Genomic DNA, 218,043 nt, shown 5'->3' on the forward strand with positions numbered 1-218,043 from the left:
GTGAGCATCATTTTTTCCTCAGTTGAAGTGTAAAGTTGACATGTTAAGGCTATCAGTGTTACAGTCAAATGTCTTGTATTTCACAGTATTTAACTGTGCTGAGTTTCCTGTCTTCAATATACAAACTGTATCAGTTGAAACTCAACTGATACAAAGAATTTAACACTGAACAGTCCAAATAAAATGTGATCATTTCCTTCTATTGTCATAAAAAAAAAACGTTGTTTACAGATGAAGTAGTCCTTTCAAAAAATTGCAGTTACGGTCACAAGGTGTACTGTAATCATGCCTCGTCTTTTAAGTGCAATAGCCTGTTATATTATTGTACTACGGACAAGATTATGTTAATGAGTCAGAATGTAAACATTAATATCTGCACCTGCTCTACCTGCTCTTAGAATTATTTGGATAGGCCTTCATGTGCAGTATGAGACAACTATTTTGTATGCTTTCATAGCCTTGAACGGGTGCGTTTCAGATTTCAGCAACAGGTGTGCCTTTCATTTCATTGAACTTACTGCAGTCTTTTCACTGTGTAAGATAAAGAAAATCGTAACAACTTAATGTTTACTGGAAACTTGTGGTTAAGTGTATATATAGTTCAAGTTTATTTAATGCTCAGTATCACTGTTAACATTCTGAAAAGGCTTACATGCCCACAATTTTCATCAAGCAGGATGACACCCCGACTTTCTCCCAATAGCGGGCAAGAGAGAACTCCCCAAAACCCCCAAAAAGGTGCCAACAGAGTGACCAAAATTACAAACAGCACAGTCATAAAACAAACGACACCACAGACACACTAGCAGAAAAAATGACCACAGAAGTAGCAGGAAGCTGCTACGGATGCACCAGGGAGCCACTCCCTCCTCCATTTAGAGTGGCACATAGGCATCTCTGATCCAGTGGAATTTTTCTGGGCTCATGAAATAAATTCTACACGACACAAAAAGAGATAAAAACGACAGGAGACGTATCAAAGAGGCAATATTTTTGACCTATTGTGGACTGGATCAAAAGAGACACCAGACAACCAACAACCTACAGGTGAGTAATAATTAACTGAAATTCCGCTGTTAATGTCAGGTAATATTTGAGCCACACTGAGGCTTGTTTAAGTCCACCCTGAGCAATACAAGTGACCTTGAACTTACACAGAGTCGGAAGAGAGTAGCCTATGAATCTATCGTTATTATATGAGGCTACTCTTTTGTGGTGACATCACAGTTCCTAATTTTCTTGATTAACCATTAACTAAGTGTAGCCCACCTACTGTGCACCAGAAGTAGCCTATATTATAATACTGCCAAAATAATAGCCAATCAATCAATGTTTGAGAGCTGTTTTAAAACATCACTCAGGGACTGAGTAATTGGTCGCTATATATTTTATACATAATTCCCTACAAAACAGCCTACAAACTGCCTTAAAAATGCCTTGAAATGTGTTAAGCAGATTGAATAGATTATATCTAGACCAATAAATACAAATGAGAGCCTATGCATGAAGCAGGAAACCCCAGGAGGAGGTTGTTACACAGTGTTGTTACTCTCTAAAAGTTACTGTCATTAATTTAACTTGATAACTTTATTTTTTATACAGTAGTATTCAAGTTTACAAATAAATTCTGTTTGGTTCTAGGATGTTATGCACATTTATTTTGAGAGGAGAAAAACATGTCATGAGGAAATTGTGTTACTAATTAGACTAATGCTATGCATTTTCTAGCTATATGCAATCATTTTATAGGCTTGTTTGGTATTCTCTCTGTGTTGATTGGTTGATTAAGTTGATTAGGTGACAGTTTAAATTTCTCTCTGATATATTAACCACACTTCCATTACTGTTGGTAACCCGTTAACATTTATTCCATCTAACGTTAGTGAAACACTTTTTATTAAAGACAATGTAACCTGTGACCTTGTGTGTATAATCACTCATTGTGACACGTTTTGATCTCTTCTTCAAGATACCATTACCTGCTTGAGCATACAGCCACCTTGACCTCACATAAGAGTTAAAATGAATTCACAACAAGTTTTCATCATGAGGTAATAGTCGCCTTTACGAACTGCAGTGCCATACCACAGCAGGACTAAGTCACAACACCATAACCTAAGTAAATTTAGATGTAATATTCTCCATTTCATTTTTCAATTTTGGTATTGTTCCAGCAGATTCATTTACAAGCCAAAGGCTGTTATGAAATGGGCACTCTGTACCTCTGTTATCCTCTGCATTGTCTTCCTCACTTCCTCATCTTTCAGGTAAATACAAAAGCTAGTCTTCTTTATCTTAAAGAGGCAGTGTATGGAACAATAAACAAGTTGAATTATTATATAAAAAAAAGAATAGAAAAAGAATCATGCATATCATTTGAAGTAACTTTTTTGTATCAGACATTTAAGGGAGCTGTGCCCTAAATGCAAATCGCATGAGAATGTGACTCATGGAGCGACACTGAGACCGCATATCAATGTGGATGCCACCCTAGATTATGGGTAAGACTTGGCATACACACACAAGATACATACTCATGTCCCAGTAGACCAGAGGACTTATTTAACCTTTTGGGTAAGCCCAGTTACAACGAAATTGTTTGGAGAAAAAAAAAAAAAAAAAGCAAAAAAGGAACCTGTAAATCTGTATGATCTTTGAACCACAACTTGAGGCAGCAATATTTTCTGTAACTGATCAACCTCAGAGGGAACTTGCATCATTGACGCTGGGCATATCATTGGTTATCTCCCCTCTGTTCAGCCAGTCAAAATTGTGAGACATATAACTTCATTCATTTCTTGTGTTGAAATTGTGTCATAATGAAAATTATTTTAATTTCATTTATAATAAATTTAACCCTCCTGTTATGTTCACATTTTCCAACATTTATGTTTGGGGTCAATTTTATGGAGGCCCAAAAGAGACAGAATGAAATATATAAATACATCTTTAAATAAATACTTAAAAGTGTCATTAATTAATTAAAATGGGAATTAAATAAGTAAATGTGTCATTAAATGTGTCATTAATTCATTAAAATACCAGCTCATTTAATGTAAAAACATATATAATTATTTCACTATTTAATTAATTATTTCATGGACCGGTGTTGCAGTGATTCATGAATTAATTTTATCTGTCAAAGTCACCCATCGCGTGGCATGGTGGTGCAGTGGTTAGCACTGTCGCCTCACAGTGAGAAGGTCCTGGGTTCAGTTCCCACCCAAGGTCCTTTCTGTGTGGAGTTTGCATGTTCTCCCCGTGTCTGTGTGGGTTTCCTCCCACCGTCCAAAGACATGCAGGTCTTCAGTAGCTCCTCCTTATGTAGCTATCTATTATGCAATGTACTGTCCATGAGTTTGTTTTGATCCATTAAAAAACACGTTCATTATTATAGACATTTTAAACATTTTTTTTCCCATTCCAGGTCCAGAGCTGATGTTCAGACAAACACATCTTGGAACGCTCCAATCATCTGGGATGGGATGTTTGACCCAGACGTTTTTGACCAGAGGCACAAGCAAGACCAGTCGACTGTGGCTCTCACTGTGTTTGCTGTGGGCAGGTTTGTTTCTGTACAAAAACTGGGATTGTTAAGATAAAAGCTCAGCAGACCCTGTGTTTGAAATATTAAAATGAACAAATCTTTGACTGTATTTTCATCTAATCGAGTGCGCTTTGTCCCCATTTCACTCCAAGGTACCTGGATGCTTATCTTGGGACTTTCCTCAACAGTTCAGAACAGTATTTCATGGTGGGTTTACCAGTGACGTTTTACGTGTTTACAGATGTACCAGAGAAGGTACCAAACATGAAACTCGCTCCTCAACGAAGCTTGAAGGTCATCAAAGTGGAAAGGCATTCCAGATGGCAGGACATTTCTATGATGCGCATGAAGACGATATCAGACATCATAGAATCAGACATTCGTCACCACAGCACTTACGTCTTCTGCTTTGATGTGGACCAGGTGTTTACGGGGAGATTTGGCTCTGAGGCTCTGGGGGAATCTGTTGCTCTGCTCCACGCTCACTTCTACAACCTCCCAAAGCACAGGTTCACTTATGATCGCAACCCCAAGTCCAAAGCCTACATGGAGACTGGGGATTTCTACTACCACGCTGCTGTGTTTGGAGGCACGTGGCAGAGTGTGAAGGCCATGGCTGATGCCTGCTACCAGAGCATCATGGAGGACAAGCAAAACAACGTGGAGGCTCTGTGGCACGATGAGAGTCACTCAACAAGTATCTGTGGCTCCATAAACCCAGCAGGGTGCTCTCTCCTGAGTACTGCTGGGACAGAAGTATTGGCTACCAGAAAGACATTCGGGTCACCCGCCTAATCTGGGCACCCAAAAATAGTGACACACTGCGGATCTCCTGACAAACAGCATAGGTTTGACCAGATCTCAGTAAATCTATGCAAATGGTTTCCTTTGTCATTGCTTATGTTGCACATATACTTAAAGAGGATGTTGAAGCAACATATGATGCTCTCTCTAACTAAACATCTGAAACATGGAGAGATGTCAAATGATTATTGTAAGATAAACTGAGTCATATTTTAGTTTTCACTACAGTTTTTAACCCCAAGAAGCAGAGATGCCAAAGGAATAATCTTAAAAATAAAACACATCTTAATTATGGTAAAAGTGATGTAAATAATGTAATTTTTGTGTGATTACAGTACAGGAACAAGAATGTCACGATTTAAGATTTGAAAAATATCTGCATACTGGTGCACAAACATAGTTTGAATCAGGAATTCAACATTAAACCATTTTTCATAATTTTTTCTTCACCCCTTTTACAAGTGTCCAATAGTTATCTAAATTGTTTTCCTGCTTATTGTACAATGCAGTTGTCTAATTATTATTCTTATGTAATATTTGATATGTGATACGTAAAATAAGGCTCTTTTTGTTTGTGGGTATGCCCTATTCAAACTTTTTCCCAAAAAATTCAGCAATTTTTCTGTTGTATATTTCTATATATTCCGAGGATTTTTGTTTGGATGAAACTGCACTATGGGCTCTGCATTACTGGATAACATACATACCCTATAATCTGTCATTTTCAATCATTTGCTTGATGAAGACCCTGCTAGTTTCAAATGTTAACATGTAAAGTTAACATCCACTTCCAAATGTATCTGTATCTTTTTCCTGCATCTGGCCCAAAAAACAGGTTGGATGTGCACACATTCAGCTACCCTGTGCACAGCATATTGCAGCAGCCTGTGCTCATGATCCACAGCCTTTTACCAAGTGAAGTGGAGAACTAAAGGCGCCAGGAGCAAAGAAAAATAGTTTCAACACAAATGGGAGACCAACTACCTGTTTACAGGGTTCATAAACATAGACTACAATTTTTGGTGTGTTACAGACAGTATCAGTGATGGAAGAGTATAACATTAACAGCACTAAAACAGCATTCAGAGGCACAAACAAGAAAAAATACACTGGTGCCATAAACTTGCTGTCATTAAAGATCTCAAAAGAAGAGTAAATAAAGGCAGTAATCAAAAATGATGGAACAGCACAAAAAATTTCTCGATACATCCTACCAAGTATCACTGGAGCAAGCATTAGTCAGAATCTGTTGTCTGATACGGGGACAGTGATTGGGTCTGAGCATGGCTGTGGGTTTGCTGCCATGCGAGTCATTGTGGCTCCTCATGATGACTTAAATTATTTTGTGGCCCTTACCCCCATAAAAGTTGCCTATCCCCGTTGTATGATGTGTAAAGGATTCACAAACAGGCAGGCCTGAAAAATGTTGTGTACTGAGATACTCTTTTGAGATACCGTCACGACTCCTTTTTGTTACGTGCTTGTTATTGTAACTCTGTCCAAAGTTTGCAACTGAATACACACCCATGTCAAATTCTTCCAGGTCTCATGTTTCCTCATCATTATTATTAACAGTAAAAAAAAAAAAAAAAAAAGGCCTCATCAGTCCACTTGACTTGCTCTACACTATGTACACACACCCATGTAAAATAAATTCTTCCAGGTCTCATGTTTCCTCGTGAGGCCTGTCTAACGAGAGAGTAATTGACAATGTGGTGCTCCACTGAAAGAAAACAAAAGCATTTTACTTCATCACACAGGTTGGGTCTGTATTAAGTATGTATGAAATTGTTTACATGTAAACATTGATTGCTGGTGTGAATGTAACTATTCTTCCCATGTTTCCCACAGAGAGCTATTACAGAGTAGTTATAAATCATGAGAGATGCAGGTTATCAGCTAGTCTTTTGTGCTGAGTGAACTTGGAATTTCAACTAAAAAATAAACTTTGCACTCCAACAAAGGTAATGGTTTTGTTAATTTATTTATGTATAAATTACAATACATCTCATATGTGAATATGTGAATAGTGTTAATTTAGTGATAATCCATCATATTTCCAATACAAGGATACAAGGATACAAGGAAGTTTATTTGTCATTATACAACAGGTTGAATAATGAAATTAAAGTGTGGTTCCCTCTCAATTGATTAATTGATTGTATAGAAAATAAAATTATTAAACATGGAGGAGTGCAGATGGTGCATTTAGTAGTCTCACAGCCTGAGGGAAGAAGCTGCTCTGTAGTCTGGTTGTACGGCAGCGAATACTTCTGTATCTTTTGCCTGACGGCAGCAGGGTGAACAGGCGGTGGCTGGGGTGGGTGTTGTCTTTTAGGATCCTTTTGGCTCTGCGCAGGCACCTCACCTCCCCGATATCACTGATGCTTGGTAGATGGGTGCCAATGATGTTTTGGGCAGTTTTAATCACTCGTTGCAGAGTCTTCCTGTCCTGGGCCGTGCACATCCATGCCAGTTTGTGATGTTTCCAGTCAGGATGCTTTCAATCGCTTCCTTTGTAGAAGCTGACAAGAACTTGGCGTGGGAATTTTGCTTTCTTAAGTTTCCTTAAGAAATACAGCCGTTTCTGAGCTTTTTTAACCAGGGCAGAGATATGTGAAGTCCATGACAGTTTCTCTGTTATGTTGATTCCCAGGAACTTAAAACTGCTCACTTGCTCCACCTCAGCTCCATTGATGTAGACAGGGTTGTGTGTCTTTGCCTCCTTTTTTCTAAAATCAACTATCAGCTCTTTGGTTTTGCTGACGTTGAGCAGTAGGTTGTTTTCTGTGCACCATTCTGCAAGATGGTTGATTTCCTCCCGATATGAAAACTCATCATTGTTGGAAATCCGGCCGATGATGGTGGTGTCATCTGCGAACTTCACAATAGAGTTCTCTCCATGTCGGGGGTTAGTTCCTGCACTTTTATTTGTTTTGGGAGGGTTTGGGGGTTGTTTTTTTCTTGAAGGCAACAATAAATATGTTGAAACAAGGCAGAATAAGGCAGATCAGCCCCCTGGTATCACGAAAATGACTGAAAGTTCTTGGAACAAGTTGATAAGTGTTGCGGATTATCTCATCCCACTTTTTCACATTTTAACACTGAATATGAGATTAAATGAGGTTAAGCTGGAGATTTTTGGAATGTGTTGATCGACAGACACGACATACAGTGCAAAAAAGAGTTGCAAAAAAAGAGACTAATGTATAGTGAGCATGTCTCTGAGCAAGGGTCCGAAATAAAGCTTGACATAACAACAGCTTCAGATGAACCAGTAGGCCGAAAGTACCTCAGCAAAGTGCTGTGAGCGCATGTTTTGGGGAGTGCGTTCCAGTGCAGTGTGTCCCCCCGCCCCACACACACACACACACACACACACACACACACACACACAGCACACATAAAAGAAAGAGTGTCAAAGCTTCACTTACATATTGCAACAATTTGGAGAGCATGGCTGTTGAAGGTGAAACACTATGGCAGCACAATATCCTACTTTTGATCGTGGAGATGATTTTCTTTGCTGCACACAGTAGCTGCAATGTTATCCATGTCACAGTTTGAGTTACCCAGCTGCTGCTTCAGAGATTGTACCTGGAAGGGAGAAGCAGTAGCTCTGACATTGTGGATCAGTAAACAAAGCAGTTTTCATCACTTTAAATTATTAAGTCCTAATCTATCATTTCTCTGAATTATTTCAGCTGCATTGGACTGGAAATACATAATAATCGCAACAGTAAGTGCACTGAGCGATGTCCTTCCGCGTGCCATTCGTGCACGACCGGAAGGTGGGGGGGCCGAGCGATATCAATCCGCGCGTCGTTTGTGCGATAAGTCCGCCTTCCGCGTGCCATTCATGCACGGCTGACCGAGGTTCGTGCATGGACCGGTCTGCTCTTGCTCTTCCCTGTGTAATTTGTTGGAAGCAGTTCAGGCAAGAAGACACTTTTTAGCTTCTCAATAGTGGCACTATTCAGTGGGACCTATATTAGCTTGTTCCTGGTCTGCGGCCTGGTCAGCCTGGTCCTGCACAGTCAGGAGCTGCTGCTGCTCCTTCAGGGCAGACTGCAGCCGACACACCTCCTTCTGCAAAGATTCCACCTGAGACAAACATAAACGGTACTTGTGTTAGAATTAGAGATAGGTACACTATTTCTGCCTCTTGTCTTCATACCTTTTGGTGACACACAAGAGGAATCTGCCAGTTACCATGATTGTTTGTGCTATGGACACTTATGTAAGCATACCAAGGTGAAGAAATAATTCACCACTGTAAAGATGGTCTTTTCATAAAACTGGACAATGCAGTAAAAGGGTACAAAAGTTTTTGAAATTGGCTACATGACCAGAGAACACAGAAAAAGGGCTGTGGTATTCCCCTTGGTTCAAAGGTAGAAAACATACAACAAGAATACAATGTGCAGATAGCACCGCTGGGTTAACAAACTGGAACAATGCAATTCGTTTAAGCACAGTGTGGCACTGGAGAGACCCTGTGCAGTCTAAGTCCTAATTAAAATTAAAGATTTTTAAACTTCTTTCTCCTTCTCTGTGCAAATGTGCCTGAGGTAAGCCTAATTTGACTGCCAAATTTGCATTAAAGCTGCTAATGACCGATAATTTGTGCCAATATTCAGTATCTTCAAATTTGACGATTTATGCATCCAAAAATTGAACAACTTCAGTATGTCCTCAAGACATTTGCAGTTGCAGTGAAAAAAAGGCTCCTGAACCAATATATAGCCTGTGGGACACTAAATCCCTCAAAATACATACAACTGAATTATTCAAAGGGTTTTAGGCGCAGTTTGAGGAACGTTCACCCTGATATGAAAATTGCCATGATCTACTCAACATCAAACTCCAGTGAAGTTTTTAGATGTTTTAAACAGTCATAGATTGGCTACCAAATGTCTCTAAACAGCTCATGCATCCAAGTATTTTGGGTCCAAACAATTGCACCGGGAATTCAAAAAGCCTATACAGTTGTCCCTCGCTATAACGCGGTTCACCTTTCGCGGTCTCGCAGTTTTGCGGATTTTTTTAGTGCAATTTGCGTGTTTTTTGTTCTTTTTTTTGTTTTTTTTTTTTTTTTTTTTTTACAGCGCATTGTGTTCTGCGTCCTGATTGGCTAAGGGACTGTAGACCATTGTCAATCAATCTCCTCCGTGCCGCGTCTCCTGTACAGTACAGAATGCATTCATTCTATAATACTGGACTTATTTTTCTATGAAAGTTTGAACTTTGAGTGTATTTAAACAACAGAGAAAAGTGAGAAAATATTAATGCCTGTCTGAGAAAAGTGTATAAAGTGTGTAGTGAGGGGTTTTACAGCCTTAAAACATCTATAATAATTGCAAAAAATAAAGCTGACTACTTTGCGGATTTCGCCTATTGCGGGTTATTTTTAGAACGTAACTCCCGCGATAAACGAGGGACCACTGTATTAGTGAGTATTTCCTGTATTTACATCACTGATATTTCCTAATTATTGATAGCGTGAATGGACATGGTCCTCCACCTTGCTTTGCTGAAAGGCTCTGCTTGCCTGTTATATGAGTTGCACTGTCTGTTCTGTCTCCTATATTGGAGATAATAGGGTTGTTGGACTCAGTCTTTGCCTTCTTTTGGATGCAAAACATTTGGATTATATTGTACAAGCTGTTTAGAGACAGCTGATCATTTTGGATTTGGAAATTGTAACAAGACTTTGGTCATTTCAGTAGTTTGGGAGAAGACTGAAATGCAGCTGTTCTGGCTGTACCACTCCAGGACATACAGGACACAAGGGAGGAGTCCACCTGCATCGCCGTCATCTTCTCACTCAGTAGAGCCGGACGGATGGTGTTGAAGGCACTGGAGAAGTCAAAAAACATGACTCTAACAGTGGCCCCCGTCTTGTCCAGGTGTGTGTAGACGCGGTCGAGCAGGTAGAGGATGGCATCCTCAGCTCCTAGTCGGGGCTGGTAGGCGAACTGGAGGGGGTCCAGATGTGGTGTGACCACAGGCCGGAGCTGCTGTAGGATGAGTCTCTCCATGGTCTTCATAATGTGGGAGGTCAGCACCACCGGTCTGTAGTCTTTGGAGCTGCCGGGGCACGGCGTCTTTGGCACGGGAACGACACAGGACGTCTTCCACATCATGGGGACCCTCTGTAGACTCAGGAGGAGTCAGGAGTGCATTCATTGCCATCTCACCCGAGATGGCAATGAATGCACTCGGGTGTTGAGTCTTGTAACCGGGCTATGGCGGGTGGATGACGTCACACGCCGTGGTCGGGTTGGCGACGGAGGGAACGTACACAGTCACCATAACAACATGAGAAAACTCCCGCGGCAGATAATACGGACGGAGACCAACAGCAAGAAGTTCAATGTCTGGGCTACAAATGCGCTCTTTAATAGTGATGTGCATAGGATTGCACCACTTGTTGTTTACGAGAACGGCAAGCCCACCTCCTTTCCGCTTACCGCTCCCGGTGCAGTCCCTGTCTGCCCGGACAGTCTGGAAGCCACTGATGGAGACGTTGTCGTCGGGGATGTCCTGTTGCAGCCATGTCTCCGTAAAGCACATAAGACTACAATCCCGGTACTCCAACTGACTCCTGGCTAGCGCTGTTAGCTCATCCATCTTGTTAGCCAGCGATCTCACGTTGCCCATGGTGACAGTGGGGAGACTTGGTTTGTACCTCGTATTCTCCTTAAGTCTCCGCTGTCTCCTTCTCGTTTCTCTTCTCCGCTGGTTCTTCTTTCCTCTGTAACCCCGGTGTGTTCTCCTCCAGATCTCCTCGGGGATGTCTGCCGATCTGGTCGCTATGCCGGCCGGCTTCATAGCGATCACCTGTTCTCTAGTGTAAACAAAGCGGCCGTGTGTTTGCTGAGCCCGGCAGAGTGTAAAAAGTATACACACTGCCAGTAAAAGACTAAAGCTCTCTCCACCAGCATGTTCGGAGAGGGAACGGCTTAGTAGGTAGTAGAAACAAAGTACTCGAGTAAGTAAGTAAAAAGGATAGTTAAAAAATAGGAAAAGTTAGAAAACGAGCAGCGCTTGCAACAGGCTGCATGTACGGTCGCACATGTGCTGCAATTGACTTCACTCTGCCACCTGGGCAGGTGTCAGAGTGTATGGCCAAACTGAAGTGGTTAGGATGTGGCCCGCATGTGTTCTGCCATATCACATTTGCCAGTTACAAATCAGGTGTGGCCCAAAAGTAAATCTATTAACTGGGCCAACCGCTTCAATTACAGAACTGTCCCAGAGGAGAAATCCCCTCCATTTTTGAAGGTATGGCCAAACCAACGTGGTTATGATGTGGCCCTCATGTGTTTTGCCGGATCACATCTCAGCCAGAGGTACCAGCTAGATGCCACATGTGGCCCAAAAGTCAATGCTATCAGGGATGGTCGCGAGCTGCAGCGCAGAGAGACATCTTGAGGATTAACTGCGCTGCAATGTCAGCATGGCCAAATGAGCGGCTGGACAACGCGATTTTAGGGACTCCTTTAAAAAGACGAAAACTACAGGTGAGCTATAAGTCAAGACTCAGGAATCTCAATCATTACATTTTATTAACCTACAAAAGTCGCCAAAGGTTGCATGCACAATAACCACACGGCTAGTCGGCTCCAAACTATCTGAGATTCTTGTTAACCTAGCTTGCTAAAACACTGGACTGGTCATTCAGTCACGTTAGATTCGGGTTTATGAGCGTGGCAAACGTGGAACAGTTATTTACAGTTAACATTAGATGAGGTTTGTCTCAAATATTTACCAGTATTAATGATGAAATTATTGATTGAATTGATGAATTTAATCCATATACCTGTACATTCTGTCTATTATCCAAGAGCAAGTGTTGGAAAAATGTTGGAAAGGAGTTGCAAATTCTGTGCTACTGTCTTTAAGAGTAGAAAAAGGAGATAATGGATATGAATTTGCACTTAAAATAAAATTGGCTTGACGTGATTTGAGAGGATTCAGAAGTCTTATTTACAGTGAATTGAAAAAGTTTGCAAAAGCCTTTGCAATGGTAGCACAGCTCTGTTAATAAATTCAAGGACAAATACTTACATTTCACATGTTTAATGTGGCTCACATCACACAAATCACGCCGACGCGTTTCGGCAATCAGCCTTCATCAGAGCGTATGTAGGTTGTAGAATCAGTGACCATTTATATACAGAATTCTCAGCTGGGTAAATTGTCTGGGAACCAATCACATCACTCTTCTCCAGATACAAGGTGCAACTTCAATGTCATCATATCCCACTAGATGGCAGCAGAGGTCATCAATCACAACCAACCTTGGGCACAACAATATCAGCATAGTACAAGGATACAAGGAAGTTATTGGTCATTATACAACAGGTTGATAATGAAATTAAAGTGTGGTTTCCTCTCAATTGATTAATTGATTGTATAGAAAATAAAATTATTAAACATGGAGGCGTGCAGATGGTGCATTTAGTAGTCTCACAGCCTGAGGGAAGAAGCTGCTCTGTAGTCTGGTGGTACGGCAGTGGATACTTCTGTATCTTTTGCCTGATGGCAGCAGGGTGAACAGGCTGTGATATGTGAAGTCCATGACAGTTTCTCTGTTATGTTGATTCCCAGGAACTAGAAACTGCTCACTTGCTCCACCTCAGCTCCATTGATGTAGACAGGGTTGCGTGTCTTTGCCTCCTTTTTTCTAAAATCAACTATCAGCTCTTTGGTTTTGCTGACGTTGAGCAGAAGGTTGTTGTCTGTGCACCATTCTGCAAGATGGTTGATTTCCTCCCGATATGAAAACTCATCATTGTTGGAAATCCGGCCGATGATGGTGGTGTCATCTGCGAACTTCACAATAGAGTTCTCTCCATGTCGGGGGATGCAGTCGTGGGTGTACAGCGTGAACAGGAGTGGGCTGAGCACACAGCCCTGGGGCGCTCCGGTGTTGAGCACTAGAGTGGAGGAGGAGGGACTGCCAATCCGAACTGACTGGGGTCTGTTTGTGAGGAAGTCCAGTATCCAGTTGCAGAGGGTGGTACTGATGCCCAGAGTGTTCAGTTTCCAATCAGCTTCATGGGGGAGATTGTGTTGAAAGCTGAGGCTGAAATCAACAAACAGCATTCTGGTGTAGGTGCTGCTTTTCTCTCAAGGTGAGTGAAGACTGAGTGGAGAGCAGTGGAGATGGCATCCTCTGTGGATCTGTTGGTTCTGAATGCAAACTGCAGAGGGTCCGGACTGGCAGGGATGTTGTTTTTTTATGTGCTGGAGAACCAGTTTCTCAAAGCACTTCATCAGGATGGGGGTGAGTGCCACAGGGCGGTAGTCATTTAGATCAGACACTGCAGACTTTTTAGGCACAGGGATGATGGTGGCTGTCTTGAAGCAGGTGGGAACACTCTCCTGTGACAGCGATATGTTGAAAATGTCAGTAATGACATCTACTAGCTGGTTGGCACAGGTTTTTAGTACAACGGCCAGGGATGTTGTCAGGCCCAGCAGCTTTACCTCATATTCACTTTCAGCATGACTGTTCCTCACATCCACTGTGGATACTGACAGTGGCCGGTCCTCTGGAGGCGGAGTAGACTTTACAGCTGACTCCCTGTTGAGGTTGGTCAAAGCGAGTATAAAATGTGTTTTAGCTCGTCTGGTAACGTAGCCTCACACATGATTGGAGCGCTCCTGCTTTTGTAGCCTGTCACACTTTTGACCGCCTGCCACAAGTCTTTGCTGTTGTTGGTGTTGAGGTCTCTCTCCAGTCTCTGCTGATGCCTTCGCTTTGCCTCCTTGATGCCAGCTTTCAGTTTTGCTCTGGCAGTGTTGTAGGCTTCTTTGTCACCTGACTTAAAGGCAGCTTTTTTGGCTAGAGCTCTCACCTCTCCATTCATCCAGGCTTTCTCATTAGGGAATGATTTAACTGTCCTTATTTTTACCACATCATCAGCATATTTGCTGATGTATGATGTCACTGATGATGTGTATTCTTCAATGTCAATATGGCTCTCCTGGGTAGCAGCATCTTTGAACATCTGCCAGTCTGTGCATTCAAAACAGTCCTGTAGAGCCGCTGCAGCTTCATCTGTCCACACTTTAACTGTTTTTACAGTTGGTTTGACCCTTTTTGTCAGCTGGATGTAGGTAGGCAGGAGAAGCAAGGAGATGTGGTCTGACTGGCCAAAATGAGGACGAGAGAGGGCTCTGTAGCTGCCAGGAACATTGGTGTAGACATGGTCCAGTGTGTTGTTTCCTCTGAGGTCTGTTTGATTAAAATCCCCAGCAATAATAATAACAGCATCTGGCTGTTTTGCCATGTGACTGCTGATGACCTCATACAATTCCAGGAGTGCATTTTTTGAATTTGCATCTGGTGGAATGTAAACAGCAGCAACAAACACACTGGTGAATTCTCTAGGCAGGTAATATGGCCGACATCTCAGCAGTAAAAATTCAACGTCAGGTGAACATTTTCCATCCACTCTGACTGCACCTGTGCACCAAGCATCATTGATGTACACACTGAGTCCGCCCCCTCTCGTCTTACCGGAGTCTTGTGTTCTGTCGGCCCGGAACAGGCTCCGCCCGTCCAGTGCTAAAGCCTCATCCGGTATGTTGTTATGGAGCCACATCTCTGTCAGGATGAGAGCACCGCAGTTCCTGGTTTCATTCTGCTGGGTCAGCCTGAGCCTTATCTCATCCATTTTATTTTACCTGCGACTGGACATTTGGCCAGGAGTAGGCTGGGTAGTGGGACAGCCTTGGGTCCCAAGCCTTCTTAGCCTGAGTCTTATACCCAGCTCGTTTCCCTCTCTTCCTGGGTCGACTACACCGCTGCGATGACGAGCGTATCACCGCCATAAGAAATACGATTCCCAGCAATAAAAGCGAGAGAATCACTCCTTTTTCGCATTTTTATCTTAAAATAGAGGGAGCCACCAGCTGCTGCATCTGTATGCGCCGCCGTTGCCATGATGATACATAGTCCACTAGATGGCAGTATTTAGCAGGAGAGTCAGGTAAGGAAACATTTCAAACTGTTGTCATCATTAAGTCCATTTGGTGTCATGGTGTTAAGTGCGTATATCCAGAACATTTCTCTTTGTGAGAGTTTTTTCAGGATATCTCTTTCCTGTTTTTGGGCATTGTGACTTTCTCACTCATAGAACTTGAGTGAGGAAGGTGAATCATGTTTAGCTTGGGTGCAATGTTTTGAAATGGCATGGTCCATGTTGCCTGTCTGGATAGCAGTTTTATGTTCAGATATGCGTTGTTTTAGGGGGCGCTTTGTTTTTCCCACATACACTTGGCCACAGGGACAGACTAAGATGTAAGTGACATGGGTGGACTTACAGCTGATGTATTCCTTAATTGGATTTTTCTTCCCACTGTGAGGATGATGGAAAGTTTTCGTTGAGGCTGTGTTGTTACAGCATGCACAGTCCCCACATCTGTGCAGTGGTTGACAGCCATGTGGTGGGCTTGGCTTTTGTCATATTCCTGTACATGACCATGTTCTTGATGGTAGGTGCTCTTTTGAAAGCAAAAAGGGGCGGGGCTTTACAGAAGTCTTTCAATGTGTCTTCTGATTGGAGTACATGCCAGTGTCTCTTGACTATGTACCTTATTTTTCTCCTCTTCATAACAGTACAGTTGTCCCTTGCTATAACGCGGTTCACCATTTGCGGCCTCACAGTTTCGCGGGGTTTTTTTAGTGCAATTTTGCATGTTTTTTTTTTTTTACTGAACTTATTTTTCTACGAAGGTTTGAACTTTGAGAGTGTTTAAACAAGAGAGAAAAGTGAGAAAATGTTAATGCCTGTCTGAGAAAAGTGTATAAAGTGTGTAGTGAGGGGTTTTACAGGCTTAAAACATCTATAATAATTGTAAAAAATAAAGCTGACTACTTCGCAGATTTCGCCTATTGCGGGTTATTTTAGAACGTAACTCCCCGCGATAAACGAGGGACCACTGTATTCTCCATCCATCCTCCCCTTTACAAAAACATATCTGCCCTCTTTGTCACACACTATTTTTTCTACTTCAGAAGGGATATGGTTCTTAATCATAATTACAATACCTCTTCTGGATAAGTGATAAGATGAGTGAAATACCTGGGCTTTAAACAGTTTTGCTAATTTCTCATGTTCTATTTTGGACAAGTGTGTTTCCTGCATAAATACAATGTCTCGTCCTTGATACTTCATTTTCACAAGCACTTTAGTGCTTTTAATTGGTTTGTTCAGACCATTAACATTCAATAAAATTATATTAAAATTCATACACTACCACTTTTGTTTCATAGGTCTACCACATATATTCAACAATACATCCAGAACCTAGCCCCATGCATGTAATTTTTGTAACTTCATTTGTAAATAAAATCTCCTCCGATTTCTTGTAATAACAAAAATTATATTCAAAAGTAACAAAAGAAAAATAAATAAATAAATAAATAAAACAGAGCACGACTTCCACTTGTGCTACCAAACGCCTATGGTAGCTATCCACAGCCTTCCATGCTTGTAACCATGCATGGATGCTAGGGTCTTGAACTAAGACCCAGAGCTGTAAGATCTTAAAGACAGTTCTATATACTACTTGCCTCTGCTGTTTCAAAACGTTTTTATAATTTGGGGAAAGTGACAATAGCGTTGAGATTACCATCAAAACAATACAAGCAAAATGAATGTAGCAGGAATAATTAGCCTAGAAACAGAAAGTATTTACAATTAAACCTTTAAATCGGTAAGCCTTAATCATAGAATAGATTTAATGATGTGCACACCAAAATATTATATAATATACCAAGCCAACCACTTTGACAATGACTTTTGGAAAAAATCACTTAGATCAGCGGACCCCTATAAAATAAATCAGAAGAAAAGCTAAAGAAAAACAACAGAAAGACATGTGTTCCACATTAGTTCATTCAGGCTATAGACCTGTTGTCCTTCTCCAGAGTTTCAAAAATGAATGAACCATTCATAGATCCATTCATAGATTTTTATACCCCCCCCCCCCCACCCCCCCCCCCCCATAAAGATAAGACACCTGTTAATCATTGTGAGAGTATGAGTATGTGTGTACCTGAGCACGTATGTGCGCACCTGCACCAATGTAAACAGTATATGTGTGTGAGTGTAAGTAGGCTACCAAACTGTCAGATTGTAGGCTCCCAATTTAGAGTCATTACTTCCCAGACAGAGCCACAATGTCCTTGATGGTCTGACGTTTCAGTTCAGGCACAAACCCGGTGTCCCACAGAGCCGATCGGCCCAGTCTATGCAGTTCTTTTCGGGCGAGTTCTGCTTAAGACACCTTGCAGTTGATCCCATGTCCGCTCAAGCCATCTGCCGCCTCCCAGGCTGAATTGAATATCACGGCTCCTGTCTCCAGGAAAACCCTCAGTTTATTTGGATAGAGTGACTGGAATCTTATATCCTTCTGTTTGAGTTGTTTCTTGATCTCGATGTACTCTCTCTTTTTATTCTGCAGAGCATTAGAGTGGTCGCGGTCGAAAAAAATCTGACTCCTGTTGAATTCGATTTTCTTCTTTTTCCAAGCCCCGTGGAGTACGCTTTCTTTAACCTGAAAGCTTGAAAAACTTACCACTATTGATCTCGAGGAGTCTGTCGGGTTTGTTGGTTTCTTTTGAAGTGACCTGTGGGCTCTTTCTATCCCCAGATTGAACTCCAGTGGCAAGTTTAGAAGGTCTTTAATAAGCGGGTCAATGAACTTCAGCATAACTCCACTCTCGGTATCCTCCGCAACTCCATAAATTCTCAGATTACTGCGTCTCTCTTGGTGTTCCAGGTCTTGGCATTTTTCTTGTAAAAATTGATTACTTTGCAAAAGGAAGGATAACAGTCTCTCTGAGACAGCGTTGCGGTCCACTGAAGTAATTATCCGGTGTTCCGCTTCAAGTCTGCTGTCAAGTTTTTGAACTGTTTCATTCAGCATGGTTACTTTCTCTTCCAGTCGCTCAAATCCATTTTTCATCTCGCCACGAAGTGACTTCATTTCTGATTTCAGATCCAACCTGAAATCTGTTTTCAGCTCAGCCAGCATTGTTTTCATTTCAGCGAGCGCCGCGTCTGAGTGGATGTGGCGGAGCTTCTGGTAGGCTTACTTCTGACTGTTTCTCCATCTTGGATCATCCCAACCCAAATCCACTTCAGGAAAAGAGGATTTGGCGGCCACACTGCACTCGAGCAACACTCAGGCCTGCAACGTTTGTTATTTTGGTATGTGTGTGTGTGAGTGTGTCCACTGAAGGTTATGAATAAGTGTGTTATTTGATCTGAGTTTATTATAGGTGTATAGTGATAAGCAGAGAGAAAGAGGGATTTTGACATAAATCTGAGAATATATACAAGTTTTGAGTAACATTTTGGGTGCTTAAAAGCCAACCTACCTGACAACGAACCCAAACACCCCATCAATCTTGTTAAAGGTGAGTTAGAGTAATAGGATGCTGGGGTGCTACACTCATTTCTGGTAGGTAACCAAGGGGAGGTCAAAACACTGCAAAAAAAAATTTGGCACAAAAACAGGCGAATTCATTGTCATGTCAAAGAACCAAGGCCCGACCACGTAGGCAGATTTCAGTCCTCAATATGTATGGTATTGTATTGGTTGGTGTTCCCTCTGTAATGTTGTTTGTGTAATCCTCGTGGCTGTATGGAAGTGAAAACAATTATCCTGAAAAAGGACAATAAAATCTATCTATCTATCTATCTATCTATCTATCTATCTATCTAATAACATGGTCAAATAAATTATTGGTTTAAAAAAATACGATCACTGACTGACTCTTATCTAAAGCAGCTGGGCAACATACAGTCAGGAGCGCTGGATTCACTTAAGTGCCGTGTTGTGTGTTCAACTCATTCACAGTGCCTCTATTCCGTGCACCTCATCCATGCCCCTATATTGCAACACTTACGGTATAAAAAATAAAAAGACGTTTGGCTCATTCCCGTTAACTCAAACACACATGCCCCAAATCCATCACCTCAATTGAGGTGTCTTTAAAATGAATGCTTTGGACTTGTTGTTTCAATGTGTATCATGAATTAACGCGCAGTGAGGTCCGTGGCTGGGCACAGGACACAGCACAGGAGCTTCCAAAGACAAGATCACAACAAGAAATCAGCTGAATCTCAACAACACAGGACTTACAGCTCCAGTGCAGTCTATAAGAGCAACAACTATACATTATAAACACTGCCCGCTCGGATCACACACCATTAAACCTCCAAGCACAACTAAGTCTGGAAAGCCTAAAAAGCTACTGAGTCACTCACATACGAGCACAACATAGGAAGACTTGGGGATGTGGAGCCTGTGCTGCTCATCCGGCGCGGTGTCTATCCGGCTCTTACCAAAGGTCTTCAGGGCGATGTGAGAGCGGATCTGGGCTGTGGAGGTTTGGTGCTTCAGCAAAGCCTCGGCAGGTTGTGCAGGTCGCAGTCAGCCTCTCTCAGCCAGACGCTGCCGCTACCCACCGAGAAAAGGAGACTGGGAAAGCACAACTTGCTAGCTTGACTACATCCACACAACCCGGTCGTTCTTTTTGTACCATTCTGTTTGAAGTAAATCTATCTATCTATCTATCTATCTATCTATCTATCTATCTATCTATCCATTCCGCTTGAAAAGTCCTCACAATTTTTATCCCTTCCTTTGGATTAAATCCTTGAGGTCAGGTGTTGGTTTCCCAGTTAATGTTATGTTTTTTTTCCCCTCAAATATCGAGATAGAAAGTCTTTTCATGGGAAATCTCCATCTTCGCTGCTAGCCAAAGGCAATGCGCGGCGGTGATGACAGCATCGCGAGACCTTGTGGGTGGTTCAGGGCCAGTCGGGATTCCCGACATTCTTCATGAAGTTCAATTTTGTTTGGCAGTATTTTGTTTTCTTACTCATATGTTTGCAGACGCATGCAGTCAGTTCAAACAGGTAACACAACACACAGCAATGAAACATTTTTATTGACTGATGTACAGTACACTGTATGTATTTGAATTGTGTGACATCCTCTTTGATTGGATTAAAAATGTAAATATTCTTCTCTTGTTTTATGTTAATGTACTACAGAGTCGCGGAGGGGCCATTGAGAGAAAAATAAACACACCATGCTACGTTTTACTACGTTGTGCACAAGAAATGTTTGCGTGCGAACCAGATATAATTTAACTCGCTTTTGAATAAATGATTTTTGTATAACTGTAGTCCTCCTTATAATACGGCGCCAGGGTGAGAGCTTACTGCCACTGCTAGGGGCTGTGAGACAGAGCCAGACGGCTGAGAGTCTACCCGGAGCACACGGGAAGCTGCGGAGTCCGTGCGGACAATGAATGCCTGCTGTCAGTTGTATCTTTCTCTCTCTCTCTTTTTTTTTAATTGAACAATGAACAATTGAACAAAAAATATATATGTATATAATAACATTACAACAAAGTAGGATGAGAAAAAATATAGTCACATTTCACAAAATATTTTACATTTCCAATATATAGATACAAATTTAGGTAAATAAATAAATAAAATAATAAAAAAAAAAAGCTCAAGGTATAGAGATAGAAATTATATAAATTAAATAAGATCATATATTTGACATAGTCTCCATGTTTTACTCGCTTTAGAGTTTATAATATTCTTCAAATTACCTAAATAATTGGAAAAAAGTGCTCTTTAGGGTCTTGTGATGACCCCATCTGAACAGAGTTTAGTCATGCTGCCAAATACATTGATGTTTCTATAACTTGAAGAAATAGCTAGAGTTTTGTTCTCCCTCTTCAAGCCACCTCCTTCTAGAACGCACAAAGGCTCCTTTTGCCTTGTAAATATACACTACTTCTGTTCAGAAGTCGACTTATTGTCTGCTGAGGCATGGCATCCCACTCTTCTTGAAGGGTGGCCCTCAGGACATTGAGGTTCTGGGGTACAGAGCTCCGAGCCTCTACACGGCGACTCAGCTGATCCCATAGGTTTTCTATGGGATTCAGGTCTGGAGAAAGTGCAGGCCACTCCATTTGAGGTACCCCAGTCTCCAGCAGCCGTTCCCTAATGATACGACCTCGATGAGCTGGAGCATCAAACACCTGATGTGAATTTTGCCGTTAAACTCCTTGTTAGAGAACAGCAACTTGTGCAAAAAGTACTGAAACAGTGAACAGTTGGACATGTGCATTCAAAAGTTTACAGAAGGTCACAGTAAGTTCACCTGTTACGGTTATAATGCATTTTAGGTTCATCCTGAAATTTCACCCAAAAGCCGAATATCCCTAGCTTTTTGTGAGTAGTGTATATATTATCTAATTTTAATTGTAGAATTTGAAGTCTGCTCCTGTTACCTTCTGATAAATTATCAGGTGACTGTGATAAAGCAATAATTTCAGAGATAACTTCTGACTCTTCTTTTTTCCTATTTTTAACTATTTCAGCTCCTCTTTTCATTATAAGAGACCTTAATTCAAATTTCATGAACTCCAATTTTTACCAAATGCATTTTCAATATGCTTTGTTCCAATACTCATCTATTTTTTTATTTTAATATCCTTTATCAAAGATTCATTCAATAGAAGAGAATTATTTAATTTCCAATATGAGTTGACTCTTTTAGACTGATGACTAGCAGACATACACATCTCCAAAAAAACAGTTTTGTGGTCCGTCAAGGGTGTTGGTAACATTTTGGTTGTAGAGATATATTCAGATAAAAGCTCAGATATCAACCAATAATCAACACATGACTGCAATGACCCTGATCTATTTTTCCATGAAAATTCTTTAACTGTAGGATTCTTACATCTCCAAATATCAATTAGATCTCTTTCATTTATAAAAGCTAACATATAACTACTATTTTCCTGACTTTTAGTTGGCCATCTATCTAACATATCATTAAGTGAATGATTCCAGTCTCCTCCAAATATGATCTTTAGATCTGCAAATTTACTTAAAGATTCAATTTTTGCATTTACTGAATGTATTAGGGCAGCTTTCTCCTGTTTGTTATTATATCCATAAATATTTCCCAATAAAAATACCTGATTATTAAAGAAAATAACCAACAAAATAAAATGACCATTTGGATCTGTCTGTGAAGAAATAATTTTCCCATTGAACTTATGGTTCAAAATCAAAGTTCCTGCTGAATGTTTTGTGCCATGAGATATCCATAAATCTTCCCCCCATTGGGATTTCCAGAAGCTTGGCATCCTTAGGTTCAGAATGCGATTCTTGTATAAGACAAAAGTCAGTATTCAAGTTTTTAGCATATAACAGCAGTGCTTTCCTTTTGGTATTGTCCCTTAACCCTCGAGCATTAAAAGAAACAAAAGATAAAGACGAAATTTTGAAATGTAACTAACTTTTCACCCTGAGAAAAGTGTGTGTAAACTTCAGAGAGAACAGAACTACTCTGTCTAAAAGAGTGCATCACAAACGTTTTAGCAGCAACAGCATACTGTATATTTATCAAACAAATAAGGAAAAGAAACCCTGAGTCATATCAGCTTACAAGATTGAAAGGCAGTTCAGTGAATCTCCTTTTGTTCACAAATGCACAGGCTCCGACAAAGTAGGGAATCTTCCCCTCCTTTCGTGCTTTCTCCACCTGTGGCCACAGCTGGTTGTGTCTCTCTCCATCTTCGGGAGAGAGGTCTTCCTTCAAGTGCAGCTTCCTTGCCTTCAAGTAGTCTGACCCTATGGTCTGACCACTTTGCCGCTCTCCAGATGATGTCTCGAAAATGCCTCATAGTAAATTTATACCGTGACAACTCCAGCACCTTGTTTTCTGTTTATGTTTGGATTTTCTCCTCTGCTTTATCCACTCTCACTTTGGTGTGAGTCACCTTTCCTTTCAGCTCCTTGAGGTCTTCGGAGATAAAGTTAATACCGTATTTCACCAATTAATTGCCCGGGTGTTTAATATGCAAAATCAACTTGGACCCCGGGCGTTTAAAAGAACCAGGCGGCTATTCGCTGCAGGCCTTTATTTATTTTTGCACAGACCTGCACCAGGCCATTATCATGATGACAGTTACCGTCCAACATATTTACAGTCGGGCAATTTAAGATTACGGTACACCCTTTTTTTCTAACGTTAGCTAGCTCTCTTATTTTGACAGAAAACGGAAGTGCCGCACAGTTATTGTGCGGCTAACTGTTTACTGCTGCAAAAATAAGGTGAGTAGCCTTATTTTGGGTTACCTCATTATGATGCAAATAATCGCCCCGGCGGTTATTCGGGTGGGCGTTTAATTTGCAAAATGGGTGCAGACCCCAGGTGTTTATAAGAACCCGGCGGCTATTTGCGGCCGGGCGATTAATTGGTGAAATACGGTAGTGACCTGCAGGTCACTAATACTCTTCTCAGTGTTAGCCCCTTGCTCTTCGATAGCCATCTTGAGCGAAGTAATGATGTTTTCCGCGTCGTTAGTTTCCATTACTTTTTTCTTGTTAGAAGGTTTTGATGGGGAGGAAGTAGGAGTCATAAGGGTCCTCTTATTGGAGCCCAGGTTTTTTGCCATCACATGTAGCTTCAATTTTACTCAGTGAAGTTTGTTTTGCTGCTTTTAAGAAAATTTTAAAACAGCGAGTTCTGCAGTACACCGTTCACTACGCCACCATCTTGGTCCCCGGACTGTATCTTTCTCTCTGTGGCCCCTCTCCTCTCTCTCTTACCTAACGTATGAGTTACTGTAAGTGTTGCAGTATACGGGCATTTGCAGTGAATGGAGCAGTTTTTACCGTAAGTGTTGCAATATAAGGACCTCTGATTGTGCTTAAAAATAATGTGGGAGGAGGGTAAAAGTGGGGGCGCCAATGGCTCCCTGCCCCCCCATTTCTGGCACGAGTGCATACAGTCTGTTTTCTTCTCATAGACAAACAAGCCCGAATATTGCGTGTATAAACCTGCAACCTCTATGCAAGTGGCCCATTGGTTTACATTGTGGCCTGGAAGCTGGACTATAGTATTGATTGTAATTGTATAGATTTGCCTTTCATTCAATGCATTTTAAGTTGAAATGTAGTGTTGAGTGTGTATAACATCTCTCTGTGGGCCAGTTACATGTGCACCTCTCACATGCCCAGACGCAGGCTAGCGCCTCCCTCTCCCCCACTGAGTACTTCTGCTCAGCTGGAGTAAGTGACCTCAAAGCAAACACCACCAGGCACTCGGCCCCGTGCTAGAGTTGGGACAGGACCGCACCCACTGCCATGGTAGAGGCGTTGCAGGTCACAAACGTGGGACTCAGCAGGTCAAAATGGGTGAGCACAGGTGGGGAGGTGAGCTGTGACTTGAGTTGCTGGACCGCAGTGGAGCACGCAGAGGTCCAGGCCCAGGGCGCATCCTGTTTGAGGAGGGCGCGCAGCGGTGCAGTGGTCTCAGAATAGTGGGGAAGGAAGTGCAGATAATACGCTGTCATTCTGAGGAGCGATGACAGCTGCGCTGGGCAGGAGGGCTCAGGCAGGCGCAGGATGGCATCAACGTTCGAGTGGAGCAATTCACTTAAGCAAAAGGAGAAAGAAAAATAAATAAACCAAAGAACCCAACAATAAATAATGACAATATAAAAACAAGTCCGCGTGCCCAGGCGCTCCTTCTACGGCCAGCCTCCAGGGTGTGGTGTCCGACCACGCGCTGACGGTGGGGACAGAGCCGGTCCTCGCCGGAGAGGGGTAAAGGCCTGCGGTAGGCTACAAGCAGCCGGCAGGCGACGTGACCTCGCGGGAGGGAAGCACAACAAACAAACAGAGCCAAAACAGCAGCCTGTCTTGGCGCAGTGGCTAAAAACAAGCCAAAAAAAATACACCAATGGAATAAATAATAATGATTATGTAATCAATTTGGTGTTGTACATACCTTTGAACTTTCCACAGCGCAGCCTCGCCTTGGAGGGCGGGAGCAATAACAAACAAATGCTGCAGCAGGAAAAATACATTATGAATATTTTTCAACAAGGAGCTCAGTGATAGTGGCAAGAAAGTGGACAAATGACGACTCACCAAGCCGACAAACAACCAACACACAGCGGGCCTCCAGTGGAGCAGTCCTCCGCTCCTGGACCAGTGGTCAGCCACACTACAAACAGGTGGAAACTGTCACCGAAACGCCTGCGGCGCATTCAATTACAAAACAGCACGATGCCTTACCTGGTTGATAATGTGACTTTCGTTGGCCGCCACACCAAACAAAAGGCCAAGCTGCCCAGCACACTGCAGCAACCCCGGAAGATGCATCGGGGAAAGAGGAAAGACCCAGGCATGGGCGCCCCCGGCATATGTAGGCTCCACTGATAATTAATGTATAGGAAGGCTGGCACAGTGCCACACAGTGGCCGGGAGGGAAGAGACCTCTTGCCACACTTTGTTGACAGTGCTGCAAACCCTTGGCCTTCTCTCAATGAGCTTCATGATGTAGTCGCCTGAAATGGTTTTCACTTCGCAGGTGTGCTTTGTCAGGGTTCATTTGTGGAATTTCTTGCCAGTCTTTGTTGCCTGAAAGGGCTTACATGCCCACAATTTTCATCAAGCAGGCCGACACCCCCAACTTTCTCCTAACAGCGGGCAAGAGAGAACTCCCCAAAACCCCCAAAAAGGTGCCAACAGAGTGACCAAAATTACAAACAGCACAGTCATAAAACAAACAACACTACAGACACACTAGCAGAAAAAATTACCACAGAAGTAGCAGGAAGCTGCTACCGAGGCAGGTGGCAGGCAACCACACAAGACACCAGGGAGCCACTCCCTCCTCCATTTAGAGTGGCACATAGGCATCTCTGATCAAGTGGAATTTTTCTGGGCTCATGAAATAAATTCTACACGACACAAAAAGAGATAAAAACAACAGGAGACATATCAAAGAGTCAATATTTTTTACCTATTGTGGACTGGATCAAAAGAGACACCAGACAACCAACAACCTACAGGTGAGTAATAATTAACTGAAATTCCGCTGTTAATATCAGGTAATATTTGAGCCACACTGAGGCTTGTTTAAGTCCACCCTGAGCAATACAAGTGACCTTGAACTTACACAGAGTCGGAAGAGAGTAGCCTATGAATCCATCGTTATTATATGAGGCTACTCTTTTGTGGTGACATCACAGTTCCTAATTTTCTTGATTAACCATTAACTAAGTGTAGCCCACCTACTGTGCACCAGCAGTAGCCTATATTATAATACTGCCAAAATAATAGCCAATCAATCAATGTTTGAGAGCTGTTTTAAAACATCACTCAGGGACTGAGTAATTGGTCGCTACATATTTTACACATAACTCCCTACAAAACAGCCTACAAACTGCCTTAAAAATGCCTTGAAAGGCGTTAAGCAGATTGTGTAGATTATATCTAGATCAATAAATACAAATGAGAGCCTATGCATGAAGCAGGAAACCCCAGGAGGAGGTTGTTACACAGTGTTGTTACTCTCTAAAAGTTAGGAAATTACTGGCATTAATTTAACTTGATAACTTTATTTTTTATACAGTAGTATTCAAGTTCACAAATAAATTCTGTTTGGTTCTAGGATGTTATGCATATTTATTTTGAGAGGAGAAAAACATGTCATGAGGAAATTGTGTTACTAATTAGACTAATGCTATGCATTTTCTAGCTATATGCAATCATTTTATAGGTCTGTTTGGTATTCTCTCTGTGTTGATTGGTTGATTAAGTTGATAAGGTGACAGTTTAAATTTCTCTCTGATATATTAACCACACTTCCATTACTGTTGGTAACCCGTTTAACATTTATTCCATCTAACGTTAGTGAAACACTTTTTTATTAAAGACAATGTAACCTGTGACCTTGTGTGTATAATCACTCATTGTGACACGTTTTGATCTCTTCTTCAAGATACCATTACCTGCTTGAGCATACAGCCACCTTGACCTCACATAAGAGTTAAAATGAATTCACAGCAAGTTTTCATCATGAGGTAATAGTCGCCTTTACGAACTGCAGTGCCATACCACAGCAGGACTAAGTCACAACACCATAACCTAAGTAAATTTAGATGTAATATTCTCCATTTCATTTTTCAATTTTGGTATTGTTCCAGCAGATTCATTTACAAGCCAAAGGCTGTTATGAAATGGGCACTCTGTACTTCTGTTATCCTCTTCATTCTCTTCCTCACCTCCTCATCTTTCAGGTAAATACAAAAGCTAGTCTTCATTATCTATCTTAAAGAGGCAGTATATGGAACAATAAACAAGTTGAATTATTATTTTAAAAAAAATAGAAAAGAAGAGAAGAGAAAAAGAATCATGTATATCATTTTGCTGTAACTTTTTTGTATCAGACATTTAAGGGAGCTGTGCCCTAAATGCAAATCGCGTGACAATGTGACTCATGGAGCGACAATGAGACCGCATATCAATGTGGATGCCACCTTAGATTATGGGTAAGACTTGGCATACACACACATGATACATACTCATCATGCCCCATTTAACCAGAGGGCTGATTTAACCTGTTGGGTAAGTAAGCCCAATTACAGTGAAATTGTTTGGAGGAGAAAAAAAGGAACCTGTAAATCTGTATGATCGTTGAACCACAACTTGAGGCAGAAATCTTTTCTGTAACTGATCAACCTCACTGAGGGAACTTGCATCATTGATGTTGGGCATATCATTGGTCATCTCCCCTCTGTTCAGCCAGTCAAAATTGTGAGACATAAAACTTCATTCATTTCTTGTGATGAAATTGTGTCATAATGGAAATTATTTTAATTTCATTTATCATAAATTTAAGCAGAGATTACTGCCAACATGTTAATAATGACAACTGATGGTTTTGGTTGTTACCACAAATGGCAAAGTTCACAGCATGTTGGGAATATGTGTGTGCACTATGGTCTTTAACAGTCAATATGCAAAAGATGGACAAATGTGATGGTAGCAATTGTTCTGTTCATAGTCTAAACCATAAGGAAAACATTATGAAATGTAGCATAAGTGCTGTACCAAATTGAGTTGATAAATAGTTTGATGTCACTTTAAGAATTGTAAAGGAACAGTTGGAGATCTCATTGACCTTTGATCCAGTGTGGATTTTGTGCCAATCAATCATTTAAGCTAAATGAGACCTGTCAAAGGACGGCACTTGTACTTTATGAGAACACTCTTGCATTTGTTGCAGAGAACGGCAAAGTCTCAAATTCAAGAGTTCGTATGTGCAGAGTTTTAGATAATGAACAAGTATCTTCAGTAGCTCCTCCTTATGTAGCTATCTAGTATGCAATGTACTGTACATGAGTTTGTTTTGATCCATAAAAAACACGTTCATTATTAGACCTTTTAAACATTTTGTCCCATTCCAGGTCCAGAGCTGATGTTCAGACAAACACATCTTGGAACGCTCCAATCATCTGGGATGGGATGTTTGACCCAGACGTTTTTGACCAGGGGCACAAGCAAGACCAGTCGACTGTGGCTCTCACTGTGTTTGCTGTGGGCAGGTTTGTTTCTGTACAAAAACTGGGATTGTTAAGATAAAAGCTCAGCAGACCCAGTGTTTGAAATACTAAAATGAACAAAAATCTTTGACTGTATTTTCATCTAATCGAGTGCTCTTGTCCACATTTCCCTCCAAGGTACCTGGATGCTTACCTTGGGACTTTCCTCAACAGTTCAGAACAGTATTTCATGGTGGGTTTACCAGTGACGTTTTACGTGTTTACAGATGTACCAGAGAAGGTACCAAACATGAAACTCGCTCCTCAGCGAAGCTTGAAGGTCATCAAAGTGGAAAGGCACTCCAGATGGCAGGACATTTCTATGATGCGCATGAAGACGATATCAGACGTCATAGAATCAGACATTCGTCACCACAGCACTTACGTCTTCTGCTTTGATGTGGACCAGGTGTTTACAGGGAGATTTGGCTCTGAGGCTCTGGGGGAATCTGTTGCTCTGCTCCACGCTCACTTCTACAACCTCCCAAAGCACAGGTTCACTTATGATCGCAACCCCAAGTCCAAAGCCTACATGGAGACTGGGGATTTCTACTACCACGCTGCTGTGTTTGGAGGCACGTGGCAGAGTGTGAAGGCCATGGCTGATGCCTGCTACCAGAGCATCATGGAGGACAAGCAAAACAACGTGGAGGCTCTGTGGCACGATGAGAGTCACCTCAACAAGTATCTGTGGCTCCATAACCCAGCAGGGTGCTCTCTCCTGAGTACTGCTGGGACAGAAGTATTGGCTACCAGAAAGACATTCGGGTCACCCGCCTAATATGGGCACCCAAACATTATGACACACTGCGGATCTCCTGACAAACAGCATAGGTTTGACCAGATCTCAGGTAAATCTATGCAAATGGTTTCCTTTTGTCAATTGCTTATGTGCACATATACTTAAAGAGGATGTTGAAGCAACATATGATGCTCTCTCTAACTAAACATCTGGAAACATGGAGAGATGTCAAATGATTATTGTAAGATAAACTGAGTCATTTTTTAGTTTTAACTACAGTTTTAACCCCAAGAAGCAGAGATGCCAAAGGAATAATCTTAAAAATAAAACACATCTTAATTATGGTAAAGTGATGTAAATAATGTAATTTTTGTATGATTACAGTACAGGAACAAGAATGTCACGATTTAAGATTTGAAAAATATCTGCATACTGGTGCACAAACATAGTTTGAATCAGGAATTCAACATTAAACCATTTTTCATAATTTTTTCTTCACCCTTTTACAAGTGTCCAATAGTTATCTAAATTGTTTTCCTGCTTATTGTACAATGCAGTTGTCTAATTATTATTCTTATGTAATATTTGATATGTGATATGTAAAATAAGGCTCTTTTTGTTTGTGGGTATGCCCTATTCAAACTTTTTCCCAAAAAATTCAGCAATTTTTCTGTTGTAGATTTCTATATATTCCGAGGATTTTGTTTGGATGAAACTGCACTATGGGCTCTGCATTACTGGATAACATACATACCCTATAATCTGTTATTTTCAATCATTTGCTTGATGAAGACCCTGCTAGTTTCAAATGTTAACATGTTAAGTGTTCCCTCCACTTCCAAATGTATCTTTTTCCTGCATCTGGCCCAAAAAACAGGTTGGATGTGCACACATTCAGCTACCCTGTGCACAGCATATTGCAGCAGCCTGTGCTCATGATCCACAGCCTTTTACCAAATGAAGTGGAGAACTAAAGGCGCCAGGAGCAAAAGAAAAATAGTTTCAACACAAATGGGAGACCAACTACCTGTTTACAGGGTTCATAAACATAGACTACAATGTTTGGTGTGTGTACAGACAGTATCAGTGATGGAAGAGTATAACATTAACAGCACTAAAACAGCATTCAGAGGCACAAACAAGAAAAATACACTGGTGCCATAAAACTTGCTGTCATTAAAGATCTCACAAGAAGAGTAAATAAGCAGTAATCAAAAATGATGGAACAGCACAAAAAATTTCTCGATACATCCTACCAAGTATCACTGGAGCAAGCATTAGTCAGAAATCTGTTGTCTGATACGGGGACAGTGATTGGGTCTGAGCGTGGCTGTGGGTTTGCTGCCATGCGAGTCATTGTGGCTCCTCATGATGACTTAAATTATTTTGTAGCCCTTACCCCCAGAAAAGTTGCCTATCCCCGTTGTATGATGTGTAAAGGATTTCACAAACAGGCAGGCCTGAAAAATGTTGTGTACTGAGATACTCTTTTGAGATACCGTCACGACTCCTTTTTGTTACGTGCTTGTTATTGTAACTCTGTCCAAAGTTTGCAACTGAATACACGCCCATGTCAAATTCTTCCAGGTCTCATGTTTCCTCATCATTATTATTAACAGTAAAAAAAAAAAAAAAAAGGCCTCATCAGTCCACTTGACTTGCTCTACGCTATGTACACACACCCACGTAAAATAAATTATTCCAGGTCTCATGTTTCCTCGTGAGGCCTGTCTAACGAGAGAGTAACTGACAATGTGGTGCTCCACTGAAAGAAAACAAAAGCATTTTACTTCATCACACAGGTCGGGTCTGTATTAAGTATGTATGAAATTGTTTACATGTAAACATTGATTGCTGGTGTGAATGTAACTATTCTTCCCATGTTTCCCACAGAGAGCTATTACAGAGTAGTTATAAATCATGGGAGATGCAGGTTATCAGCTAGTCTTTTGTGCTGAGTGAACTTGGAATTTCAACTGAAAAATAAACTTTGCACTCCAACAAAGGTAATGGTTTTGTTAATTTATTTATGTATAAATTACAATACAAGTTTTCTGTGCATTTATGTTGGGGCTGGACAGAAACCTCAGGAACAGCTATCGTCTGTGCTGCAGGGGAAGCCAGAAGGAACCAAGTGTTCAGAGTGGCTCTTTGGGGAGGTCAAGTTCAGGTACCCCATCTCTGCCGGCCTGGGCAGGCTCAGAGTCACAGCAGAGAGAGAAGAAGCAGCCGAATCCATCTGCTTGGTCTTACTGTGTTGAATGCTGTCCAGCAAATCCTGAATTTCAGAGGCCTCAGGCATCATCGAACTATGAATTGAAACAAAGTTTGCATTCATTTAATGCTGTTTTCAATTATTCTGTCATGCAAATGGGTATTACTGATGCAGATTCAAACATACGTTGAAGTTCGCAGAGGGCTAGATGTGAAGAAAACACACTGTGGACTCAATATCTTCTTCAGTTCCTAATAAAACACAAACAGAATGGTAGATGATTATTGTTTCTTTACAAAAATCATGCTGGGCTCTGTGCCTTTTACTCTGCCTTGGTTTTCTCCTTTAGAAATGGACATAGAAGGGTGGGAAAGCACAACACATTATCTTACTGCCTTGTTACATCAGTTTTGATATTTCTGAGTTAGCAAACATCAAGGCGGGATACATGCTGCTACAGTCTGTACCAGCGGCATAGCACAAAACATCTTTCCAAACCTCTTGACTCTGGGTGGGTTTGCCTGGGAATCTATGCAAAAATGCAACTGATTTTGAAATAGAAACAATACCAATCCTCTCCTCATCCTCTGTATGAGCTTTGTGCCAAAAAAACACCTTAATAGAGTTTGCAACTGTATACACACCCATGTGTCTGTAAAGATTCTCTGTCATCTAGGTCATGATATGATAATAGTTTTCTGAAGACTATTATCAGTTCAGTCGACTTGCTCTACGCTACGTACACACACCCATGTAAAATTCTTCCAGGTCTCATGTTTCCTCGTGAGGCCTGTCTAACGAGAGAGTAATTGACAATGTGGTGCTCCACTGAAAGAAAACAAAAGCATTTTACTTCATCACACAGGTTGGGTCTGTATTAAGTCTGTATGAAATTGTTTACACGTAAACACTGACTGCCAGTGTGAATGGAACTACTCTTCCCATGTTTCCCACAGAGAGCTATTACAGAGTAGTTATAAATCATGGGAGATGCAGGTTATGAGCTAGTCTTTTGTGCTGAGTGAACTTGGAATTTCAACTGAAAAATAAACTTTGCACTCCAACAAAGGTAATGGTTTTGTTAATTTATTTATGTATAAATTACAATACATCTCATATTTAATGTGAATAGTGTTAATTTAGTGATAATCCATCATATTTCCAATGCACTTTTATTTGTTTTGGGAGGGTTTGGGTGTTGTTTTTTTTCTAGAAAGCAACAATAAATATGTTGAAACAAGGCAGAATAAGGCAGATCAGCCCCCTGGTATCACGAAAATGACTGAAAGTTCTTGGAACAAGTTGATAAGTGTTGCGGATTATCTCATCCCACTTTTTCACATTTTAACACTGAATATGAGATTAAATGAGGTTAAGCTGGAGATTTTTGGAATGTGCTGATCGACAGACACGACATACAGTGCATGATGTGAGCATGTCTCTGACCAAGGGTCCGAAATAAAGCTCCCAGTTACAAATCAGGTGTGGCCCAAAAGTAAAATCTATTATCTGGGCCAAGCGCTTCAATTACAGAACTGTCCCAGAGGAGAAATCCCCTCCATTTTTGAAGGTGTAGCGACTATTATCATAAACAAAGAAGTCGCTGAGAGGCTGAGCTTAGGGTGTTTGTTGATTGTCCGACACGCTGTACAAACAAAATATTCGCTGAGATCAAAAAATACGTTTAACGAGTTTTATTAAAGAATTAGAACAACTTATTGTAACGTGCTCAAAGTATTAAAAAAACAATCACAGCGATCAACAGCAAAAACAGCGGTCAACAAAAAATACGGCCTCTCCCGTCACTCACCCTCTTTCTTTGTTATATCTCCCGCCGTGCCAGTGCCCAGGTGATTATATTAACTAGGAGGTTACCACCCATAGCCCTGTGACCCAGTTTCTGTGATATTAAAATAAACAACAAAAAATAACAAAATAACCAAAATAACCCAAATTTAAACCACAAGATTACAGTTCATCATACGTTACTTCATGGCTCCTACAGAAGGTATGGCCAAACCAACGTGGTTATGATGTGGCCCTCATGTGTTTTGCCGGATCACATCTCAGCCAGAGGTACCAGCCAGATGCCACATGTGGCCCAAAAGTCAATGCTATCAGGGATGGTCGCGAGCTGCAGCGCAGAGCGACATCTTGAGGATTAACTGCGCTGCAATGTCAGCATGGCCAAATGAGCGGCTGGACAACGCGATCTTAGGGACTCCTTTAAAAAGACGAAAACTACAGGTGAGCTATAAGTCAAGATTCAGGAATCTCAATCATTACTTTTTATTAACCTACAAAAGTCGCCAAAGGTTGCATGCACAATAACAACACGGCTAGTCGGCTCCAAACTATCTGAGATTCTTGTTAACTAGCTTGCTAAAACACTGGACTGGTCATTCAGTCACGTTAGATTCGGGTTTATGAGCGTGGCAAACGTGGAACAGTTATTTACAGTTAACGTTAGATGAGAGTTTGTCTCAAATATTTTACCAGTATTAACCCATTTAAGCCCACCGGCAACTATAGTTGCCGAAGTCTATGCCTGTCATTTTCTACTCAAAATAAAAAAAATCTATATGTTACTCATATAGTTTTCTTCAATTATATGATAGTAGACAACTTAGACAAAGGTTTTAAGAAAAAAAAATAAGTTTGCAAGTGCTTCCTGTCAAATGACATCATCGACTTCCTGCCTCTTCCTCCCGAGAACATGGTGGCAGCAAACCCTCCCAGAAAGAGCTCATTTTCTTTAAATTATGATGTTTTCAACCCTGATATGTATATATGTATTTAATCATACAAGTCTCTTGAATAACCCAAAAAAAGAATTTTGTACCTGGGATGAACAGTTTTTTGTTCATGGGCAAATTTGTGCAAGCGGCAACCAGTGGCGGTTCTGCCCATGTTGCCGCCCTGGGCGAAATTACTGCCTTGCGCCCTTCCGTTCTAGCAGCGAGAACTTCCAAGCGATAACGGCCGCTACCGGTGCCCCTCTGGCGGCTACACGCGCCCCTCCCAGAGCAGGGGCGCCAACACCTGCACAAATACCTTTTTTGGAAAAAATACTTTTTATATGGACAAAATCTTGTTTGTATAAAAAAAAAAAAAAAAAAAGCCACCGGTCAGCATCAGGCGGGCCGGCCGCGGCACCGGCTTGATGCTTACAGGTGCCGCGCCCACCCGGTCAGGTCTGCCGGATCTGACAGGTGAGCGGCGCACACATACTGCCATCCTCTCATTATAAATCAACTTTTGTTCATACGCGGCTGCAGCAGCACAACGGACAGTGACACAGACAATATGGTTGATTATTGACTGCGCAATGCGGCCATTCGCCGGTAATTGCGGCATCAGGCGAGCCTACCTACTGGTTTATATGCAAGCACAATACATGTGTATTTGCTTAGACCCCAATATTAGACGAGGGCGTTTTTTCAGGGCATTTTCAATGGAAAAAAATATTGTCTTATATTCAGATGAATACGGTAATAGAAAACTGCTTTGCAGCGAGGATGATTTTTTTTTTTTTTTTTTTTGCGCTCATGCCGCCCCCCACGTGACATGAAAATATGCCGCCCCGGGCGGCTGCCCGCTTCGCCCGTGCCTAAAACCGCTACTGGCGGCAACTATAGTTGCCGGTGGGCACATAGCTTGTAACTACCATGGAAAAACACTGTTTGCAATATTGCTCATGAATTACTTATTTTAAATTGTAGAATGATGTACAATGGCTCAGTTTAATCCTCTTAGATTACCTTTTCTAACTATATAAGGACACTGGTGTTCAAAAGCCACATGTCCCTAGATTTTGACACATTCACACACCTCATCTTGCTCGCTGCTAACATAATCAAGCCTACTTTGCTTTAGTATTGAACTGAGGCAAAAAAAAAAAAAAAAAAAAAAAAGACTGTTGTCCAATTGGAGATGCTTTTCCCTTCATACACAAGTACTAACCCCAACCAATGCCTCCACCCCCCGACCCAATCCCCCCATTTGGTAGCTAACACACACATACACACTCCCCAGGACCTCTCCCCAGTCCCCCCCAATCTCCTCCTCTGCTATATGTTAGCACTTTTCATATAATAATCAGGTACCAAATGAATAATCATGTATATATCCATGGATGACATAAAAGGAAAATCAGTTTTTAGAGGTTTTGGGTCATGTTTGAAAAATGAAAAGTCCATACTGTTTTTACATGAACTACAATTCATAATGTTTATGTGTTATACGATGTTTATCTATTTCACATGCACTTTATCATTTCTAACTTTTTAAGTGCTTTTTAAACTTGTTATGGACTTTTAAAAAATGTTAATGACCCTTTATGAAATTCTTGTAATTAGTTTACATTTGCTGCAATTGGTGCTTTGATGTATCCAACTTGTTCCCACATTTTTGTCAGTTTTGGATTGACAAAGTGTTATTTAATGTTTTAAACCTTTGAATTGATATTTTAATCTTCAATTTTGTGCTAACACAGATTTGAGCTTACATGTAGCTCCCGCATAAAGATTGTTTATCATAAAGAAAATTGCTGGAATATTTTTTTTTATTTCATGATTTGATTTGACCATTGTTTAACATGTAGCTTAGAGGAACCAGGATTCGAACCGGCAACCCTATGATCATTGGGTGACCCCATCACTATCTGCCTGGGCCAATAATTCATATCCATGTACAGTTTTAGATCAATTGCTCAAGCCAAACTGAGGAGATACAATGGCAGCTTACCAGCCATTGATTTACTGGTTTAGACCTTGATACAAGGTATGTGCCCACCGGCAACTATAGTTGCCAGTCATTAAACTGCTATTTTCTTCCAAGCAGAGTACAAAATGGAAAAAATACATACATAACATGATTGTTAGTGACTCAACTGACATAATTATATGCATGAAACCTTTGAAAAAAATGTGGGCATAAATGGGTTAATGATGAAATTATTGATTGAATTGATGAATTTAATCCATATAGGCTACTGTACATTCTGTCTATTATCCAAGAGCAAGTGTTGGAAAAATGTTGGAAAGGAGTTGCAAATTCTGTGCTACTGTCTTTAAGAATACAAAAAGGAGATAATGGATATGATTTTGCACTTAAAATAAAATTGGCTTGACGTGATTTTAGAGGATTCAGAAGTCTTATTTACAGTGAATTGAAAAAGTTTGCAAAAGCCTTTGCAATGGAGCACAGCTCTGTTAATAAATTCATGGACAAATACTTACATTTCACATGTTTAATGTGGCTCACATCACACAAATCACGCTGACGCGTTTCGGCAATTAGCCTTCATCAGAGCGTATGTAGGTTGTAGAATCAGTGACCATATACAGAATTCTCAGCTGGGTAAATTGTCTGGGAACCAATCACATCACTCTTCTCCAGATACAAGGTGCAACTTCAATATCATCATATCCCACTAGATGGCAGCATAGGGTCATCAATCACAACCAACCTTGTGCAACAACAATAATCAGCATAGTACAAGGATACAAGGATACAAGGAAGTTTATTGGTCATTATACAACAGGTTGAATAATGAAATTAAAGTGTGGTTCCCTCTCAATTGATTAATTGATTGTATAGAAAGTAAACATTTTACTTTCTATACAATCAATTAATCTATTTTTAATTTTTAATAATTTTAAATTATTAAACATGGAGGAGTGCAGATGGTGCATTTAGTAGTCTCACAGCCTGAGGGAAGAAGCTGCTCTGTAGTCTGGTGGTACGGCAGCGGAAACTTCTGTATCTTTTGCCTGATGGCAGCAGGGTGAACAGGCTGTGATATGTGAAGTCCATGACAGGTTCTCTGTTATGTTGATTCCCAGGAACTAGAAACTGCTCACTTGCTCCACCTCAGCTCCATTGATGTAGACAGGGTTGCGTGTCTTTGCCTCCTTTTTTCTAAAATCAACTATCAGCTCTTTGGTTTTGCTGACGTTGAGCAGAAGGTTGTTTTCTGTGCACCATTCTGCAAGATGGTTGATTTCCCTTCGATATGAAAACTCATCATTGTTGGAAATCCGGCCGATGATGGTGGTGTCATCTGCGAACTTCACAATAGAGTTCTCTCCGTGTCGGGGGATGCAGTCGTGGGTGTACAGCGTGAACAGGAGGGGGCTGAGCACACAGCCCTGGGGTGCTCCGGTGTTGAGCACTAGAGTGGAGGAGGAGAGACTGCCAATCCGAACTGACTGGGGTCTGTTTGTGAGGAAGTCCAGTATCCAGTTGCAGAGGGTGGTACTGATGCCCAGAGTGTTCAGTTTTCCAATCAGCTTCATGGGGGAGATTGTGTTGAAAGCTGAGCTGAAATCAACAAACAGCATTCTGGTGTAGGTGCTGCTTTTCTCAAGGTGAGTGAAGACTGAGTGGAGAGCAGTGGAGATGGCATCCTCTGTGGATCTGTTGGTTCTGAATGCAACTGCTGAGGGTCCAGACTGGCAGGGATGTTGTTCTTTATGTGCTGGAGAACCAGTTTCTCAAAGCACTTCATCAGGATGGGGGTGAGTGCCACAGGGCGGTAGTCATTTAGATCAGACACTGCAGACTTTTTAGGCACAGGGATGATGGTGGCTGTCTTGAAGCAGGTGTGAACACTCTCCTGTGACAGCGATATGTTGAAAATGTCAGTAATGACATCTACTAGCTGGTTGGCACATGTTTTTAGTACACGGCCAGGGATGTTGTCAGGCCCAGCAGCTTTACTCATATTCACTTTCAGCAGGACTTTCCTCACATCCACTGTGGACACTGACAGTGGCCGGTCCTCTGGAGGCGGAGTAGACTTTACAGCTGACTCCCTGTTGAGGTGGTCAAAGCGAGTATAAAATGTGTTTAGCTCGTCTGGTAACGTAGCCTCACACATGATGGGAGCGCTCCTGCTTTTGTAGCCTGTCACACTTTTGACCGCCTGCCACAAGTCTTTGCTGTTGTTGGTGTTGAGGTCGCTCTCCAGTCTCTGCTGATGCCTTTGCTTTGCCTCCTTGATGCCAGCTTTCAGTTTTGCTCTGGCAGTGTTGTAGGCTTCTTTGTCACCTGACTTAAAGGCAGCTTTTTTGGCTAGAGCTCTCACCTCTCCATTCATCCAGGCTTTCTCATTAGGGAATGATTTAACTGTCCTTATTTTTACCACATCATCAGCATATTTGCTGATGTATGATGTCACTGATGATGTGTATTCTTCAATGTCAATATGGCTCTCCTGGGTAGCAGCATCCCTGAACATCTGCCAGTCCGTGCATTCAAAACAGTCCTGTAGAGCCGCTGCAGCTTCATCTGTCCACACTTTAACTGTTTTTACAGTTGGTTTGACCCTTTTTTCAGCTGGATATAGGTAGGCAGGAGAAGCAACGAGATGTGGTCTGACTGGCCAAAATGAGGACGAGAGAGGGCTCTGTAGCTGCCAGGAACATTGGTGTAGACATGGTCCAGTGTGTTGTTTCCTCTGGTGGGGATGTGGACGTGCTGGTGGAATCTTGGTAGAACAGTTCTGAGGTCTGTTTGATTAAAATCCCCAGCAATAATAATAACAGCATCTGGCTGTTTTGCCATGTGACTGCTGATGACCTCATACAATTCCAGGAGTGCTTTTTTGAATTTGCATCTGGTGGAATGTAAACAGCAGCAACAAACACACTGGTGAATTCTCTAGGCAGGTAATATGGCCGACATCTCAGCAGTAACAATTCAACGTCAGGTGAACATTTTCCAACCACTCTGACTGCACCTGTGCACCAAGCATCATTGATGTACACACAGAGTCCGCCCCCTCTCGTCTTACCGGAGTCTTGTGTTCTGTCGGCCCGGAACAGGCTCCACCCGTCCAGTGCTAAAGCCTCATCCGGTGTGTTGTTATGGAGCCACATCTCTGTCAGGATGAGAGCACCGCAGTTCCTGGTTTCATTCTGCTGGGTCAGCCTGAGCCTTATCTCATCCATTTTATTTTCCTGCGACCGGACATTTGCCAGGAGTCGGCTGGGTAGTGGGACAGCCTTAGGTCTAAGCCTTCTTAGCCTGAGTCTTATCCCAGCTCGTTTCCCTCTCTTCCTGGGTCGACTACACCGCTTGCGATGACGTCTGGTCCGTATGTTTTTGAACGTTGGATCTTGAGATGCCGAGATGCCGAGAGCAGAGATCGTTTCAAGGTCAGCTGCACTCAATCCAGTCACTGCACCTCCTCCTCCGATACTGACGAGCGTATCACCGCCATAAGAAATACGATTCCCAGCAATAAAAGCGAGAGAATCACTCCTTTTTCGCATTTTTATCTTAAAATAGAGGGAGCCACCAGCAGCTGCATCTGTATGCGCCGCCGTTGCCATGGTGATACATAGTCCACTAGATGGCAGTATTTAGCAGGAGAGTCAGGTAAGGAAACATTTCAAACTGTTGTCATCATTAAGTCCATATGGTGTCATGGTGTTAAGTGCGTATATCCAGAACATTTCTCTTTAGCTGTGTCCCAATTCAGGGTCTGCATCCTTCGAAGTCCGCATTTGAAGGCCAGTTACGTCACAACACTGCGCGAAGGCCTGTCCCAATTCATCTAAAGCTGAAGGATCCTTCAAATGCGCACTTCAAATTCGGCCTCCTTTTCAGCCGTTGGTAGCCGATTCGGAGGCTGCACCGCGACTATCCTTCTCGGCCTCCCGTATCCCAAAATGCTTTGCGTGCTGCTGCTCAGTCAGAGAAAAGTTCAGATTTCACATTATAAATATTCGTTTTTTACTCATTTGAACATCCAACGCCATATATGTTCAACCAAAACCCCTGTTCTGTCTTGTCTGACAGAAAGAAACGTTATATTTTGGTCTCCGGAGTTTGTTGTCATGGAAACGGCGGTAACGCAACCAGGAAATACTCCGAAGGCTAGACCGTCCCATTTCGTTGCCGTTATGCTGCGTTCCTTTGGGTAAAAAAAACCAAGTCGGAACTAGAACAAAAATGTGTTGAGCCCAACTTCCAATGTAAATGTGTTCCATTGTATTAGGTTGGAAGTAGTGGAAACAAACATGGACGCCCCCACGAAGCTAATGTTTCTTCGGCTAGTTTATATTCAGTTAACATTGTTCAGTAACCTTAATGTTAGCAAACATGAGCCAGCTAAACCAAGTTTACAGCGCCAACGTTAACGTTGGCTAGCACCATCGTTAGCAAGCTAGCTGGGCGAGAGCATAATGTTCGCAATTTATTGAAAAGGCATCAAAATACAGTTCGGCTAACATTACATGGGACTAATGAGAAATTGCAACGCATCGAACGGTTCACTCCGCTCAAAATACGAGATCAAATCAATATTCGAGGGAAAATAAATTCCACTGTGGGCACTGCCATGTTGAATCTGCTCCATAAATAACGAGCTCGATCTACAACGAAAAGCTCCAAGTTCCCGTCTTGAAATTCCGACTCCTTCGCTATATTCCATGTAGGAGGTCAGTTTTTTCCAAGTTCCGACTTGGTTCAATGTACAAAGGAACGCAGCATAAGTTGACGGGGGAGGATGCTTCGGTTGAAGTCCGGGTCCTCCGAAGGACCCGAACTTCGGAGGACCCGGACTTCGAAGGATGCAGACCCTGAATTGGGAAACAGCTTTTGTGAGAGTTTTTTCAGGATATCTCTTCCTGTTTTGGGCATTGTGACTTTCTCAATTCCATAGAACTTGAGTGAGGAAGGTGAATCATGTTTAGCTTGGGTGCAATGTTTTGAAATGGCATAGTCCATGTTGCCTGTCTGGATAACAGTTTTATGTTCAGATATGCGTTGTTTTAGGGGGCGCTTTGTTTTTCCCACATGGCCACAGGGACAGACTAAGATGTAAATGACATGGGTGGACTTACAGCTGATGTATTCCTTAATTGGATTTTTCTTCCCACTGTGAGGATGATGGAAAGTTTTCGTTGAGGCTGTGTTGTTACAGCAAGCACAGTCCCCACATCTGTGCAGTGGTTGACAGCCATGTGGTGGGCTTGGCTTTTGTCATATTCCTGTACATGACCATGTTCTTGATGGTAGGTGCTCTTTTGAAAGCAAAAAGGGGCGGGGCTTTACAGACGTCTTTCAATGTGTCTTCTGATGGAGTACATGCCAGCGTCTCTTGACTATGTCCCTTATTTTTCTCCTCTTCATAACAGTACAGTTGTCCCTTGCTATAACGCGGTTCACCATTTGCAATTTTGCATAATTTTTTTTTTTTACTGGACTTATTTTTCTACGAAGGTTTGAACTTTGAGAGTGTTTAAACAAGAGAGAAAAGTGAGAAAATGTTAATGCCTGTCTGGGAAAAGTGTATAAAGTGTGTAGTGAGGGGTTTTACAGGCTTAAAACATCTATAATAATTGTAAATAAATAAAGCTGACTACTTCGCAGATTTCGCCTATTGCGGGTTATTTTTAGAACTTAAGTCCCGCGATAAACGAGGGACCACTGTATTCTCCATCCATCCTCCCCTTTACAAAAACATATCTGCCCTCTTTGTCACACACTATTTTGTCTACTTCAGAAGGGTTATGGTTCTTAATCATAATTACAATACCTCTTCTGGATAAGTGATAAGATGAGTGAAGTACCTGGGCTTTAAACAGTTTTGTTTTGTAAACAGTGTGTTTCCTGCATAAATACAATGTCTCGTCCTTGATACTTCATTTTCACAAGCACTTTAGTGCTTTTAATTGGTTTGTTCAGACCATTAACATTCAATAAAATTATATTAAAATTCATACACTACCACTTAATGTTTTTTGTTTCATAGGTCTACCACATATATTCAACAATACATCCAGAACCTAGCCCCATGCATGTAATTTTTGTAACTTCATTTGTAAATAAAATCTCCTCCGATTTCTTGTAATAACAAAAATTATATTCAAAATTAACAAAAGAAAAAATAAATAAATAAATAAAACAGAGCACGACTTCCACTTGTGCTACCAAACGCCTATGGTAGCTATCCACAGCCTTCCATGCTTGTAACCATGCATGGATGCTAGGGTCTTGAACTAAGACCCAGAGCTGTAAGATCTTAAAGACAGCTCTATATACTACTTGCCTCTGCTGTTTCAAAACGTTTTTATAATTTGGGGAAAGTGACAATAGCGTTGAGATTACCATCAAAACAATACAAGCAAAATGAATGTAGCAGCAATAATTAGCCTAGAAACAGAAAGTATTTACATTTAACCTTTAATCTGTAATCCTTAATCATAGAATAGATTTAATGATGTGCACACCAAAACCACTTTGACATGACTTTTGGAAAAATCAACTTAATACAGCAGACCCCTATAAAAATAAATCAGAAGAAAAGCTAAAGAAAAAAACAGAAAGACTGGTTCCACATTAGTTAAGTCAGGCTATAGACCTTGTTTTCCTCCTCCAGAGTTTCAAAAATGAATGAACCATTCATAGATCCATATATATATATATAATTTTTTAATCATTTTTTACCCCCCCCGCACCCCGCACCCCCATAAAGATAAGACACCTGTTAATCATTGTGAGAGTATGAGTATGTGTGTATGCGTACCTGAGCACATATGTGCGCACCTGCGCCAATGTAAACAGTATGTGTGTGTGAGTGTAAGTAGGCTACCAAACTGTCAGATTGTAGGCTCCCAATTTAGAGGCCTGTGGTCACACCACATCTGGACCCCCTCCAGTTCGCCTACCAGCCCCGACTAGGAGCTGAGGATGCCATCCTCTACCTGCTCGACCGCGTCTACACACACCTGGACAAGACGGGGGGCACGGTGAGAGTCATGTTTTTTGACTTCTCCAGTGCCTTCAACACCATCCGTCCGGCTCTACTGAGTGAGAAGATGACGGCGATGCAGGTGGACTCCTCCCTTGTGTCTTGGATTGTGGACTATCTGACTGGCAGACCACAGTATGTGCGCCTACAGCACTGTGTGTCAGACAGAGTGGTCAGCAGCACTGGGGCACCGCAGGGGACTGTCCTCTCTCCCTTCCTCTTCACCCTGTACACCAGTGACTTCAACTACCACACAGAGACCTGTCACCTCCAGAAGTTCTCGTATGACTCAGCAGTAGTTGGATGCATCAGCAAGGGTGATGAGGTGGAGTACAGGACTACTGTGAGCAACTTTGTCACATGGTGTGAGCAGAACCATCTACAGCTCAATGTGACAAAGACCAAGGAACTGGTGGTAGACCTGAGGAGGACCAAGGTGCCGGTGACCCCTGTTTCCATTCAGGGGGTCAATGTGGACATTGTTGAGGACTACAAGTACCTGGGGGTTCACATTGATAATAAACTGGACTGGAGGAAGAACACTGATGCCCTGTACAAGAAGGGACAGAGCTGAGGTCCTTCAACATCTGCAGGACTATGCTCAGGATGTTTTATGAGTCTGTGGTAGCCAGTGCTATCCTCTATGCTGTGGTGTGCTGGGGCAGCAAGCTGAGGGTAGCGGACGCTAACAGACTCAACAGACTGATCCGCAAGGCCAGTGACGTTGTGGGAGTGAAGATGGACTCTCTGACGGTGGTGTCAGAGAGGAGAATGCTTCACAAGGTGAAAGCCATCCTGGACAATGTGTCCAACCCGCTCCATGACGTGTTGGTCAGACACAGGAGTTCTTTCAGCACCAGACTGATCGCACCACGATGCACCACAGAGCGACACAGGAAATCATTCCTGCCTGTGGCCATCAAACTGTACAACTCCTCACTCTGAGTGTCAGACACTCTGAGTCAGTGGGCTGGCCCCATAAACGAACTCTTGTGCAAATTCCCTCTGTGCAATAATCCATATTCAATACCATACTTATGTGCAATAACCTGTGCAATAATCCATATTCTATACCATACTTATGTGCAATAACCTGTGCAATAATCCATATTCATTACCATATTTAGGTGCAATAACCTATAGTGCAATAACTTCTGTCCATGTTTGCACTTGAACATATATTTTTTCTGTCTTTTTATTCTATATATATTTATATCTATATTTATATTCCTTCTTTATTTTTCTTGACTAATTGCTCTTTTTACTTTACACTTTGAGTGGGAGTTGTTATTGCAACAAAAAGTAATTTCCCCCTGGGGATCAATAAAGTATTCTGATTCTGATTCTGATTCTGATTCTGATTCTGATTACTTCCCAGACAGAGCCACAATGTCCTTGATGGTCTGACGTTTCAGTTCAGGCACAAACCTGGTGTCCCACAGAGCCGATCGGCCCAGTCTATGCAGTTCTTTTCGGGCGAGTTCTGCTTCAGACACCTTGCAGTTGATCCCATGTCCGCTCAGGCCATCTGCCGCCTCCCAGGCTGAGTTGAATATCACGGCTCCCGTCTCCAGGAAAACCCTGAGTTTATTTGGATAGAGTGACTGGAATCTTATATCCTTCTGTTTGAGTTGTTTCTTGATCTCGATGTACTCTCTCTTTTTATTCTGCAGAGCATTAGAGTGGTCGCGGTCGAAAAAAATCTGACTCCTGTTGAATTCGATTTTCTTCTTTTTCCAAGCCCCGTGGAGTACGCTTTCTTTAACCTGAAAGCTTGAAAAACTCACCACTATTGATCTCGGGGAGTCTGTCGGGTTTGTTGGTTTCTTTTGAAGTGACCTGTGGGCTCTTTCTATCCCCAGATTGAACTCCAGTGGCAAGTTTAGAAGGTCTTTAATAAGCGGGTCAATGAACTTCAGCATAACTCCACTCTCGGTATCCTCCGCAACTCCATAAATTCTCAGATTACTGCGTCTCTCTTGGTGTTCCAGGTCTTGGCATTTTTCTTGTAAAAATTGATTACTTTGCAAAAGGAAGGATAACAGTCTCTCTGAGACAGCGTTGCGGTCCTCTGAAGTAATTATCCGGTGTTCCGCTTCAAGTCTGCTGTCAAGTTTTTGAACTGTTTCATTCAGCATGGTTACTTTCTCTTCCAGTCGCTCAAATCCATTTTTCATCTCGCCACGAAGTGACTTCATTTCTGATTTCAGATCCGACCTGAAATCTGTTTTCAGCTCAGCCAGCATTGTTTTCATTTCAGCGAGCGCCGCGTCTGAGTGGATGTGGCGGAGCTTCTGGTAGGCTTACTTCTGACTGTTTCTCCATCTTGGAGCCTCCCAACCCAAATCCACTTCAGGAAAAGAGGATTTGACGGCCACACTGCACTCGAGCAACACTCAGGCCTGCAACGTTTGTTATTTTGGTATGTGTGCGTGTGAGTGTGTGTGTGTGTGGGCCCACTGAAGGTTATGAATAAGTGTGTTATTTGATCTGAGTTTATTATAGGTGTATAGTGATAAGCAGAGAGAAAGAGGGATTTTGACATCTGAGAATATATACAAGTTTTGAGTAACATTTTGGGTGCTTAAAAGCCAACCTACCTGACAACGAACCCAAACACCCCATCAATCTTGTTAAAGGTGAGTTAGAGTAATAGGATGCTGGGGTGCTACACTCATTTCTGGTAGGTAACCAAGGGGAGGTCAAAACACTGCAAAACAAAATTTGGCACAAAAACAGGCGAATTCATTGTCGTGTCAAAGAACCAAGGCCCGACCACGTAGGCAGATATCAGTCCTCAATATGTATGGTATTGTATTGGTTGGTGTTCCCTCTGTAATGTTGTTTGTGTAATCCTCGTGGCTGTATGGAAGTGAAAACAATTATCCTGAAAAAGGACAATAAAATCTATCTGATAACATGGTCAAATAAATTATTGGTTTAAAAAAATACGATCACTGACTGACTCTTATCTAAAGCAGCTGGGCAACATACAGTCATGAGTGCTGGATTCACTTAAGTGCCGTGTTGTGTGTTCAACTCATTCACAGTGCCTCTATTCCGTGCACCTCATCCATGCCCCTATATTGCAACACTTACGGTATAAAAAATAAAAAGACGTTTGGCTCATTCCCGTTAACTCAAACACACATGCCCCAAATCCATCACCTCGATTGAGGTGTCTTTAAAATGAATGCTTTGGACTTGTTGTTTCAATGTGTATCATGAATTAACGCGCAGTGAGGTCCGTAGCTGGGCACAGGACACAGCACAGGAGCTTCCAAAGACAAGATCACAACAAGAAATCAGCTGAATCTTAACAACACAGGACTTACAGCTCCAGTGCAGTCTATAAGAGCAACAACTATACATTATAAACACTGCCCGCTCGGATCACACACCATTAAACCTCCAAGCACAACTAAGTCTGGAAAGCCTAAAAAGCCACTGAGTCACTCACATACGAGCACAACATAGGAAGACTTGGGGATGTGGAGCCTGTGCTGCTCATCCAGCGCGGTGTCTATCCGGCTCTTACCAAAGGTCTTCAGGGCGATGTGAGAGCGGACGTGGGCTGTGGAGGTTTGGTGCTTCAGCAAAGCCTTCGGCAGGTTGTGCAGGTCGCAGTCAGCCTCTCTCAGCCCGACGCTGGCGCTACCCGCCAAGAAAAGGAGACTGGGAAAGCACAACTTGCTAGCTTGACTACATCCACACAACCCGGTTGTTCTTTTTGTACCATTCTGTTTGAAGTAAATCTATCTATCTATCTATCTATCTATCTATCCATTCCGCTTGAAAAGTCCTCACAATTTTTATCCCTTCCTTTGGATTAAATCCTTGAGGTCAGGTGTTGGTTTCCCAGTTAATGTTATGTTTTTTTTCCCCTCAAATATCGAGATAGAAAGTCTTTTCATGGGAAATCTCCATCTTCGCTGCTAGCCAAAGGCAATGCGCGGCGGTGATGACAGCATCGCGAGACCTTGTGGGTGGTTCAGGGCCAGTCGGGATTCCCGACATTCTTCATGAAGTTCAATTTTGTTTGGCAGTATTTTGTTTTCTTACTCATATGTTTGCAGACGCATGCAGTCAGTTCAAACAGGTAACACAACACACAGCAATGAAACATTTTTATTGACTGATGTACAGTACACTGTATGTATTTGAATTGTGTGACATCCTCTTTGATTGGATTAAAAATGTAAATATTCTTCTCTTGTTTTATGTTAATGTACTACAGAGTCGCGGAGGGGCCATTGAGAGAAAAATAAAACACACCATGCTACGTTTTACTACGTTGTGCACAAGAAATGTTTGCGTGCGAACCAGATATAATTTAACTCGCTTTTTGAATAAATGATTTTTGTATAACTGTAGTCCTCCTTATAATACGGCGCCAGGGTGAGAGCTTACTGCCACTGCTAGGGGCTGTGAGACAGAGCCAGACGGCTGAGAGTCTACCCGGAGCACACGGGAAGCTGCGGAGTCCGTGCGGACAATGAATGCCTGCTGTCGGCTGTATCTTTCTCTCTCTCTTTTTTTTTAATTGAACAATGAACAATTGAACAACATATATGTATATAATAACATTACAACAAAGTAGGATGAGAAAAAATATAGTCACATTTCACAAAATATTTTACATTTCCAATATATAGATAGAAATGTAGGTAAATAAATAAATAAAATTTTTTAAAAAAGCTCAAGGTATAGAGATAGAAATTATATAAATTAAATAAGATCATATATTTGACATAGTCTCCATGTTTTACTCGCTTTAGAGTTTATAATATTCTTCAAATTACCTAAATAATTGGAAAAAAGTGCTCTTTAGGGTCTTGTGATGACCCCATCTGAACAGAGTTTAGTCATGCTGCCAAATACATTATGATGTTTCTATAACTTGAAGAAATAGCTAGAGTTTTGTTCTCCCTCTTCAAGCCACCTCCTTCTAGAACGCACAAAGACTCCTTTTGCCTTGTAAATATACACTACTCACAAAAAGTTAGGGATATTTGGCTTTTGGGTGAAATTTATGGAAAATGTGAAATGTTCACGCTACAGTGATATTATATCATGAAAGTAGGGCATTTAAGTAGAAGCATACACTGGTGATTTCCTCATCTCAAACAATTTCTTGAAACAAAGGCCAACAACAGTGGTGGATATACCACAACAAAAAATGTCAGTGTCAATAACTTGTCATGTGCCCTTGAGCATCAATTACAGCTTGACAATGACGTCTCATGCTGTTCACAAGTCGATTTATTGTCTGCTGAGGCATGGCATCCCACTCTTCTTGAAGGGCGGCCCTCAGGACATTGAGGTTCTGGGGTACAGAGCTCCGAGCCTCTACATAGCGACTCAGCTGATCCCATAGGTTTTCTATGGGATTCAGGTCTGGAGAAAGTGCAGGCCACTCCATTTGAGGAACCCCAGTCTCCAGCAACTGTTCCCTAATGATACGACCTCGATGAGCTGGAGCATCAAACACCTGATGTGAATTTTGCTGTTAAACTCCTTGTTAGAGAACAGCAACTTTTGCAAAAAGTACTGAAACACTGAACAGTTGGACATGTGCATTCAAAAGTTTACAGAAGGTCACATTAAGTTCACCTGTAAAGGTTATAATGCATTTTAGGTTCATCCTGAAATTTCACCCAAAAGCCGAATATCCCTAGCTTTTTGTGAGTAGTGTATATATTATCTAATTTTAATTGTAGAATTTGAAGTCCGCTCCTGTTACCTTCTGATAAATTATCAGGTGACTGTGATAAAGCAATAATTTCAGAGATAACTTCTGACTCTTCTTTTTTCCTATTTTTAACTATTTCAGCTCCTCTTTTCATTATAAGAGACCTTAATTCAAATTTCATGAACTCCCAATTTTTACCAAATGCATTTTCAATATGCTTTGTTCCAATACTCATCTATTTTTTTAATTTTAATATCCTTTATCAAAGATTCATTCAATAGAAGAGAATTATTTAATTTCCAATATGAGTTGACTCTTTTAGACTGATGACTAGCAGACATACACATCTCCAAAAAAACAGTTTTGTGGTCCGTCAAGGGTGTTGGTAACATTTTGGTTGTAGAGATATATTCAGATAAAAGCTCAGATATCAACCAATAATCAATACATGACTGTAATGACCCTGATCTATTTTTCCATGAAAATTCTTTAACTGTAGGATTCTTACATCTCCAAATATCAATCAGATCTCTTTCATTTATAAAAGCTAACATATAACTACTATTTTCCTGACTTTTAGTTGGCCATCTATCTAACATATCATTAAGTGAATGATTCCAGTCTCCTCCAAATATGATCTTTAGATCTGCAAATTTACTTAAAGATTCAATTTTTGCATTTACTGAATGTATTAGGGCAGCTTTCTCCTGTTTGTTATTATATCCATAAATATTTCCCAATAAAAATACCTGATTATTAAAGAAAATAACCAACAAAATAAAATGACCATTTGGATCTGTCTGTGAAGAAATAATTTTCCCATTGAACTTATGGTTCAAAATCAAAGTTCCTGCTGAATGTTTTGTGCCATGAGATATCCATAAATCTTCCCCCCATTGGGATTTCCAGAAGCTTGGCATCCTTAGGTTCAGAATGCGATTCTTGTATAAGACAAAAGTCAGTATTCAAGTTTTTAGCATATAACAGCAGTGCTTTCCTTTTGGTATTGTCCCTTAACCCTCGAGCATTAAAAGAAACAAAAGATAAAGACGAAATTTTGAAATGTAACTAACTTTTCACCCTGAGAAAAGTGTGTGTAAACTTCAGAGAGAACAGAACTACTCTGTCTAAAAGAGTGCATCACAAACGTTTTAGCAGCAACAGCATACTGTATATTTATCAAACAAATAAGGAAAAGAAACCCTGAGTCATATCAGCTTACAAGACTGAAAGGCAGTTCAGTGAATCTCCTTTCTGTTCACAAATGCACAGGCTCCGACAAAGTAGGGAATCTTCCCCTCCTTTCGTGCTTTCTCCACCTGTGGCCACAGCTGGTTGTGTCTCTCTCCATCTTCGGGAGAGAGGTCTTCCTTCAAGTGCAGCTTCCTTGCCTTCAAGTAGTCTGACCCTATGGTCTGACCACTTCGCCGCTCTCCAGATGATGTCTCGAAAATGCCTCATAGTAAATTTATACCGTGACAACTCCAGCACCTTGTTTTCTGTTTATGTTTGGATTTTCTCCTCTGCTTTATCCACTCTCACTTTGGTGTGAGTCACCTTTCCTTTCAGCTCCTTGAGGTCCTCAGAGATAAAGTTAATACCGTATTTCACCAATTAATCGCCCGGGTGTTTAATATGCAAAATCAACTTGGACCCCGGGCGTTTAAAAGAACCAGGCGGCTATTCGCTGCAGGCCTTTATTTATTTTTGCACAGACCTGCACCAGGCCATTATCATGATGACAGTTACCGTCCAACATATTTACAGTCGGGCAATTTAAGATTACGGTACACCCTTTTTTTCTAACGTTAGCTAGCTCTCTTATTTTGACAGAAAACGGAAGTGCCGCACAGTTATTGTGCGGCTAACTGTTTACTGCTGCAAAAATAAGGTGAGTAGCCTTATTTTGGGTTACCTCATTATGATGCAAATAATCGCCCCGGCGGTTATTCGGGTGGGCGTTTAATTTGCAAAATGGGTGCAGACCCCAGGTGTTTATAAGAACCCAGCGGCTATTTGCGGCCGGGCGATTAATTGGTGAAATACGGTAGTGACCTGCAGGTCACTAATACTCTTCTCAGTGTTAGCCCCTTGCTCTTTGATAGCCATCTTGAGCGAAGTAATGATGTTTTCCGCGTCGTTAGTTTCCATTACTTTTTTCTTGTTAGAAGGTTTTGATGGGGAGGAAGTAGGAGTCATAAGGGTCCTCTTATTGGAGCCCAGGTTTTTTGCCATCACGTGTAGCTTCAATTTTACTCAGTGAAGTTTGTTTTGCTGCTTTTAAGAAAATTTTAAAACAGCGAGTTCTGCAGTACACCGTTCACTACGCCACCATCTTGGTCCCCGGACTGTATCTTTCTCTCTGTGGCCCCTCTCCTCTCTCTCTTACCTAACGTATGAGTTACTGTAAGTGTTGGAGTATACGGGCATTTGCAGTAGATGGAGCAGTTTTTACCGTAAGTGTTGCAATATAAGGACCTCTGATTGTGCTTAAAAATAATGTGGGAGGAGGGTAAAAGTGGGGGCGCCAATGGCTCCCTGCCCCCCCATTTCTGGCACGAGTGCATACAGTCTGTTTTCTTCTCATAGACAAACAAGCCTGAATATTGCGTGTATAAACCTGCAACCTCTATGCAAGTGGCCCATTGGTTTACATTGTGGCCTGGAAGCTGGACTATAATATTGATTGTAATTGTATAGATTTGCCTTTCATTCAATGCATTTTAAGTTGAAATGTAATGTTGAGTGTGTATAACATCTCTCTGTGGGCCAGTTACATGTGCACCTCTCACATGCCCAGACGCAGGCTAGCACCTCCCTCTCCCCCACCGAGTACTTCTGCTCAGCTGGAGTAAGTGACCTCAAAGCAAACACCACCAGGCACTCGGCCCCGTGCTAGAGTTGGGACAGGACCGCACCCACTGCCATGGTAGAGGCGTTGCAGGTCACAAACGTGGGACTCAGCAGGTCAAAATGGGTGAGCACAGGTGGGGAGGTGAGCTGTGACTTGAGTTGCTGGACCGCAGTGGAGCACGCAGAGGTCCAGGCCCAGGGCGCATCCTGTTTGAGGAGGGCGCGCAGTGGTGCAGTGGTCTCAGAATAGTGGGGAAGGAAGTGCAGATAATACGCTGTCATTCTGAGGAGCAATGACAGCTGCGCTGGGCAGGAGGGCTCAGGCAGGCGCAGGATGGCATCAACGTTCGAGTGGAGCAATTCACTTAAGCAAAAGGAGAAAGAAAAATAAATAAACCAAAGAACCCAACAATAAATAATGACAATATAAAAACAAGTCCGCGTGCCCAGGCGCTCCTTCTACGGCCAGCCTCCAGGGTGTGGTGTCCGACCACGCGCTGACGGTGGGGACAGAGCCGGTCCTCGCCGGAGAGGGGTAAAGGCCTGCGGTAGGCTACAAGCAGCCGGCAGGCGACGTGACCTCGCGGGAGGGAAGCATGACAAACAAACAGAGCCAAAACAGCAGCCTGTCTTGGCGCAGTGGCTAAAAACAAGCCAAAAAAAATACACCAATGGAATAAATAATAATGATTATGTAATCAATTTGGTGTTGTACATACCTTTGAACTTTCCACAGCGCAGCCTCGCCTTGGAGGGCGGGAGCAATAACAAACAAATGCTGCAGCAGTAAAAATACATTATGAATATTTTTCAACAAGGAGCTCAGTGATAGTGGCAAGAAAGTGGACAAATGACGACTCACCAAGCCGACAAACAACCAACACACAGCGGGCCTCCAGCGGAGCAGTCCTCCGCTCCTGGACCAGTGGTCAGCCACACTACAAACAGGTGGAAACTGTCACCGAAACGCCTGCGGCGCATTCAATTACAAAACAGCACGATGCCTTACCTGGTTGATAATGTGACTTTCGTTGGCCGCCACACCAAACAAAATGCCAAGCTGCCCAGCACACTGCAGCAACCCCGGAAGATGCATCGGGGAAAGAGGAAAGACCCAGGCATGGGCGCCCCCGGCATATGTAGGCTCCACTGATAATTAATGTATAGGAAGGCTGGCACAGTGCCACACAGTGGCCGGGAGGGAAGAGACCTCTTGCCACACTTTGTTGACAGTGCTGCAAACCCTTGGCCTTCTCTCAATGAGCTTCATGATGTAGTCGCCTGAAATGGTTTTCACTTCACAGGTGTGCTTTGTCAGGGTTCATTTGTGGAATTTCTTGCCAGTCTTTGTTGCCTGAAAGGGCTTACATGCCCACAATTTTCAACAAGCAGGCCGACACCCCCAACTTTCTCCTAACAGCGGGCAAGAGAGAACTCCCCAAAACCCCAAAAAAGGTGCCAACAGAGTGACCAAAATTACAAACAGCACAGTCATAAAACAAACAACACTACAGACACACTAGCAGAAAAAATTACCACAGAAGTAGCAGGAAGCTGCTACCAAGGCAGGTGGCAGGCAGCCACACAAGACACCAGGGAGCCACTCCCTCCTCCATTTAGAGTGGCACATAGGCATCTCTGATCAAGTGGAATTTTTCTGGGCTCATGAAATAAATTCTACACGACACAAAAAGAGATAAAAACGACAGGAGACGTATCAAAGAGGCAATATTTTTGACCTATTGTGGACTGGATCAAAAGAGACACCAGACAACCAACAACCTACAGGTGAGTAATAATTAACTGAAATTCCGCTGTTAATATCAGGTAATATTTGAGCCACACTGAGGCTTGTTTAAGTCCACCCTGAGCAATACAAGTGATCTTGAACTTACACAGAGTCGGAAGAGAGTAGCCTATGAATCTATCATTATTATATGAGGCTACTCTTTTGTGGTGACATCACAGTTCCTAATTTTCTTGGTTAACCATTAACTAAGTGTAGCCCACCTACTGTGCACCAGAAGTAGCCTATATTATAATACTGCCAAAATAATAGCCAATCAATCAATGTTTGAGAGCTGTTTTAAAACATCACTCAGGGACTGAGTAATTGGTCGCTATATATTTTATACATAATTCCCTACAAAACAGCCTACAAACTGCCTTAAAAATGCCTTGAAATGTATTAAGCAGATTGAATAGATTATATCTAGATCAATAAATACAAATGAGAGCCTATGCATGAAGCAGGAAACCCCAGGAGGAGGTTGTTACACAGTGTTGTTACTCTCTAAAAGTTAGGAAATTACTGGCATTAATTTAACTTGATAACTTTATTTTTTATACAGTAGTATTCAAGTTCACAAATAAATTCTGTTTGGTTCTAGGATGTTATGCATATTTATTTTGAGAGGAGAAAAACATGTCATGAGGAAATTGTGTTACTAATTAGACTAATGCTATGCATTTTCTAGCTATATGCAATCATTTTATAGGCCTGTTTGGTATTCTCTCTGTGTTGATTGGTTGATTAAGTTGATAAGGTGACAGTTTAAATTTCTCTCTGATATATTAACCACACTTCCATTACTGTTGGTAACCCGTTTAACATTTATTCCATCTAACGTTAGTGAAACACTTTTTTATTAAAGACAATGTAACCTGTGACCTTGTGTGTATAATCACTCATTGTGACACGTTTTGATCTCTTCTTCAAGATACCATTACCTGCTTGAGCATACAGCCACCTTGACCTCACATAAGAGTTAAAATGAATTCACAACAAGTTTTCATCATGAGGTAATAGTCGCCTTTATGAACTGCAGTGCCATACCACAGCAGGACTAAGTCACAACACCATAACCTAAGTAAATTTAGATGTAATATTCTCCATTTCATTTTTCAATTTTGGTATTGTTCCAGCAGATTCATTTACAAGCCAAAGGCTGTTATGAAATGGGCACTCTGTACTTCTGTTATCCTCTTCATTCTCTTCCTCACCTCCTCATCTTTCAGGTAAATACAAAAGCTAGTCTTCATTATCTATCTTAAAGAGGCAGTATATGGAACAATAAACAAGTTGAATTATTATTTTTAAAAAAAGAAAAGAAGAGAAGAGAAAAAGAATCATGTATATCATTTTGCTGTAACTTTTTTGTATCAGACATTTAAGGGAGCTGTGCCCTAAATGCAAATCGCGTGACAATGTGACTCATGGAGCGACAATGAGACCGCATATCAATGTGGATGCCACCCTAGATTATGGGTAAGACTTGGCATACACACACATGATACATACTCATCATGCCCCATTTAACCAGAGGGCTGATTTAACCTGTTGGGTAAGTAAGCCCAATTACAGTGAAATTGTTTGGAGGAAAAAAAAAGGAACCTGTAAATCTGTATGATCGTTGAACCACAACTTGAGGCAGAAATCTTTTCTGTAACTGATCAACCTCACTGAGGGAACTTGCATCATTGACGCTGGGCATATCATTGGTCATCTCCCCTCTGTTCAGCCAGTCAAAATTGTGAGACATATAACTTCATTCATTTCTTGTGATGAAATTGTGTCATAATGGAAATTATTTTAATTTCATTTATCATAAACTTAAGCAGAGATTACTGCCAACATGTTAATAATGACAACTGATGGTTTTGGTTGTTACCACAAATGGCAAAGTTCACAGCATGTTGGGAATATGTGTGTGCACTATGGTCTTTAACAGTCAATATGCAAAAGATGGACAAATGTGATGGTAGCAATTGTTCTGTTCATAGTCTAAACCATAAGGAAAACATTATGAAATGTAGCATAAGTGCTGTACCAAATCGAGTTGATAAATAGTTTGATGTCACTTTAAGAATTGTAAAGGAACAGTTGGAGATCTCATTGACCTTTGATCCAGTGTGGATTTTGTGCCAATCAGTCATTTAAGCTAAATGAGACCTGTCAAAGGACGACACTTGTACTTTATGAGAACACTCTTGCATTTGTTGCAGAGAACGGCAAAGTCTCAAATTCAAGGGTTCGTATGTGCAGAGTTTTAGATAATGAACAAGTATCTTCAGTAGCTCCTCCTTATGTAGCTATCTAGTATGCAATGTACTGTACATGAGTTTGTTTTGATCCAAAAAAAACACGTTCATTATTAGACCTTTTAAACATTTTGTCCCATTCCAGGTCCAGAGCTGATGTTCAGACAAACACATCTTGGAACGCTCCAATCATCTGGGATGGGATGTTTGACCCAGACGTTTTTGACCAGGGGCACAAGCAAGACCAGTCGACTGTGGCTCTCACTGTGTTTGCTGTGGGCAGGTTTGTTTCTGTACAAAAACTGGGATTGTTAAGATAAAAGCTCAGCAGACAATACTAAAATGAACAAAAATCTTTGACTGTATTTTCGTCTAATCGAGCGCCCTTCTCCCCATTTTCAAGGTACCTGGATGCTTACCTTGGGACTTTCCTCAACAGTTCAGAACAGTATTTCATGGTGGGTTTACCAGTGACGTTTTACGTGTTTACAGATGTACCAGAGAAGGTACCAAACATGAAACTCGCTCCTCAGCGAAGCTTGAAGGTCATCAAAGTGGAAAGGCACTCCAGATGGCAGGACATTTCTATGATGCGCATGAAGACGATATCAGACGTCATAGAATCAGACATTCGTCACCACAGCACTTACGTCTTCTGCTTTGATGTGGACCAGGTGTTTACAGGGAGATTTGGCTCTGAGGCTCTGGGGGAATCTGTTGCTCTGCTCCACGCTCACTTCTACAACCTCCCAAAGCACAGGTTCACTTATGATCGCAACCCCAAGTCCAAAGCCTACATGGAGACTGGGGATTTCTACTACCACGCTGCTGTGTTTGGAGGCACGTGGCAGAGTGTGAAGGCCATGGCTGATGCCTGCTACCAGAGCATCATGGAGGACAAGCAAAACAACGTGGAGGCTCTGTGGCACGATGAGAGTCACCTCAACAAGTATCTGTGGCTCCATAAACCCAGCAGGGTGCTCTCTCCTGAGTACTGCTGGGACAGAAGTATTGGCTACCAGAAAGACATTCGGGTCACCCGCCTAATATGGGCACCCAAACATTATGACACACTGCGGATCTCCTGACAAACAGCATAGGTTTGACCAGATCTCAGGTAAATCTATGCAAATGGTTTCCTTTTGTCAATTGCTTATGTGCACATATACTTAAAGAGGATGTTGAAGCAACATATGATGCTCTCTCTAACTAAACATCTGGAAACATGGAGAGATGTCAAATGATTATTGTAAGATAAACTGAGTCATTTTTTAGTTTTAACTACAGTTTTAACCCCAAGAAGCAGAGATGCCAAAGGAATAATCTTAAAAATAAAACACATCTTAATTATGGTAAAGTGATGTAAATAATGTAATTTTTGTGTGATTACAGTACAGGAACAAGAATGTCACGATTTAAGATTTGAAAAATATCTGCATACTGGTGCACAAACATAGTTTGAATCAGGAATTCAACATTAAACCATTTTTCATAATTTTTTCTTCACCCTTTTACAAGTGTCCAATAGTTATCTAAATTGTTTTCCTGCTTATTGTACAATGCAGTTGTCTAATTATTATTCTTATGTAATATTTGATATGTGATATGTAAAATAAGGCTCTTTTTGTTTGTGGGTATGCCCTATTCAAACTTTTTCCCAAAAAATTCAGCAATTTTTCTGTTGTAGATTTCTATATATTCCGAGGATTTTGTTTGGATGAAACTGCACTATGGGCTCTGCATTACTGGATAACATACATACCCTATAATCTGTCATTTTCAATCATTTGCTTGATGAAGACCCTGTTAGTTTCAAATGTTAACATGTAAAGTGTTCCCTCTACTTCCAAATGTATCTTTTTCCTCCATCTGGCCCAAAAAACAGGTTGGATGTGCACACATTCAGCTACCCTGTGCACAGCATATTGCAGCAGCCTGTGCTCATGATCCACAGCCTTTTACCAAGTGAAGTGGAGAACTAAAGGCACCAGGAGCAAAAGAAAAATAGTTTCAACACAAATGGGAGACCAACTACCTGTTTACAGGGTTCATAAACATAGACTACAATTTTTGGTGTGTTTACAGACAGTATCAGTGATGGAAGAGTATAACATTAACAGCACTAAAACAGCATTCAGAGGCACAAACAAGAAAAATACACTGGTGCCATAAAACTTGCTGTCATTAAAGATCTCAAAAGAAGAGTAAATAAGCAGTAATCAAAAATGATGGAACAGCACAAAAAATTTCTCGATACATCCTACCAAGTATCACTGGAGCAAGCATTAGTCAGAAATCTGTTGTCTGATACGGGGACAGTGATTGGGTCTGAGCGTGGCTGTGGGTTTGCTGCCATGCGAGTCATTGTGGCTCCTCATGATGACTTAAATTATTTTGTGGCCCTTACCCCCATAAAAGTTGCCTATCCCCGTTGTACATGATGTGTAAAGGATTTCACAAACAGGCAGGCCTGAAAAATGTTGTGTACTGAGATACTCTTTTGAGATACCGTCACGACTCCTTTTTGTTACGTGCTTGTTATTGTATCTCTGTCCAAAGTTTGCAACTGAATACACACCCATGTCAAATTCTTCCAGGTCTCATGTTTCCTCATCATTATTATTATTATTATTATTAACAGTAAAAAAAAAAAAAAAAAAAAAAAGGCCTTATCAGTCCACTTGACTTGCTCTACGCTATGTACACACACTCATGTAAAATAAATTCTTCCAGGTCTCATGTTTCCTCGTGAGGCCTGTCTAACGAGAGAGTAACTGACAATGTGGTGCTCCACTGAAAGAAAACAAATTTTACTTCATCACACAGGTTGGGTCTGTATTAAGTATGTATGAAATTGTTTACATGTAAACATTGATTGCTGGTGTGAATGTAACTATTCTTCCCATGTTTTCCAAAGAGAGCTATTACAGAGTAGTTATAAATCATGAGAGATGCAGGTTATCAGCTAGTCTTTTGTGCTGAGTGAACTTGGAATTTCAACTAAAAAATAAACTTTGCACTCCAACAAAGGTAATGGTTTTGTTAATTTATTTATGTATAAATTACAATACAAGTTTTCTGTGCATTTATGTTGGGGCTGGACAGAAACCTCAGGAACAGCTATCGTCTGTGCTGCAGGGGAAGCCAGAAGGAACCAAGTGTTCAGAGTGGCTCTTTGGGGAGGTCAAGTTCAGGTACCCCATCTCTGCCGGCCTGGGCAGGCTCAGAGTCACAGCAGAGAGAGGAGAAGCAGCTGAATCCATCTGCTTGGTCTTACTGTGTTGAATGCTGTCCAGTAAATCCTGAATTTCAGAGGCCTCAGGCATCATCGCACTATGAATTGAAACAAAGTTTGCATTCATTTAATGGTGTTTTCAATTATTCTGTCATGCAAATGGGTATTACTGATGCAGATTCAAACATACGTTGAAGTTCGCAGAGGGCTAGATGTGAAGAAAACACACTGCGGACTCAATATCTTCTTCAGTTCCTAATAAAACACAAACAGAATGGTAGATAATTATTGTTTCTTTACAAAAATCATGCTGGGCTCTGTGCCTTTTACTCTGCCTTGGTTTTCTCCTTTAGAAATGGACATGGAAGGGTGGGAAAGCACAACACATTATCTTACTGCCTTGTTACATCAGTTTTGATATTTCTGAGTTAGCAAACATCAAGGCGGGATACATGCTGCTACAGTCTGTACCAGCGGCATAACACAAAACATCTTTCCAAACCTCTTGACTCTGGGTGGGTTTGCCTGGGAATCAATGCAAAAATGCAACTGATTTTGAAATAGAAACAATACCAATCCTCTCCTCATCCTCTGTATGAGCTTTGTGCCAAAAAAACACCTTAATAGAGTTTGCAACTGTATATACACCCATGTGTCTGTGAAGATTCTCTGTCATCTAGGTCATGATATGATAATAGTTTTCTGAAGACTATTATCAGTTCAGTTGACTTGCTCTACGCTACGTACACACACCCATGTAAAATTCTTCCAGGTCTCATGTTTTTCTCGTGAGGCCTGTCTAACGAGAGAGTAATTGACAATGTGGTGCTCCACTGAAAGAAAACAAAAGCATTTTACTTCATCACACAGGTTGGGTCTGAAATTGTTTACACGTAAACACTGACTGCCAGTGTGAATGGAACTACTCTTCCCATGTTTCCCACAGAGAGCTATTACAGAGTAGTTATAAATCATGGGAGATGCAGGTTATGAGCTAGTCTTTTGTGCTGAGTGAACTTAGAATTTCAACTGAAAAATAAACTTTGCACTCCAACAAAGGTAATGGTTTTGTTAATTTACTTATGTATAAATTACAATACATCTCATATTTAATGTGAATAGTGTTAATTTAGTGATAATCCATCATATTTCCAATGCAGTTTTATTTGTTTTGGGAGGGTTTGGGGGTTGTTTTTTTTTCTAGAAAGCAACAATAAATATGTTGAAACAAGGCAGAATAAGGCAGATCAGCCCCCTGGTATCACGAAAATCACTGAAAGTTCTTGGAACAAGTTGATAAGTGTTGCGGATTATCTCATCCCACTTTTTCACATTTTAACACTGAATATGAAATTAAATGAGGTTAAGCTGGAGATTTTTGGAATGTGCTGATCGACAGACACGACATACAGTGCAAAAAAGAGTTGCAAAAAAAGAGACTAATGTATAGTGAGCATGTCTCTGAGCAAGGGTCCGAAATAAAGCTTGACATAACAACAGCTTCAGATGAACCAGTAGGCCTAAAGTACCTCAGCAAAGTGCTGTGAGCGCATGTTTTGGGGAGTGCGTTCCAGTGCAGACAGCTGATTGGACATCTTAAGTATTCTGTTTCCCAGTCTTCTGTTTTCCATTTCCAGGAAGTCCACCCTTAAGATGAAAAAATGAACATCTCTCTTGGTCAGTCTAAGTGGAATCAAACACAGGAAATTGTGCACTTTGCAAAAGAGTGCAGAAAATTATCAAATGACTGTCGCAAACACATTATTGTTGCCTCTGATAACTGGTGACTGATGTTGTCTTTTTTGTTTCCTTCATTAAAATGTTTTGGACAAGAACCTGTTTTTCGACAAGGAAGCTGTTAAAATGCTGTCGTTCTTGATGTGCTCCTCTTCATTTAGCTGCTGTAGCAACTCCCTCTTTTCAGTCAGCAGTTTCTCATTTTCCACAGTCATGATCATGATAAGCTCTTTCTCCTGGAGAGGAAAGAATCACAATTTGACTCTTAATTCGTCAGTCCTCTGAGGTGAGATTTGTGCCAACAGAAACTAATCATAGCCTGTAGTCAGCATCTTTGAGGCTGCTGTGATTTTCCTGTCTTAAATTCGGCAGATATTTACAAGATGGTGGCTTGATGAATCCAGCTCTTTCTCCCATTCTTTCCTGTCTCTTGAGTTTCATGTCTAATATGGGAATAAATAAACAAACAAAAAAATGCAAGGGAAAAAAACAAACAGCAACTTTCATAGGCAATTTCATTATATCTGCAAGCTTATTTTCCCAAGTAGCCAGACAGATATTGCCATGATCTGAAAGCTGTTTAAGTGCTTAATTTGTGTGGTGACACAAATCTCAAATTGTCTTCTTGCAGCACAACATATTAACTGTTATTACCTTAACTGTTTATTTATTATACATCACCCAGCACCTTAACTGTTTATTTATTATTTATTATCTATATATTACATCCTAGGTTAATATACATTCACACTGTTTTTCAGACTGGAGGGGAAGTGGTAATTCCTCAAGAGGCCAAATCAAGTCGGTTAGTTCCTGAATCCCAGTACCGGGCGTCGGGTTCTGCCACTCGGTTCTTGGTTTCGTGGTTTCATGCTAACTCTCCTTATCTATACAATCATGTATATACTTCAGTTCCATCTGTATATTTCATATTTCTATCTATTTATCTATCTATCTATATGAAAAGAGGAACAACGCCACAGAATTACCTTTGCTAATGAATGAGCACACAACGACAGCTCTCTCTCTAGATTCTTGATTCTGTCATCACGCCACTTGGTTTCATCATCAAGTCTCTGTTTTGCTCGATTCAATTTTGTCTTGTGCTTTTCATTCATCTCGTGACACTTGCTGTAAACAGACAAAAACAAAGAAAAACTCATCCTGTGGAGAGTGTTATGTGGTGTTGTGTTACATTTCATTGTCTTGAAGTGTAATAAATTTTATGTAAGGGACAATTCACAAGCCTTTATGAAGCCTGTATGCAAATCTCATTGGATGAACTTGAGCTGTAGTCGTACTAGAAACAATGTTTTGCTCTGTCTGTTGTAGGCCTTTTACCTCCTCTCTTTGTCTAGGCATTTCAGGGTTTCACAGATCTCCTCTTTAAGTCTCTCACACTCATCCTGAGCAGCCAGCAGAGTCTTTATCACGTTCTGATTATCAGGACACTCCTGTGGCGCCAGAGTACAAGCATCAATGATGGGAATTCATGGTGTCAGCACATACATGCATGCGCCGCTCTGTTGACTATTAACTTAACACAAGGAAGAAAGCTATGATATGCCAGAATAGATAAGTGCAGTCTAATTAGATTATATTCAAATATATATGGGATAACCTTGTGGACTGTGTCGTCATTGCTCTGTGGAAGCTGCAGCTGTGTCTGTAAGTCTTCATCCTGTGTTGCATAGGAATCATCCAAATGCAAGGACGTGCTCTCATAGTGCTGTATATCTGCCTCTTTTTGCTTCCACCGTCTTCAAACCCCCACCCCACACACACACACACACACACACACAGCACACATAAAAGAAAGAGTGTCAAAGCTTCATTTACATATTGCAACAATTTGGAGAGAATGGCTGTTGAAGGTGAAACACTATGGCAGCACAATATCCTACTTTTGATCGTGGAGATGATTTTCTTTGCTGCACACAGTAGCTGCAATGTTATCCGTGTCACAGTTTGAGTTACCCAGCTGCTGCTTCAGAGATTGTACCTGGAAGGGAGAAGCAGTAGCTCTGACATTGTGGATCAGTAAACAAAGCAGTTTTCATCACTTTAAGTTATTAAGTCCTAATCTATCATTTCTCTGAATTATTTCAGCTGCATTGGACTGGAAATACATAATAATTGCAACAGTAAGTGCACTGAGCGATGTCCTTCCGCGTGCCATTCGTGCACGACCGGGGGGTGGGGGGGCCGAGCGATATCAATCCGCGCGTCGTTTGTGCGATAAGTCCGCCTTCCGCGTGCCATTCATGCACGGCTGACCGAGGTTCGTGCACGGACCGGTCTGCTCTTGCTCTTCCCTGTGTAATTTGTTGGAAGCAGTTCAGGCAAGAAGACATTTTTTAGCTTCTCAATAGTGGCACTATTCAGTGGGACCTACATTAGCTTGTTCCTGGTCTGCGGCCTGGTCAGCCTGGTCCTGCACAGTCAGGAGCTGCTGCTGCTCCTTCAGGGCAGACTGCAGCCGACACACCTCCTTCTGCAAAGATTCCACCTGAGACAAACATAAACGGTACTTGTGTTAGAATTAGAGATAGGTACACTATTTCTGCCTCTTGTCTTCATACCTTTTGGTGACCCACAAGAGGAATCTGCCAGTTACCATGATTGTTTGTGCTATGGACACTTATGTAAGCATACCAAGGTGAAGAAATAATTCACCACTGTAAAGATGGTCTTTTCATAAAACTGGACTATGCAGTAAAAGGGTACAAAAGTTTTTGAAATTGGCTACATGACCAGAGAACACAGAAAAAGGGCTGTGGTATTCCCCTTGGTTCAAAGGTAGAAAACATACAACAAGAATACAATGTGCAGATAGCACCGCTGGGTTAACAAACTGGAACAATGCAATTCATTTAAGCACAGTGTGGCACTGGAGAGACCCTGTGCAGTCAAAGTCCTAATTAAAATTAAAGATTTTTAAACTTCTTTCTCCTCCAAATGTGCCTGAGGTAAGCCTAATTTGACTGCCAAATTTGCATTAAAGCTGCTAATGACCGATAATGTGTGCCAATATTCAGTATCTTCAAATTTGACGATTTATGCATCCAAAAATTGAACAACTTCAGTATGTCCTCAAGACATTTGCAGTTGCAGTGAAAAAAAGGCTCCTGAACCAATATATAGCCTGTGGGACACTAAATCCCTCCAAATACATACAACTGAATTATTCAAAGTGGTTTAGGCACAGTTTGAGGAACGGTTCACCCTGATATGAAAATTGCCATGATCTACTCACTCAAACATCAAACTCCAGTGAAGTTTTTAGCATTTCATGCATCCAAGTATTTTGGGTCCAAACAATTGCACCGGGAATTCAAAAAGCCTATACAGTTGTTCCTCGCTATAACGCGGTTCACCTTTCGCGGCCTCACAGTTTTGCGGATTTTTTTTTTGTGCAATTTTGCATTTTTTTTTTTTTTTTTTTTTTTACAGCGCATTGTGTTCTGCGTCCTGATTGGCTAAGGGAGAGCCCACGCATTGTGTTCTGCGTCCTGATTGGCTAAGGACCTGTAGACCATTGTCAATCAATCTCCTCCGTGCTGCGTCTCCTGTACAGTACAGAATGCGTTCATTCTATAATACTGGACTTATTTTTCTACGAAGGTTTGAACTTTGAGAGTGTTTAAACAAGAGAGAAAAGTGAGAAAATGTTAATGCCTGTCTGAGAAAAGTGTATAAAGTGTGTAGTGAGGGGTTTTACAGCCTTAAAACATCTATAATAATTGTAAAAAATAAAGCTGACTACTTTGCGGATTTCGCCTATTGCGGGTTATTTTTAGAACGTAAATCCTGTGATAAACGAGGGACCACTGTAGTAGTGAGTATTTCCTGTATTTACATCACTGATATTTCCTTATTATTGATAGCATGAATGGACATGGTCCTCCACCTTGCTTTGCACTGATTCTTGGGAATTTGGATAAAACAGGTTTTAATTTTGAAAAAAAAAAGTGAGTTAAATTACAAAATCTCAAGGTATGTCATTATAGGCCAAGGTCTTGGCTGTTCAGCAATGTACCGGTGCAACCTCCTCATTTTGCATTTTTTTCATAAAATAGGTTTTTCCAGTTATTAGGCTACTTTGTTTTTGTCAACATCGTCACTGTAATGTTTTTTTTTTTTAATTTGAAAAACATATTTTTGTATTAAAGAGACTATTACTTTAATAACTCAACAGCACCAAAGAAACATATTGTAAGCATATTCATTTAAAACAAATATAACTGAATCTGACGGTGGTAACACTCATCTAACGGTGGTGACAGTGGCCTCATTAAAACATACATTTCCAAAATTTATACCACTCAAGTCAATGGCTTCTTGCTTAACAACTTTATTTAACTATTTGGTACAAAAAATAACAATCCTGAACACTGTTATAAGCATTTTTCAGACTTCAGTCATCACCGTCAGACAGAAAACCTGACGGTGGTGACATCTGATGGTGGTGACAAAAACCTGCTCTTTCACATGATAAGCATGAGTTGTTCACGTTTTCGCCCTGTTGCTACCTACATCAGACCTCTTCTTAAAAAGTATACATTTATTCCATAATCTAATCTAATATTTTTATACAGAAGTGACGGTGTTGACGATTTATGGTTGTGACAGTAGCAGTGTCCAAAAATATGAAGAGATTTAAGAGAAAAGAGAAAACTTCCAGGAGCCTGAGCGGTCTTGAAGCATACAGTAGAGCTGAAGGTTTGAAAAGGGCTCCTCAGGAATGTAATTGACCTTGTACTTTTTTTTATTATTATTTTTTAAATAAATATCTGACGGTGGTGACGAATATCTGGGACACATTTTGAGCAACCACAAAATAATAGTAAATATTGTTCAAAACCCATCGTTTGTAGTTTTTAATACATATTATGATGTACTCTTTCATGTGGTAAATATATTATTCAATGAAATTATTACTTTTTGTTGTTTTAATCAAGTTGAAATTATTATCTCCTATCCGAGGACAACTGGTTTTGTAGGCTATGGGCCAACATATAATCATTAAATTAATACAAATTAAAAATAAACCTATAAAACAACCTTACAAATGTGCAAAGGACCCCCTGATTATGCCCTTGATTCTTTTTATTCATTAAAATGTTGTAAATTTCCAGCAGAAATAGCATTTTTCTTAGTGGGACATGATTTATCCAAATTCTCAAGAATCAGTGTTTGCTGAAAGGCTCTGCTTGCCTGCTATATGAGTTGCACTGTCTGTTCTGTTTCCTATATAGGCGATAATAGGGTTGTTGGACTCAGACTTTGCCTTCTTTTGGATGCAAAACATTTGGATTATATTGTACAAGCTGTTTAGAGACAGCTGATCATTTTGGATTTGGAAATTGTAACAAGACTTTGGTCATTTCAGTAGTTTGGGAGAAGACTGAAATGCAGCTGTTCTGGCTGTACCACTGTGTTTGGTGGTTGTACAAACTTCGATGGAGTTTTGGCTTTTATTGGGTGAGTAAAGATTTCATTATTACAATTATTAATATTATTATTAGCATTGCAATTACACAGCCATTTGACTCAAAACTATGTAACCATGCCCATTTGAGACAATACCTACCAGATTATACAAGCGAATATAAAAGTTTCTCCAGCCTGATCTATGGTATATTCAAGTGACACTTTTTTTATTTTGATATGCACTGGTTCTGTAATCTATTCATACTTTTATTCACTCACTGCTGCGTCCTTTGCCAAAAGGCATCTGGCCTGAGTTGTGAGTTTCTCCTGTAACTCTTTGCAGGACTTGTTGCTTTGCACCGGCTCTGTGGCCTCAGACTGGACATGAACAAGAAGAACATTCAGGCACGTTTTAAATACAACTGATACTGATACGACTGATGCAAATGAGTTTTCTGTAAATCTGCAATGAGCTTTTCTGTTGAATACATGCAAACTACAGTTACTGAACTAATCTTGTGCTAAGGGTGATGTAGTGACTGTAGGATGGACAGAAGGACCTCTTTAGCCTTCTCATGTGATGCTAGCAGCACTCTACAGTGGGACCTACTTTAGTTTGCTCAGTGGCCTGGACAGCCTGGTCCTGTACAGCCAGGAGCTGCTGCTGCTGCTGCTGTTCCTGCAGGGCAGCCTGCAGCCGACAAACCTCCTTCTGCAGAGACACCACCTGGGGCAAACATATAAAAACACATAAGAGCCATCTATCTATGTCTCAGAGGCTATATGTACAACACACCTTAAAGGATTATTGCTTTTACATCATTGCTACCCTTTAAATTATGTCAACCATGCAAAATATGTACAACTGCACATTAAACTTGGAGATACTTGTTGCCTTTTGTGATAATAGCTGGGTGGGCAGATTCTAGATCTGACCTTTTGCTCGTCCCTTTGTTAAACAGGCCTGCTTAAATCCATCATTTTAATTACATTAGATCTTTGTATATATTCACCACCAACCAAATGCAAAAGTACAAGGTTGGAAAATTGAGCATTATTATGAAATGACATGTGACACACAAAGATTCTTATTGTTATTGTACCTCGCACCATTTACTGGTAGTGTATTTTTGTTTTTACAATGATAACCAACCTGCCCAGGGACAAAGGATGGAAATTAGCTGCTCGCTACAATCCTACATATTTACACGAAGGTGTCTATTAATATGTACTGTCCCCTGATTTCTCTATCAAAATAAAAAAAAAATACTCAAGAGGAAAGACATTGTTTTGACTGTAATACTCTCAAGTCTTGTTCCTTCAGCTATGAATGACAAGAAAAGCCACTGAACTTGATAAATTCCTAACTGGAATGACCATTTTCTCTGTGACCCTGCATAATGAATGGCATTAATTTGCTAATCTATTCATCTGTTCTCCCTTCTCCTGTGCCTAAGGGTGTTCAGTCTGAGCATTCAGTCTACCTGCTTAACATAAATCCAATGTACACTGTCACTGTGGGCCTTGCAACCCGATTAAACAGCTCCAACTTATACAAAATTTGGAAATTTTTCAGGTTCAAAACTTGACGAGCTCCCACTTGTTCTGTCCAGCTCGTTCAAGAGCATAACAAAGTAGGGTGGTCCACACAGTCATGGCTCAAAGAAATAAATCATTAATTAAAAACAAGTAAATATTAAGTCAAATTATGAGTCCGAGATTAATGATGGATGTGAAAACTAAGAAGCTTTAAATGCTAACCATTCTGAATAGGTACCCGGTTTAAACCAACACCAAGAAACCCAAACAAAACCAGGATGCCAGGGATGCCTGAAAGGCACCAACCTGGCGCTGGAGCAAAATGTCAGAATCTTGTAATACTTCAATTAATACTATATTCATCTTGTTGAATGGTATATTGCATTTTAAAATGTCACAATATCATAATCCTTTGTCTATTAAATATACTTTATTATTGGTTATGCTTACATTCTTATTGTTGCACTGTATATTTCATTTTGTGTGGTTATACCAGATAGTCATCTATCTATCGATCTATCTTTCTATTTCATTTAACTGTTTATAAATATGAATCATGTGGTCCTTATGGTTGTAGTTGTTCAATGTCTGTTGCGGTGGTCCCTTGCATGGTCCCAATCAGTTCTTTAGTGGTCCCTTGCATGGTCCCAACCTGTTCTTTAGTGGTCCCTCGCATGGTCCCAACCTGTTCTTCAGTGGTCCCTTGCCTGGTCCCGACCAGTTCTTCAGTGGTCCCTTTCATGGTCCCGACCAGTTCTTCAGTGGTCCCCTGTATGGTCCCTGTGGTCCTGATTGGTTGTTCAGTGGTCCCTCACATGGTCCAAACCAGTTGTTCAGTGGTCCCTTGTATGGTCCCTGTGGTCCTGACCAGTTCTTAAGTAGTCCCGACCAATTCCTCAGTGGTCCCTTGTGTGGTCCTGACCAGTTGTTCAGTGGTTCCTCTCCTGGTCCATCTGGGCTAGACCCGCCTGGACTTAATGTGGTAAAAGCAAGAGAGCCCAGTGCATGTAATCCTAATACAGACCACTGGTTACTTCCACTGTTGAAGCCAGTGGTCTGGCCAGTTAGCAAATGGTCTGTGGAGTGGTTTTCATGGACCTATTCAACCACACCCATGTTTGTGAGCATGATTGGGTGAGTCACTTTCATTTCATGTGCTATTTAGAAGACTGATTAACAGACTGGTTGTTGGAGTTGCAAAATAAGTGTAACATCATTGGTAAACTTGGGGAAACTAGTTTCACATTTCATAGTGAAATATGGTATATAACCATATAGGTTTATATAAAGGTTATGTGTATATATCCATGTGTGTGTGTATGTGTGTGTGTGTGTATAGAGATAGATAGGTTGTACTGTTCCCAGGACACAAAATGTCTCACAGGAAGGAGAGAAAAATGACAAAAGAGTGCCACATGGACAAGGTGTAGAAAAGTAAGCCGTATGACCATCAGTATTGCCTGATTTGGTACAAATGGGTATGATGGCCATAAATGTCTTTGCCACACAATGTCCACATTCAAGTGAACCAGTACACATGACCTATTCATTACTACTCCACAAACATAGTAAGACTGTTATATTGTGACTGCAATGTAAATCTGAAAACATTGCAGCTATATTACTCTGATAAGCTCGCAGAACAGATGTTCAGTGTTTCATGGTATCAGCATGGAACAGCTGCCAAACGTGTGCCTCATCATCATGTTGGAACAAATTACCTAGTTACTGTTTCTGCAGTTGTGTCCCATAAAGAAAATCTCACACACTCTCCCAGTAATATGATATAATGTGTTGTCTATACAGTGGTCCCTCGTTTATCGCGGGGGTTACGTTCTAAAAATAACCCGCAATAGCCGAAATCCGCGAAGTAGTCAGCTTTATTTTTTACAATTATTATAGATGTTTTAAGGCTGTAAAACCCCTCACTACACACTTTATACACTTTTTTCAGACAGGCATTAACATTTTCTCACTTTTCTCTCTTGTTTAAACGCTCTCAAAGTTCAAACCTTCGTAGAAAAATAAGTCCAGTATTATAGAATGAACGCATTCTGTACTGTACAGGAGACACGGCACGGAGGAGATTGACAATGGTCTACAGTCCCTTAGCCAAACAGGACGCAGAACACAATGCGCGGGCTCTCCCTTAGCCAATCAGGACGCAGAACACAATGCGCTGTTTAAAAAAAAAAAAAAAGGCCGCGAAAGGTGAACCGCGTTATAGCGAGGGACAACTGTAATACCATTTGCTGCTGCTTTTTCCAATGATCAGTGAGGGTTCACTTGGTGAGAGTAAAGATGCATGACCAACCCAGCTTAGTCAGGAAAGAGCGCCATAATCAAGAGTCCGTTCCGTCCTTGAATATGGTAACAACTCACTAATGTACAACTATAATGAGAGTGAAGAGGACGAGGTGGATGGAAAAATGGCACCTATTTATAGAATATGGGGTCATATTCTGTTTTATATCTGTGCTATGATCAAAGGTTATTTTGCTGACGAGGCTAAAACAAACACTAGATGTGAACACAAAGTAGATTCTGCATTCAGTGTTTATACGGAGCAGCTGTTGTAATGAGGTAATAAGAAATTTCTGTGAACAACAGGACAGGCAAATGCAAACAATCAAACTGTGTTCAAAATTCTGGCTTCCTACCGTGTCCAGCAGGGAGCTTTTTCCAGCATCAAGAGAGCGTACCCTGGCCCTCAGGACTCTGATCTCTTGATCCAGATGATCATTCAGCTCTTTGGCCTTTCGCAGTTCCACCATTTCTTTTGAAATAAAGAGGCATGATGGACCCGTCAGATGATCAGTATTATTACAGAATAAACGCTGTCATTGGTATTGTGCATTCTGTTCTCTCTAATGGTCTCTGTAAACCTGTTTAGCATCACTTTCCCATTTTGTTCTCTAAACGTCAATATACTAATATTCAATATAGTAATATTGGACTCTATATACAAAGGCTACAGAATGGACTCTACATATCATGGTGTCAAGTCAGACACAATAAGCCAACACTTAAATGAGGCTCCACTTAAGAGAAATCATAATAACTTCAATGTGGGTAAAAAACGCATGAATCTTATCTGATTTCAAAATGGACACTGACTGAGCAGATCCATGTGTGAATTGTTACATACACCTCACACCCGTGTTGCATTAAACTTTTTCAGGAAGCCATGAGGAATTTTCTGTAAAATTCATTAAAGAAGGTGCATGTAGAAAATTTCCCACCGCGTTTCTTCAGTTTTTCCACTTCGTGTCTGAGCTGTTCTACTTCCTTCTGTGCCTCCTGCAGCTCAGGCTCTGAAAAGCACACATGCCTGAATCAGGGTTGATATTTTCAAGCTACTGTCCTACAGTGCTAGCAGTGTTCCTCTACAATTTTTTCAGCAAAGCAAGCTGGGCATAAATTTGAGTTCCATATTTATTTGGATATTATATAATATTAAAGCGACAACTTCTGAACATAAGGAATATGCATTATTTAATGAAATTTTGGGATGAACAAAATAAATTCTTGGGATTCTGACATTTTTTTCTTTAAATATCTTTGAAGTTGTGGCACTTTTCTTTGTTTGGTGGTCCCACAGAATGGATTTAAGGGAAACACTAGGATACAGCTCATGACAGAAACAACTGCTCCTGCATTATCACTGTGAGAAATCACTGTGAGGATAAAATAGGGCGCTGTTTAGAAGCTGATTAATCTCCCTCACCATAAGCCTTCTGGGTCAAATGAGCAGACTCTAGCTCATCAGTCAAACGCCGGATTTCGTTGTGAGCCATAGCCAGCCGGCGAGAGCCCTCCTCCAGGTCCCGCTCCAGACGGAAACACTCCCGCTGCACATTGCTCGCCTGGCCGGCTAAATGCCTGGCCTCAGCCTGAAAAGAGTAGGACAAACCAACTTAGAGAGGAAAATGTCTGAAGTTACTGTCATCACTGTGCTCTGAAGTGAAATGTGGAATTGAAGTTTCAGTTTGAATACAGCATCTATACAAGCAAAACAAACAAACAAACAAACAAACAAAAAAAACAGAAATACATGCAAGGACAGACGGGATACCCTTGAGAAGTGCGTTGCATCAGATCAAGACTCATCAGTGACGCCTCAAGAGTTTTTGAATTCACTCCAGCATGCAATGTTTCCTAGCTTGTGCTGGTGACAAATCTTTAAAAAAACAAAAACAAAAAAACTGGAACAAAATAGAGGATGCAGTTAACATGGATGCAGCTGAACAGAACACTTGAACAGATGGCATGCAAATTGTTATTCTCTCTTTTCCTGTGTCAATAATCTAATAGGATGAAAAATCATCCATTATTTTTTTAGGTTGCAGAAACAGTATCCTATACAAGAGGACATACGGGAATAAATGTGCGTTTGCTCTGTGCAGCTTTGTGAAGTCCAAACAGCCTCTTCCATGGGCTCTGGCTGTGGTGTGGTGCCCCCTGGTGGGAAGACTGTGGAGTACAGTTATATCACAGAATCGGCAATATGACCATGGGGGAAACTGTGTGTCAACAAGATACTCCTCTAATACCTGAAAAGGCAAAGCATATAGGCATGTGTTCTTTTCCCATATAAATTTGGCTGCATTCTTTCATAATCATAAAAAATAATATGAAACACCACAGCCAAAGGGATAACATACCAAACGAAAGATTGAGTTAACAAAGGCATTTACATGTTTCTCTCAAAGTATCAAGTTCTAAAAGTTACATTTTTCAGTTTTTTGGCAAAACAGCTCTGTGCTAGAGATGGTTTTCAACAGTCACATGTAAGCAAAAGAAAGATCTAAGACCACCTCTTCCCAAAAGCATTTACTAGGCGCTACAACTTCCCAAAATAGAGGTACCCAGAGGATGCTGGTGGTTCAGTTGTCTAGAGTGCATACCACATAACTACAATGTCCACAGTTGAAATCTGGCACTTTTGACAAGTTAACCCCCTCTTCCCCTTTGTCTCTCTTTACTGTTTTCTAGCAAATAAAAGCAGGAATGCCAAAAAGGAGGTTTTTGGTGCACACAGGGGCTAAATTGTGCTGGCCAGAAAGTTTGTCTTACATGGTCTACATTCCCGGTCTGTACTAGGGCCTCTGTGTCTAGTTGGCAGGCTGATGAAGAGTCTCCATGGCCCATGGGGCCATCAGGGTCCTCCCTCCTCTCCAGCAGGGAGGCCCTCTCTACCAGCAGGTAGGCCACCTGCTCGCTGGGGCTGCTGTGGATCAACTCTGTAAGACCCTGCTGGTACAGCATCTTAGCCACCTCACTTATCTGGGCATCTGTCACAACACAGCAAGAGGAGTAAATGACTGTGAAAGATAAGCAAGAGTGTGTCATTTTCAATACCAGACCAAAATTTGGGGAAGTGTTAGTAGGGGTCTTGTGAGGCCATGTGAGGAAAATCAATGAAGAATGTCCTTCAGCATCTTGCTACTGCACAGATGGTTTTTGTCTATGCTTTTATTTGCAGATCTCAGGATACATTTGATTCTGAAATTAATAACACTAAAAGAGAACTGTCCTGATTTCCAGTGGCTTAAGGAAGTCGAAAAATAAACTTACTTAAATGCATGACTCAAACAAGAGAAAAACAAATCTATAATCTGACAATCTTTGGCAGTCTATGGGAATATATCATATTAAAAAAAAATCTGGATTGTGATTCTTTAAACCACAAGGTGTCATATACAAAATCAATCAAAATGATCAGCACCAAAAACACATGAGGTTTCTAATGTTTTGTTGCCTGATTTTCTCTTGCTCTTGGGATGCTTCTTACATGAAAATGCATTCTGAGGGTTTATGGGTACACAACTGGTAAACATTTCCCACCTTGCAGGGATATTAGGCGATGCAGTTGGTCCTTGAGCCGATCATTCTCCTCTTGTATCTCCTGAGCCAAAACATCCTTGTGCTCTGTAAAGATACGGATCTGCTCCAAGGACTTGCGTACCTTGGGGAGACAAGACAGTCGGCCGAGTCACTAATGTTACAAAGCAGTGGCAGAACTGACGCGTCCTAATGTGGTGGTGTCATATCATGGGGTCATTGCACAGTGCTAACTCACTTCGTCCATCTCTGCAATGTGTTGCGAGCGCTGGGAGTCCAGGTCACTTGACACAATGAGCAGGCGGCTCTCTCTGCGCCGCAGGGCTCGCCACAGGAAGCACAGCTGATCCTTCATAGTGGAGTGAGGAGCGCATCCTTCTTCTTTAAGCCATGCAGCAACCTGCTGCAGCTCCTGGTGGAGATGGAAACATGATCACATAAAACCTCAGAGATGTTGCAGGGAGATGTTTGAGAAACCAGGAGACCACAGCATATCACACAAGGACTTCATGGCTTACCCTTAGCTGGAGAAATATTACATCTTCAGTCAGCCTGTGAAGTGAATGCTCATTCACCTCAAAAATCTTCACCTTAATAAGTCCTTTAGTTTCATATTCAGTGTTAAAAAAAAAATCTTATTTTTCTCAAAACAAGAGAAAAAATAATCTGTCAGTAGGGCAAGATAATCCTACTTTTTTCCAACACCAACTCACTTGTTTTAGTTTTTTTTTTTTTTTTTTTTTTTTTCCTGGGGAAAAAGTACTCTATAAACAGGCCTAAATTAAAACAAGTCACCTTTTCACTTATTTGGAGAAAAACAAGAGGTTAAGACTAAATGATACAACACAATTTAAGATTTTTTGTCTTACACTGACATCTAAATGAAAAGACACATAAACGAACATTGTTTCATTGACATTACCATGTAATAAGACAAACTGAAAATATTACATGCTACTAGAGGATGAAAATGCGATTCTGTCATTTCACCAGTAGCACCAGAGCTGGGAGACCATGAAACTGTGGGGGGTCTCGAGTGGAGGCAAACACAAATTCATGTTAGGCTACATGTCAAGATAGCAACACATTTCATGGCGAGGATCATCTTCTCGCTAATCTTCATCTTCTCTCGACTAACTGTGAAGCAGACAAGAGTTTTTACGTGACATTCCTCTTCCCCCGGGGACAGACTTGTTTTCCCATTTTAGGAGACAGCTGCCTGTTTGGAGACAGCTGGGAATGCCTCCAGTTTACTGCTCCACAGTTTCTTCCGTGTGTTAGGGCTACAGAAATACACCAGACTTTTGACTTTTCACACTTCGTTTTAACTAGAGAGTCTCTAGAAAACACTTCGCATGCGTTAGTTAATTTAACTAGTTTTCATCACCTAGCCATGCAGATATTACAAGTTATCCTCTGGCACCGTTAACCCGGGGGGGAAAAAAACAGATAAGAAAACGATGTACCTCTTCTTGGTCCATCTCTGCTGTAGTATCAAACAGTTTTCCACCGCGGTTCAGTTTGATTTTTGACTTTTAATTTTTCCGAAACAATCCTCAGCGAGCCCAAACACTGGAAATCTCTGCAGCGGCAACACTTTTTACAACTCACTGGCAACAACGTAGCGTCATTACGTCACAGTTACACTAGTAGCCGCTCGTGTTGCTGAGTTAACGGCACGAGACGACCTGTATAAATCCAACTAGTCAACTATGGCAATCTTCTCTTTCACTGTCAGCGGAGCCCCCTTATCATACATTGTATCCTGATACTGATGTGAATGTGAGTATAGCTATGTATTCGGGTTATAATCACATGACTACACAGCTACAAAAATAATCTCAGTGATCAGAGGAATCAGCGCAGTGTCTTGTATCCTCTGATGTTTCCATAATCCGAAAAGAATAAGAGTCATCCGCGACTAAAGTGAAACAACAATGAGGATGAGTTTAAGTGGTGATGATATTTTAACTAGCCTTTGAAAACATGAGACAAGCCTGTGTAAAGCGTCTCTTGAAGCGCATCCAGTTTTGTTGGATTTTGCTGTAATCCATAGGAATTTGGGGGCGTCCCTAGCAAAACAAGGAATGATTTGATTTCACTATTTCACCATTTCACGATACTTCTAGCACAGTATGAGGAGGCGCAATACGCATTTCATAGCCTACTTAATATTTCATTTTTTTATGGGTTGAAAAAAAAAAGACTGGTTTGATGGAGATTGAAAGGATGGAGCCTGTTGCATATTATAAAACATGTTATTGTTGGTTTATTTATGCAATATAATTCAGATTGTCTTTTTTCCTATTGATAAAAGTGCTGTAATTACAGTTATTCTTGATGCTGCTGCTGCCACTGATGTTTCAAAATGTGTTGTGTATGGAGAATGAAAATATGTGTTGTTGTGGAAACTGTTTTCTTTTCATTCAGTATAACTTCTGTTGAAATTATTACTCTATACAAAAGTCATTTCTATTCATGAGGGTTTTATATTGTGTGATGTGTCTTGGTTGGCTGGAGATTTCCTGCCCTTTAGGATCTAAAGGGGTCAGTAATCAGCTTTTACTTCCTGTCTTTCATTCATCCTGGCTTGGGAATGCTTTGAGAGATGAGGGTATGGATGTGAACTATATAGGACACAAAAATATGATTTAATAATAATAAAATAAAATATGACGTAACTAACGAAATTTTACTTTTACTCCACGCTGTATGCATGATTCTTATGATCTTATTCTAAGGACAGTGGAGTATATATTGGACTATGCCAACATATTTTACTCCATTTCGATTGATGTTGAATGTGTACATAGAGGATTTTTAAATATCTGGCCCTTATTTGGGGGGGGAAGTTCCACTGGATTGCTATTTTTAGTTTTGAGTTAGTGCAGACCACAAATTTGAGGGGGAGGGAAGAGAGAGTTTAGAGGAAATGGGTGTTGGGAACTCCACCTATATATCACTCTGCATTCCTCCTCAGGATCTTTCTTCCAAAGACTTGGAGCTAAAAAGAGTTTGAGGAGAAAGTGGAGAGAGAGGATACCTCCAATGCAAGGCCAAGACCAGTGAAGACGCGTCACTCGGACCCAGAAGAGTAAAGATAAACGGTAAGGATTTTCTCTCAACATCTTGGTCATGCTGGACTAAACAGACATGGTCACGCAGCTGCAGCACTCTAGTTTGTTTTTTTTACAAACTCAAATCTAAAATCGATTTGGATTGTTGATACTGTTGTCTAAAGGCATGGCTGAGATCCATGACCGCAGTCAAATGTCATCCAAATGGTAACAAAAGTCTTTTCTGAATTTCCGCAGTATCATCAATAAACTTATACTAAAATATTTGCACAATCTATCATTATTACCGTACTTTGTTTCTGTCTGTGCCAGGTTCCTAAAACCAGTTATATGAACCAGATGCAGAATGTACACAAACACATACCTCGGTGAATTGTCATCATTTATCTAATAGAAACAATGCTCTCCCTACAGGCACAGAGCTGGGAGTGAGAGATTAGTACAGGACAAACATGTGCATAGCAGAGAATACCCACTAATTAACATTTAACTGTGGAATGAAGGGTAGGGCACCGCATCTACGATGTACATTATAGGCTACACAAAACATTTATTTAATTCTCAGTGGAATTCCTCATATACTGCATGCAGGTATCGGCCACAATGCAAATATCATCTATAATGCTGACTTTTGATTCTCTTCCTCTAGTTTTTTTTTTTTTTTTTTCATCAGAACAGCGGGGTGAGCTGTCAATAAATCATTAGAAAGTAATTCTCATTTAATTAAACAATTTGACTTTTATGTTTTTTTTTTTCCATGATTGGCAGCTACTCTTCTCTTTTAAACTGCCAGCTGTGTGCCTGTGTCCTCACAGATCTATCTGATGTAAAATATCTCTATAGTTACTTGAGGGACAAGATTGCAACACTCCTCTGTCCTTTCTCACCCTTCTGATTTCATGGTGGGAGGAGTAAATTGAATTGCGTCATTCATAACTCTTATTCTTATAACTGCTGCACTCCCAGCGATGGCGACTGAGTCATGCAATTTCAATGTCCCACTCAAAAGCCTTTTCACTAGATAGTGTTTCGCATGGTCTTGATTTTTGACTGACATGTTTGGAAAGTTAAAAAAAAAAAAAAAGGCTTGAAGATCAGGTTTTGTGATGCACCCCTACTTTTTCATCAGTTATATAAAGCTACTGTGTGCTCAATATGGCTTTGGGTTTCATGGCAGATAAGCATCCTTTATAGGTGGATCTTCTGTGGCCTGATTTACAGGAAAGAGACACATGCCACCCATGTTCTGCTGACCACACAGGCACAGGCAGTCAGTAAATGGGGCTTTAGGCCGTTTGTTTACAAAGGTTGCAGGGTTAATATATTCCTCAGAGGCATGGTCAGGCTCTGTAGCTAGGGAGGGATCCCCCTGTCTGATGTTCCTGTGGCTTGATTAATGGTCAGAGATAGCCAGTGCAGATGTTTAGAAGCCTGATGAAAGTGGAAGTCGAGCCCCTCGAGAGGCAGGCACCAAGTCACGGTTCAGGGCTGCTGCCTCGGTGATCGACTGCACAGTTTAAATGAAACAGCAGCAAGGGATGATACTCAGCAGGAGCAAACAGTGGTTGTTCTTTGGCTCGTAATAACAAGGATTTAAAAGTAGTCAAAGTTGGCACATCTCTCGGGATGTTTGTTCTATCAGTGAGCAGCGTAAAAATGAGATGCTTCCTTGCCGTGTTTTGTTTTGAAGAAGCATGTTACCAGGTTAAACAGTTCTTAAAATAGCAATTATGTATAAACAGTATTGAAGGTCTATTTAAGTGAAGACCGTGTCGACTCAGCTCAGATAGAAACTCTGGACTGATATGCACAGATTTGATGGTTGAGTCTGCAAGCCAAACTCACTGATAAATCACATGCTTATGCATTAATTTTTTCTGCTGAGTCTAAACAGTCCTCACTTCATTCAGTGTTGTACTGTTCACCTTTAAAGTCTCAATAAAATGAAAAATTTCTTGTCTAATTTCACATGACAGAATATTCACCTATTTAAAAATAAATACCAGTTTTTTTTTTTACATTGTATATTAACAACAACAACATAATAATAATGATGATCTTTAGTTGAATATTAGCTTTAAACACAGTTTACAAAGTGCTTGACCAACACAGCAAAAGCAGAATACAAAATACAAATACAAATACAAATACAAAATAGCAGCAGAAACATAAAAAAAACAAGTAAAAATTAAAAACTCCAACTACAAAAAGCAATAATAAATGAATAAATTATATAAATTAAATTAAATCGCTTTACTTCATCTAGGAAAATAATGGTGTATTGGTGGAAATCAACAGTGATGTCATGTTGAACGAGTAAGCGTGAATAAAAATAAAAAATCAGCTTGTAAAAACATCACTTTTTTTTGAACAGTCATGCCTCTCCCATCAAATTAAACCTCCTGTCTGTCCCTGGTTGATCGCTCTTTGGTTTATACAGAAAATGCCTCAAATTAAAGAAGCAAGAGGCTGTCAAAATGCAGCTGAAGCGAGACTGCAAACACCATTTTGCCCACAAAGAAACTCCTCCACATTTTTACCATGCTGACCCCAAATTAAATGATCAATGACATCTTGCCAACATGGTATGATTTATGTTTGAGTGAAGCCATCAGCAGGTTAAGAGGATGTTTGTACACAGGACTCCAGTGCACTGCCTCACACCTCCTCACCGCCATGGTGCTCCTGCTGATGTCCGTCACTGTGCTGCATCTGATCACTCTGGCCATGCTCCTCATCGCCACCATAGAGAAGGTGAGACACGCATAGAAACCAGCTTGTCTGTTCACCAATGCGCCCCCTGCTGTGTAACACTACATGTTGCAGCTGGCCACAAAAATGCTGAACGGCAACATCGTGAAATACCGCTCTCCTGGAATGTGGCCTTTGAAATCTGATCCGATTAGTTCTTACGAAGTGCTCTTTAGTGTTTATCATATTTCTGGTCCTGGCACGGGGCCAAAGACGGTGATAAAAGTTCCAATTAATGAGCTCCTCTCTCTCTGTTTGTCTCTTGGTATGTGTCCCTGTCTCTCTCTCTCTCTTTCTTTCTGTAGTCCTGGTGGGTGTGGACAGATTCTGAAATCACAGACCTGTGGTACAACTGCTTCCACGATAATGTGACAAATAACTGGTTGTGTGCAGCTACTAATGAAAACGGTAAATTATTAAAAGGGCTTGTGCATGTGCGTTCCCGCTTGCCTACATGTATGTGAGTGTTTTTTCCACAGTTCGTGTTTTTGTGTAGTGCAGAATGTTTCTTTACAGAGGGGCAGGGTAATAAGGCTGAACAGAAACACAGAACTGAGAACAGGATTTAAGTGCTAACTGAAACTAATGAGCAAAGCAGGCACATGCTGATAATAGAAGAGGACAGGAAGGGAACTGATTGGTGGAAACACAGGAAACACAAGGGCAGGGCTAACACGACAAGGCAGGGCAGGTGAAGACATGCAGGGCAGGGCTACATCTAAACACAAGGGTCACGGGCTACATTCAGACAGACAGAATAAAGATCGGATTTTTTTCCTCAAAAGGGACACAATTCTGATTTTTTTATACCAATGCAAACAGCAAAAAAAAGACATTGAATGTGATGTTTTCAGCTCTGATTTGAGCCACTTCAGATGTGATCTTAAATCAGGAACGGATCTGATTCCTGCTGATGTGACGGCTGTGTGAACGCTCAGATCATTAGTCATTTTTTTTTTTTTTTTTTTTTTCCCACAGAGCTCACATTACTATCACATTATTCACCGGTTGTCAACTGTGATGGACAAAATAAAACATTGAGGATCGCAGCAACAAAGACAGAGAGACAGGAGGCTGTGTATTTAATAGATACAGGGGAGGACACTTCAAAGCCCATTTTTTGCGTTCCTGCCCTCAGCCTGAACAGCTGATGGACACCACCACACCACTGTTACTGCAGCAAACTACCCAAGAAATGAATGCACCACTATTTCATTCATGCTGATGATTGACTGTCAAGAGATCTGATGTCAGATACAGGTCACATATAAAGATGAATGTGAACAGTCGAAGTAAAAGGATCCTATCTGTGAAAAAATCAGAACTGGGTCACTTTCAGCTGCTGTGTGAACGTAGGCAGAGATAGTCTGAACAAGGCCAAAGAGGCCCCAATCAATATTGAAAATTTTGGATTCAATCAGATCTCTTTCACATTTGAGGGAAAAAAAACAAGGTCTAGGCCACATGCTACTGGTTGTCTGAACATAGCCACAGAGCAGGAAAGAAAATCCAAACTGCGAAAATGCAAGGAGAAAACATAAAATAATCAGAATCCAACAAAGGATCATGACAGATATGCAGTACGTTCATGACTGAAGATTTGTTTAATTTAAGTGTCAGTCAGCCTCTGATGTCATTGTTTTGCCTGCCGTCCCAGACTGGTTACAGTCCGTCCAGGCCCTGATGGTGCTGTCTGCGGTCCTGTCCTCCATCTCCTTCGTGGTGTTTCTGGGTCAGCTGTTCACCATGTCCACCGGAGGGCTCTTCTACTTCACAGGCCTCTGCCAAACCTTCTCAGGTGTTTGTTAATCCATATGACACTTAACAGTGTAAACAAAACATATGCTTAAACAGATTAAAAAAAACTTGCTGTCTTATTTATGGAAGTGTGTAAAAGCTTAAAACTGGATTTTGAAGTTATAATAGTTTATCTTACTGCTTCTCCTTTGCTTCCAGTTGAATTGGTTGTCAAGTTGAGGGGTGGAAACTGGACGAAATAGATTCAGGATCTATTTTCTATTCTTTACAAATCATTCCTATCGACTCATTTTTGATATGCTGAAGGATTAACCCAGATTTAGGGTTCAAAGGTGCGTTATGCAAAACAGCCAAAGGTCAGTGAAAGTGAGGATCATTTTAGAGCAAAAATGTGGAATAAGCACGTAATAGAGCTTTTTCACAGCAGCTAGTTTGACATGAAATAGCAGGTAAACACAGGTGTTACTAATAACGTTAATTACACCCGGGCCCTGGCTCAGTTAGACCTGCATGTAACTCAAGCTTAATTAGCGTCATGAGTAACACCTGTGTTTATCCTGCTATTCATGTCAAAATTGCTGCTGTGAAAGAGGTCCAGTCATCAGTGAGCTGCGAGTGAATGAAAACCATGCACACTCAGCCGTCAAACTGCACGCTTGTTCCATGTTTTTTTGTCCGTGGAGTCTAAATGGTTCTCACTTTAAACATTTAAATCGACCCTGGCTGTCATAAAGAGCTGCGTTGTTTCAGTCGTGATGGAAGATTTCAGGTAGACGTTGTTACCGTTTTTTCCACAGTAAATAAACTGTATGACTATGACCTGATAATGAAAATGGAGGACACTTTTTTTTTTTACACTTTTTTTTCTTTTTTGACTCCTCAGGTTTCACCGCCTTCGCTGCATGCCTCATTTTCACGTTCCACAGAAAGGAGATTTTGGACGACTCCAGAGATCTGACCGCGGGACACTTTGGCTACTGCTTCATCCTGGCCTGGTTGTGTGTCCCCCTCCTCCTCGTCAGTGGAGTCCTGTACGTCCACCTGCGCAAGAAGCAGTGAGCCAAAAAACCAAACAGCAGAAAAACAAAACAGAAGGGACAAAAGGGAAGCCAAGGCGTACGACCTACATATGATGCTCTTTACTGATGATCATCCACCAGTCATCAGTAAACACCCACAAGTCCTCCACATAGATCATTTGCACACATAAGACACGGGACGACTAACAAGGAAATACCTCTTTATAAAATGAAGCATTATTTTCATTTGACTGCATATTCACAGAGAACAGAAGTTTTGTCATGACAACTGTGTTATGGAGGACATTATGTGTTTGTGTAGACACATTCTTGAACTGAAATATAACAGAAATTCACGTTTACACCACAGCTTCCCCCCGTGCACAGTGGATTGTATGATTTTGTAACACCTTGCTGCAAAAATGTGCATATTAATGAGGAAAAGCAACCCAACATAACTCCTTAATGCTTTATGACGGGGAGTTCATAATCCCATTCATTTATTACACAAAGATACACATGTTGGCATAGAAATATTTGCTAATTAACACATTGATTAGCTTATTTATTTAGCTTATTTTATGTGATTATGTTCAATGTATTATTATATGGTAATCTCGCCATGTGGTAATGATTTTGGGACATTAGGTAGCTCAAGCGTCTCAAATTTTTGTATTGTGTCCCTTGTGAATATTTACTTATTAAACCATGCATCCTAATATGTAATGTGCTGTCACCCATTATATTTTGTTTTACTTTCACCACACGCCTTAAGACATGAATTTTACTGGACGATTCATGTGTTTAATGGACTGCATTTGAGGCAGGCTTGTTCGTTTTTTTGTCTTAACATGTGTAATACATACCGCACCGCCCGTGAGCTATGCTGACGTGACGTAGTGCGCTCAGAGGGGTGTGCAGTCTTTGTCTTTGAGTTTTGCAGCAATCACTGACACTCACTGTTTTGTGGCATTCATGGAGAAAAAATGCTTCCAATGTATTTTAAAAGAACAACGGATGCAACACAATCAGCTGATAACATCTGGGAAGAAAAAAATCCACAAGCAGATAGAGATTCAGTGGTGGATCACCAAGAGGCTGGCTGAAGACACACAAGACAGTGTAACATATTTCCATGTGTGTGTATAGCAGACATGCATGCACCTTATTATTGTAATTTTATTTTTGATAAAGTTACTATAGCTTCCGACATCTCAGATAATAAGGCAATTACAGTGTCTGGAGTGCTACTATTGCCTGAAAACCTACCAGTCAGGCTCAACCAGTCAGAGGACAATCTCTAGGGGAAACTATGAAATGAATGAGAGGCTCTTTCTCATTGGCAGGCAAAGGAATCTGTCAACTGCACAGAACGCAAGGATCCAAATGTAATGTCAGTAAAACAGGCTTGGAGGGTTAAGGGGAGGGAGATGACGTCAAAGCAGAGGCACAGATGAACAGTCACAACTTCTTGGAGCTTATTTCTAATGCTTGAGCCTGAAGAGTGAGATGTCCAGCCCATGAGGTGAGTTTCTTAATGTTTTTGCAAACTGTTTTTCTTTACTGACAAAGTAACCTACAAGGTATTGATTACTTCAGCATGCTGATTTGTTTCTTTTGTCACCACGAGGCTTGTGCCTTGCTTTAAAGCTGCTGATTCTAAAGTGTGCTTAGAGACAAACTTGCTGCATTTTCTGAGAGAGGAACACCAAGAAACTTTTACATCAAGATCCTCAAGATATCAGATGTGTCCGATCAACTCCTGTCAAGTGCAAGAAACATGAGAAATGGTACTGAAGACGCTTTGTGATTCTTCACTGGAGGGATCAAAGCTATGATCACCTTTACTTTTGGACATGCTGACATGAACTGGCCTCTGGCGGTGTTGTCCTCACATAACAGAGGTTGGTAGTTGGACTTGGGCTAAAAGTTTCATACATTATTAGACAGCACTGACTGCTTGAGACGGACTGGGGGTGCAGCCATGTCAAACTCCCAAGAGCAGAGCCTGGATGAGGATGTAGTGTTCATGCCGGTGACTGAGTCCAGTCCAGCGTTCCTGCACTGTGAGAAGGAGCGTCACGCCATGGAAACACTCATAAGTGCAGGTCCAGCCGCTTTCTACAGCTGTCTGACTGCGGATCATTTGAGCTGTTTCCTGTCTCCTGAGGAGGTTCGTCAGATAGTTGCCTGGGCACAGGAGCATCATGGTAGCCAGCTGCAGGTGAGAGGGGAGGAGAATGGAGAGGACAACGGCCCAGAGAGGGAAGAGGACCTCTCTGACACCTACTTCCCAACTCAGTCGGACACCCCTGCCCCGTGCCTGGAGCTTGGCTGGCCTGAGAAAAACTTCTGGATGGGACAGGATTGCATCACAGTCCACACAACTCCCCCTGTTGAGGGACAACCTCACATCAGAGAAATCATCCGACGGCACTTGCAACGGGCCAGTCAGGTGTGTAAATATATCTGTCAGACTTTCAGGTTTAAAGGTAAATCATCATCTGATCATAATAAAGAAGAAGAAGGCAGGAGGTGGAGATGTTGGAGAGGTTTTTTTCTTGGGGGTGGGTGTGAGTCTCTGTCAAAATGATTCTGTCAATTATAGTCTGGCTGAAATTTTGTGTACTACACAGGTGATTGCCATAGTGACAGATAGATTGACAGATAGTGCTGTAATTGGTGATTTGCACTACGCCGCCTCACATGGCATCCCCGTTTACATCATCCTGAACCAGAGGTCCTTTCAGGAGAACTTCACACCCAACAGGCTCAAGCATCCGGTGAGTCACATTTTATTGATCTGAACACAAATCATCACTCACAGGATGGACATTCAACATAGAGTTTGACATGACAACGAATAAACCACATCATTTCTATTTGCCAAAATCAGATACCAGCAGCCCAACAAGTCAACATATTAATGGGCTATTTCATAAGACGGCAACAACATTGGCTATTCAATATAATGTAACAACAGCAACAGAGCTCCACTGATAAATCTGCTGGCTGATACAGTCAGCAGATACTAGCTTATCACAGTTATATCAATAACAAAAGCAATGTTATGCTTAAATAGTTTCCCCATATAGACTCTTCTGTTTACAAGTGTATCACAGCTGAGCAGTGCTACTTTTTGTGTAAATAAATTAATACATTTATTGTTGTTTTTATTACAGTTTATTAGAGCTTTTATTTTATTACAGCAATTTAACAGCAATTTAATTACCACATCACTCCTTCCTCCTGTTCTCCTTATGCATTAAAAAATCACTGAATATATTTTTTATCTGGTGTTTTTGTTTCCAGTATCGGTCGGGCTCAAATCTGAAGGCTGGCTGTGAAACTATGTATGCATCACTGTCACAAAAAGCCTGACACATTGCATATGCACTCTAGACAAGTGCCTCGTAAAGTGCCAGTGTGTGTTTTTCTTTAACCTTGACATGCTCATGTTAGGAGCTGAATATGAACATCAAGCAACACTCAGCTAAACTGGTTGCACTGCATTCAGTGAGGTTTGTGTTTCTCTCTGGTAATGAGGACCTGTGGTTAAAAACACAGCGAAAGCATTCTGTTTTAAGTTACTGTCAATTTTACTTTTCACAATGAAGACACGTGCATGTGTAACAGAAAAGAATTTAAAATCTTCCGCTCATAATATAGCTAAAGATAAAATAATATATGATATAGCTATAAACAGGGTGTCTTATTGTTTGGTGTGCTCTCGCAGAACATGCAGGTCCGCGTTCTCGGGGGGAAAACCTTCTGCACGAAGACGGGAAGAACGGTGGTAGGTGAAATGAAAGACAGCTTCATTCTAGTGGATTCGGAGACAGTGATTCATGGCAGCTACAGGTAAAACAGCCACGTCTCTCAACACTTTCCCTTTGTATCTCTTACACACACAAGAAAGTGACATAACAGGCTCTGTTTCTCCTCACCAGCCTCACGTGGACAGACGCCCACCTGCACCGGCAGCTGATCACTGTCATGAGCGGCCCCATCGTTGAATTATTTGATCAGGAGTTCAGGATCCTTTTTGCTGCTTCATTCCCCATTCCAGACACGTGTAAGGTTGCCAGCGTCCCAGTGGATGTACCCCATCAGCAGCTGCTCAAGAAGCTGCCAGACCGCCGTTTGCCAAACCACCTCCCCTTGGAGCCCATGACCAGCTCCCCTCCAGCGCCTGATTCTCCGCTGGACTGGGAATCCCTGGGGGTCGTCCAGAGAGACCTGGACCTGCCTGACCGTCCTGTCAATCACCACGAGGAGTTTGTGTCTGTAGAGAGGCCACTCCAGAGCAAAATGCAGCTGACAAAAATGCCACCCATTATGGACGAATTTGCTCACAATAAAAATCGATTTCTGGATAAGGGAAGGTACACATAAAATCTCAAATAACCAAACGTTGCTCACCAGTAGCAAGTCCCTTGAAGTGCACTATGCAAAACTGCCAATGGTTATACCAACAATGAGAGCCATCAAATTACATGCTTATTCCAAGTTTTATTGTGAGTTGGTTTGACCTGCATTTTTGCATTGTGCACCTTTAAGTTTTTTGTTTGTTTGTTTTTAAAGTTCCCAAAGCTACCTACCGTCCTCTGTTCAAAAGCTTGGTGCAGAAGGTTTGGTGGTAAAAGGAACAGGTTTTCTCTGTGTCTTTCTATTGAGTAACTTTAGCCAGGGACTACAGGACAGTGTCTGCATTTTGTGTTTGGTGTTGTTTGTTCATGCTTTTACTCTCCACCTCTCTGTACCTGCTAGGGTTTGGGAAAACACCACCGCAGCGACAAACAACCTGCAAAATAAATCAACTAGTTTCAAGTGAGTCGTGGTCACAGGCAAAGAAGAGATGTAATACTGAGTTAGGAATAATGGGCATCAAAAGTTTTCTTTTAATATTTTTATTTTATGGTTATTTTTTCCTGACATCTGATTACTTTCACAGCAACATCCCGGCCTCCCCGAAAGAAAGCTTCGATCAAAGCTTCACATCACCTAAGGCAGAAATACAACAAAGGTAACAGCAAAAAGATCAGAGAACTTGATAAATATCTTCACAGAATTTCAACCAGTGAAATCTGGGATTGAAATGTCAACTCAAAACAAAATGTTCTCTCCCTATTTTTCTTCTCCAGGGTGGAAAACAAACTAGAGCGTGCCTATCACAGACAGCTCTCCAAAGAGAGGGACACTAATTCAGACGACAGAATGGCAATGACACCTGGTGATAAAAGAAGGGAACAAAACTCAAGGCACAATATGGTGACCTTTAACTCCAGCCCAAGAAGAGAGCGTTCAAGGACGGAGAATAGTATTGAGGAGGAGATAAACATGGAAGAAACCAGACCCGGAGTAGAAAGCACACCTTTTTCTAGAGTAAGTCACTGATTCTGAGAATAAGCCTGGTGCTACCACTGTAATGTCAAAATACTGGAATTAGATACCCAGCAATCGAAAATGACAGAAAACTGAGGTGTTTTTCTCTCCTGACAGAAACCTTTAATCCTGCGAGTGCCCCAGCTAGAGAGCTTCAGCTCCCTGAGCGACATCATCAAGAGGTTAAAGACGAAGCAGAGCTCACCAGCACAGCCAAGCACAAAGACTGCAATGTCGGAGATGAGCAGGTCCATGATAGATCTGAGTGTGCAAAACACAAGTTCTTATCAAGACGAGGGGGGAGTCCGGGTGCCCAGGCTGCAGGCCAGTGTAAGCGTGCGGATTGGTCGTATTTGTAAATGTAAAAGCAAAAGAGAGAATTTGAGACACTGTTTACTAAGAGAGCATGTGCTTTTTTCTCCTCTCTCCTTGACAGTGCTTTGACCCTGGCCACGTGACGCCTGCTCTTGCCCTGATGAGGAAGAGGAATGATGAAATTAAATCTCTGTTCTACAGATCACCAAAAAACTTTGTGCCCAGCCCCAGGTCCCGCAGCTCCAGTTTGGGATTGCAGATGGACTGGACGAGGCCTTTGACAGACAGGGAGGACTCACTTAACGAACTGAAATGAGGAGCAAAGAGGAGATACAAGAGCAATATCCTCTGTCCTGCTGGGGAAAGGCAGCTGCCAGTAATGCCAACTAGAGGGACAAGTTTTGACTTCTGCAGTGTTAATAATTACCACAGCAAAGTGAAGCAGGCTGTGACCCTTAAAGCATAATCAGGCCAGTGTTGCTGGCATGCAGGATTTATGTTAGTTTCATCACCGTCTTATTGTATACTATGTGGATACGGGCATTAGTGGCAATAAAGTCATAAATTATAAATATACTGAAAGCTTGGGAAATAAAACAAGAACTTTTCATTTGTTTATAGAGTCTGTCACGCTGTTTTCTCATAATTAGCTCAAATGAATAAATAAAATAGTACATAATAATCGAATCTATCAACAGACTGTCATCTACTGTGTCATCGCTAGATGGCGATCACAGCAAGCAACCAAGTGGAGCCCCGGCGCAGAAGAAGAAACCCCGGAAACACATGGAAACATTTGGAAATGTGTTCGGCTGTAGTTGAATAATCAGTTTTCTTCTGCTTGTTTTACCGTTAATGTAAATAAAAACGTCGTGGGGATTTACCTGTGTAACATTTTAGCAGACGTGTAGCAGACACGCGTATTCAGCTTTTCATCATGGTTCGAGCGCAAAGGTGAGTTTAATGAACGTCGCCTTAAGCCTGCATGTGAGAGCTGAACTGGCCTCGCGACAAATTCATAAACACGTAGGTTGTTATCTGACGTGTTGGAGTAAACCCTCTCCATCAAATGTTTTCTGGTGTTGACTTTGTTGCACTGCGAAACAACATTTTGTTTGTGTTATGGCGATAAACAACGGCTAACACGCTGTGTTGCGCAGTATTTCATTCCTAATAAAGTCTGTATTAAGTACAAATAGAGGGAATATGCGAGAGGAATATGCAACATGTTATGGTTGTAGTGCAATTAGAGTCTCAATGGTAGGCTTTGCAGTCAAATGGGAGGTATATGACTTAGAGATGCAGCAGGAGTTTAGGACAACTCTTTTACCCCTCCATCACCCAAAATATAACAGCATTTCTCTGTTTTGTTTATGTTTTGTGTGCGTTTCACATCAACACATTAGATTCAAGACAGGCATTTGAAAGTGTTGCATTAATTCTCTTAGTTAGTTAGTCTGGGCATGAGCCTGAGGGTTTTTTGTCCCTCCTCTGCCTCATCCTGAACAAAATAAACAGAGAGGTGTGCCGTGCCCTGCTATTTCAGCATCAGAATCAGAAATTGACTCAGTTGCTCAAATTCTCAAGAGAACAATTAAATTATAAGAAAAAAAATATGTGCATGAATCTTACAGACTATTACAGCAGTAAATTCAGAAATAAAAAAAATTGCAATCAAACTGCATAGTCTGCCTTTGAAGCTGCAGGCATTCACTCAGTGCCTCAAAGCAGAGATTAACACACTTGTGCTTGCTCTCCGGACTGCTCAGAGCAAAGAAACAGCAGAGGCCGAGAGCTACAAAACAACATGACGATGATGACCCTGACGCCTACAAGGACATGCCCGTCCCAGATAAGGTGAGAGAGGACAGGTTTAACACCAGAGGCTCTATCACAGCACAGTTTCTGCACACCGCTGCGTGACAGAAAACAGCAAGAAAAGACTGTAACATGATCTCTTTGAGTGTTCTGGAGCAGAGATAACGTGGCGTCAGTCTGAAATGTGTCATTGAAGTGAATGCCTGTTCTCATTACTTCAGTACATGAATGGGTCTTGGGATAGTGATTAACTGAGGCACAACAGACAGAGAGCAGGAAACATCTGATTATAGTCTGTGTGGTGCATCCAGTCAGCAGAGGGAGTTGCAGTAAACTTTGAGATTGAATTAATCTACTAAACACTTCAATTAGAAATATCATAGATTCTGCGTACTTTTTGCTTACTGATTTTTCACTGCTGTGTCATGTGTCTGTTTCCTTTTCGTCTCATTGAAATGAATATGCATTGTGCTGTCGGCTGTTTACTTGAACTGTAATAAACGTTCATTATTCCGTCTTAAAAATAACTTCAGTAAGTGCAAGTCAAAATAAGCCATACACATAGACAAAATAAAATGTCAGCGCTTTAACTCTACATCGGTCCACTCTAATGGTTTTTGTGTTTGTGAATTTTGACTGAGCTGACAGTCAGATGTGAACATAACTTTTGTCTTTTTTTCTCACCAGAAATCTTCACAGTACACAAAGGACAAAATCGACGAGTTTCATGATGAAAAGATTGCAGTAAGTTTCCATCATCGGTGACTGCAAAGTAAATGTATGTATAATTTTCATGGTCTCTTACTATTTTACCATTATCTCTTTGCCATAGCAACTTCTCGCCCGCGGTGTTCATATGGACAGCGACCAAGACGACCTCGATGAAGAGGTACTGGACTTTTTGGACCTGTTTTTGTTATTTTGTGTTAGTGTGTTTACCTTGTTTTTATTCGATCTGGTTCAAGATGCCAGTTCAAGCTCAAATGAACTTTACAGGAGGAAGTGATGGCCCTAGATGACTCTGAGTCAGAGGACGAGGATGAGGAGGAGGAGGAGAATGAGGAGGAAGAGAGCGACATGGAGAGTGATCTAGAGGGGAAGAGGGATGATGGTAAAAAGAAAAAAAAAGTCAGTTCACATTTAGTTTTTGGTTCTTTGTCAGAAAATCCTGATTAATTGAGTTTGTGTTTTCTGTCTTAGATCTTCCTAATGAAATGGCATGGGGGAACAGGAAGAAGATGTTCTATGACTCTGATTATGTGGCTGCCAGTAAGCATTTTTCACTTCCGTCCACATTATTGAAGCAATTTATGAGCATTTCAGTGCCCGTGTGGCTGATTTAGGTTGGTGGTGATGTGGTTTTGTGATTGCAGAAGGGAAAACACAGGAGGAGTTGGAAGCAGAGGACCAAGAAGAGGAAGAAGAGGCAAAGAATATTCAAAAACGCTTGGCTGCCAGTATGACTGAGGAGGACTATGACCTCAGCTTTTTTCAGGTATTCACATCTTAAAACATATAATATTAATTTCAGTCATGATGATAAGATAAATTGACACTTTTTCTCTCTAATTTTACCTTTTTGTATGGCTGTGTAAATGTAGGACTTTACTGAGGAGAGTAAAGATGAAGAAAAACGTGTAGAAAAGGAGAGGATCGTCAAAGACTTAAAGCAGATGTCTCAGAAAGAGAAGATGAAACTTCTGAAGAAGGAATCACCAGAGCTGCTTGAACTCATTCAGGACTTCAAGGCTAAGGTAACACACACACACCCACACAGCTTACACATAGCTTATGATTCCTCTGGAACAGCATGTAATGTCTTCAGCTCGGTGTTTCTGGATGATGTGTGCAGCTTGCAGAACTGAAGGACGAGCTACAGCCACTCACAAAGATGGTCAAAGAGGGACAGATCCCACCAGGAAAGGTGAACACAGTCTATCTCGATTTGTAGCATGCTGAATTAGCTGTCAGTCACTGAGATGAGAGAACTTACTGAAAACATACTTATCTGTTATTTTGCCTCTATTTTACAAAAGGGCGCAGACTATCTCCAGACAAAACAGCAACTTTATCTCAAGTAAGTTTAAATTTAATTGTAATATCAGCAAGTCACCTTCTCTGGGGATACAAAGGTCCCCAGGTGGCCCAGTCCAGGTGGCCAGCATTGTGGCAATTTATGTATGTGGCATGTTTTGAAACTCTTTGGGACACCCCGCTGGCTCACCGGGTGGAGTGCGTTCCACTTGTCAAGGCTGAGTCCTCACTGCAGAGGCTTGGGTTCGATTCCAGACCAAGCCCTTTGCTTCATGTGCTCCTGTCTCTTACCAGTGTCACTATCAAATAAAGTGACATAAACAAAAAAGAAAAACTGTAATTTAAAGTGTGTCTGAGTCTTTTGTTTGAGTGTTTGCTAATCATTTTTTTTCCTCCCTGTCAGTTACCTGACAAACATCAGTTTCTACTTGGTGCTCAAAGCCAAACGGATCCCTGCTCATAACCATCCTGTAATCGAAAGACTGCTCACCTACAGAAATGTAAGTCTGACTGTTACTGCTGATCTGAACATGCTTTCACCCTGCATATCTGTTTAGCAGTCACAAACTCTACACTTATACTCTTTATTTAGGACATTAGGCTGTAAATCATGAGTTTGATGGTTCATTGACACTCGTGTTGTCATAAAGTGGCAGGATTAACTCTTGCAGTAGGATGATGTAATGCACAGTGAGATTCTGCTCTGACCGCCATGTAGAAGAGAGCAAGTGAAAGAATTTCCTCATGGGGATCATAAAATGTCTTGAATGTTTCGATCACTCTCCTGCAGCTAATCAATGAGCTCAGTGCAGTGGACGCCCGACTTGCACCACAACTACGCAAGCTTCTAGCTGGAGAGCAGAAAGATAAGACTGACAGGAGGGCAGAGGACAACAAGCAAGCAGGAGTCTCCAGCAAGAAGGACAAGGTGAGCCGTGTGAATCCAGACATGATAATTTTCAATGTGCCATGGACGGTATACATGGAACATCATGGAGTTGATTATAAATAACCTGGTTTCTGCCGTGTTAATGAGTGCTCTCCATTCCCGCTGTCGGTTGCAGGGCTCAGCAGAGGCAGCGCCTGAAACTGCGGCAGATTCAGACTCTGATCTGGATGAAGAGGCTGCCCTGCGCTTCTACAGAGGAGTAGAGGAGAGGTTGAAGCAGAAGAGGAAGAGCAACAGCACAGACCCACTGGCTGAAGAGTGAGTGTGATTTGCATCTGAGTCCACAGAGAGCACCCGGGACAGAATCAATGGGCGATCTGAATTTATTATCCTCTTTGTTTCAGACCAGAGGAATATGGAGATGAGGAGGAAGAGATTGATCCAGATGCTAAGAGAGCCATAACCTACCAGGTACTGTGTTACACTCTCCTGGTCATTGAAATAATACATATTAAAGGGCCATTAAGTAATAGTGTTTTTTTACTGCAAAAACAGTAAGGGTGGGAAAATGATTTGTGAAAAGCAAGTTTCTGGTGAGGTAATTGTTGAGTCACAGGCATTGATCAGCAATCCTCTCAAATCTGTGTAGATAAATTATGGTCACCCTGTGCTATTGTTCAGATAGAAAAAGTACTGCACATTTAAATGGTATGGCAGCTGTTAGTCATTCAGTTTATTGAAATCATTCTTGTACAGTTTGGATTTATTACTTTATCTCAGTTACATGAAGATAAATGCTCTGTATAAAACATTACATCAGAGTTCTTTCAATACATTCAGTTTTATGTCCCTCATATATGTATGTCATACATTTCACGTCACACTTTGTCTTATCTCACTTTTGAACCTTTATTTTGACCATGTGCTTGTACCAAACCCACAGATGGCCAAGAACAAAGGGCTCACACCAAAGAGGAAGAAAATCGACCGTAATCCTAGAGTCAAACACAGAGAGAAGTTCAGACGGGCCAAGATCCGCAGAAAGGGACAGGTTTGTAACCCACATCAATGATCAGGACATTTTCAATGTGTCCAAGTGCATTATTAAGGCTTCCTGAGTCTAGTTGCAAGCGTTCATCACTTTAAATCATAACTTCACATTAATCTTATCAAATGTTTCAAAACACTGGACATTAAACAATTGTTCTCCATATTTACCAGGTTCGTGAGGTTCGCAAGGAGGAGACAAGATACAGTGGAGAGATGTCTGGTATCCGTGCTGGAGTCATCAAGAGTGTCAAACTTAAGTAACCGACCGGCTGAGACACAACCGCAGGATGGGATAACCAATTTGATAGCCTTGGGAGGAAGAAAATCCCATTGGACTGTAACTGTGTGGTTTTATTATGTGATAAGTAACTGTTGTTAGTAAAGCATATCATTGAGTTACTCAGCTGCTATTCATTGTTGTACAAAAGACCTTGATCTGCCTGTGTGTTTCTGTTGAACTGAACTCAACAGTTGAATGAATAATCATTTTTAAACACTTACTGCATACTGTTATCCCTCTAGAGAAATTGCATGAATACGTTCAACCACTCTTTGGAAAACATTTAAAAAGGAAAAAGGAAGGCATTATGTGTTGAGTTACAGTAATTCCTAAGGTTAGACGAACCTAAAACATTCAGTATATATCACTGGACTTGTCAGAAGAACAGGCATGAATGATTATAAGCCATATTTAAGCCAAGGCTGATGTAATAGCACAGAGACAACAGCTGGCAGCCAGGTCAATATCCTGCACATCAGCAGCTCCATCAGTGTTCACACAGTGTCAGCCAAGCTGCTGAGTGATGAATTGGCCGTGTGCTGCTGTCAGGTTGCTGACGATTTTCTCCTCGATTTCCACTTCGTTCTTCACATCCTCGTCTGTGAGGATCAGCTCGGCCTGAGTTTCAGGGGTCACCACCACCACGTAACCCCGCCTGGTGTCGAGGACGTTGGCCACCACTGCCTGGTGTCTGTAGGTGTCCAAAGCCCGCCTGGCCTTGTCCAGCAGGATGGAGTGGTCTGTCTCCAGCTTGAAGGAAATAACAAATGCCTGTGGCGCCCAGTCCTTCACAAGGGGGGACAGGATCTTGGGGACCATTTTCATGCTGATCTGAATGGAAAGGAAAGCATCTGTCACTGATTTTAAAAACAACAGCTAAAAACAATTAAACTATACTGGATTTGCATATTTTACTCACTTGAAGTGGTCCATTGGACGACTGGATTTTGTGTTCAGGCATCTCAGGTGCAGGGATATAGAAATCAGACACAGCTGCAGCCAAGTAAAACATGGCCTTTGACCCTGAGTACAGAAGAAACGTGAGGGATATTTGTTATTAACAGTATGCCAGATGCTACCTCAAGCTGTAAGCCAGAGTTGGTGTGTACCTATAGCGCTGAGGGCCTGCGCCGCAGCCTTGAGGAGGTGCAGGTACTCTGACAGGGTGCTGAACTCGATGGGAAGCAGCAGTCCAGCCTCCTTCACCTCCTGGTATCGCTTCAGGACTTTGGCAATGTTGGGAAGCGCCTGCTGGTTGACCACCACTTGACCTGAGCTGCTGGATCCCCCCTCACCCTGCAGCTGCAGCGTGTCCAGGAGGTTGACATGCGAGTATGTGCGTGTGTAAGGATACAGGGAGCGGTGTCTGTGCAGGAAGATGACCGCATATCCAGACTCGATGAAATACTCTGCTGAGGAGGCTCCTCTCCTGCCGCTGCTGAAATTATCCAGAAAGCGCACCGTGCGGGACTCCAGGGGGACTTTGGTGCCTCCGGACGTGATGAGGACCACCCTGCGGCCCATTGCCCCGTGCCGGCCCGCAAAGGCAGCCATCTCCTCTCTGGCCTCCTCTGCATGAGAGGGAACAGCAAACTCCTCGGCCAGCTTCCCATCAATGGTAGCCGCCCTGGGCTCTGCCATACCTGGGGAAAGAGAAGTCGACTGGCATTAGTAAAACAATTGAATCAAAGTGGTGACCCGTGAACCAACCTATACACAGAGCAGCCAATCCACAACACATTAGGATATGAACCTTAACCTCGCAGTATGATAGTATGTATTCCAGTATGTTAGCACGGTATATTCAGTGAAATCGTAGACGTGTTTGATGACGGTATGAAGATGACCCCTGCAGGAGAAACACCGTCTGCTACCATCATTTTCACATCGGATATGCACAGTATCTACCGGCAATTTGTCAGTAGGTTGCCATGTATTGCGCTGCATGTTGGTACGACAACAACGATATTAATTAATAAGAAAACAGTGTAAATTATCTTACTTTCAATTTCGAGGACAGAAAACTATCATACAGCGAGACAACTTCTGCACTTCCTGATTGTGACAGATTTCTTCGTTGGTATTGAAAGCAGTGGAGCTCTCAGTTAAATCCGTGAGCGCCCCCTATGACTGTAAGTGGTACTACCATTGACGGACGGAAATCAACAGCAACGTTTTCGCCTTTATTTGTAAAACCAGTGTTGGACTATACGTCCCCTTTTCACTGTGATCTGTTTGATAGAGCAGAAATTAAATTAAATTAAAATCGGAACAGAAATGCTGAAGTTTCCTGTGCCATAATGCATAATGATACACTATATTACCAAAAGTATTCGCTCACCCATTCAAATGATCAGAATCAGGTGTCCTAATCACTTGGCCTGGCCACAGGTGTATAAAATCAAGCACTCAGGCATGCAGACTGTGAAACAAGACATTTGTGAAAAAATGGGCCGCTCTCAGGAGCTCAGTGAATTCCAGCGTGGAACTGTCATAGTATCCCTGCAAACATGCCCCAGTGGGGCCCACGCAGGCTTTTTGTGGGCACTGTGGGCTAGGGCCAGCCAGACCAAACCTACACCGGCCCAGTGCTGGCTTGCCCAGGCAAGGCCCAAAGCTCTGAGCTCACCATGGGCTCTCCGTAAGCAGCCCATAATAGCGGATTGCCCACAGAAAGCCCATGTTGGCCCAGTGTGGGCCAGCCCATTTGGGTCCAGAGCAACTTTTGTACCGTTGGGCCCATGCAGGCTTTTTGCGGGCACTGTGGGCTAGGGCCAGCCCAGACCAAACCTACACCGGCCCAGTGCTGGCTTGCCCAGGCAAGGCCCAAAGCTCTGAGCTCACCACGGGCTCTCCGTAAGCAGCCCATAATAGTGGATTGCCCACAGAAAGCCCATGTTGGCCCAGTGTGGGCCAGCCCATTTGGGTCCAGAGCAACTTTTGTACCGATGGGCCCATGCAGGCTTTTTGCGGGCACTGTGGGCTAGGGCCAGCCCAGACCAAACCAACACCGGCCCAGTGCTGGCTTGCCCAGGCAAGGCCCAAAGCTCTGAGCTCACCACGGGCTCTCCGTAAGCAGCCCATAATAGCGGATTGCCCACAGAAAGCCCATGTTGGCCCAGTGTGGGCCAGCCCATTTGGGTCCAGAGCAACTTTTGTACCGTTGGGCCCATGCTGGTTTTGTGCAGGCAGCCCAAAGTCATTTCCCACGCTTTGGCGGCTTTTTTTTTTTCTATGTAATTTGAAATTCAGAGAGACACAGCATTTATAGCCTCTGCACAGAAAGCATAAAAAATCCATTATTTAAATTGGATTGTGTCTGCACATGATCACTTAAAAACTCATGAACAAATATTACTCTTTGTTTTTAACAAGAAAAGCCTATAATTTTTAATAGATAATTGATGTTTTAAAAGGTTTAGCAGGGTTCAAAATTAACAGTTTACCATTTTACAGTTGCTGGTAAAAATATGTCTGGCTTCCAACCATTGGCTCATAGTCATAAAAGAAAGAAAAAGAGAAAAATAAATAAAAAACTGAATTAAAATCAAAAAGACTCAAAGCTTTAAAAGAAATATATGACCCTGCATATTAGGAACAAAATTAAATGGTTTATTATTTTATTATTTTTATTTATTTATTTATTTATTTATTTATTTATTTATTTATTTATTTATTTATTTACGCTACAAATGTAAAGTTCAATGACTGCGACAGAGCGCTACATGCTTGGAACTATTTTTTGCTGAAGAGGTGCCATATATCACTACGCACTTGAGCCTCTTCACAACATGCCTCACCGGAACAGAACGCAACTGTTACGTCTCCTGGCTGAAGGTGGTGTTTTCCCGAGGTGAGTTTTAATTGTAATGTTTCATCTTAAAGTTTAATGTTACAGCAAATATTGTCATAGTGTGTGTTGTCCTGGGATTGTATTTGAATATGGTTTTAGTTGATTCCGACCATTCGCCATTTTTTCGAACTAGCTAGGTGACTGAGCAGGTGACTTCACTGATCACCTCACCTTGTATCAGAAAGGAGGAGCTAATCAGTGAAATCACCTGAGGCCTGTACCATAAAGCTGGATCTCGGCTTAGTGAGCTAACTTCAGGCTTAACCCTGGCTTTTTTGTACCATAAAGGTGGCTTACTTTTTATCGGGCTACGTTGCCGTGGTAACGTATGCTGAACACCTAACCTGCTCCGGAGCAGGCTAAGTTCAGGATAAGAGCTCAGCAGGTAGAAAAGCCCCACCTGCTGACCAGTCAGCTCTCTTGGAAAATGGCCTGCCCATTTTCCCTTTCTTCTTCTTTTATAAAATTCAAATTAATACATTTTACAATTCTTCTTGTATTTTTTTTTAACTTATGACTCCGCACTGCCCAACCAATAATTTATCTTGTAGACTGATGTAATATTTTTTATTTAAAAAAATGTTTTTGAAAATAAATGAGGAGAATTTAATTCAGAGGGTTAAATAAAAGTCTGATAAAATACACGGCAGCCTCTGGTCTCCTTTAGATTTCCATTAGTTTGCTCATATTTAGTATTTAGGGTGTCTGCCCTGAAAAGTCCACATGAGAGTTGGTGTCAAATGTTTCACAGTCTTTAAGTGACAGTGAAATAATATTTTAACCAGCAGAATAAACACGAGGCGTCAGATGGTTCATAAAATGAAATATCAAAACCAGTTGAATCAAAGTGACGATTCTGACGAAACTCAAACTGAAGGCAGCGGCCCAGCGAGGGTCGCCCCTCACTATGAGAGAGGGCCAGTTCCTCTGCAGGAGTGTACCGCTGAGTGGGAGACACATTCATTTACTGAACACACAAATGTTACTGTAGTCAGATCGACTCGTGCCGTCATGGTGGGGAAGTAATATTATAATCGCACTAATTTACGCATTGACACAGTCGGCGATTTTTGCCAGCATTCCTTGCGTCTTTTGGCAGCTGCAACTGTGTTGCTTTTTGCCTGGATTATTGATGTCTGCTCCGCCGTTGTAAGGTATGCGGCTCGGGTAGATTTTTCCATGTCTGCGATTGGTCGCATGCAGCAAACACCGCCCTTTTTATGTGAGCGCACACAGATCTAGATTGGAAAAGCCTGGGTTGAATTAGCGAGTTGATAGCCGGCTTTATGGTACCGAAAATCTGGAGTGCGGATGTCTGGTTAAGTGAAGCCAGATAAGTAAGAGAAAGCCCGGCTATGTTAATCCAGCTTTATGGTACAGGCCTCTGGTGGAGGTCTTGGTTGGAATGAAAACCTGCAGCCTCTCGGCCCTCCATGGCACAGGATTGGACACCCCTGGGTTAGTGGTCCTTATTATCCTGTTTCTCACAGGGTTTCCGCTACATGTAGCCTAATTCATCGTGGCGAGCCGCCACACCTTCGGAATGATGATTTTTTTTTTCTTCCAGATGTTAAAACAATTTTAAATGGATATATATACACAGATCTAGGCTATGTAGCCTTTATTTGTGCAAATATACTTATCATAATCAGTTTGAAATGATAATTTAAATATCATGAAATGTTACATTACACTGCAATTAACTTTAGTCATCACCCGCCTGTTTGATTATTACTGCTGTGCGCTCGCAGAGGGAGAGAAAAGGGCAAAAGAAAGGTACCTGGGCAAGATTAAATTTAATCCAATTCCAATTTTCAGGTCAAAAATCCTAGAGGAAACCCTGCATATGGCATATAGATACTGCTTACTACTCACAGTATTTTATATAGGCCCCTTTACTTTTATGTTTCAGAGGCTGTAAGAAAATGCTCCCTCCAGCCAAGTCCTCAGGATTTTGAAGTTGAGGATGAGATTAAGGTGTGGCTACGGAATTCAAGAGACAGTGGGTGGACGAATGGAGCGCTACCATCGTCGGCTGACTACCCAAGAGACCTTGGGGGAAGAGTGAGCTTTGCCAATCAACACATCACCTCAACAGAAGTATGGACATGTTAGCAGCACACAAGAATATATTTTCAGCATCAGAGGTCAGAGTTTTTGCAGTTTTTGCTTTTTTTTTGTTTGAAGTATGGGCTGAAAAATGTGCCACTAGTAACTGAATTTGAATCATTCATATTTGAATTTTGACTGCAGTTCCTCTGATGTTCCGTTGACCATGTTTAGTAGGAAGAGTTAGGGGGTCACCAACAGTATGTAAGTCTCTACATATTCACCTTACTACCCCCTGCTGTCTGACACTCTCACTCCCGAACGGACTGCAACTGCAACTGTTACACTACACAATACACTACTGATAGATAGCAACACGCAAAGACTGGAGGGGAAGGGCTGGATCAAGTCGGACAGTTCCTGAATCCCAGTACCGGGCGTCAGGTTCTGCCACTTGGTTCATGGTGTCATGCTGACCCTGGACCTCCGTCGGAGTGAGTTTCTCTTCATTGTATTGGCAGCTCAAATGGATGTGGGTCAGTGCCTTCACGTTCCCATCCATCCATTCATTTTCTATTTCCTTTCTTACTTCTATTTATTACTAATGCACACTTATGTTCATAATTGTAATTGTATATTGTATATAGGAGTTTATATATATTCTTTCTATTTTTATTTCTTTTTTATCCATTTTACTTGCACAGTGCTGGAGTTCTCACCGTTGCATTTCACTGCGACTGTACTTGTACATCAGGCATGTGACAAATCAAACTTGAACTTGAACGTGATGATGTCTTAAATGAATAAGGCTGTAATGTGCAGAGAACATTTTTCATTCAGTGTAATGTGTTTGTATTTAATAAATGAATTGATTTGAATCCTTTTGACTATTGTACATTTTTGACAATGCATATATATCAATGATCGCATCCATTTTAGATGTATGGAACTCCCAAAGGAAACTACACTAGTAGCTGAGATACATTTATGTGTGGAACTGATTTATTGTTGTAGATTAATTTAACTGCAAAATCAGTGTGGGCCTAGTGAGGGCAGTGAGGGCTTCCTGAAGGCTAGGTAAAGGCTGCCTGCTGTGCGCCCTGTAGCCAGCCCTAAGTGGGCCCATACAGGGCCAGTGCAGGCTTCCTTAGGGGTTAATGAGGGCTGCCCATGCGGGACCAGCACTGAGGGGCCAACGTTTTGCCAATGAGCAAATTCTCAGGGGGCCTGCGCGGGCAGCCCACTGGGGGCCCTTACGACTGCCCTAAGTGGGCCCATACAGGGCCAGTGCAGGCTTCCTTAGGGGTTAATGTGGGCTGCCCATGCGGGACCAGCACTGATGGGCCAACGTTTTGCCAATGAGCAAATTCTCAGGGGGCCTGCGCAGGCAGCCCACTGGGGGCCCTTACGGCTGCCCAAAGTGGGCCCATACAGGGCCAGTGCAGGCTTCCTTAGGGGTTAATGTGGGCTGCCAATGCGGGACCAGCACTGACGGGCCAACGTTTTGCCAATGAGCAAATTCTCAGGGGACCTGCGCGGGCAGCCCACTGGGGGCCCTTACGGCTGCCCTAAGTGGGCCCATACAGGGCCAGTGCAGGCCTGTTTGCTGGGATGCCACCTGTGCAACAAATCCAGTCGTGAAATTTCCTCGCTCCTAAATATTCCACAGTCAACTGTCAGCTCTATTATAACAAAATGGAAGCGTTTGGGAACAACAGCAACTCAGCCACGAAGTGGTAGGCCACGTAAAGTGACGGAGAGGGGTCAGCGGATGCTGAAGCGCATAGTGCAAAGAGGTCGCCGACTTTCTGCACAGTCAATTGCTACAGAGCTACAAACTTCATGTGACCTTCAGATTAGCCCAAGTACAGTATGCAGAGAGCTTCATGGAATGGGTTTCCATGGCCGAGCAGCTGCAGCCAAGCCACACATCACCAAGTGCAATGCAAAGCGTCGGATGCAATGGTGTAAAGCACGCCGCCACTGGCCTCTAGAGCAGTGGAGACGCGTTCTCTGGAGTGATGAATCACGCTTTTCCATCTGGCAATCTGATGGACGAGTCTGGGTTTGGAGGTTGCCAGGAGAACGGTACATTTCAGACTGCATTGTGCCGACTGTGAAATTTGGTGGAGGAGGAATTATGGTGTGGGGTTGTTTTTCAGGAGCTGGGCTTGGCCCCTTAGTTCCAGTGAAAGGAACTTTGAATGCTTCAGGATACCAAAACATTTTGGACAATTCCATGCTCCCAACCTTGTGGGAACAGTTTGGAGCGGGCCCCTTCCTCTTCCAACATGACTGTGGACCAGCGCACAAAGCAAGGTCCATAAAGACATGGATGACAGAGTCTGGTGTGGATGAACTTGACTGGCCTGCACAGAGTCCTGACCTGAACCCGATAGAACACCTTTGGGATGAATTAGAGCGGAGACTGAGAGCCAGGCCTTCTCGACCAACATCAGTGTGTGACCTCACCAATGCGCTTTTGGAAGAATGGTCAAAAATTCCTATAAACACTCTCCTCAACCTTGTGGACAGTCTTCCCAGAAGAGTTGAAGCTGTAATAGCTGCAAAAGGTGGACCGACATCATATTGAACTCTATGGGTTAGGAATGGGATGGCACTTCAGTTCATAGTATGAGTAAAGGCAGGTGAGCGAATACTTTTGGTAATATAGTGTATATCCCCACTGGGGTATATAATAATAAAAAAAAACTGTTTGTATAAACACTGTGGTGTTTTGTACAGTGTCATGCAATGCTCTCTCATGAGAAAATGCGTGAGAGACTAAATTGCCATACAAGACATGAATATCACAGGAAGATCTGCCCTACATGGCTAACCATAACCCAACCCTAACCCTAACCTTAAGCAACATTAGCCAATCAGAGGCGGGCAGGGTGGGGTTTGCACATCCAGCAAGCAGGGCCAGGTCTAGCCAGGCATGTATGAGGGGGCAGCCACAAATGTTGAGGGGGCATTGTGCTCCAGCACCTTTTACCATGTCTAACTGAATATATTTTGGGGGATTTAGTTTGAGGGGGCACAACATTTATTTGAGGGGGCCAGGCCCCCTCTTGCCCCTGCGTAGACCCGGCCCTGCCAGCAAGTCAATTTAGTCTCTCCCGTGTCGGCACATCTGATGTCGCACCGAGAGGAATGTACAAAAAAAAAAAAAAAAAAAAAAAAAAAAACAATCTAAAAATGACAGATATAAAAATGAAATGCATTATGAAACTGATCAGCTCAGATGGGAACCTACAAAGGCAGCTTGGTAAGACTATCTTAATTTTCATTTCTCAATGTGCAAGAGGAAAATGCTTGCATACAAGATAAAAACTCCCAACCAGTTGGATATTATATCAAATACCGGTAGCTGGTATTTGGCATTCAGTGGGCCATCTGAAATATCCACCAGCATCCACAGAGTTGCACTGTTCTGCTCGTATTTTTCGCCCTGAAGAATTCCAGGAGGATTTGTTCAAATTGTGAAGTGAAATTTAGAAATCGGCTAAAAAAAAAAAAAAAAAAAAAAAAAGCTCTAACAGTTGCTTCTCAGTGCAGTTGGTATCTCTTAAAAATATATAGAGATGATTTTTTTTTTCGTTGGGGGGATCTATACACACCCCTTTCTGCAGACTGGGGAAGACTAAAAGAAGTGTCTCTTGATTTTGAGTTTGCACTCCAATGATGAAATCATTGGAGTGCAAACCAGTGCGATTTGTTGAGAAGAGTTAAGGCAGGAGTGCCAGGCTCGCAAAGCATGAAGCCCACTGCGGGGTTTAATGCCCCCCAGGCATTAGAGCAACAGCAAATGATTTAATGATTTTATTTGCTGTTATGATAAATATGAGAAAGTTTCCAAATCTCAAACAATCTGTGAGCAGTCCATGTGATCAGCCCACAAGAGGCGCTGCTGCACTGCTGAACACACGACCTTCTTATGTATGAGGAGACTGCTTGTAATGGTACTTGGATATGACTTGATTGCAGTGATTAATGACATATAATGGACAGGATATGATGTTTCTGTCCCTTGTATCCAGAGTGAGCTCTCCCACTGAGGCCCGATTCAGAGCTGTCTCATAATGCTCAACCATCATACAAATGAGAGCCAGAGAAAATAAGATGCAATATATGATATGATATCACATGTTTATTACAAATAACCCCCCAGAACCACAACTTAGAGTAAAAAAAAAAAAAAAAAAAAAAAAAAACTTATAACTTATAATATGACAGACCATGATGAGTAGTTTCGGTAAGTTCAAAAAGCTCTGTACTCCAGGAGTTTTTGGGGAAATTGGAAACACAAGTTGTTCACATTTGTTTACAATGCTGCAATAAATTGATCCTAACAATAATGCTGGTCAGAGCTTGAGGTAAAAATAGTAACCGGATCATATAAATGTACAAAATTTAAAGTTAACGCTTGCAAAAATGCTAAGAATGGGCAAAGATCTCTCTCTCTCTCTCTCTCTCTCTCTCTCTCTCTCTCTCTCTCTCTCTCTGTGTGTGTGTGTGTGTGTGTGTGTGTGTGTGTGTGTGTGTGTGTGTGTGTTTCATACCTGTATGTTGACATTTTCCGTTTCCAACAGCCTACCTCCAGTACACTCAATATTTAAACTTAAAGGAAAAACAATAGTCATCTTTATTTAACATTATTTTACTTTATTTTATTAAGGTCGTGACTGTCTTCGACTGTCTTAGTTACTCTAAAGGGATTCTGTTTAGACATCAGAAATTAGAAACGCAGTGCAGCTGCTGCAAGTAAATACATGTCGGCTACCAAAGAAAGCCAAATAATCACTCCAAAACAAATAACGACAAAGTCATCATGAACTTACTAATGGTTACCACAAACATACCCTAAATCCATACAGGAGCATTCTAGGAATTTGGCTGTCATTTCTTGTTAAGGTTCTTTTAATTGGGCCTCGTCAAAGATGAAAAAACGCAGTCCTTAAACAACCAAGCACCACCCCAAACTGTGGTCACTATTATAAGTAAAATTGTGAAATAGCAATGTGCTTTTCATTGTTTTATATAGCAAATATTTCATTTTGCATTATAACTTAAAAGAGACCTTCTGAAATTATTGGCCACATTCATTGTTAACAACCTCTGTTTTTCCCTCGGATTTTTTTTTTTGCCATGTATAAGTGAAATGGATGATTGTAAAAGACCGCGCTAGTTTCTGTGGCGGCAGAGTAGTAAAAAAAAAAAAAAAATCTTCCCGTGCGTTGTAGTATGTGAAAGTAGTTCCGGGCACTTACCAAACGGGAGAGTCCCGGATGTTGGCTCCGTTACCGAGAGAAAGGCGAACGGGAAAAGGCGGAGAAGCCGAGGAGGGACGCCACGGGCAGACCGGCGAGGCTACGGCAGGTCTTGCACAGGACAAACGTCAAGAGCATAAGACACCTGAGGGGCCACTTGCTGAAGAAGAGCTGGAAGCGGGGAGGGGGCAGTTACTCCTTAAAACTATCCTGGATTAAGAGAGCGAGCCTTTACTACAGCTTCAGCCAGAGTAAGTGAGCTACTAGCAGAGAAACACGGGAATGGAAGTTGAACTAAGGCCCATGAAATGGACGACTTTCATGGGGAAGTGAGCCGCGCTGAAGTTGTAGGGGTTGAGCCCAGCGGATAGGCCCTGACAGTTTCCCGTTTTGCCGTGATGGGGCATACGGGGACACCCTCCGCAGCGAGACACTTTCCTTGTGGTCAATGTTATAACATTGTCGTACGGCCGATTGACCGTAAAGCCTTCCTGTTTATAACTCTCCAAGTTGACAGCTCGCGTTAGCCTGCTAGCACCGCGTACAACCATAGTGACAACTGACAGAGCAACTTTGACAGCTAGCTAGCCAGTTTGGTAGCCAGCTAACTTAGCTGAGCGGTGTTAGTGCATTCTCCGGGCTGATTTGGCGGGCCAGGACTGACGTTAGGTGTGTTTTTTCCCTCTCTGAAGCATAAGGTGGTTCTTCATAACACATCTCAACCCTCTAACAGCTATCGTTAGCTAGCTTCGATTGGTGTGTGAAAGGGTTGTGTGTGTGTCTGTCTGTCTCTCTCTCTCTCTCTCTCTCTCTCTCTCTCTCTCTCTCTCTCTCTCTCTCTCTCTCTCTCTGTGTGTGTGTGTGTGTCCAGCATGAAGTGAGAGCCAGTGTCATTGGCTCCTGTGCTCCCCTCGCCCTGCTGTGATGGCATTTGGTCTGTCGGCTCACAGCTGTTGGAATGTGTTTTCTTGTCTGTCAGTCGTCTGTTGTCAGATATGGCCAATAAATTCCTCCAGAAATCGAGATGTCGAAAAAAAGTAGTCAAAAAACAAAACAAAACTGTGTTCTAAAGCACAGAGATTAGTTGTGCGGCTGGACACTCAACAAGTGTAAGCATGTTTCAGTCAAACATATGATTTGAATTTGAATCTTTGTGCGTCTCCGGTAGCCCTGATATTACCTGTTGTCTGTAGCACCCCATGTTAACTGCAAGGTGGCCCAGATCTTGTTAGTTATATTTGACCACTTGTATCATATGTGAGTGTCTTTGGATGCAAATGTAAATATATACGGGGTCCCTTATGTCTTTATCATAGGATGAATGACTTAACTCTTCCTTTCAGCAAGTCCAAGTCAGCATGGTGTCATTTTAGTAATTTGGGGTGCAAATTATTGGTTGATCATCTTCATTTAGTAATATTTAACTTAAGCCTTCTCTCATAAAGAGTCATCTTAATGGTAATGAATTTATGCCTAACTATGAAAGATTATAAATTCCCCCAACGAATGTCCCATCCCTGCCAGACTTTATGCTTCAACTAACAAAATGCCCATAGTCTTAGTCAGCACCCACAATCAAAGGTCAGACCTGGTTTGCATCTTAATCACCCATTCTTTAAATAGCAGGCCTACAGCGTGCTGTCTGGATCTAGGCTATTTGTGCATGCAGCCGTGCAGGAAGCATAACGTCAAAGTATTGATGGTGCTCTACCAGCAGCTTGCTAGTTAATCAGAACAAGAGCAGTTTCGTTTAGCATGTTGTCTGGAAATTAGTAAGATTGATAGTCATAATGTCTTCCATTAAATATCCTACCACTGCATTCTTTTGTTCTCTAATGAGTTTTTCAAAAAATGATGCTGAAGAGGCTCTATGTGAACTTGATATTAATTGGCGTTTTACTGCAATGTCCCCTCCTCTTGCCTCAGTCTGTCTTTCAAAGACCTCCTAACTCTTGAACAACAAATACTTTGGTCTTTGATGCTGTTCATCAAGTGGTGTTTATTTGGGGAAAAAAATGTAGCATATTGTTTTTATATGCAACACAATTATTATGAAATTATGGGAAATATAATGCAAAGTCACCGGCATGGACAGTGGAAGTTTTTTTTTTCCCCCCTTTCTCGGTGGTAGTTAGAGTATAGGAGAGTGCAGCTGATGCATCCTTTTTTGCAGATTGCATGCAGAAATATGAACCACCACATACACACTGTAAAATTTACTCCTTAGAGAACTAATGCATCCATCAAATACTCTTAGTGTATAAGCAGTGCGGGTTGTGTAGGCTTCGACTTTGTGCTGTTTTTTGCATCTGGGTTTTGGCGGTTTAAGAGAATAGAAATGTATAGGGCAGTAATTTAAGTTATCTGTAGTAATATACATTTCTTTTTCTTTGCTATTTTACTTCACACTAGTTCCCACTATTCATCTTATGATCACAAAATGAGTTTGTAACTTTTATTGATTTTTTTTTTTTTTTAACAGCTTCAAGGTGATGATGAATAAACTAAATGGCAGTGAGGCAAGTAAAAAGAAAATAACGCATCTGTTTGTCCTCACGGTAACTATTTCCAAGTGTGAATGTGAGGATGTGAAAGAGCTTCTCTTTAAGCATGGTATTACCCTGCAGTGGTCTTTCAAATGTCTATTGCCTAATGGCTGAAACTACCTCTCCAAGGTCTTTTGTTTGTGTGTGTGTGTGCATGTGTGTGCACCTAATGAATAGTGGTGGCACAAACATGTCATGATGCAGGAAGTGAAATCACTTTTGTCATTCATCCAGATTTGTAAAAGTCAAAGAATACAGGACAGCTACGAGTAAATAACTATTGACATTTCAGCTTTATGTCAGTGATAATGTTAGGTGTAGCTGTGATAGCACTGGATCGTCTGCTAGAAAAAAATGACTAATGACAAGATATTTGGCTAATTTAAGAGAGCTGTGAAGTGTCTGCAAACCGGTGAAGACTAGTGAATTTAGAGCTGGTCTCTACTTTTTGAATACTAGCAGCTCATTTGGAATTCAGTATGTGGCCCTGTGCCTAGCCCTGTCTCACTGAGAGGCTTTTTAATTTCTCCCCTTGTTGAAGTGATTATTCAAATGGCTGTCCATGAGATGCAGTTATCAGACTCCTGGTGGTAGTTGAGCCTGTGGCAACATGAAAGCCCATCACCAATACCCCAGCCCCCCGCCCTGTGCGGCTGGACAGCACCCAACAGGTACTCTCTGTTGCAACCCCTGTTAGACCACCAGATCTTAGCCCTCAGGCCAAAACGCTATTGTGTTATGTGATTGGCAAATGGCGATTTATTCATGAAGAAGTTAAGTTTTTTTTTTTGTTTGTTTTTTGACGTAGTGATTCTGTTGATCGTACGCCACTGTTAAGTGTTTTTATGATTACTTATTTTTGCCCTTAGTCCAAAGTCAGATAATTTTTTTTTCTTGACAGGATTAAAATTGTTGACTTATTGTCTTTCCTGCAATGTGAAGTTGTTCTAGGCTTAATTTTTTGTCTTTCTTCACCTCATCACACATTATCTTATCTCCCAATAGTTTTTTTCACTTTGGGTGGGTGAAAAACAGGGTCCCCCTTTTTGTTTTTTCTTTTTTCCTTCAACAACTGGCCATCCACTAATGCAGCTCAGGCCAAACGACTGGCTGGTTTTGTTAGAAATCTCTCCTCATGCTCTGCTTTTATCCAGTGTGAAGTTTGCTCTCATGGAAGCTGTGTTGGTGAGAAGGGACTAGCTCAGTCTTCATTAGCAACGCTGAGCATCACTAGAATGCAGATGAGCTATGAAGCCATTCATCTCCTGGAAATGCCTCCCTGATTCCAATTTGAATCTTGTTTGCAGTCACATTGTGTGAGCCCACTTCTCCGTGTTAAAGAAGTCTCTTTATGTGAGAGATCAGAGGGGGATAATTGCACTTAAGTGAACCTCATTTAGTGCTGGCCAGAGCAATTACTGTAACTGCAGTTCTAGGCGTTTTTTGGGGCCTGGAGCAGCTGTCATTGAGGCTCTGTAGCTAAGATATCAAATGGTGAATAGAATGACATTGGCATGGCATCATGGGAAATGGCAGATCCTTGGATGGATTTTAATTAGTTTTTGCAGGTTTTTGCTTTTCTGTTTTTTTCCCTTCCACATCCAGAGAAAAGCGTAATTAAAAATGACAATTAGAAATGCATTATTTTAGTAATGATTGATAATAAATTATTCTCAAGGTGCTGTAAGGTGAAAAAAGCCAACACTCTTTCTTCAGGCAAACCCCCTTGGGCTTGAAGTAGATGTTTTATCATTAATGTTATTCAGGAGCCAAATTTTGAGTTTTGCTCAGCTGGGTGCTTTAATCTATTTTTGCTGTAAATTAATGAATTTTTAAAGAGCCCCTCGCTGGATACGGGTGGATGTGGGAATGCAGCACTGGTTCAGAGTTTTCAAACGAGCCTCCACTCCACCGTCACCCCCACCCGCCCTCCTCAAGGGATGGAGAGAGCGAATTTACTGAAGCACTACACTTTCATTTTTTATTCATCCAGCAATCCGCTGCCTAGTTCTCCTCGTGCCCCCCCTCCATCCTGCCCGCTCCCAGTCTATTGAGTTGAATCTGTCTGTAAACTAGTTCTGTATGTTCCAATTCATGTCCTGGGCAGAAATTACTTGTGGAAAATGGATCAGTGGGGGAAGCATGTGATGTTTCAACTACTTTGTTGCCCAGTATTATCGGCACATTTGCTCAGATACACGTTTTTATCTGAAAGTGTTTAGCTGTGTTCTAGCCATTTATTTCCCCAGCCTGACTAATCAGGTCCCTTCTCTCTATGAGGAACTAGCTACCCACACTTGGGCTTGCTGGGTTAATGCAGAAAGTGTGGGAGAAGCGGGTGCGGGTTTCTGCACCACATGGCAGCTTGGGTGACTCGTTCAAACCACGTGGGAGCAGTAAGACTGATAAATTGGGTGCAGACACTGCTGTGAATATTAAGTGGACTTTTATCTTTGTGTCAAGTTCATAATTAGTCTCGAAGCAGGAAGAAAGATTCCATGGACATAAATACCTTATATAAAAATAAGATTGTGGAGTTATTGTATTGAGGTGAATACATGTACATAGGAAGTCAGAGACTCCACTTTGACTTTCATACAGGCAAGTTAAATTGATCCTAAATTACATAGGCCTGTTCAGTACAAAAAGACGTCAAAGTAAATGTCGTGTAGTGTATGTTATTTGAGATATGACTTACTATGTTCTTAATGAATTGCCTAGGCCTAAATGAATAAGTCTGACTTGACTTTTAAATGCCTTAAAGGATTTAATAATTCATCATATTGTATTCTGTGTCCTTGAGTTCTGATAGTCCCTTCCAGTGTCAGCGTATTTCTCTTTGCCTTTTTTGTTCTACGCTCAGTAGAAGCAATTGATATGCTTATATGATTCACACTCTAAGGAGACTTTTGAGCTGTATGCAGGGAGAGGATTTTGCTAAGCTTACACAGCTTAAGTAATGATAATGGGGCTCTCATCCTACTATTTAGTATCTATTTTAATCACTACAGTGGCTAGCTGTATGCTCTGATGGCAAATGCAAATTTCAGTTCCAGGTAAATGGTGGAATAACCTGTTATAGATGGACAGGGTTGTTCAATGGTATAATTTATATTCCACAAGTTACTGAGAAGGACATGTATGATTCAGAGTTTGAACTATTTAGACCCATGTTGGTTTGTGCCTCTTTTTTGCAGTTCCTAGCACTATAGGTGTTTACTGTGCAGTGACAGTGTTTAGTTTATGATCTCACATGTGTTTGAATGTCACTCCTCTGCGTGCTTAGAGAGGAAAGTCAGAGAGGGTCAGGTTTAATTAAGTTTGCAGTCCTAAGCCTGATTAGTGGTTAAATAGGTTAGTGGTGTCTGAGGACGTGGTTTGTTGCCACATCACTCACATTCTCTACTGACAGTAAACTGGTTGGGATTGATCATTTGTCACGAAATCACAAGCCGGGACATATTTCATCAGCCAAGCCTCAGGGTTGTCAGACCTAAGGGTAGTCCCTCATTTTTTAATTTTTTTTTTGTTTTGTTTTCATAATTTCAGACAATGCAAATGTGGCCCAGTCCAGAAATAGTTTAATGTCTAAGCTGTAGACTGTGTGTGATGTGGTCTGTGTGTGAGCCTCATGATCTGGAGCGATCTTGCCAAGTTTTTGCCAAGTTTTGCAGATGTGCAGATGTGTAGCTATCTGGGAAGGAGCTGTGGTAGATCTCTCAGCCTGATGATTTTATGTTTTTCTTCATACCCTTCGATTGTGCCCCATGATCTTCTGCACGCTCAGCGAAATCACTTGTCCAACTCCCTTTTCTGTTGTTGTCATTGTCTCTTTCTCTATGTGTGAAACCTGATGGATTAGCCTTAGATGTAGTGCTTGGAGTCTCCATCTGTGATTCAGAAAACCCCTAATAGATGCCAAAGATTCTCTCTGTGGAGTTGGAGGAAATGTTGATCTGTGTGGACCAGGAACCCACACAAGTGATGACTCGCTCTTGCCCGATCATTCCCACCCTATCTCTCCCTTTTCTTACACATTATCCTCTCTTTCTTGATTCCTTTTCTCCATTTCTTTTCTTTACCCCTCTTTCTCTCTCCCATACTCTCCTGTGCTATTCACTTAGCAAACAACACGTCTGTTGAGAATTCTGAAGAATGCATCTTGTTACTCAGATGACTCATACTTCCTCTGGCCTGCATGCTTCTCCCTCAGGGTGGATGAATGAGAGGGCGGTGAGGTTGGGTGGAGGAGGGGCAGAGCGGGCGAGGCGATGTGGTCTGTGCCAGTGGCCCATAATGTAATTGAGGAAGTGTCGGTGTGTTGGCGACTGGGCATGAGCTGTACAGATCGGCGCCGACACACAATGTGGTCGACCCCAGGTGGCGATGTGACTGACAGGGGGTTGACCAGGCTGAGTCACCATCCACCCCTGAAAAGTCACTGCTGGGAATCTCAGGCCCAGCTCTGACCCCACAAGTCAGTTGCTCTGGCGAGGCCACTGAGACCCTGGGAGGAACGCCGTGGGCTTTGGCTCTGGAGAGGAGTGAGCCTGCACCTGGAATCTGAGAAATCTGTCTCCCCCTCACTGAAGGAAATTTGTATAGTGCTGGAATAAAAAGACTGTAAATGAGTTTGCACGTACAGTTGGGTTTAAACATCCCTCAGGAGGCCTGACTCCAATATATTTTTTTTTTATTAGTGCGGATTTATGAGATGGCATATGATTAAGTCTGTAACAGTCCAGATTTCTGGTCTTAATTCTCTCACCCCTTTTGCAACCAGTGTTGTTAAATATCACATTGTATCAGAAAACACACCGAGTTGTAAACAAACCATATTATATTCTGAACATTATTGAAGTAGTATCAGTATACCATTAGGCTCCTCTCAGCTCTAGCCCTGTCTTCCCCATACCTGCTCTGCTTGGTCCCCTGCCAAAATCTATGACTCACAGGAGACTGAGTGACCTACTTTTTCAGTCTTCGAGGAGTGCCAGAAAGATCTTTTTTATTTGCAAGAGAATACAGTGGGTAAATATAAGTCAATTAAAATGCACTTAAACCCATTTTTGGATTTAAGCACCTCAAGGCTGTGTCAGCATGGCAGTCACCTTTGAGGATTCCCTTCATTATCACATGGAAAGGAGACACGCAGTAAACATCTCAGCTTTGATATCTAATTAGAAGTCACATGATTGAGTTTAAGGCCATGCTGGTTCTCTAGGCCCAATTTGACACATACAACTAATTTAAGGGTTGTCATAACCCAGTAATACTTGTATACTTTTATATTCTAAATATCCAATTTATTCAGCTTGTCAAGAGCTAATTTTTTTTTTTTGATGTCCATGCAAGGTATTTACCTATAGGAATTAGTGCCAGCAGCCTTAAACTGTATTAGGTTTGTCTTAGTAATGAAAGTATAGGCTGTTATGTAGGGGAAAAGAAAAGAAAAGAAAACATGGTGCAGGATCAAAGGCCATGTGATTACTCAGATGAGGTGGTTTTTGATTGGAAAATGATGCTGCTTTTGCTAAGCGAATAGAATTTTCACTCTAATCGCTAATTGCCGTTTTTGGTCGTGTTGTCCCTCATTGAAGCAGAAACAAGCTGTGCGGTTGAATGCGGTGTCTTGGCTGCTCTTTTACTTTCTACAAGGCTTTGCTGCTTTGATATGTCAGTTTTGTTTGAGTCTGCCGCCTTCGTCTTGACACGATTGGCCCCGCTCGCTCCGACCCCCTGGAAACCCCCCGGCATGCCCGCCCCAGGGTGTGTGTTCAGTCATTTATTCAGCTTCCTCTAAAAGACTGCCATGCCTTCACTTCCCTTCTAGTTTCCCTCCCCTTATTAAGATGCAGCAGGCAGAGCAGCGTTTGGTCTGAAAGGCTTAGTGCTGGCTGTGTGTGTGTGTGTGTTTGGGAGTGGGGTGGGGGGATGCTGGTATGTACAGTTGTGGGTTAGAGAGGAACTGTGAGCGTGGGGACTTTAATGAGTTAATGCACACTGTACACCCCGGCCACACTCCTGCTAAGTTCTGTAGGCGGCTCACACTATTCTGATTGCTGCCTTTTTTGTGAGTCCAGTCGCAGAAAGTCAAAATGATGTTCTGACAAAAGTGACCATGATTGGAGAGGAACAAATTATCATGTCTTTGGCTAATGCTGATTGCTGCTTGGGTTCAAGCCTGATAATCCCTGTTTAGTCCTCAGAAATGACTGCCTTTTTGAAAGCTCTTTTTTTCTGTTGTCTGGTCTCTGATAAATTTTGTCATGTTATTGCTTCTTTTCAAGAGGTCCCAGTACTGAACCGCTTTGATAATTTCAGTGCCATTATTGGCATTTTAATTTTTCCTCTTCATTTTTTATTTTATAGAACACCCTTCATTCAACAAGTTCTTCATGGTGTCTTTTGTAAGGGAAGAAAACAGACTAAGATGTTGGGTGTTTCACATTATACAATGGCAAAGCAAAAGACCTCATCAGCACTTTATTCTACTATTTGCACTTTTTGGTTGGATGTAAAGCTGCATTTCGCTCTACTTCTACTATGTGTAATGACAATAAAAAAAATCTAATCTAATCTAATCAAGGGACAATCCTTATCAGTAGACTTAACACAGTAGTTCACCAATACTATAACTGTATATAAAATCCACCCCTAACCTGGTGATCCCCATTTTTGATATTTTGTGGGTGGTCAGTCTTTTTTTTTTTTTTTTAGATAATTTTTTTTTTCGGCACTTCTGCTTTATTCATCAGTCACAGTGGAGATAGACAGGAAAGGTAGGGTAGAGAGAGGGGATGACGTGCAGCAAAGGACCTGAGGTCAGAATCGAACCCCGGTCGCTATGATCGGGACTAAGCCCTGATACATGGTACGCAGTCTGTACCGGTGAGCCACCGGTGTGCCAGAGTCTTAATTGCAACTTAAAGCTGGTATTGTGCGGTTATGAAAGTTGAGAAAATATGATGAAATAAATCTTAGGATCATTTCTTCAATGCTAAATGAAATACAGTCCTGTCAGATACAGGTGTGCTGAGATGTAGTAGCAGAATCAAAAGTTGTACACAATATTTTGGTATTAAATTAAATGTGTCACTTGCAGTGATACATTTAATGCAATGTTTTTGCATTAGACCTTTTATCAGGCAAAAATATTATTAACTAATAATAATAATAATAATATTACTACTACTAATAATAATAATAATTTTTGCCTGCTGAAGCTCTAGTACCAAAACGTCACATTAAATATATCACTGCAAGTTACACAGTATGCGAGAGTTTATATGCAACTTTTGTTCGTCCCTTTCTAACACACCTGTCTCATGAAAGGGACATGTGTGTTAGAGAAAAAGAGTGTTTCTTTGTTCTGTATACTAACAGAATACCATATATGTTTTTTCAATTATTCCATCAGCTGTATTGGCCTAGAGGCTAAATCAAATGTTGGTCAGCCAACCATTAGGGATGAACAGTTAATTGAAATAGTGTCAAAATTGCAGTATGGCCAAATATAACATACAAAATTTAAGGACCTGCAATTTTTGATGAAGGTAAATTGTATGGAAAAAATATAATTGTAAAGGGTTGGTGAAGTATTGTGGTGCTACAGAAATGCCCTGGCCTACAAATTGTACTCTCCACACATTAGAAAACATTGTGTCCATTCAACTAGAAATTCTAAGAAATTGGGAACCAAATTTCCCCCTGTTATTCTGATCATGGCAGGTGGAACATTTTTACATAGAGCGGTTTCACTACGACAGGGAAGCCGGAAGCACACAAATGCAGCTGCTGACAGCCGATGTCTCCCAAAAATTCATCAGTGGTCAGCTTTTCAGCACTAACAATTTGGCAAGATGTTTGCTTGCTGGAAAGAGAGCAAGCCATTTTATTACCATCAAAACAGCGGTGAGGTTATCTTTCTGAAAGGCTATGGTCTTCTCTCTAGGAAAGCATAGTTACTCCTGACATCAGTGTGTTTTGAACTGGGCAGGATGTAAGATCACATTGTATCTTCGCAGTAACATTTGTACATTGTACAGAGAACTTGTTAAATCTTTGTTGCTTGTGTGATGCTTTGCTAATGTCTTGTTGAGATATGTGGACAGTGGAAAATTATGGGGCTTTTGACCTAATATTTTGACTTCATGTTTTTAGGACTATAATGCCTATCTCATTATTAGAAGACTTTGTTGAATACTCAATTCTGATCGGCATTCTGTCTCACATTTAATCAAATCACCCCACAGTCAGGAAGTCTAGTCTAGTTTGTTGATTTGAATCAAACAAATTTGTGATGCTTTGAGCCAAATAGACCATACCCTCTGGTTACTGCACATAGTCCTGCTTTTTTGGCAGAAATTTGTGAATTACTTCATCTTGTGTTAAAATTGTTATGTCAAAAAGTCATGTCAACTTATTCATTCTCCTTCGTAGTAACCATATATATAATGAGGTGGATAATGTAAAGGAATCCAGTGACCTCTGCATGGCTCACTTTGCTTTAATCACTCTGTCAGGGCTTATTTTGCTATAATGAGCCACTCCCTCAATATTGTTCTTTGCAACTTCAACTAAGCTAGTAAATAATGAATTTATGTTTGTAGTGTGATCTTCATAATGTAACTTGCTCAAGATGTGGATCTGAATGTCTCGAATAAAACAACTGGCAAATTTTCATTTGTTATCAATTGAATTTTTATGTTCACTTTTATTTCATTTATGGACTTAGTAAGTCTTCATTCACTTATGAGTCAGAATCTTCTGTGCTGGGTTTTTCTTGTTCATGTGATGCAATAAAAGCATTTTAAAAACTGAAAATGAGACCCTATATAGCAGCAGAATTTGGTCTGCAATATGAATGATTGCAGTGTTTCAAACATTTCGTTCTGCTGGATGACCTTCATTCCCCATGGAATGCAGACAAATGAGCGGTCCAGCTCCTTATAGATTTACTAATGTGAGGGCCCCAGTCGATGGAGTACAATACAGGTCAGAAGTCTTCACAATACAGATTCTCCCTCCTCTGCCCTTCTCTTTCACAATGAGTCATGTTGCATGCCACATGATGCGCCACTTTCGCCAAGTGAGTCATCCTGAACAAAAGCACCTCATTTGGAGGGGACCAAGAAGGAAGCATAGACTGCTTTGTATGTGTGTGTGTGCGCGCGCGCATGCATGTTTATGTGTGTGTATTTGTTTGTTTGTTTGTTTGTTGTTCTTTCTTTTTTTCTTTCTGGTTTTGCACTTTTTTAGCAGAGTATGTGACATTTACTTGTTGCTGACCAAGAAGCTGCTATGCTGTCAGATGTGTGCCCATCATTAATTTTGCATTGTGCAGTAGCGGCAGAAAGTTGATGAAAAGAATGTATTCCATTGTTGAACTCTCACACTCACATTCACATTCATATTATACAATTCTTTTCTACCAACTTAAACTAATACTGAACATCCTATTGGAATAGAGGCTAAGGACCTTGAAACACGGATAGGCCTGTCTCACTCCAACTGAAGAACAGAATTCTTTTACTATTGATTAACCACCCTTTTAGAAGGATTGTGGTTTTACTTTTACAATTACAATCTTTGAAACTGTGTCCTGTGCACTAGCAGAGAGCTTTATAAGTTGCTGTGGTTTAGAGAAAAATTAAATCATCCCCTGGGCTGTGGCCCATCTGCTGTGTGGGTTGTACAGCTCTGAGATGGCACCATTCCTTCTTTCTGCTGTTTCAACTGGAGCCCTCCTGGAGGCCCAGGAGAGCAATGGGGAGCTTTATTGACCTGTACCGCACTACTTGCCTTTGACCAGCGCATGCTTTCTCATGAATTGGGTGTAATAAAATCGTCAGGACAAGTGAAGAGACCAAGATGCGCAAATGAAAAATGATGATTGGTCTTCGGCATGTGATCTTTCAGAGGAAATGGAGACTGATGGCAGAGGAACCTCAGTATAACACAACGTCTGGTCTCATCCTCCTCAGCTGAGCAGGTTTGATTGGTAACACGCAGGGAAGCAGTGTGCTGGAAGGCAGAATTCTGTTTTCCAATTTATTTCCTGCATATGGATATATTTAAACTGAATACTGTGCATTGTAAATTCTTTCAGGGGGAGTATATTTGTGGCCGTGTGTGTGTATGTGTGAGTGTGTATGTGCATGGCCCCTTTAAGAAGCCTGCATTTGTTTGCTGGCTGTGTCTGGGGCCCAAAGTGGAGCTCTCTCTGTCAGATGAGTGAAGCTCTGCAGAGGCAGCCACTGGGAGTTCTGTTTCATCTCCTCTCATACTGCTCTGGAGCAGACATGCAAATCCGCTGTAATGAGCGCAGCCCGTGTGGTGGTGGTGGTGTTGGGGGTGGGGGTGGGGGGGTGAACTCAGGAATTTAAAGTGGAGAAAGGGAAAGCAGAGGAAAAAGGAGGTGAGACGCCGACAGCCGTGGCAGAGAGCAGAGCAGGAGAATTGGAGCTGAATCTGGGAGAGGGTTACGTCAGGAGCGGGTGAGGTGACAGGAAGTCTTCCCTCTCAAATCAAACATTCATTAGCCTGCTGTGGCTCCTCTCTTTCCTGCACTGTTGAAACACCGAGGTGAAGATGCAAATGGCGCCACGTTAATTAGCCTTATCTTTTACACCAGCAAGACATGGTGTGAAAAAAACAGTGCATCATCATCACTGTTAGCAACTGTAATGAGGCTTTTGTACTGATTCTGTTGAAAGTTTAGCATCTCAAAACACTTGTTTTAATCCCTAGGTTCAGGAGCATCTTGAAGTTTCCCATTCACCAACTTCACTCCACTATCTGCACACCAAACTTTGAAGATCACAACAAAATTTTTCCAGTGTCAGTATCTTGTCATAAGAGGTGTCACTCCAGTTGTGTATCACAACAATGTCAGTATTAAGATAACATTTCTTGATGATTCTTTAAACAAGCTGAGTGACAGTGGAGGAAGTAATGAATTGATCTCACAGCACATTTTTCTATCACTTCACACACTCATATTATATCTAATGATTTGATATGGGACCTATGTATGTTGACTGATGTGAGAAGGCAACAGGAATCCTTCTCCTGCCATCAGTGCTGCAGTCCATGAAGTGTATCATATACTCCATTAGACTGAGCCATTTGTCCAATGGCTGCACAAATGTGGTTTTATTCACTCATAAAGAATTAAATCCCCAATCAATGTCGGCATGTATTGGCTTCTGTCTCCATCCAATAATGTAAAGCACTCAAGACTTTTGATGAGCTCTGCAGATCAATAGGAGGTTAACAGCCACTTCACATAAGCTGAGACCTACAATATGTCATGGGGTCTTTAGCTCTCTAGAACTATTCAGGGGGCAGGTAGGTTAAATTATATTGGATTGCTGGATACTTCAAGGCATGTGCTGCATGGTGCATTAAGAAATAATGGACAGATTTAATAATTAACTGATCAGTGTTGCTGATGAGCATGTCTTGGTGTTGAAAATACACCAAGACATGAGTTTCACTAATGTCACCGACAAGCCATTTCACAAGATGGGAGTGAGTTGTTGACCCATCATGCTCAATATTATGCTAGAGAGCGAAATAAAATGTCAGCCGCCCACACGGTTCCCTCACCTTCTTCCTCTCTGAAAGAGTTCCCATGTGGAAGCACCACAGCCTAGTTTCACAACAGTAGTATCTCCTTCTGTTCCTGCCTTGTCTCTGACAAAACTCTCAGATTACTGCCTGGCTGTCTCATCACACTGAAGGGAGTTCCTCTGTGTCTGACGGGCTGGGCTACTGGAGGGAGTGCTGAGTGATGATGTCATCAAAGTTCCTCAGGGTGTCTGGACTGGGAGGCTGCTGTGGCTTTCGCTTGCCACTGACATACAGGTTGACTGCTGTTTAGCCTCAGTTGAGATGAAACATGGGGTGCACTGGTGAAAGTGTAAGTCAAGGCTGTAAGATGTGTTGGACCAAGGTGGGCTGAAAAAATAACATGGATGTAGTGGATCATATAGCCACAATATCAGATTATCTGCTATACATTTTTTGTGGCATTTCTGCTTCACTGGACAGCAACAGTAGAGAAAGACAAAGGAGAGAGAGAGAGAGAGAGAGAGAGGGAATGACATGCAGCAAAGGGCCTGAGCTGGAATTAAACCTGGACTACTGCATTAACAATATGTGGTATGTGTTTTAAAATGCATTTGCCATGTTCTTCTTTATCTTGGTCTCTCTGCTGTGTTACTGTTTTATTTGTATGATTAGCTAATTTTGTGACCTATGATCATATAATGCACTTGGGTTCTTTGCCTGATATCCCCTCTTGAGGAGGCTCCATTCGGAGCCTCACTGTTGTTACATCAAATATATGAAAGGGAAAACATCCACTAAATGTACTTGTCAGTGAGAGGATGTTTTCTAATATGTTGAAAATGTATGAATCTCGGCCTACATCACGTGTAAGTTGTTGTTATGGTAAATCCTTTGGTTTTGTGATGACCTGTTCTTACTCTTGCAAGGCAGCAACCTCATGACGATGAATTCCATTTTGCCGGAAGGTATTTTGACAGCAAATCCTAAACCAACAATGACTAGCGCTGCTAGCTCCCCCCCCTTCCACACCCAGATAAATAGCAACATTGTCTCTTGGAAACCAAATTAATTGAAATGATCTGGAACAAGCAGGAGGGGTGATGAGAACAGGTATAGACACTGAAAGTTGTCCATCCCCCACAAAAACAAATACTTGCTCTGTCACAAGCGACTGCGGACAGTCAGCTTTAGTCTTATACTCTGCTGCTCTCTCCTTAATCAGCCGTAGACGAAAACCAAGCTGCCCCAAAATTAGCTCAAACTTCTTCTGGAGAAGACCCAAGGAATTTATTAGCTAGTATGAACGCAGAGGATTCCTGGTGGTGCAAGACAACACTGGTTTAATTCAACAGCTGATTATGGCACCTTCACGTTCTGCAACATTGCTCTGGCTGTTTCTTGGGTAAATGTTCACTGTAAGTCTCCCAATGTATGTTAAGCATATTGTTAGAGTAGATGTTTAACAATTTGGCTATATTCCAGTTAGCTCTGTTTATGTGTTAACTGTGGTTTATGTGTGCATCTCTTTGAGCCAGTGATTGAGCCTTGGAATCAGAAACCTGAAAGCGGGCATGCTGTCTGTTCTGCCTCTCTCTGTTTGTCAAGTAGCTACATTGTCTTAGTAGAGCACAGGCCAAGCTGGAGTGCCTACAAAAGACACAACTATTGACCTGTGACTTAATCCTCTAATCTGCTCTATGCTGTGGTGTTGTTGTGCAACCACAAATGCAGAAAGCATTATCGTTCAGGGGAAAGGGCATGGTTTTATGATGGGTGGCTGCCCCTCTGCAGTGTGCCATGAAAACCTTGGCCATGGACGGCTGCTGTTGATTGTGAAGGTTGTGCAGTCCCTAGTCTTGGATAAGGCTTATGCGTGTCAATGCACATTCACTCACTTGTTTGCGTGAAAGTGATTCTATGTTTAAATAGTGTCTATGTAAGAGAGTTAGTGTATGACTGTACATGTATAGTATGTTCTCAGAGCCCACTAGGCTGTGCTATCACTTACAGGTACAGTATGGCTCCAGGAGCATTTTAAAGAGCCTGCACGATGGAGCTGTAAACCAGTGAAATGGGACATCAGGAGTCAAAGAGCAGCGCTTCAATGGCTTAATGATGCAGCGGCATCTAGCTCCGTCAGGCAGTAAACTCTTTAATATGCTGTTAATTATTTCTGAGAGATTGGATATTGATTAAAAAGCAAAACGGTTTTAATTATGACTCCAGAGCTACTGCCTTCCTAAGTGAGGACAATTTTAGGCATTACGTGAGAGGAACGTCTAACAGTCCACCAAAACCTTCTGCTCCCTGGTAGGATTTTGTTTTACCTTGTATTTGTTGGTTGGAAAGGAAGTGCTCTGTGTTATTGTAACCTGTGTTGCTGCTCCGCCACTCAGCCCCTTTTCTCAGCACCAGCTACAGAGCTGCCAATGCTAATTCACCGTTTACATTTGAAATTCATGACCCGATTCCTCCTCTGCGTAGTGCTCTCAGAACATGCATTGCCCACCCAGGTAATTCCTTCAAATCACGCTTCGGTAACTCAAGCTTGTTTTCTTTTTAATGCATCACTGTTGCACTTGAAAACAAGGCTTGTGCACAGTTATTTGTGAAAAGGGATGACATGGGTATGTTAAGTCATGTCACATTTGAGTTCAGTAAGGTGGCAGAAAGTCTCTACACTTTCTGTGAAGTTCCTATTCACCTGCAGTTATCTTTTATGAATGATATTCACAGAGATACTACTGTATAGTATTGGTCAGTCACTGGGTCTTAAATGTTTTTGTCATCCTAGCTGCATTGTAATATTTGAATATTGTGACTCAGACTACATCATTTCTTTTGTCTATTTTGAGTTGTAAAGTGCTGAATTGTACTCCCAGGGCAACTCGGCCTCTCTAGCTGTTTTATTACGTGACTTTGCTATGGGCTGTGGCTCTACTGGTGTGACGGTGGAGTGAATAGCTTGTTGCTCCCCAGGCAGACAGGCCCTACCTCACCTTACCTTTCTGTTTGCCTCAGAGGCTGGCTCAGGATTTAACAGCGGCCTTGGACAGGATCTAGGGAATGCAGATGAGGATAGGCACTCAAGACCGCCACCAAAATGCTCGCTCTGCCAGTGCCTTAAGTGGTCTATTTGTGATTCAGCAGCAGGATCTCACTGGCTGCCAGGCTGGCATGGAGTCAAGCTCCCAGGGGGAGTGTGTGTTAATGTGGGCCCCCAGGCCCAGGGACTAGGGTAATTGGGTTCACATGGTCGGTGTCAGGGCACCCCTGCTGCTTCCAAAACAAAGGCCACCTCCCAGCCAACCTGTTAGGACAGAGAGACAAACCCCTCCTGATAACTGCTCTGATTCACTGGAAAGGCTTATTGAATTACCGGAATGTTGTATGTGGTTTTTCTTGAGGACCTGCAGATTGCACAATGAGCCGAGAGCCATATACATGTGTATGCTGCTGTCATCTGCCTAGATCTCTTTTTCTTTCTTCCTCTCTTTATCCATTTCTGACTTTTTCTCTTGCCCTCCTTCCCACCCTCCACTCCTCATAGAGCTAACATGGAAAATGGCCGACTGCTGAGAGTATCGCTCTGATATTCCCAAACGGCATAATTACTGCTGTGTCCTTTCAGATTCCTCCCTTGGTTTGACTGTGCCTGCATTCAGGGGTCACAAAGCCTGTTGTTTGCTTCGTGGCCTCTCGGCACATCCTGAAGCAGCTCCCAGCTTCTCGAATACTTTGAGCCTCTGTCCCTCCGTCTGGTGTGCCTGCCTGCCTGCCTGCATGTCTGTCTGTTTATCTGTCTATAGCAGTTAGATACTGTCATATTCTGCTGATGCCTCTATTGCTGAAGGGCTTTCTCAGTGCCATGTACTTTGAAGATGTCCCTTTTGTTTGGCACTGACTAATAAGACTAAAGGTGTCCCTCTCTTGCCTTTTTAAGGTTCAGTGGGTTTAAAGGAACACAGGGTTTAGCTTCGCTTTGTTGACAACTCTCTCTCCTCTGCGTTTAACTGCCCCATAGCCACAGTTGCACTCCCGATTGATTGGCAGAATAATTATGGACTTGATTTGTTCAACCACAGGCGAAGTGGGATTGAGGGAGTAGGGGAACAGAGAGCATGTACACCGTTTCTCTTTTTCAAGAGCACAGCAGAGAGGTCTGCCTGCCTGCATCTTAAAAACTGACTGCAACACAACATAGCCCAACTAACGCTGACACATAGATAGCACTGTAAAACATACACACACTCACACACTCTGTTAGCAGCGAGGAGGCCCCGGTTGGCACCCAGCTTTGCTGTAGGCTGCAATAAGCTGAACAATGTGCTCAGCCGCGTGAGCGGTGAAGCGATAATTGACACATCCTAAAAATGCAAGTAAGGACTGGGTTATTAATGCTTTCTTCCTGGGGGTGGTTTCAGCGGAACCATTAAGCCTTTAATTGAGAAGGAAGACTGACATTAAAAGCTGTTGCCTTGGCATTGCCGTTACCTACTTTTTGTTTTTTAATGAAGATGAGGCTTAGGGTTCTTCACTGCATGATTATAGTGCTCACGTGCAATCACAATACCCAGACACATAGCTATTTTAGTTTCAGAGCTCTCAAAAATAACTCCGTAAGTCCTGTGCCTTGAGGGCTGGAAAAAATGAGGAATCTCCCTTTGACTGAAGGGCAGGTGAGTGGAGTTCCCACCCCTCGCTGTTTATAATCTCCCCTGCAATCACTAGGAAAACAAGGGCTTCTCCCACGCTGGATATGAAGCCGTTGATATGGAAGGTATGACCCGGGTTTCGGTCGAGAGTAAAGATGCCAAAGGCTTGTTACCAGGTTACATCACTGTTGTTGTTGTGAGTGCATGTGCCAGATCTTCAGGCATAGCAGAAGGAGCATGCTTAGTGATTCCCCTCTCTTTTGCCAAGTTACCATCACACTACAGGAAGATTCTTGTCATAATAAGCTTTCCTCTTTCTTCTTTTCTGTCTCTCTTCCTCTTTCTCTCTCTCTCTCTCTTCCTGTGTCCACACACACAAAACTGTGGCCGGCATTTAACTATCGGTAGTGTAAATATTTATTGTTAGCTGTTTGAATTCTAGTGGCATTATTTTGAATGCAGCATTCATCATGTCCACAGTCTGAGGTAGAATGTACGGCAGCACAGCTATCACAGGTCTTAATGGTCCTGTCTGTGGAGCAGAGCAGACATATGCTGTTGGAGTGTTAACCGTGACAGATGCATGACTGCAGTAAAAGGGGATTAATTGCGGAAATTGCAGATAAGTGCAGGAGAGCACTGGTCTGGTACCTATCAGCAGTCTTGTGTCTGCAAGCGGGAGTGAGAATGTGAGCTGAATAGCCTAACTCTTCCCTCAGAGAGGAAATGATGGCAGTGATGCCCAGGTTTTTGAGGGAAGTTGACTGAGAGCTCTAGGAGGGGAAATAGGGTAGCTATGGTGGGATGTATACATAGAATAATGTAATATATAATAGAAACACTTGTTTGATTGTATATGTCTCTGTGAGTAGGTATGTATGTATGTACCATGTGTTTGTGTACATACATATTCATTCATTCAAATACTCGGGTTGTGCAATTCGATTGGAATTAGATGACATTAGTAACTGGCGAAGAAATCAATTTTTCCATGGTGTACTTCCCATACTGATATACATTATCTTAATATTTGGTATTTTTAAATGTGCAAGACACTTCTGCAGTGCTTTACAGCCAAGGTGGTCTTGGGTTAGCCCTAACAAAACAACTCCCTGCTTTGAATGCAAAACACACACACACACACACACACACACACACACACACACACACACACACAGAAATCCAAAATTGACCTCAAATTAGTATTTACATTGAGCCAGGTTACGTTAAACATGAGTTGTCTGAGGAGCATGTTAATTGGAGAGTGAGTGGCACATCATTTGAGTTGATTTAAACTGTTGCAATTTAAGATAACATTAAATCCATAATATGGGCATACCTAGTCTAAAACATTGGAATTAATCTCTGTTAGTAAGCACTACCTCAAAATCTTCCCTTCATGCATTGCAAACAGCTTTTAACAGTGGGCCTTCATTTCTGCAACTACTGTGTTAGCCTGCAGGTAAGCTCATACAAATTTGATTTTTGAAACGCAGCCTAAGCTAATGTAATTGGGTTAATTAACTTTGCATGTTAAACATTTGGCAGATAGAAACAATTAAATGAGCATGTTATTTATTTATTGACTATTAAATTGATTATTTATTGATTTTTTTTTTTTTTTTTTTTTTTTTTTTTTTTATTATTATTTAAGAACTTTGGTCACCTACTTATCCCACTTGGCAGAATGTCCATTCAAAATGACGACGTCAGGTCGTTAAAGGTTGAGATAATCATATGACTGCTAACTGCTTTGTCAAATCACAAATGGGTGAAGAGAGGTGCTTAGAAGCCTTGGTGAGGTTTCTACAGGAACATGTGTTTGCTGTGTGGTGGTAAACTCTTTGCAAAACAAGCTGTAAGGCACACAAAAACATTGTGTTTCCCCAGTAAATACCTTCAATGGAAACGCTGCACTGGTTTAAACATTGAAATTGAATGTTAACATGTTAATGTGACATAACATGGTTGGAAATCTCAGCCGTTGATCTTTGACTCAGTAGGCTAAGCCTCTGACCAGTATTGATCTTGACCAACACATTTTCTGGGGGATGACTTGTCTTTGCCTACTGCTTCCCATGGGGAATGCACAACAGGCTGATTTTTATCCCTGAGTTTCTTTTTCATGACTGGACAGACTTATTTTGTAATTTAAAATATAAAATTACCCGAGCCATTCCCATTTAAACATCTACTCTCAGACACTGTTAAATATTATGATTCTGTGACGCTTGGAGTGTTGGATTTTGTGATGAAATGCTTTTTGTTACCTGTTTGTCTCCTTTGTCTCAACCCGCCTTGTTTATATCCGCATCAGTTACTTGTTTCCTGTGTTTGAACGGCCTCCAGAGACAGACTCAAGAACATACTCCATTTAGCTATGGACTGTACCTGACCAGGATGAAGTTAGTTTAATATTAGATATTTTGTGCATATACATAATCTCAAACCTTGGAAGAAGTGTTGTGCTTCCTCTATCAGTAATCCCAGATGTAATAGTCAATGTGTTTTCACTGTGTTGGCAACATGGTGGCTTAGTGGTTAGCACTGTTGAATCACAGCAAGATGGACCTGGGTTCAAATCCTGGCCCGGATAGGGCCTTTATGTGTGGAGTTCGCATGTTCTCCGTGTATTTGCATGGGTTTCCTCCAGGTGCTCTGGTTTCCCCCACCATCAAAATAAACATGTATGCTTGGTTAATTCTCCTGTTAGTGTCCCTGACTAAGGGGCTGGCATAGAACTGGACTTGATTCCTGGGCACTGTACATTGACTGCCCACTGCTCTTAATTGTTAGGATGGGACAGAATTTCCTTGCGAGGATCAATAAAGGTTAACTCTTAACTCTTTTCCTGGTTTGTATTACAAATTACAAAATGGAAAAATGGATTGCATGTCCAATATCAAAATAACAGCTCCAGTTTTATGGTGGAGTTATTGTTGGCAGTCAATAAAAAACGTAAGAGAAGTGTCCGTTACAAACGCAGCATGTGTTGTGGCTGCATTGCATTACAGAAAATTGAGACAGTTGATGGAGAATTTGTATCCTCTCGTCGAGGTGTGGAAATTTCTTGATTCTAAGATACATTGTGATGTGGACATTGATGATTCTGCATCAGTGCAGTGACAGATCATAATCATGTGCCCTGTCTTCAATGTCTTCCTGTCTTCTGATATGTCAAAACCTTATTTTGTGTGGCAAATTGTGGTCAGCCACTCACTTACTCACTCACTCTCTCACTTATTGACGTTTAGTCGGACGCATGTGTGAGATGGGCATGAAGATGCCGCCATGCTGCTTCGACTGCTGGGCACCCCTCTATGCCCGAGGCTGTATTCAGACAGAATCCAACAATGCGGCACATTCCCACAGGGTTGTGCAGACGCGTGCAGAGTTGTGGGCGTACTATCACAAAATAACGTTTTATTTCTCTTATTCATAGCTTTGGTCTCACTACTGCCGCTCCTTATCTTCATTCACTCTCTAGCTCGCTCAACTGTTTCTCTCTCTCTCTCTCTCTCTCTCGAATGCTCTCAGTCTACTCGGGCTCTCTCTTTTTCTCGTCTTTTTCAAAATGAGTTGGCAACAAAGCCTAACTTTAGATGCCAGCAGCAGTGGGAAATTTTCTTGCGGGTCGGTAAGCTGAAGAAACTCACTCACGGACGTTTAGTACATGCTGTGGGTCTGCACTGAAGAAGGATTTAGGTTTTGCTTGCACCAACTAATGAAAAATTAGCCATGTGTAGTATTACAAAAAAAAATTGAGGATGCGTTATATTAAGATGTATCGAGATGCAATGTGCAATTGAATCGTTGAAACGTGAATTCTACTCGAGTCATGAGGCCAGTGAAGATTCACACATCTGTCTTCTTCTTTACATGGCTGTTAAATGTCAGTGCAGAAATGTTCATTTTATGCAGTGATTTGTATTTTAGGGGTACTGAAAATTTAAGTGCTTGTTAAGTATAGCCATCAATTTTGCAATAGTGGGAATGGGGAACAGTGCTGATTTTATAACGCGAATGCTCACTGGCATCTCAGTACTTCCCTAACACGATGCAGTTGACGTAATTTGCTATGATGTTGTGTTGAGTAATCCCTGGTTGTTACTCAGCTTGTTGCCTCATAGAGGATGCTTGAATAAAAGAGGGTTTGGCACATGTATAATAACGGTGCTGTCAGTTTGATTGAGCCACTTCAGACTTACTAGCTGAGACAAAACACAATCGCTGATTTGCTGTCAGAACTCTATTGGCAGCAAAAATGTTGATACGTCCTGTCAAGAACTTGGCAAATTAAGATGTTTCAAAAATGCTTTCAATTTCTCATTCAGAGCTAAATCTGCCATTAATCCCTTGGGGATAAAGAAACTTGAGTTTTGAATGGAGAATGAATTTGACCATCCGTTTCGCTCTTTCAGCCCTCAAAACTGCTCTCAGTGCTCCATTCTAAAAACAAATTAAAGTTGAGAGAAAAAAAAAAAAAGATTTCTTGAGGCGATGACAGTGACAGAACCCCTCTCCCCTAGAGCCAGCCAGATCAAAGCAGTTCCATGTGTGTGGGATTGCAGTCTGCTCCCTCGGGCTCACAAGCATAGTGGGCTGAACTCTCTGACCCTGCAAGCCACTGTTGCCACTTCGGCTCTCTGCCAGGCCCAATGCCAGAGTGGTTGTGCCTCTCTGGCCTTCCCACACTCCCCTAGTGCTCCCTCTGTCCCGCTGACCCTTCCCACCTCCTAACTGCTGCTCTACCCACCCCTCAGCCTCGACACTGAACACATCCAGACAATCTTCCCTGACAAGGCAGCAGGCTGGGGCTTGTCTCTGCTCCGACCGTCCCAGAGCCTGGCAGGGCAAGGAAGGCAGCAGGGGGGCTGTCTCTCTTCCTGCGCTGTGCTGTGCTTCATTGTTCCTGCCACAGCCCAAGGTTCTCTAATTAAGACACCGACTTGGCCCCGCAGATTATGAAGCATCTGGATCATTAGCGTGGAGGTCAAATGGCATTCGTCTTGGTGTTGCAGGCAGAGCGCCTTTCATCTCCTCTTGCGTCAGCTCACCTCTCACTGCCGCCAGAAGGTTCTGCCATCGTCCCGCCTCTCCTCCTCAGTTGTACATAGGGCTCAGTGTCAGTGGAAGTGTTTCGATACAGAGACTGACATCAGTAATCATAAAATTCAATAGTAGTTTCCAATTTTTTGTTTTGAATAAGATACTGTGTCTGTGTATAGATATCTTAATGGCTTTAAGCTTACCTAAAGCAACATTTCATGATGCTGTTAAGTTAATTGTACTATTAATTAAGGCAGAGTGATGTATCAATAACACTGATATGTGAAGAATCCAGGTATTGTCTGTAGGCTTTACCCGATCAGGATTTTCGGGACCGATCACTGATCACCGATCACCGATCAGTGAGTTTAAATAAACCGATCACCGATCCGATCACATGAGGGAGCAATATGTCTATTTAAATAACTTGTTTATTTACTGTATGAGTATCAACGATCATCTGTCATCATCAATTATCTGTCTCAGACACTTTGAAGAAGTCCAACACCACCGACATGTTTGTTTGAATCCGACAGCGAATGACTCAAGATTCAAAAAACTTTATTGTCCGTCACATTGTGACAGGGCTCAAAACTAACATGGCGGTGGTGTGGAACTTCTTCGGAGTAAATGAGACAGATAGAACAATGCAACGGGAGCATCTGCAAAAAGTTTCAACACGACAATGACGTCATTGATCGGATCGGCGAATTAAGACATTACAGCCGATCACACAAATTGCATAAAATGCAAAATATCGGACAATTTGATATAGCCGATCAGATCGGTGGAAAGCCTAATTGTCTGGGGTTTTAGTTATAATAATATTTTGATAAGGGATGCAAACTCCACTCTTTTAGCTGGTCTATAATGTGCCTCTATACCTACTTGGCCATATTATCCACATTACTAATGATTGTTTGTGTAATTATTCTTATCAAAGCATCAAATTGTCATTCCTACAATATTTTCATAATACAGATATTGAGGTATTCAGTCAAAGATATTGTGATGTTTGATTTTGTCCATATCGCCCAACCCTAATGCCATTGTGCCATAATTTTTATACACTGTTGGCTCTCTAAATAGAATCAGACCATCTTCAGTCAATTTGGCTATATTGAGACCACCAGTCAACTAAAGTTCTCTGTGTGGTAAGAGTTAGACCAGTCTATTGGTTTATCAATAAATACATTGGGCTAGTGTCTACCTTTTTTGGAATATTGGATATCAGTGTGTTCATATTTACCCTCTCAGATAGGATTTTTTTAGACTTTTAATATTGTTTGACACTATCTCCCCAGTCTCTTTATTTTGCATTTGCAGTATTGTCTTTGTTCATTTTTATTCAAACCTTACATTAAAAAGAGATTTATTTTAGTAATAGCTTTGTTTATTTTTTTTATTTTTTTTTAATCAGCTATCAGCAGCTTCAGTTAAATAAAATATTGGCATGAGTAACAGTCCTAAAAAACATATCAGTTGAACCCTACTGTGTGGTGTTTGCATGTTCTCCCCATGTTTGAGTGGGTTTCCTCTGGGTGCTCCAGGTTCCTCCCACAGTCCAAAGACATGCAGTTCAGATGAATTGATGACTCTGAATTGCCCGTAGGTGTGAATGTGTGTTTGTGTGTTAGCCCTGTGATGGACTGATGACCTGTGCAGGTGTAGGCTCCAGCCTCCGTGACTGAGTAGGAATAAGAGAGTGTAGGGAATGAATGAAAGATACAGCTTGTTGTGGTGATGTATACTAATAGTGCACAAAGGCTGCTAGAGCAAATGAGCATACTGCACAATACAGAAAATATTCAGACAATAGATAAGATACAGATCAAATGTGTGTTAATGTATTTTCATTCGGCACTGTAAACTGTCTAGACATTTTTTCCTTTTGCTTCCATTTGTCAGGGAAAATGACTGTCATTAGCAGTTGGTGACTCATCTTTATTTCAGTTGCTTCATTTGTTTGTTTTTTGTGGGATGAGGAACTATCCTCCACCATGAGGCTGCCACACCTGTCAGTAGTCAGTCAACAAGTCAGTCTGTGATCTGTGCCTGTTGTAGAGATAAGATGAAAACACACCTACCAGTCTGTTCTTGACTTAAGGGATGGGAGAGTCAGCTCAAAGCCTGTTGCAGTCAGTGGTGTCATCAGGCCCACCTCCTTGTGACAAATCATTCTGTAAGCGTGCACAAAGGAACAGTAAAATGCATCGTGGAAAACAAATAACCACCCCTTTCCTAAATGATCAGGTAGCAACATTAAAATTAACATGCAAAAGTGTTTTGCTTGGAAAAATGATTAAATGGAACATTCAGGCCACCTAATAGGACTTAACACTGATTACAAGAGAAGATTTAAGAAGATACAGGCCAGCGCTCAACTTCATTAATTATCTTCCACGGACCAGATTTAGTTTTTCCGCTCTCAGAATTCTGTTTGGATATATGAAAAATGCTATAATCTTCCAGGTCCGCCTAGAGCTTGCTGACTGTCTACACCAATTCTTGATATTGAATTGGCTACTGGGCTCTTACCAAACCCCCACTGTGAGAGATCAATTGGAGAGGACAACCACAAACTGCTGCTGACCATCAGCCGCCAGTGCAGTTTGACCAATTTAGGAATTTTTCACTCTGTGTTTCTGCTACACCTCAAACCTGCAACAGAGGCCCGTGAGAGTTTGCAGTTGTACTCATTTAGGCTATAAATATGCACATCAACACCCAGAAATAGTCTACAGTATATGTGTGTTCTTAAGTGAACATATTGACAGTCTAAGCCAAATGGAGGTAATAGGTCAGCAAACAATAAAAAAAGAAATTGTAATCAGTTAGTTTGATAATGTATATAGCAGGGCAGGAGCTTATCTAGTGTTCAGACAGTAGCCACAGGTGCTCTGGAAAGAGAACACTAATATGGAGGAAAATATATATAATTTATTTGTCTCACTAAAGGCTGTTTAACTTCCTCCGTATGAGTGCCTTTACTTTTATTTTATGCTTCGACTACACCGTGATTGAGATATTTGAAGAACTTCATTTGTATTTTTTGAATACATTTCCTTATTGCATTCAAATATTTACACTGTTTTACACAGGAGATGTTGAAAATCTCAAGTATAATAAAAGCTGTAATCATCCCAAATCTGACAAGCACACACGCACACAAACACTTGTGGGTGCATGCTTAGTCAAGAAAAAAAAACCCACTACCTGGTAAGGATTGTTCTTATTTTTCTGCCTGTTCCCTTTTTCCCCCCTTAGACAGATTGCAGTGTCATCCCTGCACAGTGTTTTTTTTTTTTTTTTTTTTACACAGGGGCTTGTGTTCACCTATGTTTGTAACTTTAGGCCTCTGGACTCTGCCACTCTATTTTAAGACAGAGAGGGCAGTGTGCCGAGAGAGAGAGGGAGAGATAGACAGGCTGTTTTGCAGGCTGCACAGCACGGCAGACACGCACAAGGCCGAGGACAGGACAGTTGGCAAGACGACACTGGCTGGCTTGTTTACGGCAGAGGCTCCATTTGGGGGGAGGAAACAGGCAGGGGTTGAGTGTGTGTGCGTATGTGTGCGTATGTGTGTGTATGTGTATGTGTGTGGGGTGGGGAGAGGGGGAGGAGAGATGGGGTGGAAGGTGGGGGGTTACTGCCCTCAAGAGAATCGGAATTCCTCCTGAGCCATTCCCCCATTTGGCTGGCAGTTGTGAAAACAATTCCCTTGCATTTACTTTGTCTCTGTGCAGATGGAGTTCCAGCTATGAGTCAGCTCTGTGAGCAGCAAGTGGTGGAGAAAGAAAGTGGTGGGCTTGTGTTCTCCTGCACAGCGATTGGAACTGTTTTTTAGAGAGACACTTGGTTTTTCATGCTGGGGAACACTGCTGAGAGCAGCTTACCCTCTGATTTCTTTATAGCGTTGTTCTCTGCCATATTATCGTTATACTTTTATCCCTATCTATATTTCACTGCCTGTTTGCTATTTGTACCAAACAGTCGTCAATTAACAAAGCCATGTTTGTCTCCTGTCTCGCCAGAGTTGACCAAGAGAAGACTGCTAAGCTGATGTCCTGAACTGAGGGATCCCTGCCTTCATCCTCAAAACTGTCACCTGTCTTGGTTTGTTATACTCCACCTGGTCTGCCAGCCATCAGTCAACGACCACCACCACCACCACCACCTCCACCTTTTCCCCACCCCCTTCCTGCCCAGCCTGTCGTCACCATGACGTCGGAGCTGGAGAGTAGCCTGACCTCCATGGATTGGCTGCCTCAGCTGACCATGCAGGCGGCCATCCGCAAGGCAGATGCCCAGAATGCCCATGGGCCTGGCATGGGCAAAAAGAGCACCCTTCTGGATCCCAACACCACGCTGGACCAGGAGGAGGTGCAGCAGCACAAGGACGGCAAGCCACCCTACAGCTACGCCAGCCTCATCACTTTTGCTATCAACAGCTCGCCAAAGAAGAAGATGACATTGAGTGAGATCTACCAGTGGATCTGTGATAACTTCCCCTACTACAGGGAGGCGGGCAGTGGCTGGAAGGTGAGACAGGAAGACATTTCTTGCAGGGCTAGCACTGTCATTTATGTACAAATTAAGTCTGTTAATGACAAGACTTAAGGGCACGACAATGATGATGATGGTCACGTTGCATTGCAGTTGTACCTAAGCTTTGACTCCTAACTGCGACTGTGTGATTTTGATCAAACAAAATATTTACATTTTTCTTAGTGCTGGTGACAGTAATTGCTCATCATTATGTCTTCTGCCATGGTATGTCCGCTCATGTCACTCAAATGCAAATTCCTCTCTTACCTTAAGTTCAGCTGTTGACAGCATTTGTAGAAGATAGTTGAAAACAGGATTATTTGACTGAAGCTGTTTTCTGCGCGTTGTGCTAAACACGGTCATTGTTTTTCCTGCCAGAATAAAACTCAGGCATTGCACATAAGTCAGTTGAACAGGAAATATGAAAAAAAAACGAAGTTTTTAATATGAAGCGTTAAAGCTAAAAAAAAAAAATTCCAATAAAAACTTTTTGTCTGTCAGTCTGTGGATGGACAGCCTCTTAGGTGGCCACTCACACAAATACGACCAAGTCAAATATGAACATACACTATCCAAATTTTTGCTATAGTAGGTTTGCTGTGTGACCATTTTGGTCGCAATCTTGTAGCTCTGCCTTCACTAATGCTCAGGCTTCAGTCTTACCTTATTGATCAAAGGGAAGCTGCTGAGACACACGCATGCATGTGTACACATGCAATCTCTCTCTCTCTCTCTCTCTCTCTCTCTCTCTCTCTCTCTCTGTCTCTGTCTCTCTCTCGCTCTCTCTCTCTCCCTGTCTCTCTCTGTCTTTCTCACTCACTCATTCACACACACACACACACCCACACAAACACCCCACACACACACACCCCAGTGACTTCAGGGTAAACCCTGAAGGTGCGATGCCACTGGTAATCACCATTGTCACTTCCCGAAAGCTTCGAGAGAAACAATGACTACGCCAAATCACACTAAGTACCTTACTTCTCTGAATGAAAAATGGTGCAGCCCTGAGAGAACCATATGAAGTGTAAAACCCTGGATTAATATTCAGAGAAGTGGCCCCTATCTGTGTGAACACAGACTAAATAGCCCATTCATGGGTGGTATTATTCATTGCAGATGCCTCGATAGGAGAAGGCCATTATGCAGGAGGAGAGAGAGCCAGTGCTGTGTCATCATCTCAAGGAGGCCATGATATACCGAGATGAAGCTATGCTGATTGCCTTTTAAAGGGCCCAGATGGAAATTGATATTAGAATGAGTTTTCCAATCAGTCGACGTTTATTGGGAATAGAATCTTAGGCACTGCTTTATTGCAGTCAGACAAGATGTATGAAGCCCATTTCCTGGGGCGACAAGATCTGGTATGTGTACAGGCTGTATGGAGGTGTGTGTGTGTGTGTGTGTGTGTGTGTGTGTGTGTGTGTGTGTGTGTGTGTGTGTGTGTGTGTGTGTAGGTGGGGCAGGAGGAAAAGTCTATGCTGTATCATTATAAATGGTTTGATTTTTGCTTTTGTGGCAAGGCCTCTTGGAAGGAAATGAATTATTCTTTTTTGCAAATGTTGTTTCCTCTTTTACCTTTATCATTCCTGATTTAGTTGGCAGCAACTTAGTTTAGCATATTTCCTGTCATTCCACATTGTCACCATGCATGGTGTGTGGGCATTTTCAGCTCAGTGGCGACATCAGTATTTTGTATTTTGTGTGTAGCCTACCTTCTTTACAGAAGAGGACATTTTCTCTACATACATTGGTACAAGGTTGGAATACTGTTTTCCACTATGCAGGATGTGTTAACAGTTCTAGTTTCATCGTGTTGAGCTTTCAGTGGTCAGTCTGTATCCATCTGGATATTGTTTGTTATGTGGAAAAACATGAGTATGTCAAAATTAAGGTGTGTTCTACTATTGGACTTAGTGAAGTATTTAATTTTACACATATTCCCAGATTTTATTGCTGAGAAATATAAGGATGTGACTGAGTACTCTAGCTAAAATAACCACAGATAACATGCCATTTGGTTGACATTTTAAACCAAAGTGGCCTCCAGTACCAGGATCACATACATTTTTAGAATGGGTGGCCCCAGTGGTAATCAAATCTGTAACCCTGGCAGGGTTCATGCCCTACCCCGCTCTACAACTGAGCTACAGCACCACTTTAGATACAACAAATAGGACAACAACATATTAATTAACTAAAACATAACTAAGCTGTAAATTTGGCTTCAGTCATTTTGCTGTCATGTATGGTTAGTCATTATTTGGCTTTGTTAAGGAGATTAAGTTTTTCTTGTAGTTTGTCTGTCTTTCTGTTAGTATATCTCAAAAATGTCTGCATGAATTACTATGAAATATTGTGCACAGGTAGACCTTTGGCCTTTAGACAGTAGACAGTTTATCAGATTTTGGTGGTGATTCGGTATGGTGCAGAGTCCACAGATCAATTTAAATTAGAATTTAAGTGAAAGGAGTGATGTCTTTGGGTGTAACAAGTTTGAAGAATTGTTCAGCGTGGGCGGTGGTTTGCGCTCTCTGACTGCTTTCTAGTTTAGCAAAGGCTTGCCTTGCATACATCAAAAAATCCTGGCCTAAATGTGGGCTGCAACTGTAGAAAAACCCATCACATTTAAAAGTGTGAAAAACCACATCACTCTAACCAGGATGCTGTACAGCACAGGAAACGCTGAAATGGTGGTTTGACAAAGTGCGCACAGGCTCCAAGCTGCATCAGAATTTTTTTCTCATTTCTTACTAATATGGGGATTTTCCCTGCTGTGGTTTGATTCTTAGAATCTAAATACCTGAGATATGTAATTATGCAACATTTTTATGTGTATGTGTTTAGTATCCTCTTATTGCATAAGGCATTTGAATAAATTCCAATGCTGCCATTTCCTTGCCCAAGGCCTTTGAATAGTTTCCAATAGCCTCAGGTTTGTTCCTAACGGTTTTTCTGTGTCACACATCACACAAATGATATTTCCCTCTATGACTCTGCTAAAGCTTGGGAAAAGTTTTTCTCCTCAGCGTCAGGAGGTCATGAAGAGCTTGTACAGCAGTGAGGTATCTGCTTGGCTTTAAATTGTTGAGGCATGTGGGGAGCAGCATGTGCACCTAATTGAATTTGTGTAATTCTGTGAAATTCATGCAGGAGTAATAATCCTCCTTGCATTGTGACTACTGCCATGATATGAATCCACCTATGGTGTGTTTGTGTGTGCGAGTGTGCATATTTGTGTGTAAGTAGTTGGAAGCAGGCGTGCTTGGGTGGGGTGAATGTAGGTCGGATGTAGTCATCACTCCTCTATTCCCCCGGAGATGTCAGTCGCAGGAATTTAGGACTCAGCGCACGCATGCGTCTGTTCTGTATGATAATGCAAGCTGTGCCGGCGAGATGAGACCAGGCTAATCCGGGCGCCAGCAACTCATTTAATCATCTCAATAGAACTCCATTAGCCCACGCTTTTAAGAAATATCAATAAGTGCTGTCAATAAAAACAGATAATTCATCAAGGTCAAAAAATATGAACGCTGCCTTCGAGAGTGCGAAATATGTACCCGGCATCTATGAGCAAGCAATTAGATGGTGCTTTCTTATACCCTCTCAAGCTCTCTGAGGCACTTCTGATTAATATTTTGCAGGTTTGTCTAAATATACAGTCCTGTGGACCTGTAGGCCATATAGATTCAGTGTCCTTCTGTGAGGAAGCAAGTGTTTTGCCTAAAGAAAAGAGAGATTACTGAAGAATATTTCATCCTCCATATACCACATATTTTCAAAACCTTGCTCTGAGTTAGTGTAGTTACTTTTGCTTGCAGAACTTTCTCTTTTTACAACAGAACATGCTGCTTATCATACTTATTGTCTGTGTCTGATGTGCAGTAATTCATTTCAGTCGTGCTCTGTCCCTTCCATGTCAGTCAAAGCCATTACAGGCAGTGTGAGCTACCCTGATGACTCCTCTGAGATTAAAGGTAAACGGAACAGTGCTCTGTCTCCTCAAGGTTAAGAGCATGTCTTTCTGCCTGTCAGCGGCACTCGGCACAGACAAGAGTAGTGATGCCGTGAAGAGTTTTGGCAGTGGGTCAGTTTCTAAGATTATGAGTTTAACACTGACCGGATTATGTGGCTACCATTGTAGCAAGACACTCTGAGAACTTGCATGTTGGAATTTACACTCTTAGAAAATATTTTATGACTGTGTCCTCAATTTGAAATCACTGAAAGGCTTTACAAATGTGTAGATCAATATTTGGATGAATGGAATAGAAGCTGCAAACCTATATTTCCTCAAAAAATGTTTTCTTGAATATATTTTCGAGTACAGCAGCTCTGTGATTACAGCTCCTCAAATCTGCTGTGGCAGCCTCTCAGATGCTGATTTTTGCATCACAAATGACGAATCTGTGTGTTCTCACTTTTGCTACAAGTGTTGCAGACATTTGCTGCAGAAGTGATTTGCAGACCGGCTTCAAGACACTGTAAGGAGATAGCAAGGCGAGTTGCCTTTCCTTCCCATGGTATGGCTGTGATATGACCTAAGTCTCATATCACAAGATAGTTAAATTCACTTCACGATATAGCACATTTTTTGTAAATTACATGAATGAGTAGTTTATATAAAATAACCACATGGAAAAGCCTGTTTGTAATTACATTTTGAATTATATACTTGAGAAATAATTTTCTTCATAATCTTTGTGCAAATTTTTAGTTAAACAGTAAACAAAATATAAAATATGACTGTAAAGTAGAATTGTAATAATGGAGGGAGTCTACCGGCGATCTGCACATACTCCCCAACAGTGGACCAATTTTTTTCCAAGGCAACAATAGTGCTGTGAATGCACCATAAGGAGCGAGACTTCTCCAATCAGTTACCTAGTCCATTTACTTTTCTGTCAAAAGGCCACCACAGCTACGCCATAGGTGTGTGTACCTCCTGCAGAGGCTGCTGCCGGGGCTTCCTGCTCCTCTCCAAAACTCTAACTGCAAATACGGCAATGTAAGGCCGCTAAAGGCCGCTAGAATTTTTTGTGTGACCTCTGTGTTTTGTGCTGGTTGATGAAGACACCATGATGCCGGTTTTCATGTCTCCTCAACCGGTTGGAACTGAGGAGGTTTACATATCTGTTTTGATAATGCCAACTCATCCTCAAATTCTACAGACTGCAAGTGTCACTAAATTCACGGTGAGATATAAATCAAAATATCGCTTTGGAGTGAGAGTGAGTGGATACAGCTGTAAGTTCTGCTGTTTTTCTCTGAGCTTTATTAGCACAGAGATAATAAAATGACACTGCTACCCAGAGTTTTAGTGATCTGTGAAGTGTGACCCTCAGAACAAACACTCACACCGTGTCGACCATTACGGCGTAGCTGCTGCTACACTTTCACACATTGAGGATTTATCTTAAGCTGTGTTGTAATGTATGTTATGCAGTCAGTTTATGTTGCCTACGCTCATGTGTGCAGTGCAGGGGAATGCTAAGCATCATCCAAATTACAGAAAATAAACTCCCATAATTAATTACCATAACAAGTTGATTTGTGACACAAAGAAATAAAGAATAAACGATAAAGCAAAACATGGAATGATAGACATTTTTCTACCGTCTCACACACACAGAGCCCTAGTGGGAAGTAGGGAAATAAGAAAAGGAAAATAGCTGGTTAACTATATATAAACATTGAGAGTTCAGTGAAATTGATAACTGCTTGATGAACTGCTTGAATGCTAAAATTTATTTAGTTGTTGTTTTTTTTTTTGTTGTTGTTTTTTTTTTTATTGCATGTGCAATTTATTTAGTTGATTCCTTTTTTTTTTTAATTCAAAGTAAAGGTACTGCAGACAGAGTGCAGATCTACTTAAGCAAACAGACAATGCAGACATACAGTAGTGCTAAATATATGTTAATTTAAGTTCACCAGTTTTGTGTCCCATTTGTTAGTGTTATTAAATTGTTGTAATTTATTAGATTAAAAAAAAACAAAAAACATGATATCTGTGTCACAGATCGGCTGCTACTGTGCTTCATAAGTATCGGCATCTTCCACTGGAAAAAAAATGATATCGGTCGACCACTAGTTCTATATTGTGTGTATTGTTTGCTGATAAATAAGGCAACATTAAATTGCTTGATTTCTCAGTAGAGTCTGATAAGGGGTTTTCCGCATGTGCATTGACTGCATCAGTTTAGTAGCCAGACAACTTTTAACTAACCAAATCCGGTATGAATATCTAGTGATAACTGCTTACAGGTGATAAAATGCACCTTGCTGGGAATCATAAATAGGTAAACTTTACAAAATTAAGGTGTCTTTGATGAAAGTGGTATGTTTTTAGATCGCCAGGAGCAAACAGGAAAAAGCTGCTTTAGACGTCTCCTCTGACTGTGTGACCAATCATTGTAGCCCACAGAGGTAAATATTGACTTGCACATTTGTAAATCCTTTCTGTTAATATTTTCTGTGAGTATTTATTCCAATATGTAAGTTCTCAGAATTTTTGCTACAATATTATCATCATGCTGGATCCTGCCGGTGCATTAACTAGCTAATGAATTTAAAGCAATCAACCCCTCTACTTGATCCACATGGCTGTCTTAACCCCTCTTGATTGTGTCCAGTTCTCCTCCTCTCAGCTTGCTCAACCTAAAGCTTTGACATGCATTAGCATTCAGCCTTGTGTGACATGTTTAAACCTCAGTGTAAAAGCATTAAATGTATGGATATTAAAAGATTAATGGTCATTCGGTTGGTCTATGCAAGAGCTCTTGTTATCTGTAGAGATTTGAACTATCTGTTTACACAACAGGTTTATAATCCTGCTATGAACCTGGGTCAAATCTGATCAGGATTTCTGACAATGTGTGGCCTTTGGCACGATGTGAACACCTACAGATGGTGACAGTTAAACTGTGCTCATCTGAGCTCAGCCAGAGATAGAGCTACACGTGTGTGAATCTTATTTATTTTTTTCGTATATCTTCTATTATAAGTCCCTTTGGCAACAGTGTTCAGGAGCCACACCACACGTATATACACACACACAGACACTGACCTCCCTGCTCTTCTGAAAACCTTCTCCCAGCTCCTTGTAGCCTTACTTCAGGCAAAGTGTGTAAATTCCCCTCTGCATTGCTTCCAGGTGAAGAATGCCAAAGAAAATCTGGAGCAATTCTCAACCAGTTTAAAAATGCTTGAAATGTTTGTTCTTGAACTTTAACTGTTGAGATTGTTGCTACTGGCATGATTTTATTTTTTTTCTTTTCCACACCTGCGTGCAGAGAAGAAAATTAACAGGAAAAGAATGTAGGTTGCTGTTGATTGCCTAACATACATTGAATCTCCCACTGCATTTTCACTTAGGTCCACAGCTCTTACATGATCTTGTTAATAGGAAAATGTAGTTTTGGTCTGTAAATCGTCCAGTGTGCAGAGATGGGGCACAGCACTGCCTTCTGCTGGGGCCCTGGACCTTGCCTCTTTGATCTCATTATAAAATGCAAATACACAGTACCCTAAACAGATCAAAGGTTTGACTTCCCATTGGATTGGAGGCTTAATAATAGCAGCCTGGAGCAATTTTTCTTTTTTTTTTTTTTAAGAAGCGATTTTGGGAGCTACTGGTCCTCCAGGACATTATTTACTCTGGAGATAATGTTCCTGCTTCTCACTAGTGACTAGCTACAGCTCAGAAAATCCCTGCTCCTGTTGCTTATTTAAATGTGATCGGCCAGGTATGAGTATTTGTGCTCCCTGCCCTATCTCCCACCTCAAGCTTAGGTTTGCAGGGCCTGGAATCTGAAAGTGTAAAATTGCTTCGGTGCTAGTCTCTCTGATACCTCCATCTGGTTCCCTAGCCCTGTATCATCATTACGCCGTAAAGCAAGCATTTAAATTTTAAACGCTTTGCTGATATTGAATTATTCAGCAGCACAGATACATATTTCGAAAGCCACACTGCTCCTTTTGTCCCCACCACCCCCCCGCCCACACACCCACACACCCACACACACACACACACACACACTTTACACCCATCCAAAGATGTGACCTTTTTTCCCTCCAATATTTTTTTGTCATTTTGTATCAAAGTCCAGTGTGATGAGGACCCTAGTAGAAATGCAATCTGAGTAAGTGACTGAGTGGTACAGTTGTATTTTTAGCATTTTCGTCTCACCCTGGATAGCTTGTTAATTGTAGAGACAGCAGAAGTGGCTGTGCGCTGGCCCGGCACTGACTTTGTCAGGTGGTGGGAGGGGTAGTGATTCACTCGGCAGCCAGTTTGATCCTGCTGTGAGGCGGGTTCCCATGTCAGGAAGCTCCAGCCTGGCCACCCGCCCACCAGCCTCACCTTGCGCCCGCCTACCGGCGCCCCGCCGCTCACGCTCTGCCCCTCAGAGTGGGCGGGGAGAGCAGGCTGGCAGGCCTTGGCTCGGATACATTTTGGCAGGAGCTGCTGTCCCCGCACTCCGCTGAGTGAAGAGCTGACTGCAGTGGAGAACATAAAAGGCCTCAGGTCTCTAAAGCTGCCTCCTGTGGCCTGCAGGCCTATGTAGAGATGTTGGCTTCAATTTTATATGGAACTGTAGCTGTCTTTTCGACGCTCATGGCCACGACCTCGCAGTTCATTACGAATATCTATGGCTTCTGTTATCTTTTTAAACAGTCATTAAAACTAAAGGGCTTCCTCCCATCTGTTCTTCTTTGCTCACAAAGTGAGATGTGGCAGCCTATTGTAAAAGCTGTTGGCTACACTCATCAATTGATTCAGTGTGCTTCCTGCTCTGTGATAATGAGATCTGTTAAACAAAGTCGATACCTGACTCATGGGCTGAGACACACCACTTGTGCTACTGAAATTCCCCCCAATCCTGTTTTTTAAGGTTCATTTCTAATACTGATAACACTGGACAGAGATGGGCTGTAGGTCACTGGACACTTGCTAAGTCATAGTTACAGTGCACTTAATCTCTCAGTCAAGGCCAATAATATTGAGGCATGCTGTTCATTTGAAAGTTATCAGAGAAATACAAGAGCTGGAGAAAATTTGATACATTGCAATATAGACTAAAGGTTTTGAGTAGCTAACTCTAACTCTAACTAATCTTTATGCCTTGGTAAGTTAGTGCTAGGTTTTTGTCTCTTTGGTATGACAGTTAGGATATGAAGACCATAGTGTTACTGAAACCTCCATGAATCTTTAATAACTCTGGAAAGAGGGAAGGTTCTTCATTTCTATAGTATGACTTCCTGGACTGCCCGTTTATGCGGTGACTGAGATCATCACCTGTTATTGTCCATGCCCTTGCTGTGCCACAGATTGGAGGCTTGAGGTGGGGGCAGCTGGGCAAGAAAATTACCCTGGTATCATAGTTAAAGTTATGAACTGCAAAGAATTTGAGGCACTTTTGAAAACAACTCAAATAACTGGAAAAATCATTAGCTCATTCTCAGGTTCTTCTGAGGGGAAAATGAAGGGCTACGGGAGCTTCTTAGAGACTCTTTAGTCATTGTTCCACAGCTAGAAAGATTCAGATTAAAATTGCCCTTTGTTTTTCCTACATTTTAAGTTTGTTTTCCAAGCGTGTGACCTTTTGCTCCTTCTCATTTTTGTACTTGGTTGTGTATAGTCTTTGGGTAATGCACTGTATGCAAGTAAGAGCTTCATATTGTTGAGGGTCAGTGAAATGTTGCCTCGCTGTGATGAATTTTGTGAAACCCAATTGTGAAAGCTAATATTTCCATCTTATTTCAAATTCTGTGTCTATGCTGGAGTTGTTGTTGTTGTTAGGGTGAAGCTTAAATATGGCCTCTTCTAGGTGCACTGATTTTTGCACTGACAAGGAGGAGGAGAATGGGGCTGGGGGGTGGGAGGAGGAGAATGGGGCTGGGGGGTGGGAGGGGGCGCTGAGCCATGATGAATTCTGCGTGCTATAAATAGAGCCCAGTCCTTGGAATCCGCCTTTAACACTGAATCTGCCTTGTTAAATCCACCTAAGCTGGGTTAGACCAGCTACTGCTGCCACTGACTCTGCCTATACATAAAATACCATTTTCATCAAAGTCTCAATGAAAAAAGGATAATAAATAAATAAATAAATAAATAAAGAGAACTAACTTAGTCTGGGTAGGATACATTTTTTTTCTCCTGGTCTTTGTTTAATGTTTTTAATAATTTCCATAATTAGGGTTGCCTTCTCTCCCTGTAGAACAGTTGCTTCCTGTGAAGCTTGTAGCTAATTTATCTGCCAACATTTGAGCTTACATGCGCCTTGTTCCCCCTACATCTCTGCCAGGCGGTAACCTAGAGGAGATGGTGTGCTTGGTCCTGTTTATCTGTCTGTATGGGTGTCTGTCCATGTCTAATCTTACAAACTACTGGGCCTATTGGCCTAATATTTTTTGCGCACAATTACTGTATGATAAAGAACCTCTTCTGGTTGCTGTGATTCAAAGCCTTTGCACAGTGTTTGTTGTTGCTACTTCCGCTCTCTTCATTCACTGTCTAGCTCACTCAATCATCGCTGCAGTCTCACATAGCCTACTGTACATGGTTGCTATATGCAGGTCCCTTACTTCATTCACTGTCTAGCATGCTCGTTTTTTCATCCTATTGTGGCCATGTTCGCTCTGATTGGTGAAAAAATGCAGGACGTGTAGTGTGTTTTCTCTGAGTGAGTTTACACACTGCTGACCAGTAAGTCAACAGAACGCAGAACAAACACACCGGGAAAAAAAAACACACTGTAAAAAGTGTCAGAGCAGGAGGTTAAAATAGGTTGCCTGTATATCCTGACACTTTTCAGCCATTCTTCGCATGTCTTAAGTATCTTGAGAGAGAGAGGGAGAGAGACCTTTTAATAGTAACTTTTGAATTTTCCTATTTTAATTTATGCTCTTTTTGGACCACAGTCTCTGTTGAAAGCTATTTTACTTCTGGCAAAGAGCCAGACATTGCTCACGAGCCATACATCCCATGACCAATCGTATAATGTGTGTATTAAAAATCCATACAGATAGAGCAAGAAACAGCTAAACTCGAGAGGCTTTAGTTTATGCTACATTTTCTATACTGTACTATATTATATTTGAATCATACGGTAATTTAACTGGCAATTTGAAAAGTGTTTGACAATACAGTTGGTTACTGAGTCCCTCCCATGTTTTGCTCAGCACATAGGGTAGTCCGGCCTGTAGTCCGGAAAAGGGGAGATATGCCGGGCAGAGATCTACACCATACTGAGTGCACTCTTGTAGTTGGAAATGAAAGAGGAGAATGGCTGCAAGACTAATTAGTACTGACTGATTAAGGACCATGTAGAAAGTCTATAGTAACCTGAAACTGCTCATTTTGCCAGAGTCTGTAACTTGACTGAAGTATGTCCTCCACTGAGTATAGAGGTAGTGACTGGCAGCTCAGCTCCAGATCATTGGTCATCCACATCTGATAGGAATTTTAAAAAGGAGTAGACTTGCCCTAATGATTGGCATGTTGATAAAATCTGCATGGCAAGTAATTATCATGAGAATACGCCAGGCCAATGTTGTTCCTTTTCATCTTTGTTTTAATCCATCCTCTCTCTACTCTGGTAATTACTTAACCTCTGCCACCTTTTATGTCAGTCACCCACAGCTAATGGCTTCACTCTGCCGTTCACAATCACTGCTTTTTGGAATGATAGGAGAGCCGCCGTGCATCGTCACGAAATCCTGCTGCTGCCTGGCATTAAATGTTGCTTATTGATAAAGATGTCACTGTGGCTGAGGATATGTAGGAAAAGTGTTTTTGTCCTCTGCCCTGTCAGTGGAGCAGGATGGCTGTCTCTTCTCCTAGAGTGATATTTGATCATCCTGCCGGTGCATCCTCAGTGAGGTCAGTGGTCTGTGAGAGGGGGACAGTGACACAGCTGTGGCAGTGGAGTGGAACCAGTGATGGATGACATGTCAGAATGGGCTGCGTAGCCTTCCCAGGCGCCTGAATTGACAGGCGCAGTTCTCACATCTCGCATTCAGCATCAGCGGGGCTAATCGCAGGTCACACCGGCCACGAGTGTGACACGTGAATATCGCTCCGGTAATTGCTCGTTTGTCAACGTCGCATTCTCAAAGCACAGGTTTCTGCAGCTAGTTTATTGAATGAAACTTGCATTAACAAACATAAAAAAGAGACCAATTAAATTAAATTTCTGAATGCAAGGCTGTGTAAGCATTTCAGACTGTGTCCTCTGATGCTAATGTTGGCCATAGGCAAGGTGCTCAGGATAAAAGCATTGCTTGTATTTTATTGGTGGACAGTATTTGGCGAAACAAAGAAGGCTGAAATAAATGTGTAGCCTGGGGATCCTACATAAGCAGTGTTTCTGTGAATAAACATAATGACTAGTGTGAATGATATTCATTAATTTTCTTTTTGCTTCTGGTAACTGATGGTGAAGGGTAGATTCTGTGTTACTACAAATTTGTTGGCTCCTTTCTAGCAGTATGTAAATGGTTTTGTATGTGAGTGTGTGTATTCATGTGTGTGTGTGTGTGTGTCTGTGTGTGTGTGTGTGTGTGTGTCTGTGTGTGTGCTCATAGTGATTGTAATCCTAGCCCTGGCTTTAAGCCCTTCAGCTTGTGCTCCACCAGCCGCAAGGCCACAGCCTCTCCCCACCAGTTAATTGCATCTGAATTAGTCCATTAATGTGGCCGTGTAGAGGGATGAAGGGGTGCATGGAGGTGTCTGGCCTCTCTTGACCACTGCAATGTATTATTTATGGGTCAGCAAGTCTGGCAGCTCTGCATTAACTTGGCTAATGGACTGTAGTGGGGTCTGTGATTCCCTTTCAAAAAGGAATCAAATCTAATACATATAACAGGAAAAAAAAGCTTTTCTTGGACTTTCTCAGAGGTTGTTAGCGACAGCGGAGGTCCAGAACTGAGGTGTTGCCTGTTTTGCCATTCCTTAGTGGATATGCTCCCTGCAGACAGGTTACTGTGGGGAACCCAACCTGCCTACACCACATACAAGGCTGAGTCATCACTCTATCACAGTCCTATCATGGACATGCAGTTTTTGCTAATGAAAGGCTGAGAATCTGATTTCATCAAGTGTGATTTGTCCAGATTTATACAGATGTTGGTGAAGAGCTGACTTTTTTCTGCTGCTGATATCATAGCCTTCAGGCCTTTTATATTCCATGTTTGGAGATGATCGTAGTAAATACTATGTCATGGTCCACACTGTGGACCATGTGACTTCCTCACAAAGTTCTGTCTTTCCCCTTTGTTACCCAGTGAGAATTGTGTGACAAAAACACAACTAAATAAGAAAATGAGGCCCCTTTTGGTATGCATCTAGTCTTCACTTCATGCAGCTGAACAACCGGCATCCTTGAAGTTTAAAACCTCTGGCCTGTTAGGGAGTAGACTCAGCCCCAGTCACAAGAACCTAAATCCTGACCTGAGTGGTGTTCAGCCATGACTGACATATCATCTCTCTCACGTTGACAGGTAGTATGACATTCAAATATGTTATTCCATTCTAAGGTTAGTTCTAGAATGGCTTCTCAACTAGATTAAAATTAATAGAACGTGGTTCCATCTGCAAAGAAATAATAGTGGTATTAAGGCTACAGTCATTGTTTATTTTTCATCAGTCAGCAGTCAAATGACAATGACAGAAGGTTACGGAGTGGGACTATGTCTTATTTTATTTGCATGCTGCTGGTAATGTGCATATTGAGTAGCAGCGTAAGCTCTATAATGTTTGTGTAGACATGCAGGAAAAATAAAAGGTCAAAACGTCTTTGTTTTTCCCGTTCCGAATGGAAAGTATTTTCAACAGGACTTATTTCATTTTGTATTTCATCTTCCCACTACCATATTGTAAAGTTTTAGCATTTAGATATAATATTTGCTCCTTGCTACTCAAGCCCACAAAGTAAAAGACATGTGGGAATAGCACAGAAAAGGCTTGTTGTGTTTTTACTTAATTTGTCTAACTCTTAAGTGGCCAGTTGGCAGTACCCCGTCACCATTAGAAGCTGCAGTCAGTTCTTCATTGTTAGTGGGCACTGTAGTCAGCAGGCTGCTGTGAGCCATTGTCAGAGGATAGCATCAGAGGCTCTTCTTCTGGCTGATAATTAAGTGGCGTACTGACAAACGGCTTTCATCAGATCCCTCATGTGGAACTGAGAGCATGCGAAGGCTTTCAGGGAGGATAAACTGGAGGACGTCACTTTGCCTCCAATCTTTCATGGCCTTGCACTGCCTCTGCAGAGAAGAGGAAGGGATAGAAAAAGGCGCCCTGCGTAGCACAGGAGAAAAGTGCAAGCCTGCGTCGCTTAGAGAACCAGACTCAATTTACAGTACTGTGGATGGCATCTCTCTCTGCTGATATTGTCAGTCTGTAGCAGTTTCCCAGTTCACCTCGAGTGGCCAAGCATATTGTAGTACTGTGGGTTTTTTTTTTCTCCATTTGAAAATCTGTCAGCTGTTTTTGATTCCTCTAGGCAGACATAACTTGATGAATTTAGGCACTAGATATAGAAATGATTGCCCTGTGTCTTTTTCTGGAGGTTGCCAGAGTTATATCTTCTAGACTTAATTTTGGTCTTGCCTTGTCTTTTAAAACCTTTTGTTCCTGCCTAATCTATGTTTTATCGACCAGTTTGCCATTCCCTCAATCTTGCCAGTTTCCAAAGAGGTCCATGTCAGTCATCATTTCTCCACATCTCTGCTTGGTTCGTTGCCATTGACAATAATATCAAAGGTCAGAAATGTTCTGAAATAATCCACTTAATGCAGTGATGCCCATCACTGCTAGAGGTTTTGTTATAGTGCAGTAATTTGAGATTTTCTGTAGACTGCACACCAGAGGTTGTGGAGAGCTCTTTGAATACGTGGTTTGGCTCTGAGAGAGAGAGACAGAGGCAGAACGCTCTCTGAAGGACTGTGATCAAAACAGGCTTCATATGAGTGGTTCAGGTCTTTTATTGTAGCTTGACCTGTCCGTCAGCATTACATTAAGTGAATCTTTCCCCCGTAGGTTTGCAGTGACGGCCTCCTAATTTGTAAGGTGAATGCTTGAATTTCAAATGTAGCATTCAAGCCAGGGCTGTAACCTTGAGTGTACCAAGAAAATAATGCAAAAGGTTTTTCTAGAATTTCTGCAGATCCATTCCAAGGTTGGCCTTAAAGCAACAAAGCAGGTAGAGAAGGGGATGTGGGTGCGTGTGTCTGAGTGAGGCTGAGTTCAGAACACTTCGATTGGAGTTTTTGGTCTCTAACCCTGCTGCTTCAGTTGAAAAGGGAACATCCTTGGTGCAGCATTCATAAAGTTCTTATATGCCACTAGAGAACTATGGGAGTTTTGTGTTGGCTCAGCCTATTGTCTGAGCACTATAGGATGCAGTATCCTTGGATTACCCTCAGCAAAATTACTTTGCAGATAAAGTTGGATTGCTTTACTTACTCTGCGCTGCAGAAGATCTCACATGCTGTCAGAATGGACTGGGAAGCTCAGACACCACCATTACTCAGTGTTTGCAGAGCCATTTTTTGAGATTGCTTCGGCTAATGTTTGGATGGCTCAGACCTGTATAGACTGCACAGGCTTACTGAAGTTGTCAGGAATAGCCTAACAGTGTTTTAGACTCCTGTTAGTTTGTCGTAATCAGTCCAAAATGAATGTCTCCCATTACACATCCATCTGAGATGTCTCTCTTCTGCTGATGAAGAACATTTTGAGCCTCTCACCTACCCTGCCCTGCCCCTTTACCCTTTCTCCTGTTTGGAAGTGTGGAGTTGCCCTTTGGAAACAATCTACCCACAGAGTCTGACCTTGGTTGTGAGTGCTTGTGGTTTCTCAGTAGGTGTAGGCAGCCTTTCACAGCTCTGTTTTTCCTTTAATTTAATTTAATTAATCGTATTGTCCTTCGTCTGTAGTTCCTTAAAAAAAAAAAAAGTAGTTGGGTTAACCTTTAATATAAAGTCTATGCATCTCATCAATGCAGAGAAAATGATTCCCCTGCATGTTCAGATTTTTCTTACCATCATAGTTTTTAATATGACTGCTGACATTGTTTCCTTGTTGAGGCCACGCATGTAATCGCTTATCAAGCTAATTTCTTTATGCATGTATTGCCCTCATTATATGAGCCTGCAAATGAAAAATGGGTTTAATTTAGCCAAATGCTCACTGTTGGGGGGGAGAAAAAAAATACAATTTCCCCATAGTGTCATCTCCCTTTGCAGAAGTGGCTGTTGAGTTTAATTACTATAATACCTCAGTGTGCAGACCAACACCAGATGACCTGCAATAGAAAGTTAGTGATCATTTTGATTTTCTAGTCTATCCATTTGTTTTTGTCTTTACATCTTGCAGAGCTGGAGCTCTCATACCATGGTGTAATAGGGTTGTTATTTATTGCAGATTTCACCTTGGCATGCATTTTTTTTCTTCGAGTCAGGCAGGCAAACTGTTCATGTTTTATTAAAACTACATATAAGTGAGTAAAGATCAGAGACTAAGGGGTTTAAAACCTGGTATGCCAACACATTGCTACTAGATGCCAAGGGAGGCAGATCAAATGCCTTTGAAGATGGTTTAAAAAAAAATCACGTTGAAAATCGTTATAGTCGACTTCATGGGTTTTTGAGTGTGGGCTTTGGGTCTCTCAGTAGCATAGCTGGATGTGAGAGAGCTTTGTGGTGTATTGGGCGGCGTGTTGGCTGCTTCTTTAGTCTGGCAGTGTGTCTGCGGTGGTGGGGAGGGGTCACTCTAGTCGATAACGCTTAAATAGCGCTACATAGGCCTAAATTTGACTTTGGTGGGCGCTTGCTTTAATTATTTTTGTCGACGACAAGCCTACATAATATTTAAGCGCTGGTATTAGTCAGTGAAATGTGATCACGGTCAGTCGGGTGATATTTGGCTGGTGTGCGGGTGTAGTTAGACACTAGCAAAGTTGATCCTGTCTGTCTTATGCATCAAAGACTAAGAAAACCTCTTTGATAGTGATGTTATTTGAAAAATGCCAGAAGAGGGGTCTGCACAAAACGCTACCACTGTGGGGAGTCTTTAAGGAATGTCTCATGCTTTGGTGTCTCACATGTTGTGTAGGTGTGTTGCAAAACAGGGGGGTGATGGTGGTTTTAGGTGTTCAGAATGTTGAAAGTGAAGCTTATCCTGGCACTCCGTCTTTATCACACAGTGGGTTTTCATGCAATCAGTCACAAGAGCCTCGTTTCGATGGCCTTAGGGTCACAGCTCTTCACGCAGTTTAACAGGATTAAATCATCTGGTGATTGCACCCGGACAAACTCAGGTTCACACCTTTGTGCATGTGTGTCTTTGTGCATTTTTTTCTGTGTTTGTGTGTGTCAACGTGTGTTCAGATGCTTATTTTTTTTTAAAGTGGTACCTTGCTGAGTGAATGCTGTGGCATCCCACACGCCTTCCCACACCCACTACAAATAGACAGTGAAGGTGCTACATTCCGTGGCCTCGGTGCAGATCCCTGAGGCTGAGGTGTATGTTCTGTGTTGGTGGGCATGTCACAGGGTCTGGTATGACTATGAAACAACAATGGCCTAAAAATACAGTAATCTACCTGTGTGTTAGCATCCCGTTTCCTGTGCTATGCTCTCCTCCTTCCTGTTGCTCCTTTGCTGTCACTTTCTTTCTTTCTTGTTTCTTTCTCTGTCCACCCTAGAGGTAGAATCAGGCTTGATATTTTAATATTTTGTCCAAACCCAACACAAATCCATCAATGAGAACAAAATGTTGACACCCCCCTTCCCCCAAAAAACTGAAACAACTACCAGCCAGAGCCTCAATAAAACCAGATTTTTTATGTTATAGAAAATAATAGCTTTGGAACACACTACAGCTTTGGAATACACTACCTTTAGATATCAGGGAAGCCAGCTCACTAGATATCTTTCAAAGAACACTAAAAACCTACCTTTTCACTCTAGCCTTTAACTAGCTCCTATTTTATTCCACACTGTTGTCTTTTATTGTTTTATTTGCATCTTTTGTTTTATTTCAAATTTTATTTCAGTTTTTAGCCTTTTCATTTTAATTCCACCCCGTGCTGAGTTTTATTCTTTTTAATGTTTTATTTAATGTGTTTTCAAATGTTTTATTGTGAAGCACTTTGAGCTGCAATTCTTGTATGAAAGGTGCTATACAAATAAAGTTTTATTATCATTATTATTATAATCTTAAGGTTGCCCATTAACTAGTCTACTAAACGGATGGAAAATCTAAATTTAACATTAGATTAGATAATTGACATCTATCCACAAAGTCAATCCAAAATTATGTTTATATACCACTGAAACAAATTCTGTCATCAGTCTATGCCCTAAGACAACATATATCCAATATCCATTCAAAGGTAAAATAAGTGAGAAAATGTAAAATCTAAAGCCTGTATATGAAACTGTTGTCCTGTCTTAACCCAACCTGCCCCAGCGGGGATAGTTGGGTACCATCTGGTTCAGGCAGCCATCTCAAGGGGTAATCCATCCATCCATTGTTCCAATATATCACAGCTATTCATATGTGACCACATCTCAGTGTAGTGGCTTAAAAAAAATGTTGTGTTGGCCTCAGTCGCTCATACTTGCCGACAGGTCAGTCAGAGGTCCTCCTCTCCTCCTGCTGGCACCGATGTTTTTTGCTTTGGTTTGCCTGCTTTGTCATTCTCCTGTCTTCTTTACAAAAACTCCTTACTAGATATTAGAAGTGGCAACATGGGCCTGTATAATTTTTTATAAGGCTGTTTTTTTTTACTCCAAAAGCCCTGAGGTGTAGTCTCTCCTCTCTTTCATTGTTAATGTGAAAAGACATGTTGATTTCATAGAAAATGGGCTAAACTTAGCATTTGAGGGGTGCCATGATTGGACCGACTGCATCAGATGCCACCTGAATAACCTCAGGCCTGTGGCTGCGCTTCATCTTCCTTTTCTCCGTAGGCCTGATCTTTATTGGACATGTGAATTGAACTCATGAGTCTACTTTGCTTGTAGTATTCGGCTTCACAAGAAGCTCCTGTAGAGGAGATCACAGTGATGTAACTGCCGGGTTCCTGACACTGTTCACTGCTGCCTGTTTTCCCACACACTACAATGCAAGGGAGAACACTTTGATCACTAAAGCTGCAAATCCAGCAGCATTTAAGTTCCCTTCGGGTTGGACTTTAATTTATACACCTAAAGAAGTCCTCTAAGTCATCATCTTCACTTCATATCTGGAATGTTTCAACTCACAACCGGCCTCATATATCTTCCTTGTTTTATGTTGCGTCTGTTAACTACAAGAGTGGGCTGTGCGCCTGTACCATACCTGTGTGTTTGCTAGTGAATTCTTTCGTCCTTTTTTTGGCTTTGTCTACAGATGGAAAGTTGCAGGATGACAGTGAGGATGTGGGAAGGCCAGGAACCTATGGGGACGCTGATTTATTCACGTAGGATCTCAGTGTGACCGTCCCTCTCCCTCGGTTCCTGGTGTTCCTCCCCATGTCACAACCGGTCTGTGTGCGTGTATGTGTGTGTATGTGTGTGTATGCGAGTATGTCCCAGCGCATACAGTTCGCTCCCTTGGGTCTCTGAGCGTGTGTGCAGGGTGCCTCTTCCTCCCCAGCTGTGAAGAGCAGTGCTCTGACATGGCCTGTCCCTTTAGCTAACTCTGAACGTTTGACACGCTGAGCGCAGAGGTCAGCCTGACCTACTTTCCCCTGGCGGCCCTTCTGCTGAGCTGCAGCGCTCCTCGGTGGGGGGGGGGGGGGGGGCAGAGAGGGCGGAGCTGCTTACGCCTCCACTGCTGTCCTGGTGTGTTAAATCACCGCCATTCGTTAGGAGACACGTTTCAGTTTGTGTATGTGTGTTCGCGCGTGTGAGTCTATGTGTGTAGGAGGCATCCCACACGCACAGACACGCATACACACACAAGATTGTGCTAAGGTTGGATTTGAAGCGCTCTGTGGGGGTTGCAGGTAGATGCTGGGCAGCACTTGGGCAGGACCCCTGCAGTGAGCTCTGTCTGACTCATTTTGTGTACCACCATTCACACCTCCTGACCTCTTCTACCTGCTTCACTTCCATCCACACTGTAGATCCATGGCCAACTCTATAACTCACAGCTTACTGTCTGTGAGCTCATTGTCTTATCTTCACACCATTTTTTAAGTGGTGCATCTGAGGAGTCGCCGCTCAAATGCTGACACATTGTTTACATACATTTAACAGTAATTGGTCTTAATTTTTCATCAGCACAGCATTGTTTTTGTGGTTGCGTTCACTCCTGCTCAGCAAGTACACTACAATCTATCATACATATAGATGGCGATGTCATCGTGTTTTCTTGGCCGCATCTTCCCCACTGCCACTGTAATTTGTTAAAGTCCCCGCTTTGTTCTAGTTCACCTCGCCTCTCATGAATGACCTTCAGCCTTTTAGTTTTACGCCAGTGATGTGTCTGCTTGGAGGGGAGACAGCTTGTTTGACATAATATGGGATGTCGCACACAGCCTGGCACACAGCCTGTCAAAAGGAGCTGAAAGCAGGCAGGGAGAGTTCATTAAAAAGTAAACTTCTAATGTAGCCGTAGGTTGACTGTATCAATGATTTAGGCCCAGCAGAAGGCCCTTAATGGATAGAGCCACCTCCCTATGCAGGCACAGCTGCTTCTGTCTGCATGGCATCAAGTGGTGCTTGCATGCTCGCTCACACACACACACACACACACACACACACACACACACACTGAGCCTGTGAAGGAAACATGGTTCTATTCAGATTTTAAGTACTTAAGGGTGTATGGCACTGCACAGCTTGCATCCCACACTCCCTCTTTCTCAGACGTTTCCCTGTTGGACATGTCTCAGGGTTTTAAAGTAGTAGAGGCTTGCTAAATTGAGAGCCTTGAATGTGTTTGTCACCATCCACTATGCATGATCATATCATTCTGTGCTCGCCATGTGTTATTCAGTCACACTCATGTCTGACAAGGCCATTGTACAGCAGGTGAAGTGGCATCTAATCCAAAGGACAGAGTCAGGCTCACAGGACAAGGCTAGTTCCTGTATAATGGTGCCGCAGTGGTAGTCTATGCAAAGGAGCTATGGGCCAGCATGTGCAAGAGAGGGCCAAGAGTATGAAGCTTTTCAGTCCAGCCAAAGACATTACCGGGTGATTTCAATGTTTAGCACATTTTCACCAGAGAGGAGTTACCTGATGTCATGTTTGGTTGGAACAAGACCTCGCCTAGTTTTTGCACTCTATGGCTCTTGATTGCTCATCCCTGGCTACATCAGACTAACACTCATCTATATTCAACTTTGTGGTCCGTCATTAAGTCCTCTGTTCCTGGCTACTCCACAAAGCCATGATGTGGCTCGAGCACAGATATTCTGTCAGTCACATAGACACACATGTTATTAAGATTTGATTTCTGAAATCTTTATCTGAAATTATTATTTAATCATAGTGTTGTATTTTCACACTTGAAATGATGACAATTATTCACCTTGCTTCACTTTTTGCCACCCACAATCTCTTTACATTGCTTGTATGCACAATTTAGTGAGAACTATATCTAGACCATGCTTAACTCTGATCATAATGCAAATGACTGCCTACATGTCTAGTTTTGAAGATACAAGAACAATGTGGTCATTTTGAACACTGAGACATAAAAGCATTATGCTATAATTTTGTGTGTGTGTGTGTGTGTGCATTTAGTAATATTTAAATCATTCACTTTACAGTTAGCCCACACCAAACATTGATTACACCATTCTGTTTGAGTTTCTGTCATTTTGGTTGGTACATGTATGTAATGTTTTGTCCTGTTGCTGCTGTGTTTGTATGGTTTCAGTTAAACACAGCTATTCCTCAAATCTGTTATTCAGACAGAATTCCCTTCTGGCACAAGAACAGGATTAGTTTGACTATGGCGCCAGTCTCCCCATTTATTGTTTCTATTGGAGAACAGCATTAAAGCACTTCTGGATTGCATTGGCATTTCAGAGTGATTTCACCAGCGAGATTGACAGCATTACAACGAGGCTGTCATTATCGTCCCTCCTGAGGTATAATTGCCTATAGTGTTGAACAGGCAGCTTCAATCTTATGCGCTTGGGGGTCTCTCTCTCTCTCTCTCTCTCTCTCTCTCTCTCTCTCTCTCTCTCTCTCTCTCTCTCTCTCCCTCCCTCTCTCTCTCTCTCTTATGCGCTTGGGGGTCTCTCTCTCTCTCTCTCTCTCTCTCTCTCTCTCTCTCTCTCTCTCTCTCTCTCTCCCTCCCTCTCTCTCTCTCCCTCCCCCCTCTCTCTCCCCCCTCTCTCTGTCTCTCTCTCTCTCCCCCCTCTCTGTCTCTCTGTCTCACACAAACACACTCACACTCCTGCTCACTACTTATCTCATGCATCCGTTAAACTCATCAGAGAATCCCAAAGCTTTTTAGTGTGGCCATCTGTCAATACCACTCCATAAAGAGGAGAGGAGAGACGTGTGCATGCAGTGGTTCCACTAAAGCCCGAGGCTGGCCCGCCTCCAGCTGGTTCTGAGGGCCTCGCCGTGGCTGGTTAACCCGGACCCACAGCATCACTCTCCAGCCCTCATGGCTACTTCAGCCCACCTCTCTCCTCTCTCTCAGGCAGCTGGATAAACCTCTCTCTCCGCCAGCGTGGAGAAGCTTGTAACACTGTAATGAGTTAACTTCCAGAATGATCTACATAATTTATTTCCTGCCCCCTCAGGAGCCCGCTGAAGCATTAATTAATATCAGGCCCTGGTATCAGCAGCCATCCCAGTGTGGGATTCCTTCTGGCTCCTATTTTTGGCACCCGTGGAATTCGATATGTTGTGCAACTAGAATGCAGCTTGTTGGATGTTGATAAAAGATACTGCTTCCTGGTGGCTTTGTACACAGATCAAGCTCCTGCATTTGCACAAAGTGTGAAATCCGGACACAGTTGTTGGCCAGATCTCATGCAGTGGTGAGCCAGTGAAACAAGCTGACCTTGATGACAGGAACTGTGACTAAAACCTAAACGATACATGCTAACAAGTTGTGTTCTCTCTATAGCTTCTGGCAATGATGATTCTCAAATAATGTAGACTATAATCTGTTTTTTTTTAATACATGTTCACTAACATCACCACCTCTCTCTCTCTCTTTGTGTTCTCCCCTACAGAACTCAATACGGCACAATCTGTCATTGAACAAGTGTTTTCTCAAAGTGCCTCGCTCCAAAGATGACCCAGGGAAGGTGAGACTTTTTTCTTTTTAAACATCTACTAGTAAAAATTATTTGACAGTATAAAAATAAATGTAGTTACTAGCTAATACCCACAGGCTTGATATAGCAGCAGGCAGGATTCACCCTTGCAGGACTTTTCTTGCTGTATATCTTATGCTATCTCTGGTAGAAAAATGTTAGCTTTGAATGGCTGCCAGGCCTCTGACAGTCTGGAAATGCATGGCATGTTCATAATCTATTATGAACCTCCCACCCCCACAGAATTGCATTGCAAATGTATGGAGAGACTAGCTTTTTGGACAGCAGATGTGGTTTGAAAAAGCCAAAGCCTGGTAGAGATGGGGCCCTAACAGGGTAGTGGTTGTGTCATTTCCAGCAACTTGCGTCCCTGAAGTACTTGCTCCTTGAACCTGAACCTGCTAAAGGGAAAAGGCCTCACTTGTGCTCCACTCACCTCTCCCTCTCACTGTGCTCAGGCACCAGATTTCAGATGCCTGATTTTTCATCCATTCATGAAGTAATTGAAAACAATGTACACATCTCCCCTGGACAACTTTGCTTTAAACCATGTGTATAAACAAATATATTAATTTGTCATATGAGTCTCTCTCAGTGACCACCTAGAGGGTCTTTTTCAGTCTGTTTGATTCACAGTGTCTCCCCACATCATCAGTGACTGATGGAATCCCCTGATCTGTTGAGTAGTCCATAAAGTTGGAGTTTATAGGTCTATTTGGTGTGATGGTGTGTATAGGTCTGACCATATGTACTCTAACCTAGATTTCATCCCAGCACTGTCAGAGAGATGCTACACATGCTTAGGGAACCGCACAAATTATTACACACACATACTCATACACACACACACACACACACACACACCGGCACACGCATGAGGAGCTACGCCTAGCTGTGTAGAGGATGGGGACTGAATGCTAATTTCATGTTTTGCTGTAATCCTCTGATATTGACACTCCTGGGAGCTGCTCCACTAAATACAAAATAATCTATTGCTGTATGGATCCCATTCCAAATGCATGGCCAACATGCTCCCATCCTTAATGTTTAATTTGGAATTTTCCTCACTCCCTTCCCCCCTGAAGACAACTTCAAAGAGGCGCTAGCCGCTCTTGATATGTTGCATCAATATTGTAATGTGGCAGGAATATGAGAACTGCTGGTTGGATGAGATAGGAGAGGCATGTCGCTCGCTGTCTCTCCCTCTCTCTGAGATGGTGTAAGAGATGGCGGTTGGCATTGTATGTACACACACTCTGTGTACCTTGGAGGTAAAAATGCAGCCTGTGAAGACTACCATTAATAATCTTTATTTTAATTGGCCTCATGTCTCGGCTGGAGCCACAAGGAGGATAACCAGTGTACTTGTGGTGTTAGTCGATACTATATTTATACATGAAATGGGGAACTAGATGACATAATTTATGTTGATGTATGAAAATGAGCATCGTCATTTACTGTAAGAGAGCAGGTAGAGTGCTCTGTTATAAAGAACTGTTGTTTAACAATCTTTACCACTGCCTTTGTTTTACGACTGCACAGAGGATATTTACATTGTGCCATGTAGTAGTCCCAGACTCCACCAACACTCTTAGCTAGGCATTGCTACAGTATAATGCAGTGTATTTAATGACTCTTTATGTGGGCTCACTGGTTGTTGTGTTTTTTTTCCCATTTTTTCCTGGTAATTCTCTGGGGCTGCTGCAGGGAAATGCAGAAACTCCCTTCCCAAGGGGGAGAACTTAAAGTTTTTTTTTTTTTTTTTTTTTTTTTTGCCTAATTAAAAGAAACGCCACCCAGCCTGGCTCTCTGCCGCTACCCTGTCTCTGTCTGTGCCTGCTAACTGAGCTCTAATTGAAACGGTTAACTCCTACATCTTAACACAGAGACGGATTCTTGGATCACATGTTGAGCTTCTGCATCTTACCTTGACACATCCTTGTTCAGTGAAGCTTCTTGTAGAGAACACGGGGAGCGTAATGAGGTTTCTCTGCATTTTACTGTAGCCTACATCATTATGAGTTGTCTCTTCATTTTCGGTTGATTGCGCTGTGAATAATTTCTCCCTCTGAGGAGAATGTTAATTGACCCCAAAGCCTTGAAAATATTAAAACTTGTAATTTTTCCCCCTGAAGAATATAGGCCAACCCTGGGTTTTTCTTCTTAACAATCAAAGCAGTGGTGTATCAGAGAGGAAGCGTTGAAAGAAGCAGAATAGCTGACAAGAGCAGGCCATATTGTATGCCGCAGTTATTGTATAGCGTACTTGAGACACGGCTTCTTGGATGGCCTCTGCTGTTGTCCAGAGGATTTCTTCTGGGAATATCAATTATTCTCTCTGCTAAGGAAGTAATTTTAAAGGTCCTGATCTCACTTTCTCTCGACAATTGAGATTTTATCGGGGGTCATATGAAATATTAAAACTAAAATTCAGAACTTGTAGGGCCGTAGGGTAAAAATCTCATTTTTAACAGCTACAAGCTGTGTTGCTTTTGGCTTTGAGGTGGAACACCATAGAAAAATAAATTAAATGTGGCCGAATGCAGAGATAAATAATGCAGCCTGGGTGTGGAATATAGCAGGGGCCCCAGAGCCAGCCCCAACTATTCTCTCCTTGATTAGCCCAGCTCAGACCTGAGAAGAAAGCCAATACGAGACTGTGGGGCTGAGGCTGAGAGGAGGCTTCACCCCTGGCAACAGCACACTGACTCACTACCTGAGGCTGAGGAAGTCCAGCTTGAGGAGAGGCTTAGCATTTCACCACCACCAGCTCACCTCACCAGCATCTCATTGAGGAGCAGTCACAGAGGAGGAAGAGCCGAGCCTTTCTTACTAACAAAGCCCACACACCGACGCTGTGCTTACTCAAAGAAAAGGCTTGGGTTAGTAGGACAGACTGCACTCTCTTCAGCAGAAGAGAAGATGAGGTCTATGAGTATTGAACGGTAGCTGGATCAAACCTTTTGTATTGCAATGTCAAGGAAAAGCCTGATACGTGTGTCTTGTCATTCCTGAGAGGAGATTCCTCAGTGCATTGTACCATCCTGGGTTTACCATGCCATAGTGCTGGTCAATAGACTGATATTCATCAATATTGTGATATGAGAATAGACATCATCTTGGATTTGGGGTGTTGTATTACCATGATATGGCATAATTATTCACTTTTCCTGTTTTAAAGTTAAGGAATACAATTTTCTGAACTTATTAATTGGTCTATTACTCCACATTACTAATGATGTTGTATCAAAAATATCTTGTGGGTAAATATCTTATGAAAGCTCCAGTGGGTATCCCTACAATGTCTTCACAATATTGGTATTGAGGTATTTAGTCAAAGATATCATATTTGATTTTGTCCACTCAGCACGAGCGTGTGTACCTCAGAAATCGATCTGTAGTGTTACACACCAAGCTCACAGGCTCTCCTTTTGTCTGTAGGGCTCCTACTGGGCCATCGACACCAACCCAAAGGAGGATGCCTTGCCCACACGGCCAAAGAAGCGGCCACGGTCCGGAGAGCGGGTGAGTGTGAGGGCAAAAATTTCAATACTCCAGATACTCACAGGGAAATTATCCCACTTTGTCTCTCTAAATTTGTTCTCTCGCCTGTTCTTCCGCTTAAGCTTCTGCCTCACTTCTTCTCTTTCCTTTACTTTCTCTCTCTCTCTCTCTCTCTCTCTCTCTCTGCTTCTCCCTCACTTTCTTTTCCTTTGCTCTCCCACTTTCTCCCACTCTTCTTCCTTTTCTACCACATCCAAACACACACACACACACACACACACACACACACACACACACACACACACACACACAGAGGCCTGGTAGGAGTTCATATCCAGACTTTATGTAACTGCCTCTCCACGCAGCTCCACTAGCCTGTCATGAAGAGAGCTCCTGCTCCTTATTAATAAACTATGCCCCAGGCAGCTATTACATACATTGCATTCTGCAATCTTTTTTAACAAACATCAATTAATGCAGAGCTGTGTGCGCTGGTTATTCTGAGCGCGAGCTTTTGTCTTTAATTATGGATGAGTCTTGTCCAGTGTTACGTACAGCTGTGCTGGTTTACTGAGCTGCTCAGATTGACCCGGCCCTGGGGCATCCCAGCACAGCAGCCTCCCGTCTCCTCCCTCCCCACTATGTGGCTGACCAGAGGCTAGGAGACAGGCAGCAGGATTCTGCTACGCTGGCTGGGCAACCACTGAACACACACTTGCACACACACACACACACATATACAGCAACACCGCTACCACACACATATATACAGCCAAATAGATGGCCCAAAACTTAACATGCTGTTCGTATAGGCCTACAGCAACAAAATACCATTATAGTCATTCAGCAACATATGTCTGTTTCCCTTTTCGAGATTTTGTAAACGAGAAATGTAGAGGTAGAAAACTACATTGATTTCATGCATCTTAGATCTTAATGCATCGTCCTGCCACCAAATCAGACAGGAGCTGCTCTCTCTATTCATTTTAGCCTGATTCAAAAGAACGTACTTATTGAAGAGTATGAGCTTGTGTATTCTGTATGACACATGCACGGCACTCACTCTTCCCCCTAGACGCTGTCTGCCTACAAGGCATTCCATTAAGAGTCTCAGACATTGAAATTGAGAGTTTGTGAAATCTCATTTATGTTTATCATGAATTAAAAATGGTATTGTTGGCAGCCAATCCTCTTACAGTAAGCAGTTTTGGGAGACAGGCATGGCTGAGTTATCTCCCCCAGCCGTGCGTCTGTAGTGCAAGGAAATGGCATGTGTGTATGTGCGTGTGTGTGTTTGTGTTTGGGTTGGGGGTGGAGGTAGAGGTGGAGATGGGGGTGGGGGCGCTTCTTGTCTTCTCAGGAAAAACAGTTCAAATGTGACCTAAAAAAAAAGGTGTCGCTCTATTGTCTTTTCATAAATAGTCCTGGTTTATTATAAATTTTTTAATCTTGCAGATGGATATGAATCCAGCAGGAAAACACAGCTTTGTCACACACATAACACTAGTGGTGCATGGGTCTTCCCTCACCACCTGCAGTGGGATTTTGTGTGTTTGATAATTGGATAATGGTGATTCTCTTTTTTTTTTCTTTCTTTTTTTTTTTTTCCCTGTCTGCCCCCACCACTAAACCCCCACAGGCTTCCACGCCGTACAGCCTGGAGTCGGAGTCTTTGGGGATGGAGTGTATGATCCCTGGAAGTGCCTCTCCAACGCTGGCAATCAACACTGTGACTAACAAGGTACTACAGCCAGCCATCCAGCCTCCAGCTCCAGCACACACCTGGCTACACGACTGCACCCTGACCCCACCCACTTCTCCAACCACCTACAGCACTATTCCCCACAGAGAGTAGCACTCTAGTGAAGGGGAGATACACAAACGCACACACACACACTGATGTGCCTAAAGCTGCTCTGCAGTGCAACCCACACCAAAATACACAACTATCTGCACTGCAGCACCTTCTAAGCTACAGAATTTTTTTTTTCCCTCTACAACAACAGGCAGCATGTTGTTACGTTCCATATGGCAAAACAATGCTCACACAGATACTTAGCCTTTTGCAACCTGATAGACCTTACACAATCCCTTGTAAACTTGCAATGGGATACCACACTCTGCACAGGGCTTTTCTATTCACACCTGTAGTGGAGGTTGATGCCAGAGTCATGTTGCTGGTGACCACATCACACCGCAGCACTACAGGTGACCACCCCTGCTGTTGGTTCCGTCTGCCGTCAGTAGCTTTTTTTTATGATGTGTGAAAGCTTGGAAACACTTGCACATCACAGAGCAAAGCTACAGGGACTGCTGGCTGTTAGTTGTGAGTGCGCTGCTCACTCTGAAATTTAAATAGGCTTTTTAACCTTAAGCCCTCATCCTCTGGGCCCAGTGGGGGCAGCTCTCTGGAGTACTTTTAAAAAGCCTACAAGAGTCGCTTATTCATTTACTGCAAGCATTGGGAAAAAAACTGTGTTTAAAATGAACAGGACTGTTCATGGGAAGATGAGTGTGTGCGCGTGTGTGTGTGTTTGAGGGGGGCACTTAAGTCCTGAGTATAAGAGGTAAAAGAGAGTGAGTGTGTGTTGTAACTTGTGCTCTGTGTCTGCATGTGAACATGTATGTAGAGTATGTTGGAGTGTGTTTCTGCTTGTTTTGACGAGTCTCTCAGTGACAGTCGGGGAGGAGCACAGACTATACAGTATAATTGGGACAAAGACACACAGACAGATAGATAAACAGACCTAAGTCTGGGGCGAGACGACCATTTTATCTCTCTCATAGCATCAATCTGCACCAGCAGGGAATATATAATGAAGCTCTGATGTAAAGAGCTGATAGACTTAAAGCCTGGACTCGTGCCATCAAATAACTCTGTCCAGACAGATTTACATATTACTCTTAAGACTCACAAACAGAAAACTTAAAAAAAAAAAAAAAAAAAAAAAAAAAAAAAAACGTACATAAACAAAACCAAAACAACAACTTCTGAACTGTTTCTGTAATGGTTACTTAGGTGAACATGGGTATATATGTGTATGTTTGTAAAAATTGATGACAGGAGCTTTTGATCTGCCTCCTTTGTTCTGTTGATTGTGACAAAAGCTGTTGCCGTGGCAAAGTGAACAGAAGACAAAGTGGAATAGCAGCAGATCTGAGGCCTAACTCCTCGGAGAGCGCTTGTTTCTCACTGTCTTACACTGTAAACACACGACAGGCCACCCCTCTTTCGGTGCAGCGTGCCAAGCCACAGGAATTCCCTCTGTTTTTTTCTCTCTCTCCCTCATTCCCGCCTTCTAAGATAGACCAATAGGAAGCGCTGGCAAGAGGACTACTGAACCAGCTACAATTTCTTTTTCTTTTCTTTTCTTTTTTTCTCCTCTCTACCATCGGACATTCCTCAGAAGATTCTCCTCCTTTCTCTGTTTCTCTTGTGCCTTTCTCACATAGAGTCACACTTTTCTTCTCTCCGAAGATTGTGTTCTGAGGCAGCCCTTAACATTGGCATGAATAAGATGAAAGTCTGTCACTGAAGTGTGATGATGAAGGGAAAGGGGGATTGTTGGAAGTGTGTTTGCTGAGGAATAGCCTGGCCTTTTTTCTCTCTTATCCCTTCCTTCCTTCTCTTTCTTTCTTTTTTTTCTCTCTGTTGAATCCTGCAAGCAGGGAATCTGCTGAACACTGGCTGGCATTGTTGGAGACACCTATGCCAATCTCACTTTGATTTCATAATCCATGTCTCATGCTCCAGATTAGGCCTCCATGTAAAAGACACCTCTGGCTTTTTACTTAATTCATTGCTAAGAATAGAACACTGACTCGCTCGCCTGCTAGCTAACACCGTACACAGTATTTACTGTGGAGCAGCTCCTGCCTGTGTGAGCATGCTTGCCTCTGTGTGTGTGTGTGTGTGTGTGTGTGTGTGTGTGTGTGTGTGTGTGTGTGTGTGTGTGTGTGTGCGTGTGCGTGTGTGTCTGTCTGTGTGTCTGTCTGTGTGCTCATCTGCGTGCAGAGCTGTAGCTGTAGACATGGGTGTGTGTCATATGTTTGTGCTTGCCTTCTAATGTATGTGGGTGAGATGCGACTGGGTGTTCATCTGCGACTGTGCGTGCTCGAGTGGGCGTCTTCACTCAGGGGACTCTGGGGTCTGTGTAAACCACAGAGCAGTGAGGTTTTGAAATCATCACACTTTATGGGTGAGGAGAGTAAAAATAGATTGTGGTGAGAGGCTTAAGGCTAAAAGCCTCTTTTATGACTTCATTACACGTAACATTTATATTTCTGTGGTGCACTGTTTTTGATTAGCATTGTAGGGCTGATTTTCAGACGTGCCTAAGCCCTCAGTCTTAGCTGCTCATTGAGTTCCCCCTTCACGCTAATGAACACTGGAGCCAAGCCCACACTGAGTGGAGGCAGGCTAGGGTTGCCTAATGAGCTTCTCTTACTACCTCCCTCCTCCCATCATCCTCCCCCTCTCTCTCACCCCTCTCCATTGCACAGATTGCCTGGATTCAGCATTTCCGTTCTGTTTTTTTATTTTTTTTTTTAAATCACAATATTTCTATCTCATTCTACCAGAGACGGAGCCAAGCTCCATATTAATAGCTCAATATGATTGGGCGCTCTTGCTCTGGACATGTGTGTCCTGGTGTCAAGCCAGGCTGTTAGTCAGCCGGCCAGAGTGGGCAGTCAGGCCTGCCTGGGTCTCCTTGCCTCCTCGTGGCCTCTGCGGTAGCTAGCTGCGGTTCAACAGAAAGACAAGAGGCTTCAGTCTGTTGCTCCTGCTGCTTAGAGGCAGACTGCTCGGCTGGGCCGGGCCATTCTGCCTGCCTGAAGGCTACTGCTGCTGTCTCATTGTGCTGAGCAGAGAGCCCACCCTGTTCCACTCACACTGATGAGCAGCAGCCACCCTGCTGCACTCAGTCATGGACAGGCAAACACACATATACAGACACACACACACAAGCACCACATTGAGATTGCCAGGCCCTCTACAGTCACAACAGCATTAGGACATTATTGCCATTTCCTACTCACAATATACCAACTCAACAGTTGGGCTATTCTCTGTGGGTATCATTATATTCATTATCCAGATTGTTCTTCTTTCTGTTGTTTTAATTGTGTGTCACTACACTTTATTTGGGCAGGGTGGGAGGGCTAAACCTTATTAGATGATAATTAAGATTGTCGTCCTGAAGTGCTTTGGCTGGTTTCGTCGCTATACTAAAAGGTCAGCGTCTCGGTTGCACTGAAAACCTTTTTTAGCTGTCCCAAACGTATTTGTGCTCAGTGAGCAGATGTGGCTGACATCGCCAGTAGTGTGACCTTTAGTGATGGGGATGTCTTAACCTTCTCCCCAGCCCCCCAGCCCCCCTTACACATTCAGCAGGAATCCCTTAGTGACTGTAGGTGGGTGTTGAGCTGCTCACCGCGTCTCCCAAACCCTCTTTCAATAGACAGAGGAAAAACGTACTCTGTCATTATGACAAGTCATTGCATGCAGCGCACACACACATGCACAGGTATTAAATTCACATTCCAAATTACATTGGTTAACTATAGACCAACGTTACATTCCAAACTTTTTTTTCCCCTCCTCCCAACCCATTATCCCAGAGGAATGCTGACATGCTCTACCTTCAGCATGACAAAGACTGGAGCAGACACAGGGAACACTCATTAGTGTGTGTGCGCATGTGTGTGTATGGGTGCTTGTGTGTCTGAGAGAATAAGCTAATGTTGTCGTTTGTATTTCAGGTGACATTGTACAACACAGACCAGGAAGGGAGCGACAGCCCAAGAAGCAGCCTTAACAACAGCCTGTCTGACCAGAGTTTGGCCTCCGTCAATCTCAACAGTGTGGGCAGCGTGCACAGCTACACACCGGTAAGACCAAGGGCCATATTAGATCATAACTCCTTCAATAACATCTATAAATTCTACACAACACACAAGTATAACAAGACCATACCAGTAATTTTGGATGTTTGGTCCTGCTACTACAGTTTACGCACATTTTACATTATAACAAACCATTTTGCAAATCACGCTGGGATACTGAAGAGTTCACAACATATAATCAAAATTCCCTCAATTTACATGTTAGAGTTTTTGGTTGAAACGCCCTCCTTATAATGTTCTGCTTCTGCAGCTAACAAACTCGTTTCCATTCATAAACCATGGACCTGATAATTGGCTGTGTAGAGCAAACGTTTCCACAGGGACTATTTTTCTGCGGAGAGACCGTCCCACTCCATCCAATTTCAAGTCATCAAAACACAACAGTTGCTGCTGATTTTAGGAAAACTAATGACAACTTTATGGCAGTGACGGATTAATGGTGTGAAGAAAGTTTGAAGTCTGTAAAAGTTCATTCATTTTCATATCCTAGTTCTAAGATATGGCTGCTTGTGGCAAAAGATTAGCAGATATGTGAATTGTATAATTTTTGTAGATATTACATGCAAAATCGCATCACATACAGTGATGCAGGTTTAAATTTCAGTATTATAAGTACACTAAGAGCTCACCCTCTGTGGCCCACCTATATGATAGGAAGTATCACAGCTGCTAAAATCAGTTAGGTAGTTAATTTTTTATTTTATTTATTTATTTATTTATTTATTTTTTGCACACCACGTTCCTAGGCACAGTTCATACTAGATAACTGAGTTAGCTGGTTAAGCTTGTTGACATTTCACCTAAGGCTGAGATTTTGCCTTTGGAGCAAGCTTGCAATTGTAACTGGTGACTGGTCCTCAAGATCAATTCTGCCAGCTTAGTCCGAGTTAGCTGGCTTATGATCTTTTTTTTTTCTTTTTTTTGCTTAAGTCAAATATCAGATCGGTACTTTGCATCGGCAGATACTCAAAATTTAATGTCCCTGATCGGTATTGGAGAGAACGAGTGGATCTAGACCTCCCTATGTTAAATAAAACCTCTGAGGGACTCAAGGGGCTGTTGCAGTTATCGAGCTTCAAATTCTGCTGGTACCAGCTTTAAATCACAGCCTTTTATGGTTTAGATATTGCAGGCAAACTGCAATTCCTGTTTTAATTTGATAAATTGCGCAGCCCCAATCAACCACATTTTCAAATCTCTACATGCACTGTTGAGCCAGTCTGTGTTGTTTTTCTGAAGTAGACTAGACCAGTGTTTCCTGAAGAGTGCCCTTGTAAATAGGAAGGCTGGCGTCATTTTGTGCATGAGCCCAAGGTGCACTCTGCTGCTCTTTGATCAGTTCTTACAGGCATTGCAACTCAAAAATGGCCCTCACTTGGATATTTATATCATGCTATTTGGGCAAATTTGTAATTGTTAATTTTTGGGTGGGGCAAGCAGTTAGCAGTAAAGCCAGATGTTGAATTTTCATTGCATTCACATTTTTCTAACTTTGGGGGAGCCATAGTTGCTAAATGAATGAAAATGAAACACCAGTAGACTTAGCTAGTGTACTGTAGCCTATATTTCATCTGATCAGAAAGCCCCAGGAGGGTCTGTTCAGAGGAGCCGGCAGTAGACAGCAATAGACCAAGGTTCAGGGCAGACCTGCACTGGAGCACAACATCAGGAGGGGGGTTAAGGGAAACAGAGAAAGCTGTGCGCACTCCTGGAAGCCAGACAAAGAGAAGCGCTGCCTCTGATGTCCTCCCACCAGAGATGCCCCCTCTTTGGTGTGGTCCTGCTGCATCCTAGAGTGCTCCCTGCTCCAGGCGCCGGGCATCGATCGGCTCAGTCTGATGGATGTGCTCTCTCGCAGCCGAAGCAGCAGCTCACAGCAAAAGCTCCAGCTTTATTATCACCTTTTCACTCCACCAAGCCAGACTGTGAGCCCTGCTCTTGAGCAGCCTGCCCACATCTGGGACTGGAAACATGTGATCAAAAAGGACCATGCTCTCTCTTGTAATACCAGCCCATGGTGGGCACAGGTCAGGTTCTGGGTTGCAAAAAGTGATGGTTTTGCATCGCTGCCGCTCCTCTGATGAATCTAGTAGACAACCTCATTGCTGCAGGGGTACACTGCCTGCTGTTACGCACCCAGGGGCAGTGCATAATATTGACTACCCACACAAATACACGGATAAAATGAATGCTTATTTGTACAAGGCATTGCTATTGATTTTGTTTTAAATACATTTTGCTTGGCCACCCGAGTATTGGCTTTGTGTCCATTTGAGTTGCTCTCTTAATGCCGCGTGAGCCACGGCAGCAAGTACTGACCTAGATTGCCCGTGTTTTCCTAATGTTCTTTAGTGTGTGATTGACACCTTATCAGACGTTGACAGATAGCCAGGAACATGGTTAGCTCCTTGGAACACTTGAAAAAACATCACTATTGTTGACTTAGATTTAAATGAACCATTACTTTGTATTAAACTTGCTAGAGGGTTTTCTATTTTCTCTTTTAGTTACATGACCTGATACACATGTCCAGTGTCTTTGAGAAGTATGTCCATAAACTTGTATGTATGGATGTTGTAGTATTAGATTGCTAAGTGATTTTAGTACTTTAGTTCATTGCCAGTAGGCTAGTAGTCTGGTATTGTGTGATAGATGTAGCATTGTAGCCAGCTTTTTCAATTAAAGCTACACTATATGGAGAAAAGTATTGGGCCACACCTCTCAATCATTTAATTCAGGTGGTTCATTCAGTCCCATTGCCATGGGTGAATAAAATCAAGCACCTAGTCATGCAGTCTGACTTTACAAATATTTGTGAAAGACTGGCTTATTCTGAAGAGCTCACTGAATTCAAGTGAGGTGCTGTAATAGTAATGTAATAGGCTGCCACCATGGCAACAAGTCAGTTCATGAAATGTCTTTCCTCCTCGATATTCCACAATCAACTGTAAGTGATATTATTGCTAAGTGGAAGTGTTTAGGAACCACAGAAACTCAGCTACGAGGTGGCAGACCATGTGAAGTTGCAGAGCGGGGTCGCCGAGAGCTGAGGCACATAGTGTGTAAAAGTGGCCAACGCTCTGTTGACTCAATAACTGCAGAGCTCCAAACCTCCTCTGGCATTAACATCAGCACAAAAACTGTGTGCTGGGAGCTTCATGGCAGAGTTTCCATGGCTGGGCAGGTGCGTTCAAGCCTTACATCATCAAGCACAATACCAAGGGTCAGATGGAGTGGTATAAAGCACACCACCACTGAACTTTGGAGCAGTTCAAGGGCACGGAAATCTTAATGCTTCAGCTCACCAAGACACTTTGGACAATTCTACACTTCTAACTTTATGGGGAAATTTTGGGGAAGGCCCTTTTCTGTTCCAGTATGACTGTGCCCCAGTGCACAAAGCAAGGTCCATAAAGGCATGGTTGGGTGAGTTTGGCGTGGAAGAACGTGATTGGCCCGCACAGAGCCCTGACCTCAACCCCATCCAACACCTTTGGGATGAACTGGAATGAGAATGCCCGCCAGGCCCTCTCATCTAACATCAGTGTCTGACTTCACAAATACTCTTCTGGATAAATGGGCAAAAATGGCTTTAGAATGAGATGTCATAAAAGCTCCTGTAGGTGTAATGTGGAGGTTGTCCAGTACTTTCATCCATACAGTGTATATCATAGTCACATTTTTCCACAAAAAATCATGCACATATTTGTAGTGTTAAACATAATTCTGTTTAGTACTCAGCATTTTTTTGCACATCTTTATGTTTCTTCCACTCGTCCTCACTTCTGTCTCCAGGTGACTACTCACCCAGAACCTGTGTCTCAATCTATGAGCCTCCAGCAGCCTCCCCAGCCCCAATACAACATGCCAGAGAGGGACAAACAGCTCCTCTTCTCTGACTTTGAAGATCTCAGTGCCTCCTTCCGCAGCCTTTACAAGTCTGTTTTTGAGCAGTCCTTCAGCCAACAAGGTGAGTGGCCCCATGGGGGCTCCAAGTGGTTACTGTACCTACTAGAGAGCCAAACCTTCATTTATCAATTGTGCACACTGGAGCAGGATGCCTCTCAGTGGTTCTGCCTAATGTGGATTTGTTCTTAACAGCTGAGGCCATAGAGAGTCTTTAGGCACTAATTAGGTTTACTGAATTCAGCGACTAGGTATTCAATAGGCTGGCTGGCCTATAGTGCAAATCTATACAGAGTATTTTCATGGTCTGTTGCCAGAGCCATGTGGAAAAGCTTCTGGCCTCATTTCACATTCAAAAGCACAAACAGTCTGAGAGTCCATGTCTTAAATATTTCAGTAGGGGATGTAAAGAGAGGTTACTGCATTTATTATAAGGTTAGTTCAGAATTAATACACCATCCTACCTGCTTTATATTTTCACATTACATGAAAGCTATCTAGGCCTTGTCATATTTCAGATGTTTTCTTCATGTAGGCTGTGTTTCATCAGTGGAGGAGTGGAAGAGATTGCAGGGAGCATCCATCCTCAGTAAATCTGTTGGATTGGGGTTCATTTGTCATAATGATGGTGAATTCATATGCTATAATGCATAGTGCCGGATAGAGCATGGCTTTCCAAAAGTCTGCGAGTCCCTTTAGAACTAAATGCATTTTTGTTTGTAATCTGATTGACTGATAAACAAAGAGCACTTGACAAGCGGGTTATGAGCAAAGTACTCTGAGCTTTCCGTGTATAACCTACTTTCACAAATCAAATGCATTTCATGCTAATGTTTTCAAAGAGTTCCTCTCCTTTAATCTATCATCTCTGTTTCATTAGTTGAAAGTTGTTACCTTTTTTATGCGCATAAAAGTGAAATCTCTTAGTCAGACAAGCCCTAGCAATTAAAAAGCGTAAATAATCGAGCGAGAGGATTTCACACTCTGCCGCTGTAGACAGTGAGCTAATTCACTGGCTTTGATAATAGGTAATGAGCTCGCATTATTATTCTGGTGCCGCGTTAATTGCTTTCTGTATTTCCCTGGTTGGACAATGGGCTTTCTGTGCCGATAAGAGATGCACCTTTGTCACCCCTGCAGTGAGTGTTACGTGCCGATTGTGGAGGTGCAGGGCTAGAGTCAGCTCTAAAAGCACTCCAGTGAAATAGGTTTACTGTGCCAAAGCCGTGAAGGACAGGGCCTCTTAAGACCACTCCCCTCCACTCAGATGATTGCAGTTGGGTGTGCAGATGTATGTGCTCCATTCATGTCTGTTAAGAAATTGTGCAGCAACACAATGGATTCGTCAAAGACTATTCAGAGCTGCAGGAGGGGAGAGGAGAGGAGAGACGGCAGTGGCGACGGCTAGGGCTCGTGAACCTCAGAGACACAACTGATGCTGACTCATTCCCTGAACTACAACAAAATGGCAGCTGGTCTGTCTCAAGTGTAGAGCTACTTAAACAAGGGGAGCCCAGATCCCATCCCATTACTGTAAGATGTTAAGATTCATGTTCTTGAGTAGCTGTTTTCACATGTGAAGCCCCTGCCTCCCTTTTGTGCCCCAAGTGCTGAAGGACATTCTATAAATTTTGCTCATTTTCGAACCTTGTCGCTGACAGTTGTAGTTGGATCAGTACAGCTTGTCACTGACTGCAGGCATTGTGGGGGGGTGTGTGTATATGTGTGTGTGTGTGTGTGTGTGCGCATGTGTGTTGTTTCTCAGGTCTGATGGGCATACCGTCGGATTCGTCCCAGCAGACCCACACTTCCTGCTCCTATCAGCACTCCCCCAGTGGCACCATTAGCACTCAGAACAGCCTGTCAAACAACCACCCCAACAACCATCCCAACAGCCACTCTGGCAGCGGCGGGCAGGTACCCCTGTCCCACCCTGCCCAACCCCACCCTGGCCACGGCTCGCCCCATGCACAGCACCTCCCGCAGCACGGTGGCCCCCACACCCCACACAACCAACACAGCCAACACGCCCAGCACAGCCAACACAGTCAGCACCAACAGCACTCCCAGCACCCCCAGCACCCCCAGCACACCGCACACTCCCAGCACGGGCAGCACCCATCGCAGCACCCGTCCCATGGTCAGCACCCGCAGCAGCACACACCACATCCCTCCCAACACTCACAGCACAGCCAGCATGCTTCTCAACATGGCCAGCAGCACCAGAGTCTCTCCCACCAGCCCCATCCTACCCAGCAACAGATGACCTGCAACACGGGTAAGGACTGCTCGCCATCATTTTTCTTTTGAAGTAGCATCACAGTGTTGTCTTCTCTTCTCCAGTTACACACACACACACACACACACACACACACACACACACACACACACACCCTGACTGAGAACCCTGAATCGTGTTGGGAGTCAGTGCTCATTTGCAGATCATAAAGATCTGGGACGGTTGGGACCTTAACAGTAAATCATCATCTGATTTATACTATGTGCTGTAATGAGAACAAAGCAATGCTGCATCCAGTGACATGGGCTCTGGAGCACAGCAGCTTTTGTAGAGACAACTGGCTCCTCCCAGTGGCCACAGCATGATATTGACAGGCTCAAGAGCCTGATAAACAGTTTAATTCACTATTTTCTTTTTATTCATTTTTGGAAATTTGTCAACATAGCTAGAATAATGTTAAAGCAATAAAAGTTCATCATGTGGCCTTATAGCTGAATCGCAATTACAATTGCAATCATTGCACCATTGTTTACATAAATGACGAAAGTAACCAAATAACAGCATAAAGTTGCTATCTTCATAGTTGTTATCATCTTCATATTTCATTAGGCATCTTCATATCTCAGATGTTAAACTTACAGTTTTATGTTTGTGTTGGCAGGTTTACCCTCTGACTGGTACCCAAATTTGGATGCACTGAAAGAAAGCTGTCGTATCGCCAGTAGCTATAACTGGGCTGATGTCGACCTTTCACCTTTCCAAGGTGCGGTTTGGTTTTGGTTTCCAATTAGATATTACACCTAAAAATACTGCACATCCTATCCTGCAATTTATTAGACTAAGATAAAGATTTTCAAGTTTGTGCAGTTTGTTTTATTGTAATTACTTATGCCTAAACACATATGATCAGATGTGGTAAACATACATTTATAACCAGGGGCTGATATACTGTACAACCCCCAGCTTTTGATTGAATGCTCAAGTGTTGACACTGTAGAGTTGATTAAGAGTTTAATTAAACTGAGCTCTTCAATTAAATAACACAGCTTTCAAGTTTAATTACCAAAACATTCAGCTCAGCAGGTCAGTTTATCCAATTAGAGTCTAGGATTGCAAGGTAGGGTGTTTTTTAAATATCACCCACCAAAGGTTACTGACATAAACATATATTCAAAAGAAAGTTATTTGCGTTATGTGAGTAATTGAGTTCATTCTGTAGTGTATATTCTTTGGACAGTGTGAGTTGGTGAAATTTTGAGCATTTCACTGTGAAAAAGACATTTTAGTGCAGGATCTGATGCAGAAACGGGTATTGTCAGTAGCTTTAATAATTACTCTGATGTTTGTGTTTACGTGTGTGTGTGTGTGTGTGTGTGTGTGCGTGTGTGTGTGTGCGTGTGTGCGCGTGTGTGTGTGTGCGTGCGTGCGTGCGTGCGTGCGTGTGTGCGTGTGTGCGGGCATGCATGTGGGCATGCATGTGTGTGTTCCTAAGGACTGAAAGAAAGTATGAGACAAGCAGAGCTGAACAACTGGTCCCTGGAACCCACCCAGATCGCCGACCTCTGCTCGTCTATTAACCAGTTCTTTGCCCGCACCGGTGTAATCCAGCCACAGGGGGCAGTGCAGCCTCCTGTTTGTCATGGCTCCATGCACCCCAACAAGCCCAGCCAGCACCTCAACACAGGTCAGTCAACCACTCCTGAACCCTGCCATCTTCCTGCAATTGCACTATTGAGTCATGAAGAAATATCCATATAGACTTTTTTTTTTGGACGTGGGGGGGAATCTCATTTCATCCCATTCTGGGATCCATTCAGTAGGTGATGCAGTTTGACAGTGGCTGTTAAGGTAATATTAATATCATAAATATCGACTATAGCCATATCTCTCTTACTGCTGGTGAGGAAATGTGTTGACCAATAATTAGATTTATGCCATGCTGCAATATTAACTGGATTAGTTTACAGGGAGAGATCCTGTAATTGTAATTATCAGCCAGAGCATATGAGTGGAATGGCCAAATATTAAAATATGCATAGAGTGCTTATATAAAAGGTTTAAAACAGTCTTGCACCAGTCTTCTCCATTTCTGGGCCTGAATCTTGGACCTGTGATTAAAGAACTTTTCACTTTCAAATTGAAACTTGTTTCATTAGTTACTTATCATTTGTCACTCAAAACCCAATTAAATACATACAATTCATAAGAACAACACAGCATGAACCCCTGCAGTTTCATCTCAGGCTTTTTCCTGACATTTTTCTGTGTAGCCAAATAATTGCACCATGAATCCAAAATGCCTATATTTACCCCCATATCCTGTATATTTAGGTCACTGACAGGTCCTACTTTTTGAAAGTGTGAACAGTCACAAACCTTGTCTACACCCTAGTATGCTCTGCAACAGTCTTGCTTGCTTCCACATGATTGCACAGTCCCCAGCCCATGCTATAGGGGGTGCAAGGTCCATTTTCATGTTCTCTTACCTCCAGTGTTCCAAATTTTAATTTGGAGCACATTATCTAATGTTTTGTAATATGTGATAACAACAACCCAGCTTTAATTAAACACTTTGTTTTCGGCAGCCTGCAGATAGTTCGACCAGCATGTATGTGTAAATGAAAGCATGGATCATGACATGTTACATCTGGGCTATGAGCCGGAAGTTAAGACACATCAGAGATTCTTTATCCGATGTGAACAGACCCCGAAATCACACATAAAAATTACTTTACAGGGCTTCCTCCATAAAATTAATCCTGTTCAATTAATGCATTAGTTGGCTTAGTTAAGGTTTAATGTTTGTGCTTATGGCCTGTTTTTCCTCCTTAGGAAATCTCTATATGGACTCCAGACAGAGCATGCCCATGATGGGGCCCCCGGGATACCCCCACATGCCCCCCATGAGCAGCGCAGGACCCACTATGACAGGTGACATGCCGTCACAGACAAAAACACAACTCATACATAACAAAAATAATTACATACAACCATTTTGATGCATTGTAAGAACTATATTGACCGATTCATCCCATTATGTGCTTCCGTGCAACTCCCCAAAGCTGTGTGCATCTGTCCTCTGACCCTCGCTCCCCTCTTCCCTCTCTCCAGGACACCACACGCAGATGAACCAGCAGCACATGATCCCTCCCAGAAACTTCCAGATGCACCGCATGCCAGCTGATGACATCCAGGATGATTTTGACTGGGACTCCATCGTCTAGCCCCGAGACCTCCTTTTGAAAAGAGAAGGGAGGCGGGAGGGAAGGAACAGAGGAGGTGGAAGCCAGAGGAAGCCAGGCTGAGCTGAACGGCCACGGGAGGCGTTGGCCATTGTGGGAGAGATGCAGAAGAACATTTAACAATTTTGGAGAAAGAGAGACAGACTTCAGAGTCTTGACATTTTTGCAAAAACAAAAACATAACATATGAAAAATGTTACTTTGAAGACAATCATATTTAGTCGGACATGTAAAAGTGATTGCTTATGTACTTGTCTAGAGACAAGTAGAACACATTCATGTCTAAACCACATGCTCCTCAACTCCTCAGCCAGCCCTCTCCCTGTCCCCCAGCCAGCAGCCTCCCAAAGTCCCCCCCGCTCCGTAACTGTTATGTGATTTGAGCGACTTGTTCGGCTTGTAATCCTTCTCGTGTTGACATTGGCCTCAGCTGCCTCTTGGATGAGTTTATCTCTCTTTTTAAAAAATTATTTTATTTTTGTTCTTAGGAAACACAGGCCGTCTCTATGAGTAACGTGATGGTGCTTGTTGGTCACTTTTGGGAGAACTTGGGTCCCACATGGGGCTGTATTGGTGGTAATGTCAGGTTTACAATAACTGAGGTTATGAACAGGGTGTTTAAGCAGGCTTGATATATAAAAAAAATAGCAAGAGAGAGATCGCAAAAAAATGTGTTTTCTTTGTGATCTGTTATCCCATATCCAATGTATCTGGTCAGGTTCACTGCAACAGACTAGTTATGGGAATACGGCAACTTTACCGGCAGTATTTTGTTTTGTTTTTTTCTCAGTGTCTCAAGCACTCCAAGATGAATGAATATGAGTGTGAGTGGGTGACTATAGCAGGGACATCAGACATTTTTTTGTTTTTTTGTTTTTGTCTTTTTCGACATTCATTGAGCACAAAGTAATATGAGGTTTATGTTTTGCGTGTGCATTGTGTAGGTTTGTGATATTTGCTACAACAATCAGAACATGTAATCTTAGATTTAAACCAGGATCTGATTTCAGGCGAGTTTTGATGGGAAGGTTCAGCAATTTCAGGAGACTATCCTACTGATCATTTAACATGCCCTTTTCATTCAAAAACACTGAAAAGGTTTGAAATCCAGTTTTCGTTTACTGCAACTTGTTAGTCAATGGGACATTCAATTATACTTCAGACTGTGTGCAGTCAAATCCATAAACTTCTTCAACTGTGGTAACAGTGACAATTTAAAAAAAAAAAAAAAAAAAACAACTTTGAGGACTTTTTTACAACTTTAATTGTAACCGTTTCATACCTCATTGACTTTGACAAGCATTGCCAACAAATACTAACAGAAGATTGGAATGACTTCACGCAGGAATTTTTTAATGTCCTAAGTGGGGGACTGATTAGTGTTTGATAGGATACACATCCAATTCTGAACTTTTCCTTTAAAAAGGGCACTGATCCATGAGCTGCAAGTGTCTTCAGTTGGGAAAGCGAGTAAAACCACAAAAGACTGTTTTCAACCTACTATGGGTTGTAGTGAGTATTTAAACTCTTTACACTTGCTGTTTGTTATTCAGTCGCTTCTAACATCTAAATTATAGAGACGATTCTTTTTCTCTAAACTGCCCGATGTTTTGTTGTGATAGTCAGATAGCTGATGATTTTGCTATTGTACAATCATAACAGAATAAGAAATGTGAGTCATTAAATAGAACGTACGTAAGTGTTTGTTGTGTGTACGTGTGTGTGTGTGTGTGTGTGTGTGTGTGTGTGTGTATGGTTTGGTTTTATTGTAATTTTAGGGCTATGATTGATTGCTGCAATCATCTCTATGCTATCTATGAGCACAAAATAGATGCACAAAATGATAAACGACTAGATTTGAGACATGCTTTGTGGGAAGGGTTTCTCAAGCACAGAGCAGGGAGACTAGTGGGTGCTGGAAACCTGTCCTCTGTGTCCGTAACGAGTGGCTCCTCAATCAGACAGGCGCTGAACTCTATGAGACACTATGTTAAAAAAGCCCTTTGCACACTTTCACTTTGGTTGATCTTAACTTTTATTTAAGATCGTTTAGCTGGATAGGGACTCCAGTAGTATCTGTAGTTTTCATTTCATATTTCAATGACAATCATAGATTTTTTTTTAATGGTTATGTTGAGAAAAGGCACTTTTAAGTCTCACATGATAGATTATTGGATATTATATTGAATATTATAGAATCAGACTTAATACATAAAAGGTTATTTGGAACTAGAACCAGCCCAGATTCATACTGTAGATCTTGTGTTGAACAAGGGAGAGCTGCACTGTACAGATGAAGTCTGGCTCTCTCTCTTTCAGCTGGGGATACTGCCATTCATTTTTATATTTTCAGCTAATGTTCTCATCTGTTTTCCCCTGCCATAACATAGTCCACTTCTGCTGCTTCTACAGCAACTTTAAAGTGATGAGATTTTCTTTTTCTACTGTATTTTGTTTGTATATCAAATGTCCGCTTTATGTGGCAGATTGCCTTGCCTGTGGATATTGATTGTTTTTAAAGTTTTGTTTAACTGCCAGAATTTATTAGTCAGACACTCAGAAAGCTCAGACAGGATACTAAGTCAGCTGAGAGACCCAAATAAATTTCACATGCTCATGTCACCATGACCATGGGACTGCAACAGAGGACAGCGGTGAACTCACGAATCAGTGTTTATTAATTAGGACTTGGAAACTGCGGACCTAAAAATATGGAGCATCTTTGGCGCCCTTGGTTTGTGTAAAGGTTTGCCGTGTTACAATTCTTCCAGGTGAAGATTATGAACATATCATAGGCTTCTAGTTGAAAACACATGAGCACATTAGTCCATGGGAAACGACAATGGGAGGATTTGAGTGAATGGATGTGGCTAAAAGGGAAAAGGTGAAGACAATGACTGGATCACAATCACAATTTTATGTTATTTACTTGTCTGTATGTGTGTATTTGTGTGTGCTTCTATGAGCGAATTAAGTTCCTTTTTCAAAAGGCAATTCAATTTTAAAATACCGCTGGACATGTACCTGCCAGAGAGATTACCATTATTGAAAAAAACAGACAAAAAAAAGAAAGAAAATAAGCCTTGTTACAGTATGGGAGAGAACTGCCAACAAGTACTGCTGATCGGGGCCTATTTTATTCAGTGCTGGTGTGTTGTTGTGCTTCTTGTAAATATGTCTTTTCAATCATCCCTTTTTTCCTCTTGGGGGTGGGGCATCAAGGCAGGGGGTGGGTCTTATTCATGAAAAAGAGGAGGGAAAAGAATAGAGTATTTTGTTATTGTCCAATCAGAGGGTGACAGTATGTATATATCTATATTGTATATATGTGATGAAAATGCGTTGGCTTTTTGTGTGACACTACCTTTTACCTGTACTATGGTTCTACATTCAGTGTTTCAGTGTTGATAATATATATTTGGTTTTGTTTTGTTTTCTGTTTTTTTGATTTTGTCTTTGTCATTTCTTGTATTGTTTTTTTTTTTCCTCCCCCCTCCTATTTGTCCTTTTGGTTATTGCACGGTTTATTACTTTTGTTGTCCAATGAGGTGACACAGCTACTCTTTGTATTGGTTTAGTGCTGTAAAATAACTCAAGTGTTATTAGAATTGTCGATACCACCACCCACCCCACCCCCTTCCCCAATATGCATGAATGGCACTTAAAGAAATAAAATATGTTAACTTCACTGTGGAATAATGTGCTGTTTGTGAGATTTTTTTTTTAACAGTCAAACACCTAAAGGATCATACTACTGATTTTACATGTTTAGTGTAATATCTACAAAATGTATATGAAAATGACTTCTAACTCACACAGGTGCTCCTTCACTCTAATAAAGTCGCCCACGTTAGTTTTCCTAAAAGCAGCAGCACTGTTGTGTTTTGGACTTGAAATCTGGTGGAGGGTCCCAAATATTTGCTTTACACCACCAGTTATCAGTTCTGTGGTTTACGAATGGAGACGACTTTGTTAGACACAGAAGCAGAGCATTTTTAAAGTGGGTGTATAAACCAAAACTTTAAATTTGAAGATCAAGAGATTTTGATTATATGATGTGAAATCTTTAGTACCCCTGCATGATTTGCAAAATGGCTTGTTGCAGTGTAAAATGTCGGTAAATTGTAGTAAAAGGGCCAAACCTTCAGAATCACCAGTATGGTCCTTTAACCTCTCATTGTGTGGCAGGATAATATTTCAATCCTACCCACTAAAACAGCGGATGAAGTGGTTTCACAAAACTGAAGCACAGAGGTCACTTTCCTGGAGAATTTGATTTCACTTAAATGTGCTACAAGCCACCAGAGGGATGTGTTTAACCTTGTGGCAGCACTCCACGGGTGATCATATAGGCACACAGTGGCTTTCTTTCCTCCTCCCAGCTGTTGTAAGGCCCTCCTACCCAGCCCACCCACTTAGCATGTTGTGTGTCCAGTGACACCCCTTGACTTCAGCCTCCACGCTGACACACAAATCACAGTAAACCTGCTCCATTTTCAGCCAAAGAAGATCTACAGATGCCTCAGTGAAGTTTAGCACGCAGAAAAGATTGCATTTGGGATTCTCTGATTGACACTGGCATTAATTTAGAGTCACTGGTTTGGCTGGCATATTGGAGTTTGCGGCACTGGTCTCACTCTAATGAGAGGACACTGGCAAGACGCACACCATGTTCAAAGCTCCCATTCTGCTCCTGCTGACCCTGCTTCTGAATGTACAACTGAGCTCATCAGCACCAATAAGTAAGCTGTGCATTTCCTCCGTTTTGTTCTGGGCTTGTTTCATATGGTGATAGCTATACCAGCCCCTCAGACCCTGGGCAAGGTCTCACATTTGGATCATAATGAGATACAAATGGGTCCCTAAACTGTTCTGGATGAATTGGTATCCAAAACTGTTTTACTGTCTAATGCTGCCAAGGCCTTGCCTCTCTTCAATATAATGTAGGCTGAAAAAAATTACTCTTGGCTTGTGGTTGATAGTTTAAAAGCAGGGCATTTTTTATTGGATTGGTGTTGGATTCCAAGAAAAATTTATATATTTAAAAAAATTGACATGCTGAATACTAGAGCAGACTGTTTTAAGACCGCTTCATATTGTGGTGGGAAGCATTTTTGCAGGACTGGTATCTATGTTTATCTGTAGTATTGTTACATGGATCTCCATTGTAGTTAATACAGCTTACTGAAGAGATTGCTGCAACATTTCATAAATATTGTATGATTTTGTGGTCAGAACCATAAGAGTACAGGTATCCGATTAATTTAGAAACATAAACGGTTGTCTGTTATTTAATAAGGTGATTCTGTGTTTTGGGTTACATAATAGGTTAAGTTGTGAGTCAGCAGAGTGTAGGACAGTGAGGCACAGAGATGTTGCTTTAGGTGTTTTTGCAGCTGCGAATAATACAAACTGGATCTAATTGGATTCTCAAGTTGACCCCTCTCACCCCCAGTTCCCCTCTGACTCAAAAGTAAATCACCAATGTCTAAAATGTTTCTAAATGCCTGGCCACATATACATATATACCGCCACTTCCATTTTCAAAGTTACAGAATAGCGTTTACTCTGTAGTTTTCTTAAACCTTGTGGTGTACCCTCACACTATATTGAATTTACACTGATATAATTTAAAGCTGAATGAATGGGCCCTGCCCTACACCAAAGATTTAGAGAAAGACAGAGGGAGAGAGAGACGGAGAGGTTACCTTTATTTAAACTGGAAAATCTCATTCAGGGCTTGTTCTCATTCACAATGATGTTGAGGAGAATCACATTAAAAAAAAAAATATTTAAAAAAAAATGTAAAAATTAAAATGATAAAGAATAAAAGACACCAGGTAAAGGTGAACAATCAGTTTAAAATAAGCATATAATTACACTTAATTTAAATAAGTAAAGGATACAAGAAACAAAGATAATTCAGTTAAAATAGGTGCAAACAGAGGGTGAATGATTTGTGATCATGGATTTAAACTGACCAAGGTTTTAGAATTCATTTTTAGGGAGCTTTGTAAACCGTTCCAGGTGTAGCCTACCTTCAACTTGAATAATTTTCAGAAATCTTTGTGGATACCTCTTTTAAGGTGATAACGCTACATTATACTAAATCTAATTATTTACGTCACTGTTCTGGTAAGAAAAAAAAAAGATTTTAATTAGATGTTAACCACTGTTAGCAAGTTTTTGTTGAAGTACCACTTGTTTTGCAGATGAAGGACCACTTCCCGTTGCTGATGAGGAGCCACATCTTATTGTATCTGAGGAACAACTGCAAGCTGTTGCAGATGAACCAGTTCCAGAGGAACCTGTCCAAGCAGATCGGGACCACAATCCAATTAAAGTGAAAGAACAAGTCCCCAAGGAACTAATTCCAGTTACTGCAGAGGAAGCAGCTCCAAATGTTGCAGAGGATCCAATCCCTGAGGAACCTGCCATTTTTGCATCTAATACAGATGTAGCTGAGGAACTTATTCCAGTTATTGCAGAAGAAGCAGCTCCAACTGTTGCAGAGGAGCTAATGCCTGTGGAACCTGCTATTGTTGTATCTAACACAGATGTAGCTGAGGAACCACTTGCTGAGGAACGCATTCTAAGTATTGCTGAGGAACCAGTATTTATGGAAAATCCAGTCCCTGAGGACACTGATGCTGATGCACTTGATGAAGTCATAGCTGAGGAATCTGCTCTTAAGGAATCTGCTGCAGTTGCTCCAGTTGCTTCAAAAGAAGAAAGTGCCCTTGTAGAAGCTATCTTTGTGGAGGCTTCCCCAAATGAAGTGTCTGTATTTATTGCACCACCTGTTGCTATTGTAGAAAGTACAACAGAAAATACAACCCGAGAGGAGCTTATCCTAATAGTCCTTGAGGAAGATACTGAAAAGGAGCCTGCGTCTAGTCAAGAACCTGTTGATATTACACAGGAAAAAGAGGAATCAATTGTCGATGACCCTGCAGAGATTGAGGCAGAGGAGTCGGTCCAAGTGGAACCTGCCCTGGAGGAAACAGTTCTAGATAATTCTATCCCAGAAGCACCCGCTGTGAGTATTCCCACGGAGTCTGCGGAAGAGGAGCCTGATCTGGAAAAAACAGGTCCTGAAGAACTAATCCCTAGCATTCTGTTAGATGATTCAGTGGAGGAAGCTTCAGAGGAAAAGACACAAGAAGCAGAAGCTGCTGTCCCTTTGAACAATCTGCTAGCTAGAACCAGCCTCTGAGAAAGATGCAGCTCCTGAGGATAGTGATCCAGAGGTACCCACCATACCTGCTCCTCTGGACGCTGCTACTGAGACCCTGTCTGAAACCCTGACTTACAAGGAGGGAGTTGACCCAGGTGAAGAAATCCCAGTAGCTGTAAACCAGGCTCCTTTTGCACCAGAGAACTTAACTGAATCCACAAATGAACAGTCTGCTCTGGAGGCAGAAGCTGCTCCTGCTTCTGCAGAGCCTGTCAATAGCACCAGTGTTATGCCACCTAAAGAGGATCTTAACACCACAGTCGCATCATTAGAAGATGAAACAGATGGTAAGGATCCAGTAGTGAGCTGTCTCTAAAACCTTTCAATATTTCATGACACTGAACAATCTTTGCCTTTTGAAATGTATGTCTTCAATCAGACCAAGAACAGTCAACCTCAAGTGCTGGTATCCCCAATATTTGTGGTGATATCACTGACTTATTTTCATTTTGAAAACAAATATGCAATAGTCCAAAAAGCTGGCTTTCAAAAAAAAAAAAAAATGTTTTCTGTGTACTGTGTCCAGATGTTTCCATAAGTAATTAGTACCAATAACAAGTGAAATTCAAGGTGAAAAAAGGCTCCAGTTAATTGTGCCTACAGTCTTTGAGCCTATTGTACACATAAATGCAACAATATAAATGTGAGTTAATATGACTTAGCACTTATATACTGTGTGCAGCATGTATGAATGTTGGCTTCACTATTGACACTCTTTGTATCACCAGCTCATGTGAGCAGAGGGCTGGTGCTTGGGGCGGCATTCTTCACTGTGGTGTCTTTGATTGCTATTGGATCTGTTGGGAGAGCTGTGTCCAGGAAAATGCGCTGATTGCACGTGAGTATAGCACTCACACCACATCTTAACTCACTTGAAATCCTTTTTGTTTGATTACCAAATAACTGGTTATTCAGAGTACTTTTTATGTTATTGACAGCTTGGTAGAATAACGCTATCAGTGGTATGGCAAAGACCATGTCTCATTTAATCTGTGATGGCAATTCTCTTTCCTGTTTCAGGACAGTGATGTGAAGATAAACTGCAAATGGAAAGACTGGAGATGCTGAGACTATTGGGGCACTTTCTGTTTGACTGCACTGAACCTTTTCTTGAGAAAAGTCCTCAGGAAAAAATTCTAGCACTTGAATGAAACTAGGGTTTCATTCTCCAATCTAAATACAGGTTTAGATGTGGAATGTATGGGTCCATCCTAACAGCAGGTCTTGGCGTAATGTAAGTTCTGGAAGAGCAGTAATATTTTGATAAAATAATTATTTACTATTAGTTACTTGAGAAAGTGACAACGTACACTGTCCTGTGCATGAAATATTTGAATGTATCGACTGCCCCCTTTACAAATGCATTCTTAGCTTCAAAAACTCTTAAACTGACCAGTCAGTTTCCCTCTCTTATATCTTCTTTCGAATAAATGTCATTAGGTGACCAACCTTCTCACAAAAAGAGGCACATACTCTGCAAAATGTGAAGTTGTAGTTTTCTGTGCTTATCAGTGTTCTGATTCATTGGTGTGATCACACCAATGAATTCATTGGTGTGATTGTGACATTGACAGATTATTACCATTTTCTTTGGTCAAATTTTAAAATTGAGTCTCAGTCAGCTGATAGCAGAAGTGGCCCAAAACGAGCTAAAAACAGCTCAGTGCAAGGATAGAGAGTGTATACTTTTTCATGATTGTTCAATCAAACAATGTTGGGCCTATAACTTCAAAAAGGTCTTAACTATCTGCCTAACTATTGCCTCACACATGCATGAGAACACTGATACGTCTTGCATGCTCTGTTAAGGGGCTAAGTCCAAGTATCACTTTTCCTCTTCCGTCATGAAGCACAGGAAGGAAAGGTCTCCTATCAATCACTTTTTGGCATGCTACAGCCCCAGCCATATGTCCAAGGCTCATCCTACATACAGCCAATATTTTTAGGAGGGTAAGGGGAACATGGTGTCCTAACTGAATATTTTTAAATGTGTTCTGTTGCAAAACTACCTCCTTGTAAACATATGTCATTTTTAATTGTTATAACCTGTTATATTTATAAACCATGGAGTCTCTATGGCATGAAAACTCCTATTTTACATAAAGTTTCACGGTCAATTAATCTGGAGTATATATATTTCCTACTCATGGTCTCTTGAGAGGCACATTTGGTAACAGGTGAAAAATAGACCAGAATTTGGGGGTAGCCTGCCTGAGACCCACATTCACTTGGTTCTCTGTGATTTAGATTACACTCGACAGTAATGGATAGTGGTTGATGGACATCATCATATGGTAGGGCAGGAGACACTGATGACATAGACAGCAGGAGGACCTCTGACAGCTGTCAGCCTGATGGAAATGAGAGGGCAGCCAAGGGTGGAGCAATTGCTATTGCTTCACTTGTAGGGGTGGAGGCTTGTAAAATGGGGGACAGGACTGGGCACATCTGGTTAAGGGGTGTTTTAAGCACCAACATTAGTGAAACTGGGGAAACAGATGAGACAGCAGTGTTGGTTGACATCATGATTGTTCTGGTTTAATGGCATGACAGGGATGTTTTGCAGGGCATACAAATGTAAAGCTCATAATGGGATTAAATAATATATCAAATAAATCTTGTTTAATGTCCTATATTATATATTTTTTTAAAAAAAAGGTTGAATGCCCTCAGCTGTGTTGAATGCCAGAGTTGTACGTATTTCTTGACATTACAGCCTGCTGTAGCATGAAGTCATGCCTTAAAAGGCTGTACCACAGTGGCCAGATCCTTTCACAATAACTAGCAGAGAATAACAGTATTGCGCACAGTAGTGTTCTTGTTGGATTTATGAGAGCAAACAGGTACAGAACAAAAATAGGAACAGAAACATCTTGTTTCATGGTACAAGCTGCATAATGGGTAAAGTGTGTTTCTTTGCAGCAAAAAAGATTTTCTCCTATCACAGCTCACAAAGAGTTAGCCTACTACTCAGACAACATTTTCCTTTCAGATTAGTCCTGCTGTGACAGATACAGATATCAGAAATTCATAGAGTTTGTGCAATAATGCTGTTAAAGGTAATCCCAGTTCACAAGTCTTTAACCACACTTTGATCTTTAGTTTGCTGTGACTCGGGAAGAAGCTTCTTGTTTGTGGTAGCAGAGCAGCCTCTACTGGTCACAGACAGTACCAGTGGATAGTTTCAGAGAGCTGCTGGTTTTCCAGCCCAAGCTACTTGCCCTTGGAGTACCAAGATGACTACAGTATATGGGACTTAATGTACAACAGAAACAGTGTGTATGTGACTTGGAACTTAATTCATCTTGCAAACATGCAAACATGTGGACAAATAATAATAATAAAAAAGCTTCCCTTTACTGCTATTTTTACCTTGAAAATGTGGATATTGATTCTGTGTTGTGGGTGTTGTTTTGTTCATTGTTTCTATTATGATTAGTCTAAATTATGTTATTACTTCATAGTGGTCTCGTTACCCTCCAGAAAGAAAGAAAGAAAGAAAACAACTGTTGGTCAATGTGTATTTATAATTCATGTTTTTTTTTTATTGTTTGTTTGTTTGTTTTGCTTGTTTCTCATATCAAAATACATTGTGGCAAGTAAGAACACCCACGTCCTGCTCATCTACCACTATGTGATGCCACCTATGTTTGACTTTTATTCCAAAAAAGAGATGTTTACCAAGTGAAAACACTGACACCCACTCTCGTGAAATTATTGCTGGCATGGAAGCAAAGCATATCAAGGGGTTACTGTTCAAGTTATGACTCATCTAAACGCATCTGCTTGCAAAATAGTTATGTTTGTGAATAGAGTAATGTGTCCTTTTGATCAGTTTCATTCATGAAGTCCGTGCACCAAAGTCTCTCCTGAATGGATGTGCAGCCTTTTTGGAATGAAAACCTTCATAACGCTATTTTGAAGGTATTCTATTAAATTTAGCTCCTGAGTCCCAGCGCATCGGTGGATAGGGCCATCATATTGACAGGGTTCCAGGAAGGCTGCAACAGGGATTATGAAACAGAACAAAACACTGCAACACAAATAACATCAAAGAAATGCACGGCAAATGCTTGCAAGCGATGACCAGAAAAAGATGAGCTAGTTGTGGGTATTTCCCGACGACATAAAATCTTTGAATTGGTATTTGCTTGCTTTTATTGAGTTCTTCCAGGCTATTCGTGGCTGCATATTTGGCATCAGCCTATAGGCCTATTATGCACACAGATGAATCTAGGCATGGTCCTTGATTGGCATGGTTTCATCTTAGGCTGCAGTGTTGATGGAACTTGAGACATTGCCCGTGGGACAGGCGACTCCGGAGCCTCTTGTCTGCAGAAACCTCCCTGCAGCCTGACTTGAACATTGCCCCATCGATGGTTGTACGTGCAGGCTGCCTCTCCCAACTACACTATACGATCCGAATGAGTTACTGGAGAGGCTTTCGACTCAAGCCTCCATCCGCCATTTTCAGCAGATTGAAAGCAGGTAGAGCAAAAAATCACAAGTCCCCGGTCAAATAAAGCAGGTAAGTGCGTAGGCCTATATGAGTGAAGTCGGCTTTCCCAAAACCACCCTAGGACAGGCAACATTGGGGGGAAAAAAAGCTCCAACCACCTTACTCCGATGAGCATCGGAAAGAATAAGAAGAGCGGACGAGTAGCCTGCAAGGATAACAATAAATTGCATCCTTCAGACGCTGTGCGTTTCAGATAATAAAGTGGATTTCTTTTTTTCCCCCCTCAACTTTTTTGATGAGCGTTTTAGATGTGCTTTTCACTCAAACCTTAAAATCTCTCGCTCTGTTTGCTGCTTGAACTTGTGTATCAGTGGGATTTAAAAATGTCTGATCACAACTCCAGCACGACTGAATCATGGAAAAAAAAAAAATCAAAGGCAATCACTTAAAATGAATTGGCCCATAAAAAGTTTTTTGCATTTTATCGAGGCCTTATATGTGAAAAGGGCGTTCGGTAAAATAAGCTGGCGCACCACAAACGCCAGGCGAGGTTAATTGTGTAAATATGAGACAATGTAATTTTGCCGGTGTGTCCTTTCGGAATATGTTAATGTTTTTTTTTAAGTGATAATGTAACGTGAATCTGTAGGTTAAAATTATCGCCTACTGAAGTTAGTGGAATATAGGCTATTTGATTAATTCAGCATGGTCACTTTATGTGAACGCTCAGTGATCAGCAGCTTATTGTGCTTTTTCCACAATAGCCTGTTCTGCTGGATGGGAGAAAAAACAAGTAACCAATGCATAAAAAGGTCTTTGATTTTTTTTTTCTTATTTTTTGAATAACCAATATCTCCATGAATACAAACATCCTGACAAAATTTTGCCTCTATCTGTGGGCTTCATTAATTAATTATGATAGTCATGCTGCATAGTAATCAGGTGCAGGTCCTCTAATAGCAGGAGCTTTAAAACTGGTCCATGAACCTGGTGTAGGGTTTTGTCAAAGGATCTGGTGGATGTGATGGGCATAGCTCTGTCAGCCACGTGTTTTGTATCAACATTTTGAATAAATAAAATAAAACTGAGGGTATAGGTCCTTTGTCCTTTTGAAAATGCCAACTGCCCCTTTTGCAGTTGTCTGAGCAGCAGTTTCAACATTATTGCTCTTTAATCACCCATCTCTCTCTTTCTGTTTGTAGAGTCCATGTGAAAAACTGCCCTTTGTGGAGGCCCACTTGAAAAAGGTGACATGTCAAGCATCTTTAAAATGTAAAATGCAAACAACCACCTGCCACTTCAAGTGATGTGTCATTGAGATGTTTGACATTTGTCTACACATTATTCAGGATGCTTTTAATTAATAAAGAAAGCATTTCTGGTGTTTTGCAGGTGTTGGAAGTCATGGCTATCACCGGTGGGACGGTGGAAACGCTTGATGAAATTCCACCCCATGTGTGGAAAGGCTTGCCTGACAGTTTGAGCCTGGGAACTTCTGCGATTAATCCAAGCCGAATTGGTGAGGAAATAAGTGTGACTGTGCCCTACTTTGAAAACTGCAAGTTTCACAAAATCTTATAAGAGGACTAACATATTCATTTGAATTTGCATTTGATTGGTGCACAACTCTTTGAAAATGATTGCTTGCGGGCCGTGACATAGAGGCCAGTTTGCAATGGAAAATAGATAACTTTAGAGCCTCAGACAATTTGATAAAAGAAATGTTAGTGGGTGTAAACAAAGGGTATGTAGAATGACAGTAATGGTCAAATCAAGAGTAGATGCAACTTTCTGCAGGCTGAATCTTTTGCAAGCTTTTTAGCACAGGACTCCCAAGCCAGGTGACCTCTCATGAGCATTTACACATATGATTTTGTTTTTCGAATATTTAGCAGACAAAATGTAATAATGCCTAATCTAATGTGGTAGGTAATCAATGTTTTTGTCTTTTTTTCAGGTGTGTGGGCCACTCGAGTCATTCCGAAAGGCAAGAGGTTTGGCCCATTTGTTGGAGAGAAGAAAAAAAGGTCTCAAGTGACCAGTAATGTTTACATGTGGGAGGTGAGTACAACGCCGCTCTGTTGGCTTTTTTCTCCATTTGCCTCTCACCTCCATCTTTATGTTAGGATCCTGTACAGCTAAACGCATCTGTTGTATCATCTTTATCAATATGGACACACAGTCTAGTTCAATAGCACTGCTAAATGTATTTTTTGGTAATGAAATCTGCACAATAAACCAACACAAACATGAATAATGTATAATGGCAACAAGCTTCATTATTACATTGCTATGACAAATGCTGCTGATTGTTTTTCATCACACTGGGGCAGAGATAACCCATTCAGCACTCCTGCCCATTTTTCCAGTAAGAGCATTATATTTGTGTTTCATCCATGTAGGTTTATTTCCCAGCAAGGGGCTGGATGTGTGTCGATGCCACAGACCCCATGAAGGGGAACTGGCTGCGTTATGTAAACTGGGCTCACTCCACTCAAGAGCAGAACCTCTTCCCCCTGGAGATCAACCGGGCCATTTACTACAAAGTTTTAAGGGTAAGTGCTCAATACAGCCACTCACCCAGCTGATACTTAAGGTACGTTCACTGATCTCAGTCTTGCACTAATTTAAAGTTCCTCCAGAAAAGTGGCTATCTATTTGTAAGTTTATGACGTTTCATTTATCATTTAATCCAAAATTGGCATAGGGAAAAGGGACAAAAATATAACATAATACATATAATATTTAACATAAATAATAATAAGAAGAGTATAAAAATATAACATGGAGGGCTGTAGGGCAAGAAAATTCTGCAGATAATTGGTTATTAAGAAGTATGACGAGAATGTAATAGCTTTATGTGTGCAGTATATCATCAATGTGCTTGTAAATGTCAAAGTGACTTTTATAAGCAGTGACTCTTTCTCCTCAGACATAATCACATTGCATGTAAACAGACAACATAAGGAAAGGTTTAAAGGAAAGGTCAAACTAAAGGTACTCTATCTGGCTGCTGACCCTGATTCCTGCTTGAATACAGTGTTACTGTTGCACAGTTTAGGAGGGTCTACTAAGTGCCTTTCGTTTTAGGGTTGCAGCCTAAATGTTGTTCCTGTAGCTCACTAGATCCTACACCGAGGGGCCACTGGCTGTCTGGAATGGATGGATGGGTGGATGAATGAATGAATGAATGAATGAATGAATGAATGAATGAATGAATGAATGAACAGTCTTCTCAGGCAGACTGATTTGGGAAGGAGACAGGAACATGTTTATGATATGATAAGCATATTAATTCCATTATTTTATATTACCATATGCCAGTGTGCCACTAAACACCTAATCCTACGATGTAAAGGTAAATAAATATGTCAGTAAACTGCCACTGATATAAACAAAAATCAGTTGTTGTTTTGAAACATGACTTTAGGCTCTGCTCATACTGTAAAACACCATCTTGTATGCAACCTACAGTTGTATACACTAGGGCTGAATGATATTTTGTTATCATATTGTTGTCTAGAAATGAACATGTGTGATATAAATATTGCAAAAGGAAATGATATGGAGGATAAATGTAGGGTTATTAATAGTCTAAGACAGTGAATTAGTCTGATCTATCTATCTATCTATCTATCTATCTATCTATCTATCTATCTATCTATCTATTTGTGTGTGTGTGTGTGTGTGTGTGTGTGTGTGTGTGTGTGTGTGTGTGTGTGTGTGTGTGTGTGTGTGTGTGTGTGTGTGTGTGTGTGTGTGTGTAAGTAACTGGATTTTCTATATCCAGCTAGCATCATGCTAGATGGTTATCATGCTGTTTATTGAAGAAAGCTCAGTTTTCATTGTTGTCACACTTAAAATATTGTTCAAGATTGTGTCAAAGCAGACATTACAGCAAAATGTTTAATTAGATTTTTTTTTTTTTTTAATATTTATTTTAATGCAGCCTAAGACAGTGATTGGTCTGTTCTGATCAATAAAATACTTTGTGAAGTGATGATTTTTCCTCATTTTCACTGTTGCTACACTTAAAATGTCATACAGGTGTGAACCCATGGTCATATTGTATGGCTACTGAGATATTTGGCATAAATATCAAAGTATGAAATGTTGCCCATATTGTGAATCTCTAGTGTTACACAATATAATGATGTGCATGAAATCACATGCATGACAGTCTGACAAGGTGGATGTTTTGTAAATAAAAAGGCAGTCAGATGGAGTTTTGGTGGGTTTGTCCTCCATTACATCTTTGTCCTATACGTGGAATGACACTCTACAAAATCTGGAGTCAACATCAGAGGGGAATGGTGTAATTTGGGCTGCTCTGACAAACAATGTCAAATTCCATCCCCCCTTGGATTTGACAGATTAGATGCACAGTGGCCCAAATATTCCCCTCGGCTCTCAGCAAGCCGCTCTGTGATTGGTGCCTGACCTCATCTCTCATTGTTGCAGCCTATCGGGCCGGGAGAGGAGCTGCTGGTGTGGTACAGTGGGGAAGACAACCCTGAGATAACAGCTGCACTAGAGGAAGAAAGAGTCAGCAGCCTGAGCAAGAAAAATTCACCCAGGGCAAAACGAGGTGAGGCCTCTCTTTTCCACAAAGATGACATTTCTCTTCGATTTCGTCCTGGTCGAAGGCGCCGCACACACGCGATATGTTTAATAGCGATCAATTGATTTCTCTGCAGCCCAGTCGAAGTTGTATTGACGAGCTAGCTAGCTCCCTAAAGGCTGCTAGCTACCAGGCTACAGTCGGTTGCGATGTGTGGGGCTTTTCTCTACTTTCACACCCGACGTGAAACTCGCCGTTGCGACGTCGTTTTGCGCTAAATAACACGCCATAATCCGTCTCTGGCAGCTAAACAGCATGTGGACCTGTTAAAAGAGCGGCTTAGCAACTTTTCACCAGCTTTTGTGGCTCCTGGTGGTCCTGAGGTTTTCGAGGATGTGACCTTCCCTGAGTTCCTAAAGCATGAAAGCCATCCATCGGCGAGCCTCTCACTTGATGATGGCCTAGCTAGTTAGCTCCCTAGCCAGCCACCTTAGCTGCAGTTATAGGCTGCCTCAAGTGCCTTTCTTTTACACAAAATTAAATTATGGTTCTGATGGCTTGAAGGGTATATTTGGCAATACCCAGTGTGCTATTCCGGGCCCAGATAAACCAGTTAAGCGAGTTGTCAAACTAGGTATCGCAAGCTAGCATGTAAGCTAACAGGCTAGGTGTGGGGCGCACGGACATCCCGTTGAACAAGAGCAGATGGCAAACTGTCTAGAGTTCAGGGTAAATTATTAATAAAACTGGATTATGTCGATATGGTTGGTGTTAAGGCCGTTTTGTCTCCTGTTTTTGTTAAACCATGGTGCAGTGAGTCGAAAGTGGTCGTATTAGTCCTGGCTTTGATAGCCGCTGGTGGCTTTAAACGCATCAGACGACAAAATGTAGCAGCTACACTGAAATTTCTCTCCAAGTAGATTTGTAGACCAATTTGTAAACACCAAAAGGAAGTTTAACCGGTTAAAAGTACCACGATTTAGCAAGGGTCCGACCTTTCAGTCCCGCATTTTCTCCCCATAATACAAAAGCCAATTAGCCTGTTATAAAAAATGTCTTTTTAAGTTCGTTAGTCAATATGAACTTTGGCCGTAGTGCTTCATAAAAGGAGTGGATCATGCGGGTAATTCAATGCAGGACCACAAAGAAGAGGACAAATTGATAAATCAGTGTTTGCTATTCTATCTTATCGGTTTTAGTCTGCTTATGATAAGTTCTCAGGCCTGGTTATCTAATTAGCTATCTTAGTTTTTGTCGAGTTAATTTATCAGTTTAGTCCCAAATCTTTGGCATGTGTCACAAGGGCCAAAATATAACATGTGATGTGCTGTAGAGCAAACACAATATCTGGCCAAGTGGTTATTTTTTTTTTTTTTAAATATCAGAATTTATATTAGCTTTGTTTCTACATTATGTCATTGAGGTGATTACGAATGTGAATTAGTGATCCAGTCTTTACTCCAAATCTTTCTTAAGATGTAATTAAATTGTATTTAAACAGATGACAGATAGAAAACAGGATTACATTCTTGACCTTTTTAATAGTCAATTACATTATATAAATAGATATTTTAGGACTTTAGGCTGTAGGCCTTGATTATGGTGTCTTTAAAATATTGACCCATTGGTAAAGAGCTTCTCTTTGATTTGATTTGCCAACATTTTGTGAAGAGAACTCATACTTTTTTCTCTAGTTTAACAGGCAGCAGCCTTTAGTAGAGTCATCTCCTTATACTGCAATGCAGTGGCTTTTGGCAGCCCTGTACTGAACAGCACAGTAGACCTGGATGAGATTAGCCTACATATCGTACTTGATGCATATAAAATCAAACGGTCATGTATATTGAAATACGTGAAGTATGCTAGGGCTGACATGCATCCATACCGAGTTTTTGACTCAAATTAAGTGAGATGGCAAAAGGTAGGGCTTCTAAATGTTGGTTCAGTTAAAACTGTACATGTTTGGGTAGTTGTGCTCCTGCTGAGCAGCCTCTGACCATGCTGATCAGATGACTGACCTGCAGCATGTGTCTTTGTGTTATGAATTAGGCTTTGTAGGTCAGGCCAGATGACCTTGTTGTCGCACACCATTGATGACTAGGTGCCAGCACAGCCTCTTGAGACAGATCAGGCTCAAAATTAAAAATGGTCTCATAGTAAGGCGAGGCTCAGATTATTGACAAAGACATTTCCCATTTCCCTTCTGTTCTCTTATGTGAATTATTAATGCACACAGGCTCAAATTTGTGAATTTTAAGGACTTTAGAATAGTATAGCTTCAATTATTTTACTTTGAATTTCAAAGCAGTGTTTCATACTTTTTGATAATATTTTGAAATAATATTGAATTGGTATCTGAGAATTGATCTGGTGTAATGGGTAATAGCATAATCACAATAATGTAGTCAAAACTTATGTTATCAGTAACAACAGAGGAAAAAAAACTATCTGACTTCTGCAAAAAAAAAAAATTTCTTGATGTATACACACCATGAGAGTTGCCTTGAAATGTATCCCTCAGATCTGCTTTTAAAGGAGTGAATGTGACCTGATCGCATACTGAACCACACCCCTGTGGTTCTGGTAAAGAATTGTTTCCTCAAATTATTGTTAAAATAATCTCAAAATGTAATTTAAGACGACTGTCGAAGGTGGAAGTCATTGCGAATATATGTGTGAAACACCAACACTGACATGTAATCAGTACGGTAATAGTCTAATACATCAAGGACATTACATTCTGCTGATCAGCTTTAAATGTATGTAGGGTACAAATGTAGGGTGCAAACATGGTTGTGTTGTGTCATAGGACGTCTTCTATGTCTGTACTTTCTCCTTGTAAACCTATCTGTTTGTTTTACATCAAGGCTGATCAAAAGTAATGTGTGCATTTCCCCCAGCAGTCAGGAGAAAGCTGCTGGAGAGAGCCAGACAGGCTGGTTTGGGTGGATTCAAGCAAACAAGTGGAACTCAACCTATTATCAAAGAGATGTGGGATGGGGAGGAAGGTTAGTTATCTCATTAACATAGAGCAGTTTGACACTCTCTCTTCCTCTTTCATTTGACGTTTGTTGGCTAACAGGTTAAATTTAATTTCACTTATATTACCTGTTTCTCCTTGTTCCTAGTTCCTGAAATTGTGTGATGAGAAAGCCTAACTTTGATGTTCCTTATAAACTGTGTTCAGGTCCTAAGGAGGAGGATGGGAGGCCATCATGCCTAGGGCCCTCACAGGCACCCCAGGAACCTCATCCCATGGGAAGTGCTGACCACACAGATGTACAGGATACATCGGTGGTTATGACCGACAGGGATGATGGGGAGGGGGAAGAAGAGGAGGAAGACGAGGAGGAGGATGCTGATGAGGCCGATGAGATGGAGGATCCAGGTGAACTACAACAGCTGCTACCCATGCAAACTAGTCATTCATCTGTGGCTGATTCAGTGCAAAATAAGCAGTCTGATCTATTGCTGACCCATGGTGATACTGGTGAAGAGAGCCCTAGGGATCTGCAAGTTGAGACCGAGTCTTCCTTGCTTCCAGGGCAAGAGCCAGAGGTTGATCCTGATCTTGACCTTGACCCTGATCCTGATGGTGACCTTGAAGGTGACTCGCATGGAGAGTCCCATCCTTGTCAGCACTGTGAGCGCCACTTCTCCACTAAACAGGGCCTGGAGCGCCACATACATATTCATGCCATTGCTAACCAGCAAACACATGTGTTCAAGTGTCGCTACTGTGGTAAATCCTTTGGGTCACAGGTGGGTCGGCGGCGGCATGAGAGAAGGCATGAGAGTGGGCCTAAGAAAAGGCCGGGTTCCCTGGCAGGGGCAGCCAATCTACTAAGTCCTGTGGTGCAGACTGATGGTTCAAGCCCTGACTGTACCAGCCCAACAAGTCACAACATAGCCATAGGGTCTCAGTTTCCAGGGGGACTTTTGCACAACTCTGAGGTGATGAGAAAAGAGTTGGGACCCCATGCTGACCGTCCTTTTTTAATGGATGAAAATGGGGAGTCAAAGGAGCTCCATCCTTGCAAGTACTGTAACAAGGCGTTTGGCACACACACAAACATGCGCCGCCACCAGCGCAGAATACATGAACGTCACTTGCTACCAAAGGGTGTTCGCAGGAAAGGCATGCTGCTGCAGGAAGCATCAGTACAGCAACAACAGCAACCACCTGATGGATCCCCCAGTACAAGCCCTCCACCTGTTTATGTGCCCAGTGCTGACACAGAAGATGAGGCGGACAGGGATGATTATGTAGTTGACATATCCAAAAACATCTCTGAGAATTTAAGTTTCTACATTGATGGCAAGATCCTGTCGACCAGTTCAGTCAGCAGCTGTGAAGTGATAGAAGTAGACTCTAGATCTGCTGCATTATTTGGTCTTGACACAGTAATAATCAGCCCAAATCAGATTAGTCAGACACTCAAGGTGGAGAGTAGAGCCAATGCTGTGAAGCAGGTCTCCAATATAGGCCAGCCAACATCAAAAAGGAGAACATCTACACCCCCACTTGTTCCCAGCCTCAAAATGGAGACAGAAACAGGATCTTCCACTGCCTCTTCCTCTTCTTCTTCATCCTCCACATCATCCTCATCTAACTTGTTAGTGGGAGGACTGTTTCCCCAAGCCACAGATTCATCAGCATTTCAAAAGGAGAAAACTGTCTATCTCTCCCCTAAGCTCAAACAGCTCCTACAGACACAGGACATTCAGAAGTCTACCATTGCCCTGATAGCAGAAAGCCATAGACTGGCCTCCCCACTGTCAGTCACGCCACTGCCAGGGGTTTCAGGCAGGTTTAAGAGGAGAACAGCCTCTCCTCCCTCTTCTCCGCAGCTCAGTCCTACACAGAAAGCCGAGAACTGTAAAGCTGAGGTGGGGAGCTCATACACCCTAAAGGTGCCAAAGCTCGAAAGCCAGAGTGTGTCCCCTGCAGGGAGCCTTCTGGGTAAGGACAACGGGGACACACTGAGCCCTTCTGGAAAGGACATGCGCAGCCAGCCTGCCTCTAGTAGCGGGGGGAATTCCTGTAATCAGCAGCCGTTGGACCTGTCCAGCTCTGTCAGCAGGAGAAATGACAGCTTGAACAAGGTGCTTGGGGATTCGGCTCTTGATTTAAGCATGCATCGGAAGAGTGCAGTCGAGCCAGAGTCCAAGGGAAGTCCAGCACCACAGCCTCTGATCAAGAAGAGGAAGCCTAACACCAGCATGCTGGAGAAAGTGCTGATGAATGAGTATGTAGGTCTGACCTCAGCAGCAGAGGAGGGCCCCTCTTCCTTGGCAAGCCCTGGTAGTTTTCAGTCTCTCTCTCCAAACATGTCATCAGAGACTGCCCACCCCTCTCCACCCTCTCTAACCCCCGTGACTATGAACCCCTCCTCACCTGGCACCTCCAGTATGACATCCCCAACACCACCGCCCCCTGTACTACCTACCATACCCTCTCCTCCAGATATGCCTAGCTCTCCACTTTCTCAGCCGTCTGATAGTTCTGCATTGAGACCTCTCCCTGTCCTCTCACCCAAAATGTCTCCGAGATCGGTTGAGCACAAGCCCCTGTCGGACACAGAGGAGATGCCTTTACCTAAAGAAAGTCAAGAAGAAGAGAAGAACCATATCCCCCAGCCACTGGACTCCCCTCACACTCCAGTCAATAGTTCAAGTACACCAAGTCCTTCTGAGCCCACATCAGTAGATCTGCCCTCAGCAGAGGCTGATGTTCCTCTGACTATGAATAGCAACAGTCTGCTAAACGGCAAATTGAGCCGAGACCTTGATTCAATAACAGAGGGGTCCCAGGGCTCTGACTTGGCTGTTGTATTATCCCAGCCAGAATCCCCATCTGCCTCTTCAGTGTCTCCTCCTCATTTATCACATGATCCATCTCCATCACCGGTGTTGCCACCTCTCACTCACATTGCAATAAAGGAAGAGCCCCACCACAGCACAGACGAGTTGTCAGATATGAACCACACACTTCATGATGGTGTTGACTCCTCACCTCAAGCTGCTGTTGCTGATAAACCCTCAGAGGTAGAGGAGGCCGACTCTGAAACATACTGCAAGACGTTTGTGTGTAATGTCTGTGAAGAGCCATTCCGCTCCATCAAAGAACTCAGCGGGCACATCACAGAGCACGCTGTGGATTGGCCGTTTAAGTGTGAGTTCTGTGTGCAGCTTTTTGGTGAAGCCCCGGCCCTCCTGGCTCACCGAACAGCCTTACATGGGGTGGGTAGGATCTTTGTGTGTTCCGTTTGTTCAAAGGAGTTCGCCTTTCTCTGTAACCTCCAGCAGCACCAAAAGGACCTGCATCCAAACCAGACATGCACACACACCACTGTAGAGAGTGGTAAGCTTAGGCCGCAGAATTACACAGATCCATCCAGAGCCAAGGAGGAAAGTAGTCCACCATCACCAGCCCCAGAAACTTTGGATGAAGCTGCCTCACATAGTGTCTCTGATTTAACAGAAGAGCCTGATGTCAATGGTAAACATGTAGATGAAGGTCAGGAGGACCCCACCGAGGAGCTGTACACTACAATAAAGATAATGGCATCAGAGGGAGGGAAGCCTAAAGCCCCTGATGTACGCCTTGGCATTAATCAACACTACCCGAGTTTCAAACCGCCCCCATTTCCCTACCACAGCCGTTCCCATGCTGGCTCCGTGGCCTCTGCTACCAACTTTACTACACACAACATACCACAGACTTTCAGCACTGCCATTCGCTGCACTAAGTGTGGCAACAGTTTTGACAACATGCCCGAGCTGCACAAACACATATTGGCCTGTGCCAATGCTAGTGATAAGAAGCGTTACACTCCCAAGAAAAACCCCATCCCCCTCAAGCAAATAGTGAAGCCTCAGAATGGAACTTTGTCACCTTCAGCAGCCGGTGCAGGCCAAAATGCTTTCCGTAGAATGGGTCAGCCTAAGAGACTCAATTTTAATCAAGAGCCCTCTGGTAAAATGAAAATGAGTGCCCTCAGTAAGAAGAAAAATCAGCTAGTCCAGAAGGCTATTTCACAGAAAAATAAAACTACTACTGCAAAGAGGGCTTCCATTAAGGTTGAAGAGGAGCAGCAACATAATGTCTGTCCCCACTGTCGTCGGGAGTTTACCTATCCTGCAAGTCTCAGTAAACATATGACAGTCAGCTGTCCCATGAAGCCTGTTGTTAAAAAGGGCAAGAGAGGTCTAGTAGAGGTGAAAAAAGAAGCAACATCTATGGTAGATAAAAACATGAACCTGAGGAGAAAAGCCTCAGACTATGAAATCCAGCCGGCAGAACCAGAACCCAAACCCCTGGGAAAGACTAGGGCTCGCAGCTCTGGTACTGCAGAGCATGAGACTGCACAGACAAGCAAAGGAAAAACTGCTGCTACATTTGGCCGAATTAAGAGGCCCGCCTCATTCCCAGCTTCCCCAGCATCTCCTAGAAAAAAATATAAAAAGGGCCAAGCTCAGTCTTTACCTCCCACCCCATCGTCCTCTGACACTCCCAGTGACACTGCACAGCGACCAGCCATGAGAATGCAACGCATGGGCAAGGTGGCAGTACCTAAGAGGGTAGCAGATGCCAAATCACCACCGCAGCAGTCAAAGAAAGAGGAGCGGTTCTCTCTCCGAACAAGAGAGAGAGTGGGTGGTCCGGTCACCAGAAGCTTACAGATGGCCAATACAGTTGCTTGTGTGGAAGTGAAAACTGAGGAACCTCCCATCCAAGAGCCAAAAGAAACTCAGGTAGGATATTTTCAAAGTAACACTGCTATTCGTCTTTTGGTTTCTGCAGCAAATGCCATTTTGGCTAGTTATTTTGAAGTCAGGGCTCTTTTTCACAAGAGACATGTATAATTGTCCTAATTTGCCTAATAACTTCTCGTCTGCTTCAAGTCCTAATTAAAAGTGTTAAAAACAAATTTAAAAAAGCATGAGCGCTCATTTGCTACTTTGAACATGTATTCATTAATAGGTTCTGTTTTTTTCTGTGATGTAATTTAAGTAGATCAGACAACTCTTGTACAAATTTAGACAAGGCATAATTATATTTCTCTTTTGTCCTGGGTTTTATAGGAGTTGCTGATGAAGTGAGCTTTGAGGACATTGTCGAGATATTCCTGGGAATGCGGTGCTCACCTCTCAGGAGATGCTCTGGACTAATCAAGGCACTGACAGCACTGAGGTGGACCTTTTTGGGTGGGCTTATTCACTCAAAACAAGTGACGTCTCCTATCTCAGATGCCTCGCTGGCAGTTAAGAGGGAACACTCTTCATCTTCCTTCTGTCTTTTGAACTGAGCCTCGATTTTAGCCAGCCCTGCAAAAAAAGGAAAAAAAAAAGAACTGTAAATGACAATGAGTTAATATATACAATGTGTCATTACTTGACCCAAAACAGTAACATTAGGGTTCCGTTATGTTTGATAGCTGATAAATTGCAAATGGCAATCAAATATCAGTTCACAAAACATGTCTGGTCTTTGTTTTCGTTCCATAATGTCATCATTTGGTTGTTTAGATTTCCAGATGTCTCCAGATTCTCTTAATGCATGTGCTGAATAGAGTATAAACTAGATAAAGCCAATTTCCATGTTCGTCTCCCAACTGCACCTACTTCAGTTAACACATTGATTTGCAAAATAATATGTATGATTTAAAGTTCTGTAGTCATTATATTGTAGAATTTATCTTATTGGCATTTTTTCTTGTTTGGGGAAACAAAAATGAAAATGGCAGTGGTAAGCTGCAAAAATTGGTCCTCAGGAACACTGTATATGTGTGTTAAATATGTGTATGGGTATGGTTGGATGCGTAGCCTGACAGCTATTCCTTTGGTCTCAATCTCAAGTATGTTTTTACTTGCTTTCTCATATTATTGTTTTGTTTATCTGAACATTAGAGCAGATAGTTCCAATTGTAAAGTGGTGGGAATTGTGTTTTGTCTCTTTAAAAAAAATGTCAGTTACAAGTCTTGAAAAGAAATACTGCCATAAATGTCAATTGTTTTTGGGTTCAGCGTCTCAAAATTAAGTTTTGTTGTGTAACTCGTATAGCCCAGTGGTCTTACAGCACTTTAAAATGAACATCTGACAAACTACTAGCTAGATCGGTCACATGTAATGAAACATCTGATGATTTGGTATAAATAATGAAGAATAGAATGTATTCAGGTCTGTTGCACATTGCCGACACTGGGATGCCTCACTACATTTTGAGTAAATTATTCATTTGAAATAACTACTTGTATAACATTTCAGTCAATGTCTAAAGTGATTTTCTCTGTGAAACAAGTCACCACATCAAAATGATAAACTAATCAACTTTGATATGCCAAAAAATCATGATTGTAACTAACTAAATGCAGAAAGTTTTTTTTTTCTTTTCTTTTCTTTTTTTTTTTTTTTTGTAAAAAGAATGGGGGGTCCTCAAAAGTTGTTTCATTTGTCATTTTTCCTGCAGGAGCCATGCTGCAGTACATAACTTAAATTTTTGTTGCTTTATGTAAACACTGGGGCAAAGTCCTCTTTGTTTTAGCGAATTGATGTTTGGTAATAGTGTACATGATAGAAACGGTATATTTAAGTCCCAAATGATAAAGTGCTTTACTCTTAAGTTTTATTTCTCCCCTGGCAGTTCTCACCCCACTTCTCACTCTGGACCATATCTGTTATACAACCGAGACAGCAGACAGGGGCAGTGCTCAAATGCTTAAAGCATGTTTTGGAAAAGAAAATTGAACAACATGATTTGAAGCTAATTTATATTTCCATGTGAAATCTTCATCTATGTTTTGCCTTTCAGCATCAATATTATGAATTTGAGGATGAACAAAGACAAATATCCCTAATGACCTCAAGTAAAACATTGCTGTAATTGACATAATAAAACCTTTTTCAATTTGGGTAATGCTTTTTATTTGCTTTGCTTGTAGGGATCCCATTGATGCCCAGCCCTGCAAGCTGTGCAGTGTGACTAGGTAGGATAGGAAATTGATGTGTGAAAAATGTTTGTAAGTTTGAGCTGGATAAAGGTGGAAATGAGTCACGTAGAAGTTGTTCATCATATTTTAATGTGCAGTGTAGCTGCATTTTCCCAGCAGGTTATGTTAAAATCAAGAAGCACTTTGTAGAAGTAGGGTGTGATTAACTGCACTCATAACTGAGACTGACACTTAGTTGCAGGGGAGTATTTTTTTCTTCTTCACATAATAGATGTAGCTGCCACTGCAACTGTAATAATATAGGGTTCAAGCTCACATTTGTTGATTGCCTTTTCCACTTAAAATCTGAAAGATTCTGAAAAAATAATTTGATTCTTGTTATTTGAGGATGATGGTAGTATCACTTAAATAAGGATACATTTAATTGTACATGATAAAGTTACTTTCATTACTCCTCAGGTCAGCAGGCTGCTGAGAGACCATGGCCAGTAGTCAGCTTGCTAGTTGCTATGAGTGTAAAAACAACTTAAAACGGGTTGACTGGGAACTGGCCTGCGGCAGAGTGTCTGGTAAGAGCCACAGATGTCTGACTCTACGATCCAGGAATATTTATTGAGCTTTCAGATGAAGTAAAACTTGAATATGAAATCTGCTGTATGTGGTTGTGAAATATAAGCAAATCATGAAGAATGCAAATAGATATCAGTATAATTACATAATTACACAGGCCATAGTATATTTGTATACACTAAATGCAAGATAGGCATAAATTCAACTATCAGTGTTAAAGTGAACATTATTTACAGATACTATGTGGTTGCCATCAGCGTATAGAACAATATAGAAGAGATCTAAAGGTCCAAGTCACAGAGAGGCTGAGGTAGAATTGGCATAGATGACATGGTAACATAATGCACATAAACACAAACTGAGAATTACAAGTCAATTACCCATTACAGAGCAAAACACAGATGTACACCTAATAATCACGTCTCCACATTGTCACTGCCGCCTGTCTGTCTCAACAGCACTTATACAAACTTGGTGGAAAATTCCATGACTATATCCTATATAGTCGTATGCCATATGTTCATATGTGAGCATATGGCTGCATAACTATAAACAGTGCACTTATCCATCAGCAGTGGATTAGAAACAGCAGCAGCAGTATTACCAAAGCAATGGGTAACAAGGACCTTATGTGCTGATGCTAATTGGTCAAGCCTTAATTGTCTGCATCTCAATAGAGAGAAAAAGTGAGAAATCAAGAAAGTGACTGAGAGAAAGAGAAAATGTTCTGGCCTTTCCTACAGCCGCCCCCGTCTAGTCTCTAGCTGGCAGGACAGGGAGGCAGATGATATGGGCTACTGGGAGCTTATGCAGTAGGTACAGTCTCCTACTTTTACTTAACAGGCCTGACTCTGTTCCACATGCAGTGTGGGAGATCTGTACAGCTGGCTACAGTGCACAGGGTAACAGCAGGTTCATGACCATCAAAGTGACACCAACTTGACTATATCTCCACCTGCACCAGCTGAGTATCTCCGGGTCTAGATACACCACTTGGGATAGTGATGTGTCCAGCCACCCCATCAGCAGGGAGTTGGGAGTGACTAGGTCCGGATCCACAGAATTGGATGAAACGTATTCAGGGGACTTGGAATTGAGGATTTTCTCAATCTTAGTCAGAACAGTCCTGAATACATCTTAAGTACTGACTGGACACCAAGGCTTGCCTGGAGTGCATGTTTCAAAGAATGGATCTCTCTCTCAGCATTCACCAAAATGAAGGGCACTGGTGGACTGAAACCAAACTGAATCTGCTCCTTGGAAAGTTGGGCATGGAAGTCAGGCTGCAATGCAATGAAGTGAAGACCTCCTTCATCTCACATTCTGCACTCTGGACGTTGGTTCCCTGGTCTGATATGAGCTCGAAAGGGTTCCCTCTATAAGCTGGGAACCTCCAGAAAACCATAAGGAAGGAATCTGTGTCGATTCCAGAGAGAAGGTCGAGATGCGCTGCTTGGGTGGGCATACGTTTAAATCTTTCCTTTGGTTATATCATCCACTGGGTTCTCTGCAGCATTGCAGAACACATGAATGTCCCTCTGGCTATTTGGAGGGTCCATCTCTGGGCTGCTGTAGCATCTGCTGAATCTCAGGCAATTCCCTCTCCCACTCCTCCCAGGTCTGGAGTAGGTCATCAAGTAGGTAGGGATTGTCCCACTCTCTATGCTTGCCCGAAGCTGTTGCGCCAACACCTTAGTTCTTGTGTTAAAGGGCAGATAGCTGACGGGGTCATATTGGGTTGCTAATATCTTGTAGATGATTTATAGAGTGGTCTGTGGGGGGTAAGGGTTCTGAGCTTGTAAGATGGCTTGCTTCTTCTTGCTTCTCTTCTGAAATATACCTAATAATACGTAATGTTTATTAATAGACAGAAGTTACACAGGCCATAGTATATCTATGTACATATAGTTTACATTACTCTATATGTAGCATAGTCATGACTATCATTGTTGCACAATATAAGAGATCCAAAGGTTGAAGTTACATCAAGGTTGAGTTAGAATTGGCATAGATGACATGGAAACATAATGCTCATTTACACAGTCCGAGAATTAACCACACCAGTTGCAACTCAATTATTCATTACAGAGCATTTTCAGTTGCCTGAGTGCAAGTGATGAGAGAGAGGGCCCGATGTGCCGATTCACAATGCTGATTGGTCAACCCTTAATTGTCCACATCTAAAAAGAGGGGAGAGAGAGAGAGCATATGTGTATGTGTGTGTGAGTGTGTGTGTGTCTATTTTGGGAGCACTGCACTCACCAGTGAGTTTGATATGTGAGTCATGCAGTATGTTAAATTGTTACCCCCCTCTCTGTAACTGTACTTTGTCAAAGAGCTTTTGTGGCTCAGCATGGAAAAACAGGCATAGTGTCAGGGAATACCATCAGTTTTTGCTTTTACAGCTTAACTGTAATGTATTACATTGTTAGAGTGTAATACACTTCGGACACACTGGCTTCTTTGTTGTGTTGCGTGTGATGCAAGCAACTCCTGACATTTTTTGAATGCAGGGAGCACCTGTGACTAAGCAGAGGAGGAAGAAATGGAGAATCTCATAAGTGATTTCCTCATTCTTTATGATAGTACAGTGAATCAGTACAGAAATTTAAATACATATGGCTAGAGAGAGAGTGTCTGCTCTTGTAACATCACTGCAGCAGGGCAAGGTCAGTGGAAAAAAATACTAATTATTGCTAGCAGCTCTTCCAAGTGTAGTTATCAGTTGTCTAAGATGTTTAATACAGTCTGAAAATACAGTACAGGCCAAAAGTTTGGACACACCTTCTCATTCAATGCGTTTTCTTTATTTTCATGACTATTTACACTGAAGATTCTCACTGAAGGAATCAAAACTATGAATGAACACATGTGGAGTTATGTACTTAACAAAAAAAGGTGAAATAACTGAAAACATGTTTTATATTCTAGTTTCTTCAAAATAGCCACCCTTTGCTCTGATTACTGCTTTGCACACTCTTGGCATTTTCTCGAACTTCAAGAGGTAGTCAACTGAAATGGTTTTCACTTCACAGGTGTGCCTTATCAGGGTTAATTAGTGGAAATTCTTGCTTTATCAATGGGGTTGGGACCATCAGTTGTGTTGTGCAGAAGTCAGGTTACTACACAGCCGGCAGCCCTATTGGACAACTGTTAAAATTCATATTATGGCAAGAACCAATCAGCTAACTAAAGAAAAGTGAGTGGCCATCATTACTTTAAGAAATGAAGGTCAGTCAGTCCGGAAAATTGCAAAAACTTTAAATGTGTCCCCAAGTGGAGTCGCAAAAACCATCAAGCGCTACAACGAAACTGGCACACATGAGGACCGACCCAGGAAAGGAAGACCAAGAGTCACCTCTGCTGCTGAGGATAAGTTCATCCGAGTCACCAGCCTCAGAAATCGCAAGTTAACAGCAGCTCAGATCAGAGACCAGATAAATGCCACACAGAGTTCTAGCAGCAGACCCATCTCTAGAACAACTGTTAAGAGGAGACTGCGCGAATCAGGCCTTCATGGTCAAATAGCTGCTAGGAAACCACTGCTAAGGAGAGGCAACAAGCAGAAGAGATTTGTTTGGGCCAAGAAACACAAGGAATGGACATTAGACCAGTGGAAATCTGTGCTTTGGTCTGATGAGTCCAAATTTGAGATCTTTGGTTCCAACCGCCGTGTCTTTGTGAGATGCAGAAAAGGTGAACGGATGGATTCCACATGCCTGGTTCCCACTGTGAAGCATGGAGGAGGAGGTGTGATGGTGTGGGGGTGTTTTGCTGGTGACACTGTTGGGGATTTATTCAAAATTGAAGGCACACTAAACCAGCATGGCTACCACAGCATCCTGCAGCGACATGCCATCCCATCCGGTTTGCGTTTAGTTGGACGATCATTTATTTTTCAAAAGGACAATGACCCCAAACACACCTCCAGGCTGTGTAAGGGCTATTTGACCAAGAAGGAGAGTAATGGAGTGCTGCGGCAGATGACCTGGCCTCCACAGTCATCGGACCTGAACCCAATCCAGATGGTTTGGGGTGAGCTGGACCGCAGAGTGAAGGCAAAGGGGCCAACAAGTGCTAAACACCTCTGGGAACTCCTTCAAGACTGTTGGAAAACCATTTCAGGTGACTACCTCTTGAAGCTCATCGAGAGAATGCCAAGAGTGTGCAAAGCAGTAATCAGAGCAAAGGATGGCTATTTTGAAGAAACTAGAATATAAAACATGTTTTCAGTTATTTCACCTTTTTTTGTTAAGTACATACCTCCACATGTGTTCATTCATAGTTTTGATTCCTTCAGTTAGAATCTACAATGTAAATAGTCATGAAAATAAAGAAAACGCATTGAATGAGAAGGTGTGTCCAAACTTTTGGCCTGTACTGTACATACAGTGAGACGCCTGGAAATGTATGTGAAGTCTGGAGTTTTGGAATGGAAAATGTGTAGGAATCCTGGGATTAGCACTTCTCATACAAGTAGTCATGGTCTTGCTGAGCAATTAATTGTTGACTAATTGAGGGTTGCTAGGCTTAGAACGAATCAATTATATTGAATATGTGGAGGTTCCTGAGGACTGGATTGAAACCCTCCGTCTTAAAGCAGATCCATGCAAGTGTTTAATATTGATAGAACAACGTGACAGCTCTTCACATTTGTACAGGAGAGGGGAAATACACCAGGCACGAATGCGATGTGTCATTTTTTTTTCTTTACCTGCTACACCAGCTGCATCTGTGTTGCCTGTGGTTGGGTTCCAGCCCTGTTTTCTGAGAAGATTTCAAGTAGGCTACTACGGAGAATGGGTAAGTTACAACATTTGCCACAGTAAAAGCATTTCCAAAAATAGGACATGTCTATGTGTGTACCATGTTAACTGGCCCTGAATTAATTAACTGTATCTTTTTAACTACAGGATCAAGCATACATATTGATTTGATTGAATTATTTTAATGTGCAATGAAAGAGAACCCCACAAGGTTGCACTGCTTCCTCACATGACCTCAGGAACATTGAGGTATTTATTTAAATCATTTCAAAAAAGATTGTGCTTGTTTGTCACAGTTCTATGTAGTTTTTACCCGTTAGAAGGCCAGGAAGCCACATGTGGGGAAAAAACACAAGTACACCTATTGAATAAAAATACAGATCGGCAGTGTGAGGCCACACGGTTTCCGTGGTGAGTGTAGCAACCTCAGTGGATTTTAATGGACACATTCTATTGCAGGAGACGTGTTGTGCTGCATCTGTGCCTGGTGTATTTAGGCTCTTATGTACAAAGCCACCAACCAGTGCAAGAGCAAAATATCTAAACTGATTACATGATTACTTTGTGTAGTCTGGCGTCCATGATGTTTTTGCTGCACATTGCAAGACCATTCTAACTTAAGGCATAATAATTCATAAATCATACAGTAGGAAAAGAGAAGTGTCCAAAAGTAAGTTAAAAAAAATCATTCACTTGTTCTCTGTTGTGCACGTGATCATCAAACCTCCAGAGGGTTGTGAGATAATTTTTTGGCAGTCACAAGATGATTAAAACAAAGGGTTGTTTTCTTGCGAAATCCTGTGTCGTTTTAAAACACAATGGCTCCTCTAATCATTAGGCTAATGAAACAACCTGAACAGGTGCTTCTTTAGGTGGACTGTTCACCCTCTCAGCATATGCAGCCTGTGACAGGGGGTCAGGAGTAGGCACTGGTTTGATTTAAGGGGTCACAAGCCTAAAAGATTGAGAACCACTGCTCTGTGGGAACAATACATTTGAACAGGCATCATAATTCACCTTCTGTCCGGAGGCTCTAACATTAGACCTTCTGAATGGGAAACCAAAACATCTCAGTGTCATCGCTGGTGTGTGCCTCACCAAGAACACGTTTCAAGGCCTCATCTGGACTTTGTGCATCTGCTGAGATTAGTTTTGTCCAGACCCCATCCATCACACCCGCACACATTAATGGGCTATCAAACCCACCAACCAGACGGTATACCATCAAAACATGCTCCCAGCACTGAAAAAACCAAGTCACCATAGACCTGGAATGTCTCCTGGATGTAATGCTTTGGTTATCATGTTGATGGATGGAACTGGAGATGAATTAAATGTAATGCGCGGGTTGGATTTGATCCACCGGATGGGTTTCTCTTTATTCAGTTGGACAGCAAGACATGTTTATTTGCCCCGGTGCCATGATGATATAGTTTATGGGCAGTTGTTGTTTATGGGTACACTGCTGTGTGTGTGTGTGTGTGTGTGTGTGTGGTGGTGTGGGTGGGTCTGTTGGAAGAGTGCTGCGCCATGCTTGTGCTGTCACGTTGAAATATCACTGCACTCTCCCTTGATTGCTGTGTATGGTGCTTCAACCCCTATTCATAAAAATGAAATTGCATGCAGCGCTGTGCCTGCGAAATCAACTACGATACACCAGAGAGGCAGATTTAAGACATGACATAGCGCAGCGACTACTGTAGGGATTTGATAGTTATTCACCACATGGGCCAGCCTCTCATTTGTGAAGAGAGACTGATAAAAACTCAGCCGTATTGTTCTACTTCTGACAAGTGGTGCTTGTAGAAATGGTATTTTCCTATGGTTTTCATAAGAAAAATGATTGATTGTTAAGGGAGTGCGGATCAGACTAGCAATTATTGAGCCATGGCTTGTCTTCATCATAAAGGAAGCCAATGGTGCCAAGAGGCTCAGTGGGAGGGGAAGACAGCTGCTCATACATGACAATACACACCCTCCAAAAAAAGCTCTGTTTGTCCCCACTGCATGTTCAAAGAGAATGAGATTAAAGCTGATGAAGATGGAGAATAGACGTATTCTGACGGGCATCAACTTGGAGTCTTCTCATTGTGTCCGAAATATCAGCGTTCAATATGATATAATTTAGATGTGTTAGTTTGAAGCCAGATGCTGTTTGTGACTGCTTGTGGCTTGAGTTGTTTGCTTTGCAAGGTGACTCAACCTGCTCCAAAACAAAATAAGACACACTGTAATTATTTGCTTTATTAAATGCCATGCATGCTTTGCATGTCTTGCCATTATCTTTTCACCTGCAGAGCCACCTGCTTAAGTAAGCCTGCAAGCCAAGCCTTCCTTGCAGCTCTCACAGTGGCCCTTTGAGTATCCTGCCATTTCCTTTCAAAACAGGAGGATGTGAGCGCTGCGGTCAGGTCCCCCGTGTGCTTTGCCTACCAGCGCAGCAGTGTGAGAGATGGCTCCGTGACAATGGGGCTTCCTGGCAAAGTTTTCGCTGCGAAGGAAATCGCCTGTTAAACAGAGGAATGGGTTTGCATAGTGTAGAGAGGTTAGACGGTGCAGAGATGGCCAGGGTGTGATAATGTGGGAATGTGCTGGGATAACTGTGTCATAGCATTGTCAATGGTTGAGGTCTCCATGCCAACCGTTGCACAATAGGCACAATACAGCTTAGTGTGCCTCAAGGACCAAGGGTTTATTTTAAGAAATTGCAACATATGCTCTTTTTATCCCTTGGCATTCTTAGGTTATATTACAGCACCTTGATAGATATCTTTTTATTTTATTTACTACTTTAAAGGAGGGTTTAGACTCTCTCCATCACAATGCAGGCCTTGCCAGTGCTGTTGCACCACATAACAAGTCATGTACAATAAATATGAGTTCACTGGAGTTATTTTTCACTTGAGTTAGAACTAATTCTTAGTTTATGCTCAGCAGTTTTTTACAATTCCTTTTCAAGATGAGGTCTCTTGAAACCACCAGCTGTACAAGTCCTACTTTTCTTACTTTTTACAGAGCCCTCTTTACTGTCTCATCCTCCTTTTCTCAGCGCTGGGGAAAGATGAAGCACTGGAGTTTGCTAGAATCAGTTTCCCAGCAGCGGCCCAGGCTTTAAGATGGATCGAGGGGATTTGCATTGGGAGGGGTGGGGGATGTGGAGTAGGGATGTGCGGGGAGAAAGGGAGAGCAATAGAGAGATGTTATTGCTAAGGCGCAGCAAATGAGGGCTGTGGAGAGGGGAGGAGGAAGAGGGAGGGGAGAAAAAGGGGCATGCTCTTACAGATCAGAGAACAACAGTCCCATCCTTGTGCCCAGAGGACAAGCAGTGCAGCCGGCTCACACAGGGAGCTGAGGAGGGGAGGGGAGGGAGGAGTGACTTCTACCTGCTGTAGACACCACACGCACCCCTCTTCTCTCCTCCTCTTTCCTCCTTTCTTCAACTCTGCCTGTCTGGAGCTGCAGAAGACTGTCAGCCTAGTACAGACGTAGCACAAGATCAGAGTGCTGGCAGAGCAGCTGTGCCTACAGCTCTGCTACCTGCTCCACCACTCTGTAACACACTCTCTCTCTCTTTCTCCTTTTTCACACAGGCACACATACAGAGGAACTTTCTCACATGCACACACACATGCACACGCACACACACACACACACACACTTGCGCGTGCTGACAGGCAGGCAGGCAGACAGGCGGGCACACCCCCTCCCATTATCTGTGCAGTGAGCAGTGCTGCTCATAGTGGTGTGAGCAGCGAGGGGCTGTGTTTCTCTCCTTGGCGGCAGCAGCAGCAGCAGCGGCGGCAGCGGCAGCAGCAGGACGGGACCAGAAGAGAGCAGTCACCACCACACTTTACACTCCAGGAGAGATCACACACAGCAGCTTCAACATACTGAAGGCAAGCCCACCTCCCCTCCAGTCCTCCTGTCTCTCTCCTCTTTCTGCTCTTCTTCTCCTTCCTCTTTTCTCCTCTTCTTTACGTGACGCAGTGTTGCTGACCTTCCCTTATCCCCCCCCCCCACTTCTCTCCCCAGCGTGTGCCAGTGGGACAGCCATGGAGGACACCCTCACCTGCAGCCATGCCACCTTCTCCCAGGTGTTTGGACGCCAGGGACAGCTCATGCAAGCCAGTGAGTACCTGCAATTACACCTCCCGCCTCTTAATAAATCATTAGCCATCACCATGTCCCATGTGTCAGTGTATAACTGATCTCCACCCTCAGCGTTTCTGATCCCATCCTCAATCTTATTGCCATTGTAGTTTAGCTGCTGCTCAGAGGCATCAAGCCCTGTTTAAGACACGGTGGAATTGCCATAGCTGAAGTCTTCCAGGGGCTGCTGCTGTGACAAAGCATACTGTTTTGAAAAGATTGGGTTATTTTTGCTCTGTAAGAGGAGGATCCCAGTGGTGTGCATGCTTATGTAAAGAGCAAGAAGCACAAGCATTTCAAGGGTGTTATTTATTTATTTATTTTTTTGGTTATACGTGCAAGACAGACTGTTTGGTGTTGTGGCTGGTATTTCTGTCACTGTGAGAAGTTATTGAGGAGCGGGTTGACTGCATTTTGCATTGTGTAGAGCTATATTTTCAGGGCACAGCTACACAAGCACATCTCTCAGACACAATTCAGAATGAACTTGGGGGTGGGGCTCAGTTGGGGGGGGTGAAGAGCAGTTTGGAGACACAGTATGGGGTAATACAGCAATATAAATCAGTGGAAGGTCATTTCCTTGATTATTTGCTGTTCTGTTATGAGGATAATCATTAAGGTTTTTAATCACAGAGAACATTCCTGGACGTTATTTGGCAGTCTGAACTACAAACTGGCGTATGTTGATATTTGTCGTTTTACCGCTGAGTGCAGGTACCCTAATACTGATTGCTGTCAAGAGAGGGATTCATCATGCAGTTGGATAGTATTTCTGTGGTTGAGAGTCTGACTGACCGAGAGGCTATCAGAGATGCTCTCAGAGCTCAGTCAGATGACTAAATTATTGAAAACTGAATCTGTACAGAATTCCACGGGCACAAACACATTGAACAGAACCTTGAACCGCTGGAAATGAAACGCACTTCACTGATGTCTTATTATGCAGTATGCATGGTCAGAATACATATTTCCCATGGGAAAAGAGAGGGGAGATTGACTTGCCTTCAGAATGAGTGTGTCAGCTGCATCCTCCCTCATCTGGCCTGGTATCTCTCCTCATGGAGTCGTGCAGCGAAAACTTATTCACTGCCTTTGATGCCTCCCCTCTCCCATAAATGCAAAGTGATTCTTCACACAGTAGTATGTTGGATAATGAGGAGAGCCCCGGGCACATATCAAAATAAAACTGCCGCTATAGTCACATCCCATACATCGACTTTCTCACATTGGCGCTGAACTCCTGCATTTCCCATCATTATCACCTGGAATGAGCAAAGAAAAAGGAAACAGCCTGAATCATCGAGTTTCAAAAACAAACTCATTATCAGCAACGCCAGCCGAGACATGCTGTATTAAAGTGTAATTCTTGGTGTGTATCTAATAATAAGAGCACATCAATATTTTTCCTGAGCAAGCACACACATTCCCTGGCACACGTGTTCATTAATAAGCAGTGTTATTTCGAAGTACGGGATTTTTTCAGCCTATCTGATGTGTGGAGTTAAAAAAAAATCCAGCGCAGTGGATTGTTGTTGTCTTTGCTGATGTTTCTCGCCCCCTCTTTGCACAAGAGTACACTTTTATAAATAATGCTCTTTGTTTGAATGAATCTGTGGACTTAATACTGTGTTGATAAGAGGGAATTACTGTCAAAGGGTGGCAGGGCCCTGCTTAATATTCTGCTTCAGACAGGGAGAATGCTGAAAGCCTCTTTACTAACTGTGTGGTTTTGAAGTGCGGCTGATGAGTCTCTGGCCGCACGTGTCTGGCTGAGCCAAGAGTTTATTAGGTAGGACTCGACTCTTAGGTCTCTGCAGAACTTGATTTAAACTTTAATGTTCACATCACACACATAAAATGTTCACGCCCATGTATATAGTATATGTATGTGTTATTAAATATAGAAATGGGAGTGTATTCCTCGTGTGTGTGACACATCAGCAGTAAGTGTGAGTGTCTCAGTGTGTCTGGAGGGCATCTCGGTATAAACAGAAGGTATTAAAAAAAAAAAAAAAACGTGAGGGCCGGTCAGCTTTGAAGAGTCACCACATCGTATCACAGATGAGAGCTGCGAGAGTCGAGCCAGATAGCCACAGTGACACTGGAACTTTTGCACTCAAAATATAATTGTGAAATTTGTCACTTAAGAAATAAAGTAATACTTTGATGTGTCAGAATAACTCGAATTGCAGCGAAATCCGCAGTGGAATAATTTTGTTATGTTTGGAGTGAAACGATAGCTGCAGAATAGATGATAACATTATTTTGTGTTGTTATGCATGACAGTTAATGATAGACGAGAGGACAAATGCATTTAAAATAAAGATTTATGTCTTAAAAACCAATAATCTTAGAAGAATTTCTGCTATTTAAGAAGGATAGTTGCAACACAGTGTTCTTAGTGGCCAGAGTTGCCAATAAAGTCTAAGATACAAAAAACATCTCCTCCAACATGAATGCTTATTATAATTTTTGAGTCTTTCTGAATAGATTTGGCAGTAAATTTAGCAGGCTTTTATGGTTGAACTCCAAAATGATATTTAGAAACATACCGAAATTGTGCAACCAGTTCCTCTTACGATCTTCTTTATTTTAAATTTGGAGCTTTGTTTTTGTTAAAACACACTACAACACACGGTGGCCAATAAAGGTAACGTTTTCTAAAGATTAAATCTGGTTGAATCTGCCAGTCTTTTTTTATTCAGGTTAGCATGGCACTGCTGCAGCCAAGGCCTTTGTATAACCTTGGTTCTTTCACAGCGATCAATTCTCTCGTAACCTTTATTGAGACTGGTGTCTTACTACACTCATGTGCTGCAGCAGAGAATGATCCTGGAATTATCCTAATGAACTGCTGAAAACAAAAAACAAACAAACAAACAAACAAAAAACACAGTATCTAATAGTGAAAATTGCTAATGGAGCAGTGTGAAGTCAGCCAGAATGGTGCCATTACTATTTGCCACAACAGCTGCAACTGAAACACACACCCATATTTCAAGCACACACGCGCACACACTCACACACATTTTAATGTAAGTATTTTACATATGAATGTGCAAGTTATTCAGACATGTGCTGTATATGCAACTAGGCTTTTTCAACACACGTTTGTGAACAGTGTGAATTAAGTCCTGCACAGTCGCTCGTACTCCTCTGGTGCTGTTCCTCCTGACATGTGTGACTAACTAGTCCCTAAACATGCCATATCGCTGACTCATTTTGTAAGTTGAAAAATGTGGATTTTCATCGCACCATGCCCGCTTGTTTTATAATGAAAGAGGCACAATGTGCACCGTGTCGACTGCAGATGAACTCTTCTTGCTCATGCAAATTCTGCTTTGATTGAGCCACAATGAACTGGTTAGTTGTCAGAGTGGATGCACAGGCAAGAGGGGCAAGCTAACAGATATGCAAATCACTGTTCCAGTTAAGCTGCTGTTGTGTTTTGATGTATTGAGCTGAAATTGGGTTTTATGCTAAGTGACTCGGATACTTGGATTCTTTTTCTTTTCTGTCAGAAAGAAAACAGCAACATCTCTGCAGGAAAATGGAGTTATGATGATCTGCACTCGAGCTGTTAGTAGACCAGCAGGGCAGCATCTTAAAATTTTCTGTATTAGATATGTTCTATCTGTTGCAGAGGTTGCAGAGGTAGAAAAGTCCTTGATCCGGTTCAATAGGAGCTTTTCTCTTGGAACAACATTTATCCTAATATTTATATGAACAACATATTAAGAAAATTGTACCAAGAAAGTCCTCTTGTCCTAACAGCATCTTTTCATTTGCTGACTTTAGCTAGGACCATAATTTTGCCCCGAGCAAATGGCAAATGAAACCACTGTTTCTGAGAACTACAAAAGGACTGCTGAATTATTCACACGATCTTGACTTTCAATGTGTTGCCTGCTCATTGCTGGTTGAATTGTCTCCTTTTTCTTTACTTTTAATTTTACCAATGTTTTGTCCTAGTTTTTGCCCTTAAAATACTCGCAGCGTCAAAGGTTCAATACTGCATAAACAGCCTGCTGTGTAACCAGTCCCTGCAACCTCAGGGTCTGTTGCTCCTTGCCATGCACTGACAGCACACTGGCTCCAGTCACCTTTCTGCTCCACTGGACCAAAGTGATGAGGGGACAAGGACAGACAGAGGAAGGTTGTCCGCAGTGTCGTCCACGAGGCCTATAACTCTAACTGGAATATGTTTGTCCTCTAGTGTGGGGTGATCCTCTTGTCCCTCCTTGGAGAGGTCAAGGAGCTGGCTTTTGGCCAATATTCCCATCCCTATTAGATTCCTGGGCCGCCGGCCATCAGATCTAACTGTAATATAATTCTGAGAAAGAGAAATCCCTCTAAGTGCTCCTGTGATGGGGTCATTTTCAACTCAGGTGTATCAGCTGACTAATCGCAAAAGGTGACATCTTTTATATCCTCCTTGTTCTTAATAAAGGCCCAATCAGGTATATTTGATATGCACGTAAAACCTATGACAGTGACTTTGAATAGAAAATAGAAAATGTACTGCCTTACCTGCAAGCTTTTGCTTTGGTCAGGAATTTTATTGTATTTCTATCATTTTAGACTTTGCAACTCTAAAAATGTCTGCAGTGCAGATTTAGCTTACTCACTCCCCTCACAAGCAGACTCCTCTGAAAGGGGAATTTGGATACTTGATTTCCAGAGACGTCCAGCATCCTAGCACAAAGAATACAAATGAAGGTTAAGCTTTAAGTCAAATTTCGATATTTACAATGCTCAAAATATACTTAGGTTCATTTTCAGAATTATAAGATCAGAAATCAAAACACCTCAATAACTGGTGATTGCAGTATTGTAAAGTAATTTTTCTCCTTCTTCTTCTTCTTCTTATTCTACAGTGGACACGCAAAATCTTGACTTTGGACAAATAACTGTATGGGGCCATTCAGCAATGACAGAGGGCTACTAAGTTTGTTTTCCTATATTCTTAACAGCAAAGCTGTAAATGACTGTCGACTCTGCAGCAAGCCTAGCAGCAAGTGCAGTGCAGCCCACACTGCTCATCATGTGTAGGCACCTTTAGGCCCGGCGGCGCTGATTATCACTCCATCAGAGTCGATACACGCCTAATTTAGATCTCTCTCTGGTCTAATCCCCATATTGGATTTAAGAACCCTAGTAGAGCAGCCAGCGGCAGACTGGCAGTCGTCATGAGTCTCTTGGTCGCACGAGTCTCAGGGACAGCCAGAGGCCAGTTAACACGTCTTCACAGCTCTACAACAAGCTGCTGTAAGTTTATGATAACCTTTTTTGAGTAAGTTTCCGTTAAGTCCAGGTCTGAGGCTTGAGTTGCATGCAGAATTAGCAGACAGTGTGGAATGGCATGGACATATTCAAGGCAATGTGTCATCATAAATGCTTAATAGAACTTATAAAGCAACATTTGCAACCATTTTTTTTTAATGGACTATTTCAAGATTCATCTAACTGTGCTGCTTTCAGTTCTCTATTTTCAAAAAAGGACCTTTATAATAGTTTTTGAGGCTGGAATGAGTTTCAGCTTTTCTAAAGCTGAAACTAGCGGTGAGGTCATGCTCTGGTTATAAATAAATGGTTATACAGATTATAAATTAATGGATATAAATGATGGCTATCACTATTTTAATACAGCCTGGAGTGGAAAATACTGAATATTTCCTTTAAGAGCTACGTGTTTAATGTGTTGCTTTGGTGTGTATTATTATGTGAATGTGTTAGTGCGTCCTTTGTACATGCTACATATATACCTGTAGTTCTTTGTAACAGGAGATCAGAGGTATCTTCATTAGAGCACTTTCTTCCAGGGTGATCAATAAACCTATAGGAGTTCACAGACTGGACCAGTGCTGTGTTTACTCTCAGAATCAACATGTCTGCTCTTCGACAGGAAATCAACATCTTCCCCTTGATTGGCAGCAGGCACTTTACTAAGTGGAAGTACAGCGTGTGTGTGTGTGTGTGTGTGTGTGTGTGTGTGTGTGTGTGTGTGCGTGTGTGTGTGTGTGAGCTGGGAGAGACTGAACATCATGTTGACTCCTGACCTGCTTGCAAAGACAGACGTCTGTTGAGTCAGAGTAGCATCAAATGTAGGAGCCACTCTGCGTTTTACAGTATGAGAAATCTCACATGTGCAAGACAGTAACCCCCATGATTAAACTCCAACCAGTCTTCCTTTTCAGCACATATTGCTCGCTTTATTGTTTAAATTGATGTGTGTTGACCTGGCAGTTGCTGTCTTACTCACTGAGTGGGATTTTTCATGCTGATTTGGTTTTTGACAAGCACCACTAACCCAGAAAAAGCCGTTTTGTTGCACCAGCACAACATCAAACTTAATGTGTTTCATGGTATCTCATGGTATTGATTTCTTGCACTTAGTATCATTCTCCCTCCTCTCGCTCTCTT

At 42.0% G+C, this 218,043-nt stretch overlaps 9 protein-coding genes and 1 long non-coding RNA gene across 17 annotated transcripts; 7 read left to right on the top strand and 3 right to left on the bottom strand.

Moving 5' to 3' along the window:
• Positions 1–27,726: 27,726 nt before the first annotated feature.
• LOC115359231 (N-acetyllactosaminide alpha-1,3-galactosyltransferase-like) lies at positions 27,727–29,642 on the top strand. The gene is given in 4 exon segments (XM_030051593.1): positions 27,727–27,767; positions 28,686–28,823; positions 28,959–29,518; positions 29,521–29,642. Coding segments are annotated over 4 exon segments (861 nt in total).
• Positions 29,643–31,553: 1,911 nt separating this feature from the next.
• Positions 31,554–34,745, bottom strand: LOC115359576 (uncharacterized). Of its 4 annotated transcripts, none has more exons than XR_003928255.1 (3): positions 34,620–34,745; positions 31,964–32,028; positions 31,554–31,871 (listed from the first exon to the last, which is right to left on the bottom strand). It is a non-coding gene; the product is annotated as an uncharacterized LOC115359576 (long non-coding RNA). The 4 variants fall into 4 exon arrangements; XR_003928256.1 differs by lacking the exon at positions 34,620–34,745 and adding an exon at positions 33,767–33,872; XR_003928257.1 differs by lacking the exon at positions 34,620–34,745 and adding an exon at positions 33,762–33,851.
• A 20,568-nt stretch (positions 34,746–55,313) lies between these two features.
• LOC115359233 (N-acetyllactosaminide alpha-1,3-galactosyltransferase-like) lies at positions 55,314–57,215 on the top strand. The gene is made up of 3 exons (XM_030051594.1): positions 55,314–55,354; positions 56,273–56,410; positions 56,531–57,215. The coding sequence occupies exons 1-3, from the start codon at positions 55,314–55,316 to the stop codon at positions 57,213–57,215; spliced, it is 864 nt and encodes a 287-aa protein (XP_029907454.1).
• A 1,954-nt stretch (positions 57,216–59,169) lies between these two features.
• LOC115359234 (coiled-coil domain-containing protein 30) lies at positions 59,170–75,490 on the bottom strand. The gene is made up of 19 exons (XM_030051595.1): positions 75,382–75,490; positions 74,154–74,327; positions 73,919–74,039; positions 73,172–73,365; positions 72,449–72,544; positions 71,799–71,964; positions 71,314–71,385; positions 70,732–70,847; positions 67,143–67,259; positions 66,812–66,910; positions 63,495–63,608; positions 63,004–63,101; positions 62,721–62,859; positions 62,441–62,553; positions 62,089–62,230; positions 61,199–61,335; positions 60,892–61,009; positions 59,553–59,617; positions 59,170–59,460 (listed from the first exon to the last, which is right to left on the bottom strand). Exons 1-19 carry the CDS (start codon positions 75,394–75,396, stop codon positions 59,238–59,240), a joined length of 2,319 nt encoding a protein of 772 aa, XP_029907455.1. The 5' UTR covers positions 75,397–75,490; the 3' UTR covers positions 59,170–59,237.
• Positions 75,491–76,964: 1,474 nt separating this feature from the next.
• emp3a (epithelial membrane protein 3a (MAM blood group)) lies at positions 76,965–83,237 on the top strand. Of its 2 annotated transcripts, XM_030052113.1 has the most exons (5): positions 76,965–77,022; positions 79,634–79,746; positions 80,049–80,151; positions 81,401–81,541; positions 82,385–83,237. In XM_030052113.1, the coding sequence occupies exons 2-5, from the start codon at positions 79,669–79,671 to the stop codon at positions 82,558–82,560; spliced, it is 498 nt and encodes a 165-aa protein (XP_029907973.1). In that variant the 5' UTR covers positions 76,965–77,022; positions 79,634–79,668; the 3' UTR covers positions 82,561–83,237. The 2 variants fall into 2 exon arrangements, 1 of the variants encoding a protein (XP_029907973.1); XR_003928253.1 differs by lacking the exons at positions 76,965–77,022; positions 79,634–79,746; positions 80,049–80,151; positions 81,401–81,541 and adding an exon at positions 82,119–82,270 and having other exon boundaries at positions 82,385–82,523.
• Positions 83,238–84,017: 780 nt separating this feature from the next.
• Positions 84,018–88,756, top strand: fam83e (family with sequence similarity 83 member E). Of its 2 annotated transcripts, XM_030052034.1 has the most exons (10): positions 84,018–84,045; positions 84,151–84,975; positions 85,157–85,303; positions 86,257–86,381; positions 86,471–86,905; positions 87,291–87,350; positions 87,475–87,546; positions 87,665–87,905; positions 88,023–88,235; positions 88,342–88,756. In XM_030052034.1, the coding sequence occupies exons 2-10, from the start codon at positions 84,505–84,507 to the stop codon at positions 88,534–88,536; spliced, it is 1,959 nt and encodes a 652-aa protein (XP_029907894.1). In that variant the 5' UTR covers positions 84,018–84,045; positions 84,151–84,504; the 3' UTR covers positions 88,537–88,756. The 2 variants fall into 2 exon arrangements, with proteins under 2 accessions (XP_029907894.1, XP_029907893.1); XM_030052033.1 differs by having other exon boundaries at positions 84,031–84,975.
• Positions 88,757–88,977: 221 nt separating this feature from the next.
• utp3 (UTP3 small subunit processome component) lies at positions 88,978–94,410 on the top strand. The gene is made up of 16 exons (XM_030052189.1): positions 88,978–89,174; positions 89,990–90,077; positions 90,726–90,782; positions 90,871–90,927; positions 91,035–91,149; positions 91,239–91,307; positions 91,412–91,533; positions 91,640–91,792; positions 91,891–91,962; positions 92,075–92,115; positions 92,476–92,572; positions 92,863–93,000; positions 93,137–93,279; positions 93,366–93,432; positions 93,905–94,012; positions 94,183–94,410. Exons 1-16 carry the CDS (start codon positions 89,158–89,160, stop codon positions 94,270–94,272), a joined length of 1,434 nt encoding a protein of 477 aa, XP_029908049.1. The 5' UTR covers positions 88,978–89,157; the 3' UTR covers positions 94,273–94,410.
• Positions 93,668–96,434, bottom strand: ppcs (phosphopantothenoylcysteine synthetase). The gene is made up of 4 exons (XM_030052190.1): positions 96,294–96,434; positions 95,401–95,934; positions 95,211–95,314; positions 93,668–95,122 (listed from the first exon to the last, which is right to left on the bottom strand). The coding sequence occupies exons 2-4, from the start codon at positions 95,930–95,932 to the stop codon at positions 94,796–94,798; spliced, it is 963 nt and encodes a 320-aa protein (XP_029908050.1). The 5' UTR covers positions 95,933–95,934; positions 96,294–96,434; the 3' UTR covers positions 93,668–94,795.
• Positions 96,435–105,486: 9,052 nt separating this feature from the next.
• foxj3 (forkhead box J3) lies at positions 105,487–179,617 on the top strand. The gene is made up of 12 exons (XM_030051559.1): positions 105,487–105,717; positions 133,328–133,835; positions 157,043–157,117; positions 160,568–160,651; positions 162,270–162,371; positions 166,394–166,522; positions 170,333–170,507; positions 172,209–172,721; positions 173,344–173,445; positions 174,175–174,366; positions 175,515–175,613; positions 175,794–179,617. The coding sequence occupies exons 2-12, from the start codon at positions 133,515–133,517 to the stop codon at positions 175,904–175,906; spliced, it is 1,905 nt and encodes a 634-aa protein (XP_029907419.1). The 5' UTR covers positions 105,487–105,717; positions 133,328–133,514; the 3' UTR covers positions 175,907–179,617.
• A 7,872-nt stretch (positions 179,618–187,489) lies between these two features.
• prdm2b (PR domain containing 2, with ZNF domain b) lies at positions 187,490–202,097 on the top strand. Of its 3 annotated transcripts, none has more exons than XM_030051352.1 (9): positions 187,490–187,689; positions 188,823–188,867; positions 189,013–189,139; positions 189,578–189,681; positions 190,023–190,175; positions 192,082–192,208; positions 195,082–195,189; positions 195,369–199,939; positions 200,270–202,097. In XM_030051352.1, the coding sequence occupies exons 3-9, from the start codon at positions 189,025–189,027 to the stop codon at positions 200,285–200,287; spliced, it is 5,196 nt and encodes a 1,731-aa protein (XP_029907212.1). In that variant the 5' UTR covers positions 187,490–187,689; positions 188,823–188,867; positions 189,013–189,024; the 3' UTR covers positions 200,288–202,097. The 3 variants fall into 3 exon arrangements, with proteins under 3 accessions (XP_029907212.1, XP_029907214.1, XP_029907213.1); XM_030051354.1 differs by having other exon boundaries at positions 195,085–195,189; XM_030051353.1 differs by having other exon boundaries at positions 187,490–187,649.
• Positions 202,098–218,043: the final 15,946 nt, after the last annotated feature.

The sequence above is a fragment of the Myripristis murdjan genome, chromosome 5 (genome assembly GCF_902150065.1).
Source record: "Myripristis murdjan chromosome 5, fMyrMur1.1, whole genome shotgun sequence".
NCBI classification, from domain to species: domain Eukaryota; kingdom Metazoa; phylum Chordata; class Actinopteri; order Holocentriformes; family Holocentridae; genus Myripristis; species Myripristis murdjan.

Coding starts and splice junctions, on each gene's coding strand:
- ppcs (XM_030052190.1), bottom strand. CDS start 95,932: ATGGCAGAGCCCAGGGCGGCTACCATTGATGGGAAGCTGGCCGAGGAG. Junction 95,315..95,400: donor GCAGGCCCTCAGCGCTATAG/GTACACACCAAC, acceptor TTCTGTACTCAG/GGTCAAAGGCCATGTTTTAC. Junction 95,123..95,210: donor CGTCCAATGGACCACTTCAA/GTGAGTAAAATA, acceptor CTTTCCATTCAG/ATCAGCATGAAAATGGTCCC.
- foxj3 (XM_030051559.1), top strand. CDS start 133,515: ATGACGTCGGAGCTGGAGAGTAGCCTGACCTCCATGGATTGGCTGCCT. Junction 157,118..160,567: donor CCAAAGATGACCCAGGGAAG/GTGAGACTTTTT, acceptor TTTTGTCTGTAG/GGCTCCTACTGGGCCATCGA. Junction 166,523..170,332: donor GCGTGCACAGCTACACACCG/GTAAGACCAAGG, acceptor TTCTGTCTCCAG/GTGACTACTCACCCAGAACC.
- utp3 (XM_030052189.1), top strand. Junction 90,928..91,034: donor AAGACGACCTCGATGAAGAG/GTACTGGACTTT, acceptor TGAACTTTACAG/GAGGAAGTGATGGCCCTAGA. Junction 91,534..91,639: donor ATGACCTCAGCTTTTTTCAG/GTATTCACATCT, acceptor GTGTAAATGTAG/GACTTTACTGAGGAGAGTAA.
- LOC115359234 (XM_030051595.1), bottom strand. Junction 72,545..73,171: donor AACTAGACACAGAGGCCCTA/GTACAGACCGGG, acceptor TGTACTCCACAG/TCTTCCCACCAGGGGGCACC. Junction 63,609..66,811: donor TTTTGGCAAAGGACGCAGCA/GTGAGTGAATAA, acceptor TGTTTGTCTCAG/GTGGAATCTTTGCAGAAGGA.
- fam83e (XM_030052034.1), top strand. CDS start 84,505: ATGTCAAACTCCCAAGAGCAGAGCCTGGATGAGGATGTAGTGTTCATG. Junction 85,304..86,256: donor CCAACAGGCTCAAGCATCCG/GTGAGTCACATT, acceptor GTGCTCTCGCAG/AACATGCAGGTCCGCGTTCT. Junction 86,906..87,290: donor CGATTTCTGGATAAGGGAAG/GTACACATAAAA, acceptor TGTACCTGCTAG/GGTTTGGGAAAACACCACCG.
- emp3a (XM_030052113.1), top strand. CDS start 79,669: ATGGTGCTCCTGCTGATGTCCGTCACTGTGCTGCATCTGATCACTCTG. Junction 79,747..80,048: donor TCATCGCCACCATAGAGAAG/GTGAGACACGCA, acceptor TTCTTTCTGTAG/TCCTGGTGGGTGTGGACAGA. Junction 80,152..81,400: donor TGCAGCTACTAATGAAAACG/GTAAATTATTAA, acceptor CTGCCGTCCCAG/ACTGGTTACAGTCCGTCCAG.
- prdm2b (XM_030051352.1), top strand. CDS start 189,025: ATGGCTATCACCGGTGGGACGGTGGAAACGCTTGATGAAATTCCACCC. Junction 192,209..195,081: donor TTCACCCAGGGCAAAACGAG/GTGAGGCCTCTC, acceptor CATTTCCCCCAG/CAGTCAGGAGAAAGCTGCTG. Junction 195,190..195,368: donor GATGTGGGATGGGGAGGAAG/GTTAGTTATCTC, acceptor AACTGTGTTCAG/GTCCTAAGGAGGAGGATGGG.
- LOC115359233 (XM_030051594.1), top strand. CDS start 55,314: ATGAGACCGCATATCAATGTGGATGCCACCCTAGATTATGG. Junction 55,355..56,272: donor GATGCCACCCTAGATTATGG/GTAAGACTTGGC, acceptor GTCCCATTCCAG/GTCCAGAGCTGATGTTCAGA. Junction 56,411..56,530: donor ACTGTGTTTGCTGTGGGCAG/GTTTGTTTCTGT, acceptor CCCATTTTCAAG/GTACCTGGATGCTTACCTTG.